Source organism: Oryctolagus cuniculus, chromosome 6 (genome assembly GCF_964237555.1).
Source record: "Oryctolagus cuniculus chromosome 6, mOryCun1.1, whole genome shotgun sequence".
Classification (NCBI taxonomy): domain Eukaryota; kingdom Metazoa; phylum Chordata; class Mammalia; order Lagomorpha; family Leporidae; genus Oryctolagus; species Oryctolagus cuniculus.
Genome location: NC_091437.1, coordinates 127,859,624 through 128,141,726, shown reverse-complemented (window position 1 = coordinate 128,141,726; position 282,103 = coordinate 127,859,624). Strand labels below are relative to the sequence as shown.

At 52.2% G+C, this 282,103-nt stretch overlaps 3 protein-coding genes, 6 long non-coding RNA genes and 1 pseudogene across 22 annotated transcripts; 5 read left to right on the top strand and 5 right to left on the bottom strand.

Moving 5' to 3' along the window:
• The first annotated feature begins 23,005 nt into the window (after window positions 1-23,005).
• Window positions 23,006-57,573, top strand: AZIN1 (antizyme inhibitor 1). Of its 11 annotated transcripts, NM_001292042.1 has the most exon segments (14): window positions 23,006-23,491; window positions 27,331-27,468; window positions 29,489-29,589; window positions 35,357-35,502; window positions 41,142-41,338; window positions 44,676-44,849; window positions 45,311-45,483; window positions 47,294-47,428; window positions 50,385-50,466; window positions 50,780-50,854; window positions 52,686-52,848; window positions 53,788-53,903; window positions 54,264-54,478; window positions 54,952-57,573. In NM_001292042.1, coding segments are annotated over 10 exon segments (1,347 nt in total). In that variant the 5' UTR covers window positions 23,006-23,491; window positions 27,331-27,468; window positions 29,489-29,589; window positions 35,357-35,502; window positions 41,142-41,236; the 3' UTR covers window positions 55,064-57,573.
• A 5,341-nt stretch (window positions 57,574-62,914) lies between these two features.
• Window positions 62,915-65,051, bottom strand: LOC108176527 (uncharacterized). Its single transcript, XR_011389287.1, has 2 exons — window positions 64,608-65,051; window positions 62,915-63,449 (listed from the first exon to the last, which is right to left on the bottom strand). It is a non-coding gene; the product is annotated as an uncharacterized lncRNA (long non-coding RNA).
• A 10,609-nt stretch (window positions 65,052-75,660) lies between these two features.
• Window positions 75,661-85,160, top strand: LOC138849960 (uncharacterized). Its single transcript, XR_011389288.1, has 3 exons — window positions 75,661-75,775; window positions 84,316-84,417; window positions 84,644-85,160. It is a non-coding gene; the product is annotated as an uncharacterized lncRNA (long non-coding RNA).
• Window positions 85,161-124,676: 39,516 nt separating this feature from the next.
• LOC138849961 (uncharacterized) lies at window positions 124,677-127,229 on the bottom strand. The gene is made up of 2 exons (XR_011389289.1): window positions 127,058-127,229; window positions 124,677-124,942 (listed from the first exon to the last, which is right to left on the bottom strand). It is a non-coding gene; the product is annotated as an uncharacterized lncRNA (long non-coding RNA).
• A 31,059-nt stretch (window positions 127,230-158,288) lies between these two features.
• Window positions 158,289-158,418, bottom strand: LOC127490816 (U4 spliceosomal RNA; annotated as a pseudogene).
• A 25,317-nt stretch (window positions 158,419-183,735) lies between these two features.
• On the bottom strand, window positions 183,736-200,060 carry LOC127490791 (uncharacterized). 2 transcript variants are annotated; one of them, XR_011389285.1, is made up of 4 exons: window positions 197,836-200,060; window positions 193,269-193,369; window positions 187,471-189,957; window positions 183,736-185,668 (listed from the first exon to the last, which is right to left on the bottom strand). It is a non-coding gene; the product is annotated as an uncharacterized lncRNA (long non-coding RNA). The 2 variants fall into 2 exon arrangements; XR_011389286.1 differs by having other exon boundaries at window positions 188,865-189,957.
• Window positions 200,061-200,223: 163 nt separating this feature from the next.
• On the top strand, window positions 200,224-206,281 carry KLF10 (KLF transcription factor 10). Of its 3 annotated transcripts, none has more exons than XM_002710589.5 (4): window positions 200,224-200,542; window positions 203,167-203,397; window positions 203,497-204,412; window positions 204,714-206,281. In XM_002710589.5, the coding sequence occupies exons 1-4, from the start codon at window positions 200,369-200,371 to the stop codon at window positions 204,980-204,982; spliced, it is 1,590 nt and encodes a 529-aa protein (XP_002710635.4). In that variant the 5' UTR covers window positions 200,224-200,368; the 3' UTR covers window positions 204,983-206,281. The 3 variants fall into 3 exon arrangements, with proteins under 3 accessions (XP_002710635.4, XP_051700643.1, XP_051700645.1); XM_051844683.2 differs by lacking the exon at window positions 200,224-200,542 and adding an exon at window positions 201,874-202,444; XM_051844685.2 differs by lacking the exon at window positions 200,224-200,542 and adding an exon at window positions 201,876-202,460.
• A 13,435-nt stretch (window positions 206,282-219,716) lies between these two features.
• On the top strand, window positions 219,717-241,336 carry LOC127490790 (uncharacterized). Its single transcript, XR_011389284.1, has 4 exons — window positions 219,717-220,105; window positions 227,400-227,464; window positions 228,217-236,896; window positions 241,104-241,336. It is a non-coding gene; the product is annotated as an uncharacterized lncRNA (long non-coding RNA).
• A 6,311-nt stretch (window positions 241,337-247,647) lies between these two features.
• Window positions 247,648-280,393, top strand: LOC127490744 (uncharacterized). Its single transcript, XR_007919128.2, has 3 exons — window positions 247,648-250,138; window positions 255,547-255,696; window positions 280,165-280,393. It is a non-coding gene; the product is annotated as an uncharacterized lncRNA (long non-coding RNA).
• Window positions 260,819-270,004, bottom strand: ODF1 (outer dense fiber of sperm tails 1). The gene is made up of 2 exons (XM_002710721.4): window positions 269,554-270,004; window positions 260,819-261,390 (listed from the first exon to the last, which is right to left on the bottom strand). The coding sequence occupies exons 1-2, from the start codon at window positions 269,871-269,873 to the stop codon at window positions 260,949-260,951; spliced, it is 762 nt and encodes a 253-aa protein (XP_002710767.1). The 5' UTR covers window positions 269,874-270,004; the 3' UTR covers window positions 260,819-260,948.
• Window positions 280,394-282,103: the final 1,710 nt, after the last annotated feature.

Sequence of the window (282,103 nt, the reverse complement as noted above, 5' to 3'; positions counted from 1 at the left end):
CACTGCCATGGCGAGGTCCCTGGTCCCCTGGCTGCCCCTGAAGCTGGTGGAGTTCCATGGAGACCTGGGAGCCTGAGCCCCCAGCGCCTGCATGGACACTGGCCGTGCTTCTGGTTGATGGGAGGTGGAGGCTGGGCGACCAGCTGGGGCCCAGGGACCAGGGGTTGGTGGAAAACGTGGAGAAGGTCAGGCTATCTGGGGAGGAAGATGAGAGGTCAGCGCTTGAGTGCAGGCCACTTAGTTCATCTCTTCTGACTTTCGTTTTGAGTTTCTGAGACCACATGGGAGACAAAAAAAAAAAAAAAAAGGAGAGAGAACAAAACCAGGAGGGTCACTTTGTTGTAATTGCTTATTTAAAGGGCCGGGCGCCGTGGCTCACTTGGTTAATCCTCTGCCTGCGGCTGCAAAGACCCCCTCCCCCCATTTGCAAATTCACGGACAGAGGCAGTGTAGGACCACGGTCCCACGCTTAGTTTCTACGGTCACACGACCAGGTTCAAACCCTGCTTCCACCACAACCTCCCTGTTTGTTGTGCCTCAGTTTCCTTATCTACGAATTGGGCATGATAAGTAGTACCGAGAGTTTCTGCAAAGGGCAAGATAAGAGACCCTCCATGCTCAGGGCAGTGCCAGATAGACAGTAAGGGATGCTTTATCACTGTGACTTCATTCACTCAATCGGGAAGGGGAGACCACAAGCCAGGATTAGACCCAAGTCTGGCCACCTCGGTGTCTGGCTCCTGGTGGTGCAGGCGATACTCAGAAGCCAGGAGCAGCCGGCAAATCCCTGGGGACCTGCTCCTGCTCCTGCTCCTGCTGCAGGTGCCTTGTGCTCACACAGCTCGGGCAGCCGCTGGCACCTCCGTCAGCAGGGAACCCCACGGAGACAAAGCCTGCGAGCTCCCGTCTGTCTGCGCACGGGGCCTATTTGTGACGCAAGCCCTGCTCTGAGAAGCGATTCTGGGAGGCCTTTGCTGTACCTCTCGGCCCTGGTGTCCTGCCAAGCCCTGTACTTGAGGCAGCCTCATTCTCAAGCCCTGGCCTTTTGCGCACCACTCTTTTCCGTGAACAATTCAATGAGCTCTTTCTTCAGCCCGGCCATGCATCAGCGAGGCACGACGTGGGCTTGGCTCACCACCTCCAGCCCGTGGGACTGCTGAGCTCCCAGCACCAGCGAGGGTGGCCCCCTCTCCCCTAGGTGCTGCTCCTTCATGAATATTCCCCCAGCGGGTGCTCTCATCCTGGTGATAATTCCCAAGGGACTTCTGCGATTATTGCTAAAGCCACCTCCCCCTTCTCCACCAAAGCCTCTATGAGCGTGGGGGAAGCAGACCCACAATTCGAGCTCATGTCACTGCTTAGTGGAGAGGCTCAAAGGACACTGAGGGGCCCCAGTACTTTCCCTGCTGGTCAGCATTCAGCCTGGGTCTCTTCGATATAGACGTAAACCTGTGCTCCAGGTTGCCAGGACACACTGAGTGTACACCTGTGGTCCTGACATCACTGTGCACAGGGCCCCTTTCACTCACAAAAGTGTCCTGTTTTGGCAATAAACTATACAGCCTGCTTGTTTGGGTACATTTTGTCTCCTGGAGATTCCTGTTAAGATACAGAGGTTTCCCCGGCACTGGAATTTACCATTTTGGATAACCAAGGGCAGAGAAAAACTTATGGGGATTTGGGGCGATGACTCTAGGTTTGTTCATCTGGCGTGGGTGTGTGGGGGTTGTGAGAGCTGAGGGAGGGGAGAGCTTTCAGATGAACTGGGTTTAAGAAAAGGGCTGAGGCTCACATGCTTACCCCCGTGCCAGCCCAGGCCTGGTCAGGTACCATCTTGTGTGTTTTCTTGCCCTCCTCCGGGCCCACCCAGGATTACCATTGTCTCTCCATCAGCCAGATTTCCAACACAACGCTAAGTTTCCTATGAGCAAGGACTATGTGTTATTCAGCTTTCTGTCCCCGGTGTCTAATTCTAAACTCTTTTCCTGAATGAATGAATGAATGAATGTATACATAGAGACTCTAGGTCTTCATCTGTAAAAGGGAAAACCTAGCCTTTCAATGTGGTTGTGAGGCTCGGATACAGCTGATGCCAACTGCTGAATAGGTGCCCAGCGAGTCAGATGGTAACTTGGGTTCTGTCATTGCTGTGAGTTGTTCAATCAACCTGAAGGCTGTTCTCCTGCAACCAAGCCAGAAGACTGAACTGCACCTACCAGCAAGGGTTACCATTCTGCTCTGATATATTTTTCCTTCTCCAGGCTGTGTTTGAAGTTCATTGTCAATGGGGCCCTTCTCCAAGAGCCCCTTGGCATTGTGGCATAGTGGGTAAAGCTGCTGCCTACAGTGCTGGCATCCCATATGGGCACTAGTTCAAATCCCAGATGCTCCACTTCCCCTCTAGCTCTCTGCTGTGGCCTGGGAAAGCAGTAGAAGATGGCTCAAGTCCTTGGGCCCCTGCGCCCGCGTGTGAGACCTGGAAGAAGCTCCTAACTCCTGGCTTCAGATTGGCGCAGCTCCAGCCGTTGCAGCCAATTGGGGAGTGAACAGGCAGATGGAAGACCTCTCTCTCTCTCTGCCTCTGCCTCTCTGTAACTCTGACTTTCAGATAAGTAAATAAATCTTTAGGAAAAAAAAAAAAAAAAGACAAAAGGGGATGCACACAAGGGGGTAAGTGCCAGAACTCCGTGAGGTCACTAGTTCTTGGAAAACAAGGCAAATACGTTGAATGAAGGGGAGGAAGTACTAGGGGTCTGGGAAGGGTCTGTGACATGAGTGGTCATGGAAAGAGGGTCTGGGGTGGAGAGGGGACAGAACAAACATGAATACATGAGAAGTTCAAGGGCACCTTGATATTTGCAGTATTCCAGAGCCAAGATTACAGCCACACCCCCACAGGCTCCTTAGACAGTCCTGTGACGTGAGGTTTCATTGCCCTATCTTCATTTGAGGTCCTGGGAGGTAGGGGACAGATAACTGACAGCTGTCGTCAGGCAGTACTCGGATTCACCCCAGGTTTATTCAAACCAGAGCCGTCACACGCTTCCCCGACACGCTGCCTTCCCATGGTGTCTAAGGACCAGGAAAGCCAGAAAGCTCTGGGATGGGGTAGCCTGACTTCCGTTTCCTAACTCAAGCTACAGGGGTACCTCTGGACTCACACCCCCAGCACAGGAGCCCGTAATAGGCTCCCAGCCAATATTACAAGGCCAATAGGAACTAAGTTCTGGCTAAGTTATTACCAGTCCATAATAGCATGGCAGACAAGTGCCAAAACTGATCCTTTCTATCATTCCTAGATGCTTCTCACTTTGTTTCTCCCACAAAGATATGTTTCTGGAAAGAGCTACTTTTTAAAAAAGATTTGTTTGTTTATTTGAAGTGCAGAGTAACGGGGGAGGAGGGTGGTAGAGAATGGGAAAGACATCTTCCATCCTCTGCTTCACTCCCCAAATGCCCACAACAGCCAGGGCGGGGCCAGGCCGAAGCCAGGAGCCAGGGCTTCATCCAGGTCTCCCACATGGGCGTCAGGGGCCCAGACGCTTGGGCCAGACGCTTGGTGCTTCCTAAGCACATTAGCAGACTGCTGGTTCAGAGACAGAGTGGCCAGGACTCGAACACCCCATTCCACAAAGATCTTGAGTCAGGAACCCAGAGAAAAATGTGATCTCTATATTCTGCTCAAGAACCATTTCTTCTCATTGCATTTACTTATTTTAAATAGGAGTGATTAGCCAGAGTGTTCATTAGATGCCTTCACTATAGGGTTGGCCAACATAATGTGTGTAGAATGTATAATTCATGTGTAATGACTTTTATTTCATCCTAAGGCATCCAGAATTAGAATCTATGCTGAGAGGTATAGTATCTTGGAGCTGGAAAGGATATTGACTTTCATCTGTTCAAACACCCCATTTTTCAGATGAGCAGTTGAGACAATGTTATGTGGCTTGTCTAAGGTCTGGCTTTGTGGAGTGCCAGAGCTGCTTAGAAGTCCAGGACATTCTCTCTGGGTCACAAATATTCAGACTGTGGAGAGTGAGCCATCAAGGGGGAGTAAAATCAAGTTTGGCAGGCTACAACCAAATTTCCTTTTTTACTTTTAAAAAACACTTTGATGGGAGCTAACACTGCAGCGTAGCAGACCAAGCCACTGCTTGCCAGGTGGACATCCACTACCAGACTGCCAGCCAGTCCCAGCTCCTGTGCTTCCAATCCAGCGCCCTCCTAATGCATCTGGGAAGGCAGCAGACGATGGCCCAAGTGCTGGGGCCCCTGCCACTCACTCAGGAGACCAGGATGGAGTTCCTGGCTCCTAGCTTCAGCCTGGCATAGACCTGTCAGTTGCAACCATTTGGGGAGTGAACCAGCAGATGAAAGATCTGTCCCTCTGTCTACGACTCTGCTTTTCAAACAAATCAAATAATCGATCAATCCTTTTAAAAAACAACAGACTTTGTTTCCTGGAGCAAGTGTAGATTAACACAAAAATTGCACAGAAGGTGCATTTGTTACATTTGATGACCCAACGTTTATACACCATCACTAGGTAAAGTCCACAGCTTACATCAGGGTTCACTCCTTGGGCTGCGCAATTCTAGGGGTTTGGGAAAATGCAATGTCACCCAGTCATTGTTACCACCTCCTGTAGAACAGTTTTACTGGACCTAAAGTGCCCTCTCTCCTACTGAGTCTTCCCCTCTGCTCCTCCTGAAATTTCAGCCCAACTTTTTTGTTTTTTAAAGATTTTATTGGTTTACTTGGAAGTCAGAGTTACAGAGAGGCAAAGGCAGAGAGAGAGAGAGAGGTCTTCCATCTGCTGGTTCACTCCCCAGATGGCCGTAATGGCCGGAACTGCGCTGATCCGAAGCCAGGAGCCAGGAGCTTCTTCCAGGTCTCCCACACAGGTGCAGGAGCCCTAGGACTTGGGCCATCTTCTACTGCTTTCCCAGGCCATAGCAGAGAGCTGGATCAGAAGTGGAGCAGCTGGGACTTGAACCGGTGCCCATATGGGATGCTGGCACTGCAGGCAGCGGCTTTACCCGCTATGCCACAGCACCAGCCTCCCAATTTTTTCATATAAAAAGTAGAGAAGAATTAACAACATCATGATGCATACCTCACAGCAAAAGTATTATTTTGTGAAACTTATGTTTCAGATATGTGTAAATATGTGTCTCTGTAGGTTAAAATCTAAAATATATTTCTTTCTTAAAATATTATTTGAAAGGCAGGGTTGCAGAAAGCAAGGGAGAGGTACAGAGAGAGAGTGAGGTCTTCCTTTTACTGGTTCACTGCCCAAATGGCCACAGCAGCCAGGGCTGGGCCAGTCCAAAGCCAGGAGCCAGGAGCTTCATCTGGGTCTCCCACGTGAGTGCAGGGGTCCAAGCACTCCGGCACATTACCAGGGAGCTGGATTGGAAGTGGAGCAGCCAGGACTGAAACTGGTGCCGAGATGGGATGCTGGCGCTACTGGTAGCTGTTTAACCCACTGGGCCACAACACCAGTCTCTAAAATATATTTCTTTCTGAGGGGCTGAAAAAAAAACAGTTCGTGAAAGATTCTTAAAATTCTAAGGGAATTAATCCAGAAAATGAACGCACAGATGGAACATTTCATATAAGAAACCAAAATAAGGAAAAAAACAAAACTAAGAGACATTAAGAAAATAAGCCAGCAGGCAAAAATTCTCTGAAGAGGGAGTACAAAGAGGTCAGAAAGTTAACTGTTTTTCCCCAAGTCAGTTTTGATTTTCACGTCGCCACTGGGACTGCAAAGCGTTCCTAGACTCTCAGAGCACAGGACGGAAAGTTTCGGGGGAGGGGAGGCGGGCTTTTCATCCTCACAAACTCATTCTGTTCAGAGTTTCCAAAAACGTGGTCTCTGGATGGCAATCAGCAAGGAGAAAAGTCCTTTTGGCCAGGATTGTAGAGATTTGCTTAGTTCTATGGCTTTGTATGTCTCAGTTTTTCTTCAGAAACATCGTGGAACTAACAGAGAGGCTGTTGTAGTTAACGTCATGTCATGCCACATGTCTGCAGATTTTTTTCAAGGTTTATTTATGTTTTTGAAAAGCAGTTACAGAGAGAAAAAGAAAGCGAGCAAGTGAGAGAGGTCTTCCATCTGCTGGTTCACTCCCCAAATGGTTGCAACAACTGGGATTTGGCCAGGTACAGCCGGGAGCCTGGAACTTCACCCAAGCCTGCACAGGGGTGCAGGGGCCCAAGCACTTGAGATATTTTCCACTGCTTTCCCAGGCATATTAGCAAGGAGCTGGATTAGAAGTGGAAAAGCAGAAACTCAAAGTGGCACACACACTGGAGGACAGCATCACAGGAGTCAGCTAAACCCAAGGCCAGACTTTGGCCCTCACATTTATAAAGGAATGAAATTTATTCTTGAGTTGGAGTCCTTGATTTTTAAGAATATTCTAGGGCCAGCACTGTGGCATAGTGGGTAAAGCTGCCACCTGCAGTGCTGTCATCCCATATGGGTGCCGGTTCAAATCCCGGCTGCTCCTCTTCTGATCCAGCTCCTGGCTATGGCCTGGGAAAGCAGTAGAAGATGGACCAAGTCCTTGGGCTCCTGTACCTGCATGGGAGACCTGGAAGAAGCTCCTGGCTTTGGATCAGCGAAGCTCTGGCCGTTGCGGCTAATTGGGAAGTGAGCCAGCGGATGGAAGACCTCGTTCTCTCTCTTTCTCTCTCTCTCTTTCTCTGCCTCTCCTCTCTATGTGTGTGACTCTGAATTTCAAATAAATAAATCTTTAAAAATTATTTGAAAAGCAGTGAGAGAGAGAGAGAGAGAGAGATCTTCCATCCATTGGTTCACTCACCAAATGCCTGCAGGAGCCAAGGCAAAGTCAGGCTGTGGCCAAGAGCCATGAACTCCATCTGGATCTCCCATGTGGGTGACAGGGACACTGGTATTTGAACCATCATCTGTTGCCTCCAAGGATGCATTATCAGGGAGCTAGATTGCAAGTAGAAAAGCCAGGACTTGAACCCAGACACTCCAGTGTGGGATGCAGGCTTCCTAAGTTAATCCACTGTGCCATGATGCCTACTGTTGTACACACATAATGGACACAAAGGATTTAACACAGGCAATGGCAACATAGAATACTATTATATATCACAAAATGATAACTATCATCATTATAATACAAAAAAACACTTGATGTTATAATATCTTCCAAACCATACCGTCAGTGCTTCTCCTGAGATATAACTGGCCAGGTCAAAGTGAAGGTGAGTCCTTCCAGCAGTGGACTGGCTCCAAATCTGACTTCTCCTTCCGTTTCCTTTTCACATAGGCACGGTTACAGCCCCAGGTGTTGGGCAATCTCTAAATCACGCAAGGAGCCCCAGTGTAGTTCTTGGTGTGAGGCGGGAAGGGGAAGGGTGGTGTTCTTGAGCTTACACCTCATTTGCATAACGTACTCTTCACTTTCAGGGTGAATTGAGAAAGAAGCCCCGCGGGCTGGTGGCGGCAGCTAGAGCAGAGAGTGGTAACTCGGCAGGGCTCTGTGTGGAGCAGGAAAGATGTGGTAGCATCCTAGCACTCCAAGTCCTTTGTGACCTGAGCTAGCACACCTTACAGTGGGGGAGGACCAGGTATTGCACCTGACTATAGGTAAGGTCTTGAGCCCTGGAGCCTTGAAATGCAACTTCCAGGTGGTTACTGGAAGGAGATTGCACAGACTGCTAGACGTGGAGCAGTGCATTAGAAGCACAGATCTTGGTCTGGTAGTTCCTCCAGGAAACTCGCTACAAGCATATACAGTGAGTATCCCACATCCAAAATGCTTCAGACCAGGAGTGTTTTGCAATTTGGATTGTTTTTCAGATTTTGGAATATTTGCATTTACATAATGAGATATCTTGGGGGATGGGACTCAAGTCTAAATACGAACCTGGTGACTGTTCCATATATATATATATATATATATATATATATATATATCTTGCACACATAGCCTGAACGTCATTTTATACAGTGTTTTAAATAATTTTTCACATAAAACACAATTTCACAGCGTGGAATTTTCCACTTGTAGTGAAATGTTGCTGTTCAGAAAGTTTTGGAGTTTGGGAGTATTTCAGATTTTATGTTTTTGGATTAAGGAGGCTCAACCTACATGGTGAAATAGGATTCAAAAAAAAAAAAGAAGTAGGATTCATAAAAATATAAAGTCACTGTCACTTCTGAAGACTTGAAAGTCTTTTGCCAAAAACTCTCAAGAAAAGAATCACAGAGTTTGGTTCATGTGTGTATCCATTCCCTTATTCAATATATCCAAAAATACTTAGCATTTTAAAAAATTTTCTATATTGTCTAAAGTAGATTGATGACCACCCGAGTAGATAGAAGTCAGAAGACTGGTGTTTGAGTTCCATTTTTACTAATAACCAGTTGCGAGATTTGGGGGAAGTCTCTTTGTTAGCAAAACGTGTAGGAAAATTCTTAGCCTGGGGCGGGCGCTGTGGCTCAGAAGGTTAATCCTCTGCTTGCAGTGCTGGCATCCCATATGGGCACCTGTTCTGGTCCCAGTTGCCCCTCTTCTGATCCAGCTCCCTGCTATGGCCTGGGAAAGCAGAAAATGGCCCAGATGCTTGGGTCCCTGCACCCATGTGGGAGACCTAGAAGAAGTTCCTGGCTCCTGGCTTCAGCACCTCTCAGCTCCAGCTATTGCGGCCATTTGGGGAGTGAACCAGCAGATGGAAGACCTTTCTGTCTTTCCCTCTCACTGTCTGTAACTCTCTCTCTCAAATAAATAAATAAAATCTTTTTTTAAAAAAAGTCTTAGTCTATATCCTAAGAACTTTTTTTTAAAGTATGAAAAATGAAATGACTGTGTTTCACGTATTAAAGAAGCTGAGAGAAAAGATTGGCCTAAGGTCATAGTTAGCCAGTAAGAGGGGTCAAAAGAGAGACATAAACTCAGGTGAGTAGATGTGATCCGAGCTCAGGCCGCTTCATGAAGCGAAAGAACTTCTTTTTGCAGTCAGGATGCATGAGACCATAGGACACTGCAGGCCACAGAGGCCAAACGGGGGCATTTACCACAAACCTGAAGAGGTCTCACGGAATCCCAGGAAGGGCCACAGCACGGCCCGTGAGCTGGAGCAGCCTCGGAGACATGGGGGCTGCTGCCTCTCTGTCATCCTTGTCTCTGCACCTGAGCCAGCAGCAGCCATTCCTCTGTTTTGCCTGCCATCCTCTGCTCGCTCATTCCTGGGTGCGTCACAGGGCAGCCACTCCTGTCCATCATGACCTCTAAGCTCCAGCACCTGCAATCAACTGGCAACGCACAGAGCTGAGGACTGGAACCTCCTGGGTCACGTGTGTGCTCATGCCCGGTCCAGTCAGCTATGGGCTTCCCCACCCCCGCCACCCCCAGCACCCAAGCCTAGGCTCACAGACGCTCACCTGATCAGGTGGGGCTGTTATCTTCCAGAGGGCCGCAGGAGGCAAAGGTGCTACATTGCCAGGCAGAGAGAGTTATCATGCAAATATAGAGAGTATACTCTGAATGTTTGTGCGATGCATTTCAGTTAGGAGATCCAAATTCCCTTGTCCAAAAAATCAATTCAATGTATGTTGTGGCGGGCCCTGAAGACAGACATATGTATGTGTGCCTGAGACACGTCCACAGATTCCTTAGGGACAGGCTTATAAAACTACAGGGAAGCACAAAGAGGGTTAGGTTTCCTGGGGGAGTCATTCAAGTCTCCCACATGGGTGCAGGGGTCAAACATTTGGGCCATCTTCTGCTGCTTTCCCACACCATTAGCAGGAAGCTGGATCAGAAGTGGAGCAGCTGGGACATGAACAGGGGCCCATGTGGGATGCTGGCACTGCAGGCAGTGGGTTTACCTCCTATGCTACAACATGGACTCCTGGGCACAGTGTTTTGAATGCATCAAATGCCACTGAATTATACTCTTTAAAATGGTTGGGTGTTTTGTTAATTTCATCTCAAAACAGAAAGATTGGACAATTATTCCTCAGAGCGGGAGTGGGGAACTTCACGAGGCAGCTGGAAGGGAAAGGAGGGAGGAATATCGAGGCTTAAGCCCTCGACTGCAGAGCAGTTCAGTGGAGAGAACGTGCCTGCAGTTGAACCCATCACAGCACATGGAGGAGTGCAAGGTGCTGGAAGCTAACCCACAGACATCTCCTTGACCAGGAGAGTTAAGACTGCGGGTAAGCAAAAATACACACCAAGCTGTCGGCAGTGAGCACTGGAACGGGGCAGGGACTGATAAGATTTCAGAGGGACTTCTTCTAGTATCTTTTTTAAGGAGAACGAATACTAAGTGTTGTTTTTAAGGCTGTAATTTAGGAACTTTAATTTAGAAGAGAAAGACTATGAGCCAAATAGCTTTTAAAAAATCAATAGATGAGACATTCAACAAAATGGGAAAAATATTTGCAAGCTACCTATCCAACAAAGGATTACTATCGCAAGTGTTATCAGCCACTCAAAAAACTTAACAACAACAAAACAAGCAATCCTGTTAAGAAAAGGGCGAAGGACCTCAATAGTTCTCAAAAGGAGAAATACAAGTGACTAACAAATATATATATAAAATCCTCAACATCACTAGCCATAAGGGAAATGCAAATCAAAACCATAATGAGATATTACCTCACCCCTGTCAGAACAGCTAGTATACAAAAGACAGGGTAACAGATGCTGGTGAGGAATGGACAAAGGGGAATACTTATACACTGTTGGTGGGAACGGGAATTAGTGCAGCCACTGTGGAAAACAGTGTGGGGATTTCTTAAAAAATTAGAAATAGACTTGCCATACAACCCAGCAATCCACTACTGGGTATATACTCAAAAGACTTGAACACAATGTATCAAAGTGATACTGGCACCACCATGTTCCAAAATGTCAATTAAAACTGTTTTTCAGGGCTGGCACTGTGGCTTAGCCGATTAAAACCACAGCCTCTGGCACCTGCATCCCATATAGGCTCCAGTTCTTGTCCAGGCTGCTCCGATTCCAATCCAGGTCCCCGCTAATGCATCTGGGAAAGCAGTGGAGAATGGCCCTGATGCTTGCGCCCCTGCACCTACTTAAGAGACCTGAAAGAAGCTCCTGGCTTTGGCCTGGCTTAGCTCTAGCCATTGCGGCCATTTGGGAAGTGAACCAGAGGATGGAAGCTCACGTTCTCTCTCTCTCTCTCTCTCTCTCTCTCTCTCTGACTTTAAGAAAAGAAAGACTATGGAGAGGGAACTTGAAAAAGGAGGGTCAGTTTAGGGGTAAGGAATGATTAACTTAATTTGGAACCTAGGTTCATTATACTCTTATAGCTAAATGAGACTTTGTATCTGGCTATGTGGAATAATAATCATATTTTACAGATTAGGAAACCTTGAGTTTGAGATGACACAGAACACACTGGTCCTAGAGGCAGTTGGCCATTCAGAGCTGTATTTTATTTTCAATATTTATTATTTCCATCTACTTGAAAGGTAGAGCAACAGAGACCATCCATCTGCTATTCATTCCCCAAATGACTTCCAACAGCCAGAACTGGACCAGGTCAAGGCCAGGAGCCCAGAAATCCATCTGGGTCTTCCACGTGGGTGGCAGGAACCCAAACTCTTGGGCCATCATCTGCTATCTCCAAGAAGTGGAGCAGGAAGCTGGATCAGAAGCAGAGTAGTTGGAACTCAAATTAACACTCTGCTATGGGATGCCGGCATCTCACTTGGTGACTTCCCCCACTGTGCCACAATGCCTGCCCATAGCTGCACTTTAATGAAAGAAACTGAGTGATTCCAACACTGGATTTATAAGAACAGTCCCATCGAGGCAGGCACTGTGGCACAGCGGGTTAAATCCCTGGCCTGCAGCACCATATGGGTGCTGGTTCGAGTCCTGGCTGCTACACTTATGATCCAGCTCCCTGCAAATGCACCTGGGAAACCAGCAGAAGGTGCCCCAAGTCTTTGGACCTCTGCACCGACACAGGAGACCTGGATGGAGTTCCTGGCTCCTGGTTTCAGCCTGGTCCAGTCCTGGCCGTTGTGGCTTTTTGGGGAGTGAAGCAGCAGATGAAAGATTCGCTCTCTCTCCTCCTCTCTCTCTCACTCTCTGTATGTAACTCTTTCAAATAAATAAATAAATAAATAAATAAATCTTTGAAAGAGAAAAAGAAACAAGTCAAGGAGTCCAGGCCTCATTCAAGGGGAAGAGGTTTTCCAGGGATATGGATACGGAATGGGAAGACCATGGAGGACCAGGTTAGGAGGTGCCTGCCACAATAGCTAACAATTACATTCTTAGACACCCATATATCTTTTTTTTTTAAAGATTTATTTATTTATTTGAAGGGCAAAGTTACAGAGAGGCAGAGGCAGAGAGAGAGAGAGAGAGAGAGAGAGAGAGAGTTCTTCTATTCCCTGGTTTACTCCCCAAATGGCTGCAACAGCCGGAGCTGGGCCAGTCCAAAGCCAGGAGCTTCTGCTGGGTCTCCCACATGGGCATAGGGGCCCAAGGACTTGGAACATCTTCTACTGCTTTCCCAGGTCATAGCAGAGAGCTGGATCAGAAGAGGAGCAGCCATATGGGATGCCGGCACGGCAGACGGTGGCTTCACCCGCTACACTACAGCACCAGCCCCCCATCTATCTTTGTGACTACTTCACTGCTATGGTTTGGATGTGGTTTGTCCCCAAAGGCTTATGTGTTGAAGGCTTGGTGCCCAGTGCGGCAGCACTGAGATGGTAGAATCCTTAAGAGGTGGGACTTAGTGGGACTCCATTGGGCAAGTCAGTACATTCTGCATCCACGGAGGTAGACACAGGCACAGCTGGAGCACAAGGAAGCCAAAACTTTTCTTCCCCAAAGAGAAAAGTTCATGGAAATTTCCAGAGAGGAAAATTATGCTTGTACTGAGTCTGACAGAATAAACATGACTTTATCAGGAGACAAGACGGGGAAGTTTAAAGTTTATCTGATGATTACAATTTGGATGGTGGAATTCTTTTGTACCGACTTTGACGGCAGAGTAGAAATACGGCAAGCATGAAGCAAATATTTCATCACTTAGAAAAGCTCTGTCCTTATTAAAATGCGAATGAAGAAACTCTTAGGATTTTATCGTCTGGTTTCAAATATATCAGAAATCCTAGCAGTTTACTGCAGTCTACATCTTTCTAAATTAGCATTTAAATTCATATTTTCTAAAAATATTATCAGCACACCGATCAACTCAAAACTTGTATGAAGTTGTCCAGAAATTTAAGAATACAATGTACAATGTGCCTATGAAAAAAGATAAACATTCTCCTATTTTCAAGGCTGCTACAGTGAAGTTGAACTTCTGGTTTTATTTTCAGTTGTTGATTTTACTAATTGTGTGAGCTTTGTTCCCCCAGCACCCCGTGTTTGCTGACACGCCAGTGTGTTCCTGCTCTCTTCAATTATAGATTTGTTATTCTAGAAGCTTGTAATCAAGAGCATGGATGAACCGTGGTAAATAAGCTGGCCAAAGTGGCAAAAATGACATGCATTCGGTAGGGTCCCCCAGGGCTTCCCTCCCCACGAGCAGGCCGCCGCTGTAGAATGCGCTGTCCTGTGTTTCCCCTGCAAATCTGGCCTGCTCCCGGAGCCTGTCAGATCCCCCAGGCTTTGCCCCAGTCTCACCAGACCCCAAGTCTAAGCAACCCCAGGGCAGGCGGAGCACCAGCGGGGAGGCCCCAACTCATGCCAGCTCAGAGTACCTGGAAGAACCTTGCTTTTCTGGCCATTGTTCTCTAACAAAAGGTTTAGTTCATTCTTTTCCTGTGCCTTAGCAACCGATTGTTGGAATCCAGTGCTGCACAGTCTGGTAACTCTGCTGCCAGTGGGTTCTGGTGCCCAGGAGGAGGAGGCAGGCCCCAACACAGACCCTCCCGCATTAAATCATCTTCATGGACGGCGGTTGCTGGCAGCTGGAAATTTGATTTAGGAACCAATATACTGTTAAGCCCCATTGTTTTCACGTACAAAGAACAATGAGACTGCTTCTTTTCAAGCATTCTTGTTCTAGTATAGTGCCCCTCATTTTGTATTCATTCACTTTCTTTGAACAGCAAACACTCTCTTCTTAGTAATTAGGAACAAAGATAAACATGAAACACCCCACTGATTGTCTGACAGTCCATTCCCATTTTCATGACTAAAATTTAAAATGTAGAATAAAATTATACATTCCTTCCAAATTAGACCCAGAGATTTAATTTAATTTAATTTTATTTTTTAAGATTTGTGTTTTTTTAAAGGCAGAGAGAGAGAAGGAGGGAGGGGGAGAGAGAGAGAGAGAGAATCTTCTATTTGTTGGTTCACTCCCCAAATGGCCACAAAAGCCAGGGCTGGGCCAGTCTGAAGCCAGGAGCCAGGAACTCATCCAAGTCCCCAGCAGGGGTGGCAGGGGCCCAAATACTTGAGCCATCTTTCTCTGCTTTCCCTGGCGCATTAGCAGGCAGCTGGAGCAGAAGCAGAGGAGCCAGGACTCCAAATGGCATCTGAATATGAGACATGGATGTCCGAAGCAGCACCTTAACCTGCCGTGCCACAACACCTGCCTTGGGATTTTCTTTTTCTATTGCAAGCTATAGATTTCCCAGGGGGATGGGAGAAATCCATAAAATGGCCAATCACAGATAAACAGCATCCCAGCATTCATATGGATGAACAAAGAATTGTAGAGAAATATCACTTCTTTAAGTGAATACGAAGTCTTATTTGAAGTGAACTTAAGCTAATTTCTTTTTAAAGAGCATGTAATGAACAGTGATGTGTGAGTTTCACCTGCACCTTGTGGTTAAGGACGGGAGTGTCTGAGGATTCTCTCTGGTCCAGGGTCCTCCCTGGGCAGAATCCCCTCTCTCTCTGAGCAAGTGCAGGAACCAGAGAGCTTTCTGTTCCACGATGTGCCCTCATGATGTCAGCTACTCCACTGCCAAGAAGTCATTAGAGGCCCGTGTGCCAGGCACAGTTAGTCAGTGTCCTGGGAGATTTTTTTTTATTTTCTTCAAGATTTTTTTTTTTTTTTTGAAAGAGTTACAGCGAGATCTTTCCACCAGTTCATTCCCCAAATGGCTGCAACAGCCAGGGAAGGGCCAGGCCGAAACCAGGAATCAGGAACTCCATCCAGGTCTCCCATGAGGGTGGTAGGGGCCCAAGCACTTGGGCCATCTTCTGCTGCTTTCTCCAGGCTGTTAGCAGGGAGCTGCACTGGAAGTAGGGCAGCTGGGATTCGAACCAGCGCCCATGTGGGATGCTGGTGATGCAGGCGGTGGCTTTATCCACTACATGGGCCCCTCTGTGAAAGGTTTTTAAAAAGAATCAAAATCCTGGCCCTAAAGAAACTTACTATTTCCCAAATTCAGACAACAATTATCACATTAGACAGGTAAATGAAAAGAGCCATGGAAAGGCACAAACCAAACCTCGGTAAGCTCAGAGGAGAGGAGGGAGCCCCTCTCGCTGCAGGAAGCCCACTGCCCCTGGCTAGGCCCCATCGGAGACTGTGACTTGTCTCATTTACCTGCCAGCTGGACATATTCCAAGGACAAAAGTCATCCAAAGAAGCAGAACACCTGACGGCGGCTCTGAAGCCTGGCCTTGAGCAATGGACATCTTTGGATACAAATCTGGATTCTCTCTGCTTAGCCTGGTGATCTGATCTTGAGCAAGTTATACCACCCCGCAGGGCTTGGACCTTACAGTGCTATGGATCTTAAACAATTTATGGCTTTTGTTTTTACCTTTTCCCCCCTCCTATCTGTCACTTTCTGTCATTCCTAACAGTGCTTAGTTTTGTAGCTCTGCTCACCTTTATAGCTATCTTTCTCCAAACTTCTCCAAACTATCTAATTCTCCTGAGCAATGTGTCATCCAGAACCTCATAACAAAAACGTATTTCCGGCCTGTGCCGTGGCTCACTAGGCTAATACTCTGCCTTGCGGCGCCAGCACACTGGGTTCTAGTCCTGGTTGGGGTGCCAGATTCTGTCCCGGTTGGCCCTCTTCCAGGCCAGCTCTCTGCTGTGGCCCGGGAGTGCAGTGGAGGATGGCCCAAGTGCTTGGGCCCGGCTCCCCATGGGAGACCAGGAGGAAGCACCTGGCTCCTGCCTTCGGATCAGCGCGGTGTGCTGGCCGCAGAGCGCCGGCCTCGGCGGCCATTGGAGGGTGAACCAATGGCAAAAAGAAGACTTTTCTTGGCCAGCGCCGCGGCTCACTAGGCTAATCCTCCGCCTTGCAGCGCCAGCACACCGGGTTCTAGTCCCGGTCGGGGCGATGGATTCTGTCCTGGTTGCCCCTCTTCCAGGCCAGCTCTCTGCTGTGGCCAGAGTGCAGTGGAGAATGGCCCAAGTGCTTGGGCCCTGCACCCCATGGGAGACCAGGAGAAGCACCTGGCTCCTGCCATCGGATCAGCGCAGCGGCCGTTGGAGGGTGAACCAAGGGCAAAGGAAGACCTTTCTCTCTGTCTCTCTCTTTCTCACTGTCCACTCTACCTGTCAAAAAAAAAAAAAAAAAAAAAAGACCTTTCTCTCTGTCTCTCTCTCTCTCACACTGTCCACTCTGCCTGTATTTCCAAACAGAAAGTCTACAGTGGGGTATCTGACTTGTAGCACCTCAAGCCACAAGCACCCTGGAACTATACTTTCACTAATGTCATCCAAATTACATTCATATATATATATATATATTTTTTTTTTCCTTTAAGCTATCCCATGCCTTTGTTGGTTTATGGCAAAGTTTGTGATCAACGAACATCTCCAGGCACCATTTAAATAGCAAACAATCAGACCGCTCTTGTCTTGCAGCTGTGCAACTGATTTCTTAAACCTAAATGATGATCTTTTTAGTCATCTCTTATGCAGGCCCGGACTCTTGGTTGCAAGTGACAGAAAGCTAACTGCCACTACCTTAGCTAAGAAACAGGAATTTCTTTGTGTAACTGAAGAGCAAGAAATATGGTAAACCAGAATGCTGACTCATCCCTCTTCATCATGAGCATTTGTTTCTTGTGGGACCCTGCTTCCTGACAGCTCCCAGCTCAGATGGTCTAGCAGAAATGATCCCTTACGTCCTTCTTTCTGCAACCATTTCTCAGCAGTAAGATCCCAGGGGAAGAACGCTCTAGATAAATATGTTCCATTGTTATTGAGCTGCCTCCACCCCCACGATGGGGCGAGGAGATGTCAACCCTCGTATCAATTACTGGGGCAAGACAGGACAGGACTGAGAAGATGGTGGCTCCCAACAGAGTTCATGGTATACAAGGGAAGAGTTCTTTCAAAGGGGTAGGGAGAGCATTTCCTGTAGGAAAGGAAGTGGGTCAGAGTTAAGTCCCTTACTCAAAGCAGAACTAGGATTGGTAAGAGGGCTGTTCAACTGCTATGGTACTGTAGGTGGTCGGCTGAGCTTTTTGTCACACCCAAAACAATTATTTTCATGAAAGCAAGTTGTTCCTGTTTCTTGTCTCTATTTTGTTAAAGAACTAATATTTTATTTTTTTTTATTGCATTGGCTTTTCCTCCTTCTAGTTAACAATCAGAGGAAGCAAATTTAGGTAGATATGTTTATAAGAGAATTGCAAAACTTCAAATTAAATAACAAAATAATCTTAAAAGTTTCACTAAGAGGGTGGGGCTGTGGCATGGGGGGTAAAGCAGCCACCTACAGTGCCAGCATCCCATATCTGCCTGGTTAGAGTCCTGGCTGCTCCTCTTCTGATCCAGCTCTCTGCTATGGCCTGGGAAAGCAGTAGAAGATGGCCCAAGTCCTTGGGCGCCTGCACCCATGTGGGAGACCGGAAGAAGCTCCTAGCTCCTGGCTTTGCATCAGTCTACCTCCCACCATTGCAACCATTTGGGGAGTGAATCATTGGATGGAAGACCTCTCTCTCTCTTATTTTGCCTCTACCTTTGTAACTCTGCCTTTCAAATAAATAAATAAATCTTAAAAAAAAAAGTCTCACTAAGTAAAATGTAGCCTGCAGTTACTAAGAATCATTTAAGGAAGCAGAAGCAGCTCAGCTGACAGCAGCCAAGCTGGATTATTTATTAAAGAATACAGGGGCTACCTTCCTCTCTGTCTCTCTCTCTCTCACTGTCCACTCTGCCTGTCAAAAAAAAAAAAAAAAAAAAAAAACAGGGCAAACCACAATTCCAGCTAGACAAGTTTGGATTTCAGAGCTACTCTTTTCTAAGGTCTTAACTAAAAAATGTAGGCCGTCAGCCAGGCAGCTGTTCTGAGAGAGAGAGATATAAACTTATCTTGCTACTACTCAACAAACAATATACTTGTTATCAGATAATATCTGGCAGCAAAATGAAAATGTAATTAATTTTCCAGGGATTTCCTAACTTTCAAGGATTACAGGAAGACGTAAGGGAGGAGACTCCTGGGTCCTGCCCATTGATTATTCCAGTCATGACGATTGCATTTAATTTGTAAAACTGGATTATTGCTCTGGCCTCTTACATAGGTTTCTAAAATGAGTCCTCTTATATCAACAGTGAGTAATTTGTTATTTGCCAAAGTAATCAAAGACATCAGCCTCTTGTTTATGACTGGCTTATCACAGAAACCATCCAAGTCACTCAGCAGAGGTCAAAGTGCTGATCTGCATCTAACGACAAACCCACTCACTGCAATGAAAACAGGGCATACGTTTTTCTATTCCTTCTACCTGGACTTGAATCTGGCCTCTATTCCCCTTTGCTTGCCCTGCATACCACTGTTTTTTTTTTTTTTTTTTTACATTTATTTTTGGGGTTGGCATTGTGGCTGTGCCTACGATGCCACCATCCCATATAGCTGCTGGTTAGTGTTCCAGCTGCTGCACTTCCCATCCAGTTTCCCACTAATGGTCTGGGAAAAGCAGCAGAAGATGGCCCAAGGTTGGGCCCCTTGCCACTCACATGGGAGACCCAGATGGAGCTCCTGGCTCCTGACTTTGGCCTGGCCCAGCACTGGTCATTGCAGCCATTTGAGAGTGAACCAGAGGATGGAAGACCTCTCTCAGTCTCCCTCTTCCTCTCTTTCTGTAACCCTCACTTTCAAAATACTTATTTTGAAAGGCAGAACAACAGGCTGGAGATGACAAAGATTGATCTTGATCTGCTGGTTTGCTTCTAGAATGGTTGCAGTGGCCAGGTCTGGGCCAGGCTGAAGCCAGGAGACAAGAACTGTATCCTAGTTTCCAACACGGGTGTCAGGAAGCTGTGTACCAGCTCCATCTTCCACTGCCTTCCCAGGTGCATTTGCAGGGAGCTGGATTGGAAGTGGAGCAGCTGGCACACAAACCGGAAGTGGTGGCTTAACCTGCTTCACTGCAACGCTGGCCCCTGAGAGAACACACTCTTAACCACAGCAAGTACTAAACTGATTTTCACTGTCAGTTGCCAAGAGCTGTTAACATTTGTCAAACTTACATATGTGACTACATGAAATTTCTTATACTCTGATTATATATTTACCTATTTTTTAATAGGTAACACCCTTTATCAATAATCTAATTCATGCAGTCCTTTCTATCTACTGGCACACAAGCTAATAAGCTTGAATCAATGGGCCAGGATGATCTAAGTGCGAATGGTATATAATTTTATCTTAGGGCTCTTTACTTAATGATAATATTTCCATTGGCACTACCTGTATATTTGTGTCTGAGTAACTTGACTTGGCAAAATAACCAAAACCCCAAACCCCAAATGCAATTAAATATGCTGTTCTCATCATGTAACTATCATTCTGTGAATGTTACATAGTATGTTGTCTATTCCAATGTAGTATAGTTTTAAGGTTCTATTGTATTCTTTAAAAGCTAGCATTGTTCTTTAAATGTGAATACACAAATATTAATCACATGGGCACACAGTTTCAACAGCAGAAGTCAAATTGCTTCATGGTGTAAATGATGTTGGATGAGGCCCTAGTCCAGTGGCATGCACTTGAAAAGAGGTCAATATTCACTGATTTCACTTCACTACTGCTCACTCCAATCTCTGCAACCTTCTGTTCCTCCTGCATCTCTGACATGGTTTAACGGCCATGGACAACTTCTTCTGAGACCTTAGCCATTCTCCATGAATGAGTACAACTGCTTCCAAACAGCTGCCACAAACTTACAACCCTTTCTCTCCCCACCTCTTAGTCTCCCCTTTTCAAAAATGTAAACCACTCCCATGATTGCAACATTTCCCAATGCTTTTGGGAAAAACATTCAAAATAAAAAAAGTATGTAAATGTATTTACATATTTGAGAGACAAGGAGAGAGAGAATGTGCACACGAGCAAGAGAGCACTCCCATTAGCTGGCTCACTCCCTAAATGTCCACAAGAGCTGGGGCTGGGAACTCAATCAAGGTCTCCCATGTGGGTAGAAGGAACCCAAATACTTGAGCCATCACCCCTGCCTCTTAAGGTCTGCATCAGCAGGAAGCTGGAGTCATGAGCCAGAGCCAGGAATCGAACCAGGTACTCTGATGTGGAACACATCCCTGCTGCCAACCCTGGAATAGAGTTTACCACTAACTTGCCATTTGCCAAAGTCAGAACTCCTTTTTCATTATATCTGAGGAATCCGAAAACCCTGATCACTCATTCCCCCTTGGAACAAATGCCCTCCTCCTCAAGTGGCCTGACAGTGCTATGTCATTATTCTCTACTTCTTTGGCGGGTCCTCTTGGTCTTCTCTGCCAGTGTCTCTTCTTCCCAGCATTTCTCTAGGTCCTGTGCTTAGATAGCTCTTCCCATACACATCAACTACTCTTTAAGGACCATGTCAAACTCATACCCGAAGTTCTCCAGATTGCCCTATTTTCAGTGGCCAGAAGCACATATGGAACAATCTTTTAACAATGTATCTTTAGGGGGCTGGTGTTGCGTGCAATGGGTTAAGCCACCACCTGCAACACCAGCATCCCATATGGGCACCGGTTCAAGTCCCTGCTGCTCCACTTCCAATGCAGCTCCCTGCTAATGCGCCTAGGAAAACAGTAGAGGGTGGCCCGAGTACCTGGGTCCCTGCCACCCACATGGGAGACTTGGATAGAGTTCCCAGCTTTGGCCTGGCCCATCCCCCAGCCATCGCAACTGTTTAGGGAGTGAACCAGTAGACACAAAATCTCTCTCCCTGCTCTCCTCTAACTCTACCCTTCAATTAGCTAAACCTTTATTTTTAAAATGCATCTTTGCGCATATCATGTCCTTGTTTAAAGGGTTCCAGAATAAGAGTCCAAGTTCCAGTCCCTTCTTGGTCCCCCCTCGCTCTACCATTTCAATCCCATTTGCTCTCATGCTCCAATGTTGGAGCCAGAAGAACCACTCGCCCTCTCTAAGTCTGCTGATTTCTGTGCCTTCTTCTCATCTGTTCCCCTTGCCTGGAATTTTGGCTCTTGAAATCACCCCCACCTGTTCCCAGCAGTCTTTCTCTCACTTAGTTGCAATTTCCTCTGTTCATAAATTCCTTGCAGTGTTTCATCTGTTTGTCTGTCAACAATTCAGTATTTTTAGTAATTGTCCTATTCCCCCCCTGCTAGATGGTAAGCAAAATTTAAAGTGGGGCTTCATCTGTAGCTTTGCTTCCTCCAGGGGGCCTAGTGAGGTTGCCTGCCAACAGAACTTTGAAGAAATGAAAAAAAAAAAAAAAAATGAAGCCAAGATATCCCAGAGCAAGAGAAAAACAAAACTGGCGGTGTCCACAGCTCCTGATTTCTACCCAGTATGCTCTAATCCAAGGCCTGGACTTCAGCATCACCACATAGCCCGCCTCTCACCAACCTCGTCGCTGCTACAGTGGGGAAGAAAGGGAAGAAAACATCGGGCTCTTAATCTCACAGACCTCAATTCTGCATAGGTGTGGCAATGGGTAATTTCATTTGCGTCCCTGAGTCTGGGTGTGCTACAGGGGAGCCCTCAGGGTCCCTGATCACCCGTGCTTAGATATCTAAAAAAATACAAGAATTAAAAGCTATGTAGGTGGGGCTGCCACTGCCTGCGATTCCCGCATCCCATATGGGTGCCAGTCCCAGACCTGGCTGCTCCACTTCCCATCAAGCTCCCCGCTAATGGCCTGAGAAAAGCAGCAGAGGATGGCCCAAGTGCTTGGGTCCCTGCACCCATGTGGGAGACCAAGAGGAAGCTCCTGGCTTCAGCCTGGCCCTGGCCCAGGCCCAACTGTTGCAGCCATTTGGAGTGAACCATTGGATGATCTCTGTGTCTCTTCCTCTCTCTGGGTAACTCTTTCAAATAAATAAAAAAATCTTGGGGGGGGGAAAAAGCTATGTACGTCACTTTAGGCTCACTAGTAAAAAAAGTTTGTTGCAGAGAAAATTAAAATGACCGCGACAACCAAGGGGTTAAAGTAATGTGCACTTTATAACATCACTAACCCTTCTCCAACACTGGTCCTGCATTAATAAAACCCTACTCTGCACCAACCCTTTCTAAAACGAAGACATAAAAGCCACAGTCCTCTAAAAAAATTCCTGCAGCTCCTTGAGCGCCCCGCAACCCAGGGGCAGCGAGGACCTCCCCCCGCAGTCACAAGCCTCGGTAGCCACCCCAACACTGGGCCGTGAAGAAACACGGACCCCGGGGCCTCCCAAGGCTTGCTACAGGGAACACCGCAGCCATGGCGCCCACAGGCCTCCGCGGGGGTCCGCGCCGAATCCCGGCCCAGGCCAGCCCGGAGAGCCGAGGCCAGCGTGCACCACTGTCCAGCTCACAAAGCGCAGGGGCCCGCCGCGGGCTTGAGCGCGGGACTCCGAGGGCGGGGTGCCGGGCGGACGCCGCGCGCGAGCTGAGCCGCCTCCCCGCTCGCCCGCCCACGTCCGCGCGGCGGGCCCTCCGCCTGCCCGGGAGCCGCGGGGTGGCGGGAGGGCGGGAAGCGGCCCGGGGACCCTGCACCTGCCCGGCCGGGTCGCACCGCCCCCCGCCCCGGTCGCCGGCCTCCTTCCTCTTCCGCCCCCTCCATCGCCCACCAGCCCCCTCCCCCCTCCCCGCGGCAGCCGGGCTCCGCCCCGCTCGCGCGCTGCCGGCCGGCTGTGACGTCACCGGGCCCCGCCCCCGGTTATAAATACTGGCGTCGCCGGCGCCGCCTTCCCACACTCTGCCTCTCCTCCTGGCTGTAGCGTTTCCTTTTTTTTTTCCACTCTCCGGTCGTCTCCTTCTCTGCCTCTTCTCATCTTTCTCGCGGTGGTGCTCTGCGGTGTGACGAGGCCGAATCCTCTCCCTCACCAGGCCCGCGCCTCTCTCCTTCTGCCCGCGCCGCTCCATTTCTCTCCGGCCGCCGCCGCCACTGCTGCCCAGCTGGTGTCGGTGCCGCGCTTTTCCCCCCACGTCGTTCCTGCAGCCTATGGCCCAGGCCGCCTTGGGTATTTCTGCTCAAGGTAACCACATCCCTCTTTAAAAATTCCGCCGAAAAAGAGAAGACGCTTTACCCGACTCTTTGGGCCGTTATCTCACGTGAGTACCGATCCGAGAGCGCGGGAGGGGCCGCGGCGCGGGACAGGCTCCGGGGGGCGGCCGGGTGCCTCCGCTGGGCCCCGATGCCCGCGGCGGCGGCGGCCGGGTGTCTCCGCTGGGCCCCGATGCCCGCGGCGTCCCTGCAGCGCCCGCGGCCGGCCGCCCCGAACATGGCGGACGCCGGCGTGTGTGGCGGCTTGTCGGTGCCTCCGGCGGCGACGCGACTAGGGCGGCGGCGGCCCGCGCCTCGGGGCTTGGGGGTGACCGCCGGGCTCTGAGCCGAGCCGGAGCGGGAGCCGCCGCGGCTCAGGGCGAGGGGGCGTGTGCTGGGGGCGCGCTCGGGGGGTCGCGGTCGCCTGCCGCGGCGTGCGGCCCCCACCGGGCTCCCGTGGTGCATTGCTGTTTCCGGGGAGGGGGCCCGGCCTCAGCCCCGAGGGGCCGGGGTCCCGCAGCCCGGACCGCGCGCGCGGCGCGGCCACCTTCGCCTCCGGGGTTGGGCGGGCGTGCGGGCGCCGCGCTGGGCTGCAACGGCCGGGGCCTGGGGTTATGAATGGAGCGGGGCGGGCCCCGCGCCGGCCGCCGGTGACAGCTGCAGGGGAGGTCAGGTTCTTGTGGGGTGGTGCGGGAGCGCGGTCCCCCTCTGCTGGAGGAAAGTTGACGCCGCTCGGGGCCCGGCGGCGGGGAAGCCCCGGTGTCAGGTAGCGAGCTGGAGGCCTTTGGCCCCTTCTGGAAGCCTCGGGGCTGCTGCTCCGCCCCTGCGGCGCTTCTGATTGGGCCAAGTCGCCTTCACTCACCCACCCCAGTCACCTCCCGAAGCCTGAGGATTAATCACCATGGCTTCGCTTTCCCGTCCGCGCCGCGATTCCCGGGCAGAGAGGGAGAAGGGTAGGCTGGGTGGCTTATCTAGTGCTACCTTGAGTGCCATCAGTCAGTGGTGGTGACGTGTTTTAACCCTCAAAGTCCATATCTGGGGAACTGCTGGTTCAGAAACGTGAACCGGTCGGGGACACGTGGTGGTCGAGTAGAGGAGCTGGTTTTGTGGTGGCATCTCGGGTGCTTCAGTTCTGTGTGTTCTGTTTCCACCGGTGACATCTCCACCTTGGAATAGAATCCGAGAACTGGGGGAGAGAATGGCGGGATGCACCAGAAAGGTTGCTGTGGACGAGGTTGGCCGACGCGTGGTTAACTTAAGATGGTCGGGCAGGGCCCTTGATAATCCTTTAATGTCTTTTACAAATGTGAGAACACGCAGATGCTGGTTACGAAGACAGATGAGCCCGAGAAGTTTATGTTAAGCAGGAAGGGTGGGCTCCTTAAATGACAGAGGTAAAGGCAATGAAGCAGTCTGCTCTAAGCTCCTATAAATTTTCAGACACAGAAGGTGAAATAATGGTACCCCCATCTAGATTCTACTCTTATTACTGTGCAGAATCTGCTTTGTCCATCTTATTTCTTGACACATTTCAAAGAAAGTCGGAGTACTTATTCCCCAGCTTTAGTATACACATATCTTTAAGTAGAGCTGGGTACCGTGAGGGTGGGGGTGTGAATTTACATAAGGGTTAGTTCTGCCTGTTCTAGAACTTAGATGTAAAATGGTATAGTACATTATGCATTCTTTGGCATAAAAGGTTTCTTTAACTCAGCGTGTTTTTGATGTTCACCCATGTTGTTCCTCTTTACTTATGAGTAACAGTCATTCTGTGACTATCTTGCTGCATTTTTTGAAAGTAAACATTTTAGAATATTTTAGTTGTTCACGGAAGTAGTAACAGGTCTTGCATACTTAGACAGTTAACATTATTAACATCTTACATTGTCACGGTACATTCGTCAAAACTAAGAAAATGACTTTTGTACTAGGAATTCCAAATTTTGTTTGGATTCCATGGTTTTTCTTTAATGTGCCTTTGCAGGAGGGTGTTCCAGAACCCAGCCCAAGGCATTGCCTTGTCTAGTTGTCGGGTCTCCTCGAGTCTTTGGTCTGAAACAGTCTCAGTCTAACCTTGTCTTTAATGACCTTGCCTTGACAGTCTAGAGAAGTATTGGCTGAATTGTCTGGGTGAATACCTCCCAATTTGGGGTTGGCTGAAATTTTTTTCATAATTAGGGTGGATTTTTTTTTTTTTAGGAAGAATACTACAGTAGTGAAGACAAGTGTATTTTCATAGAAATACTTTTTTTTTAAGATGGAGTTTTGGAAAGTTACTGTCAAAGTGATGGGTGTTTTGTGTGTGTCTGGTCTACTCACCTCCTCAGACCCTCTTTGATAAAGTGATGTAGCTGGAGACATCTACTTGATTGTGGTGTTGGGCCTGATCCAGTTGGTTCCATATACCATTCTAAAGAAAATAATGTATCTCTCCTTTCCATCTTTTCCCTGCCTTTCTATTTAAACTACTTCATCATACCTCATCTTAACGAAAATTCCATCTATGCTCTATGTAAATGGCCCTCTTACCCAGATTTTGGATTCAAGTTGCCTGCCTGTATTTTTTTGTTGATTGAGAATGTGTCAGATATCTCCACTGAACAACATTGTTGAATATCTGTTGTGTAACGTTCTTGATGTTGCACATCACTGCTTGAGTTGCATAGCAGGAAAAAGATGAATAATGTCTCCGCTACCCTGATTATTCTGTTCCTTTGAATAATTGAGAGTGAACTGTCACCAGGATGAGTTAGATTTTTTAAAATTATTTCTGAAATTATCTTGATGTGAGAATTGGCTGTTTGTTGAGGGTAATACATTATTTGGAACCTAACTGTTATAATCATTGTTCCCTGCTGGTATGAGTTCTTTCCTTATCATTTGTGTTTTAAGTGTGATCAGTTTCCTCTAGCTAGAAAGAATGTTTTACCTCTCTCAAGGGTGCCCTTACCCTAGTTGAATGAGATAGGCTATATAAGGGCATGCTTAGGGTGCTCTTGAGGTCCTCCAAATTTTTGACCTTAGAATTTCTGGTTCATAACATTTCCTTCTCATCACTCCTTTTCTAGCAAGTTTGGTGAGACTGTATTACTTTAAAACAATAACTGCTGAATTGCAGATAGAAATAGAGGTCTTGCATTTTGGCTTACGTGACAAGTCTGTCTAGTTAAATCATAGGTGGTGATCATTTCTAATAATTACTCTGTTTATTGCTTGGTGTGCCAAGCACTTTCACATTCATCTGTTCATGGTAACAGATTGAAGTAGAGCTACACAGGAGGAGGTATGAAGAGATAAACCTTTAAGAGGTCACTTGTCCAATAGTATGAGATAGTTCTCAGTAGTTATTTCAGATACATATATATATATATATAGTATTAGCTAAATCATAAATCTTTTTGGCCTAATAGGAATTTAGACATAAAGAAGAATCTGAATTTAGGAGTAACAGGGTATTCTAGGTAGTTCCAGACTACTAGAACATGTTAGATAGAAAGTCTTTCAAACACAATTGGAAATTTTAAAATTTTAGGCCACCTCCAGTCTGGGTTTTAGAAGACAAATACAAGCAAACATGAATAGAAGGAGGCTGGAAGCCCACAGAGTAAGTAGGTAAAGGAAGCAAGTTGGTAAGATGACCATGATGTTAGGTTCTGTGAATTATGTGGTACAGCAGCTTAGGAACAGTCACAACATGGAAAAAGTCCTTGGTACAGTTGTAAAGCCCTTTGAAAACATTATGTGTAATGTGACTTTAATAAAGCAGACTCTGTTAAAACTAAAGTTACTCTCAGGTTCATCCTTAAGTCAACCAGCTTGAAACACAATCTAACCTTTTTTTTTAAAAAAAAAAAAAAAAACAAAAAAAAACATAGAACTACCAACTGTTTCTTTCATTTTTCTTCAGGGCGACCTTTCTGACCAAGTATACAACTACCCAGAGGGCCTAGGAGAAGTGCTGTATAGAGAGCAGTTCGACTTCAACGCTGAGCCACCTTGGGAACCTAGCTGATGATAGGGGGGTTCCATCTCCTAACTTGTCCATGTAAGTATTTCACCTTTGTTTGGGGGCGGGGAGGGGGGTATTGCTGTGTTGCTAAATGTTTCTCAGAACCTGAAATTTTATTTACCTCTTTAAGTGCAGTGACCATAAAGTTTTTTGAAATTCTGAAACAGAAGCCTGATACTTATGGGTTAGACTTGACTGAGTTGTAGCATTTACCAATGACTGAATCACTTAAAATATATCTTTGATATGTAACAAATATTACTGTAAGCACATATTGCAGGAGAAGTTTTAGGAAATCTTACTAGCTCCGGTTTTATGCAGTGTGGTTTTGAATTTAAGATATCCTCAGATCATTCAACCATTTAACTCAGTGGACTTGTACTTGGGCTTCATCTGAAAAATAGATTTTTTTTTTAGTAGTGTTCTCATTCCACTCTGTGGGAAACTATTCCCTACGGCAGGGGTGGGGAACGTCTGGCCCATGCACTGTGTAAGCCTCATAGAATCATTTGGTGTAGCCCTGCCAATGCGGCTGCAGGCAGGACTCAAATCCAGGATGTTTATACCTGGCTAATTTTTAAGTTGATAATTTTGTATGGCCTGTGAGTGATGCTGTAAATATCCACAGGGCCTTGGCAGACTCAGTGTGGTTTTCTAGAGTTTGTACTCCTTTTCATGAACTGACTTCATATAGTACTCAACTAGCAGGGAGAACTGGTTGTTTTTATGGGACTAACTGAAAGATAATACATGTGTGTTTCCAGTCAGGCTGCCTTCAGATTTTCAGGGACAGGTTTTGGCGGCTTGGTTTTCTGCATAGGGCTTGACTTAAGTTTTGAACTCCTGTGCACAGTGTAATTACACAGTAAGTTGTTGGTTGAATTTGAACTGCTAGATTTGTGTGGTTGATTCTTTTTTATAAGTATGTAGTAGCATATGAACTTCTTGCTATTGAAATTTGGATTTTGGTGTTGAAATTTGGACCTTTTTTAAAGTAGACTGGAGAGTTGGAGGGAATAGATTAGACATTTTTAGAAAAGCTGAGTATATTGATTAACTTGTTATTTTAAAGACTTACTTAATTGAAAGACCGAGTGACAGAAAAAGAGGTTGTCCCAAGTGCCAACAACAACCAGGCCTGGGCCCATGTGGTGGCAGAGACTCAAGTACTTGTGTGCCTGAACCTTCCAGAATACACAGTCCCACGAAGCTGGAACAGGAGTAGAGCTGGGACTGCAACCCAGATCCTCCAGTGCCTGATGTAGCGTCACAAGCACAGCTTAATCAGCTGGGCCACAGTGCCGGCCCCTGATTAGTTTTTCTGTGGTTGCATCTTGTTAAACAGATTCCATCAAATAAAAACATTTTATATAATTAGAGTATGCTAAAACAAGAATTTTATAAATGCATTTGGTAAATCCAATTGGAATTTTAGGTTCAGGTTTGTCTGTCCTACTTCTCACATATCTGATGTTTTCCCCCTAAGTTCACATGGAGATTTAAAACTTTTTTTTTCCTTCTTATGGAGTGGAGTCTAGTTGACATCATAGTCATTGATGGATTCCAAGGTGGGAGTTCAAGACCAAATTTCATCTTTCAAAGATCATCATAAAGGATATTCAAGTCCCATAATAACAGATATTAATGGGATCTGAAGTTTGCATTATTTCTAGTAGTGTTTTCTCTTTTTTATTTATTTATATATATGTACATATATATAAATTTTTTTCAGATGTACAAGTTTCATGTATTTCCTGTGTACAGATTTAGGAACATAGTGCGACTTCCCACCCATGCTCCCACCCTTCTTCCTCTTTCCTCTCCTATTCCTATTCTTAATTTTTACAAAAAATCTATTTTCAATTAACTTTATACACTGAGCACAGATCAGGGAAAAATACGGTATTTGTCTTTTGGAACTGTCTTATTTGGCTAAGTATGATGGTGTAGTGTTTTCTCTTAAAGACGTAAGAGACACTGGTATCATTAAGCTGATAGATTAATGAATGGTTCTACCAAATCCAGAAAAAGTCTAAAACAATAAATAATATTTCAGAAGCCAGAAAGTCAATGATGTGGGAATGGAGATAAATAGAATATACTGATTCTGCTGGTCTGGCAGCCAAGTTGACTGATTCTTCAATTTATTATGCCCAGGTAAAATGTATGTTAAGCTGTAGTACTTAATGCTTTGCCATAAAACATCAGGTCCATAACTGTAAGAATTTTTTATTGATTTGTTTATTTATTTGAAAGGCAGAGAGACGGTGAAAGAGATCTTCCTCCTGCTGGTTTACTCCTCAAATGCTAGCAATAGCCAAGGCTGGGCCAGGAGAAAGCCAGGAGTCAGTAGAAGTGTCCTCCAGGCACTCCAGTAATGGAATACTAGTTTCCCAAATGGTGGCTTAACCTGCTGGACCACAGCACCCTTTCCCCAAAGTAATTCCTTTATAGCTTCCTTGATGTGACCTAAACTAATTTTGGAAAATAAACTTGACCTGAATCTGTTCTGATTTGAGGCTGTTTTTAATCTTATCCCATTTAATGTTAATATTCCTAAATTTTGCTAATATTGTGATTACAGAAGGCTGATTCATATTTTGGTTACATTTGTTTTATTTATATGTCTACACACACACAAAATACACTACTGTTTCATATCTGAGAAATTACGAATTTAGGACTATCTGGTCCCAAATGTTTCTTGAATTAATAAAAATACAGAAATGTGTTATTCTCACATGTAAGTTTGCTCTATTGGATACTAATATCCTGAGATTAATTTTTTGTGGAGCAGTACTACTATTTGGAAACCATTAAAAGGACTTAAAACAGTAGCCTTCGTGGAACTTATTTGTCACATGGCCTGTATGAACTCCGAACTGGTTTGTTTTTCTTTTTTCTTTTTTTTTTTTTTTTAATTACCTCAGTTCTGTGCAGGTTACCTGAGTTCTATGATTTGGTTTCAGGATTAGGTGTTTTATTTATTTATTTATTTATTAAAGATGTATTTGAAAGGCAGAATTACAGGGAGAGATCTGCTGGATCACTCCCCAAAGGCCAAAACCGCCAGGCAGAAGCCAGGAGTGTCATCCAGATCTGTCACGTGAGTTCCAGGGGCCCAAGTACTTGCGTCATCTTCCACTGCTTACCCAGGTGCATTAGCAGGGCGCTGGATCAGAAGTGGAGCAGCTGGGATCCCAGTGGTGCAGGCTGCAACTTTACCTGCTGTGCCGTAACATTGGCCCCTCAGGATTAGGTTTTAAGTCAAGGAACCACCTAAACATTGAGATCATTCCGTTATGAACTCTAGAAAGTTTGGAATAATATGTGTACAACATTTGAGTGCTGTACAGATATATTGACAATATTTTAACATTGATTTTTTTTTTTTAGGTTATTGTGATGGGCCCCCTAAAACTTTAAATCTGGAAAACTAAATAAGCCTGTAGTAATTCTAGTGGATCTGGTGATAAAGTCAGATTGAATTAACTATTCACATGTACCTTATAATGTAGTTTGTAGTCAAGTGTAGATGTGCCTTGTGGGTTTGCTCTCAGACCACTGCAGTAAAGTAAATTGTATGGCTATTTTGGCTTCTCAGTGTGTATAAAAGTTATTTACACTATACTGTAGTCTTTTTAAGTGAAAAATATGTCTAAATAAACAGTGTACATACCTTAATTAAGAAATGTTGTTGGAACAGGCATTTAGCCTAGTGGTTAGATGCCCACATCCCTGGATTTGATTTCCTGGCTCCTGTCCCTCATGCCAGCTGCCCACCAGTGCAGACCCTGAGAGGCAGCAGTGGTGACTTAAGTAATTGTGTTCCTGGCCTTGGCTCTGGCTGTTTGAGACATTTGAAGTGAACCAGTGGTTGGGACTTCCGTCTTTCTTATACCAATACTTAATTTTAAGATTGCCCCCCCAAATAAAACTTTGCTGCTAAAAAAATGCTAATAATCATCTGAGCTATTTGGAAAAGGATGCCAATGGACTTGCTGCATGAAGGGTTGCCACAAACCTTCAGTTTACAAGGTATGCCTGGGTAGAGTAGATCCACTTAGTTTATTTGTTTAAATGGACTTCACCAATGAGTTTTAAGACTTTTTTGCCCAGTTGTCCTTAAAAAGATTACAGGGGATAGAAGGCTCTTGCATTAATTGTAAAAGATAGATGAGCTGAGAAGAAATTTGAGTAGTGACTACTAACGTGTGTGTTCTGTTAAGGCGGTCTTCATCCAAACTCTTCTTGCTTCAAGAGGTTTTCAGTGTGTTTCTCATGAATCTTCCCTAAAACCAAACATTTTGGTACACTGAACTCCAATTACTACAAATGAGATATTGCAGAAAGGTTTGAAAACTATAAAACCTAAGGAAATGGTAGGCTGGCCATTATGCAGATAGCCCAAGGAGGCGCTCCTCATTGAATTGCTCACACACTGGCAAGGCCCAGAAAGCAAATAATATGTCCTTCACCTACATTCCAAGATCCTCCTTGCCCACTTAAGCAGTTTGTCACATAATGAAACAGAGGTTTAGCCATCTAGTTCTCTAATCCGCTGTTCTTCGTTGTATCACACAAGTAGAAAGTATTTGTTGATCAATAGTGCAAGTCTCCGTTTAGGACTTACTTCCTATGAAATTTTGTTAACCATTTGTTCATTTATTGTCTAGTGCTGTCAACTTTTGGATTGATCTTTGTTACTTGGGGGCAAAGGCATTTTTGGGAATGGGTTTTATTTTTTTTTTTTTGCTCTGTGATGTGCAGACTTAATCTCTAGAACTTTGAAAATTTCTTATAGAAACAGCATCCTTCAAAACAGTAGCCATAAGACAGGTGGCTATGAATTTAACAAATTAAAACTAAATTAAATTAGAGATTTATTCTTTTTAAAAAATATTTTTTGTTTATTTGAGAGGTAGAGTTATCAGACAGTGAGAGGAAGAGACAGAAAGAAAGATCTTCCTTCCGTTGGTTCACTACCCAATTGGATGCAGGGGCCCAAGGACTTGGGCCATCTTCTACTACTTTTCCAGGCCATAGCAGAGAGCTGGATCAGAAGTGGAGCAGCCAGGACTTGAACTGGTACCCTTATGGGAAGCTAGCAATGCAGGCAGCAGCTTTACCCACTGTGGCACAGCGCTGGCCCTGAGGGCAACATTCTTAATCACAGCAGAGAGCTGGATTGGAAGAGGAGCAGCCGGGACCAGAACCCAGCGCCCCAGGCTGAGGATTAACCTACTGCTCCACGGCGCCTACCCCTCCTTTTTTTTAAGATTTTATTTGTTTACTTGAAAGTCAGAGTTACAGAGAGGCAGAGAGAGAAAAAGAGATCTTCCACCCACTGGTTCACTTCCTCCGTTGCATGAGACCCACATCTTAAGTGCTAGGGTGCTATCCAGCACCAGTAGAGGACATTTTACTCATCCACAGAAAGTTCTGCTGGACAGTACTACTTTGGGAGAATTATTGTGAGCAGAGTAGCAGTAGCCATAATAATCTTAAAGCATTTATTGACAAGAACTGTACAAATTATATACAGTGTTCATTCTCCAAGATTGTCTAATAAACTAACTGTTCCTTAACTGTAAGGGGTTTCCAGTTGTATATTCTAGTTGAATTCTTCAGTTTCCTAGCATGTTCTTAGGATGCGACTCCTTACAATAACTCTTGTGTGCTCCTATAGGCTGCAATTAATATTAGCTTTATGTTGACATTAGATTATCTCTTACCTGTTTCTTACTCTTTGCAAGGATCCTCTGACTCCCAGTTTGTAGTACCTTTAGATTCAACATAATCAGCAATCTGTATTTGGGTTGACCAAGAGTAGGATAGGGTATTAGAATATGTTCACAAGGACACTGAAACAAAATAATTCCCAAATACACAAATGGGAGTATTTGAAGATACCCTTTTTTAAAGATTTATTTATTTATTTGACAGAATTACACAGAGAGGAGAGGCAGAGAGAGAGGTTTTCCATTCTTTGGTTCACTCCCCAACTGGCCGCAACGGCTGGAGCCGTGCTGATCTGAAGCCAGGAGCCAGGAGCTTCTTCCCGGTCTCCCACACGGTTACAGGGCCCCAAGGCCTTGGGCCATCTTCCACTGATTTCCCAGGCCATAGCAGAGAACTGGATCTGAAGTGGAGCAGCCACGTGTTGAACTGGCACCCATATGGGATGCTGGCACTGCAGGCGGCAGCTTTACCCACTATGCCACAGCGCCAGCCCCTTGAAGATATCCTAATAGGACAATAAAAATGAGTAAAAGATTTGAAAACCATTTGTTAGTAACCTAGCAGTTCTACTGTATTATGTGCCCTAAACTCTGGCACCTAGACCAGTGCTACTTAGAACTGTCAGCAGGATAGGGTCTCTTGTACCAGAATGTGAAGTCACACACTGCCAAACACTGGGTCATATAGAATAAACTATTAAATAACAATGATCAGAAAAGTTATAAACATATTCTAAGGGAGATGTATCCAACACCTGAGAGAGAGATACACAAGGGCCTATTTATTTGGAAGGCAGAGACAGAGATCTGGTTCACTCCCAAATGGCTGCAACAGCCCCTGTTGGGCTAGGCAGAAGCCCGGAACCAGTAATTCCATCCTGGTCTCCCATGTGGGTGGCAGGAGCCCAGTGACTTGGACCATCATCTGATATCCTCACAGGCTCGTTTTCAGGAAGCTAGAATCAGACGTGAAGTAGCCAGGACTCAAAACCAGCACTCAGATAGGAGTTGCTGGGTTCGCAAGTGGCAGTTTAACTTGCCATAATGCCAGTCTTAAGTTTTATGTATAATAAAAACAAATTTTCCTTGTGCATAGGCAGCAGCTAGGCAGTGAGATCTTCCCTAAGGTAACTAAGTTTATTTAAAAGGTTTATTCATTATACTGCATTGAAAACAGGAAAGCTAGAAAACTTAGGATTAATATACATCTCAATTACCAAAAGGGGTTAAATATTTAACTTGTGTGCAAGAACACACACACTGTCTCCAGCTAAAAATTCCATCTTTACATCAAATAATCAGAACACTTTGTTTTCTAAGGGTGCCTAACCATGTCTGCTCCATATGTAAAAGTAATACAGATTGCTGTGAAAAATCCTGAATTTCATTTTCTCATTAAGATATATTTTAACATTTCTTCTGATGCATTTTGTTAGGTAGCCTGTGTACAGGCACTTCAACTTAACCTGTCCGGCTTATTCCTTTGGCTTTCTCCCTTTTTTTTTTTTCCTTCTTACATCCATCCTGTATATTCTTATTCCCTTTTAAAATGTTCTTAGGCAGTCACTTTTGGTGTTCTTCCTCTGTTACTCAGTTTTTTCCAACCTCATCACCTGAAAATACTCAGTGTAGGCTTTTGTTACTGTTTGCCATTTAATCTTGCTGCAGTATGGCAAAAGTTTATTTGATCTTAGGATCACCACCCAGTTAATTGGAAATTCTACCAGATTGAGTACATAGTTTCCTGGAAACTGCTTTTTTTTTTTTTTTTTTTTTTTTAATTCTAACTTGCTCCAGGCCTCACATCCCTTATGCCGAAGTCATCCTTTTTCAGTCTTCTAGTGCTCTTCTGGGCAGCTATTTATAATTATTTGTAAAGGTATTCTGTATGGGTAAGTAACCTTTTTTTTTCTCTTGTAGGTAGAATGCAGAGGAGACTTAAGATTGTCTGTTTTTATAAGGTTGTGAGCTGAGTGCCACGTCATCGAGTGTTTATATAAAAATAAAGGTAGAAATACCAGTAGGCATTTTCCGTGATAGTGTAAGTTTCAAGATATCTTAAGCTCTCATTTTTAATGAGCAAAGGACGTATTAGACAAGTGGTTGTGTATTAAGCTTGGGTTTCCTGCGTAGGTGTCGCACACAGTACTCTCAACCTTCAGCTCTCCCTGTTCTGCTTCCAGGGAGGTCTTCACTTCCGAAATCCAGGACTCATATTCATCCAGCTTGGTGTCAAGTGGGCTGTTGCTGCCAGGATTGTCTTGTGATTATTTGAGAGATGTATCAGTTTCTTCTGAAGTACAACCAACTGTAGAAGCCCTTGTAGCAGGTGTGTAACAGGCAAGTGCCCAGCTGCTGCAGCCGCTACTCTTGGAGCTACCCGCTCGACGGACGTGAGGACTGAGCTTCCTCCTGAACGGCTCCAGGAGCAGCTTGGGTTCTTTGGAGCCTTTTGTTTCTTTTGGCAGCTCTTCATGGAAAATGTATTGTCAAAAAACACCGATATAAAGGTGTAAATAAGGCGTCGTTATGTCTTTATTCTTCCCAGCTATGAGTCCAAGAAGTAACTGCTCAATGAAAATAGTGTCATGATTATAACAACTATAATAGTGTAGAATAATCTGAATTTTGGACCATATATTAATAAGATATTTGTTTTTAAAAATAGTTTAGATATGCTTGTGTGTAGAGAACATTTCTTAGTGTGTATGATACCAGTAAACATGAGAGCTTTTATTAAAAATAAACTTGTTACACTAAAACATTTTGATGAGGAGAACCTGAGATTCTCGCTGAGTAGATTTTGGAAAGTGCAATGTAACTAAGCCAAGGCCCAGCGGCACAGAGTGGAGAGAATGGTGGGCTATGATGTTTTGGAAGTGCCATTGTTCATTTGGAAGCCAGAAAGTACAGCGCAGTGTCCATTGGGAGACTTGCGGAGAGGCCTGGTTTCACTGTGGTTGGAGCTTGCGAGGTCCTGGAAAGTGTCCTTGTGCTGTCGAAAACCGGAGTAGGTGACAGCATGGACCTGGCGTGCAGTATAAACTGTGCCCACTCCCGACATATGCACTTAGCTTTCATGCTGGCTCCTTGGAACATGCCATGTCTCAGATTTTCGGCTTAACACATAATTTGCCAGTTACCGTTAGTGTTTCTTAAAAATGCTCTAGCTAAATGTTTCTTAGTGCTTTAAATGAAGCAAAAATGTTAGAACACAAACCCTTTTTTGTTATCAGAGTGCTGTAAAGTGTTTTTGCCAGCATATTAAGAAAGACTCAAGGAGGTATGGCACTCCTTTGAATTAGCGGTATTGAAGGTAGGAAGACTTAAGATCAGCCCAGCCTTACCGACTTTTCTTCCAGTTATTGGAAATTTTGAACTTCCAAATGACACTAGGTTTGAACAAAGACTGTATTGCCCAAATTGTATTAGAAAACCTGTATCCTTGAAAGTATTTATATTTTGCAGATTGTTCTAAGGGGTTAGTTTTTCCTGGATCTAGCTTGGGTTTATAGTAACTGATAGTTGAGCATTGAATTTACATGTGGATGACTTGCATATCAAAGCTATGCACTCCTTAGGAATGTGAAAGATGGGCCTCTGTTTTCAACAGTTCTGGGAGTTCCTTACCACCACTTCTAATTCTGTTTCTAAGACCCCACTCTGGGCCAAGAATTTCTGGGAATCCCAAAGCCTTCAGGAAGTATGTAATTATTTCCCCCTTGTTCTTGGTAAAATTAAGGAAATCAAATAACATTGCATGTGCTGCATCTTTTTAATGCTTTTGGGCGTGCCTTCATGCGTTTTGTTAAACTGCTGGTACAAAAAGAACTTTCTTAACAGCAGAATCCTTTTTTTTTTTGTCAGTTTGGTTAACCACCTGCACTACTTCTAAAGTGACCATTCCATTTCAGAGATGAAAAGTCACTTCATAAACAATATATATTTAGAGCAGGACTTGGCTTTCCAATTTTTTACTCACATTGATAGTATATTTTCATTCATTTTGATGCCATTATTTGCCAACTTTTTTTTGACTTTCAATTCACATTTCAAATTATTGCCCTTGCAGAAAAGTCTAGTTTACAGTGACAGGAAGCAGTTTTCTGGTTGCCTTGGTTGTGTGGGGTGGAGTCAGATTTACTACAAAAAGCACATGGAGAACATACCTTTATGGTAATTATGATAATACAGTTGTAGATGTTTGTCAGAATGGATGCATGTTATTGCATGTAAACTGTTGATAAATAAGGTGGATGAGAAAAGAAATAGTTTCAAGTTTTAGGATCTCCAAATCTAAAACCATACAAAGAATAAGAGTAATAGAGTCATAGAAAGCAAAGTAGAGGGGCCAGTGCTGTGGCATAAAGGGTTGAGCTGCCAGCATACCGTATGGATGCTGGTTCAAGTCCTGGCTGCTCCACTTTCCATCCAGCTCCCTGCTGACGTGCCTAAGAAAGCAGCAGAGGATGGCCCATGATGCTTGGGCTCCTGCACCCATGTGGAAGACCCAGATGAAGCTCCTGGCTCCTGGCTTCAGCCTGGCCTAGCCCTGGCCATTTTGGCCATTTGGGGAGTGAACCAGCAGAAAGAAAATCTCTGTCTCTCTCTCTTTGTCACTTTGCCATTCAATTAAGTAAAATCTTAAAAAAAGTAGAAAGGCTAAACAGTTTGATCACCAGCATCTCCAGAGGTAGCCTATTTACTTACTTGTGCCTCAGTGTCTTCATGTGTAGAATGGGGATAGTACCGTTATTGTAGTTTTGATGGTTAAGAGAATACTGAATAAAGAGCAATGCCTGGCATACTGCTATAAACATGCTATGTCAGCCAGTTTAGCAGGCAATGAGAGGTTGAATCTACTAGATAATGTTCTTGAAATAGGTGGAAAAAAACCCCTCTGTTCCTGTGATTTATTACTCCAGAAAAGCTGTCAAGGATGTGACAGTCAGCAGGTAAGACTAGATCCAGTGCGTGAGGATCTGAATGTTAGAGGAAAGTGACCAGTCTTGTAAGTACTGCGGCTCTAGGACACGGAGGTTGATCTTGTCCTGGTTGAGGTTTTCAGCACGTGGCAGCAGTTAGTTGCCTGTGGTGGTCCATAATTGATCAAGTGTTCACCACTGAGAGGGTACATCAGAGTTTGTTAAAGATGGAATTAAAAGATAAATATTTTGGTGCAAAACATTTTTAAATCCATACAAATGAGAATTCTTTTTATTTATTTATTTATTTATTTTTTTGACAGGCAGAGTGGACAGTGAGAGAGAGAGACAGAGAGAAAGGTCTTCCTTTGCCGTTGGTTCACCCTCCAATGGCTGCCGCGGCTGGCGCGCTGCGGCCGGTGCACCGCGCTGATCCGATGGCAGGAGCCAGGAGCCAGGTGCTTTTCCTGGTCTCCCATGGGGTGCAGGGCCCAAGCACCTGGGCCATCCTCCACTGCATTCCCGGGCCACAGCAGAGAGCTGGCCTGGAAGAGGGGCAACCGGGACAGAATCCGGCGCCCCGACTGGGACTAGAACCCGGTGTGCCGGCGCCGCAAGGCGGAGGATTAGCCTAGTGAGCCGCGGCGCCGGCCCTTTTTTTTTTTTTTTTTTTTTTGGACAGGCAGAGTGGACAGTGAGAGAGAGAGACAGAGAGAAAGGTCTTTCTTTTGCCGTTGGTTCACCCTCCAGTGGCCGCTGTGGCCGGCGCACCGCACTGATCCAAAGGCAGGAGCCAGGTGCTTCTCCTGGTCTCCCATGGGGTGTAGGGCCTAAGCACTTGGGCCATCCTCCACTGCACTCCCGGGCCATAGCAGAGAGCTGGCCTGGAAGAGGGGCAACCGGGACTAGAACCCGGTGTGCCTGTGCCGCAAGGCGGAGGATTAGCCTATTGAGCCACGGCGCCAGCCGAGAATTCTTAAAAGTTCATGAAAAACAGTTTTCATGGGCTTCAAACATCTTGCACCTGACAAAAAATTTTAATTCAATTCAAGTATTAAGTGTCCTCCTACTTCCATACAGTAGAATATGCTTAGAGATTCAAGAACCGAAATAATAGGATAAAGGAAATTTTTAGCACTTTAAGGTGAATTTTTTGTCTAAAAATCTTGATTAATTTTTTCCCATTAGTAGAATAGATGAAAGCTACCTGTTAAACAACAACAAAAACCAGCGGTACTAATCAAGAAATTCATACTTTACTCTTTATTTACCTTGACATGTATCTTTCTGAATGAGTGGCCCCTTTCTATTGCCGTTAGTGATTGCTTGAATGTTTCCCTGAGATTCATTTTCTAGCTGGAGTTGCTTAAAACACACATCCTTACCCAGGGCAGATTTAATCATTTGTGGTGTAGCGGCCTGTAGAATGCCCAGGTTGTGGTTTACTGCTAAGTACTAGATTTTATGCAGATAAGCGTAAATTTACTCCTTTGGTAAAACAAAAGTAATTCCTCAGCTTTTCATGTCTACCACAGCATGAAAGAGATTGGACAGTTGGACTAAATGTAGTCAGGTTCTTGGAATATAAAACTGTTAGTGTTAAAAATAAAGCTAAGTATTATTGTATCTCATGAAATTTGACTAAAAGTATATCTTATTGAGGAGTTGTTTTGGAATATTTTGGGAACCATTGAATCGGGATACACTTCCAGGAAAGGAACCATCACCTTACTCGACTTCTAGCATGGGGCCTGGGGAGGGGGGTAGGTGGGAGGAATCAAGGACACAGGCAGGAAAAGACTGAGGTTTTATACGACGGGTTGCTGAGACAGCCGGTGTAGGCCTGTTATTAATGTGGCAGTCTGAAAGCGGTACCAGACAGTGAGACAACAAACCAATATTATGTCAGTGTATGCTGCTACAGAGAAGAGGTGAACTGGGGGAGGAGGAGGAGAGGTTTATTTGGTTGATTGATCAGCTGATTGACTGATTGGAGAGGGATAGGGTTAAGTCTGAATGAAGCTTTTTTTTTTAATCAATTCTTAATAACTGGCTTATACCTTGTTACTGATTTTGATGACATTTTTATCTTAACATTTATCCTGCAGTTATGTGTTATGGATGCAGTGTATTGAAGTCAGACTAGAATTTTAATAATTTCTTGGCTGCAAATAGTTGTCTATATTTTCTAAAATTTATTTGAAAGGCTGTGAGAGAGGAAAAGATCTATTTGTTGGTTCACTCCTGAAATGCCTGCAACAGTAACAAAGCCAGGTGTCCAGAACTCAGCCCCAGTCTTCCATGTGAGTGGCATTGACCCAAATCCTTGAGCCATCACCTGCTGAAAAGTCTGCATCCCAGACTTTTCAAGTGGCTTCTTAATCCATCCTGTCAGATGCCTGCCTCAAGCTGGTTAGTTAAAATGAGTAAAATTTTATGTTACAAAAGCATAACACAAGATACTAATGTAGCCTGGGTCTGCAACACTGGGTACCTAGGTTGACCATGGCTTATGATAAATTGTGCACATATGTGAATTACCCTCTGAAGAAGCAATACTGAGGGACTGATGTTCCTCACAGCCACGAAGTCACTGCCTGGGATGCCGGCGCCCCCTATTGGAGTGCCTAGGTTGAGTTCCGTTTACTCTACCTCCAGTTGAGCTTCCTGCTTATGCACACTCTGGAAGGCAGCAGGTGATGGCTTAAATACCGGAGTCCCTGCCACCCACGTGGGAGCTCAGGATTAAGTTCCAGGCTCCTCCGCATCTGTCTTTCCCAGCTCTGTTGGAGGTATTTTGGGGGAGGGAACCAGTTGATCTCTCTGTCTTTTAGATAAGATGAAAATAGAAATTTTTAAATAACAAATTGTACTGGGCTTGTTTTTTTTAGAGATTTACTTTTATAGTTGCATTTACTTTTCAGTGGGCATTGTTTCTGAGTGTTACCTGATTATGTAAATTCCTCACTAAATTGGGCACGTGGCATAGGCTTTCATAACTATTGAAGTAATACCAACTTTGATGCAATTTCTGTTTTGACAGTTTGTTGCATATTCTAAGGACCCAGACATAGGCTTGGTGGCCCGTCTCTTGTTTTTCCTGGTTTATGACTTTCGGCTTTGTGGAATACGGCTGAGATGAAAGGATTTATTGACGATGCAAACTACTCCGTCGGCCTGTTGGATGAAGGAACAAACCTTGGAAATGTTATTGATAACTATGTATATGAACATACCCTGGTAAGTGCCATCTCACATTCCTCAAATACATTGTTAATATATTCCACATTTGAATACATCGGTGCTTTATTAATTTCTAATGTGTGAATCTGATAAAATTGCTTGATTCAGTTGTTTTCCAGCTTGACTGGAAGCACACCTCCACTTTTGTTCTCTTTGATCAGTGTGATTTGTTTTTTATTTCAATTCATTCCATTAAAAAAACAGAAACTTCTTGGTGGCCCTTTCTCTTCTATGCCTTTTAGTGCCTGGCTCTTGTGTGTCCTATTTATTTTCTTGACATAATTGCCAGAAAACTTTCTAATTGATACATGGCCCACATTTAGGTTTCTTGACTTTATTCCATGGATTTTAATGTAATCTTGGTTGTGGATTTTGACTGATAATTTATTCTAAGTGCTTACTACCTCTCTACCACCCCAGGAGTCAACTTCAGCAAAATCACGCTCCCTGCTACTTAAGTAGGTGATTTATTTTCATTTTAGACTTAGTTATATAATTTATTGACTTGTTGGAGCTAATTTCTCATATTCCCAAATTTGTTGAAGAATCATTGTTGTGTTACTGGTGTCCAGTAATAGGATAACCCCAAAAAGTCTCCATTTTCCTCTGGCCCTTCTGTCGACATACATATAGATGGACTCAAGTTTTTTGTTCACTCTGGAAAAGTCCCTTTATATCTCTCCTACTTTGCCATTAAGCTTCTTGGGGAAAAAAAAAAAAATTGTGACACTTGTTGACACTATTCAACCGATTTCTGCCAAGCCATCGACAGGAAGTTCCTGGTTAGATTTTGGTAACCTTTTCTTAGTCACCTATCCTTTTCTTGCTTTTGCAATAGTTTCCTGCTTCAGGTAAATTCTTTGAAATATTTCTCTTATCCATTCTTGTCCCACAGCCTAAATTATCCCACAATTAGTAGCATTTATTTGGAGTCCTCTGTTCTGTTTTCTGATAGCCTCATTGTATTATGTGGCTCCAAGATGCTACTTCGTCTTGTTTCTGAGTGGGCCTTTCTGCCCATTGGCTTTGGTCTTTCCTCCCTACCATCCTTTATTGTCTTCTGTAGTTCTGTTTTATTAATTCAGTTTGCCTTTGCTCAGATCATCCAAGTGACCTCCTAACTGACCTACAAGCTTTGCATTTTCAACTCCTATTGTGCCTAAGAAAGGAAACTGAACCTGCCCCTACCTTTTTTTATCCTTGTTCTTTTTGTGGTGCCCTTAGAATATTGTGAATGACATGTCTGTGACAGTGGGTAACTTGATCACAGCTGTTCCAGACTTACCATATCGCTTATCAACTGAGCAGTGTATTCTAGTAATGTCCATTTCAATGAACAAACCAACCAGTTTACCTCCTTAAAGAATGGTTTTCATGGCCGGCGCCGCGGCTCACTAGGCTAATCCTCTGCCTTGCGGTGCCAGCACACCGGGTTCTAGTCCCGGTCGGGGTGCCGGATTCTGTCCCAGTTGCCCCTCTTCCAGTCCAGCTCTCTGCTGTGGCCAGGGAGTGCAGTGGAGGATGGCCCAAGTGCTTGGGTCCTGCACCCCATGGGAGACCAGGATAAGTACCTGGCTCCTGCCATTGGATCAGCACGGTGCGCCGGCCGCAGCGGGCTGGCCATGGCAGCCATTGGAGGGTGAACCAACAGCAAAGGAAGACCTTTCTCTCTGTCTCTCTCTCTCTCACTGTCCACTCTGCCTGTCAAAAAAAAAAAAAAAAAAAAAAAAAAAGGTTTTCCAGTAACTGCTCCCTGACTAACATGATTCTGTTATTTATTTGAGTGAGGGGGGGTGGGCCGGCAGGGCGCGATCAATTGATCTTCCATCCACTGGCCTCCCATGTGCGTGATGGGCTCAAGCACTTGGGTCATCCTCTGCTGCTCTCCCAGGTGCATTAACGAGGAGCTGGATCAGAAGCAGCTGGAGCTCCAGTATGGGATGCCAGCAGCTTAGACTGCTGCACCACAGTGTTAGCCCACAAGGTGTAATTTTAATGGAGCTGTATTTAGTTTTGCTTAACATTCCTGGTTCTCACTGTATTAGAAAATTAGATGCTGAGCTACCAGCTGTGTTTTATGTTTTTTATAATCAAACTTTTTTTTTAAAGCTTTATTTGGAAGGTAGAGTTATGGAGAGAAAAGGAGAGAAATCTTCCATCCATCACTTTACTCCCCAGATGCCACAATGGCCAGAGCTGGGCCAGGCTGAAGCCAGGAGCTTCTTCCAGGTCTCCCGTGTGGGTACAGGGGCCCAGGAACTTGGTCCATCCTCTGTTGCTTTTCCAGGTGTATTAGCAGGGAGCTGGATTGGAAGTAGAGCAGCTGGGACTCAAACCTATACCTATATGGGATGCTGGCATCATAGGCGGAGGCTTAAACCACTACACCACAGTGCCAGCCACCTATAATTTAACTTTTAAAAAACTTTTGAAACAGATCTTCTACCTGCTGGATCACTTTCCAGATGCCCACAGCAACCAGGGTGGGCTAGGCTGAAGCCAGGGTCAGCTGCATCCAGGTCACCCATGTAGTGGGCAGGAATCTACACGGAGCCATCACTGCTCCCTCACAGGGTGCACATTATCAGAAAGCCCACGAAGGACTCAGGGCCAGAAATTCCAGTAAGTGATGTGAGCATCTCAAGGAATGTCTGAACCAGTGCACCAAACTTCCACTGTTTTAAAGCAATTGGAGACAGGGCTGGTGCTGTGGTGTAGCCAGTTGGGCCACCGCCTGCAGTGCCGGCATTCTATATGGGCACTGGTTCTAGTCCTAGCTGCTCCACTTCTGATCCAGCTCTCTGCTGTGGCCTGGGAAAGCAGTGGAAGATGGCCCAAGTCCTTTGGCTCCTGCACCCACGTAAGAGACCCAGAAGAAGCTCCTGCTCCTGGCTTCGGATAGGCAAAGCTCTGACCATTGTGGCTGTCTGGGGGGTGAACCAGCGGATGGAAGACACACATAACACACACACACATGTACATCCCACCACCTCTGCCTCTCTGTAACAATGCCTTTCAAATAAATAAATCTTACAAAAAAAAAAGATTTGGAGAAGCATGGAAAGAAAGTTTTCCTTCCCTCAACTACCAAGAAGTAAAATTGAAGCATTTGTCACTTAAATTGATAGGTTTTTTTTTTTTAATCTCCAAGGAGAGAATATTTTATATGGCAGTATGTAACAGCAAAAAGGTCTAAAAAGAACAAATATGTTCAAGTTTCTGCTTTTCATAGTCACTAGATCTGGTTTCTAAACTTAAATATACTGGTGAGTATGTTCATGATCTTTTGATTGTGTGTGTTTTTGTGTTTTTTTGTTTTACATAACCATAACAGACAGGGAAAAGTGCGTTTTTTGTGGGAGATCTTGGAAAGATTGTGAAGAAACACAGTCAATGGCAGAATGTAGTGGCTCAGATTAAGCCATTCTATACAGTGAAATGCAACTCTACTCCAGCTGTACTTGAGATTTTGGCAGCTCTTGGAACTGGATTTGCTTGTTCCAGTAAAGTAAGTTTTGTTTTTGTTTTATTACAGCATTTTAAGATTCACCTAAACTTTTATTTACCCACAGCAGTAGAACAGTGCAAGGAAGTTGGACTTTTGGGTGGAGTTTTTAAATAATTGTTTAAATTTACAATTTAATGTTGGAAATTTAAATTTTTATTGTGATGAACCTTTGTGAAGCTTTCTCTTTATTATTAATCAAAAATTATTTGTTCTTCTTTCTTAGGCTAGAGCTAGCTGTAGAGCGGGCTACTTCTGACTGCATAAAGCAGCTATTTCTAAACTACCAGATTGCTCTGGTACTTCTTTTTAAAGGTTTTAAGACAGAGCATCACCAGAATATGAACTGTAACATTTTAGAATCTTAATTTAACCTCAGACAATTTTTTAGCCAAAAAATGAGTATAAATTAGAAAGTAATACTTTTACTTTTAGATGACACTGTCTAAAATCTTATTTCACAGAATGAAATGGCTTTAGTGCAAGAATTGGGTGTGCCACCAGAAAACATTATTTACATAAGTCCTTGCAAGCAGGCATCTCAGATAAAATATGCTGCAAAAGTTGGAGTGAATATCATGACATGTGACAATGAAATTGAATTGAAGAAGATTGCACGTAATCATCAAAATGCTAAGTAAGTGTAAATCTAAATACTTAAGAATATTGTCTTGCTACTTAAAGGGTTGGGTTTCTCTTTAGGCTGGAAAGAAGGAATATGGTAGGGCAGTGGTGTCATGTGATTAACTCACCTTAGTTAAGCTTCCTGGGTGCTATTAACATTCTATTGGATACCTATTTTTATAAATCTGTAACTCAAGGGAGAAATTTTGGTGTGGTCATCAAATTGTGGCTATAGCTGTGCTACATTAACCTTCTTAGTTATTTGATAAGTTGGGTGTAAGATGTATGAGGATACTTCTGAAAAGTTATGGAGATGGAATTAAAAATCAATTTTGATGTGTAAAGCTGAAAGGCTAATCTCATGATAAGGTGGAATTACCACCTTGGAAATCACTGAGCACACGTGGGCGTAGAACCTGTGTGTGTTCATATGCATTTCCACTAACCTTTAGATGTGTCCTTGTATTTTCGGTTGTTCTCCTGTATAGGTAATGGCTTTAATCTACTTAAACACTCAACTTTTCTTGAGTGGTTTACCTACATGAAAGTGTCTTTGGACCCTCCTTCATAGATTCCAGGTGGTTTCCTTTAGCTTCACATTTTTCTTAACATAAATTCGATCTTTTTTGACAACTGTGTACATCCAGAGGTACTTTTTGCAAGTTTTGGGGCAGAATTTACATTGTGAACTGATGTTATTTTAAGGCTTTAGAATAAGAGTGAAAGTGTATTATTATTGGGCAAACTGTAGAGAACACCTGGTTTTCTTTTTAAAAAAAAAATTCCTATTTGTGATCTTCTGAAGAAAGGTTTGGGTTGGGCTGTTTGCTCTTTTAGATTGTAAACTGCTACATTCTTGAGAGAACTGACCTGTTGCCTTAAGTAAAATAATTTGCTTTTACTGGCTTTGCCCTTTGATTGTCACTTATTCATCAGGACTTTTCTTGGGTAAAGAGTTTCACAAACAACATTTGTGTATTATTACATTTAGTGCAGAGGTGTGGAACCTTTTTTCTGCTAAGGGCCATTTAGATATTTATTAACATCATTTGCAGGCCATAACATTTATCATTTTAAAAATTGGCCTGCCACAGATTTACTGAATTTCAAGTCCTGCTGCGGTCACCTCGGCAGGACTAGCTAGACCAGGTGACTTTGGGGGCCCAGGAGCTGGATGGTCACCACTTCTGGTTTAGTGGTTAATTCTAATAATAGAAAAATTGAATTAGTCTGATAATTCTGTCTTGGTTGTGATAGTTTGGAAAGAAATACCAAATTGAGTTCAGTCAGTAAACTAAGTTTGCAGTTGAGAAACATAAAATAACTCAAAGCTTCTCAAGTTTTTTGTTTAGAAAACTGCTGGGATGCAAGGGATGAATAGGAGGCGCATCGGGAGTGTGCAGTGAGAGTGACTTGGCTAAGGACAATTTCGGGACTTTTTGGAGACATTTAAAGCCCTGATATTTGTATTGAAAGACAATTATGGCATTGCTATTCAATTTAGTCTTTCTAGGTGGATTGATGGACTTCATTTGAAAGTAATGTCGTCTTTCATTACAGGGCCCAACCGACTCTTGCTGCTACAACAGTCTTAACTTGCGCCTTTTCCAAATTCCCAACCTTGTAAGCTTCATGCTGTAGGTCCTAATTGCTAGTTTTTTCTCTATACAGGATTGTTTTTCATTAGGTTCACTTGACTCATCCGACGCTGGATTTTGGAGCACTGGCAACATAATCAACACACTTCCTACAATCTTCAGGCTTCACATGTGCTGATGATGGTGTAAACCAACTCTGCCCCAATCATCTTCCCCTTCTCTTAGGGTCTTACTACATATTGCAACAGAAGATTATATTGGAGGTGAAGAGGGTAACATGAAGTTTGGCACCTCACTGAAGAACTGTAGGCATCTGTTGGAATGTGCTAAGGAACTAGATGTGCAAATAATTGGGGTTAAGTAAGTATTTTTTTTTTTTTTAATTTTGTTTTATGGTGATAACATGTTGCTGGTTATTGGTGTAAGACTTTATTTTCATGAAATCTTAAGATTTGACTTCTCTGGGTTTGTAAATGTATATAAGAAAAACAAACATGCTTTCTCCTTTGTTACTGTACCTCTCCTAGAGACAAAGCAGCCCATAATATCCTGATTAAGTTAGTGCAGTGTCATTGATTCAGCTTCTTTGGGTTGGGTGGAGTGGATTAGAAGTCTAATGCATGTTAAAATGACACTCAAGGGGCTGGCCTTGGCACAGTGGGTAAAGCTGCCACCTGCCACCTTGGCTTCCCATGTAAGCACTGGTTCAAGTTCCAGCTGTTCCGCTTCCTGATCAGCTGCCTGCTAATGGCCTGGGAAAAGCAGCGGAAGATGGCTCAAGTGCTTGGGCCCCTGCCATCCATGTATGAGACCTGGAATAAATCTTTAAAAAACAAAATGATACTCAACTTCTAAGTTACATTATTGCGTTTTTGTTTCCTGTGTGAAGACTTTTTCCTCCTTTTAATCCCCATGGAGGGATGAGTTGGTGTTTGGTATAGCTTTATAGTTTATTTATATATTTATAAAAATATATTTATATATTTATAAAGTTTATATGTAAACTACACAGTTTATATATACATAGTTTATTATTTATTTGAAAGAAGGCAGAGTTGGAGGGAGAGAGAGCCGTCTTACCTTCCATCTGATAGTTCATTTCCCAAATGGCTATACCAACAGGGACTGGGCTAGGCCAAAGCCAGGAGCTGGGAGCTTCATCTGGATCTCCTGTGTGGCTGCAGGTGCCCAAGCATTTGGGCCATCTGCTGCTGCTTTCCCCCTGCACATTGACAGGGAGCTGGATCAGAAGTGTAGCAGCCAACACTATTTGAACCAATGCCCGTATGGGATGCCTGCATCACAGGCAGCTGCTTAACCTACTATGCCACATATGTCCAAGTATCCCAAGAGCTATACCAAGGGGCTGGTATAGTGGGTTAAGCAGCTGCCTGTGATTTCAGCATCTCATATCGGCGTTGGTTCGAGACTGGAGGGCAGGGGTTTGAGTCCTGGCTCTGTTTCCAGCCTAGCTCATGGGTCCCTGCCACCCATGTAGGAAACCCAGATTGAGTTCTGGGCTCCTGGGTTTGACACTATTGTGGGCACTTAGAAAATGAACTAGCAAATGGAAGATATCTATCTGTCTTTCTTTTTCATTCCCTCCCCCACCCCTTTTCCTCCCTCTTCCTGTTTCTCTCCCTTTCAAATGTGTAAAATAAGTAAATAATCCCAGGGCACTTTAGTATGTGTTTGTGTCCTCCTCCTCTCCCTTGCCCACTCCCCTTCTCTTTTTCTGTTTGTCTAAAAGGTTTATCCACTGGTTCACTTTCCAAATGCCTGCAGCATTTGAAGCCTGGACCCTGAAGCTCTCCATGTCTCCTGTGTCATGGCAAGGGCCCAGGTACCTTGCTGTCTCCCAGGATGCATTAGCAGGAAGCTGAACTGGAAGCAGAGCCCATCCCTCCTTTTTGTTGTTGTTGGGTTTTTATTATTATTATTATTATTATTATTATTATTATTTGTTTTATTTGAGAGGTAGAGTTACAGAGAGAGAGTTCTGCCATCTACTGGTTCACTCCCTAAATGGTCTCTCATGTGGGTGCAGGGCCCCCAGCACTTGGACCAACTTCCACTGCATTTCCCAGGGAGCTGGATCAGATGTGGAGCAGCTGGGACTTGAACCAACACCCATATGGGATGCTGGTGGCGGAGGTGGAGGTGGAGGCTTAACCTACTGTGCCACAGCACCCGCCCCGGTGGGTTTTTTTAGTGTGAGATAACCAAGACCTGAAGAAGTTTAATGATTTTATTGTAGTTTGAGTACAAATTGAGGACATAGCAACAGTAAGTTCTAGATTTTCTGGGTTACTAGTCTTGGTTTAGTGAAAGGTCTTGGTTTTTAACTGACCACAAAGGTGATCTTGTTAATAGTTTGTCTTTCTGTACCATTTTGTGTATAGACATAGGTGATTTTTAATGAAATGTTTATAAATGAAGAATTGAATCTTGCTATATGCCAAACAATAGACTCCATGTCTGTCCAGCTAGTTGGTAATGTTGGCATGTTTGAGAACTCAAATTTCAGTGTACTTTTATTCTTTAAGTTAAGGAAAAATCAACTTTTTAGGAATACAGTTTATGAATTTTAACATTTGTATAACCACTGCTGTAATCAAGAAATAAAACCGTATTTCAGTGAAATTTAAGTATTCTGTTTGGAAGCTTTAATAGTAACACTAAAAAAAGTATGACTTACTCAATTCATTTGTGGGGTCAACACTGTGGCGTAGTAGGTAGAGCCACAACCTGTGTTGCCACCATCCTATATGGGCGCTAGTTCAAGACCAGGCTGCTCCACTTCCGATCCAGCTCCCTGCTATACCCTGGGAAAGCAGTAGAAGATGGTCCAAGTCCTTGGGTCCTAGCACCCCCGCATGGAAGACCCGGAATGGCTTTGGATGAGCCCAGCTTCCACCATTGCCTCCGTTTGGGAAGTGAATCAGTGGATGGAAGACCTCTCTGCCTGTCCCTCTCTGCAACTCTGCATTTCAAATAAATAAATAAATCTTTAAAAAGAATTCATTTGTATTTTTATTTTGGCACAATTGACGCAATTTTGTATTTGGTTAGATGAATTGAATGTTTAGAGCTTTTATGATCCAATTTGATTGGCACTTGTTACTTCATACACATAAGCATTTCCTGCTTAATTTCCATTGAGCTTGATTTCTTATTAAAATTCTGCTTATAGAATGAGGATAATCAGGTTAATTGATGATGTGTATACTTCCAGTGTACATTCAGTGAATGATAAGTTAAAGGACTTACAGGACTATAAAACTTGCTGCTTTATTGTTCTGTTTCTTTATTTCAGATTTCATGTTTCAAGTGCTTGCAAAGAATCTCAAGTATATGTCCATGCTCTATCTGATGCACGATGTGTTTTTGACATGGCTGTGAGTTCTTTGTTTATTTTGTTATTTTTAAGCCAGAATATTTGTTAAGACTAAGACGATGTTTTCTACCTGTGTGAATTTCTCTCATCACACTTAATGTCATATACACTTCAGATAAGCATTCCAGGCTTAATGCATTCTTAGTAAATGGGCAAAAGAGTGAAATAGTAATATACTATAAGACAATACAGAAAAGATCATAAGGACAATATATATAGCATCAAAATTAGTGTTTTTTTTTTTAATAAAACTCAAGAGAATTTGGTATACTAAAGATCAGAACAGATATTTAAAGTGTGTTTTTCATTTCTAGGGAGAATTTGGCTATACCATGAACATGTTAGACATTGGTGGAGGCTTCACAGGAACTGAGTTTCAATTGGAAGAGGTAACTTTCTCAGTGCATAGACAATTTGAAAAATAACTTTGTTACTTAAATAGAGGGCATAAGGCAATAACATTTAAAATCATAAGAAAATGTAGTTGGGGCCGGTGCTGTGGCGCAGTGGGTTAAAGCCCTGGCATGAAGCGCTAGCATCCCACATGGGCGCCGGTTCTAGTCCTGGCTGCTCCTTTTCCAATCCAGCTCTCTGCTGTGGCCTGGGAAAGCAATAGAAGATGGCCCAAGTCCTTGGGTCCCTGCACTTGTGTGGGAGACCTGGAAGAAGCTCCTGGCTCCTGGCTTTGTATCAGCACAGTTCCCCAGCGCAGCTCCCCAGCCATCAAAGGAGTGAACCAGCCAGATAGAAGACCTCTCTCTCTGTCTCTACCTCTCTCTGTAACTCTGTCTTTCAAATAAATAAAATCTCTCTTTAAAAAAAAAAAAAAAAAAAAGGAAGAAAGAAAATGTAGTTAGTTGGAGTTTAAGCTGCCACCTGCAACTCTGGCAACCCCATATAGGTGCCAGTTCAAGTCCAGCTGCTTTACGTCTCATCAAACTCCCTGTTGATGCACCTGGGAAAACAGCAGAAAATGGCTGAATTGGTTGAGCCCCTGGACTGATGTGGGAGACCTAGAAGAAGCTCCTGGCTCCTGGCTTCAGTCTGTTGCAGCCATTTGAGGAGTGAACCAGCAGATAGAAGATCTCTCTTCTCTAACTCTTCCTTTTAAATAAATAAATCTTTTTTAAAAAAGAAAGGAAATACAGTTAGCTTCAAAAAATTTGATAAAATCCTTTGAATCCTGTAACATCACAAAAAGTTTCTAGTTCTGTTGTTTTTCTGTACTTTTTATAATTAAAAAAAATTTTAAAGCATTTATTTGGAAGGCAGAGTTATTTGGAAGGCATGTGGTACAGGGGCCCCAAGCACTTGGGCCATCTTCCACTGCCTTGCCAGGTGCATTAGCAGGGAGCTGTGCTATCTTCCACTTCCTTCCCAGGTGCATTAACAGGGAGCTGAATCAGAAGTGGAGCAGGTGGGACTTGAATCAGCACCCCAAGTGGCATCTTTACCCACTATGCCACAGTGCTGGCCCCATGTGTTTCTGTACTTGATGTCATGAATGAACCCACAACTTTGATAACTTTAGTTATTTTCTTCAGATGGACTTCATTCCTTAGCTCCTCACCTTCCTCCTGCCCTCCTCCTTTTGTTTTCTATAGTATGTAGAAACTTCATTTTTTTTTTAAGACTTATTTATTTGAAAGACAGTTGTGTGGTGAAGGTGGAGAAGAGAGTAGGGGACACAGAAACCTCCATCTGTGGGTTCATTCTCCAAAACAGCTGGGGCAGGGCCAGGCTGAAGCAGGAACCTAGAACTCCATGTAGGTGGCAGGGAGCCAAGCATTTGGGCCATCTTCTGCGGCTTTCCCCATGTACATTAGCCCTGATAGGAACCAGTGCTTATATGGGATGTCACCATCATGGGCAGTGGCTTAACCCATTGTGCCACAAAGTCAACCCCCCATGATTTAAAATCTTGCTGCTTATAGCAGTCAAGTATAGAAAAATGACTTTAAAAAAAAAACAAAACCAGTAGGTATTTGCTATTGGAGTTAGGTGTATATTTTTTTTAATTGTCTTCCTGGCAGTTACAAGATAAACTTTGGCTTGAAAACCTGCCTAATTAATTACTTGAAGATAACTTCAAAATTGCTCAGCTTCATAGTGTGTAATTGGAATTATGTGGTTTTCCTAGAAAACTTTATTATTAATTATTTAATATTGTGATTTATGTTATCCAGTACTGACACTGTAATCTGGGATTATAATCCATAGGTTAATCATGTTATCAGCCCTCTGTTGGATGTCTACTTTCCTGAAGGATCTGGTATTAAGATCATTTCAGAACCTGGCAGCTACTATGTGTCTTCTGCATTCACACTTGCAGTTAATATCATTGCAAAGAAAGTTGTTGAAAATGGTAAACTTTCCTCTGGAGGTGAGTTCTAAATTTCAGTTTTGTTTCTGTTAGTGGATCATTCTCTTAGTTTTTAGGTAAAAGGACTGGTGCTTCTTAGCCAGCTGTAGGCAGCCGGGGAACTTTGCAAAAAGCCATAGCCAGGATCCTATTCTGTGATATTTCATGAATCCAGCTCTCTTGGTATACTGATGGTGCAGATACGAATGTTGTGATTAAACTATCAGGTGATTGTTTCTCGTCCTTTGTGCCACTATTTCCTTGTGATCTGTCTTATTTTCCTCTTCCCTTATGTGGGTCACAGGAAGACTCTGCCCATAGTTCCTTACATACCAAGGGCCTACAAAAAGAAAGTCTTTCAGTTTGGTGGGGAACATCCTGCCCATGGGCCATCTAAGGCCCGTGAAATCATTTTGTAAAAAGTAGCGATCATTGAATCTATTAATTTATCTTACTGTCCCAGATTCGAGTCCTTGTGTGACATGTCCCTAATACTTTTTCTGGTGCGTCAAGGTGTTTCGGGCTCATTTTCTCCTTTCCCTGCCTCAATCCTGTACTCGGTGGTTTCTGCAAGGGGTCCTTGTTCATTTTTGTGCACTAAAAGCAGAACTGCTGGGTCAGAGAACAGATGTTTTCAAAGATGAAAGTGTTTCCAGTAAGTAGGTGGTGGTAGTGGTTCATTGTGGTTGTAAATTGCTCTTCTCTTCTAAGTTGATAATGCAGAGCACTTTTTCATGTGTTCATGGGTCCCCTTTGTGAACGGTGTGTTCCATTTTTTAGGCTGTTTTGTTTGAGGGTTTGTCAGTAGTAGGTATCAGTCTTGATTTTGGAGTTAAATCGTTTGAGAAATGTGGAAATTGCATCCATTTGTTTTAAATATATCAGTCCATTTAATAATGCCTTTTACACTATTGTGCAGTTTACTATAAATTGATCTTTGCTTTCCCTGTTTTATTTCAGTAGAAAAAACCGGAAGTGATGAACCAGCCTTCGTGTATTATATGAATGATGGTGTTTATGGTTCTTTTGCAAGTAAACTGTCTGAGAACTTAAATGCCATTCCAGAGGTTCACAAGGCAAGTTCTATTACAAAGAACGCTAAGACCTGTTTGGCAGTTTACAAACCAAACTGCTGGGTTTTTGTTTTCTAAGGGTATACCCCAAATTTTTTTGGAAGTGCTCTACAATGGGGGGAGATACCTTTTTTTTAGGATTCACATATTGTGGCTGAGTCACTTTAGTTCATTGCCCTGACATGGAGTTAGCGGTACCACTGAGGCTAAAGCAGGAGCAGCCTGGCCCGTGGGCCTACGCTGTCCTTCCGTGGCACGTTGAGTCTGACACAGTGAAGAATGCTTATCCATCCAACAAATTCAGTATCTGAGAGTGAATAAAAACTTAACTCTAAAGAGAGCAACACTTTTCTCTTCCTACAGAAATGCAAGGAAGATGAGCCTCTGTTTACAAGCAGCCTTTGGGGTCCATCCTGTGATGAGCTGGATCTAATTGTGGAAAACTGTCTTCTTCCTGAGCTGAATGTGGGAGACTGGCTTATCTTTGATAACATGGGAGCAGACTCCTTCCACGAACCGTCTGCTTTTAATGATTTTCAGAGGCCAGCTGTTTATTACATGATGTCATTCAGTGATTGGTAAGGTGTTTTTATGTTTGTGTTTGTTTTTTTAAAGATTGATTTATTTGAAAGGCAGCTTAGAGAGAGAGACAGAGGGACATCTACTGGTTCACTGCCCAGGTGGTTTCAAAGTCTGGGGCAGGGCCAGGCTGAAGCCAGGAGTCAGGAGCTTCTTCTGGGTCTCCCTCCTGACTGCAGGGCCCCAAGCACTTGGGCATCTTCCGCTGCTTTCCCCGGCCACAGCAGAGAGCTGGATTGGAAGAGGAGCAGCTGGGTGGTTTTACTTTTAAACAAACGGGTTATGTGAGGTGATTTTTTTTTATTTGCTAATAACTCCTGTATCAAGTATGTGACTTAAACTAATAGGTAAATGATATAAACTTTTTAAGGGTTGTGGAAAAACTAGGTATAATCCTATTTCCTTGTCCATTTGTGATGTGATCGCTGTGGTCTTTGGGCTGAAATTCAACTTTTTGCTTATTTTTATGTAGGTATGAGATGCAAGATTCTGGAATTACTTCAGACACAATGATGAAGAACTTCTTCTTTGTGCCTTCTTGCATTCAGCTGAGCCAAGAAGACAGCTTTCCCACTGAAGCTTAAACAGGCACTAACGCTTCTTTAGATCTGAAGTTGCAGGTTAAGCTTGTCTGGTCTACATTCCAGTGTGGGGGGAAAATTCAAACAATCTTATTTGTTAATTATCTTGGAAACAAAAATGATTAGTAATAGCCAATTGGGACCAGACGAAATCAGTTTTCATCAATAATTCACTGGGGGTAATGGGAGATTTAGATAATGTATCCAGATTTAAACTTACCAGTTTGTTCTACCCCTTAAGCGTTTAAAATAAAATATGCAACAAAATGGATGACTTAGCGGAGATGGAAGCCCATTAATTGGGTTCCCCATTAAACCGTTTACATACAAGTACACAGTTTTTATACTAAGGATTCGTGTTTAAAAGTCTTGTAAAGTTAATGTCTTTCACCCAGATATATCAGATGTCAGTGGAAGACGACCAGTGTGACTTCATTAGATACGTTTAGTGTATTTAGGATGTGTAAATTTGTGCTTTGAACTGTAGTTTAATAAATGTAAAATTGCATCATAGTATTTGTTGTATTTGACCTAATGTAACCCTTGTATGATTGCAATAAAATTTTGTGTAGATTTTACTGTTTTTTCAGGCTAAAACTTTGGGGAAGGGGCTAGCTAGCAAAGGTAGTTTTGGAATAGATGTGTATATGGACTGTTGTTGAAGGTTATTTTTCTTTATAGCCCACTTTAAGTTTAGTTTGGCTCAGAACTTTTTCAGTTATTTAATTAGTAATTTAAGTAAAGTGTTTGGTAAATCCTTGTGACGCTCAGATTCATTATGGAGAGTTGATGTGCAGTAGTAGGCATGATGTTAACAGTTTAACACCAAAAATGCTAATCTTGAGTAAGCCAGTTGTCATCAGTGGGTGTTTCTGTATAGATAGGATACATAGAGTACCTTAGTGAGTTCTTGGAATCACAGATCTTTTGGCTGAAGTGGAAGATTCTGTTAAACACTTGGGTAAATGTGGGGGAAGGGAGATAAAATTTCAGAAAGCTGCAGAGCACTAAAACTTAAAGAAGGGCTACACCTCTATCCAGAAACCTGACGCTCTTTTGCACGGATATTTAAATTCAGAGTGGGGGGTGGGGTGAAGCACACTTACTTTCTTCAATTTTCTAATTTCAGTCATGGCAAGTTTAGGCTTTTTTTGATTTTGGTTTGTACTATTCCCTTATTTTCTTATTTCCCATTTGTTCAGCTTAGTAATTGCTTTTAATTCTTTTTATACTAAATCTTTATGGTGATTAGGGGAAGGGAGTTAGCATCACTAACCTGACAGTTGTTGCCAGGAATTTGCTTTGTTCACTGCTAGTATATTAGTAATCCTAGATCTCAGAATCACAATAGTAATAAGCAACAAGGGTCATTTTTTTCCTAACTTACTCTATGTTCGGATGTGGAATTTCTGTCTCCCAAGAGGAAATGTGACTTCACTTTGGTGCCAACAGACAGAAAATTCTACCTGTGCTACATAGGAGAAGTTTGGAATGCACTTAACAGCTGGTTTTTGCACCTTGATTTCAAGGTGGAAAGAAATTAATCATGAATCTCTAATAAATTTGAATCTCAAACCAGTAGGTGCTTACTACTTTTGATTTGATTATACCCATTTGAATTTCATGGGTTCTATTAATGAAAATAAAATTAGGACCCCAAAGTCCTTGTCATTTAATTCCCTTGGACTTTTCCAAGGGGTAATATTTATGGGGTTTTATGCAAAATTCCAAGCTGCATTGCAACATTTTTCTTTTTATAAATCATAGCAAGGAGGAGGAATTGTTCCCTACCTTCTTTACATGTACATTGTTGTGGTCCAGAAATGCCAAACCTTTTAAAAGGTGGTACAGCTTTTGAGTTCTTGACTGCAGGCTTGAGCTTCACGGCGTGTCAGTTTTGCTGTGTCTGTCGGAGAGCTGTTTTACGTGAAATAGCTCGGAGTTGCAAATATTACATGGGAATGATTTGGTAACGTAAAGAAATGTCTGTGTTGTATTTTAAAGACTGTTTGCCATAAATCTGAAGTTTGAACCTTGTATTTCAATTTGGTATGCTAAAACAGTTCATGAATTAATGTAAAAAGAATTTTTTTTACAATATTGTAATCTCAGTTCAAGATTTAACTGAAAATATACGACCCAAATGATTTCTATATAGTAAAATGAACTGTAAAGGTGACTTGTGTGTGATTCTGAATACACAGATAAAATGTTTTTATTCCTCATGTTTTATTTGGCGTCATGAAATAGAGGGGAAATTGTACATAGCTGCTTTTTGTACATAACTTGCAAGTGTTCTTTAGGAATCTTCCTGGATTTGTTACCAAGTAGATTGAATATGTTGTAGAGCAGTGCTGGGAGCTAGGTATGGAATGGTGAGGGTGTTGGTAAAGTTCAGTAATGTATACTAAATGAAAGAACCAGCAGCTCTAAGGTGGTGTAAGGTAATGGAGTCGAGGCTGCATTGGCAATAGAGGGGGTGGCATAGGAGTACAGAAGATCTTGTGATAAATGGGTAGCATCTTCCTGTGGTTAACTTTGGCCCTAGAGTCCATTTGAGCTGTTTCCTGAATAATGGTGTTAGGCTTATTTGTGCGTGTTGGCGCTTACAACTTTGTTGCCCCTCAGTTTTTAGCAAAAATCTGCAGAGGGTGGGACACATGGCTAAAGTTTGTCATTTTACTTCTGTAGATTTCATTGGTTTCCTATTTTCTGAGCCCTGTAATTCTAAGTCTTGTGTTTTTCACTTCGGTGAAATTGGAAGTTTTTAAACTTCCAAGCGAAATTGGAGCAAACCATTTATTTCTAACATTATTCAGGTTTTGACATCTTAACCTACTTCCTTCCAGCCCTGAATATTCTGGTTTTTATCTTAAATTGTCTTTTTAAATGATTTTTTTCATTGTTTGAAAGGTGGAGAGGCAGAAGGAGGGATCTGCATCTGCTGATTCACTCCCAAAATGGCCGCAACACGTGGGGCTGGGCCTGGCCAGAGCCAGGAGTGTGGAACTCTTCCTGGGCCTGCCAAGTAAGTGACAGAGGCCAGCATCCACTGCTTTTCCAGGTGCATTAGCAGGAAGCAGAGTAGTGGGACTCCACACTGGCCATGCTGCAGCATCTTAAGGAGTTGCCTCACAGCACCCACCCTTCTTCTGTTTGTTTTGTACCTTTCATGAGTGGAAGGACTCCTTAACTACCTGGGTAAGCTTCGTGACCCAGTGGTAGAGAGCTAATGGGAGGATTTGAGTGCGGTTTGTCAGCTGAAAAAATGATCCTGTCCAGGCAAATTAGTTAAGACCTTGGGCTATTATATTGAGATCTTGCAGATTGGTACTCTGCCTGAGGGTGACGGGCCTGCCGCCAGCCAGCATCCTGGAAACCCAGCAGGGTGAGAGGGTTGAACTGCTGCCAGCGGGTAGGACGCCTGTACGGGGTGGGAGGGCCCTTGCCCAGGCCTGCCTTGTAGGAGAAAGGATCTTGGCTCTGTGGATCAGGAGTGCTGCCCTCCCCCACTTTTGGTTGCCACACTGCTTGAAATTGCATTTCCTGAAAATGCTGAATTAAATACTAATCTGCCTTCCAGCTTCCATTTTATTTTTTCTTCCCATCCTTGTCCAAGAATAGGTGTGCATTGCTAATCCGCTGGGGATAACATGCCGCTTGAAAAATACCACATGCGTAAGCATAATTGTCAAAGTAAGGGCCCTTTAGATTTGGGGAGACCAACTAATGTGCCTCAGAGAATGAAGTCGGGAAGGAAGTTGAAAGGCAGTGGGGTGTCCAAGCTAGGAGAGGTGGTGCTGTGCCCAAGGTTACAGCAGTAGTGCATGAAGAACCTAACCAATGAGCCTTTGCCTCTGATGCCACAGAAATAGAATTTAGTTTTTGCAGTCATCTAAAATTGCTCTCAACTTAAGGGCAAGTTAGGTGATGCTGCCTTCATGCTACCTCCCCATAGGAACTGGCTGGAGCGTATTTGGGACTCAGAATCAAGGGGGTCAGGGAGGGCGTTGGGAGTGCAGAGCTGAACAGATGAAGTTAACAGGGCCGGGAAGACTCGACCCTGCCTCCCCAGTGACATGGCACTGCGCTCCCTCCCTTACCACGCATGACTCGAGCTTGTCTTAAAGGAGGGGCTTCCAGCGCAGTGCTCAAAACTCAGTGCAATGAGAAATAAACACTACAAGCAGTGTTGCACTTCACCATGAAAAGGGAAGTGGAAGGGTTGCAGCTTGCAAGTTGTCCTCAGATGGGGAAGGAAGGGAAGGACATGGGATGTCAGATGGAAGTTAGGAGGCTGCCTGTGGATGGGGGTGGCCAGTAGCGCACCAGAATGCCTGGGATTGAGCCCTGCCTCCACTTCCCATCCAGCTTCCTGATAACGCGTCTCAGGAGGCAACCGTGGTGACCTACACACTTGAGCCCCAGCACCGCTACCTCCTTGGTAGACCTGGCTTCGGCCTGGTCCAGCCTTGTTATGAGCATTTGGAGAATGAACCAGCCGATAGAAGCCACTGTCCCTCCCTCTCTCTCTGCCTTTCAAACAAAACTTAAAGATGAAATGGGTAAGGTTAGCACAAACGACATCATCCTAAGATCATCCTGCTAAAATGGACCCCACTTGTAAGCGTCCATAGGATCCGGGGAGGCTTTTCACAGCACAGAGTTCCCCAGGCCAGAAAGCCAGAGGTGAGGTCTCATGGGTGCGGTGCAGGCTGCAGCTCCAGCAACCTGGTGGCGCTGGCAGGTCGTCCCACTAGATGGCGCTGCTAGACTGCCTTTGCTCCCAGTGTGCACAGCTGCTCTCACCTAGTGTTAAACTTTGTCCCTTTGCTGCTGCTTCCCAGCCTTTACATCGCTATAGTGTGTTTTGAGATGAGGACGAGTAGAAGGAAGGGACATCCCTGCCTCACTTTCCCTCCCCTGAGTCCAACAGCCTTTGCACTGCGCCTCCAGGCACATGGCATTCCCAGGTGGGCTCTGAAGGCCCTGGGGTTAAAGACCTCAGGTCCACCCCGAGGCGACTGCAGCCACACAAAGCCAAACTTGCTTAGCCTGGTCCACTCGGGGACCCACAGCGCAGGCCCACTTCAGAGGCAGGCAGAGGGTGAGAAAGGGCCTTTGGGGGGGTAGGTGGGTGGCTGAGGCTAGCATGTGGAGGGGGTGGGGGGTGAAGGGGGACTCTGGCTAATTGGTTCAGGCCCAAAGCAGCGGCACTGTGTGGTGCTGTCCAGGAGTCTCGCTTTTTGTGATTGAGGAGTTAGAATCCTGAAGGTGGTTTCTCCAACACTGATTCTGAAATGTCTTAGCCGAAGTGTGTCTGGCTCGGGGCTCTGAAGTTTTACCACTGAAATATGGGTGCGCCAAGGTGAGACCTGGCCTGTCCTCCACCTTCCCAAGATGCCTTGCTCTCTCGGGGAGCCATGTTTTCTCTCCACATCTTCAGGCGGGTTTTTTCCATCAGGTGTCACCCCTTGCTGTGGGCCTCCGCGTCAGAGGCTAGGGGGGTGGCACTTCTTGTCTGAAACTGACATGAGTGTTTTTCATTTTCTCCTCGCTCTGTGATTCCCCAGTGCCTGTCAGCTCCCTGCAGGTGGGCTTTGTCCTCTGGCCATTGTGGTGGCTACGTCCCTTTGTGTTCTAGACAGCACCCCTGCCCCTGTTGTGGCCATCTGCCCCCACCCACCTTCCACCCCGCTCTGCACCAGGAGGCTGCCCTACGTGACTGCCTCAGTGGGGACAGGCATTCCCAGGCCCACTGCCGGCTAGCTGGATCTCAGCCTCCCACATAGCTCCATCAGGCTGTCTTGGGTCTGATTAGCCATTTCTTCTTGCCCTGTGCCTTCAACCCTGGGGAACTGAGCCTGCTTAGCTTCCTATGGACAGACCTGACCCTGCTTAGACCTCACTGATGGGTCCTGTCTGCCATCTGTGGCCCATATGTTCTCTGTACCCTCGGGTCCCAGCAGGCAGCCCCTCCTTTCCACTATTCTGGTCCTGAGATGAGAACTCCACACAATACCTCGGGGACAAGCAAGTAAGACAGAATCTCGCATTCACTCGCACATTTGTGGACTCCTCCTCGGTGCCAGGCGCTGGGAACGGTTCCTGGGGGAGACGGGCGTGGGTCTAGTCTGTGCGCGCAGCTCAGGCTGAAGAGGAGCAACACACGGTGCTTGAAGGCACGCTCCCCTGGGGAGGTGACAGTCGCTCGGAGATGTGAATGAGCAGTAGGAGCTAACTAGATGGAGAGACGGCGAGCATTCCGTGCAACTGGTGCAGGGTGTGCAGCAGTGAGAAGCAGGAGGCCTCGGCCAGGTGCCACAGGAGCATAGGCTTGGCACACAGGTGTCACTACAGGGCCACCAGGCTGGGCCCTGCGCCCTGCGGACTTTGTATGGATGTCCAGTTTTTATTAAGAGAAATGGGAGAAGACATTACTGTTTTTATAGCTAGCGTCTCAAACCATTCTGCAGGTCATGAGCCTGGACAGCTGCTCTCGAGGGCCCTGGGGTGTGTGTGTGGGCATTTGTGCTTCAAAGGACTTTGTCCAGCTCTCTTAGGGAGAAAGGACGGAGTAGGCATGGAGTTGGCAGTGGACCCAGTGGGAGTGGGGGAGGGGAGAAGCCCAGGCACTCTGATACGGGACACGACATCCTTGGCAGCGGCCTAACCTGCTGGGATGCAATGCCCGCCCCGACTAATTGGTTTTCGAGTTCCCAGATCACCGAGGACGGAGCAGTGAAAAAAAAAAAAGGCCTCAGCATTCAGACCTGACCATGCAATTTTTTTATTCTATTACGAATGCATGCATGCGTAGAACTGCAGGGCTGCTGCGTGGATAAGGACACTGGTTTGCTCTTCTGCACGTCTCAAAATGTACTGACCACGACTCATTTGTGATTTAGGCTGCCTTTTTTTTAAGAGCGTGATTTTTAATGAACCCCTGTGCTGCGTACAAACCCGAGCCTCCAGTCAGGCGTCGCTGCAGGTCCGTTCGGGGCCAAGACGTTCCCGGTGCAGCGCAGACGCCGCACCAGCAGAGGGCGCTGCGCGCTCGGGGCGGGGCCGCCGCACGCTTTTCTCCCCAGCAACACCGGCCGGCGCGCCCCTCGGAGGCGCGGCCTCGCGGCTTCCCCGGCCGGGCCTCTCCCCGCCCCTCCCCCATGCAGGGGCGGCGGCCGCGACCCGGGCGGGCGGGGGCTGCTGGCGGAGCGGCCCGCGGCGCGCCGGAGGAGGAGGAGGAGGAAGGGGAGGAGGGGCCCCCGCCCTGCCGCGGGCTGGCCCGGCCGCCGCTGGCGCGCACTTTGGAGCCGGATGGGGAGACGTGACCGCCGCGACTCGAGCTGCGCCGGGAACAGGCGCGGGGGCGGGCGGGGCGGCCGGGCTCGGGGCACCTGGCGGCCCCGGGCGGATGTGGGGGCCGCGTCCGGACCCGGGGCGGGGGGTGCGGGGGTGGAGGGCCGCCCGGGGCTCCTCCTTGCCCGCAGCCTTTGGTCAGAGCGCCTCTCCGGGACCCGGGAAAGAATACGTGGCGTGGACGTGGACGCCCCCGCGGTTAGACCCTCGCCCCCTCGGGTCAGCCTCGGTTTCCTGTTCTGCAAAGGGGGAAAGCAGACACCCACCGCCCATCTTAAGCCTGTGGCTTGCGGCGACCCCCAGAACAGAACGGCCAGAATCTGCGCGGGATGGAGCAGGACTGTCATCCTTAGACCCGGGAAAGGGCCCCTGGGCTCCTCCGCCTTTCCCACGGCCCCTGACCATCGTGCGCCCCCATCTCCACGGGGAAGCCCCTCCGTTCCGCCCGGGGATTCGGAGGGGGGAAGAAGCGTGCGTGAGCGTTTCTGAGACTTGCTTTTCGCCTTGGGTTTAATGCTCCAGGGTTAGGACCGGCTTTTCCGGAACTCTTAGTTGCAAGGCTTGAGCAAGAAAAAATTCCTGGCTCCTGGAGCAGAAAGGCAAGGAGGGCTCGCCCGGTGCTTGCTGAGTGAGTGCTGGTCTTCCAGATCGCAAGCTCCTGAATGGGCTACTGCCTCAGTTTTCTCAGCTGTCAAATGGGAACGCCACTGGGGAATGGGGTGACAGGAGCCTGAGGCTCGGGGGGAGCCTCTTAGGCTTACCTACTACCTTCGTGAGTCAATTCTGCTGTGGTTGTGTGGATCTTCCCCCCGCTGAAGCCTGCTCAGTCCTTGGAGAAGAGTGCTGGCCATCTTGGTCACCCGTGTCATTTCACTTGAGCAGGGAGGCCGCTGACCTCACCCAGAGCCTCACTGCACTCCCGTACAAACCCTGAAGGCTGGGGAGGTGGGGTGGACAGACATCCCGAGGGGGACAGACAGGCCAGGTAAGGCCCAGGCCTGGAGGCGCCCTCTACGTTCATGGAAAGTTACTGCAAGACAGGAGGAAGGGCAGTTACTGAAAAAGGTCCCCGGGCTGAGCTGCCCTACCTCAATACCCTCAACAAGACCCTTTGGGAGGGGGGCAGAGGGTGACGCCACCACGTGTGGCACTGGCATCCCCTATTGGAGCACTGGCTCGAGTCCTTGCTGCTCGGCTTCTAATCCAGCTGCCTGCAGAGGCAGTGGAGGCTGGGGCCCCTGCCACCCGTGTGGGAGCCCAGAATGGAGTTCCTGGCTCCAGGCCCCGACCTGGCCCAGCCCTGCCGATCGCCAGCAACTGGGGAGTGACCCAGCAAGATGAAAGATCTGCGTCTTCCTCTCTCTGATGCGCTATCAAATAAAGAAATCTTAAAACAGACACACTCAAATTCCTAATGTCTCCAAGAGAACCTCTGGGACAAGAGTCATCCGTGCAGAAGGCAGATGACCGCTGCTCGGGCCTGGGCCTCCGAGGCCAGCGTTGCAGGAGACGGTGCCACCCCCACGCTGGGCCCCCTTCCAAGCGCGCGGTTGCTGGGAACCGGCTCCAGTTCCCACTGCCGCAGGGTTCCACCACCAGTGCGGTTCCTGGTGGTTATCACAGCTCAAAAGGTCAGCCAGCTCTTGAGAAATAAATATTCGCCTCGCCCTCGGTTCCTGCCGAGACCTTTGGCCCCAGCTGCAGAGTGGATGCCTGGGAAAGACAGCCCCTGCCAGCCTTGGGCAGTCTGGCTGTTGCTGGAGGCCGGCCAAGGCTGCCGTCAGGGGTTGTCCTCCTGCTGGGAGGCGGCACTCCGGGGACGTGGCTGACCCCGGCGGCCGGCTGCCCCACCCCCAGGCCAGGGGCCTTGCAGGCACCCCAGGTGCCTGCGATGTGCTGTCAGGGGTACTCACACAGGGGCATCTGAACTAGGGACCGCCCAGGACCCTGCCTCGTGCAGGAACGGAGTCACACCCGCCCTCCCGGGCCCTCCCCTCCGGCGGGCGGCTGGGACTGAGCAACTGGGCGATTCTTGGAAGGGACTCCTGTCTGGGAACCAGGGAGACTCGGTGCCCCGGGGCAGTGGGCGGAGCCTCAGTGACTCCAGATCCCTCGGGGCTGAGGGGCGTGCTCCGAGAGCCCCCCTGCCCTGCCCTGCTGGGCCGCCTCGGCCCTTCCCAGAACTCACCCTGCCCTTTCCTGCTGCCTCTCGGTTTGGGTTCCAAGCGTTTGTGTCTGAATGTCCTTTCCCCGCGCGTTCAGATCATTGGTCTTCAAGGTCGCTTCCAAACTCCAGCCCTTCCAGGAAGTGCCCACCCGCGTCAGCCTGCATTCCCCGCCCGCACACCCCATCGCTGCTGGGGGGGGGGGGGGGAAGGAGTAGGGGGGAGGGTGGTCTCCAGAGTCCAGCTTAAATGCAGGGGTGTGAGGGCGGGGGCACGTGGCGGGAGGGGCCCGCCTCAGCCCTTGGGTGCCACGGAATCTCCACTGCGGGGCCAGGTGGACATGGCGCACAGGGACTCCTTCTCTGCCGCCTTCGGCTGCACTCCCCGCGTGCCACAGGGCCTTGCGGTTAGCCGTCAGCAGGAGAAAAGGGCCGGGGCCGGCAGTGGAGCCAACACGTGGTGTCCACAGCACCGCTCGCCGTCCCCGGAGATGGGGGGGGGGGGGCGGCCGTGAGCCAGGAAGAAAGGCGTCCAGGCCGGCGCGCTGGCGCACGCTCTTCCCACAGGCAGCCCCAGTCTGGATGCCGCCGAGCCCCGTGCGGGTGCCTGGTGACCGCCTCCTCCCCACGACGCGGCGACTGCGACCCCGGAGGGGACCCGGGCAGCTGCCAGCTGCGCCCGCCGCAGCCGCCGCCTTCTGGGGTTTTCCGGCTCGGCGCGCCTCACACGACCTCGCCCGCGCCTGCCCGGCCGCTCCCCCGCCCGCAGCGCGCGCGCGCACGAGGCAAGGCTTTCTGATGAGTCAGCGCGAGCGCGGGAGCCCCCGCCGCGTGACGCACCGTGAGTCACGGGCGCCCGGGCCGGCGCAGCCCCCACGGCCGCCGCGGGCGCCCCCTCGGCGCATCCCTGCGCGCCCTGGCCCGGCTCCCGGTGACATCAGACGCTGGCCGCCCGGCCACCCTCTGAGTCAACAGTTCCCGAAGCGGAGCCCGCTGCCAGGGCCCGGGAGAAAGCGCTGCCTCCGGGCCAGGCGCGGCGGGCAGCGGAGGGGGCGGGGGCGGGGGCGAGTGCGGCCGGGACAAGAAGTCACGAGGGAAGGGGGCGCGGAGAGGGCGGAAGCCGCCCGCCCAGCAGCCCGCGGCGGGGAGGAAGCCAGCGGCGCGGAGCCGCGCTGGGTGGGTGGCTGGGCCCGCCCCGAGTGGCCTGCGGTGGGGTCCCGCGGGAGGGCTGCGGGGGCGGGGGAGGGCCTTGCTGGGAAAAGCCCCCGGGCCACGCCACCCTCGGCCCCAGGGCATGGGGGGTGCGGTTGTGCCTTATCCTTGGGCCCAGGTGTCTTTGATGGGAGCAGGCCAGGCCCTCTGGGGAACAGCTGCCCACGTGGAGTTGGAGCTGAAGCGGCATAGTGCAGGCCTCACCTGACTCCTGGTGGACAGGCCGCGTCCTCAAGACGGGGTGGGGGTGGAGGGCAGGCCTCCCTCCGTCTCCCGGGTCAAGGAATTCGAGAGCCTCAGGAAACGGGGGGGGGGGGGGGGGGGGCTCCGCGCAGGTGGAGGTGGGGGAGTGGAAGGAAGTATAGAAGGGGCAGCCAAGACCTGAGACTCTGCCAGGGGGATGCTGGAGAACCGAGACTCCCTGGTGAGCTTCCTGCTCCCGGAGAATATAGGCTGGAGCCCCGTGAGTGAGGGGAGAACGTGCAATTGGCATGGTAAGGGAGGCCGGGAGCCGCTGTGAGAGGCAGCCCCTGTGCCTTCTAGGAGGCTCAGCCGAAGCCCCTTAAGAAAGCATCGCCTGTTGTACACTAAGTGGCTTCTAGAACCTTCTTTAACCCCAGCGGGTTTTCCCTGACCGGGTCATACAGGAAGGCGGCTTGGTTTCCTTCCCTCCTGCGGAATCACACCTCACCCACCCACGCCACCACCCAGCCGCTCCCAAGCGCGGTTTGGGGGCCTCCAGGTGGGCTCCGTCTTGCTGTTCTGCGCAGAGGCACAGTGCAGCACCTGGGGAGCAGAGGCGTCTCTCTCCTCTGGCAGCTGGGTGAAGCAAACCGGCCCTGATGTGCAGGGACCCTGGGGGCGTCCTCTTGCCCTGCTCCCCCCTCTTTGGAATTCATGCAGAGAGAGTGCCCAGTATACTTCTCATCGGGCATCCTTCTCCAAGGACCCGTGCCAATCCAGCGCAGCTCAAAATAGCATTGAACCAGACTTCTGGGAAGCCCGGAGCTCCGGCATCTCCAGAGAAGAGTTAAAAATGACAGCTGTTGGGGAACCAAGGCGCCTCATTTCTGAGATGGGATGCAATGCAGGGCCCTGTGACAGGGAGAGGAGTGGAAAGCGTTGCGGGAAAAGGCCTTGGGCCTGCTGTGGTGGCTTTTCGGGGAAGTTCGTGGGCTGGACCACGGGAGGTTATCCTGGGCACCAGGGCCAGGTGCAGGAGAGGGCTGTGGCAGGATACTTAAGCCACAAACACCTCAGCCTGCAACTTCCACGTTTTCCTTCAGGCCGAACACCTGAGCACCTTCCCCCCTCTCATACCCTGAGTGATGCTTCAGGCTTGGCCCAGCTCAGGGGCCAGCGCCATAGAGGTGCCCCCTGCCATCTCCCTCCCCCCCTCCAAGTTCCCTTGGCCTTCAGCCCCTCCCTGTGGGCCTTCCCAGGCCTCAGCCACAAAGGCTGTGTGTATTTGGCCTTCTTCTCCGCCTGCCCCTCCCTCTGGCTGGACCGCCTGGGAAAATGAGTTGGCTGTGAGCGCTGCCTTCCTCTGCCTTCCCGGTGAAACCTTGGAGGCTTCCTTTGTGTCTGATAGGGCTTCCTGTTTGCTGAGACTGCTCCCACCGGAGACACATCTTGGGTTTTAAGCCAGCCTGCCTTTATGCCTAGGAGCAGCCCTTGGGCCGGGGCTCCGGCTGGACCCCCAGCAGCCATCAGCCGGAAGCCTTGGCTCATCCCCTAGCAGCTGAACCAGGGCAGTGGGATATAAGCGCCCCTTGTTCACAGCCAACTAGCGCGCTCAGGCACACAGGTGACGTTCCCCTGTGTGAATCTGCACCCGCAGAAAAAGCAAAGCAGGGCTGCTTCGCTCCACTCATCCCCGAAAAACATCGCTAAATGCAAGACTCCTCGTACACACTGGAAAGACTCACTTTCCTTGCAGCTTTTTAGGAACAGATGTATGGAAAGTGAAGGAGATGAGGAGATGATTTGAGAGGGCTGGGTGCGGTGACAAATTCTGTTTTCCTGCAGATGCCTTGAAAGTTAGGATGAGACTGAGTTGAACTAGGAACATCTGCCTGAAAAGGCTTGGCACAGGATCAAAACAGCTGGCAGCCTTCCTAGCGGGTATCGCCACACTGAGAAGTTGCCTCTCTCTCCTCCTCTAAGCCGCCTTGTCCGCCTCCCACAGCAGAGAGCGGGGACTGTGATAGTCCTGGCTCCATATATGAGCTTGGCCACCTAGAGCTGCCCCCTGACTTTTGTTCAGTCTCCAAATGGCTGCCACAGCCCAGCCTGGGCCAGACTGAAGCCAGGAGCCTGGAATTCCATCCTGGTCTCCCATGAGGCTGGCGAGGACCCAAGCACTTGAGCCATCGTCTGCTGCCCTGCTAGTGCGTTAGCAGGAAGCTGGATTGCAAGCACAAGGTAGGATTGAGCCAGCGCTCTGATTCAGGGGGTGGGCGGCTCAGGCAGCAGCTTAAATCCACTGTGCCCCAGCACCCAGCTCTGTTTCTCGCCTGTAAAGTAGAGATTGTTCCACCCGCATGAAGTTTAAAACCGTTTCTTCTCTCTCCTTACTCGCAGTAGAGCACTTCTGTGACCACATGAAGGAAGGGAAAACATAACCCCAAAAGCCAATTCGATGCAAGGTGCGTGTCCTACAGTTTCAGTTCTGACACTGTCTACCTGGAGTTCGAGTCAAGTCCCCAAGGTTCAGGGCTCAGGGTGACAAGACTGTCCCCACTTCAGATGTCAGTCCAAATCCAGGCCTCCAGGATGTCTGACGAATCAGCTATAAATCGGAGGTTTTCAGGACCCCTTCCTGGTTAATTACAGAGGGTTTCTCAATGGATGCAATTGAGCAAGATGGCAGAGATGCACAGGGCAAGGTAGGGGGAGGGGTGCAGAGCCAGCATGCCCTCTCGGGTGTGCCAGCCTCCGGGCATCTGGCAACCCAGAAACTCTGCCGACCCCATTGGGGAGTCCTTCCGGAGGCTTCATCATATAGGCATGGTGGGTTGCTAAATCCGTTTCCACCCCTTCTCTTCGGAGTCTCAGAGACTGGGACGTGGCTGCTCTCATGCTTCTGCTCACGGCTTGCTCTTTCTGGTGACCAGTCCTCACAAGGTCACCTCCTTGGAACAAAGGACATTCCTATCACCAGGAAATTCCAAGGGATTAGGAGCTCCACTTCGGGAGTTGGGGGTCAAGGGCCAAGTGTTAGAACAAAAGAGGCACCAGCGCCCCTGTCATTCAGGAAAGCAGAAGGGTTTTAGGGGCTCTGTGCCAGGAACAAGGGCAGAGACCACATGCGTGTTGCTTGTTGCATCACACTATGGCAACCCTGTCGGGCTCCTGTGCGGACTGGAGGAAGAGGCACCCGGTTAATAAAGAGTAGCTTTAAATGTTTTCGGTGCTGCAGCTGTTAAGGGCGACAGCTTCCTTGACTGTTCAGGGCCAGTTCCGTCCAGGATGGGAGAGCCACCTGTCTGGGTGAAGTAAGGGATTCAGTAGTGGCACAGCCCTACCAGCCAGCCAGCAGGGGCCCCGAGAGGAGCGTGATAGCGGAACCGTGGGAGGCCGCAGCGAAGAGGACCTTTGCCCAGACCGAAGCGGGCAGGGGGAGCCCCTGGACGAGGCGCAATAAGTACTGATCATCCTGTGTTGAGTCCCAGGAGTCTGAAGCTAAGTGCTAAGCCTGCGTCTTCCGTGGCCTCTCGCCCATGAGCTGTGACCTTGAGGAAGCACGGGACCAGACCCCGTTGCAACAGACCAGGACTCAGGGCTGGACTCTTGCTCCTGTGACCAGGAACATGAAATGCCCCCAGGAAGGACATCTCAACACATGCAGGATTGGGCTCTCTTTGGAGAGGGAGGGGGAACAAGAACCGGCCTTTGAACCTGAGCCCTGGGAGACTGAGCAGGTGCTTGGGGTGCGTGAGCTGCCCCAGGGTCTGCGCTAACAAAACACAGGCCTTTCCTGAAGCCACAGAAAGCAACTCACTCTCAGAAATCCTGCTGTCAAAACCCGGCTCTGGATGGAACCCTTCCTGGCCTCTTCCCAGCTGCTGCAGGTGGCTTCAGTCCTCAGTGGCGGACCCTCCCATTAGCCCAGTGTGGCTCCCGTGTGGCTGTGTGTCCACCTGCCATTTGCCTCTCCTGAGAAGGACACAGGTCATATTGGATAAGGGCCCAACCTAATGACCTGAGTGTATCTGCAAAGACCCTGTTTCCAAGTGCGGTCACCCTCACGGGTGCTCCAAGTCAAGGCATCTTTTGTGGAAACGATTCAACCCGTAATGTACGCAAACTGTGGCGCCTGCTACACCTTGGAAAGGGTGGAGGCTGAGTGCAGCGTGCACACAGGCACTCTCTGTGCTGGCAAGGGGTCACTGGGACAGCATGCTGGGAGCAGGTCCACCTGGGGCCTCCAGCGTGTTCATATCCTTCCATCCAGTGCCCGCTCCACCTATGGGGAGTCACTGAGGGGCCAGTGTTGTGGCGCTGCGGGTTAAGTCGCCACCTGCAACCCCAGCCTCCCTTATAAGCACTGGTTGGGGTTCTGGCTGTCCCACCCCCTGATAATGCACTTGGGAAAGCAGCAGAAGATGACCCAAGTGCTTGGGCCCCTGCCACCCACATGGGAGACCTGGATGGCCCCAGCCATGGCCATTGCAACCATTTAAGGAATGAACCAGTGGATGGAAGACCTCTCTCTGTCTCTTTGCCTTTCAAATAAATAATAAAATCTTAAAATATATATATAAATCAGAACATTGAATTAAACAGGACGAAGGATGCAATTTTAAAAAAGGGAATCATCAAAAATGCTGATAAATTTTATGTACAGAGATAGTCCTTTGAGTATTGTTGATACAGTTAACTATTGGGACCCAGTTCAACACCCAACAGCTAGGGAATGGTTATTAAAATGAGAAATGTCCACATGATGGAGATATTAAGTAGCATTTTGAAATATTTCCAGGGAAAAAAAATCACATGGGGAAAAGTGAAAGGAAATGATATGTTCAGGATGTTGTCAACTTTATAAGAAACATGTAAGGGAGAAAACAGAATGTGAACAGCTTCCTCTCCCCTTGCGGAGGGATTACGGAGTGATTTTATTATTTTTATTACACTATTATATAAGTTCTCCGGGTTAGCTTTGTAAGCAAGGAGAAGAGAATGTTATTTTTAAAATAGATGTATAAATAATTCCCCAGAATATTCATCCTGGGAACATTCTGACCGGGAGGCCAGCAGAGCCGGGGAGTGGGCAGTGGATTCTGGGAGTAGACGTCAAGGCCGTGGCCCCCGGTGGGGTTTCTCAGTGTGAGGCTGGGAGGTCAGCTTGGACCACGATTACTCAGGATGCTTGTTCAAAAATGCAGGGTTCCAGACCTCGCCCCCAGCATCTCAGGGCACAGGAATTCCAAGTTCTAACAGGCTTTGCTCGTCTGTGTTTGGGACTCTGGGTCTTAGAGTCTGTGGCCAACCACCCATCAGTGACCCCCTGGGTGTCACCCTAGCTGTTTGTGCCCTTAAGCCCGCCCAGTACTCAGCACTGCACTACAGAGAAGTTAGTCTTTATAAAAAGTTTTCTGTTTTGCGCGACGCCGCAGCTCACTAGGCTAATCCTCCGCCTAGCGGCGCCGGCACACCGAGTTCTAGTCCCGGTTCGTGCGCCGGATTCTGTCCCGGTTGCCCCTCTTCCAGGCCAGCTCTCTGCTGTGGCCCGGGAGTGCAGTGGAGGATGGCCCAAGTGCTTGGGCCCTGCACCCCATGGGAGACCAGGAAAAGCACCTGGCTCCTGGCTCCTGCCATCGGATCAGCGCGGTGCGCTGGCCGCAGCGCGCCAGCCGCGGCGGCCATTGGAGGGTGAACCAACGGCAAAGGAAGACCTTTCTCTCTGTCTCTCTCTCTCACTGTCCACTCTGCCTGTCAAAAAATAAAAAAAAAATTAAAAAGTTTTCTGTTTTGTAAGTTAATAGACATTTTTTTCTTCATCTACTTGAAAGGCAAGCTACAGAGAGTGAGAGAGAGAGAGCTCGTCCATCCATTGGAACTCTCCCTAAATGCCTACAATAGCCAGAGCTGGGCCCAGCCAAAGCCGGGAGGCAGGAACTCCATCTATGTGGGTGGCAGGGGCCAAGCATCTGAGCCTCCCAGGATGCTTTAGGAGGAAGCTGGGTCAGAAGTGGAGCAGCTAGGACCTGAAACAGCGCTGCAGTATCAGATGCAAATATCACAAGCAGTGGCTTAACCCCCTGCCCCACAACACCTGCCCCCACAGGTTTTCTTTTTTATAATGTCAATTCTTGGTAGTACCTAGGATAAGTTGCAAAGTTATGCAAAACAACAGAAAATCCATCCTTGTGTTTTATTTTGGTATCCAAGATCCAAAGTGCCGGCAGCTGGTGCTTCTTACCGTGTAGGCGCCTAGCAATTACAAAGAGTCTGCACGGGCTAGTTCAGAATGAAGGAAGGGACCGGAAACCGGACAGCAGCCCACCCCTAGGCCTGCCCCCCTTGAAAAGGGAGGGTTCCCTATTCGCTCAGTTGAGAATCAGTCGTGTCACAACCTCGCCTTCTGCCTTACGGGCTGCCGTGAGAAGGCAGTCTCCAGGGACCGTAGGAGGTTCTCCACCGAGGTGCGCCTCGCTCCGGGCGGGGGGTTGGCAGCGAGGGCCCTGCCAGCTGGGAGACGCCGTGACTTGTCAAGGCCAAGGGCAGCTGTGCAATCAGCCACCTCATCCCAGGTGGAAGCCCCGCACAGAGGCAAGCGTCCAAGGTACCGGTTCATACTTGTTGCTTCTTCCCGACTTGGCGCACAGCCGCTGAGGAGGAACCATGAGCCATCCCGAGACCGAAAACGGACACGGAACACGATGGGGGGGGGGGGGGGGGGGCGTCAGAGAAGCCAAGGCCGCGGAGCCCTGTGCAACCCCCCCCCCGCGCCCCAGCCCGGCGCTGCGCCCTGAAATAGCGCCTTCCGCTTGTGCTTTGTCACGATCCCCGCCCAGATGCGGGAGCCGGGCCTTCTCCACGCCGGGGAGGCAGCCTGGGGTTCCAGCCCGTCTCCTGCAGGAAGCTCTGTGTCTTCCACACGACATGTAATTAACTCTCGGCAGAAGGTGCCAGGGGCTCACGCCGGGAGCCGGGAGGGGGGAGGAGGCCTCTGACAGGCTGAGGCTGCTCGCAGGAGCTTTGCTAATTCCGGTTTTAAAGGACCAGGAACTGCTGCGGTTGTCGCTGGCGTCGGGCTCTCCTCGTACGCAGCGCAGCGTGAGACGGGCTTCGCCGCTGTCCCGGGTGGGCGTGCGCCAGGCCCGGTGCCCTCTCCTCGCCGTGCCAGCGGGGCTCGCAGGGTCATGCTCCGGGCACAGCCCAGGCCTCGGCCCCCGCGGCCGCGCCCTGTGAGGAAGCGGGGCACAGCTGCAGAAGAAAGGTGGGGAGCTCTGGCGGGCGGGCGGCGGGCAGGGCCTGGAAGGCCGCCAGAGCAAACAAGGCCAGCCTTCTCCCAGGCACAAAGGGCCCTCTGTGAGGGACACGCCCGGCCCCATGTGGAATCCAGGAGGCTCACGTTTGCTAACACAAAGGAGGCCCATTCCCAGGCCAGCCCCCGTGGGGCCTGTGGGCTGCACCCTGCCAGGCCCGGGCCTGGACTCCCAGTGACCCATCTGGGCAGCCTCGCTCCTCGTTGTGATCTGCTCTGTGCAGGAAGACCGAGAGACGCGCCCATAGGCCACCCGGCTTCCTGCACTACACACGTGCACACACACACACTCACATCACATGTATACGCTCACACACAGGAATGCATCCACGGACTCGCACATATGCACTCACACATCACACGTATGCTGTTACACACACTCACATATATGCACTCACACACTTGGAGTCCAAACGAGAGGAGATCCCCCACCTAACCACACTGGGACAGCCAAGTGGGGGATCCTTTTCCTCCACATCAGGCCATTGCCACAGAGAAATCAGGCAAGGCCTGAAAGAAATCAGGCTGGGGAGTACTGAGGACCACTGTGTTGGCCACAGGCAGAATTATTTCTCTGCAGAATTCTGAGGCACTGCCCACCACTGGATACCTCCTCAATGTGCCCCTGCTAAGTGGGAGAGGGGAGCGAGAGAGAGTGGGGGTTGGTTAGGCCCAACAGCAGGTGGCTCTCCCAGCCTGAGGTCCTCTGGGTGTTTGTGCCCATTGGTGGAAAGGGCGGAGGTCAGAGAGCTCCTGAAACCTCCCGGGGTCTCGTGGGCTTTGTGCTGTCACATGAAAGAGCTGCACTAGGACTTCTCCCAGCCGTTCAGTTCTCAGTGCAGGACCGACACCACCAGGCTGCACGGCCATCCAGCTCCGAGGGCCCCAGCACAGCAGCTGGGCTCTGCAGAGTCAGTGGTAGGCACGGCCCCTCCGGGACCACAGCTGAGATCCCACTGGCAGGACAAGAAGCGTGGGACCTTGGAGCCTTGGGCCTCTCTTTATGCTCCATGTCCTGCACAATGGACGGTGAGGAAGATATCCGTGTACTGCACACGCAGCCCTCACGCACCAGCCGTGTGCTGGTGGATAACACAGACACAGCCCCCTGCTTGCATAGGACCCTCCCTGCCAGGGGCATCTCTGCTCTTGCGGCGCTAACACAGTGTGACACTCTGGGTGGCTCGAACAACGTGGATCTGTTATCTCACAGTCAGGGAGGCCAAAGTCCCAGGCCAACGTATCAGCATCAGCAGGGCTGGTCCCTGCTGAGGGCTGGGAGGAGGAGGACCTGTCCCCGGCCCCTCTCGTGGCTTCTGGGGATTTGCTGCCATCCTGGCTGTCCCTCCGTGTGGGGCAGCATCACGCGGATCTCTGCCTTCCTCTTCATGTAGCTGCTCCCTGTGTGTGGCGGGAGGGGTCTGTCTTCTGCATCCAGATTTCCTTTTTATAAGGACATAGATTAGGGTCCACTCTACTGCCCTCATCCTAACTTGATCATCTGCAAAGACCCTATTTCTAAAAAAGCTGACATTCTGAGATCCTGGGACATAGGACACCAACAGATCTCTCGGGGGCGGGGGTGGACACAAGTCACCCCACAGCAGCTCCTATGGGACAGCGCAGGACAGCAAGGAAGCGCTCCTCTTGAGGCGCCTGCCGTCTGCTTACAGCGCAAGCTTCCACCTGGGTACCTCTGATGGGGGAGCCTGGGCAGGGGCCTGTCCCCCACCGCTGAGGCAGCTGGGAAGCTGGGCTCCTGGTTTCTCCCTTGGGGAGGCATAGGCATCCAATGTGGGATTTCCCCCGAGTGCAAGAAGAGCGCTCAAAGCACAGAAGAAATTCATGCCAGTGCTTCCAGGTTGTGTCCCGGGGGCCCCAGAGCAGAGCAGGAGGCCCACAGCTTCAGTGGCGTAGGTAGTCCCCTTGGTGCTGCCCACTGCTGGAGCCAAACTCTGATGACTCCCGGAGGACACCCGGAGAGTCGAAAACAGCTCCTGTCCCGCACTGAACAGGCGCTCACTATGCGCCAGGTGTTTTTCTAAACAGTGTATGATTTAACCCTCAAATAGCCTTACAAGAGAGACACAACAGTCTAATTCTTACCCCCTTTCACAAATGAGAAAACTGAGGCTAGAGAGGGCGACTGACCCAACCTAGTAGGTGGGAGAGGCAGGATTTGAATTGCTCAATCTCAGTCTAAGAGCTTAACCACTGGGCTTCTTAATAATCGGAGGAGGGGAGAGGGAGGGGCAGGGAGGGGGTGGGGCGGAGGAGGGAGGGGGAGGGGCAGGGAGGGGGTGGGGTGGAGGAGGGAGGGGGAGGAGGAGGGTGGGGGAGAAGGAGAGGCATCGCTTTCCCAGCCAGTGTTGGGTGAAGGTAGGTAAGGAGTGAGTGCCATTAAGGCTGCTGGCTGCTGTCGCCCGGGGAGCTCCTCAGAGATAGCCCCGTGTCACCGTCCCTGTGTCACCGTCCCTGGGACCAGGTGGGCAGCTTCTGGCTGTGGGCGTGTGGCAGCCTTGCCTCATCAAGGCATCCTGACCAAGTCCTCAGGAATCCTGGCAGGGCCGGGTGGGGAGAGGCAGAGGGCGGGAGGAGAGGCCGGCTGCTGGGAGGCTGCAGGGCTGGCTGGCTGCACTGCCTGCGTCAGAGACCGCCCCTGAGCTTTCCGGAGCAGCTGGGAGGCGGTGGCCTGCAGCGCCGGGCAGGGCCCCAAGCTGCTCCCTTGCCAGGTGCTGCCAGACAGGGCCAGTTCCCAAGGCCTCCTTCCCAGTGACCCCGAGGAGAGGCTGGGCCTCCCAGGAGCCAGGTGACAGCCAGGGCCGACCCTCCGCCTAAACTGCATTTGGAATGTGGCTCAGGGACTTGTGTCCCAGAGAAGCCCTAACCCACCCCACCACACCCCTTCCACCCTGGACGTTGGAACGCTGTTATTCCCATTCTTGTAGAGAAAAGGAGCAAAAGAAGGCACAGAGGGATACGTCCTGAGAACCCACAGGAACACGCATGGGAAGCCCCAGCAGCCCCTGGCCTGCTGGTGTGAGTGACTCCTCCACGTCCGGAGCTCACCTTCCAGGAGAGCTCACCAGGCTCTCCGTGGCTCCCCAGGAAGCCAGCCCGAAAAGGAAACAGTGTGTTCTGGTGTGTGGCTTCTCTTCGGCTCAATAGGCTAATCCTCCACCTTGTGGCGCCAGCACACGGGGTTCTAGTCCCGGTCAGGGCGCCGGATTCTTTCCCGGTTGCCCCTCTTCCAGGCCAGCTCTCTGCTGTGGCCCGGGAGTGCAGTGGAGGATGGCCCAAGTACTTGGGCCCTGCACCCCATGGGAGACCAGGAGAAGCACCTGGCTCCTGGCTTCGGATCAGCGCGGTGAGCCAGCCGCAGCACGCCAGCCGTGGCGGCCATTGGAGGGTGAACCAACAGCAAAAGGAAGACCTTTCTCTCTGTCTCTCTCTCTCACTATCCACTCTGCCTGTTAAAAAAAAAAAAAAAAAAAAAAAAAGGAGCAGAAGCGAAAGGTGAATGGATATTTTTCCCTCAACAGACTTAACAATTAGGAAAAAATAAAGTGGCTTGATGCCGGTGCAGCATTCCTAAACACACATGTCTAACAAAACTAGGAAAGAAAAACAGAGAACAAAGTGACCCATCAGAGGTTTTCATTACAATAGATGACTCTGAAATATGTAGCTAATAAAAAGCTTAGTTTAAGAAATGCTTGCTAAGATTAGCATTGTTCCAGAGTTTCAAAACCAGATTAATATTCGCAATAACAGGAAAACCCCCAGTGCCTTCCAGGTGCCCTTATTTCTTTTTCCTTCTCCCCCCACCCTTCTTAATATTTATTTATTTATTTGAAGGGTGGAGTTAGAGAGAGGGAGAAGCAGAGGCAGAGAGAGAGGTCTTCCATCTGATGGTTCACTTCCCAAATGACTGCAACAGCCAGGGCTGGGCCAGGCCAAAACCAGGAGCCAGGAGCTTCCTCCAGGTCTCCCACATGGGTGCAGGGGTCCGAGCATTTTGGTCATCTTCTGCTGCTTTTCCCAGGCCATAGCAGGGTGCTGGATCAGAAGTGGAGCAGCCAAGACTGGAATTGGCGCCCATGTGAGAAGCTGGCATTGCAGGCAGTGGCTTTACCCCCTGAGCCACAAAGCTGGCCCCGCCCTTACTGCTAAATGTCTCCCCAGAGATAAGGAGCCCAGAAAAAGAGGGACATTCTTAGAATTAAAAAAAAAAAACAAGGCGGGGCCAGGGCTGCCAGGCTGCCTGTTAAATTTGAATTTAGATAAACAGTTAATGAATCCTTTTTAAGCACAAGTGTGCCTCAAATGCTGTATGGGACATACTGATCTGAAATTGAAATTTAAGTGGCCGTCCAGTATTTTCACCTGCTCACATGGGCACCCACTAACACCCAGCCCATAGGGAAGGCAGAGAAGCAAATTTCTGGAGCAGTAGCTCTCAGTGAAACTCCAAGGAAGGGAGGCCTCTGAGGCTGGCCACCGGGCTGCCATGGGGCACCCTGGGCAAGGTCCTGGAGGGGTCAGCTGGGGCCCAGCAGCTGCATTAGGGAGCCTTGAGAAAGCCGGAAAGCAACTCAGGCATCAGGGGCAGGTGGCCAGTGTGGGGGAGGCCAGGCTCCCATGTGGCCTCCTCCGCATGTGCTCCGGGGTCCCCAGGCTGGAGGGGCCCCTCTGAGACCACCGCCCCAACCCAGCTGGGTCCCTGAATCCCACAGCTGGGCTGAGAGGCCCGCAGGCATCCCAAGGGATTCCCCCACAGGCCCTGGGGCTGAGGTCGCTGAGTCCCCACCCCCTGGAGGCTGAGTGCCTATCCAGGAGCACGGGACTGCACCACCCAGAGATGCCCACGGGGGTGGGAGAGGGCAGGAGCCCCACTCCCCAGAGGGTGGGTGGAGCGAGCCAAGGGGAGGGCGCCCAGGGAGCCATAAATCAACTAAATGTGCAGGCTGGGCAGAGCAGGCTGTCCCCAGGCCCTCAAAGAACAGAGAAGGAGACCGGAGCCTTCGGGGATGCTGGGAGGGGAAGAGGCAGCCTGTGAGGCCCAGAGAGGTTATGGGGTTTTTTCTCAGGGCGCTCAGCAAATGGTGGGCTCAGAGATCCCACCCGGACCACTGTGACCCTAGAGCCTGGCCTGTTTGCTGCCCAGGAAGATTCTGGTTTGGCCCAGGAGACACTGGCCCCTGGCAACCCTGCTAGTCTGTCCCCGGGGCCTCCAGGAGTTGCCTTGTGATGGAGATGTCCACGGGAGACCATGCTGAGAGGTGGCACTGTGCACCTCTGTGTCCACACCCAGAGCGCCATACCCCGGGGCCCCCAGACCTGACCCCTGGGTGGAATCCAGGCCGCGTGGGCCGGAGCCCCGGGGGTCTGAGTGCAATGGCAGTTGTCCCCAGTCCCTGCCCTTGGAGGTCTTGCTCAGTAACTGTCGACAGCCCCTGGTGGCCAGCCTCACCCGTCTGCCCTGTTTTGGATCACCCCAGCCAGCCCCACATAGCCCCGAGTCTCAGCCCAGAGACTCTGCAGAGGCGCACGGTGCTGCAACCACAAGTCACCAAGGAGCTCAGGCTCTTCTGGCACCTCCTGGGCTCGTGAACGTCGGCCTCTCCAGCCCAGTTTTTTTTTTTTTTTTTTTTTTTTTTTATTAATTTATGGAGTCAGTACTGTGCAATGGGTTAAGCTGCAGCCTGCAGCACCAGCAGCCCATCTGACCACCAGTTTCAGCCCTCGCTGCTCCAATTCCCATCCAGCTCCCTGTTAGTGCATCTGGGAAAGCAGTGGAGGATGGCCCAAGTCCCTGGGCCCCTGCCACCCACATGGGAGACCTGGAAGAAGCTCTTGGCTTCAGCCTGGCTAAGCCCCAGCTGTTGCAGGCATTTGGGGAGTGAACCAGCGGATGGAAGATCTCTCTCTCTCTCTTTCTGTCTCTTTTCCTTTTTCTCTGTAACTCTGCCTTTCAAATAATTAAATAAATCCTTTTTAAGAATTTAATTTCTATGAGAGACAAAGAGAGAGAGAGAGAGAGCACATTCCCATCTACTGTTTCATTCTCCAAATGCTCAGAACTGTTGGAGTTGGGCTGTGCTGAAGCTGGGAGCCAGGAATTCCATCCAGGTGTCCCACAAGGGTGAAACAGCACCTGCTGCCTCCCAGGGCACACATTAGCAAGAGACTGGAATCAGGAGCACAGCTGGGGAAGAAACCAGGCACTCTGGCCGGCGCCACGGCTCTATAGGCTAATCCTCCGCCTGCGGCGCCGGCACACCGGGTTCTAGTCCCGGTTGGGGCGCGGTTCTGTCCCGGTTGCTCCTCTTCCAGTCCAGCTCTCTGCTGTGGCCCGGGAAGGCAGTGGAGGATGGCCCAAGTGCTTGGGCCCTGCACCCACATGGGAGACCAGGAGAAGTACCTGGCTCCTGGCTTTGGATCAGCGCAGTGCGCCAGCTGCGGCAACCATTGGAGGGTGAACCAACGGCAAAGGAAAACCCTTCTCCCTGCCGCTCTCTCTCACTGTCCACTCTGCCTGTCAAAAACGAAGGGAGGAAGGAAGGAAGGGAGGGAGGGAGGGAGGGAGGAAGGAAGGAAGGAAGGAAGGAAGGAAGGAAGGAAGGAAGGAAGGAAGAAACCAGGCACTGTGACATGGGATTCCAGCATCCAGCCGGTGCCTTTACCAGCAGCCCAGCCTGCTGCGGTCCAGCCTCTGTCAACCTGCTCTCCTCCCAGGCCCCAGCAGCTGGCTGAGCAGGACCGCTGTGAGAGGGTGCTGATGGGAGGGGACTTGCAGGGGACAGATGGACAGATGGCTGCAAACCCTCAGCTGCACCTGAGCAGGGGCAAGGCTGCCGAGCAGGGCATCTCCCGGCCACAGCGTGGCATCCCTGGAAGGGATGGGAGCGAGGCCTCCATCTGTCACTTGCTCGTCACTCCCTCCGCTCCTGTTGGCCAGGCATGAGGCAGATTCGCTGGAGCCAGATGCGAGGGCGTGGCGAGGCCCGGGCAGCCGCTCCCTCTGTGTCTCCTGGGAGCTTGGGAGAAAGGAGAATTTCAGAACCTCCCCAGACTTCTGCGCTCAGGACTCGGAGCAGCCCTGAGCTGAATGAGGCTGGGTGCTTGGTGCTGGGTTATCCCACTTGTGTTGAGTTCTTCCTCGGAGCTCAACTACCCTTGCGGTGTTGGAATTTTGTTGCCAGGTGGTTTCTTGCATCCCCAGTGGAATCCCCCATAGGGCAGTGCCTGTTCTGAAAGCTGAGAGCCAGATGTGACCCACCCCTGCCTTCTGGGTGGCTGACACTTGGGGGTTGGGGGAAGAACCCGCTTTAAAGGCCTGGCTCTGCATTTGTGGTCACTTTTCCTGCCACACCTGAGAGTCCGTGGTTTCCCCACATCCAAAGCCTGGCAAACCAGGGATCCTGCTCAGAATCGGCTGAAGAAAGTCAACAGCTCATGACTCAGAACTCAAGCCAACAGCCTGCGCTCAAAGGGAGCGAAGGAGCACATGGTGATCCACCATTAGAAAGTGGTGGGAGGGGCCAGCACTGTGGCGCAGTGGATTAAAGCCCTGGCCTGCAGCGCCGTCATCTCATATGGGCACTGGTTCAAGTCCCAGCTGCTCCACTTCCATAGCTCACAGCTATGGCCTGGAAAAGCAGTAGAGGATGGCCCAAGTGCTTGGGCCTCTGCACCCATGTGGGAGACCTGGAGGAGGCTCCTGACTCCTGGCTTAGTATAAGCTCAGCTCTGGCCATTGCGGCCGTTTGGGGAGTGAACCAGCGAATGGAAGACCTCTCTCTCTCTCTCTCTCTCTCTGGCTCTGCCTCTCTCTGTAACTCTTTCAAATAAATAAAATAAATCTTTAAAAAAAGAGTGGTTGCAGTGAGTCTACAGTATCGGCTCAGCACAAGGAACCAGGGCCATCAGGGGGCAGCGCTGTGGCATCCCATATGGGCATTGGTTCAGCTGCTCTGCTTCCAATCCAGCTCCCTACCAATGTGCCTGGGAAAGCAACAGAGGATGGCCCAAGGGCTTGAGTCCCTGCACACACATGGGAGATCCGGATAAAACTCCTGGCTCCTGGCTTCAGCCTGGGTTGTTGTGGCCATTTGGAGAGTGAACCAGCAGCTGGAAGATATCTCTCTCCCTCTCTTTCTGTAACTCTGCCTTTCAAATACTTATCTCAATAAATAAATCATGAAAAACAAACAACAAAAATGCTGCAGTTTAAATGGTAGCATTCCTAAGAGATAACTAATAAAAAATACAAAATAGAAGTATAGTGTCCTCCCTGTTATAAACAGAAATATAACTATGGCATAGAAAACACGTGGGAAGGATCTATTCCAAAGTCTATGCTGTCCACACTGCTCCTTCGAAGACCGCCAGGATCCCGTGATGTTGGCTTCCTGTGATCAGGGAGGACTTGCAGCACAGGGACAGTTGGGGTACCCCAGGATGAAAAGGCGAGAAGGGCTCATCACCAGATGTGGGCTTGTGGTAGGTACTTGGAAGGGGGGAAGGCAGCAGGACTGTGCAGGATGGGGCACAGCTGGGGAGCAGGGCTGTCTGTGAACACCTTAGCAAGTGTGACGCTCATTAGCCAGGAGAGGGGGGATTGGTGATTTAAAAAAAAAATTCATTTATTTGAAAGGCAGAGTGACAGAGAGAGGAACACTGACAGAGAAACAGAGAGAGAGAGAGGGAGAATCTTCAACCCACTGGTTCACTCCCCAAATGACCACAACAGCCAAGGTTGAGCCAGGCAGAAGCCAGCTCAGAACTCCATCTGGGTCTCCTGTGTGGGTGGCAGGAACCCAAACACCCCAACCCTTACCTGCTGTCTCCCAGGCACATCAGCAGGAAGCTGGATGGGAAGCAGAGTAACCAAGACTTGAATCAGACACTCTGATAGATGACGCCAGCATCGCGGAACCCACTGCATCACAGTGCCTGCCCTGGTAATGTTTTTAAAATTCAGATTCCTGGATCTTAATTCTGAGGCCCTACCTTGGGAATCTGTGCTTACTTTTTTTAAAGTTTATTTCTTTTTATGTATGAGAGAGAGAGAGCTCTCCCATCCTCTAGTTCACTTCCCAAATGTATGCAACAGGCATGGGGCCAGGCTAAAGCCAGGAACTTGAACTTGATGTGGGTCTCCCATATGAGTGGCAGGGACCTAAATACTTGAGGGTGTACCTCAGCAGGAAGCTGGGACAGGGAGTGGAGCAGGGACTCAAACCCAGGCATTTCAAACCATGCCTTAACCACTGTGCCAGGCATCCACACTGGATGATTGGGGATGTCTGTGGTTAGGGCTGTGCATTGTCTCCATCTGGGTTCAGACATGGCCACAGAACGGTCTCGCCATTGTCTGGACCTTCACAGCCACAGCGACCTTGGCGGATGTTGGTGCTCTGTGAAGCCGGCTATGTTCATGGAACGCCAAGGGCCTGGCTGAGAACTGGGCCAGCCCCGGGCTACTGGGGCTGCCTTACTCTCTCAACAGGTGTCACCTCTGAGGGTGGTTTTTCACTTTCTATTTTATATGCTGGAGGGGAGAAGGAACCAACCACATATTACATTGACCTTTAGGAATAAATGCCATTTCCTTTCCAACTATTGTTATTATTCATTTATATATCTAAGATTTATTTATTTATTTGGAAGGCAGAGCAACAGAGAGAGGGGAGAGGGGGAGAGAAGGGGAGAGGGAGAGACAGGAAGAGAAATCTTCCATATGTTGGTTCATTCCCCATATGACAGCAACATCCAGGGCTGAGCCAGGCTGAATCTGGGGGCCATCTGGGTCTCCCACATGGGTGGCAGGGGCCCAAGTACTTGGGTCACCTTCTGCCTTCCTAGGTGCGTTAGCAGGGAGCTGCATAGGAAGCGGAGTGACCAGGACTGGAACTGGCACTCTGATGAGGACTGCAGACATCACAAGTGGCAGCTTAACCCACTGTGCCCAACGCCAGCCCCAGCTAGCTTCTTTTTAGGAAAAGAAAACCTAGGGACGGGCATTGTGGTGTACGTAAAGCTGCCACCCCAGTGCCGGCATCCCATATGGGCGCCAGTTTGAGTCCCGGCAGCTCCACTTCCAATCCAGCTCTCTGCTATGGCCTGGGAAAGCAATGGAAGATGACCCAAGGCCTTGGGCCCCTCAACCCAAGTGGGAGACCCGGAAGAAGCTCCTGGCCCCTGGCTTCAGATCGGCACAGCTCCAACTGTTGCGGCCAATTGGAGAATAAACCAGCGGATGGAAGACCCCTCTCTCTCTCTCTCTCTGCCTCTGCCTCTCTGTAACTTTGCCTTTCAAATAAATAAATAAATATTAAAACAAAAGAAATAAAAAGAAGAAGAAAATCTATAGAAAAAAATGCCAAACTGGGTAAGCCTTGTGCCAGTGCAGCTTGGTTGGGAGGGGCGACAGTTGAGGACCCCAGAGTCCCCCAGGGACAGAAGTCACGCAGACTGGGGCCAGCGCTGAACCAGTAGATGGAAGACCTCTCTCTGTCTCTACCTCTCTGTAATTCTATCTTTAAAATAAATAAAATAAAAGTTGCAAAGTCTATCCAGCTCCCCAGCCTTCCCGAAGCTCCGCGCAACACTGCCCCGAGGGAGGCTGGGTGTATGGGTGATCAAGTCCAGATGGGATGGAAATTGGTGTTGCTCAAGACCTCACTCCGGGGTCCAGGTGGTGGGAAGCGGGCTGGCTTGTCAACATTGGGTGGAGGCACCTAGACACCTGCTTGGTGGGGCTCCCAGGCAGGAGGCCGCGACATGGCCTGGAGCTCTGGCCCTCAGCGTTGCCTGCTCACTGGAATCGCCAGGGTCACCTGGGCACCTCCCCTCCCCCACTGCACTCAGCCACCTGGATCCCTGGGGTGAGGCCCAGGAGTGAGCATTTCTTTAGTTCCGTGGTGATTGCTCCAAGTTTCCCCGGCACGGCCTTAACCCTGCCTGCACCCGTTTCTCCTTCTGAATCACCTTTCTCTTTTCTACTCTCTTCGTCTCTAGACTCGGTGTTTTGGGAAAAACTTGTACAGGGACTGGCTGTCAGAGGTGGAAGGTCCAGAGAGAGCCAAGAAAGAAGCGGACAAGGCCAGGATTACACAAAGGGTAATTTACTGGGGGCGCTAAGGGACTGAAGTGTGGTCTTGGGTGGCTGTGAGATGCTGGGATTCTCCCCCCGACCCCACCGTGAGACAGGAGCAAAAAGATTTTATAGACACAGGTGGCATCCGTGTGCACCTGGACCTGCCCAAGAAATAGTAACATTCATAAGAGACAGATAAGCAGCCTGATAAGGCCTCAGGTTATCTTAATGATGTTGTTTGCTCCCTAGGACTTGCAATGACCTCCAGGGTCACCTAGAGGGCAAGGTGGCAGCCCTATGAGGTGGCAGTGGTCAACCCAAGCTCTACCAAGTCAGGCCTTGCAGCTTTCCCCGGACCATCTCTGACCTCCAAACTCTGCAGCTGCCCTTCCTCACTAACCATGGAGACCATACCGGCGCTGCGGCACAGCGGCACAGCGGCACAGCGGCACAGCTCAGGCCTGGGATGCCGGCATCCCGTGTGGGTGCCAGTTCAACTTCTGGCTGCCCCACTTCCAATCCAGCTCCCTGCTCATGCACCTGGGAAAGCAGTGAAGATGGCCCAATTCGGGCCCCTGCCACCCATGCAGGAGACCCAGATGGGGTTCCTTGGTGCCTAGCTTTTGGCTCCTGGCTCCAACTTGGCTCAGCCCTGGCCATTGCAGCCATGTGGGGAGTGAACCAGTGGATGGGGAGATCTCTTTTGATCTGTCTGTCCTTCTCTCTTTGTAACTCTGTCACATAAATAAATAGGTCTTCAAAAAAATGCACAGTGCCAGGGTCCATTCTCTGTGTCTGATTGCACTGTGCTGGGAATGGGGCCTGGACACTGCTATTTTTTCACAATGTTCCCCCAGGAGTCTACTGGGAAGTTGGAGTTGAGAACCACAACTCCCCAGCTCAGCAGGGGCTAAGCCAATGAGCTACCCCTGCCAACTGAGGCTCAGGAGTTCTCTGGGGGCTCCTCTAGGGGCCTGTGTCACAAGGGAGGGGATTTTCCCCCCACTTGGCCACAGAAGACTGTGCAGCTGTGTTGGGTCGTGTAGGGAGCCAGATTGCGGTGGGAGGGTGGAATTCAGCAGGTGCAGTGATCATGCCTGGTGATGAAGTGGTCTCTGGCAGAGGACGAGGAAAGGGGGCAATGGTGGGAATCATGTCCCAGCCCATGTGCTGAAGTTCTGGAGGGGAACAGGGCAGCGGGCTGGTTCCCGCAGAAGCAGGTGAGGGCATGGGCTGGGAAACAGCCTGTGCTCTGTCGAGACTTGTTTGTGTAGAGATCTGAGCCACGCAGGCTGTCCTGGATTCTGTGCTGCCCCGCACAGAAGCCCTGGGGACCCAGGCTCTCCACCCCAGCCGCAGGGAGTGCCACCTGCTGTCTGCTCACAGCTGAGTCCAAAGCCATGTGCCACCAACGTGCCACCCCCAACCACATACATACAATGGCAGGTGAATGGGACATCCCTGCTTCTGAGCTCCCCAGGAGCTCAGGGAAGTCTCTGTGGCTCCAAGTTCAGCCTTTTCCCATCCCAGTCCTGCTTCTTCCACCTTCTCCCCAGTAAGCCACCACCCCCTATCCCCATGCAAATCACATCGGAGTGTTTCCAGGGTCCCCAACCTACAGTGCACGCATGTGGGTGGAGAATGAACAGGGCAGGGGAGGTGTGAAATCAGCTTGCAGCACAGCTGCCTGTTGAGTCTCCCAGAGCGTCTGTAGATTCCAAGGACAAGGACACTGGGAATCCGGTCCCATCCGGTCCCATCACTGCTCTGCTTACACTCTTTAGTGGCTCCCTGCTGCCCCGGGGGTGACTTCCGAGCTCCCTTGCATGATTTGTGAGCTCCGTTGTCAACCACCCAACCACCTCCGGAGGTAGCGCTCCCTCCCCCTAGCTCCCTGGGCAGTCAAAACCAGGCGCAGCTTTTCAAACCCACCTGGGCCTCAACACAAGCTGCCCTGAGCTCCCGCAGGGCCTCGCCTCTTCTTCCCTGGCTCACCCACAGCCCCTCTGCTTTGAAGTCATCTGTGCACTTGCTCCCTTTCCAGCCTGCACATGCTGTGAGACCCCGGGGGCAGGGATTGGTCACCTGCCCCTGCCTCCCCCAGGACCCAGCACCATGGCGAACCCTGAGACATCTTGTTGGATGAATGAGTGAGTGAGTGACTGGGAAGCAGGGTGGCCTTTGGAGTCAAAGGAGTCGGATGCTTGTCTTGCCTCCACTTTTTTTTTTTTTTAAAGACTTTATTTATTTATTTGACAGGTAGAGTTACAGACAGCGAGAGAAAGAGACAGAGAGAAAGGTCTTCCCTCCGTTGGCTCACTCCCCCAATAGCCACAACGGCCGGAGCTGCGCGGATCCAAAGCCAGGAGCCAGATGCTTCTTCCTGGTCTCCCATGCAGGTGCAGGGCCCAAGCACTTGGGCCACCCTCCACTGCCTTCCCGGGCCACAGCAGAGAGCTGGCCTGGAAGAGGAGCAACCAGGACTAGAACCAGTGCCCATATGGAAAACCGGCACTGCAGGTGGAGGACAACCTAGCGCGCCACATTGCTTCCACTTTCTAACGATGTAGTCTGGCGCCAGTGACTGAGGCTCTCGGCCTCAGTTATAAGGAGGGGGAACTAGTCTATTTAGGAAGGCTCCTGGAAGGAGGAAGCAGAAGATGATGTAGAGGAGAGGCTCAGCGCAGTGGCTGATGGGGGGTAGGCACTCCAGCCATGGTGGAATTACTACTGTGTAATCCTCCACCCATCAAGACCCAAATTCCCCAGCAGGACCTGAGTGTGGGCACAGCACAACTTGCATTTCCATTCAGCTCTGACTCGAAGCGGGCAGGGTGTGAGACGACGCTCAGGACACGCAGTGGCGCTGGCGTCAGGCGTGTGGCTGGGAAGCGTAGAGGCCAGGGCTGCACACAGTACCGCATGGGGTGCACTAGTGCTTACTCAGAGGAGCCTCGTCAATGCTCGCAGGAGCCCAGGAGCGTGGAGGAGCAAGGCCACCCCAGGAAGGGCATAGCCCGACTGCAAGGCTGAAGGCTTCCACCCTTGAACTTCACCTCTGCTGCACCGCTGCGCTCCAGCCCTGCCACATATGAGCTGCACTCCCAGCAGCAGGCACTGTCCATTCATTCGCTCATTCATGGATGCAATACATCTTTTTATTATTATTACTGTGGTAAGATGTACATGGCATAAAAATCACCACCTTAGCCGTTTTAAGGTGGCCTCTTACTGCCCAGTGGAACTAACGTAGCTGCGGGGCTGACCAGAAATGAGATTTTTTTTTCCCATGAAATTTCCCAAAGTCCCAGCGATGCCATGGAGTTTCTAAACACATTGCGAGAGGTCCGGTTTTGGCGAGTGCTGGCCGCGGGTTCGTGATGTTGACTCGGATGGTGCTTCTGGGGGTCCGAGGCGCAGGAGTCAGGCCTGGGAACCTGCCTTCTTAGCAAGCCGCCTCCTCCGCTCTCTGAGGCGCTCCGGAGTTCGAGAACTCCCGAAACCAGCTGCGCAGAGAGCCGCTCCTACGAGCCGGGGGCTGAGCAGGACGGATCACATTCCACGTGTGTGCCAACCAGAGCGCCTCCTGGCCTGGCCCATTTTTCAGGACAAACAGAAGCCCAGAGCACCCGCCTCCGAGTGCCAGGAACAGGGAGGGGTGGAGAGGGGGCCTGGCAGGAAAAGCACCCCCTCCCCTCCTAACCCCTCCCCCCAACCTCGCTCGCTTGGAACCGGCAGCCACAGGCGGTGAGATGCCCGTCTCATTGGCTTTTGCCCCAGTGGGCAGTGGGACTGCAAACCCTCGTGCCTGCCGCTCCCTGGGGAAGTTCCCTGGGCAGGACCCCCGAGCTGGGGAGCCGGCCCAGGTCCAGATGTCAAGTTCTCCAGGAGGCAGCCGCGGCTCTGTGGCAGCCTGGGTGCTGACGTGAGCATTAAGCAATGTGTTTGTAGGTCTCTTGCTCCATTGTCACTACTCAGTAAAAGCGGGCAGTTCTCTGGCAGAGATGGCGGCTCTGAGACTCACAGGTGCTTCTAACCACTGGGAACACCCAGCCCTGCGGATGCTCATTAAAAAAATTTTTAAACATTTGTTTATTTGTTTGAAAGGTAGAGTGGCCAGAGTATTTTAGGGGAGATCGTTTACCTGCTGGCTGACCTCAAAATGACCACAATAGCCAGGGCTAGAAACTCCATCCAGGTTTCCCACTTAGGTGGCAGGGACATAAGCACTTGGGTCACCTTCTGCTGCTTTCTCAGGCGCATTAGCAGGGAGCTGGATTGGAAGCGGAGCAGCTAGGACTTGAACCTGTGCTCTGATATGGGATGTCAGTGACACAGACAGTGGCTTCACCTGCTGTGCCACAGCGCTGGCCCCTGGATGTTCATTCTGAAGCCACCAGAGACGCTTCACCTGGTTCACCTGGTAGCTCAGGGTGCCCCTGGGACCTCCAAATCCAGTCCACTATTTACAGGGGACCCCAGACAGGGCACTTGCCCTCCCCGTGCTCTGCAGCGCTTGCAGCCGTGGTGAGGCAGATGAAAGGGGCAAATCTGCTCAGACGTTGGCACAGAGAGCAGATGGAGACGAACAGCAATCTGGGTGCTACTACATGGGGACGAGCATCCTAGGCATCCATCCCATCCCCCCACAAGCCCCCAAGCTCTGCACTACAGCTCAGGAAAGAACTGTGGCTAATTTCCCCAACAGGAAATAACAAGGAACAAATTAATAAACTGTGTTTCTAGGTACATTTCTGTGCCTAAAGGGTCTACTTAAGTCAAATCTTCTGCCTAGATTACTCTGCAAAAATATTTTCCATTGTTAAGAACCATAATCAACAAAAAATATAACTGTTGTAAAGCTTATAGCCATCTTAATATCTGTAATAAAATATCAAACTTGGAAGAGATTATGGGCAATACGACAAGAGCTAATGTTTACGGAGCACTTTGCAGGGGCAGGCGCAGTCCTAAGAGCCTTCCTCGGATTGCTTCACTTCATCTCTACACCCCTCTGAGGTTTAGTCCTCACAACCACTCAGCTGGGGAGGTAGGCACAGCACTCATGGCTGCGCATGGAATCGAGAGAGGCCCAGTGTGCTGGCTGTGATGCATGGTTTACCTGGTGAGACTGCCCCTCCCAACAGCCCTGTGAAAAGGTGTTGTCACCTTTTTATGAAAGAGGAAGGAATGTTCCAGAGGGTTAAATATACCCATGGTCACACGGCCATTAGTAGAGGCAGTGGGACTTGAACCCAGGGAGCTGTGGCTCTAGAACCCACTCTTTGTTTGCTTTTGTTTTTTAAGATTTATTTATTTATTTGAAAGTCACAGTTACACAGAGAGAAGGAGAGGCAGAGAGAGAGAGAGAGAGAGAGAGAGAGAGGTCTTCCATCTGCTGGTTCACTCCCCAGTTGGCTGCAACAGCCGGAGCTGTGCTGATCTGAAGCCAGGAACTTCTGGGTCTCCCACATGGGTGCAGGGGCCCAAGAACTTGGGCCATCGTCCACTGATTTCCCAGGCCATAGCAGAGAGCTGAATTGGAAGTGGAGCAGCCAGGACCTGAACTGGCACCTATAGGGGTTGCTGGCACTGCCCACGGCGGCTTCACCCGCTGTGCTACAGCGCCGGCCCCTAGAACCCACTATTAATCTTAAAATGATCTCGGGCGTGCTTCCTCCCGATGCAGCACAGTTCAGACAGATGTGTGTGGCGTGTTCCTGGTGTCCCTGCTTGTGAAAGGGAACAGTTGGCAGCATCCCGAGTGTCCATCAATAGGGGAGGAGCATGCGCATTCCGGATGGTGCGCGCATGCGCAGACGGCAGCGAGGGGGCGCGTACTCACAGGATGGCCTCGTGGCTAAATAAAACACACCACAAAATACTCTAAGCGTGGTGTCAGTCAGGCCACTCTTGTACTGGGTAATTTGACGAGAGTTCAAGAAAAGGGGTATTTATAGAGTTGTGGGCAGGCTTCAGGGGAAGCACCTGTCACGGTGCTGTACCCTAGGACATTTAACACGGGGGGCCCCAGGGCCACCTGCTGGACACAGGGACAGAACGGTGCAGAGGGACTCTGTGGAGGGACACAGTCACACTGGACAGCTGGCGAGGGAGCTGGGGGAATCAACACCCTCACCTCCTTCCTCTCCCCACCCTTGGCTCCCCCTGCTGCTCCCCATCTGCCAGGCCAACCTGGGAGCCTGAAAGGAACGGTGCCCGTTGCTGCTGGTCAGCGCCCAGGGCACCAGGCAGGGCAGGTTGGACAGCGGGCCCGGGGGCTGCTGGGAAATTCCTAGCACATCAGTGCTTGGACACATGTTTGTAAGTGTCGAGGAGAAGGCTCTGGGGCTGGACGCCAAACTGACCAGCGAGGATTACTCCTGGGAGCAGGGGAAGGGAGGGACTGGCGCTCCTGTGTTCTACATTGTTGGAGTTACGGCAATGCAGAGGCTGGGGCAAAACCACCACGTCAGCCCAGATTCCCCTCCTGTTTCTGAACCGTGGTACTGTGCAGGAGGGCAGGGCACCTGGCGTTTTTCAGAGATGGCCAAAGCGACGCGTAGCCCACCCTGCGCTCTGTGGAGACGTGGGTGTGCTGCAGCTCCCAGAACCTGGGTGCACCTTTGGGGTTGCCTCAATCAGTCCAGCGCCGAGGACGTGAGGCACGCTTCTGAGACAAGATCCTGACAGGCAAGCAGACCTGCTGATCTCTCAGCACGTGCACCTCTGTAGCCCTGTGCCCACGTGGAAGAGGGCTGGGGACCCTGAAGCCAAAGCAGAGGAGGCCACATGGAGAGGCCACGTGACAATGCAGAGAGAGGATCGGAGCCCTGCTGCGGCAGCCCCCAGTCTCTGCAACAGAGACAGGTCAGAGTGCGGAGGCCTCCCGGGGCCCCGTCCCGGCCAGGGTAGGCTGCCGTTCCAACGAGAGACTCCAGCTGCTACTGCCCAGGTGAGCAGCACCCAATCCCGACCCCTGGAAACTGTGAGTATCGTAAGTGACGGTTGTCACCTCAGCTAAGTTTGGGGGTGATCTGTTTCCAGTTCAAGCAGGGAGGAATAAGAGGAGGAATTCCCAGCAGGCCTCGGAGCAGGGGACGGCATTTGGCTAGTGGTTAAGACACGGGTCCTGACGCTTGCTCCCAGGACTCTCTGCCTGCAGGGCTGACGCCCAGCTCCTGCTCCGGACCCCATCTCTCTGCTGATGCAGACCCTGGGAGGCAGCAGTGATGGCGCGGGGAGTTGGGCTCCTGCCGCTCTTGTGGGAGAATGGGATTGAGTCCCAGGCTTCCAGCTTCAGCCCCTGGCAGATAGCAATGTGCTCTGTGTGTGTGTGTGTCTCATTAATTCATTACTTAGATCCCTGTGGGCTCCTGACCTTTGACCCAGGGATCCAGTTTATCACCCTTACTCTCAGCCTTCTCCGGGGACCCCTACTGTGCAGGCTGCAACGTTGACTTTCCCTCCCTGCCCTGCTCACCCCTACCTCCTTTCTGCCCCGTCCCCACTGCCCTGTGAGGCCCCGAGGACCTGGTCCCCAGCGCTAGGGAGGCCTGGATTTGGAGAACTTTCTCACTCCCGGCAGCTGTGCCAGGGACGTGGGATCCTTCTTCCACCACCCTTACCAAGAATCTGAATGGAAGCTTCTATCGTCCCCTGCCCTGCACACTGGCCAGGAGCCAGCCCTCACCCAGCAGGCAGTCAGAGCCCTCTTCTGGAAGTTTCCAAGTTGGGTGCATGCAGGGTGGGTGGTTTGTTTCTCCACAGGGGCTGAGAGCGGCTTCGGAGCCATCAGGTGCCAGGCTTCCATGCAGTGTGCACTGGATGAGCACAAACCCAGCCTTTGGGGGGAGTGGGAGGGGAAGGCCCAGCAGGGGAGGCGGGTAGATGTTCCATCCCGACACTTGTCTTTTGGGGGCTCCCTGCACCTGCCTTGCTAGGGCTCCGTCACACGGTCACGGCCCAGCAGCGTCCCCTTTTTGCCTGTTTGAGCTCAGGGAACCAGATCGTGCTGGACTTAGGAGGAGCCAGGGTGCTGGACTGGAGTTCTCGTTTGCCAAGCTGAGCGACCTTGGGCAGGTTACTGTGACTTTGGCTGTAACTTGGAGGTGATGATAGGAGCTGTTGTTGACAAGCTAGGACTCAGGTTGGATACTTTGAGGAGAGCCTTGAGCAAGACCAAACCTGCCCCGGTTAGCTGTGGATTGACTGTGCCTGAGTATCCGTAGGTCCCAGGAGCAGAAACTCACTAAGCCATGCAGGTGTGTGGGAACCATGACGGGGTCTGACGTCTGCCGTCCCGCTCCCACTCGGGAAGTGTGCAGCCCGCACAGCTCCTCTCCCCGCCCCACGGCCTGCCAGGCTGTTCACGCACTCTGTCCTGTGATCGGGAACGCAGACTCCTCCTTCCTGGGTGCTGGCCTGGGCAGCACCCGGCCCCGCCTGGCTCTGGGCAGCCACAGGAAGCCAGATGGGACGCTGGCTTGTGGAGGAGGGAGTGGAAAATACAATCTCCCGGGATGTTCGTTCCAGTTCCTTTGCCACTCTGTCAATTTATCTGGTTATTTCATCTCTATTAAATATCTGTGCTCGCCAATAGGCAGGTAACTGAGTTTGAGGGAGGAAAGGACTTCCGGGGAGAGAGGGAATGGGAGCAAATCCAATTCAGCGGGGTTTCCTGGGAAGCACAAGGCACACATCTCATGGAGGGAGAGGAAGGGACAGAGGCGCACAGGAAGTGTCGCTCCCCCTCTTCGTGGAGGAGCAACACAGGACCCTGCGCTGTTCTTTCGTCTGCTCGGCCTTCCCCGGGTTTGCTGCTGGTTCTTCCCGGGTTGGCTACTATCCCTTCCACCTCCGTGGAAGGGCAGTTCCCCCTGGCCGCATTCCCCACTTCCGCAGGGGAGCGGCACTCCGCCGGCCGGTTCTCTCGGGGGCTGCACGGGTTCCCTTAGATGTTCCCCATAGATGTTCCCCGGTGCATGCCGTCTCTCTCCTCCTTTATAGTCCTCCTCCGCCAATCCCAACTCAGCTGCCCACACGCCGAGTACGCTGCTCTCCTCCAATCAGGAGCAAGTCCTACAATTTATTAGTTGAACTGGAGGCAGCTGTGCAGAAGCTGTTTACTTCTCTCCCAGCGCCATATTGTGGGAGAGCAGATGCATAGAATAAGTCTTAATTCGAGTAACTTAGTCTAGTCCGGATTGCTCCCCACAGGAAGACTGGTGGCCAGCCAGTGACACCCCCCCCCCGCCCCTGGATGACCCCCTTCGCCCAGCCTCCATCTTCCAGGAGGAGATTGGGGCGTGTTGCAAGGGAAGGCAGGCAGGACAGGTGGGAGAGTGAGCTAAAAAGCTGGGGACACTCAGATCCAGACAGTGGCTGCACGGGTCTGGGCCCCCGTGAGCCGAGCAGAAATGGTATCAGGGCCAGCAGGTCAGCCTAGGAGGCAGCAGAGGTCCAAGACACAGACCCGGCAGCCTGGCTGCGCCGTGCAGAATTCTGCAATGTGAGGATTGGGGGTGGGGGTGGGGCGCTGGTGACTCCTCCAGGCTCCACAGCCCTCGCGCTAAGAGGCTCAAAAGTCTACCCTTCCTGGGAGGGGAGGGTGACTCACCTTCAGCTTTGTCGCTTCAGTGGTGGGGGGGACAGTCCACAGGGGGCTGAGGGCACTTATGGGCTGCGGGCTGGGGCAGGGACTTCCCCAGGTTGGACTTGCGACAGCACTGGAGTTGGCAGGGGGTGGGGAGCTGCATGGAGTCTGGGCCACTTACCTTCTGTCTCCCAATATTTGCACTGATCCTGAACGTCCCCTCCATCTTCATTCTCTCACTCATCGTCATTCGTTCATTCGTTCAGGTCCTGTGTGCAGGACGTACCCAAAGCCCGCATTCGTAAGAGCTTCGTATGCTCACGGAATGCCCCACTGACCTCTCAGTACTGTTCCGTAAGGCAGGTGCTCAAGTCTTTTTTTCACATCTTTTTTTAGGGGCCAGCACTGTGATGCAGCAGGTTAGAGCCACGGCCTGTGGCGCCAGCGTCCCTGTGGGCACTGGTTTTTGTCCCAGCTGCTCCACTTCCGATCCAGCTCCCTGCTAATGCGCCTGGGAAAGCAGCGGAAAATGGCCCAAGTGTTTGGGCCCCTGCACCCACGTGGGAGACTCAGAAGAAGCTCCTGACAGCCTGGCCAAGCCCCGGTCATTATGGCCATTTGGGGAGAACCAGCGGAGGGAAGCTTGTTCTCTTTCTCTCTCTCTCTCTGCAGTTCTGCCTTTCAAATAAAAATTGTTTTTAATTTATTTACTTATTTGAAAGGCAAAATGAGAGAGGGGGAGAGAGAGAGAGAGAGAGAGAGAGAGAGAGAGAGAGAGAGAAAGAGAGAGAGACGCTTCCATCTACTGTTTAATTTCCCAAATAACCAAAACAGCTGGGGCTGGCCTGGGCCAAAACCAGGAGCCCAGAACTCCATCCAGGTCTCCCAAGTGAATGACAGGGACCCAAGCACTTGGAACATCTTTCACTAAATTTTAATTCTTTTTAGTTTTATTTATTTGAGAGGAGACAGAGAATTCCCTTCCACTTGTTCACTCCCCCGAATGCCCACCTGCTGCCTCCCAGGTGGGCTTTTGCAGAAAACAGGGCCAGAACTCAAACCCAGGCACTGCAATATGAGAGGTGGGCATTCCAAGTGGATTTTTAACCACTGCACTGAACACCCGCTCCATCAGGAAATCAGTTTTGCTCTGACCATCTGCGAGTCTGTTCCTCATTGGTTTAAGGAATCTTCTTGTTTGCCCACTCTGTGCTAGGCGCTGTTCTAGCTGCGGGGACAGGGCCAAGGCCCTACTCTTAGAGCGCCCTGTTTACTGGAGAGAGAAGTGGCAAGGAATAAATAAAACATAAACAAAACTGTTCCAGGCCGTGCCAGGTGCAGTGAAGAGGGTACACGGGAGGGGGGAGGGGGGACTCCCACATCTCCTGGGCCTCTGCCAGTTTTTCCAGACCTAGGGGGAGGGGAGGCCACCGGGACTTCCTCTGAATGGAACTCCCTGGGGCCAGCATTGTGACATAACTTGTTAAGTTGCCTCCTGCAATGCCGCCAGTATCCCATATGAGGACCGGTGCTCTACTTCTGATCCAGCTCCCTGCTAATGCACCTGGGAAAGCAGCAGGAAATGGCCCAAGTGCCTGGACCCCTGCCACCCACATGGAAGTCCTGGATGGAGTTCTAGTTCCTGGTTTCACAGCCCTTGACCTTCTCCTGCCACAAAGTACACCTGCTGCCTGCAGAGACGGCCCCGGGGGGAGGATACCAGAGGGAGGAGACTAGGGGCAGGTCTTGTCTAAACAGGCACAGGGTCTCCTGGGTCAAACACCAGTCCTGGCTCTCTCTCTTTGCAGCCTGGGCAAGTGATGGGAGCTCCCCAAGCCTACCTGTGACTGTGCAAACCGAGGCCCGCAGCACAAGTACTTACTGACGTCACCGGTGAGTGAGTGAGTGCCAAGTTTCCTGTGACTATGTGTCTGTGCAGTGGGTTGAAGCCACATCTGTGGCACCAGCATCCCTATGGGCACAGGGTACAGTGGGCACTCTGGTGAGGTCGTGTCACAGAATGGCCACCTGCTGCCTGTGCCCGTGCGGAGGGGTGGTGTTGGGGGTGGAGGCTGCAGGCTGGTTTGGCCAGTTTCTCTTGGGTGAGTCTCTGTTTCTGCTCCTGGTCCCACCACCCACCCACAGTATGAGTTGGAGCAGGTCCTTGAGCACTTCTGGGCCTCAGTTTCCTTATCTAATAGAAGACCGGTGCTGTGGTACAGTGGGTAAGCTGCTGCCTGTGGCACTGGCATCCCACATGGGCACAAGTTCGAGTCCCAGCTGTTCCACTTCTGCTCCAGCTCCCTGCTAATGCACCTGGGAAAATGAGGACAGCCCGAGGACTTTGGCCCCTGCACCCAGTGGGAGACCTGGAAGAAGCTCTTGGCTCCTGGCTCCGCCTGACCTAGCCCCAGCTGTTATGGCTTTTTGGGGAGTGAACCAGCAGATGGAAGATCTCTCTCTCTCTCTCTCTGTAACTCTGCCTTTCAAATAAATAAAAGCATTAAAAAAAAAAAAGCTCTTGGTCATAGTTTCCCAGGGCCCTCACTTGCCAGGAGGGTACGCTCTGCCTTAGATACCCGGCTCTGGCTTCCAGGGACAGAAACTGGGTGAGAAGACTGGGGCCACCCTTGCTCACTGGTGCAAGGAACACCACACCCACCCTTTAATCCCATCTTCCTGACTTGGCTCCCGAGGGCAGCCTGCATTCCCTAGGCCCTCTCTTCCCCAGAGGGAAACTTCCAGGAGCCGAGGCCAGGCTGGGTTCTGCAGAAGACCCAGTCAGAGCTGGGGAGATTGGCTCTGCTGGGGCTCACGGGAGCCACAAACACACCCAGGTGGCGCTCCTGGGGGGCGGGAGACGGGGGATGGGACAGAAGCCGCTGCAGCAAATCACCCGCCATACCTGTCACCCTGGAGCTTGGCTCCAGGCTGCTGTTGTCAAGAAAGGAGTGGGTTGCTATGAAAATAAAGCCTCCTGGAGCTGGCAGCTGCGTGCCGCGGGCCCCAGCTGTGCTCGCAGGCGAGGCGCAGACCTGAACTCGTGTTTGACAGTTTATGTTTGTCAAGGCAGTGAAGAGGAAACTCGCTGGCAGCCGGAGAAACTCAGTAATGCCTCCAGGAGGAGGCTCGCCACGGTGAGCTGCCTCTCGCTGCGGGTGCCTCTGGCAGCACCGTGCTGTGGCTGCTCCTGCAGGTGAGATTCGCTGGGGATGGGAAAGCGCTCCGGCCGGACTGCTCTCTGCAGAGCAGAATTCATGAGGCAGCACATGCTTCGCGGGTGTGTCCGGCCTCCTGTGGGCACTCTGCGGCCATGCCTGTTCCCCAGACAGATGGTTGATGGCAGGCCGTGGAGGGCTCAGGGCTCCCCCCAGGCCTCCCGCCAGGCCTCCTGGGGTTCCCCCTGCTTCCCCCAGCCCTGCCCATGCCTGTGAAGGAGAGCAGGTGGAGGAGAAGCCAGGCCGAGCTGCTCAGAGGAAAGCACCAGGGAGCTGGGGTCCTCCCCATGGCTTGCTCAGCTCCTGCGCAGCTTCCGCTCTCACCCAGGGACCCCGCTGTACGCAGGGGACGCCGAAGCCGGGCTACTGGAGCCTCTTGCTGCCGCCTTGCTGGCCTCTCCCGCAGGGGCCTTACCACACACTTCCCAGGGCTGGCCCTGCAAGAGAGCCGGCGCTGTGGTGCAGCAGGTTCAGCCACTGCCTGCAATGCCGGCTTCCTATAGCGTAGGTTCAAGTCCCAGCTGCCCCACTTCCAATCCAGCTCCCTGCTAATGCTTCGGGGAAGGCAGTGGAAAATGACCCAAGTACTCGGACCCCTGGCCCAGCCCTGGTTGTTGTGGCCATTCGGGGGGTGAATCAGTGGATGGAAGATCTCTGTCTCCTCTCTCTGTAACTATGTCTTTCAAATAAAAAATAAACACATCTTCTTAAAAAGAAGAAAAAAAAAAAAGAAAGCAATGGCAGAGGGTCTTGCAGGAGAGGCAGGAAGCCCACGTTGACAGTGCCCGCCTCATTCTTGATGTTTTCGGGCAGCTGTCCTGCGGTCAGTTTTCCCCTGGGAAAGTAAAGCCCCCCACAAGGGTCCGGAGGGCCAGCCCCGCCCAGCTGGGAGCAGCACCTGCCTGGGAGCCAGCCGCTCTGCCCCCAGGGCTCTCTCCCTGCTCCTCGCCCTCCCCCAGCCTCCGAGTGGGAAGGAGTTAGGGAAGGGCTCAGGCCCCCACCCCTTCCATCCGCCTGGTGGGCTCCCTGTTAGCAGAGACCTGTTTTAACCTTTCCAGGGTAGATGTCGTGGTGGTCTCAGTCTGCATCTCTGGACACTTTTAAAGTAAGATGAGCTTTCAAATGTAATGAAATTAATGATTCTGAGACGGGAAGATTTTCCTCAGCTACCTGCAGAGACAACCTAGTCTCAAATGTTCTTAAATGGGAGCCGCGGGCAGGCACCACGGAGCCCAAGCTCCCGCGTGGGATACGCACATCCCCCATTGGAGCGCCTCGTTTGAGTTCCGGCTACTCCATGTTTCCCATCCAGCTCCCTGCTGATGCACCTGGGAGGCAGGGAATGGTGGTCCAAGGGCTCAGGTTCCTGACACCCATGTGGGAGACCTGGCTGGAGTTCCTGGCTCCTGGCTCCAGCCTGGCCCAGCCCCGGCTGTTGCACGTATTTGGAGAGTGAATCAGTGGATGGAAGATCTCTCTGTCTCTCCCTCTCTCTGTCATTCTGTCTTTCAAATAAATAAATTAATTAAAATTTAAAAACTTGGGGGGAGCCAGGAGATCAAAGAAGAGAGAGCAGGCTTTGCTGCTGGCTTTGGAGCTGCAGGAAGGAGTTGTGAGCCCCCACGTGCTGGGGGCCTGAAGGAGCTGGGAGGGCTGGAAGCATTGTCCCCCAGAGCCACCAATCGGTAACTGATTTGTCACAGCAGCAGCATGAAACGAACCCAAACAAGTTTGTTTGCTTGTTTGGTTTGTTCTTTTAGGATGTGTTGATTAACAGACTGTGTGAGTGACACGGAGCCACCTTGAATTCACATTCTGAGTGTGATCTCAGGCCCAGACTGGCTTCCAATCTCTTGTGCCTCTGTGTTCTCTTGTAGACGGCAACCATGGTAACACCCACCTTATGTTATAGTGAGGCCCCCAGGACCCACCACGCAGAAGGCATTTGGGAAAGTGCCTGGCACACTGGAAGTGCTAGGAAAGTGACCACATTTGTGACTTTTTAAAATAAAACAAGGACTAACTATAAGAAACGTATCCTTTACTCATTGAATACAATGTTTGGATAATTTTTAGTCCTGTGGAGAAGAAAGCACAAACACTCCCACAAATCAGTAGAAGCACATTGAGTCTTGCCTAATGGGGTCTCAGCCTGGGGGTGAAGCCCATTTCCTTGGACATTCCTCATGACTGCTGGCCAGACCCCAAAGCCAAACCCCACTCCCAGGCCAACTCTCCAAAGCCCTGCGCAGCACAGAAGGTCCACACCTGTCCAGCAGTCATTTTCCTCTTCTTTGTTCATGTGTGAGGTTGCCATGTGCCCAGCCCTAGGGCATGAGTCACTTTGGGGTAAGCTGGTAAGGTCATTCCACTTATCTTTGCCAGGTGGCTGGGTTGTGCGGTAGGCATGTGACCAGTAGAAGTCACATGAAGCGTGGATTTCTGGGAACATTTTCATTTCCACAGTCTGCACTAGCAGGAAGCTGGCATCAGGAATGGAGCCAGGACTCAAACCCAGGCACTCTGCCTTCTGTTGTGGGGATCCGCAGTGAGGCAACTTAACCACTAGGCCAAATGACTGTCCCTTTAAAATTAGTTCTTAATTAAATTTTAATTTTTTAAATTAGAGAGACAGAGTATTGTTTTAAATATAAATTTTCTCTGGGTGTAAGCTGACAGATTTTTTCCCTTTCACTGTCTTCTGATTTGCTGTTTAATGGAAGGCTGCTGTCACTCTCATCATTCCCCTTTGAGTGATGTCTCTTCTGCAGCTGCTCTTACAGACTTTCTTTTTATCACAGATGTGATGTTCCTTGCGGTTCCTTCATGTTTCTTCTGATTGGAATGCGTTAAGTTTCTTCAATTTGTAGGTTTATAGTTTCACCGAATTCAGAAATTGTGGCCATTACTCCTTCTGGTATTTTCTGTCCCAACCCTTTCTCTCTTCTCCTCTTAGGAATCAAATGGTACACATATGAGACCACAGGATATTGCCCCACAAATTGCTGATACTCTGTTTATTTTTCCTTTGTCTTCCATTTTAGATAGACAGTGTGAGCCAGTGTCGTGGCTCACTAGGCTAATCCTCCGCCTGTGGCGCCGGCACACCGGGTTCTAGTCCCGGTCGGGGTGCCAGATTCTGTCCCGGTTGCCCCTCTTCCAGGCCAGCTCTCTGTTGTGGCCAGGGAGTGCAGTGGAGGATGGCCCAAGTGCTTGGGCCCCGCACCCCATGGGAGACCAGGATAAGTACCTGGCTCCTGCCATCGGATCAGCGCGGTGTGCTGGCCGCAGCGGCCATTGGAGGGTGAACCAACGGCAAAGGAAGACCTTTCTCTCTGTCTCTCTCTCTGCCTGTCCAAAAAAAAAAAAAAAAAAAGACAGTGTATATGGCTGTCTTGCAAGTTCACTAACTTATTTTCTGCAGTGTTTAAATGTGTTACTCCCATGCAGTTTATTTCTTATTTCAGACATTGTATTTTTTATCTCTCTCTATGGATTCTCTTTGGGTCTTTTTGTGTTCCTTGTCTTTACTCAGTACACTTGGGCTCCCTGCCACATTCTGGAACACATGACATGGGCTCCCTGCCACATTCTAGAACACATGACATGTATGTACAGTGCCGTCCTAACACCTGTTACTCTATCGCTGGTGTCATTTCTGGGTCTGTGGTTTCCTCACCTGGATATTTTCAACTATGTTTCCCTGCTTCTTTGTGTGCCTAGTATTGCTGTAAGGCACTATGAGCTTACATTGTGGGCTCCAGAGCTTTTTGTGTTCCTTTAAATATCTTTAGGCTTTGTCCTAGGATACAGCTGATTCACTTGAAAGTATGTGATCATCTTGGTGCTTGATGTTAAGGTCTGCTTGACATGCCCGGAACAAACTTGGTGCTAGGACTGACTTTACCACTCTATTGAGGACTCTGTTTGCTACCCTGGTGCTAAGGGACACACTCGGGCCAGGGAAACTCATTGCTGACCCACTCTGAGTCTGACTGGCTCTTCTGCTGTTTTTTCCCATACCTGCATGCACCGTTCAGCACTCAGCTGACGACTAGACCAGAAACTTCCTTATACATCTGGAGCTTTCTCTCAGTGCAACTCTCCTTTCCCCTGTTCTGCCCCTGAATCTAATCACACTGGCCTTCCCTATCCTGAGCTCTGTTGTCTCAGTGTAAGAAGACTGCTAGGTTGTGTTTGGACATCCTGCTATGTTCTGCAGCCTGGAAGCTGTCTTTGGGTAGCAAGCTGGGAAAATCATAGAGCTCACCTTGTTTCTTTTCTTTGTATTAGTTATCATCAATGTTTTAATATCATTGTTCATATTTTCAGTTGCTCAAGACAGGAATATGAATTTGTTCCTATTGCTCTATCCTGGTTGGAAGCAGCAGCACCTGATTGCTCCTTTGGGGTTACCTAAAGGTGTATGTTTGTTTCCTGGGAACTGGTGACGCACATCATGGAAGGCAACGCGTCACATAAACCTGGCTTATGTGGAATTGATAGTTGTGAGATGCCCAGATATCTGGTTAAATATTATTGCTAGGTGTGTTTATGAACATGTTTCCCATAGAGGTTGCACTTGAACTAGTGGACTGAGCAACTCGCCTGCCCTGTCCAGTGTGGACGGACACATCCAATCTGCAGTGAGCTCCTGCAGCACAAAGTGCAGGAAGGGAGGACTCGCGCCCTTTCTGCTTGCCTGGCGGAGCTCAGCACCCGTCTCCTGTCCTCTGGGCTCCTGCTTCTGATTCCAGAGTCCTGCTAATGTGTACCCTGGAAAGCAACAGGCCATGGCGCAAGTACTTGGATCCCCGCCACTCATGTGGAGACCCAGCCTGAGTTCCAGGCTCGTCATTTTGGCCTAGCCTAGCCTTGGCTGCAGTGGGCGTTTGGGGAGTGAAGCAACAGATGCAAATCTGTATATCTCTGTGTGTCTCAAATAAATAAAAACAAATTTTAAAAAAGAAACGAATTGGAAAAAAAAAACTCCAAAGGTTGATCAATAAGAAATTGGTTAAATAAACGTTGATACATTCATACAATGGAATACTATGCTAAGTGGAAGCCAGTGTGCATAGGCTTGAGTAGAAAGGAGAGAAACAATAGTACCCATTTTAGTTTAGTTATGCATAAAAAACTGGGAACGTCCCCGCCCAACTCTTGGCCGAGCCTGAGAAGAGCTGCTGGCTTTCACTCGGCCCCTGTCCACCTCAGGCTCCTTTAAGTGGACCTGCGGGCTCCTTCAGGCTCCCTTCAAAGGGACTGGGAGGAGTCCAGCCCTGCCCCGGAAGGAGTCCCCAGCCCTGCCCCGGAAGGGCTTGCGCTCACTTCCTGTTTGCTCACCTTCCTGGGCCGCTTCTTGCTTTGGCTGTGCCCTTTGCTTACACCCCCTTCACTCCCCTCCCAGTCTCCCTCCCGGCCTTCGCTCCAGGACAAGCTCCTCCCTCCAGCCCCTTAGAGCGCGCCCAGATTCACATCCGCACATCCCCCCCATCCGCCAGCTCCCGGTGCTGCCCAGGCCTGAGAGTCACGTTCACCACTGCCTTCCACACTGCCCAACAGCTCCTCAGCTTCCTGCCTGCTCGCTGTCGCGTCTGCTTCGCTGTGGTTTGTGGTCGCGCAGGGCCAAACTCACTGTCAAGCGCTTTCCCAGGGTCGCACATTGCTCAAGTTCTCTCCTCTCACCTGCAGTGCCCTTCTTCCTGGGCGTGGTCTCATCTGCACTCCTGTACCTGAGTGCATGCATAGATCGGCGCGCGCGTGTGTGTGTGTGTGTGCGCGCGCGCGCGCGCGCAGGTGCATGGCAGCACGTGAAACACCAAATTCCAGCTATGTTTATAAGTTGTCTCCCTTGCTTTATATTGAACTCCCTGAGAGCAAGATCCTAAGTTCATTTTTTTAAGTTTATTTTTAATTGATTTTTTAAAGGATTTTCTTTTATTTCTTTATTTGAGAGGTAGAGTTACAGACAAGAGAGAGAGGGAGAGACAGAGAGATTCAGAGTGCTGATTCACTCCCCAAATGGTTGCAATGGCAGGAGCTGGGCTCATGCGAAGCCAGGAGCTTCTGCTGAGTCTCCCACGCAGGTGCAGGGGCCCAAATACTTGGGCCATCTTCTACTGCTTTCCCAGGCCATAGTAGAGAGCTGGATTTGAAGAACAGCATCCGGGACTTGAACTGGCGCCCATGTGGGATGCTGGCACCCTAGCATAGGCTTATCCTACTACTATCCTATCCTATGCCACAGCGCCGGCACCCTTAATTGATTTTCATCTACTTGAATGGCAGAGAGATAGAGAGCAACATGAGACAGACGGGGAGATGTCTTCCATCTGCTGGTTCACCCCCAAATGTCTACAGCAGCCAGGGCTGAGCCAGGAGCCCCAGAACGCCATCCAGGTTTCCCACTGGTGTCAAGGGCCCAAGCGCTGAGCCACCGTCTACTGCCTTCCAGGGTGCTGTAACAGGAAGCTGGATTGGAAGCAGAGTAGCAGGGACTGGAACCAGCACTCTGATGTGGAATGTGGGCCACTGCACCACGATGCCAGCCCTGAGTCCTAAATTTAGACAAGTCCGAGAACATGGTTCAAACTCGTTTAGAGACTCAGGAGGGAGAGTGTGGGCTGAAGGCTTGAGTACCGTTGTTGGCCCAGGCTGGGAACGGAACCACTGTGGGTTGACCCATGAGGACCAGAGCAGCTTCCATAGTGGCTCCAAGATGGAGGTAGGGGTGGAGCAATCCCCAGCAGGAGGGGTGGGGTGTGGGCTGTGGCTGCTGTTGCAGATGAAGCAATGCCTGTCCCCCACCCCGACACCTGCCCTGGGCACCAGCCGAGCCGGTCTCCTCCCTGCCTGCCTCCTCCATGACTCACTCCAGCTCTGAGTCACATGGTTTCCTAATGGGAAGCCCTCTCGCTCCTGTCCTCACCTGTGCAGGGGATTTCTTCCAGCTTCCCCTCCCCTCCCCATCCCTGCCCTGCCCCCAGGGCAAAGCCAGCCAGTCAGCTCTCTGCCTGAGAATTTACTCTCCAGGGGAGGTGTGCCCAGGGCCCAGCGCTCCGGCCACCATCCACAGAGTTCTGGGCTCCTGGGCCGCCATTCCTTCCGCGTCGTGAGCTGCCTTCAAGGAGGCGGCTCTCCAAGGCCCCAAGGAGACCAAGGCCACCACCTCCCGCCTCCAGCATTCTGTTCCGACCTTCAGTGTGTGTCTTTCTGACTTGTGTAGTACCTGTCAGCTTCTCTCCACTCATTCAATCTTTATTCACATCACACTGTATGTGCCCAACAAATCACTCTTTTTGCCCGAGTTAAAATTGTATTTTGTTGCTTGGAACCAAACCCCTGATCTGACAACCCACCCCCACCTGCTAACAGAGCAGGGTAGGAGTTTTACTTGTTTATTTATTGATTTTCTTTTTATTTGAAAGGCAGAGAGACAGAGACAGAGACACAGATGGAGTGAGATGACCCCCCCCCCCAATGGCTATAACAGCCAGGCTTGGGCTAGACTGAAGCTGGTAGCCTAGAACTCAACCCAGGTCTCCTATGGGGGTATCAGGGACCCCAGTACTTGTGCCATCATCTGCTACTTCCCAGGGTACGCACGGGCAGGAAGCTGGCTTGGGTGCCGGCTAGGAAGCAAACCAGGCACTCTGACATGGGATGCAGGTGTCCCAAGCTACAGCCTAGTCACGACCCTACAAGCCCACCCCCGGACAAGAGTTCTTTTGCTGCCTTGAGCCATCCTCACTGCTCCAGCTGTGGCCTTGCCCACTCCTTGCAAAGCTGGACTCCTCAGAGGCCAGGACTGAGCTGTGCCCAGCTCACTACTATCCCCTATTTGTCTTCCCCCGGGTTCCCCTGCAGGCAGGCCCACCTGGGTCCCTGGGTGCCTGGGACCCTCCCCAGCTGTGTTGGTTTGCTAGGGAGGCGGTAACCAGGCACCGCAACCTGCATGTCACGAACAACAGAGACCTGTGGTCTGGTGGTTCTGGAAGTCCGAGACCCCCGTGTTGGCAGGGCTGCTCCCTGCTGAGGGCTGTGAGGAGGGGGCCCTGTCCCAGGCAGCTTCCGGGGCTTTGCTGCCCTCTTTGCTATCCCCCAGTATGTGGAAGCGTCTGTGTCCAGACTTCCCCTTTGTATAAGGACACAGGCAGATTAGGGTCCACTCTGCTGCCCTCGTCCTAACCCTACCAAGACTATTTCCAAATAAGGTCACACTCACGGGTACAGGGGGTGAGGACTGCACCACGATTTCTTCCTTTCTTTTATTTTTCTCTCTTTCCTTTTTTAAGATTTGTTTATTTATTTGAAAGGCAGAGTTACAGTGAGAGAGAGAGAGAGAGAGAGATCCACTGGTTCACTCCCCAAATGTCCAGAAATGCTGGAGCTGCGCCAATCCGAAGCCAGGAGCCAGGAGCCAGGAGCTTCTTCCAGGTCTCCCACGTGGGTGGCAGGGGCCCAAGCACTTGGGCCACCTTCTACTGCTTTCTCAGGAGCATTAGTAGGGAGCTGGATCAGAAGTGAAGCAGCCGGGACACGAACCAGTGCCCATATGGGATGCAGATGTCGCCTTAACACACTGTGCCACGAGACTGTGTCAGTTTTTTAGCAGGCGTAGTCATCCCATCATACCCGTGCCTCCACTGAACCCCTCTTCCTGCTCCCCTGCCTTGCTGCTGTGTTTCCCCTAATCCACAGCGAAGCCTCCTCTATGCGTGGGCCCCAGGGCCTTTCCTGGTCGCTGCCTTCAGCTGACTGCCTGCTCTCTTCCTCCCCACACCGAGGGCTCACACCCAGCCAGGCCCAAGGCCACCTCCCCTCCCCCCAGACAGGCTTCCCGATTCCCCCCCATACACACAGATGACCACCTCCCGCTGCAAACACCTTGCCCTTTGCTCAGATCCCTCTTTTGCTGTTTGTCACAGGCTTCCTGCTGTGTTATTTACCTGTTTCATTCATTCCTTCACCTTTAGTCACACTTACTGAGTCTGCTCTGCACAGGCCATTCCTGTGCGGAGCAATGATGGCAGCCCTAGAGCGAGATGCAGACCGGGGTGCCGTACACGCGAGCAGAGGGAACCTGAGTGGAGTTTGCTCGTGAATTGCATCTTGGGGTGCACGGAGCCTTTTACTTCCTAGGTGGTGTTGGAGGCTGACGCAGGGTACAGAGTCAGCAGCCCTGGTTTTGAACCCAGCCCTGCCGATCGCAGCTCCCTGTGTCTGGCTGTGCCAGCCTCAGTTACCTCATCTCTAAAATGGGCTGCTCACAGCACCAACCTTGATGGGCTGCTCTGCGCATTCAGGGAGTAACGCACGGAAAATGCTTAGCATGGTTCCCGGCACTTAGTAGGGCCTCAGTAAGCACGAAGCTTATTCACGGAGCTCTGTCTTGAAGGCGGGGTGTCTGCAGAGCGGAAGTGGGGAGTGAGGAAGAATGAGTGCAAAGGCACGGGGTGGGGGGCAAGCAGTAAGGGGGCGAGGCGGGGTTCTCGTGGAGACGCTGGAGGGAGGGCAGAGGAGGGGAGAGTGCCTGCTCTCCCCAGCTGCAGGGCTGTTTCTCCCCTCCACACCCTCTCCTGACTCAGATGAATCCAGGGCTTGCATCCAGTTCCCTCCAGGTCACACCCGCGCTCACACCAGGCAGACAGGAGCCAGTAAAAGTCTCCAGGTAACTCAGGCTGCAGAGCGCGGCCCAGAGGTCTCTGCAGTGCTGTGGGAGGCTGTGCAGGGGAAAGCAGGCCTCGCCGCCCAGCCCCCTGCTGCTCTCCTCCCCGCCCTTAGGGGGCCCGAGCAGCCACCAGCAGGACGGGGAAGCTGCAAAAAGTCCAGCTGAGCCGTGGCTTTCAGGCGCAGCTTGAGGACACTTGGGCGCCTGTGGGGGTCTCCCTGCCCTTCCTCGGGGAGAACAGGCCTGGGGCTGGCTCTGATAGCCTGGGAATGTCTCCTGGTCTCCAGCCATGTCCTCTTTTCCTCTTTCTCAAGCCTCTTAATCTCTTTCAGTCAAGACAGGTGAGTCAAAAGTCCCTGGGGACCTGTGGCAAGCAGCAATTATCCTGTGAGTCATGTGCCCACCCCACCCCCTCGCCCAGAGGCTCACCCTGCCTTCCAAGCTGGCTTCCAGCCACACCCCTTCCAACAGGACTGGACCAGCCTTGTCAAGGTCACAGGGCAGGCTGGAGGTCAGAGGGCACATTCTGCACCGGGTGGGACGGTCCCAAGATCAGGACGGTCAGTCCCTGCCCGTGGTGGCCCACTGACATTTGCAGAAGAGGGTTGCTTCAAAAATGAGATAAAGGGGCCAGCATTGTGGTGCAGCACTGGCCCGGCTGCTGTTTGGGACACCCGTATTCCATATCAGAGAGCCAGTTTGCGTCCCGGCTACTTCACTTCTAGTCTGCTTCCTGTTAATGCATCCTGGGAAGGCAGCAGATGGCTCAAGAGCTTGGGCCCCTGCCACCCACGTGGGAGACCAGACGGAGTTCCTGGCTTCTGGATTTGGCTTGGCCTAGCCCTGGCTATTGTGGGCATTTGTGGAGTGAATCAAATAGAAGATGTCTCCTCTCTCTCTCTGTCGCTCTTTCAAGTAGCTTACAATAAATAGACATTTAAAAAATTGAGATAAAGGGGGCCAACTCTGTGGCATAGTGGGTTAGCCACCATCTGCAGTGCCAGCATCCCATATGGGCACCGGTTCATGTCCTGGCTATTCCACTTCTAATCTGGCTCCCTGCTAATGGCCTGGGAAAGCAGTGGAGGATGGCCCAAGTGCTTGGGCTCCTGCACCCATGAGGAGGTCTGGAGGAGGCTCCTGGCTCCTGGCTCCTGGCTTTGGCCTGGCCCAGTCCCGGCCATTGCAACCATTTGGGCAATGAAACAGCAGATGGAAGATCTCTCTCTCTCTCTCTCTTGCTCTCTCTCTCTCCATGTGACTTTGCCTTTAAGATAAATCTTTTTAAAAAATTGAGATAAAGACAGATCTCCAATTCAATTCAGTCCCGCTTAAAAAAATGTTTTTCCCCCCTGGAATAAAATCACAACCATATTAACCAGCACTTATATGAGCATTTGCTGTGCAAGAGAGGAGCACCAGGTGACCTTTAAAGGAACTCTAATCAGATTGACATAGATCCCTCATCACAGACCCTTTGGGTTAGGAGAGAATGGAGAAACATAGTCCAAGTCCTAAAAGAAAAAACTGTTAACCCGGAACACAGTACCCAGCGACGCTCTCATTTATAAATGAAGGTGAAATAAAGGCCTTCGAAAACAAACAGAAATGGAATTTGTCACCACTAAGCCAACCTTACAAATGATACTTAAGGATGTGCTACACACAGAAACTGAGAAAGGTAATCCCCATCATGAAAAAAATAAGAAGGCAGAAAATCTCCTAAAAGTACAAAGGAGGTCCAAAGCAAACAATAGGAGCATTTATAGGCAAAACGGCAGGACCAAGTCATTACTTATCAATAAATAGCCTTGAGGCCAGCGCCCTGGCTTACTAGGCTAATCCTCCAGGTTCTAGTCCCGGTTGGGGTGCCGGATTCTGTCCCGGTTGCCCCTCTTCCAGGCCAGCTCTCTGCTGTGGCCCGGGAGTGCAGTGGAGGATGGCCCAAGTGCTTGGGCCCTGCACCCGCGTGGGAGACCAGGAGGAAGCACCTGGCTCCTGGCTTCGGAACAGTGCGGTGCGCCGGCTGTAGCAGCCACTTGGGGGGTGAACCAACGAAGGGAAGACCTTTCTCTCTGCCACAAGGCAGAGGATTAGCCTAGTGAGCCTCGGCGCCGGCCAGAAAATACATTCTTTCTAACAGTGCATGGAATTTTCTCTAGGAATGCCCATAATATGTCATAAAGTAAGTCTCAACAAAAAATAAGTCTCATCAAAATCAAATCATGGAAATTGTACCATGTATTTTTCTGACCACAATGGAATAAAGCTGGAAATTAACAACACAAGAAACTCTAGAAAACATGCAAACACATAGACTGAATAACATGCTCCTGAATGAACGGTGAGTCATAGAAGAAATCAAAATATTTTCTAGAAACAAATGAAGATGACAACACAACATATCAAAACTTATGGGATACAGCAAAAGCAGTGTTAAAAGGAAAGTGTATAACAATTAGTGCCTCCACCAAGAAATTGGAAAGTTATCAAATAAATGATCCAACAATACATCCCAAGAATCTAGAAAAACAAGAACAAACCAAGCTCAAAATTAGTAGAAAGAAAGAAACAATAAAAATCAGAGAAGAAACAAACAAAATCAAATTTTTTTTTTTTGACAGGCAGAGTGGACAGTGAGAGAGAGAGACAGAGAGAAAGGTCTTCCTTTGCCGTTGGTTCACCCTCCAATGGCCGCCGCGGCCGGCGCGCTGCGGCCAGCGCACCGCGCTGATCCGATGGCAGGAGCCAGGAGCCAGGTGCTTCTCCTGGTCTCCCATGGGGTGCAGGGCCCAAGCACCTGGGCCATCCTCCACTGCACTCCCTGGCCACAGCAGAGGGCTGGCCTGGAAGAGGGGCAACCGGGACAGAATCCGGCGCCCCGACTGGGACTAGAACCCGGTGTGCCGGCGCCGCAAGGCGGAGGATTAGCCTAGTGAGCCGCGGCGCCGGCCAAAATCAAAATTTTAAAAAATCACATAAATGATCAATGAAATGAAGAGCTTTTTTTTTTTTTGAAAAAAAAAAAATTTTTGATAAACTATTGACCCAACCAACCTGCCAAAAAGGGTCAGGGGAGAAGACCCAAATTAATAAAATCAGAGATGAAAAAGGAGATGTAACACCAGCTATCACAGAAATGAATAAATCATCAGGAATTACTATAGTTGTATGACAACAAATTGGAAAAACCTAGAAGAAATGATAGATTTCTGGACACATACAATCTACCAAAATGAAAACATGAGTCATGAAAACATAGAAAACCTAAATAGGCTAATATAATAACCAAGTTGGAGACTGAATCAGTAATAAAGACCCTCCCAACAAAGAAAAGCCCGGGACCAGATGCCTTCACTCCTGCACTTTACCAAACTTAAAGAAGAATTAATCCCAATCCTTCTTAAACTATTCCAAACAATTGAAAGGGAGGGAATCCTCCCAAACTCTTTCTAGGAGGCCAGCATCACCTTAATTCCAAAACCAGAAGATACAACAAAGAGAACCATAGATCAGTATTCCCAGTGAACATCGATGCAAAAATCCTAATCGAATCCAACAGCACATCAAAAAGCTCATTCACTCTGACCAAGAGGGATTTATCCTGGGTGCAGGGATGGTTCAGCATAACTCATTAAGGCAAAACCTCTGGGGGTGGGGCCTGGGGTGCAGGTGTTCTCAGAGCTCTCTGGGGGATTCCCCAGAGTGGGGTAGGGGATGGGGGAGCCCGGGGGTCGCACACAAGTGTCAGCTGCCCAGGATCCACTGGGCTGCACCAGGCTGGGCCTCCTTCCCCTCTCCCCTTTCTCCACTGTGCTCCACTCCTGGTAGCCTGGGGGAGAGCTGAGGGCACAAGAGAAAACCCATATCGGAAGGCACAGTGGGGGCCTGTCCTGGTCTCCTCTTCTTCCTTCTCCTGCCCCTCCCATCTCATCCCACTGGATGCCCACATCTGCTCTGCTCTCATTCACCACGTATTTACTGAGGAAGGACCCACTGTGTGCCAGGCACTGCTGCAGGCATTAGGAATGTCAGACCCAGGTAAGATACCAGGATCCCTCCAGGAAGGCACTCGCTCGCAGCCAGGGTCCTGGAGTCAGGGGGCTCTGGGTCCACGGCAAGGCCTTGTCCATGGCAGTTAACCTCTGATGTTCAAGTGTTTCATGCGCAAAACAGAACTCATCATACCCCCTCCCAGCTTTGTTGTGGAAGCCAAAGTGAATGTTGGCAGCAAAGGGCCTATACATATAGGTGTTCAATTATCACAAGAAATGGCACCCGGGAGAGGCATAACCCTTTCTCTAACCTGGGCTCATCCCACAACCACCCCCTCTCCTCCCTCTCTCTGTCCTCTCTCTCTCTCTCACTGCTCCCCTCCCCATCCCTATTCTCTGTTCCCTTTGCTCTAGTGGGGGGGTGGCGGTGTGGATGACTACCCTCTCTGCTCTGCTAACGTGTTCATACAATTGTCATTTATGAAACTGCTGTTATATCCCTGCTTTCAATTTTATAAGCACACGACTAGAATTTATTACCCTTAAGTTTGGTGTGTATGTGTGTGCATGCATGTATGGGTGTGCGTGTGTATGTGCGTGTGAGTGCATAAAAGTGTGTGTGTGTGCATTTGTGTGTGTGTAGCCTGTTTATTCCCCCATTGACCTGCGTCCGAGGAGACGTGCCCTTAGGTACAGACTAGAGTCTTGTGTGGCGTGCAGTTCGTGTATGGGGGTAGGGGGATGTGGGCGTGTGCTCTCACTCAGTGCTGTTGCCTGGTGAGACATCCACAGATTGATTTCCTGGGGGCTGAGCAGCTCCTGGCCTGGCTGAGCGGGAGGCCGTGTTGAATCTCTTGGCTGCTGGGCCCCAGGGCTGGTGCCTGAGAGGGAGCAGCAGGGCGTGGGCAGGAGAAGGCCTGGGGTATGGGGACAGAGGGAGGGTGGACGGCTACCTAGGCATTGCCAGGTGAGTCTAATTCCACCATGTCATAGTCCCTGGCTGTTCCCCAGCCCCGACTCCACTGGCTCCCGGCCTTACCGACACCACCCACACCTGCCACATAGACCTTGGGGTTCCTGCACACCTCTGCCAGGAGGGGAGCCTTGGGCAAAGCCCCTCCAGCTCCTCATAACTATCTGGACCGAGCAGAAGCTGATGTCTGCCCAGAGCCTGAGCCTCAGGGCTGGGGAGGACCATGCTCACCCACGATACGCAATCTCCCTAAGCTGTCAGCAGACGGCTGAGCTGTGGGCTGGACAGACAGAACTTTGCTCCTTTAATGTTTAAACTGATAAGCCTTGGGCAACGCACTCCCCCACCTTACTTACTCCCTTGCTGAGCAGGGGGCTGCAAGCACAAATCCAGTAATCCTAGGGAATGACGACACGCCGGGCCATGGGAGCCAGGTTATCAGTGGGAGGCTTCCAGACAAATTCATCCCCAAATGATAAAGCAGACTGGCTTCCAGAAACTTCTAGCCGGCCCGTGGTGCTGTGTGGACAAAAAGAGAAGGAGGCCCAGCCCCCAGCTCTGGTTCTTTCAAGCTCTCAGCAAGGGGGCTCTTAGTTCCTCAATGGCAAAAAAAAAAAAAAAAAAAAAAAAATCTAAAAAAACATTATCTGCTGAGGAGAGGGATGGGGTTTTATTTTGTTAATAGCTGAAGACACAGCTCCTTTTATAAACAACACATTTGCAAAGCAATCATCTTGGAGTAAAGCCCAGACCACGGGAGGATCTTGTCTCAGGCCTGTTCCGGCAGAGGTGCCACACTCGCAAGGTGTCTCCATAAACATGCGACAGCCTGCAGGTGCAGAACAGGCTCCTAAGCTCCATGCTGGAGAAACCCATTCCCTCTCCTCCTCCCCAACCCCCTAAAGGTGCAGCTCCCCTCCCAATGACAGACCTCCTGTCCCTGACTCCATGCCCAAGCCCAACCTTGAACTTCTCCGTGACTTTGGCCCAACAATTCTTGTCCTTTCTGACTTGTATCCCAGCGTTACTTATGTAGTTATCACCTGTAGAATGTAATGCTTAACCCAAGTCTCCTCGCACCCAGGCAGCAAGCTTCGGGGGGCAGGCCCTCGTGGGCTCGCTTCCCACTGCCCGGCGAGCGCTTAGCTCAGGGCCCAGCACGCGGTAGGCACTCAGGGCAATTAGCGGCTGTCGGGGGCTCTGAGCAGCTTCAGCTCTGTGGCCTATGCACCTTCTGCTTGCCTGGCCGCCCCAATCCCAGTTCTCAGAGGGCAGAATGTGGGGGGTAGGCAACAGCACCTCCCTCTCTCGAAGGGCTACTATGAGGCTACTGGGACCAGATTTGCAGCGAGCGTCGTGGTGCAGCAGCTTAAGCTGCTGCTTGGGATGCCCACATCTCCTAAGAGTAGTAATCTGGCTCACTCAGTCCCAGCTACTCCGACTTCTGATCCAGCTTCCTGCTAATGTGTTCGGGAGGCAGTGACAATGGCCCAGGTATTTGGGCCCTACCACCCATGTGGAAGACTCAGATGGAGTTCCTGGCTCCTGGCTTCAGCTGGCCCAGTCCTCAAATGCTGTGGGCATTTGAGAAGATCTCTCTCTCTCTCTCTCTCTCTCTCTCTCTCTCTCTCTCTCCTCCAAAGTTGCTTTAGTCCAATCAAGAGACTAGGAATCACTTCTTGTACCTCATTGGCTAACTCCTAATCACATGACCATGCTGCTAGGGAGGCTGGGAAATGTAGTCTTTAGCTGGGAAACCATGTTCCCACCAAAAACTCTCCTATTATGGCAGAAGAGAAGAATGGGTATTGAAGAGTAATCAGCGGGCTTTGTCACCACGAAATGATCAGACCTACGTGGTCAGAGAGACTGTCTGCTACCGCTGCTCCTGACATGCTGAGTAGGGGTTGCTGAGGCTCCCAGCTTCCCACACAAGCATTCGTTTCGGTATTCAACCAGCCAACAGGACCACACTCCAGTGACAACTTGGACTGCAAAGGGGAAAGAGGTCAGCTGTCAGATAATAATCACACAAGGAAGAACATGTCCCAGAAATTCCACCGCCATCCGCGGGGATCCTTCCAGGGCAGGGCTACTCAGTGTGGGGTCTGTGCGTCCATTCTGGGGTTGGAAGTGTTTGTGACCAGCTCACCCCCGAGACCGGCCCAGAGACAGAGAGCAGGCACTTAGGAGGTTACACTGCCGCTGGACGCTGCAATAACGAAACGCTGGAACTGGTATTCTGAGCACCTTCTTAAATTTAACTTTTATCATATTTTATTTTATTATTCATTTTATTGTATTTTTACACTAGTATTGGTCCATAATAGCTAAGAAAAACAACCAAAAGTGCCCTGTACTCCAGGAGCTCGGTTGGCGTTCACATGTGACTCCCCTTAGCCCTGAGAGAAGGAATTACTACCCCATTGTGCGGATGAAAAACTGGAGGCTCGGGGAGCTTCAGTGGTGAACGCCATAGGCAGGGATGGCAGAGCTGGTCTGCACAGCCCCGTTAGCTGAAGGCCAGGGGTCCTTTCAGAGCCCATCATGAGCCAGGGAGCAGCCCTCGGGGTGGCCGTGCAGCTGCAGCCGGATCCCAAGCTTCATGAGCTTGCCCTCGTCCTCAGAGCCAATCCCAGGTCATCACGCGGGACTGGCCCTCGTGCACGTGTCGAGCTAGGAGAACAGTTTCCAGGTGACAGTAGACAGTTTCCTGCAAAAGACGCAACTGAGGACGGTGCAAGACGGAGGGTGTGTGGCAGGGCAGGGGACAGGACTGCACGTGGCCCTGGCGCTTGGCTTCTTGAACAGAGGGAAGCAGGTCAGGACCGCCAGGGCAGCCGTGGGAAGCTGGTCACAGGGCACACCTCTCAAGGGGCCACTGCCCCTTTCCTGGCAGCCACAGTGATTTTTGCTCTGGGGGAGCTCACCCTGCGTTCCTTCTCTGAGCTTTGTCAGGGCCTGTGGCTGAGGCCTGGCCAGCCAGGGGACAGACTTTCCTGGCTGCAGGATTTTTTTTTAAGGAGGCGCAAATGACCCAATCAGAACCAAGGAGACACAAGCAAGGTGGTGGTGCGGCTGCCCAGAGAGGAGTGTTCTTCCCCCCCAGGGCTTAAACCCGGGGGGCAGTGAGCCTGGAGGTGGCGCAGCCAGCCTGGCACCCCAACAAGAGCAGCTGAGACTGGACCCAGCCCAGAGGAAGTGAAGAGCTGGGTGTGGCCCCGGTGATGGTGACGTCACATAGGCGCCTAGACCCAGGGTGAGGAGAAGCAATGAGTGACAGGCGATGTGGCTGTTATTTCCCTTTTGTGTTTACCCCAGTGGGGTTGGGTTTTCGGTCCTTTACAACCCAGGGTGTTCAGAGTGCCCCCCCCAGCCTCCCACGCCCATCCGGTCACCCCACCTGACAGGCAAATGGTCACGCCGTCAACACAAGTGCTTGGACTTGGGAATCCGAGGGCTCTCGCACTCCTGCCTCCCAGGCTTCCGGCCATGGCACCCCTGAAAGCTGTGGCCTGACGGCCCAGCAGCCCAACCTCCCTTCAGGGGACACCCATCGTGCCCCGGGAGCCCCTCACAGGACACTCTCAGAGCCACCCCAAAGACTCAACCACATCCCCAGGGAGACAAGTACGGCATCTCTTACGCTCCAGGCAGGGACAGTGGGGCAGGGGGACTCCGGCCCAGACTCTCTCCCGGCGCTGCTCCCAGGGTCCCTGGGGGCCCTGTGAATCTGTGGAACTCCAGCAGTGCACAGAGCAAGGAAGGCCCCTCCCCCCACGCATGCCCCACACAGGCCAATCTCACCCCGCTGAAAACCTTTGCATGGGTCCCCATCGCCCCCAGGGCAGACCTCAGAGCATGAACAGGCTCCCGAATGCCCCTGAGAACTGCTTTCCAGCCCCCCGCCCGGAGCCCCTTTCTCACCCTGGCCTCTCTCGCCACTGCACGGGACCTCTTACAGTTTTCCCAAGGCCTCCTCTATCTCCTGCAGCCGGATGTGGACGTGGCCATGCTGCTCCTTCTGCCTCCTCCTTCCCACGGGGCTCCCCTTCTTCTCTTGTACCTCCTGGGCTGGGGCCACCGCCCCTGCCATGTGTGCCCTCAGCCCCTCCCCCACTTGGTCTCTCTGGCTCCAAACTCTGATAAACCTGCCCCTTGGGTCATCTGGACTAGGAGGCCCCACAGCACCTTAAACCCACTCTCAGGTGGGGTCACCCTTTCCTGCCTGCCCAGGCCTGCGCTCCTCCTGGAATCCCTGTGAGTAACGCCGCAGTGCCTCGAGCCAGCAGACCAAGCCCAGAACCTGGGAGTCCCCTCCTCTCCACCCCCAGGCCTGCCTCTGGCTCCTCTCCTGTAACCTGCTGCCATCACCGCCACCGGGCACCTGGATTCCTGCAGCAGCCTCCTATCTGGCCCTCCTGCCGGGTGCCCTCCAACCTTCACACTACAGCCAGAGGTCAGTGCCAAAATGCTGGCTGATTCCAGTGCCCCCTTTAAAAAATATTTATTTTATTTATTTGAAAGAGTTACAAAGAGAAGTAGAGCCAGAGAGAGAGAGAAGAGAGAGAGAGGTCTTCCATCCGCTGGTTCACTCCTCACATGACCGCAACAGCCAGAGCCGAGCTGATCCGATCCGATGCCAGGAGCCAGGAGCTTCTTCTGGGTCTCCTACGCAGGTGCAAGAGCCCAAGGGCTTGGGCCATCTACTGCTTTCCCAGGCCATAGCAGAGACTGGATCTGAAGTGGAGCAGCCAGGACTCGAACCGGCACACATATGGAATGCTGGCACTGCAGGCAGTGGCTTTACCCCACTATGCCACAGGCTCTCAGATGCTGCCTCCTGCAGGAAACCCATGGGTGCCCAGGGTGGGGCAGACCCCCTTCCGCGCGTTCTCTGCTCTGCCTGGCTGCGGGCGGCACGTGAGCTGCTCGTCACCTTGTCCATCTCTCAGTTTAAAGAGGCCACTGCTGTTTCCTGCTTCTGCTTCACAGAAGAAGGCTCCACACAAAGGATTTGATAACTGAATGAGCGAATGGATCATCCAAACTGTGTGGCCACCTGAGGGTGCTGTGGGCGGAGGGGGCTTGGGGACCCCTGCTCCTCAGGCGACAGGACTCGGGCAGTCTTGGGCAGGGAGGACTGGGGCAGATGCAGGCAACAGCTAGGGCGAGCAGTCGACAGCAGGAGGCCGTGGCCCTTGGAGGGAGTCAGAAGGTGAAGTGCATCCCAGAGTGTGGGCAGAGGGAAACTGAGGCACAAATGGGTAGCTCAGCTCAGGCTCCCATGGTGGCTCATAAAGCAGGGGTTTCGTTCTTGCACATGAGCTCCAGGCAGCACCATCTCCATAGCAAAATAAAATTGAATTTTAAAAAGCCCTGGAAATTGGGCACAAGCCCAGAGCAGGCTCCTCCGGGAAGCTCCATGGTTGTCATAGTTCTCTGACCAGGAACCAGATGGGTCTGGTAGTCGATTTGCATCGCTACAACAGATGCCTGAGAGGAGCTCCTTGGGGCGGGAGAAGGTTTATTTCAGTTCCCAGTTTTGGAGGTTCACAGTCCAAGGTCAGCCAGCTGGATGAGGGTGGAGCGTGTGCTACACATGGCGAGAGAGGAGCATGCTTCTCCTCGACCTACGCACTTTTCCTGGGAAAGCTGTCAATCTCATCGCCCTGAGCCTAATTCAACCTAACCACTTTCCAAGGCTCCATCTTCAGACGCCATGATTGGCTTGAGTTCCATCCTTAATCCATTACCATCAGTCTCTGGGAGTCCAGCCTTTAATGCGTGGGACCTTGCCCCCCCCCCCCCCCGCCTCCATCCTCCCACACCGAGCCATGGTCAAAACCATAACAGGTCCCCAAGTCTGGTTGAACAGATCTGCCCAGGAGCTAAGAGCCTTGGTGGCTGGCTCCCTACGTTTGCATGTTGGGGGCCCAGGGGGCCTCGTGTCCGCTTGCCCCCTCCCCGAGTCCTAACCCACTCCTGCCGCGCCCCTCTTCCCACCACCTATACTCAGAGCTCCAGGGCAGCGTTCAGGGACACCAAGCACTCGCTTTCTGCTGACAGCTGAGAGTCCACATGCTCTCATTTCGTCACACCACCAGCAGACACTGCGGGAACCGAGACCCTCCTATGGGAGGAGGAGGGGTGGCTCATCTCTCCGCCACGCCCACGAGGGGTGGGGTCTCTGTCCCCAGTGCCAGCTCTGCCTGCTGCCCCACGCTGCTCGCTGCTTTCCCTAGCTCTACCCTTTGCCAGAAGTTGGGGACATGCAACCAAGTCTGGGACTGTCTCTGCCTGCCTCCGGCTCTTAGACACCTACAGCCCCTGTTCTAGGGCCCCTGCCAGGACACAGCTCCTGCCCAGCAGGTCCTGGTCCTGTCTCTCGTGCGCTGGGCACGAGGAGCTGCACCCAGGATTTGAGACCTTTATCAGTTCTCTCTTCTTGTGGCCCAGAGATAACGGCAAGGATGGCAGGGCCGGCTGTCCCTGGCGGAAGCGGGGTTGAGGCCACCAGCTCTGGCTTGGTCGTTGCTCTCTGGCTTCCCACGGCTGCGGTGCCTCCCTCTCCACTTCGTGGGAACAGAGAGTGGTTTTCCTGGAGCTCGCCCTTTTCTGCCCAGGCTACACCTTGACCCAGCGCAGGGCAGCCGGTACCCGAGGACTCCCTAGAGCAAGCACTAGACCTCCTCTTTCTCAGGAGGGGAAAAAGCAGCTCATGCATTCCTGCTCAGCTCCGGGCCTGGCCAGGAACAGCGGTTTGGACTCTTACTAGGCCACTGCCTGTGTGACCTTGGGCAGATGACTCAATTCTCTGGGCCTTCAGGCAGTAGAGGCTAACTCAGCGGCCCAGGTACCGATGTGGAGGGTCCCCCACCCCCCCGTGGGAAGCAGCGGCCTGCAGTCCTGAGTTAGTGGGTGCCCTGTTGCAGTCACCACTGACTTCCTCCGCTGCGCACTCCTGGCCCCGGTCCAGCTGGCTCTCGCCTTGCCCTCTCTCCGTTCCCTTTTTAAGGGCATTTCTGCTGCTCCTGGCTGCACAGCGACTCCAGATCTCCTGCAGGGGCTGAAAGCCTGCCAGCATCGCAACAGCCAGGGCCTCGCTAACATTCCTGCTCCCAGCGATCAGGGATCCGCCCGCCCCGGGTGTGGCGGGGCCGGAGGGAGGGGAGGGGCGGGGCGGGGCGGGCCGCAGCAGTCACGAGGTCGGACGGGAGGAGGCCCGGGTGCAGGCGGAGAACAGGAAACAGGTGGCCGTGGCTCCGCCCCGCCGGGGTGGGGCGTGGGGCGTGGGGCGTGGGGCAGCCCTGGGCTTGGTGGAGTGGTAGGGGCTGCAGGGGCCCTCACTACAGACCACCGGGGCTGGGTAGTCCAGAGGCTCCCAGTTGGGTTTCAGGAGGAGCTGGGGTAAGGCAGGGTGTTAATTCCCTGTCTCTTTAACAGCTGGGCCTTGCTAGGGCAGCAGTGGGCTCTGGCCTGCGGGGTTATTTGGGAACACAGTTCCACCCCCCCATCCTGTGTTTCTCCCATCCGCAAAGACAGATGCTGTAAATAGGGCCGGCCACAACTCAGGGGCTTTCTGAAACCACGCGGGGAAACCCGCACGCTGCTTTCCACCAGGGTCCACCTGAGAGCTAGCATTTTCTTTCATGATAACTGCAGGCCACACCCCGGGAGCACCGTGATGCTGCCTCCAACAGCAATCAGATATTTCTTATCACATCCGCCGTTGCAGCTATTGTGAAATACCGCTTCTGGTCACTATTACTTTTTTAAAAAAGATTTATTTATTTATTTGAGAGGCAGCGTTACTAATAGAGAGACAGAGAGAGAGGTCTTCCAATCCCCTGGTTCACTCCCCAGATGGCTCCCACGGCCGGAGCTGGGCTGATCCGAAGCCAGGAGCCAGGAGCTTCCTCCGGGTCTCCCACAAGGGTGCAGGGACCCAGGCACTTGGGTCATGTTCTTCTGATTTCCCAGGCCACAGCAGAGAGCTGGATCAGAAGAGGAGCAGCCGGGACTGGAACCAGTTCCCATATGGGGTGCCGGCACTGCAGGCGGCGGCTTTACCAGCTATGCCACAGCGCTGACCCCTATTTGATCTTTATAAAAGATTTATTTATTTTAAAGGCAGAGTGAGAGAGCAAGAGAGAGAGAGAGAGAGAGAGAGAGATCTTTCATCTGCTGGTTCACACCCCGAATGTCTGCAGCAGCCAGGGCTGGGCCAGAGCCAGCAGCCAGGAGCTCCATCTGTCTTCCACGTGGATGGCAGGGACCCAAGTTCCGGGCCATCGTCTCCTGCCTCCCAGAGCATTAGCAGGAAGTGCAGAGTAGCCGGGCCTCGAACCAGGTACTCCTACGGGGAGGTGGCTATCCCAAGCACAGGCTTAACCCTCAGCACCACAACTGTGACTTTCAATGCAGAGTCATCATTAGAGCCATCGCTAGACTTTTCTCTCATGTATTTATAAGAAAACACACATTTTAATTATTGGCTGTCATTCTTTAACATTTGGTAATGTTTCACCATAGCTGTTGCCTTTGTAACCTTACTATTTCACTCCATGAGTGCAGCTCAGAATTCTGAGAGGGGCCGCTGGCTTCACGGACAGCCGAGGGGGTCCAAGGCGTGAAATCAGCCGTGGCTGGGCCACCAGCATTCCAGGGAGGGGGCACGGTATCGGAGCAGGGCAAACAGAGTCCTGTTATGCAAGGGACGTGGGCCCTCGCTTTTGTCACCTACACTGCCAGAGCTCAGCTAAGACCCAGTCACAAGGGAGGCTGGGAACTCTGGCCTTGATCTGGGCAGGAACCTGCCCAACAAGGCTCCCTTGTGACGGAAGAAGGGGAGAAAAGATGCGGGCGCCACCGAGCAGTCTGCCACAACGTTTGACACGGGCAGCCCATCCACCTCACCCTCTTTCCGCTGTTCCTCCCACTCTGCTTTGAGCCACACCTCTTGCCTGGCTTGGAACCCATGGCACAGCTCCTAGTGGACCTCTTTCTCCATCCTAAACTCCGCGGCTCCCTCTCTCCTCGTGTCAGGGTCCAGGGCCTCCCGCTGGCTGCCCCGTCTCACTGTGCCGTAGATCCCAAGCCCCATCGCAACCTCAGGTTTGTCACCACAGTCCACTCTGGTCTCTCTTCCGCATGGCCCATGCCCTCGCCACTGACTGGCCCCCAGGAGCATGTGGACCTACTGGGATTTCCCCACTATCTAAACCCTTCACTCGACCTCACTTCACCGGCCGCTCCCATGCCCTTTCTCCCTGTGCACCTGCAGCGAAGCTGCGAAAGAGCTGCCCTCGCTGGCTCGCTTGCTTGCTGCCTCAGTTTCACTCCCTCTGCTGCCCTCTTAGACCCACTCCCATCAGCCTCCCCCCAGCACCGCCCTGCAGCAGCTTCCACCACCAAGGCCACCTAAGCCCCCTCTCTCGTCTACACCACCCCAGCGGCTGCACTGGACCGGGTCATCACTTCCTGCTCCACCTCCAGACACTGGCTTCGGCTGATTCCCGGACACCACGCTCCCTGGTCCCTGCTGGCCTTGGCTGCTCCGCCTCAGCATCATCTCCCTGGCCCCTGGGCCCTGGCAGTCCTTGGAGAGGGGCAGGGGTCAGCCCTGGGAGCGCCTCTCAGTCTGCATCCTTGGAGGTGATCTCATCTAGTCCGCGGCCTTGAATGCCAGCCACACGTGGGTGACTCCAGTGTCACTTCTCTAGCCTGAGTCTCTCCCCCGAAGCCCAGGCTCATGAGCCCGGCTGCCCACTTGACTACAAGAAACCTCTTATGCTCAATAGGTCCAAACTCAAAATCCTGATCTCGCCCCCAGAAGCCACTCCTCCCCTGGGCATTCCCTTCTTTCCACGTAGGCAGGAACCTGTGCCATTCTTCCCCTTGTGCCCCTCTTCCCATCAAAGTCCCCTTGCAATGGAGAACTTCCCAGCCCTCCACAGCCACCAACACCATCCCCATCGCAACCACCTCCTGCCTGGCTTCCGGCAATTTGTGCAGAGGCGTCTACTGGTCACCCAGATTCCATGCTTGCCCTCCGTAGCTTATTCTGACTTGGCAGATGGAGGTTTTTTGTTTGTTTGTTTGTTTGTTTTTAATGAAAGGTGGATTGGCTCACTCTGCTCACCGCTCTCCAAAGGCTCAGTTCCCACCTCTCTCCTCTCTGCACCACGGCCCCCAGAGCCTGTGGCGACTGCCCCTGCCGCCTGGCCACCCCCCTCTCCTCACTCACCCTAGGCCTTCTTGCTGTTCCTTCCACTCATCAGACAGGCACCTGCCCCTGGGCCTTTGCACTGGTGGTTCCTTCTGCCTCGAAGGCCATTCCCTGGGGTGTGAATAGCTCACTCTCTCACCTTGTACAGGACTTGGCTCAAATCCCACCTTCTCCACAGACCCACTTCACCCAGCAGACCTGGTCCTCCTTGGCTGCTTTGTTTCTGTCCACAGCTCTGAAGGCCATCGGTCAGCCCTCACACTGTTGTGGCTCACTTCCTTCCAGTAGCGGGCAGGCTTCTTGGGAGCAGGGAGACTCCTGTGTTGGGTCATTTCTGGTTCTCATTATGCATCCATCAAAGACAGGGCACACCGACAATGGTGGCCCCATAAGACTATAATGGATCTGAAGAATTCCTATCATCTAGTGACGCACGGATGTCATAACATCATCACGCGAGCCTCGCTCTTGTGGGGTTGTGATGCCCGTGTGAACAAAGCTACCACACTGCTGGTCGGATGAGAAAAGTGCCGCACACATGGTAATTCACAAGACACAGCACTTGATGATAACAAGCAACTGTGTTTCCTGTTTATGTGTTTACTACATTCTGCCTTTTGTCTGTGTTCCCAGGGTGCTGTGCTGTACCAGCTAGGGCTGTATCTTGAAAGTATCAAGTGGCCATGCTAAGGGACTGTCCTGTGCCAGCCAGGTTTGTGTACATGCACACTGGGATGGTCCTACTACACCAAAACTGCCCAATGATCCATTTCTCAGAACGTGTCCCTGTGGTTAAGCAACGCACCACTGTGCCTAGAGGGGTACCCGATAAGTAGGTGTTGGATGTGTGAGCCAACCCTTCTCTCCTGCTGTCCCCTTCGGGTCCTAGAGGAAGGGCATTCTTTTTTCCCTGCCCCTCTGCACTCTGGAAACTTTCCCCAGAACATTAGGCTGAGTCTGGGAACTCGCGAATAGGAGCAGGAACAGGTGCACTGGTGGGGACCAAGGGCAAAGAGGAGGGAGAGTGGCGTGCATGTGTCCGTTTCCCAGGCATTTATTTACCTGAAAGGGAGAAAGGCAGAGACACAGGGAGAACTTCCATTTGCTGATTCACTCTCCCAAGGCCCACAGCAGCCAGAGCTGGGCCAGGCCTAAGCCAGGAGCCAGGAATTCAGTCTGGGTTTCCCATAGCAGTGGCAGGATCCCAAGTACTTGAGTCATCACTTGCTTCCCTCCTAGCAGGAAGCTGGAATGAGAGGTGGAGCCAGGAGCCCACCGCAGGCCCTCTGCTAGAGGATGCTGGCATCTAACCTGCATTCTGACTGCCCCCCTGCCCCCGCCCCGCCCCACCATGTGCACTTACTGAGCGCCTTGTATGGGCCACCCACATGCACCTGCCTCTGGGCCTGAGAGGCACTGGCAGCAAGGCAGAGACTGCCACGCAGCCCCAGGGAAGCCGTGAACTGGACGTGTGAGCTGAGGACGGCTCCACTACCCCAGGGCTGGCAGGAAATGCCAGTGTGGTGCAGATGCCACGAGCATGATCTGGGGCAAGTAACTTGTTATCTCTGGTCTCATTCTCCACAGCTGTAAAATGGGGACAAGCTAACCAGTGCCTTGGGCTACACACACACACACACATGCACGCACACACACAAGAAAGCCCGTTAAAGTGTACAAGTATCAGGCCCTACAAAGCCCGAGTCAGCCGTGACACAGACCCTAGCACCAAGTGACCACTTAATTTTGCATGACACGTGAAGCAGTTCCCCCAGAGAGCTGCCACGGTGCCACGGAGCTGGGTCTTCATGGACAAGCAGAGGCCTGCAGGTTCCCCGGGCCCCGGGATCACAGCTCCTCCCGAGGTTTGCAGGGAGGGCTCCACGGGCTCATCAGAGACTGCAGCCAAGGCTGCTGGTCGGAGAAGAACCCCCGTTTGTCCAGCCCTGGCAAGGCGCTGCTCTGAACGCCTCTCCTGTATTCATGGATCAGCGCCACCGAGCCGCACGCAGGCAGAGCTGCCATCTGCCCCTAGTGTGTGTGACTTTTGGAAGCTCCATTTCCTGACAACGGCCCCTCTGTGCTTCCAGAGGGCTTGTTCCCCAGCGGCCTCTGCTTCCCCGGGGCCCCAATTCATTCTCCCGCACAGGAGGGAGGCTGGGGGCTCCTCGATATGAGTCCCTGGCCTCCAGCACTCAAGGCAGGGGGAAGCAATAACCAGGAAATACAGGCAAAACTCCCATGGAGCCATGGGCTAGCACGCTCCCCACCCCACCCCTGCTTTTTTTTTTTTTTTTTTTTTTTAATAAAGGCTCTGATGTAACATGTGGTGGCAAGAGTCTCCTCCAGGTTCATGTCCCAGCTCCCATAACAACCCAGGCCCAGAGAGCCTAACCCTGAGCAGCTCAAAGCACCAGTCTGCACACCCTGAAAAGGAGAGTGAAGCCCCAGAGGTTGGATGGAACACAGCCTGTAGACGGCGAAAGCAGCCAGCATCCCCCAGGGCTGCAGTGTCTCCCTTCCCCCTCCACCCTCTTCCTCCCCCTCCACCCTCTTCCTCCCCCTCCCCCCCTTTAAGATTTGTTTGAAAGGCAGCGTGACAGAGAGTAAAGAGATCTTCCATCTGCTGGTTCACTCCTCAAATGTCTGCAACAGCCAGGGTTGGGACAGGCTGAAGCCAGGAGCCTGGAACTCCGTTGTGGTCTCCTATGTGGGTGGCAGGGGCACAAGCCCACGTCCTCACTGCTTTCCCGGGATCAGAAGCAGAGCGGCCAGGACTCAGACGAGCACTCGGGTGCAGACTTAACCTACGGCACCACCACGACAGCTTCCTCTCTGCCATCTGCACAGCCAGACCTCAGCACTGTCGGGAGAAACCGGAGGTCACGCCCAGTCGCCCTGGAACCCTCCACAGTGGTGACTGTTTGAACAAGTCACACAGGGCTCTATGCTCTGGCTTTGGGCATATAGCTGACATTGTTCAATATGTCCTATACCCTAACAGAGCAGAGAACAAAAGGAAACCAGAAAGAACCAGGACTCCTTGCTGGTGGACAGCGTCCTGCAGCGGACAACATACCCTCGACCCAGCAGCCCCTTCTGTCGCTGAGACTCTACTGTGCTTAAGAGAGAGTCCTGATTACTCAAGAACTGAGACTGAGTTCGGGGTTTGTGGCCGGGCACCCAGCTCCCGCTGTGGGACAGTGCGCGGGAAGCCGTTCCCTCTGGGGGAAGGCAGAACCCATGAGGTGGCACAGACAATTGCTAGGTTGGCTGTGGTGGTTGACTGCGGGTGGGGTCGTCGCCTGCCGCGTGTCTAGACTGGAGCCCTGGGTCGAAGACGTCCCATCAGGCTCCCCTGGAAGACCGCAGGCCTGCAGGGGGGTGTCCAGCCCCACCGAGGGCCCCTCCCGCAGGCGGCCCCAAGTCTAGGTCTCCAGGTCGCAACTGGGTTACCTTGGACTCTCAAAGGCCGCTTTCAAATGGGACTGTTTTGCTAACACCTAACAGAAGGGACCTAAGCGCTGGCATTTCTGGCGTGTCTTAAAGATGGGAGGGGAAGCCGGCGCCGCGGCTCACTAGGCTAATCCTCCGCCTAGCGGCGCCGGCACACCGGGTTCTAGTCCCGGTCGGGGCGCCGGATTCTGTCCCGGTTGCCCCTCTTCCAGGCCAGCCCTCTGCTGTGGCCAGGGAGTGCAGTGGAGGATGGCCCAGGTGCTTGGGCCCTGCACCCCATGGGAGACCAGGAAAAGCACCTGGCTCCTGCCATCGGATCAGCGCGGTGCGCCGGCCGCAGCGCGCCGGCCGCGGCGGCCATTGGAGGGTGAACCAACGGCAAAGGAAGACCTTTCTCTCTGTCTCTCTCTCTCACTGTCCACTCTGCCTGTCAAAAAAAAAAAAAAGATGGGAGGGGAGCAGCCTGGGCTTCCTGGAGCCGGCAGTGCAGCCCCCATGGAAGGTGCGCTTTTGGCTATTGCTTCAAAGCAGACGTTCTTAACGTTTTCAGAGTCTGGGACAGCAGTGGGGGAGGGGTCCAAGAACTTGGATGGGTGACAGTGACCTTGCCATTTTCACCAACCCGGACCGAAAACGGCTCGGCTGGCTGGCTCACTCCCTTCCCAGCCTAAGCAGCTGTCCTCGCACGCTGTGCGTGTTCGTCATCCCTTTGAAATCACGGCCCCTTTGCCAGAGCTTGCTCTTTCATGCATCTGAGAAAGGAACTGGTAGATTAGAAATGCGGTTTTAAAAATACATTTTGGGAACCGTTTTTCAATGGAACTGGTTCCGCTGGTAATCCAGAGTATTTTAATTTACGCCTTTGTTCGGAGAAAAGGTCCCGAGGCGCCACCCAAGCACAAAGATGCAGCTCCGGCTTCACACGCGGGGGTCAGAGGCTGCGGGGAAAGCCGGGCAGGAAAGGCGCTACCCCCAGCCCCACCCACGTCCTCCCAGGGCGGCTTCGCCCGGAGCGCCGGCCCCGGGAGAGAGCCGGGAGCCTGGGCGGAGGCTGGGCTGCAGCTCCGCTCCTCCCCCCAAGGCGACCCCGGCGGGCGGAGGGCACCCGGGGGAGCCGGCTCGGCTCGCGGGCGTCGCCAGGATGCGGCGCCGCCTCCCCGAGCCTCCTGCCGGCGGCGCTGAGCGCTGACTCATCCCCCGCTCTGCCGGCCAGCCCGTGCACGCCCACGACGGGCCCTCTTTCCTCACTCCCCGCTGCTTCCCCCCCAGGCGCTCCCCAGGCGCCTGCAAACCCACGCGCATCTCCCCGAAGCCCCAGCACCCACCCTCGTTCCCTGCCAGATCCGGAAATGTGCAGGCTTCCCGCGTTTCCTCCCGAATGCACCGAGCGCCCACTCGGCCTTCGGCGCCCAGGCCGTGGCTCCCGGCAGCGCCCCCGCGGAGGGGCAGCTCAACCCGGCCGCCCGGGCGGGACAGGTGGCCCTGGGCCGCCCACCTTCGGCCCCACCCTGTGGCCGCGCACCTGCCTCCCGGCGCGCGGCTGGCCACGCCTCCTGCCTGGGTCTCCATGACACTGCACTTTCCCACGTCTTCCTCGCCTCCTCCCGGTTTCTGACAGCTCGCTTCCGCGCTGGCATCGCCCGCTCTCAGCTCCTCGCCGTGGGTGTGCCCGCGGCGCTGCCCTTGGCTTTCTCTTCCTGTCAGCTGTGCTCCCCGCTCCCCACCCCCCACCCCCACTCCCGCCCCCGCTCCCGCACCGCCAGGGGAGCCGGAACCTCGGCCCTCCTCCCAGCCCATAAATCTGAAATCACAGGACTTTTTTTGGTCTGCTGAGGCCTGGAGGCATTCGTGCGAAAAGGGGTGGGGGTCTGAGCTTGCCTGGGCCAAAGTTCAGATCCTGCCTGTGTGGCTGTGACCCTGGGCAAGTTCCTTTATTTGTTTAGCCATCTGTTTAGCAAAGCTTTGTGGATCCCCTGCTCTGCCGTGCAGTCTCTGAGGATGGGCTAGTCCTGGCAGCCATCAGACAACTGGCCAAACATGCTACACTGTGGCCTGGCCGTGACAAGCCGTGCGAGGGAAGCCACGGTCTTATCAGGGAGGTCAGGGACAGCTTCCTCGGGGGAGGTGACCCGCCGGCTCAGATCTGAAGGGCGGGCAGAGTTGTGGAATGTGACAGCGGCATCACCCCCCCCACCCCCCCACCCCAGAGAAGGCCAGTCCTTCCTGATCCCAGACTGCCAGTGCCTTACCTTACATGGCAACAAAGAAGTGGTGAGTAGGGGCCCTGGGAGGAGAGGTTGCCCTGGATACTGTGGCTGGGCCCTGTGGGGTCCTGAGGGTCCTTCTGAGGAGGTCAGAGGGTCAGGGAGGCGTGAGGCTGCTGCTGGAACTGGCCCCAAACCGAGGAAGTACCCAGAAGCGGCACAAGACAAGGGAATGGATCCTCCCCTAGAGCCCCCAGGAGGGGTGCGACCACTCCTGACTCCCAGGAGCATAAGACAAACATTTATGCTTCCTTACCCTCTATGCTGCTGTGGTGGCATCCCATATGAGTCCCAGCTGCTCCGCATCCCATCAAGCTCCCTGCTAATGCCCCCAGGGAAGGCAGCAGAGGATGGCCCAAGTCCTCAGGCCCCTGCGCCCACGTGGGAGATGTGGAGGAGGCTCCTGACTCCTGGCTTCAGCCTGGCCCAATCCCAGCTATTGCAGCCATCTGGAGAGTGAACCAGCAGATGGAAGACCTCTCTTTCTCTCTCTGTACCTCTGCCTTTCAAATAAATAAATCTGAAAAAAAAAAAAAAAAGTTGGTGTGATTTATTCCAGAGGCCACAGGGAAGTATCCACTAGGAGAAGCATGGGAAACGTGCCAAGGCCGGGGACCAGAACTGGGTCTGTGAATTACAGAGACGGTGCGGGGGCCTGCGTGGCGGCTCAGCGGGGTGAGCTGCAGCATCGAGCTGGTGTCCCATATTGGAGCGCCTGGCTTGAGTTCCGGCTGCTCCACGCTTCCCATCCAGCTCCCTGCTCATGTGCCTGGTGAGGCAGTGGAAGATGACCCAAGTACTTGGCCCCTGCACCCATATGGAAGACCAGGTGTTAGGAAACTGGCGCAGTTGTAGCCAGGTGGCACCATGGCCCAGCTACCTGAGCCAGGCTCCACCCCCATCCTAATGGGATTGGCTGCTCCTGCTTCCCTGCCCGCCCTCAGGCAAAGTTTTAAAAGGGCCTGTTCCTGCACACGTGCTCTCTTGGCCCCTTCTCTCCTGCTCTCTCTCGGTTCCTCTCTCTAGCCTCCTCCTCTGGGCTCTTGGCTCTGCTCTCCTCTCTTCTCTTCTCTGCTCTCTCTTCTCTCCTCGTTAGCTCTTCTCTCTGTCTCTCTCTCTTACAGTCTCCCTCTCTTTTCCTTCGCTGCCCCCACTCCGGTCTGTTGGGTGTTCCCCAATAAACCCTTTCCCTTACTCCGGTGTCCGGTGTGCTTTGCGACAGCTAACATTAAGATATAACACCAGGATTGTGTTCTGGGCTCCTGGTTCAGCCTGGGCCAGACCTGGCTGCTGTGGCCATTAAAAGAGTGAACCAGCACATGAAAGAGCTCCCTGTATCTCTCTCTATTGCCCTACCTTCTAAGTAAATAAATAAAGAATCCTTTAAAAAATATAGGGGTGGCTGGAGTGCGTGTGTGTATGTGTGTGTATATATATGGGGGTAGTGATGAGGCTGGACACGTGCGTGATCACCAGACCATGGGGAGTAACTGCAGTTTTGTTTTTGTTTTTTTTTGTTTTTTTTTTTTTTTTTTTTTTTTGACAGGCAGAGTGGACAGTGAGAGAGAGATACAGAGAGAAAGATCTTCCTCTTGCCGTTGGTTCACCTTCCAATGGCCGCCGCGGCCGGCATGCTGCGCCGATCCGAAGGCAGAGCCAGGTGCTTCTCCTGGTCTCCCATGGGGTGCAGGGCCCAAGCACTTGGGCCATCCTCCACTGCACTCCCTGGCCACAGCAGAGAGCTGGCCTGGAAGAGGGGCAACCGGGACAGAATCCGGTGCCCCGACCAGGACTAGAACCCGGTGTGCCGGCGCCGCTAGGTGGAGGATTAGCCTATTGAACCGCGGTGCCAGCCAGTAACTGCGGTTTTATTCCATGGAGGGAATCCCATCAGCAGGTTGGAAGTAGCTTCTTATTTATTTATTTACACTATCAATCCCTCGTAGCTTCGGGTTCTTCCTAAGAAAGAGGATGACTTCACAGGGTTGTTGAGAAAACTAAATGAGATGGTGTAATGAGCACAGCTCTTAGTAAGTGTTCGGTTAATGCCAAGCCCTGCTGTGATCCCATGGTTTTCCAACGGGGCTCCACAGAGCCCTGTTGGTTTTGTGAGGCTCCTCTGGGAGACAGCCAGGGGGCGGGGAGGCAGCCTTGCCCTCAGCCACAGCAGCTGAACTTGTATTTGTTAGCACGTTGGACTTGGTTTCCACTCAAGATCACCTTGGAATAAAAGATTCCGTGGCGCCCATGTAGTTTGGGAAGGCACAGCTCTTGCCTGCCTCTGCTTCACCGTGACCCAGGGTGAGCTGAGAGCCCCCTCCCCAACCCAGGGCCCTGATCCTTTGTGGGCCCAGGGTCTGGGCCTCGGGCTCCCACTGGGGCTTCCTAGCACAGGGGCTCTCTCTTGGCAGCCGCAGGGATTCCTGTTGTTCAGTCAATGGCGTCTCCGGCTTTGTTTCTTATTGGTCTCCCTGTTGGGACCCAGGTCCACAGGCGCAGGAATGGCGGGTCCAGGGCTTGCCTCTGTGTCAGGCACGTGATAGCGGCAGGTGCACACTTGGCAAACGCTTTGTCCGTCCCGGGCTCTGTTCCACCTCGTCTGCTCGCATTCACACATTTCATAGGTAACCCTAAGTCACTGGCCAGCATTCGAGATGTGTGGAGTGAAGGGTTCTGCTTCCCTCATGCCCTGGCTGGGCGTCCTCACCTCCTAGAAGCACAGTGTCCCCATCTGTGCGGGGACACTGTGGGTGGTGAGGGGGAACCGAGCGATGTCGTCCATAGTTGCCTGGCTTCTTCCGGGTCTGGCCGCGGCAGGCACTCGGGGAAGGAGGCCATTCTATGACGTCACTGCACTCACTGGCTGCCAAGCGGCTGTGACTTCGCAGTCCTGTCTCTTCAGGGTCACTGCCACGGTCCCTGGCTGGGTAGATTCCTCCCCCTTCTTCTCTTCCTCCTCTCCTCCTCCCCCAGGTGCCTCTGGGCTGCCACTGCCTCCTTTCCTCCTGGGACCCCACGAAGGTTCCCACAGCCAATATCATCAAGCAGGACTCTGTGTGATCTCAGGGGCTCATGTAAACCCCAGTCCTGCGCACAGGCTCCTAGGCCACCCCTACATGGCCCAGCAGGATCCTCCACCAGGCCCGATTCTCTGGGAGCCAGACCCAGTCCCATGGGACGGCCCTTGATGAGCCGGCCTCTGCCTCCCTCCGGCGCCCGTACACACCCCATTGCTATGCACAGGCTATGTGTCTCCAGCTCCCTCACATCTGAAGAGGACACACTGCACATGTCAAGATCCCTGAGGACAAGGACTGGTCTTGGTCCCCTCCAACTTATAGGACTCTGGAGTGTGTCCCCCCACTGTCACCCCACCCCATCACCATTCCCACTGCCAGTGCCTCCGCTAAGTGTCGCGGTCTGACTCCAGCCTCGTCCCCTTCTGCCTGCCATGTCTCAGCTGGAGGCTCGGAAAACACTCCCTTTCTGGAACTCCTGGGTGCCCACCAGGGGAGCCCTTTAAGAGCAGTTCCTGCACCCAGCTGACACACAGGGGCTTGAATGTACCGCACCAGCGCTCCAGATGCCTGAAATGTTCTCCTGTTTGCCCGCTCCTCTCTCCTTCTGCTCTCGCTGGATCTCAGCTGAGTCGCACCTGCCTAGACAGGCTGCTCCGACTACCTATAGCCTCCGCTGAGACCCCCACCTCTGTGAACCTCCAGTAACCCCCATGCTCCCTGCTTTGTCTTCATTGCCTGCTTCTCCATCCCATCCTCACTTGCCCTTGACAGTGGGCCTGTGTCTCCACCCCGGGGGCGCTGAGCCCGGCGCCTGGCATGTAGTAGACACTCAGCAAACACCAGCTCACTTGAAGCGGATTGCTCCAGAAGCTTGGTCTCCCCAGTCCTCTGCAAATCCTGCCTGCTCTCCCTGATAGCAAAGACAGCGGCTAACAACCGTTGAGTGCTTGGTACGTGCCTGGCACCGTGTAGACTACAAGTGTCACCTGTGTTTCTTGTCACACCCACACTCTGCAGCACCAGCTCCTGGTAGGGCTGCTCCGCCCTGTCCCCACATGAACCCAGACGTGTCCCACTTGGCCACAAACACACCTCACTCATCCTGCCTGCTCCTCTCACATGTGTGCTGATTATCTATGCTCAGATTGAGAGAAAAAGACTAGAAGGGAGTGCCCCGGGAGGCAGTAATGAATTCTGGAAGGTTTGTCTTGTCTTTTTCTACACTCTGCTGTCTTCCAAAATTAAAAAAATATAATCATTTATCACTTTTCAAATAATAATTAAAGAAAGCTTTTGGCTGTGATAGATGCTAAAATACAAAATTAACAACACAACCTGTAGAAATGAAAAGGAAAAGAAACTGAACTCTAGGCTGTGTTGGGAGAAAGCGAAAGGCTTCCAAAGGGGAGAATGCTAGAATTTATGGCTCTTGAACAAACTAATCATAGATACAGCCAAGAATATACCATAAAACCAACTCTGTAGTAGCTGTAAATCTCCAACAATTATTTCAAGGAGTAAAATCATTTCCCAGGCCCTACAAAATGTACACCTCACGCTGCTTACACGAGGGCCTGCAGTGAACCGGCAAGTGTGCCAGATGTTAAAACACACACACAAGGGTGGGCTCCGGGCCCACTGGCTCGGAAGCTCAAAAGGATGCCCACACATCCGAGTACACGCATTCAATCCACACCTCCAGCCCCCAATCCAGCTTTATGTTAGTGTAGACCCTGGGAAACAGCTGTGATGGCTCAAGTAATTGGGCCCCTGATATGCGTGTGGGAGACTTGAATTGTGATCCTGACTCCCAGCTTCTGCCTCCGGGCCATCGTAAGCATTTGGGGAGTGAGCCAGCACTGTCTGTCTGTCTCTGTGTTTCTTAAATAAATAAATAAAAATTGAAAACAACAACACACATCCGCACCCCACTTTAGCAATACGCAAGACGTGGTAGCTAGGCTGCAGGGAATGGCACACATGTAGCTGACAGCAGTTCGGCTCATCTCCTTTGGCAGAAGCGCTACGATGCCCGGGCGAGCAGGGATGTCCATGATGGCTCCGCATAGCGCTGAGCTGCCTGGGGACAAGCTAGTGAGGATCAAGGTGTCTAGGGCCTCATGCTAGTGAGCCCGTTTCCTTGACTGGAGGTCATTTTCCGTATCTGGAAGGGCAGAGCCAGTGTACTGAAAGCCGAAGGCAGGGCTGAGGGCCAGGGTTAACACGGGAGGCTGCCCTTCCACAGTTCTCTGTGGCTCACGGGGCAGCCGTGCCTGGCACCTGTCAGGGCACAGAACCATGCTGTTCAGCTCTTTCTTTCCCAAAGAGAGGCTGGAAAGGGAGGGGTAGGAGCAGAGGGACCCCATGCGAGGAAGTTCCTCCAGGACAGAGAGGACCAGTGTTGGGAGCTGCTGCCACCTCTCAGAGCCACCGTCACCCAGAGTGCGCACTCTGTCTGCCATTGCTACAGAGCTGCTGTGATTGTCTGAGCTTGCCACACCAGTGAGAAGTAGGAAGACTCATCCCCTCCCACGGAGGAGAGCAGAGGCTGTGAGTTCGTCAGGCTGCGGTAAAGAGCGCCAGAGCTGTGTGGGCTTAACACTCTGGAGACCGGAAATCCACGACCAAGATGTGGGCAGGGCTGCTGTGGCCTGTGCGGGAGAGTTTCTCCCAGCTGCCAGGGGTGTGCAGCTGTGTTTAGCATTCCTTGGCTTGTAAGTGCACCCCCCATCTCACCCCTTATCACACATGCTCTCCTGGGGTGTGTGCCTCCATGCACAAATGCACCCCCCTTTAATTTTATCCATTTAAAATTTGAAAGGCAGAGAGAGAGAGAGAGAGAGAGAGATTTTCAGTCAGCTGGTTCACTTCCCAGATACTTGCAACAGCCAGGGCTGAACCAGCTGAAGCCAGGAGCCAGAAACTCTATCTGGGTCTCCCATGTGGGTGGCAGGGACTAAAGTACTTGGACCATGATCTTCTGCCTCCAGACTGTGAGTTAGCAAGAGGCTGGGTTGGAAGTAGGGGTGAGACTTGGACCCAGCCACTCCAGTATGGGATGTGGGTGTTCCAAATAGCATCATTTAAAAAAAATATATTTAATTTATTAGAAGGGCAGAGTTACAGAGAAGCAGAGTTAGAGAGATGGAGGGAAAAATCTTCCATCCACTGATTTACTCCCCAAATGGCTGCAACGGTCGGAGCTGGGTCGATTTGAAGCTAGGAGTGAGGTGCTTCTTCCGGGTCTCCCACGCGGGTGCAGGGGCTCAAGCACTTGGGCCATCTTCTACTGCTTTCCCAGGCTATAGCAGAGTGCTAGATTGGCAGTGGAGCAGCCGGGACTTGAACTGGCACCCACATGGGATGCCAGCACTGCAGGTGGAGGCTTTACCTGCTGTGCCACAGCGCTGGCCCCCCAAGTAGCATCTTAACCACTGTGCCACACGCCAGTCCCCGAGTGTCCCTTTCATAAGAACACCAGTTGTACTGTGTGTCCTTGACCTCATGTTAACTTGATTGTCACTGTAAGAGCCCTATTTGCAAATAAAGTTGTATTTGAGTACTGGAACACGATCAGTTTATTTCAGGGGGAATACAATGCTTCAGTCCACAGCACAAGGATCCCACCTGCGGCCAGTGGGGAAGCCCACACCGCACATGCGCACATTCTGAGCGCCAAGCCCAAGCTCTTGCCCTCCTGCCCAGCCCCTCCCCGCCACTTGGCCCGCCCCCGCAGGGCACGCTGCTCACGTGGAGACGTGGAGACGGGTGACGGTAGAGGATGGAGCCCACCTAGCACTGTGGAGGACTTCCTAAGTATAACCTCCGCCTACCTCCAACACCTGCTGTTCTGTGTGGTGGCGGTGGCGGCAGGGGGTGCAGATGCCACGGAGATGCGGGGGGAGACAGTGCTCAACACGCATCACTGTCCAGGGCTGCACTTCTCTTCCTTTGGACTTCTTTCTTTCTTTTTCTATCCTTCCTTCCTTTTTTTTTTTTTTTTTTTAATTCATTTCAAAAGCACTGCTGCTACTTCTCTGCATGAGTCAGCTTTGTCTCGTTCCTCCCTCCCAGGAGACTCTGAGTCCAGGGTGTCTGCCCTGAGGTGCACAATGCCAGGACCCAGTTCATCCGTTCTGGATGGGTGAGGCCATCCCTGGGAAAGGCAGAGCCCACGAAGGGTCTGGCAGTCGGCGTGGCCGTGTGCCCCGAGTCCCCCGTCAGGGACAGCCTTGCTGCCCAGCTCTTGGCTGTGCGTCAGCCTCATCAGGGCTTGCTGGCCTGCAGGAGGCACTCAGCGCACCTGCTCCAGCAGCTGGAGGAGGCTGGCGGGCAAGGCCTGGAGCTGCAGCCCACGTGTGGCCACCCTGGGGGTGGGCTGAGGTTCCCCTTGGCCTACATCGCAGCTCAGCCTCTCAGTGAACCCCTGCCCCCGCGCCCCTACGTCCTCACTCCTAAGCCTCCTGCATAGCACCCTCCATCCCGCAGGCTGCTTCTCTCTCTCTCTCTCTTTCTCTCTCTCTCTCTCTCTCTCTCTCTCTCTCGGAAGCTCCTCGTGCTGCAAGGAGGAGGCACCAGGAGCTCAAAGGCCACGGAACCCAGGGCGTGGGTCCCAAGTACGGCTTCCCCGAGGCCTGTGCAGGCCCCTTCTGCTCCATGCCACCCCAAATCACCTGGCCAACCTCCTCCCCCTCTCTCCCACCTACAGCTATTTACTGAGCATCTGCTAAGCCCCAGGCACCATTGCACGAAACAGAAATACAGGCAAGGAAGCCCTGATCTCCTAAAACATTCTAATGGGAAGCAGATGATTACCTAATCAACAAGCAAGACGATGTCCCTTGGTGACAGAACTGCAGGGAGGAAAAGCAGGGAGTGTGGAGGCTTTGGGAGCAGGCCAGAGGGCACGCTGTGAACCAGGAAAGACTCGCAAAAGCCAAAGCAAAACCTAAGGGGGCAAGGGGCTGAGTCTGTGAGGCCATTTGGGGGCTGATGCACGCAGGGGGCAAGTGCAAAGGTCCTGGGGCAGCAGCCTGCTGTGTCTGTATCTGTGCTCAGGAGATGAGCCAGAGAGCAGCAGGAAGTTACATCTGTGACCACAGTGGGCAGGGGCAGGCCAGGAGACCCCTCGCTCTGCTGCAGTAAGCCCCGGGGGCTGGTGGGAGGGATGGTGATGGCTTAGCTGTGAGGCTGTGGTAGAAGTGGCCAGATTCTGGTGGTATTGTGAAGGCAGAGCCAGTGAGTTTGTCACTGACCCTTTCAGGGGAGCCCGTTACGTGGCTGGCAGCTTGGGGGGCAGGTAGCCAGGAGTGGGTCTCAGTGTGATAGCCCTGAGCTGTGGCCTTGGGGCCAAGGGCACCTGCTCTGGATCCTGACTCTGGGCGTGGCACCATGAGTAGCTCCTGCCAACTGGCAGGTCTCCATCTCTTCACCTGTAAGCAGGGGATACAGCCCTCAGGTGGGGGGGGCTGTCACGAAGGTTAATGCGCTAGTGGGGAGTAAGCACTAGTACAAAGCTGCTTACGATTACGTTAAATGATGCTGGCGTCGTGGCACAGCGGGTTAAACCACAGCTTGTGATGCTGGCATCCCATATCAGAGCTCTGGTTCAAGTCCTGGCGGCTCCACTTCTGATCCAGCTCCCTGCTAATGTGTCTGGGAAGGCAGCAGAGGGTGGTCCATGGATGGGCCCCTGCCACTCACGTGGGAGACTTGCATGCTGTTCTGGGCTCCTGGCTTTGGCCTGGACCTGCCCTGGCTGGTATAACCATTTAGGGAGTGAACGAATGGATGGAAGACCCTCTCTTTCTCTCTCTCTCTCTATGTCTCTGTCACTCTGCCTTTCAAATAAATAAATGCCGTTTCCCGTGAGTCTGAACAGGGACTTGGGCAGAGCTGCGGTGGGAACGCGTCAGGGGCGTCAGGGTCGTTGTACACCACTCCCCTCCCTGGCCGCTCCCCTCCCCAGCACTTCCCGACGACCTGGCAGCCAGAGGGAACTCCCAGGACGGAGGCGGAGCCGTGGAAAATGGGAACACCCCCAAATTCCGGAGGGGATGAGGTTATCGCAGCTGAAGCCAATCAAAACTCTCCCCTGGGCAAGCCGAAAAGGGTTTTTCTGGGCCAGAAACTGCGGAGGTTTCTGGCTGCTGCCAAGAAAGGAGGCGAGCCCTGGGCCCAAGGCCATCAGCCCTGGGCGGCCCCACCCTGGCAGGAAAAGAGCCCAGGGGGTGCCGGGGACAGCCCGGCGGGGAGGGGGGCTGTCTGGGCTGTCTGGAGGGGGTGGCGGGCGGGCAGGCGTGCGCCTGGAAAAGCTGTTAGTTCCCGGTCAGCAAATGTTTTTTGTTAAGAAAGACAAAAAGCAGGATTAGCATTCCCCAGGCCGAGGCGGTCCACTGACTGATGCGTTCGATCAAACCAGGACCAGCCAGAAGTTTAAACTGGGAGTCGGCCCGGCGCTCTTAATCAGAGAGCCCAGCGGCTTCCACTTCCGGTTGACCTGGGGCAGGATGTTGGCCTTTGAGTCTCTCGCATGCTCAGGGTCCCGGCGCTGGGGGCCACCTTCTTCTCCCCCCCCCCCCCCCGCCCGCTCCCCACCCCCAGGATGCAGGGAGACCTGCATGAGCGACAACTGGCGCTGGCTCCGAGGGGGAGGTGGGGCCCGCGACGGCGCCCCTGCTGCGGGGGTGGGGGTGGGGGTGGGCGGCGAGATGGAGAGCGGTGGAGGAGGGGAGCCTGGCCCTTGCCCGATCCCCACCCACCAGGTCCCACAGAGCGCTGGGCCCCCAGGGGTATCCTCTGCAAGACCCGGCGGGGGGGGGGGGGGGGAGAAACCCCCAAACCCGACGTGCCCGGGGCGCTGACGTCAGCCCCAGCAGCCGCTGCAGGATTTTTCTGGTAACCTCTTCCTAGAAACGGCTGCCTCCAGGCAGACAACCCCGGGACCCGGGCCAAGCTCAGCAGCTGCTCCGCAGCCTCCCGGCCTGGGGAAGTTTCCCGTGTGCCCACCCCAACTGTCACATCCTGGGGCGCTGGGGACGGGGGATGGCTGCCTCACCCTCGTCTCCCCGCGCCACCCGCCCTGTCGGTCTTCCCTGCAGAGTCAGGGGCTGGGAAAGCAGGTTCTGTCTCGTTTCTAAGTGATTCAGGAGAGGACGGATGCTCCAGTCCCTTCTCCACGTTGCTCAGGCCAGCGTATCGGGGGACCCTAGAGTGGACATGAGGCTCTCTCCCAGCCCCCAGCTGGTGCCCACTGCATGGGTGGGTTCCCGTGCCAGGCACTGTGTGCGGTGCTTCCCGGACATTATTTAATCTTGATGGCGACTGCACAGTGGGGATGCACTCCTGTTTAGCCCCATTTTTGCAGATGTGCCCTGTCTCAGGGCACGCAGCTGCCAGGCACAGAGCCCGTGCTGGAAGTCAGGTCTTGTGACTCCCAACACCCCGTTACACTCCACCAAGCCTGTCCTGTGGATCATTCGTTCCTCAGGTCTACTGGCAGTGAAAGAGACCCACGGTCAAGCCTGCTTGGGAAGGGCGGTTGGCCCTGTGTCCGTGGGTGTCCCATACGCATAGGCTACAACTCTGGGTAGAAAATATTTAAAAAAGAAAATAAACCCACATCTGGGTGGGCATTGTGGCCACCGAAGGTGACGCAGCTGCTTACAACCCCAGCATCCCATGTCAAAGTGCCAGTTCAAGTCCTAACTGCTTCACTCCCTGTCCAGCTCCCTGCTAATGAGCCTAGGAAAGCAGCAGAAGATGGCCCAAGTGCTTGGCCCGAACCCACATGGGAGACCCGGATAGAGCTCCAGGCTCCTGGCCCAGCACTGCCTATTGCAGCCATTTGGGAAGTGAACCAGTGATGGGAGAGCTCCCCTCCACCCCTTCCATTACTCTGCCTTTCAAATAAAATAGTAAATCTTTGAATAAAAAATAAAAAACTGCATCTGTTTGGAACAAGTACAAACTATTTCCTTACGATTTTCCCATAAATATTATGAGTCCAGTGAATGACGTTCGCACGGCATTCGCGTCTCAAGAGGGCCTGGAAGTGATGTAGAGGTGACTCGATGCGTGCGGGACAGCTGCACAGTTTACACGCAAGCGCTAAGCCCTTGTGACTATAAAGGGCTTGCGCATGCGCAAAGGGTTCTGGAGGCAGCCCCGCAGGGCGCAGAGGGACAGCGGTGCTGTAGGGTCAACCCTCCCCCTGGTGTGATGACACGGGAAAGACTGCAAGCCTGCGTGGGGGAGGGGGTCTGCATAACTCTCTGTCCCAGTGTTTCCCAGCTCATCGTCACTAAGGGGTCCCTCGGCCCTCTCCCCCTTTTTGGATGGTGCACAGAGAAGGTGCTGTGGGAATCTCCGTGGGAAGTGACATCACTGCCTTGCTCAGATAGTGCCTGACACACAAGAGGAACCTGATAAACATGGGTTGCCCAAAACGAATGTGCATTTCCCACTGTGAGGTCCCTGGAGTTCCTCAGCTGTGCTTGGTGCCATAGGTCTTGCAGGTGACCCCACTGATGCCCCCCAAGGCTCCTGATGACTCCCCCTGCCAGCCTCTTGGAGGTTGAAGGGAAAGTCCTGGGACCCCCATTCAGTTTTGGCGCCAGGAATAGGGATGTGGAAGAGGGAGTGAAAACCTCCCAGCCCCCCCCCCCCCCCACATGCCCGAGCCCTGCAAGGCTGCCCAGAAGGCTGGTGTGAGCCCTTGAGGCTTCCCTCTACCCCTGCAACACCCTCTCCGCGGTCGCCTCCCTGGAGCCGCACCCATCACCAGCACTGCCCCAGGCCGCCAGTCTGTGTGCCCAGTCTGCCGCCCCTTCTCACGCCCCACTCAACGTGAGCTCCAGGTTGTCTCGATTAGGGACCGTGGCCTTGGAGCAGAGGTAGCCCAGCTCCAGCAAGCAGGGCTTGACACCCCTGGGCTTACAGGAGGCAGCCAGGGTGGGGAACCACCCACGGCCCCTAGCACCTGGTACCCCGGCTCCTGCTTTCAGCATGGCTCCCTCAACAAAGCCGCCAGTCCACGCGGGGCCCGATGTCCGCGAGATGCCCACGCGGCCCAGCACCCACCCTGCAAGACGCAGGCCTCCCGCTCAGCGCCGCCTGCTTTTCGGAGCCTGAGCTTGCTCCCGCCGCCAGCAACCACCAGCCTTTCTGGGTCACCCTCGTTCTCCTGCAGCCGCTAACCCCAGGCCAAGGCCTAGCACCTACAATCCTGCTTCTGGGGGAAGAAATTGAGGCCGCTGGGATCACATGATCACATGATCTCCATCAAACCTTTGCTCCCTGCCGATGTCACTGCCGCCATCACCGGTGCGGCTTTCTCGTTAATTTTAGAAGCAGGCCAACAATCCAGGCCAAATCTCCCCAGCCGCCGGAGTCAGGTGGCCGGGGTTCAACTCCCATTTGTGTCATGGCTGGATGTGTGGCCAGGGACAGATTTCCTCCTCTGGGGGCGCCTCGCATTCTTCATCAATGAAGGGGAGTGGTGCAGCCTGCGTCTACGATGGCGGCGCCCGTGACGTATCCCGCAGTGACGTCACAGCCGTCCGGCTTCGTGTAAGTCCACTCTGCCTGGCCCCGCAGTTCTGAGAACGCATCCCTGTCGTTCAACAGCGCATGACTGTGTCCGCCTCTCACATGCAGAGCACACAGTTCGGCTGCCAGTTATCACTGCCCCTTCTCCGTCCTCTCGGGTCTCTCCTGGCTCCTGCTCCCGGCCTCTTCTTGAACCTGTTCCCAGTTTTCTTGTCCCTTCTCAGCCGACTCCTCAGACCTCTTCTTCCCCAGCCAGCTCCTCTCCTTCCGGCCCTCCTCGGCGCGCTGTGATCTGGCCTCTGACACTGTCAGGGCCGCCAAGCTCCTTGCCAGGATCGAGAAGTGAGAGCAGAAGTGAGAGCGGGCGCTTCCCCCCCCCCGGGGGGGGGGGACCCGCCTGAGCCCCTGCCTTCCTTGTCACCTCCTCCTTGCTGCACTGGTGGAGGGCGTGGCTCCCGCGCGCTGTGCCAAGAATGCTGCTGTTCCCCTGGGCTGTCCTCGGCTCCCGGGGCTCCACTGCCCCCACACTCCCCGCCAGGATTTTTTCTCATGGCCTCTGTTCTGCTCTGGGATTGGTATCTGTGATGGACCGAATGGGGTCCAATCCATACACTGATGCCCTAAGTCCTATGTGGCGGAGTTTGGAGACAGGCTCAGGCCTGAGCGATGACACAAGATGGGCAATCAGCCAGTCAGACTGTGTCCTTATAGAAGAGGAAGACACCAGAGCCTGCTCCCTCTCCATTGTCTTGCTTGCTCGCTCATTCGCTCTCTCTGCATGCACAGAGACCCTGTGTGGATGTAAGGAGAGGTGGCACTTTCATCTCCAACTTGCAGGTGAGGAGGTGGAGCCCAGGGGGCTCCTACCGTGTAAAACTGGTGTGTTAATAAGCTGGGCTCTGGACCCAGGCAGGGGTAACCAAAGAAGCTATCCACTTTTCATTTATACGAAAGGCAGGACAGAGAGAAACAGAGATCTTCCATCCATTGGTTCACTCCCTAAATGCTTGCAACAGCCAGGGCTGGCAGGCTGAAGCCAGGAACACGGAGCTCTATCCAGGTCTCCTATATGGGTGGCAAGGCCCTACGTCCTTGAGCGCATTATTAGTGGTGCGCATTATTAGCAGGAAGCTAGAGTTGGAAGTGGAGCCAGGACTCGATCCAGGCCCTGCAATACAAGCTGTGGATGTCTTCGCTGCTACACCAAACGCCCACTGCTTCCTCCACTGCACCCCACCCTTGCCATTTGCCAACAGGAAGAGAGCACAGCTGAGGTTGGAGAGAAGGAGTGTGGTTTTCCACGTAGACCAGAGGATGCTTCTAAGACATGTGGGTGGAGCGTGGACTCGAGCCCTCACTACACCACTGGGGAACTGTCAGGAGACAGATGGAGATCTTGGCCACACGGGGCTGAGATCACGTGGGGAGGGGTCGTGGCCTGAGAGCAATAGGGCCCAGTGTGTTTAAGGAGTGGATGGATGGGAGGAGGCCCATAAAGGCCGGGCAGCCAGGAAGGCTGGGGGAGGGGGACCCCTCCAGCCAAGCCTGCCTGGGAGAGTGAGTCTGCCTGGTTACTCATTAGGGCCCCTTTCACTTTAAGCAGTGACACAGTTTGGATGATGAATTATATATTTACCCTGTTTAGAGGGTCAAGGAGCGGAAAGCCTCAGGGAGGAAGAGATGCGGGGGTAAAACACCGCAGACGGGACAAGCCCGGGAAGGAGGGAAACTGGTCCCTTGGCAGTGACCTTGGCAAAGCGGCGACCTTGGGAGACAGAAGACTCAGGGAAAAGGTGGAAAGGTTTGTGTCCACTGGGCGGAGGTCTGAGTGAGAGGTAAGCACGGCTCGCAGACGTACACGGGTCTTGCCCGAAGCCTGGCTGGGAACGAAGGGATAGGCTGGTGGCTCGGGACTGGGGAGAAGGAAGCCGCTCGCCAGCCCCACTCAGAACAGGGGTGACTTTGAGCATGGCCACATTCTGTCCCCCGTCTTCATCTTGCAATATCCACCCGTGCTACAATGTCCACATTCGCAGATAACTTTTCCCCAGTTACCTCCAAAACCAGCTGCTTCCAGATGGCTCCGTGCTCCCGGGTCTGCAGTCAGCGTGGGACCTCATCCATCCTCCCGAGTCTCCAGGACACACCCAGCCTAGGAGTCCGGGCTCCCCAGAGTTGGCCCGAGAGGGCACCCTTCCGAGCCACGCCCCTGAATTCGGGCCTTGTGGACTCTGGGTGCTGAGCTTCTGCCTGAGCCTGTTTTTAGCCTGCTCCTTTCACCCCCTGCCATGGGGAACATCTTGGGAAGATTTCTCTTCCCTGTGTCCCTGACACACACTCAGGAGGCGGAATGTGGCCTTCATACATACCCATGGCTGTCTGGGAAGTGCCGTGGCATTCCAGGGACAGACAGCAAACACGACCGTCCCCTGCACCTGTCTGAGGAGGTGACGGCTTCCAGAAGCACCAACAGGTGCATTTCTGTTCAATTTTGGATTACCACGGGGAACAGCTTCTGCTGCTAACAAATGGTAGTTTTGTTTTTGTAGAAATGGAGGCCTGGGTAGAGCAGTGTGGCCTGGGATGAGGGGTGTTCCTGCTCCCGGTTTCTAGAAGAAGAGTCAAAGACAGAGGCAGAAGCTAAGAACCGCTTGGAGGGTGATGGGTGCTGTGGCATAGTGAGTAACGCTGCTGCCTACAGCGCCGGCATCCCATATGGGTTCAAGTCCCAGCTGCTTCTCTTCCCATCCAACTCCCTGCTAGTGGCTTGGGAAAAGCTGTGGAAAATGGACCAAGTGTTTGAACCCCTGCACCCACATGGGAGACCCAGAGGAAGCTCCTGGATTAGGTGTGGCTTGGTCCTATTTGAGGAGTGAACCAACAACAGAAGATCTCTCTCTCTCTCTCTCTCTCTCTCTGTAGCTCTGACTTTCAAATAAATAAGTAAATCTTAAAAAATAGCCACAGGAAATAAAAGGTGAAATAGTAAAATGTGTTAGGGATAGAAGAATTTCATTCAGAATTCTCAGTCCAAGAGAGAATAAACAGGTGCACACATGTACACACACTCACACACAAGGTATGAAAGAACAAAATAAAATTATAAGGTAGAATTAGTTTATATGCATATGTTTTCCCTCTGAAGATAAATAATACAAGTGCCTGTGGAACATTCACCAGAACTAATCCTATTTTAGGCCTTAAAGAAAACCTTGATCGATTCCACAAAGTAGGCTGAGGACAGACAATCTTTCATGATTGCAATGGACTCCAACTAGAGTTTCAAAACCACCAGAAGATTGAAAATGATTACCACCTGGAAATGGTTTTTAAAATTTATTTAAAAGAACCTGAGTTAGGCCGTCGCCGCGGCTCACTAGGCTAATCCTCCGCCTAGCGGCGCCAGCACACCAGGTTCTAGTCCTGGTCAGGGCACTGGATTCTGTCCCGGTTGCCCCTCTTCCAGGCCAGCTCTCTGCTGTGGCCAGGGAGTGCAGTGGAGGATGGCTCAAGTGCTTGGGCCCTGCACCCCATGGGAGACCAGGAAAAGCACCTGGCTCCTGGCTCCTGCCATCGGATCAGCGCGGTGCGCCGGCCGCAGCGCGCCAGCCGCAGCGCGCCAGCCGCGGCGGCCATTGGAGGGTGAACCAACGGCAAAGGAAGACCTTTCTCTCTGTCTCTCTCTCTCACTGTCCACTCTGCCTGTCAAAAAAAAAAAAAAGAACCTGAGTTAAAGGTGAAATATGAGCCGAAAGTTGAAGGGTAGGTTGCCTGGAAAATAATAATAAACTCTTTTGAAACATCCACATGGAATACTTGAAACCTGTCGCCGACTTCCTGCTTCAACGCAGTTGAAAACACCCTCTCTGATTTGACCCGTCTGAGGCCCTGTCCAGATCTCTTTCCACTCTGTTTCCTTGGCTCCAACCACTGCATTTCTCAACAGTCCCCGGAGCTGCTGTTCTGTTACCTCCCCAAACCTTGGCACACTTATTCCATTGCCTGGAATGTCCTTGCCCTTCTTACCTGCCTGGCATACTTGCTTATTCTTTAATCTTGCCTGTCGCCTCCCCGGTGACACCTGCTCCCAGGCCCACCAGGCGCCTTCTTCTGGACGCTGGAGGTGGGCATCCGTCAGAAGGGCAGCAGCCGTGTCCCCCAGGCCAGCACTTGTCACCGCCACCCAACCCCCGCTCCCTGCCTCAGCCTCCTGGCAGCTGGCGCAGTGCTGTGGGCTGTTTTCCATGTTGCTGCATAAAACAAAAACAAACCAGGACACGGTGCTAACGCTGCACACTAACAAATCCACCTGTCCTTAGTGGACATTCCCACGACACAGGCTTCTCACGAGTGTCCTGTCCTGGAGCCCCTCACATAGTGGGTCCCCGAATGTGTCCCAAGGATTCCAGGTGTCCTGTGAGATGTGCACAGTTTGCATTTTTAAGAGGTTTTGTGTGAGTGTGTGTGCGTGTTGTTTTGTTTTGGGAGAGGGCAGAGAAGGAAGGGGTTCACGAACACGCTGATTTTCAATGTTCAGGTTTAGAAGGGCCAGGCTGGTCTCCCACGGAGCAGCGCATCAGAACTCGGGATTCACTGATAAACACCAACAAGTGCCGCACACGCCGGGTGCGCACACTTCCTGAATGTACTTGAACAAGAGGCCATTTGTCAACCGAGCCCTGCTACATCTTGCAGAACAGGAACGTTTCCGCTAACACGGAGGAGAAGGTGCCTCACCCCTGCCCCACCTGCAGAAGCCGACCTCACTCATTTTACCACACAGGTTGGTGCCCCACGGCACCTGCCACCTGGCCCAAGCCTCCTCCCCAGCCTAGACGCCCCCAGCTCCCACACACTTCTCTTCCTGCTCCCCTGGATGCTCGCAGGTCCTTGCTCTCCCTTCCTCTCCTTATTCGCCCCTTTCTCTTTCCTGACGCCTCCTCTCACCCCCCAGCTCTACTTGTCTCATATGAGACCCCCCCCCCCCACCAGGAGGAGAGCCTTGGGCCACAGCGGCTCCTGGGAGGGCGCTGGTGGTGGGGTAGGCAGGAAGTGACAAGGGGAGGAAAAGTCGCTGAGGACAGGGGCTGTGGAGTGCAGGGTGCCGGAGGCGGTGCCGACTGTCACAGTCACACACTGCAGGGGAGTGGGGCAGCTGTGCTGTTCCTCCCTGTTGGTCAGGGTCTCCAGGGAAGCAGAGTCACTGGCTCAGTGACTGGGGAGCCTGCCACCTGCCAGCAGGGGAGCCAGCGCCCGAGAGCAGGAGAAGGTGGACGTCCCAGCACAGGAAGACAGGCCGATCTGCCTTCCGCGGCTGCCCTTTTCCCACTGGGGTCCTCGGTGGGCTGGAGGCTGCCGGCCCACAGTGGTGAATAGGGGTGGTCTTCCCTCGGTCTCCTCCAGTTTCAATGCTGGTCTTTTCTGGGAACGGCACACCCAGCAGTAGCTCCGTCCCAGCTCTCTGGGCACCGTCGGCTCGGTCTGGATGACATCAGCCATCGCACCCTCCCCCACACCTGCCTGGCGCTCCTGGTCCTCCGAGAGCTTGCCTTAGTGGTTACTTTAACTGCAGACTGGCAGTTCTCAACTGAAAGGGATGTGGCTTCTCAGGGGACACGCGGAAAGACCGGAGACGTTTTAGTGGTTACAACTGAGTGGATGGAACCCCGGGGGTGCACAGACCCACCCGCACCCCTGGCAATGCAGGGCTGCGGCTGGCCAGCAGGCTGGCGCAGTTCAGGGGGCGGAGGGAGGGGGTGGTGCGAAGGCAGGGGCCAGGAGTGCAGGGATGGCACTTGAAGAACAAATGTCGCTTCGCTGGCTGCCCCTCCGGCTCCATGCCAGCCCTCTGCCTCCCCCTGCTTGGCCTAGGCCTCCACGCTTGCTAGCCACCTGCCACCTGGCTTCTCTCAACACACCGCGGGAACCCCATCCGACCCCCTCCCCAGGTTGCCAGCTGAGTCAGCACTTCTCAGACCGTGCAGTCTTTGAAAAGTCACTTCCTGGGCTTCGGCCCGCCCTGTGGCCCTGCTCCAGGGCCTGGCTCACCACTGGCAGCGGCTCCAGGGGCCTGGCAAGGATTTGGAACCTGAGCCCACATAAACGCAGGGGATTAGGGCAGGCCAGGGTGAGTCAGTAGTCAGACTAACAGTTATAGCAAACATGCCCTGAGGGCCAAGCCGGGAGACACAGAGGAGGAAGGGGAGTGGGGCCCCATTTGCGGGGGGTGGGGGGGCCTGGTCCCCAGGACAGTCTGGTTCTAGAGTGGTCACCACGTACTTGGACACCAGCAACACAGAGATTGTCGGCAGGGAGTCACAGGAGGCAGTGAGGAAAGCAAAAAAGACCTTTGCTACTACAGTGGTAGAGACGGGGAGTCAAAGAGGGCTTCCTGGAGTCAGTGTCCTAAGATCTGGGTTTTGAAGGAAAAATCAGTCAGATTCCAGGCTGAAAGAAGAGGAAGACATCCAAAGGCGGAGCGTGGGTGCAAAGGCTCAGAGGCAGAGCCACACAGCAGTCCTGAGGGGTGCAGGAGAGAGCTGCAGGGGCGTCGCCGTGAGCAGGAAGCAATGCAGTGTGGTTCACCCAGGCGTTGCATGCAAAGCTGAGGAGCCAGGATTCATGCAGGCCCTGGCCAATGCTTTTTAAACCAGGAGAAGGATGACCGGATTTGACCAGAAACCATTAAAAAGCTTTGTTTAAGAGGCAAAGAAAGCAAAAGTGGGCACGAATGCTTTGATCATGCATTCCACAGATTTTTTTTTATAGAGAGAGTTAGACAGTGAGAGAGAGAGACAGAGAGAAAGGTCTTCCTTCCATTGGTTCACCCCCCAAATGGTCGCTACAGCTGGAGCTATGCTGATCCGAAGCCAGGAGCCAAGTGTCTCTTCCTCCTGGTCTCCCAAGTGGGTGCAGGGGTCCAAGCACTTGGGCCATCCTCCACTGCCCTCCTGGGCCACAGCCAAGAGCTGGACTGGAAGAGGAGCAGCCAGGACTAGAACCCAGTGCCCATATGGGATACCGGCGCCGCAGGCAGAGGATTAACCAAGTGAGCCACGGCGCCGGCCCTGCATTTGGTAGATTTTTAATAAATGCTTACTCCGCACCAGTTCCTTTCTAGACATCGGGGATATGGAGGTGAAGGTGTGTGTGCAGAGCAAAGCCAGCAGCGAATGCACACATACACAGACAGGAGATTCTGATGGTGCAATGGACCGGAAGAGCCTGGCAGAGTGATGTGTGCCGTGAGTGGGAGGTGGGTCAGGACGGGGGCCCCCTCGGAGGCGGTGCACTCTGGCGAGTGATCTTCCATTGGGGGAGGCTTCATGCCAAGGCCTCATGGGAGCTTGGAGAAGAGAAAGGAGGCCAGTGAGGGTGGAATGGAGACCAGATGGAAGAGGGAGGGTTTGTGAGTCGCAAGGAGTCCATTGCCCAATGGGTACGAGGGTGAGAGGAGGGGCTCGTCCCAGGTCTGTTCTGGAACCTGGGAGGGCACAGAGGCCCACCTGCGTGGGCTGCCCTCAGAGCGGGGCCAGGGCTGTCAAGAACACCAGCTGGGTTTACAGGTCGGGGGTCCACCCACAGAGGCAGCTGGGGGTGCCGCGCCGGCCACCCCCACACTCTGGAAGCTCTTTCTCAGAAGCCCCAGACAGAAAACACTCTAGATTCTCTTAGCAGATTGCGTTGATAGACCCAAACGCCCACGCCACAGATCAATGAAGTGTAATGTTCACAGCAAAGAAAAGGCTGGGCTGTGTTTGCAAACCTGCCAATACATCGCTGCGTACCTCGGCAGGTTGTCCGCTGCACCCCCGTGCACCGCTTCTGCTGTGAGGTGAGCCCACCTGTTTTCCAATTGGCACTGCTGAGAACACGGAGGTGGGGCAGGGTGGAGGGGAGGGGGTGCAGAAAGCGAGCACCCCAGCCTTGGAGTGCACCCAGAAAGAGCTTCCATTGCACGGACTGTCTGCCCCTCCTCCTCCTCGCCCCCTCCCCCAACACTCCTCTTCATACATACTGCAGAAGTGCCATTCCACGCTCGGCACCTGTTCCGCCCTCACATTCGTGGAGCCAGGGGCAGGTGTAGGAATGACAGCTCCTACCCCACACGTCCAGGTGTTTACAACACGCCATACCCACGGAATGTTAGCTGCACCGACCTTGGCTGCCCAGCCCCACAAATGGAAGGCCAAGATCTCTGAACTCAGGGCTCGCAGGCCCCTGGGAGTCCCGCCCTGGAAGGCGAGGCTCTGGCAGGGCTCGCTCTGGGCCCCATGCAGCAGCCCCGTGGGGTGTGTGTGGGCAGCCAGGGCACAGGGCCAGCCCAGTCTCCTGTCCCACCCAGTGCCTCATGGCCACGTGCAGGCCCTGGGATCAGTTTGGAGCCACTGAGGCAGGAATTCTGGGATCTGCGTGAGCCATCAATGGCTTTGGCCCTTAGGCCCTGCAGACTCCCCATACAGTGAGGGAGGCATAGCCCAGAGCACAGGGCCCTGGCCAGGGCTCCCCTTGTATGGGAGGATCTGAAGTGGGTGCTGGGCAACCCTCCCCCTAAGGAGAAGGCCAGAGGGGTGCCCCAAGGCAGGGCCATGCTTAATGCACAGGTGTCCCTATACTCTTCACCTTCCACCCATGAGAAACCCAGGTTAAGAACTGACACACCTGGGGCCGGCACTGTGGCGTAGTAGGTTAAGCCTCTGCCCCTGGTGTCAGCATCCCATATGGGTGCCGGTTCAAGCCCCCACTGCTCCTCTTCCAATCCAGCTCTCTGCTATGGCTTGGGAAAGCAGTGGAAGATGGCCCAAGTGTTTGGGCCCCTATGCCCATGTGGGAGACCCGGAAGAAGTTCCTGGCTCCTGGCTTCGGATTGGCACAGCTTCGGCCATTGTGGCCATTTGGGGAGTGAAACAACAGATGGAAAAGCTCTCTCTGTGTCTGTAACTCTGCTTCTCAAATAAATAAACAAATCTTTTTTTAATTTTTATTTATTTATTTATTTATTGACAGGCAGAGTGGACAGTGAGAGAGAGAGACAGAGAGAAAGGTCTTCCTTTGCCATTGGTTCACCCTCCAATGGCCGCCGCCGTCGGCGCGCTCTGGCCGGCGCACCGCGCTGATCCAATGGCAGGAGCCAGGTCCTTCTCCTGGTCTCCCATGGGGTGCAGGGCCCAAGCACTTGGGCCATCCTCCACTGCACTCCCTGGCTACAGCAGAGAGCTGGCCTGGAAGAGGGGCCACCGGGACAGAATCTGGGGCCCCAACCGGGACTAGAACCCGGTGTGCCGGCACCGCAAGGCGGAGGATTAGCCTAGTGAGCCGCGGCACCGGCCAATAAACAAATCTTAAGAAAAAAAAAAAAAAAAGAAACACCTTCCCTATTTTAGACAGGAATTAACAGAGCCGTATCTTAGGAGCAATGCTTCCAGAACCTTCTCCCATACCTTCCTTTCTTCTCAGCTTCCTGCCACCCTCCCCCCTTTCACTTGCCCTTCTCTCCAAAGCAGTAGCAGCCCAGATGAGTACCCTGGGCTTGGATGAAGTCGCCTGGGGAGGAGGCAGTGAGAGATGACAGAACTGCTGGCCACGTGGATTCCGCATGTAAAACCCGGCCAAGCGAGAGCTGCTTCCAACAAAGTTCCAGAGCCAGACGAGGGGCAGAGGAGTGTCCGGGTGCCCCTGCTCCACTAATGTCTTCTTAATTATCTACCGCCCGCCGCCAACAGGCAGCGTCCTCGGAGTGGGGAGCTCGTGGGTTTGTGGCTGAGCCCCAGGGCCGGGCACCCAGGAGGTCCTGTGTACTCAATGAACTATGACGAGTCGAGTGGATTCCCAACCTCGGCTCGCAACTGAGACTCGCTCTGTGTAGAACCAAATTCCCACCAGACCTCAGGCTCGAACATCTGGTGTCGTCTTTCCCCCTCCCGTTCTCCCGTCTCAGGCCTCGGCGGCTCTTGGTTGTGTCGCTCGTGGTTGCTATGCCCTTTATAGATGCTCAATAAAACGTTCTTGCAAGGTTGCTTCCAACGATCAGGCCGGTGGGAGATTTCCTTCTCCTTTGGACCCTCTGAAGCTTCTGACACGTTAAGTGTCACTAGCATTGCCGTGGACTCTGTGGTTACCTATGCACCCCCCCCCCCGCCTCTCTGCAGGTATGCACCAGCCCCCACAGGGCCTAGCGCCTGCTTCCAGAGAGCCGATTCGACCCCTCCAGCTGGCGGTCGGAGGCAGGGATCCCCGTTAGTTGGAGCCAGTCTCTTGACTGTGCGTTATCGCGAATATACATTCTCACTGTGCCCAGCTGGGGCTGCAGGACCCATGTTGACCTGGTTCCTCACAGGTGTGGGCTGGATAAAGCCGGCTGTCTCTGCCAGCTGCCTTGACACCACAGAGGGAACAAGCGGGGACAGCAGAGCAGGGAGAGAAGCGTATGGGTCCTTGATGCCGTCTCTGCATTGTGGTCATAGGGTTCCCTCAGGGGCCCTGCCTGTGTCTGCACTACAGATTCATTCATTCTTTTGCCCTGCAAATGTTCGCTGAGCACCTACTATGTGCCAGCAATGAGACACAACACTAAATATGAACAGACAAAAATCCCTACCTCATGGAACTCATATTCCTGTGTAGGGAAGGGAAGAATTAAGAGACCATAAATGGCTAAGACAAGCAAGCTAATAACATGTGAGAAAGCTGGAAGTGCTATGAGAAAAAAGAAATAGAGCAGTTTTTTGGAATGGATTTTCTTTCTTTTTTTAAAGATTTTATTTATTTTACTTGAAAATCAGAGTTACACAGAGAGAGGAGAGGCAGAGAGAGAGAGAGAGAGAGAGAGAGAGAGAGAGAGAGAAAGGTCTTCCATCCAATGGTTCACTCCCCAGTTGGCTGCAGTGGTGGGAGCTACACCGATCTGAAGCCAGGAGCCAGGTCTCCCACGTGGGTGCAGGGACTTGGGCCATCTTCCACTACTTTCCTAGGCCACAACAGAGAGCTGGATCGTAAGTGGAGCAGCCGGGACTCGAACCGGCACTCATAGGGGATGCCGGTACTGCAGGTGGCGGCTTTACCCACTACACCACAGCGCCGGCCCCTGTAATGGGTTTTCAAATACTGACTTCCTATGGATGCAGTGGTCTTCCCCGTGATCCGTCAGACCATCCCTGTGGAAGCTGGCAATCTTTTAGTTTCCGTGAAGCAGAAGGCACAATGGTGCACTGGAATTAAGGGCTGTGCTTGGGTCTGTAAACATTCAGTGGAACCTTCTGTGAGTCAGAGATGGAAAACAGGTGACGATTGTGAGGCAAATAGGCCAATTTCTGGGGACTGTGATTTTTTTTAAAGATTTATTTTATTTATTTGAAAGACAGAGTTACAGAGAGAGGTAGAGACACAGAGAGGTCTTCCATCTGCTGATTCACTCCCCAGATGGCTGCAACGGCCGGAGCTGCACCGATCCAAAGCCAGGAGCCAGGAGCCTCCTCTGGGACTCCCACGAAGGTGCAGGGACCCCAGGCCTTGGACCATCTTCTACTGCTTTCCCAGGCCATAGAAGAGAGCTGGATAGGAAGAGGAGCAGTCGGGACTCGAACTGGCACCCATATGGGATGCCGGCACTTCAGGCCAGAGCTTTAACCTGCTGCACCACAGTGCCAGCTCCGGTGACTGTGATTTTCAAAAGCATTTGTCTTTGGATAAGCGTGACTACAAATTAATGAATTTCATGGGTTGCCTATTAGTGTTGCAAAGGTATTAGATGCAAGCAAAAGAAAGATCAACAAACTGAATCACACACACACACACACACGCGCGCACACGCAAGCAGGGGTAATCTGAAGTCTGTTACTCTTGGACTGGCAAAGAAAGCAAACCGGTGCCACCACGAACCACCTCTTTTAGAGATGCTCTTCACTGGGCTGGCACTGTGGCATAGTGGGTAAAACCGCCGCCTGCAGTGCCAGCATCCCATATGGGCGCTGGTTCGAGTCTCAGCTGCTCTACTTAGGATTCCGCTCTCTGTTATGGCCTGGGAAAGCAGTGGAAGATGCCCAAGATCCAGAAGAAGCTCCTGGCTCCTGGCTTCAGATCAATGCAGCTCTGCATCTTGCGGCCATCTAGGGAGTGGACCAGTGGATGGAAGACCTCTCTCTCTCTCTCTCTCTCTCTCTCTCTCTCTCTGCCTCTCTGTAACTATGCCTTTCAAGTAAATAAATAAATCTTTTTCTGGAAAAAAAAGAAATACTCTTCAATTCTGGAATAAATATCCAATTTCAAGCATCATTTTGAAAAGCATTTAGAATACCACATAGGCCGGCGCTGTGGCTCACTAGGCTAATCCTCCACCTGCGGCGCCGGCGCACCGGGTTCTAGTCCCGGTCGGGGAGCCGGATTTTGTCCTGATTGCTCCTCTTCCAGTCCAGCTCTCTGCTGTGGCCTGGGAAGGCAGTGGAGGATGGCCCAAGTGCTTGGGCCCCTGCACCTGCCTGGGAGACCAGGAGGAGGCACCTGGCTCCTGGCTTCGAATCGGCGCAGCGTGCCAGCCGTAGCGGCCATTTGGGGGGTGAACCAGCGTAAGGAAGACCTTTCTCTCTGTCTTTCTCTCTCACTGTCTAACTCTGCCTGTCAAAAAAAAAAAAATACCACATAAAAACTATCAACACATTTTAAAGTTAGGACAAGGATGTAGCGTGTTCAGAGACAAAAATGCAAAAGTCAGTGGATTCTCATTTCATAGGATCATCTCTAATTGCAAATCCTGGAAGTGCTAAGTTCATTGACAACGTGTCAGTCCTGCTGCCAAAGAAATGTGGCAAGTGACAATCAGAGCACAGGAAGCAAAGTGATTGACAGGATGCTTCTGTCCGGCACCGCACCCCTGGACTGAAGCACTGACTTGGCTGCCGAGGTGAGGCCGTCATTCTATCAGCACAACAAAGTGAAATGAGTCAGTGCAGACCGGCACCGCTGGGAGTTATGTGTTTTAACTCATTGACTCTCCTAACACCCTGAGAGGAAAACATTACCCACTAAGTGTTATTATCTCCATTTTGAAGATGATGAAGCTTAGGCAACATGCCTCTGTGTTGCACAGCTGGGACAGACTAGATTAAAATTGAAATAATTCTGGCACCCAAGGCCAAGCTTTTAATCATTGTGCTACATATTTTAAGTATAAAAAACGTGGCCAGCACCGCGGCTCACTAGGCTAATCCTCCACCTAGCGGTGCCGGCACACCGGGTTCTAGTCCCGGTCGGGGCGCCAGATTTTGTCCCGGTTGCCCCTCTTCCAGGCCAGCTCTCTGCTGTGGCCAGGGAGTGCAGTGAGGATGGCCCAAGTGCTTGGGCCCTGCACCCCATGGGAGACCAGGAGAAGCACCTGGCTCCTGCCATCGGATCAGCGCGGTGCGCCAGCCGCAGCATGCCAGCTGTGGCGGCCATTGGAGGGTGAACCAACAGCAAAGGAAGACCTTTCTCTCTGTCTTTCTCTCTCTCACTGTCCACTCTGCCTGTCAAAAAAAAAAGTATGTGTGTGTATTTAAAAGAAGGGATAGTGGGGCGGTTGTTCAGCCCAGTGGTTAAGACATCTGCATCCCAGATCAGAGTGCTTGGGTTGATTCCCAGAGCATACTCCCAGTTTCCGCTCCTGCCAGTGCAGACCTGGGAGGCAGCACATGGCGACTCAAGTAATGGGGTTCCTGCCATCCCTGCGGGAGGTGGCTCCCAGCTTTGGTCCAGTCTAGTCCTGGTCATTGTAGGCAATTTGGGAATGAGCTAGCAGATTTGAGCTCTGTCTGTCTGTCTGTCCTTCCTTCTCTCTCTGCCTCTCAAATAAAAACAAAACAAGATTGAATTCAGTCAAACAAATACCGTGTTGCTGCTGTAACAAATTACCATACGCTCAGTGGCTTAAAACAATACTGATTTAGTACGTTGGGTTTCTGGAGGTCAGAGCCTGAACGCACCCGGCTAACATCACGGTGCTGTGGGAGCTGCGTTCTTGCTGGAGAGCCCAGGGAAAAATCCACTTCCTGCCTTGTCCAGCGTCTAGGGGATGCCTGCATTTCTCGGCTCTCAGTCACTTCCTCCGTCCATCTTCAAAGCTAGCAGCAGAGCACCTGCCGGTCTCTCTCTCTCTGCCTCTGCCCCAGACTCTCCTGTCTCACCTTTTCACCTACAAGGACCCTTGTGAAGACACTGGGCCCACCCAGGATAACCTTATTTTAAGGCCAGCTGCTTAGCAACCTGCTTCCACAACCTTCATTCCTCCCTGTCAGGTAACACGACATCCTCACGTGCTCAGGGATTAGGTCATCTTTGCAAGGTCGCTTCTCTCCCTTCCACAGCATCATTAGTTCAAAACCCAGAAATTACAAAGCCAAAATATATGCAATGAAAAAATCTCCCGCCTATGTCTTCCCGTGAGTCACACAAGTCCCTTCCCCAGAAGCCACTCGTGTTTTCAATTAATTGTGTCCTGGATTTCTTAGATGTGTATAAGGGCAACTATGCATATTTGTTGTATTTTATTTCTTATCTGTTTTAGCTTCTATGCATCTATAATTCTACATTAACTTTTTTTTTTTTTGAAAGTATGTTCTGGAGCTTATTTCAGTTGATACATAAAGATCTTCCTCCACCATCATCATTGTCGATCAAATTCGTCACCTGTCTCATATTCCATTGCGTGGCTGTGTCTGTCATAATAGATTTAACCTCGTTTCTCCTATAAGACACTTTAGGGGTCTCCAACCTGTTAGTTTTTTTTTCCCCCAAACTTTTGCTGTACAAACAGTGCTGCAATGACAGCCTGGTACCCTCTTTACTTGACAAGTGCATGAGGACCTCCTTCGGAAGGGGGGAGGAGACTGTCAGGACCAAGTGGGAGGCGCTTGAGTTATTCTGAGAGCTAGGGCTAACCCGCCCTCCTCCACTCTTCCCAATGAGAAATATTGTAAAAATACAGAACAGTATGTGTAACTAAGGAACCTCATACATACTTCTTGATTTCTAGGTAGGCACTTTTGCAAAATCTTCAGCTGGTATTATTTGTTTTTTGTGGCTTTCATTCATTCCTTTCAAATTTAACAAGCTATTTAAATTGCAATTTTAAAATTTCCCTGTTTATAGCACGTGATATTGGCTGTGTACTTACAAAGGGCCACACATTTCCACTCAACTCTATCTCTTTGCATTTAAGAAGGTGAGATGACTTAAAGAAACACGGAGCGCAAAGAGCAACACAGATGTTACACTGACACAGCAAAGGTCATGAAGGCACTGCCAGCACGGCTGCGGCCTCACAGCAAACAAGCATTGCCTGTTTAGTTTTTCTTGATGCTTTTTTCCATAACAGAAGGTCACTGTCAACAACAAAAGCTCCTTATTGGAGGAGGAGAGCGTGCAGGGCGGCGATTCTGCAGGATTCACAAGGGATCGCCCCGTCCCTTGTGATCGCCTCTAATGATTCACGTTCATATCTCGTGGACAAAAGCCAGAAATTCGGGCACGTAGCAGAGAAAAAGTCACTTCCAAACAGATGACTTGAAATAATTAAATCCAGACCGTCCTGGAACATCGGGCTCCGGGCTGTTGGGAAGGCGACAGGTTTTGGGGAGATTCGGCCCTGATGCCTGCGCTGCACACACACTCATCTTTGCCAGCCTCTGTCAGGCTCCTGTTCCCATCCTGGGCCCTCTGTAGGCTGCCAGTAGCACACTTGGAATCAGGGTTGTCTCCGAGGGCCTCCCCTGAAGTGACCAGTGTATGACATCCCCTGGGGAGACAGGAAGGGGACACAGACCCCAAGATTGGCCTTGGCCAGCCTTCCCCAAGGGTGGTCTCCGGAAAACAGATCTACAGAACTTCAGCAAATGGACTTGAAAAGGGGGCTCCAGCCAGCGCCGTGGCTCACTAGGTTAATCCTCCGCCTTGCGGTGCCGGCACACCGGGTTCTAGTCCCGGTCGGGGCACCGGATTCTGTCACGGTTGCCCCTCTTCCAGGCCAGCTCTCTTCTGTGGCCAGGGAGTGCAGTGGAGGATGGCCCAAGTGCTTGGGCCCTGCACCCCATGGGAGACCAGGAAGAAGCACCTGGCTCCTGGCTTCGGATCAGCGCGGTGCGCCGGCCGCGGCAGCCATTGGAGGGTGAACCAATGGCAAAGGAAGACCTTTCTCTCTGTCTCTCTCTCTCACTGTCCACTCTGCCTGTCAAGAAAAAAAAAGGGGGGGGGCTCCATGATGGAACGCTTGGGACAGCTTTCCTTACCACCCCCCTCCTTGGAGCATTTATGAAGCCCATAGGCTAGAGCCGAGACTCCATCAAGTGTCCCATGAACCAGGCTTTCGGTGGTATTAGCCTAAAGCAGGACGTATGTGGCTTAGTTTGTTTGGGCAGCGATATCAAAACACCACAGCTTCAGCCACTCAGACAACAGAGCTTATGTCTCATGGTTCTGGGCGCTGCGAAGTTCAAGATCAAGGCTGTGGCAGACGTGGTGTCTGGTGAAGACCCACCTCCCACTGTCGACCTTTTCAGCGTCACCTCTCTGGGGTCACGTTCATAAAAGGCACTGGTCCTGGTCAGGAGGGCTCCACCCTGGTGACTCAGTCACCTCCCAGTGGCTCCATCTCCTAACAACATCACCTTAGGGGTTGGGATTTCAACAGATGAATTAGGACAGACATTTAGACCACAGCAATGCATTTCTAGAGCGAAATATACAGAGAATAGAAATTATCTGAGTTTTCTTTTGTTTGTTTGTTTGTTGTTTTTTTGGTGGGGTGGGTTCTACTCAGAGTCACCAATCACCTACTTCGTGGTGGGGTAAGCATTTGGTGTACTGGTTAGGACATCCCACATTAGTTCAAGTCTCAGCTCCTGATGCCCGCTCCCTGCCAATGCCCACCCTGGGAAGCCGCAGGATGGCTGAAGCAGTTGGGGTCCTGCCCCCCTACAAGGGAAACCTGGATTGAGCGACCAGCTCTGGGCACTCGGGGAATGAACTAGCAGATGGAAGATTCTCTTCTGTTGGCCTCTGATTCTCAGCCTTCTAAATAAAATGAAAACTAAATAAAAACCTTTAAAAATAATAAAATCCAATCAGATCTATAATTAAATTTGTTTAAAGCACATTCATAGTTAATTCTGTGTCTTGGATGAACTCGTTGATGTGCGCTTATATATATATTTTTTTAAGATTTATTTTATTTATTTGAAAGAGTTACAGAGAGATGTAGAGGCACACAGAGAGAGGTCTTCCATCCTTTGGTTCACTCCCCAGATGGCCACAATGGCCGGAGTTGTGCCGATCCGAAGCCAGGAGCCAGGAGCCAGGAGCCAGGAGCCAGGAGCCAGGAGCCAGGAGCTTCTTCCAGGTCTCCCACGTGGGTGCAAGGGCCCAAGATCATCTTGTACTGCTTTCCCAGGCCACAGCAGAGAGCTGGATCGGAAGAGGAGCAGCCGGGTCTCGAACTGGCACCCATATGGGATGCTGGCACTTCAGGCCAGGGCTTTAACCTGCTGCACCACAGTGCTGGCCCACTTGTATGGTTAAGAACTTCAGTGTGGAGCACTCTGCCTGACTCCACACTGGTTTTGCAGCCCTGATGGCCAGGGCTCTCTCACCAAAAATGGGCATTCCTAGGAAACAGGCGAGCACAACTCGGCAGAGCTCCCAGGAGAGCCTGGGAGACAAAGTCACAAATCCCGTACCAGCTTCCCTTGGGGCAGCAGTTCAAGTCCCTGCTGCTCCACTTCCAAAACAGCTCCCTGCAATGGCCTGGGAAAGCAGAGGAAGATGGCCCAAGTGCTAGGGACCCTGTACCCGAGTGGGAGACCTGGAAGAAGCTCCTGGCTCCTGGCTCCTGGCTCCTGGTTTTGCCCTGGCCCAGTCCTGGCTCTTGTGGCCATCTGGGGATAAACCAGTAGCTGTAAGATCTCCCCCTTCCCCTCTAATTCTGCCTTTCAAGCCATCATGGCGGGGTATTGGGATAAGTTTTCAATTAGCAATAATCACACCTTGGATAAACCTCATTGGCTGCTATACTGCCACTGCGCAAAGCTTAATTCTGCCTTTCAAATAAATACATAAATATTTTTTAAATGTATCTATTTATTTACTTGAGAAGCAGAGAGAGCTCCCATCTAGGGTTCGCTTCCCACATGCCCACAATGGCAGAAGCCAGGAACTGGGACTTCATCCGGGTCTCCCAGGCAGGAACCCAATCACCGGCTGCCTACCGGGGTCTGCATTAGTAGGAAGCTGGAGTCAGAGTCGAGCCAGGACTTGAACCATGGCACTCTCACATGCCATGTGGGTGTCCCAAGTGGTGTCTTAACCTCTGAGCCAGACTCCCACCCTTTAATGAGATTCAAGAAATATAGTATGTGTGGGGGCCAGCTTTGTGGCAACTGGGCTAAGTGGCCAAGCGACATGCTGGGATCCCATATGCTGGGTCCTGGCCGCTCTGTTTCTGAGCCAGCTTCCTGCTAACGTGCCTGGGAGCAGCAGGCCCAAGTCCTGGACCCCTGACACCCATGTGGGAGACCAGGATTGAGTTCCAGGCCAAGATCTGGCTATTGCGGACAGTTCTGGAGTGAACAAGCAGACTGAAGATCTCCCTCTACCCCCCCCCCCCATAGATCTACTTTTCAAATAAGTAATTCTTTAAAAAAGAAATAAATGTGACATGTAGCACTTATTCGGATCCTATTCAGATAAAGCAATCATTAAAGTCATTTTTTGAGACAGCTTGGGAAGATTGAACCCAGACAGGATAAAAGGATATTAGATGACATTAAGAAGTTCTTGGAAATGTTAAGTGGAACTAGCAGCATCGTGTTCTGGTTTTATTAAAGTACTCATTGGCTAGAGATAAACCCTGAAGTGTTTACAGGTAAAATGATAGGTCCTCACGGAATCTCACACTCCAGTGAAAGCAAACCAGCAATCAGGACAGAATCACTGGGTGGGTGGGTGGGAGGAACCAAATGAAAACAGCAGAGCAAATGCCGGCAGCAGTGAAGCTGGGTGCTGAGTAGGGGAGTGTCAATGTCCTTATCTCTACATTTGTGTGTGCTTGAAAATTGACCTGAAAGAGGGCCGACACTGTGGCGAGGCAGGCGAAGCCACTGCCTGTGATGCCAGCATCCCATGTGGGTGTCAGCTCGAGTCCCGGCTGCTCCACTTTTGATCCAGCTCCCTGCTAATGTGCCTGGGGAAGCAGCAGAGGATGGCCCAAGTGCTTAGGCCCCTGCACCCACATGGGAGACCCGGAAGAAGCTCCTGGCTTCTGGCTTTGGCCTGGTCCAGTCCTGGCTGTTGCAGCCATTTGGGGAGTAGATGAAAGATCTCGATCTCTCTCTGTCTCTGTCTGTAATTCTACCTCTCAAATAAATAAATAAATAAATCATTTAAAAATTGCCCTAAAAGTGTTAAATGAAAAAAATTTATCATTCCAAATCTTGAGAGTTGGACTAAAGAGTTTTCTGAGTTCAGATCAAATGGAAAAAAGCTGGTTCCGGGCGAGATTCTAAGAGGGTTTTGTGGGGGCAGCCCTGGGGAGCCCCTGCGCACCACACAGCTCCCCCACAGTGGTGCAAGATGCCACTACTCACCCGCCCGCCTCAAGACGGCTCCACGCGGTGGGTGCAGCGCTGTTTATTGGATACGCTGCACTGGCTTCGATAGCGTCTGTCTACGGAGCTAATTAAATCATGAGATTCAAAGCTGTGAGATGGCCCAGTTTACACGCGAGGAGTCCCTTTTGCAAGGCGGCAGCCGCGCAGTGAATTCCCCTCGAAGTCATAATTAGTCATCCGGAGTTGTTCCCAATCAAGTCAGGCCTCTGACAAAGAATTTCCAATTTACTCCAGAACCTTCCCTGGTGGCGAAGCTGTTTATTGGGTCTCTGCATAAACAGATGGGGGGGGGGGGCGAGCAGGAAAAGGCCTCCGGTCTGGCCTGGAAGGGCCTATTTCTCAAGTTCAAGTGTCCAGTTGAAGGGGCTTGCACCAGACTAACAGGGACTGCGGTTCCTCCTCTAACTGTGGCCTCAAAACAGCGGGTCTCTGTGGTAAGGACACAGAGCCCCCTCCTCCCCTCTCCTCTGCCCCAGCCAGGAGCCTGGGGCCAAGCCCATGTGTGCAAGCGCTGCAGGGAACAGCACAGGAGGCTGGAGAAGCTGCTGCACCCAGAACCAGTGGCCCAACATAGCCAGGGCTGGGCCAGGCCGAAGCCAGGAGCCAGGAGCTCCACCTAGGTCTCCCAAGTGGGTGGCATGGGGCCAAGCCCTTGGGAGATCACCTGCTGTCTCCCTGAGTGCGCAGTAGCAGGAAGCTGCATCAAAAGCAGAAGAGCTGGGACTCGAACCAGGCACTCCAATATGGGATGTGGGTGTCTCAGTGGCCACTTAGCTGCTGCACCAACTGCCTGCTCCAGCCACTAGGTTTAGATTTAGACGGCTTTCCCATGAAAACCCTGGCCTGGCCCACCCTAGCCGCTATGATAGCGAGCAGCATTTATCACGCGCTGTATTGCCTCACGTTGTGTTTAAGTTAGGAGGTTGGGAGGACACAGGGTTGGAAAAGCTCCCTAGGGTTTTCCAGCTCCAACCGCAACCAGCAGTTCAAGTCCCTCTGCAACATCCCCGAGTGGCCCTCTGTGTTTGCCTGAATCCCTCCAGGAACACGAGCCAGAGCTGCTGCTTGAAGCCTGCCCTGGAAGAAAACGGAAAAAACCGAGGACCTAAGCGCTGGTGCTGTGGCATAACAGGTTAAGCCACTGCCTGCAGCGCGGCAAACAGCGGAGTTCGGCCGGCTTCTGCCTTCACACTGTCGACACAGCACGGCCCCTCTGCACAGGATTGGCTGTCCCCGTCTCAGAACTGGGAGAAATGCATTTCTGTTCTTTGGTTACTTGTTTCTCTATTTAAGAGGTAGAGGGGAACAGAGAAAGAGAGAGAGAGAGCTCCCCCTCCATTCACTGGTTCACTCCACAAATGAAATTCTTGCGATGACTGGGGCAGGACTGGGCTGGAGCTGGGAGCTAAGAACTCCTTCCAGGTTTCCCAGGTGGGTGTCAGGGGCCCAAGCACCGGGGCCATCTTTTACTGTCTTCCCAGGACACACAGCAGAGAGAGCGATTGGAATTGGAGCAGCTGAAACTCAGGACTCGAACAGGTGCCTATATGGGATCCTGGGGTGGCAGGCAGCGGCTTAACCCATTGAGCCGCAACACCAGCCCCAGGGAAGAGTCTTAGCCCCTGGTTTGACCCTGCTTCATCTCCCAAGGCCGAACTGAGGATCCTTGTCTTCCTTACTGTTTGCTTCCCCTTGGTCCCTTCTGTGGCCCCCTCATTGTCTCACTTTGCCCGTAGCCCCGTTCCCACCATGGTTTGCAGTCTAACCCTCTCCCCCTCCCTTCCTGTACTATTTATAGAAGTCAAGCAGATGATTGCCTTTCAGTTGTCTGCTCAGGTTTGGGCGAGAATAGAAACGGCTCACAAAGAGGCAATGAAATGTGCTAGATCAAAATCATGAAGGCAGACGCCACTCGGGAGGGCTCCCCGCTACCCCAGGGGCCGTGCCACGTGGCCCCACAGCACAGACCCAGGAGGAAAATATGGCTTTCCTGTCTACGACCTCCGCTCCCAGGATCTCCCAGGACCACACAGAACCTCCTGAGAGTGTGTGTGTGTGGGGGGGGGGTGCTGAGAGCAGGAGCCAGGGTGAGGACACGACGGCTCCGGCAACCAGCCGCCGGCACCCTGCTTGGGACACCTTTCCCTCGGTGGACACTGCCAGATTCCTGCGTCTCCTCCCTGGCCTTGGCGTCCCACACCCGTGCTTGTCCTGTACCTGGGGTAACTCTCACACTGCTGATCCCCTTTCTCCTCTTTCTTCTCTGGAAGCCAGAATCCCTGCCCGCTCCACCGCCGTCCGCCTCCAGCAGCTGCCCCTGAGCCAGGGTGTCCTGCAGGCCTTCCTCTCTCCACCGGGTCTCAGGCTGCGCTCTCCCCCCAAAGCCCTCCGTGCTTCCCGGGAGGGGTGGTCCAGGGTCCTCTCAGGTTCTCAAACGCTCCAGAACAAGCCGTCAGGGTAGGGAGCTGACCCAGTGCTTAAGACACCGCTTGGGATGCCAAGACCCTACTATATGAGAGTCTTGGTGGATTCCTGGCTTCTGGTTCGGATTCCAGCTTCCTGCTAACACACCTCCCCAGGTGCCTGCAATGGTCAGGCCTGGGCCAGGCTGAGGCAAAGAGCCAGGAACTCCATTTGGGTCTCCCATGTGCGTGGCAGGAACCTAAGCACCAGGGCCATCATCTGCTGTCTCCCACGTGGGTTAGCAGGAAGGTAGATTGGAAGCACAGAGTAGCCAGGTCTCGAACCAGGCACCTTATATCAGATGCAGGCATCCCAAATGGTTTAATCCATTGTGCCACAATGCCACTCAAGGTGTCCAGTAACTGTTGCCTCCACTTGGTCCACTCTTAAATTCTCAATAGATCAAAATAACCAACCAAGAATGTCAGGGAGAAAAATGAAAGAGTTTCCCAACTGAACCGCCACCACCACAATAAGTTATTTAAAAGAAAATAATCACCGGGGAAAAATAGAGATTTCAATTAGTTGCCACTCACCCAAAGAGTTCACACTGTGCAATGTATGTGGGTCAGGTAGCTTTTATATATTGCCTGGGCCTCTAAAGCCCAGATCACAAAGCTCAGTTAAAACCTATTTTTCCTGAAATAAGGGTTGACGGGTTGCAGCTGAATACAGAAGCTGGGGCAGTGCAAACACTGCGAACCTGAGCTCCGGCCCAGTAGCAGCCAACACCACCGTTCGTCACTCTCCCCATGTTTCCGCCAGTGGCTGAGCCCGCCGCACTCGCTGTGGTGTGCGCTCCCCATCCCACGCTGCAGGCCCTGGATTGCTTACTCAGTGGGCCAGGATTTCAACTTGACTCTTGCAAACCCCAAAGTCTCCATGCTTAACCTCTGCTTTCTCCTGTCTTGTGCAGCATCCCAGGTATTTTTCTTTTTTAAAAAATTGTTTATTTGAAAAGCAGAGTTATAGAGAGAGGGACACACACACACACACACACACACACATCTTCCATCCAATAGTTCACTCCCTAAATGGCTGCAATGGTCAGGGCTGGGCCAGGCCTGAGCCAGGAGCCAGGAACTTCCTCAGGGTCTCCCATGTGGGTGCAGGGACCCAAGCACTTGGGCCATAATTTACTGCCTCCCAGGATGCACATTAGGAAGTTAGATCGGAAGTGGAATAGCTGAGATTCCAACCTGTATGGGATGCTGGCACCACAGGCAACCCACTAGGCCATGACGGCAGCCACTCAGGTATCTCAAACCTATTATAATTCATTCCCATCACCCTTAGCAAAATTCCCAGAATCCTTCCCAAATGAAACAAGGTCAGGAAACAAAACTTAGGGTGCTCATCCATTACCATTTTACATGAAATTCCACTGGCATCTACAGCATGTTTCCCAACCTTACACTACTGGGAATTTGGATGGGATAATTCTTTGTTGCAGGACCATTCTGTGCATTATTAGGGTGTTTGGTCGCCTTTACCTACTAGACACCAGCAACATCCCACCCAGCCCACTCTGTCTCCAACACTGTCTCCAGACATTGCCCAGTGTCCACACGGCAGGTGGGTGAAGCCACACCCAGGTGAGAACCACTGATCTAGACGTCCAGGCCATTGGCATGGCCTGTGTCTCCTCCCTGTCTCCCTCACTCCACCTCCTATGCCCGCCCACATGCGCACTTTGAAGTGTCAGGTCGGAAACTCTCACAATGGGACAGGCAGGAAGAGCATGGCCGTGAAGGATTCGGGGAGAAGCAATGCTTAAAAGTTGGGTAGGCTGGCAGATGGCTTCAGGTTCAGAGATCCTCAAATAGGTCAGTATTTTCTTGACCAAAAAAAAAAAAAGGTTAACTTTACCTCCCTTGGAGCCAATCTGTTCATTCTACGCAAAGTGCATTCCTGTTACATTGCTAGTGAAGGTCATGGTTGTGAAGACTCTGCGCAGCCTAAAAACGCTCCTGACAACCTAGAAAAGAAGCTTAAACAATTGTTGGAACACTGTGATGGCAACTAGAGTGACAGGAGTGACAGGATGAAGGTGGCAGAGTTGTGGGCGATGTTTTCCTCCTTGTGCTAAATTTCCTATGGTGTAGGTGGGCATTTGACACAGTGGTTAAGACACTGCCTGGGATGCCCAAATCCCAGAGCAGAGCGCCTGGGATCCAATCCCGGCTCTGCTCCTACAGCAGCTTCCTCCCAGTGTGCATCCTGGGAGGCAGCAGATGATGGCTCCAGTCCTCCTGGCCTTGACACCCACGTGGGAGACGCTGAGTTCCAGGCTCCCGGCTCCAGCCTGGCCCAGCCCGGGTTCTTGCATGCATTTGGGGAAGTGAGCTAGCATAAGGGAGCTCTCTGTCTGAATGTGGCTCTCTGCCTATCAAATAAATCAAACCAAAGCAATAACAATTATTGAGTGTTTTTATGTGCTATTTAATCCTTGTGCATCTCCATGAGGTAGGATAGATCACCACCATTTTACGAAAGCCTAAGGCAAAACTTAGGCTCAGATGGTTAAGCAGCTCGCTCAGTGTCACACGGTTAGTAGCTGGTAGGGCTGAGACCAGAGCCTGGTGCAAACTGCTACCTACGAGAAGTTCACTACTTTGACACCACTCTGAACAACTAACTGGCTTGCCCTCGGTGCATGATGATGGTGAGCCAACCACCGGAATCCACCTCTTCATCCCAGAGCCAGAGGGACAGTCCCTAACCTGACAAGCCCCCAGGGTCCCTCCTTGATGCAATATGTAATATAATACATGTGATATCATATCATATCAGTGTAATATAAGGCTCTTCCCCCCGAAGCCCATTTCCTTCAGAGTCACTGCTCCTTCTCCTCGTCTCATGTACCTCCATACCCTCGTATCCCCAGCTTCCTCGACTTCATTGATTGATGCCCAGAACATCATCTGTAATGAATACTCACTCTGGTTTTCACCACTGAGTCACCCGCACACACACAGACCTCACACTGGCCCGCCTGGCCCTTGCGACCTAATCCTGAGCCACCTCCCTCCCTGGGCGTCTCAGGCTGCAGCCACCCGGGTCTCCCCACTGTCCCAGGAACACCACCCCGCACACTCCCGGCTTGGAGACGATGCACTCTCCCCTCCTTCTGCCTCCCTCAGTTCTCTACCCGCACACTCCTCAAAGAGCGTGCGTGCTCTGCCCTTGCCCCAGATGAGCTCATTTCGTCGTCAGCAACCCCATGAGGCAGGTCCTGTTGTTAGGTTGTGCCCATGGGGCCGGCGCTGTGGTGTAGCGGGTAAAGCCACCACCTGCAGTGCCGGCATCCCATGTGGGCAACGGTTCAAGTCCCGGCTGCTCCACTTCCGATCCAGCTCTCTGCTATGGCCTGGAAAAGCAGGAGATGAAACAAGTCCTTGGACCCCTGCACCCACGTGGGAGACCTGGAGGCAGCTCCTGGCTCCTGGCTTTGGATCGGCACAGCTACCACGCTTGCGGCCAACTGGAAAGTGAACCATCAGATGGAAGACCTCTCTCTCTCTCTCTCTCTCTCTCTCTCTCTCTGCCTCTGCCTCTCTGTAACACTGCCTTTCAAATAAATAAATCTTAAAAAAGAAAAAAAAAAGAAAAAAGTTGTGCCCATATGAAACTGACACTCCTTGGCAAATAATTTGATGATAATTACACAAAAGTAATTTTTTGTGGTTCAATCAAGAGTATCTTTAGTTTATAGATGAAGAAATTAAGGCTTAAATATTTTGGCAGGGCCGGCGCCGCGGCTCACTAGGCTAATCCTCCGCCTAGCGGCGCCGGCACACCGGGTTCTAGTCCCGGTCAGGGCGCCGGATTCTGTCCCAGTTGCCCCTCTTCCAGGCCAGCTCTCTGCTGTGGCCAGGGAGTGCAGTGGAGGATGGCCCAGGTGCTTGGGCCCTGCACCCCATGGGAGACCAGGAAAAGCACCTGGCTCCTGGCTCCTGCCATCGGATCAGCGCGGTGCGCCAGCCGCGGCGGCCATTGGAGGGTGAACCAACGGCAAAGGAAGACCTTTCTCTCTGTCTCTCTCTCTCTCACTGTCCACTCTGCCTGTCAAAAAAAAAAAAAAAATATTTTGGCAGAGGTCACAATTAGAAAGTGGCAGGCTGGCCTCAGTTTTAGACATCTTTCACCCTAACGCCCAAATCCCAACCGTCTGAACTGTACCACTGTGTCCCTGAGATTGCCACTATTTCCTTCTTGGAGGTTTTGTTCTTCCTTTGTCCGGGAACAAGCCACGCCCTCTAGGAAGCTGGTGCGCACACATGGAACCCCTGTGGAAGCCGGGGGCCCTTGGGTCAACATGGGTGCCGCCTTCCTGCTGCGGCTCCCAGCAGGTGCGCTCTGCCCAGCAGAGGATGCGCCCTCACGGACGACATCTGCACTTCCCGAGAAGTGAAGAGCAGCCGCGAGCTCTCGGGGGTTGGATGCCTTGTTGAAAAATGGAGAAACGACTCGGACACCAGGGAAGGGAAAACAGAGAACTAAGAAAACATTTAAGTCCGCTGACGTCCCTCTCACTGGTTAGCTGACACCTCCTTAAGCAGTAGGCCGGGAGCCCAGGTTGGGGTCGGGGTGGGGTGTCTCTGAGTCAGTAGCAAAGGGTGCGATGGAATTAACAGACAGCGAGGGCCCCCAGGGAGCACCAGCCACAGCCATTCACCCGCATCTGCCCACCCCCGGCCTGTGTGGCGTCTGAGGCCAGATGCAACCCAGGTTTGATTTTGTTGACATCATGTTGAATACCACCCCGCACTGATGTGAATCAGTGAGTTCACCAGATAGGAAAAATCTCAGAAAAAAAGGGGCCCCCAGCCTCTGTTTCTGCTTTCGCAATATTACTTGCATTTGGGTCTATTGGATATTACTCTTTTTTCTAAATAAATTTATCTGTTTATTTATTTTGTTTGAAAGGCAGAATGACAGGGAGAGAGGGAGAGGAAGAGAATCTTCCACTCACTGATTCCAGCACCAAATGGTTCCAGGACAAAGTCAAGACCTGTAATTCCATCCGGGTCTCCCACACGGGCGGCAGGGGCCCAAGGACTTGGGCCGTCTTCTGTTGCCTTCCTTGGTGCGTTAACAGGAGCAGGTTTGGAAGGAGAGCAGCCAGGACTCAAACCAGAACTCTGACACCTGATTCCAGCATTGCAACATCACCCTCCTCTCCCTCCCCTCACAATTCTTTATGATCCTATCTTTGAGAGTTTCTCTTTAAGATTTGTTCACTCATTTGAAAGTCAGAGTTACACAGAGAGAGAAGGAGAAGCAGAGAGAGAGAGGTCTTCCATCCACTGGTTTACTTCCCAATTGGCTGCAACAGCCGGAGCTGCGCCGATCCAAAGCCAGGAGCCAGGAGCTTCTTCCAGGTCTCCCATGTGGGTACAGGGACCAAGGATTTGGGCCATCTTCTACTGCTTTCCCAGGCCACAGCAGAGAGCTGGATGGGAAGTGGAGCAGCCAGGACTCAAACTGGCATCCATATGGGATGCTAACACTGGAGGCAGCTGCTTTACTTGCTACACCACAGTGCCGGCCCCGAGAGTTTTAAGATCTTCAGAGTCTCTCTTGTCCCACAGAGAGTCAGCCCAGAAGCCCGTCCCTCCAGGTGGCTGAAAATGCCAGTCCGCAGAGGAGCCACCTCAAGTCAAACCAGTCGCTTTGTTTTACGACAGATGACTCTGACTGCTGTGAAGAGCCTGGTCCGGGAGCACGGAGCACGGAGAACGGAGCTGCGCGAGAGCCCCCTGCAGTGGTCCCAGTGTGCGATGGGATGGTGCGTGCGTGGCGGGGCCTGGAAGTGCAGCCGAGAGGGAGATGGACAAGAACCGGCTCAGGATGGATTCCTGAGGGAGCTTCTATGGGTGAGCCGGGCAGGTGCCCTGGGAGCTCCACGGGATTGGCTCCGCTGGGGAGCTCCTTGAACCCGACCTGTAACGTCCTTCTCCACTGGATGATTCTCAGATCTGATACAGAAGAGCAGTGCTGTAGTCACCACACGCCCCACCTACGTGGTCTTCTTAGATCCTCATCACAGCCCTGGGAGGCACAGATTATTTTTCCTGTTTCACAAATTAGGAAATCCAGGCTCAGAGAGTTTGAATGATTCATTCAAGTACCAGTTCAAAGTAGAATCAGCTTCAAATTCAGCTCTTCTACCTCTAAAACCCATCTGTTTCCTCCAGGAGAGACTTGACAACCTCTGAGCTTTGTGCCAAGGGATCATACAGTTGAGACGAATAAAATCAGTGCTGCTACTTTTAAATAAATAACTATTCCTCTTCTCTGTCCCTCTGCCTGTCAAGTAAATAAATAAATCTTTTTATTTGATGTAGTCATTAAGATGCTGTTTGAAGGGCCAGCGCTGTGACATAGCAGGTAAAGCTGCCGTCAGCAGTGCCGGCATCCTATATGGGTGCAGGTTCAAGTCCTGGCTGCTCCACTTTCGATCCAGCTCCCTGCTGATGGCCTGGGAAAGCAGCAGAAGATGGCCCAAGTGCTTGGGCCCCTGCACCTGTGTGGGAGACCTGGAAGAACCTCCTGGTTTCAGATAGGCCCTCCTCCGGCCATTGTGGCCATCTAGGGGAGTGAACCAGTGTATGGAAGTCCTCTCTCTCTCTCTCTCTCTCTCTCTCTCTCTCTCTCCCTCTCTCTCTCTCTGTAACTCTGCCTTTCAAATAAATAAATAAATCTTGGGACACCTACATCCCATATCAGGGTCTCTGGATTTAAGTTCTGGCTCGACTTCGGATGCAGCCTCCTGCTGATACTCACCCTTGGAGGCAGCAGGTGATGGCTCGAGTGCTTGGTCCCTCCCCCTCACATGGGAGACCAAATTGAAGTTCAGACTCCTGGCTTCAGCGTAGCCCAGCCCCAGCTATTGAGTCATTTGGGAAGTGAACCAGTGGATGTATGATTTCTGTCTGTCTCTCTGCCTTTCAAATAAATAAATCATTTAAAATACATTGTGACACAGGGAACATAAACTATAACTGAATGAGAGTTGAGACAACTACCCAGGAGGAGGAGGAGAAGGTGGGTAGGAGATATTTAAAAATCAAGTCTCCAGGAAACAAAAAAAAAAGGGGGGGGGGCGGGGCTGGCTTGTAGCATTTGCTAGTGTAACCAGCACGCCAGGGCTAAAGTCAGGACACCCTGAGCTCAGAGCTGGGAAGAGATGCCCACAGCTGACTCCTGGGAATTGGTCTAAGCCACCTCCAGCAGTCCGTTGTGATGGTCCCTGATGCCTTTGGAGAAAAATCTTCAAATACTGTTCACAACTAACAGCGGACCTGATTAAACAGGATTCCCAGGAGCCTCCAGCGCAGATAAGTCAGAGATTAAAACAGCAACAGTCTCTCTTTACCTGTGAGACGCTGCTCAGGCTAGAGCAACCTTACGAGCCACCAGGTATACTTCCCTTATCAAACTACGGATGGACTCGTATCACTTTTATATATATTGTTATAATGCTGGCTTTTTTTTTTTAAAAAAGATGAAAATAGAAACGGTGCTGGGAACACAGAGCATTCAACATTTGCAGACTCTCGCAGGGCAGAGAACGCGAGCAGTCAGACCGAAGCCCTGTCCTGAAAACCTGGAGACTTTAACACAATGACTAAAAACGAAACTCCCAAAATAAATAAATAAATAATGTCCAATAAAAATGAAGCCACAGGGCAGGTGTTGGGCCTCACGGTTAAGGTGCCCGTGCCCTTGGAATGCCTGAGTTCAAGGTCTGACCGCAGCTCCTGGTTCCAGCTTCCTGGGAACACAGAACCCAGGAGGCAGCAGACAAGGGCTCGAGGACCCAAACCGTGTTCCTGGCTTCCGGCTTCAGCCTGGCCCAGCCCTGGTTGTCATCTCATGTGAACCAGCAGGTGGAAGATCTCTCTTTGTCTATATTTTTTTATTTATTTAATTTTTATTTTTATTTAGTTATCTATATTTTTCAAATAGATTTAAAAAAAGATAAATAAGGCTGGTGCCGTGGCTCAATAGGCTAATCCTCCACCTTGCGGCGCCGGCACACTGGGTTCTAGTCCCGGTAGGGGCGCCGGATTCTGTCCCAGTTGCCCCTCTTCCAGGCCAGCTCTCTGCTGTGGCCAGGGAATACAGTGGAGGATGGCCCAAGTGCTTGGGCCCTGCACCCCATGGAAGACCAGGAGAAGCACCTGGCTCCTTCCATCAGATCAGCACGGTGCGCTGGCCACAGCGCGCCGGCCGTGGCGGCCATTGGAGGGTGAACCAACGGCAAAGGAAGACCTTTCTCTCTTCTGTCTCTCTCTCTCACTGTCCACTCTGCCTGTCAAAAAAAAAAAAAGATAAATAAAAATTTTGTAAAAAGGTGAAAATGGAGGCTGGCATTGTGGTGCAGCAGTTTAAGCCGATGCCTGTGAAGCTGGCGACACAAACAAGCTCTGCTTTGAGTCCCGGCTGCTCCACTTCCCACCCAGCTCTCTGCTGATGCATCTGGGAAAGTAACAGGAAATGGCCCCAAGTACTTGGGCCCCTGCCACGCAGGTGGGAGACCTGCGTGGAGTTCCAGGCTCCTAGGGTCAGCCTGGCCCAGCCCCAGCCATTGCAGCCATTTGGGAAGTAAACCAGCGGATAGAAGGTCTCTCTATCTCTCCTCTCTCTGTAGCTCTGCCTTTCAAATAAATAAAATAAATATTTAAAAAAATTTTTTTAAAAAGAGTTAATATTTATGCTGGCTCTAACAAAGAATGTTTCTCTCTGTCCGAAAGCACAAATTAAAGCAAATTTGTGATTTAATTCAATTTCACATAAATCAGATCCCCCCCTGATGACAACCAAATAGTACCAAACTCTGTCAATGGCATATTCCGCAGAAAGAACTACAAAGCAAGCACATTGAGAAGGGCCCACCTCACAGAGCAATTGCGCTTTAACATCCGGAGGCCTGCAGGGCCGGTGCTGTGGCACGGTGGGCTAAGCCTCCACCTGAGGCACTAGCATCCCATAAGGGCACTGGTCCAAGTCCCAGCTGTTCCACTTCTGATCCAGCTCTCTGCTGTGGCCCGGGAAAGCAGTAGAAGATGGCCCAAGTCCCTGGGCCCCTGCACCCACGTGGGAGACTCAGAAGAAGCTCCTGGCTCCTGGCTCCTGGCTTCAGATCAGCCCAGCTCTGGCAGTTGAGGCACTTGGAGAGTGAGCCAGCGGATGCAAGACCTCTCTCTGTCTCTCCCTCTGTCTATCTGTAACTCTACCTCTCAAATAAAATCAATCAATCAATCTTTAAAAAATAAAATCAGAAGGTCAGCAAGAACACAATAACAGTTCTGGCCTCCAAACAGGAGGCTTCCAAGCTCGAATCACTCTTCCCTGGGGAGACGGTGGAAGCCCCACTGGGCAGGTCAGATTTTCACAAAGCTTTTCCCTATGGAGCGTATTAGAGCAAAAAGTGTATGCACGTGGAATGGCTGAAGAAATCCTGTATCCACAGTCTGAAGTCTTCCTTTGTTTAAAACAACCCTCAGTTCCATTATCTGAAGACCAGGCCCAGCCAGGACAGCATTCCGACTTTGGCAGTCACCACGTGCACGGATGTCCTTGGGGTCATGGCCACTTCTTAGGGACAGGAGCTGCATCCGCTCTCCAGGGCTGCGAGCCGGACTCAGGTCTCCTTGCTCCAGTGTCTCTGTCAGCGCAGGGCTCACCAGTGGCCTGCAGGATGCCCAGCTGGAGCTGGGGGGAAGGCCGGCGGGACTAGCCTGGGTTTATCTTCCTTTTGGCCGGAAGCCTCCAGCCCCTGCCCGGACTCGCAGAAGGAGCTGAGAGGCGGTGACCAGATTCCACCCTCAGCAGAGGCCACACACACACACACCACTGGCCATGAGCAAAGAGCTCCCAGGCAATTTTCAAGAGGCCGGGTGGACATCTGGAGCCAGACCTTATCAGGCTCAGCGGAGTCCAGCCCTCCAAGCAGCTCAGTTGTCTAGTTTACCGGCCACTGAACGCAGGAGTCGTCCGTCCAGCCAACCTCAGAGTCCAGCTGTGAAGTGTCTGCCCTCCTCCATCTGCTGCCCAATGCGGGCTCTGGCCCCGGGCAGGTGCGGGGCTGCTTTACCCATTGCCCTGGGTGGGTGGGGGGGGGGCCTGGCCACACACATGGCCACCAGCTATGCTCTGGGCTCCAAGCTCCTGACCGTTTCCACGATGGCTCCTCTGGCAGGCTGTGGCTCTGGGCGCCATCGGTGGACTATGGCCACCAGGGAAACATCGTCTACGGGGTCTCCAGCACTGTTCTCCAGGGTTCATATGGAGTAATGGGGGTGAAGCCACCACACCGGATGGCTGCCTGACCTCAACAAAATCTACCAATGCAGGGCTGGTGCCTTCGACACCAACATTCTGCATGAGCGTTGGTTCAAGTCCTGACTGCTCTGCTTCCGATCCAGCTCCCGGCTAATGAGTCCGGGAAAGCAGCAGAGATGGCCTGAGTGCTTGGGCCTCTGCACCCAACGTGGGAGACCCAAAAGCCGTTCTTGCCTCCTGACTTCAGCCTGGCCCAGCCATTTGCAGATGGAAGATCTCTCTCTCTCTCTCTCTCTCTCTCTCTCTTGTTCTCTCTCTCTGTAACTCTGCCTTTCAAATAAATAAATAAATCAAAAAAAAAAAAAATCTACCAATGCCTTCTACACGCAAAACTCTCTTCCAGGTAGCAGGATTGAGGGATGGGAGGGTGGGCAGGGGGTACAAAGAAGGAAAGAGTGTGGTCCTTGCTTTTAGGGGGGACCACACAGTGCAGAAGGCAAGACCTATGTCTCCTCTTCTGGGTCTGATCACCTCCAACCCGCACCAAAGCATTTAAGTTAAAGCACATTTTGGGGTGAACCATACAAAATTGATTACCCCCCCCAGGCAAAAATGTCAAATGTCGGCACCGTTATTTGGCTCCACCTAATAACCAGTTCTCAGAAAGCCTCTGTTCTGAGCCTGTCTTCATCTGTCTCGGGAACACTCGGGAGCATCCACGACCCTCTCCTGTGCTTGACTGTAAAACGGTCTGAGAGCAGGAAGCTTAGCTCTGTGCATCTCCAGCTAAGCACTGCGTCTCACACCCAGCAGGTGGACAAATGGATGGAAATGCAGTAGAGACATGGATTCACGGTGTATGCAGTCGTATGCATGAGTGTGTGGGTGTGCACGGTGCAGGGTGAGAGGCTGAAGCCCGGGCTCCTGCCTGGGGTTGAGCTTGGGTCTCAGCGGGACACAAAGAGATCACTTTACACCTCGGAGGAGGCCCTGTCCACCGTGGCACCACTGATGTTCCAGACCAAATAACTGCGGCAGGGGTGGCTGGGCCGGGCACTGTGGGACGCTCAGGGCACCCCCGGCCTCTGTCCACTCGAGTCCAGCGGGACACCCTCCAGTCATCCTCGCGCCATGACAGTCAGAAGTGTCTCCAGACATTGCCAGATGTCCCCAGGGTCTCCCCCGTGGAGAAGTGCTGCCACTGTGGTGCTCAGGCGGCTCCAAGCCTCTTAGCCCAGCGGCCGTGGTTCGGGAATTTCCTGGAAAGGAGAGCGCCTGGGTGATCTCGAGCAGTGACTCAGCACCAGCAGAGGGAGGAAGGCGGAAGCCCTCGTCCGAGCGGCCATGTGGCTTACTGCACATTCACCAAGCACAGGCGTAGGCCCCACGCCAGCGAAAGGTGGGGGACCCAAACCAAGGGAATCAGCACGTGCTCTCCTCAAAAAGTACATCCCGGGGCTTGAGCCCGGCAGGTACGACCCAGGCTCCGCAACAGACTCCCTGGGTCCGGCTCCTGGCTCCAGCTTCCCTCAGTGCGGGCTCTGGGGGGCAGCAGGCGATGACTTCAGTAACTGAGTTCCCACCACGCACATAGGACACCCGGATTGAGTTGCAAACTCCCAGCCACAGCCTGGGCCAGTCTCGGCGGTCGTGAGCGTTTGGGGAATGAGCCAGTGGATGGGAGAGCTCTGTTTGTCTGCTTCTGTGTATAAAGCAGATCCTACTGACTCTTGGTTTCTGATACAATCTTTCCATGAATTCCTCCCACTTGGCCCAAACACAGAACCTCCGTGAATTCAGTGCTTCTTGTGCGAGGGCAGAAGCAACACCAGGAGTTACCCTACTGCTGTCTTCCTTTGACAACCTACACTACGGGGTACTTTTCCTCCCTACTCTTCTCCTCTTGCGTTAGTTTTAAAGATATTTTCACTAAAGACCAATGTTGTGGTGCAGCAGGTTAAGCTGCCGCTTGCAGTACCAGCATCTCATATGAAAGTGTTGGTTCAGGTCCGGCTGCTGCACTTCTGATCCAGCTCCCTGCTAACGTGCCCGGGAAAGCAGGGGAGGATGGCCCAAGTGTCTGGGCCCCTGCACCCACATGGGAAACCCAGGTGAAGCTCCAGGAGACTGGTTCTGGCCTGGCCTGGCCCTGGCCATTGCAGCCATTTGGAGAGTGAACCAATGGATGGAAGACCTCTCTGTTTCTCTGTTTTCCTCTCTCTGTCATTCTGTCTTTCAAGTAAACAAATAAATAAATCTTTAAAAAAATTATAACAACAAAGAAGTGTTTTCTCTAAATGGTGAATACAAACAAAAGCCTCTGCCACATACAGACACACAGGATAACAGGAAGCTTGTAACCCCTGCAGCCTGAGACAGGAGATATCACCTCCACCTTGGAGCCCGCTGTGTGAGCTCCCCGTCCCCATGCATTCTCCTCCTCTTAACTTCTAGGGGAGTAAAACCTCTGTGTTCACACTTATTCGTTCAACAAACACGTTCCCGAGCACAGAGTGCCATGGAGACAGCCAGGAGGTAGTCATGGTGGGGCGCGGGGGTGGGGTGGGGAAGGGGGCGAGTTGTGCCTTGTGCAGCACCTTCCCCCCGGGGCAAGGGCCTGGGGCCGCTGTCCTCCTGGGCAGAGGGGCCGGATGTAGAACGCAGGAGAGGAAGGGCAAGCTGGACCGGCTGGTCCCTGGTTTGTCACCTTCCGGGAAACCAGCTGCCCCTCACGGTGTCACCAGCCACAGGGCGAGAAGTTTCCCCTGCTTTACTGAAGCACTTTCCCATGAGCCATTTCGGTTTCATCCCGGGTCCTCGCTCTCCCGAGGAGACACAGCCGAGGAGCTAATAATCCCACAGATGAGGGAAAGGGGCTGGAAATGGTCGGGCTGGCCCAGGTCACGTGGTTTGTCAGTGGCAGAATTGGAGCAAGGGACCCTTGGCTGCTTCCAATCCACCCCTTCCACTGCACCCTCAGCAGGGCAGGGGTGGGGCTCCACCCCGCAGGTGAGGCGAGGCAAGGTGGACGGGTGGGGAACCCAGGCTCCTAACAGTCCCCAGTGTGGGGCCGTGGGGAGCTGGGGGTGGGGACAGCCCTGTCCCCAGGTGCTCGGCTCCATACAGCCCTGTCCCCAGTTTAGAGTGACTCCATGTCACACGAACAGAGCCATCTTTCTTTCCATTTGACCTGGGGGGGGGGGGGGCGGGTGCTGAGGGGGTTTTGTGTTTGGTTCATTGGTTACTTAAGTTGAATATATTTGGTGCCACTTATTTACAAACCAATTTCTAGGGGCCAGTGCCATGGCTCACTTGGTTAATCCTCTGCCTGCGGCACCAGCATCCCATATGGGTGCCAGATTCTGTCCCGGTTGCCCCTCTTCCAGTCCAGCTCTCTGCTGTGGCGCAGGAAGGCTGTGGAGGATGGCCCAAGTGCTTGGGCCCTGCACCCGCATGGGAGACCAGGAGGAAGCACCTGGCTCCTGGCTTCAGATCCGCGTAGCTCTGGCCGTACCGGCCATTTGGGGGTTGAACCAACAGAAGGAAGACCTTTCTCTCTGTCTCTCTCTCTCTCTTACTGTCTAACTCTGTCAAATAAAAAAAAGAATTATATAAACAAATCAATTTCTACTTCACTGGTTAGTGTTCTTCGGTAAAGTTCTCCCCATACAAATTGTTGAACTCTTTACTTAGTATAGAGTTGGTCTTCCATGTACAAAGTTAATTGAAAATGGATCTCAGTGGAGAATGGAACTGGAAATGGGAGAAGGAGGAGGAGGAAGTGTGGGAGTGGGGTTGGGAGGGCAGGTATGGTGGGAAGAATCACTATATTCCTAAAGTTGTACTTAGGAAATGCGTGAAGTTTGTAATCCTTAAATAAAATGTTTCTTTTGGGAAAAAAAAAAGATCTCCCATAAACAAAAATCCAGCTGCCTGCACTGGCCCAGATGACGGCAAGCTGCTTAGTGTGGCCGCTCTGGTCAATGGGTAGCAGGTGTTCAGGGTGTGGTCTCAAGACAGCTCAGTGCCACAGTAGAGGAGCCATCTTGGGCTCTGGACAACGGAGCAGAAGCTGCATTCGATACAAGTGCCGCCAGGAGTCCCATGCATACAGCCAGGGGCTGGGGCTTGGAAAGCACTGCACTGGGCAGAATAGTGTGGGGACGGGCAGGAAGGGGACAGAGGAACAGCCCAGAATATGGCTTCACAGGCCGGCTGGGAGGGCAGCTCACGCACAACTGACACAGGCAGAGGGTGGCCAGCGTGCATATCCCCTACAAAGATCTAGGGACCTGGAGCGCCAAATTTAAGGAGGCCCCCAGGTGCAGCTGCTGGCGGTGCACTGACGTGACCCTGGAGTGAGTGTTTCCTTCAGCTTTGCACCCCAGGCATCTTGCCTACCTCATCACCTCGGCGCCAATAACCATGCCTTGCACATAGTCGGCACACTGTAACCATCTGATGAATGCATGCATTTATTTAACATACCTACTGAGTGCCAAACCGTCATACTAGGTGTGGGCTGGGTCTAGAATGAATTGGACACAGACCTGGTGCTGAAAGTTTAAGTTCGGAAGAACTGGAAGTAAAAGACGCAAAGGAAGGGAGGCAGAAAGGAAGGTGCTGGGGTGGCAGCGAGGGCGTCTAGCGGATCTCGGCTAGGCTCGGCCGTGAGAGCAGGAGCCCTGCCCCTGACAATGCACCCCCGTCCCTGGCAGAGCCCAGCCACCTGATGGGCGCCCCATATGTACGCTCGTCAAGTGCCAGCCTCAGCGTTGCAGAGGTACACACTGCTGTGGGGTGCAGCCTGATCACTGTGTTGAAGTCCAGAAAAGCAGGCAGTTGGGTGAGGTGAATCACGATGGCCACCCACACTTACTCATTTTCAAAGCCACCTGACACTACCCAGCGGCATGAAATCAGGACCCGTGGGGAAGGCCCCAGGGCTCTGAAGTTGGAATCTGGAAGCCGTTCACGATCACCAGGCTGGAGCAGGAGCAGGATTCCAGGGTTCCAGGAGCACCAGCTGGGACCTTGCCTACAGGGGTGGTCACAGCCTCAGGCACACAGCGCACAAGGCTGGGATCGCAGGGGCAGATTGCCGGGCACCAGCCCACGGCACAGCTCTGTGACGCAGGCTGAAACCTCTTTGTGCGTCCGAGGTCCATCCTCTGGGCAAGCAGAGGAGACGGCCAGCCTGTGGTGAGGCAGAAGCCACAGGGTGCACAGAGCTGGCGCCCAGGGCGGGGCATGGGTCGTTATCACACGCACCCTTCCAGCCACCCTGCTGCTCCGTGTCCTCTCCTGGCCTCCGAAGTCAGAGGCGGCATCCAGGGATGGCCTGGCCACGGCAGACACCTCTCCCATGCTCAGGGGACCGTGGGGGAGTGGAGAACCCAGAGAGGAAGCTTCCATCAGGGACCCAACGGCAGGGTTTAGAAAGGGGATTTCGGGGTAGCACTGGTCTTGCTGCTGTTTTTCCTCCCACGCAGCTGCCACCTCTGCCCACTCCTCTCTGGGTCCTCTTCCAGCCCTGCACCCATAGCTGGGGCGCCCTGACTCCCCAGCTCAGAAACTCCCTTCAGCTTTGCGAGGGGGCTGCCTGCTGCTTCTGCGCCCCGAGCCTACCTCCCCTGTACGGGGCTTTCGGTTCCCGGGAGGCTGCCACTCCCCGTATCCAGCATCTCACGCGCCTGACGGGGCACCCAGCTGCCATGTCTTAGAGAACCGGGTCCATTCTACTGTAACGTTCACTCTGTGAGTGAAGTTGAACGTCCCCTCCTTTTATTGCTGTTTACAGCCCTTGCCTTTTCTCCTGCTGGACCAAGGCCTTTTCACTTTATATTTGTTGAATCCTTTATTTAGTAAAGCCAAGAAGCCTTTGACTACAATGTAAATTAAAAACATGTTATCTCGGGGCCAGCACTATGGTGCAGCAGGTTAAGACACTGCCTGTGACACTGATGTGCCATTTGGGTGTCAATTCGAGTCCCGGCTGCTCCATTTCTGATCCAGCTCCCTGCTAATGTGCCTGGGAAAGCAGTGGAGGATGGTCCAAGTCCTTGGGCCCCTGCACACAAGTGGGAGACCAGGATGGAGCTCCTGGCTTTGGATCAACCCAGCCCCAGCCTTTGCAGCCATATGGGGAGTGAATAAGTGAATGAAAAGTGTCTCTGTCACTCTGTTTTTTAAATAAATAAATAACTCATTTTTAAAATGTTGTCTCAAAAATTATAAAATATTAAGTTTAAAAAAAAAGAAGCAAAGCCCACAACACCTTGACTTTGTACCGTTGTGAGCAAAGTGTGTGGTATGAGGCAGGAAGCAAAGGGAGGGGTCCGTTGTCAGAGGAACTAATGGAGAAGCATTGCCAGCCGGTGGGCGTCTCAGCCATGATTAGTCAGGTGGGACAGTGAGCAGTGCCCCCACCCCCGCACAGGACCTTCCAGGTAAGCAGCTGGGGGGAGGCCCCAGCCCCGCCCTGTGCTGGAGGAGTAGGCACCTGCTTTGCACAGGTGACCCACTGGCCTGTGCTTCACCTGCAGTTAATTGGGCCTCCTTGATGCCCCGGCTCTGGGTCTGCAGCCTGCTGAAAGAGCGCGAGTCGTGATGGAGGCCCACAGCACGGAGCTGCTCACCACTCCAGGGGGCGTCCGCGCTGCAAAGGAACCCCGTGTGTCTGAAGCGGCGGCCCCACAACAGCGGGACGGACACCGATGCGTGGAGGCTACACGGAAGAAGGTTTCCTCACGGCACAAGGATAAAGTTTCACAGAACTAAAATTACTTAAAATAGAGCAAGATGCCTCAGGAGGTGATGGGCATCTGAGCACTGGAAGTGGGGACGCAGGGGGCTGTGGGGCCAGGCTGTGCGGGGTTTGAGCCCCTGCCAGAGGTCCCAGTGCTTGGGCTGGAGAGCTGCACTTGCACTGATCTGCCTGTCCCAAGCCAAGGAGCTGCTTCTCCGGCCTGGACTGAGCAGAAGGGCCCTGTATGTATGGGTGCAGGCCTGTTGCTATGCCCACAAGCGGCCAACAGCATGGGGCACGCACATCACTCATTCACCACATGGACCTGGGACCTGGGATCTCACACACGTCGGTCACGGAGCTGCTGCAGGCAGAGTCGTGGGCTGGGAGCAGATCCTTAGACGCCATGGTGATGGGGACAATGATGATCCATAAAAATTAGTGGTCACTTCCTGCGGGCATAGTCTTCAGGCTACTACAGAACAGAATAGGATTCTGGGAAAAGGGCCCATGGTAGAGACAGGGGATGTAGGTTTCTGAGTTCAGACGCTAAAAGGGGGCTAAAGGACCCACTCGCCCAGGTGCAGGAAACAGTACCATTAGCTGTAATGCCACGTTCAAATACAAGGTGCAGTCATTCAAGTTAATGACTGTATTTTTTTTTTAAGGTTTATGTATTTATTTTAAAGGCAGAGTTGCAGAGAGGCACAGGCACAGAGAGAGAGGTCTTCCATCCACTGGTTCACTCCCCAAATGGCCACAACGGCCAGAACTGAGCCAATCTGAAGCCAGGAACCAGGAGCTTCTTCTGGGTCTCCCACGCAGGTGCAGGGGTCCAAGGAGTTGGGCTATCTTCCACTGCTTTCCCAGGCCATAGCAGAGAGCCGGATCAGAAGAGGAGCAGCTAGGACTCAAACCAGCGCCCATATGAGGTGCTGGCACTGCAGGCAGCAGCTTTACCTACTACGCCACAGCGCTGGCCCCTATTATATCCTTTACAGCGTAAGTTTGCCTCTGTTTTGAAGGTAACAAATGGCATAAGTATATGTATATTTATAATGACTCAAGTAGGCATTATCCAGTTCCTGGAAGATAGGAATCTAGAGAGTGAAACTATTTGCTGATTAAAAAAATCATTTATAAAATTGGTCCCTACAGAGACATCACTTCTCCGCCAGTGCTACTGCCCTGCTGAATAGGTCTCTGTGGGTCAGTCTCTGGCCATTTTAAAAATTCACCAAATGTAAATACTATGCAAATTTCCTCCAGAGAAAAGCTGCAACATTGCACAAGACATAGGATTTCATTAAGTTCCCAAAGGTAATATCAGGGAACAAGGACATCGACAAAGAGCAAACAGACCAGTTCACAGCTGAAGAACAGAGAGCTGAGAACAGTGGTCCCTCGTGGGCCCTGCCAAAGAAAAGATGTACATAGCAAAGCTTCGGAGCTGCCGCTGGCAACTTCGGCAGCCCACATCAGAGTGGGGCTGTGAGTCCTGCTGCTCCGCTTCCCACCAGCTCCCTCTAACTTGCCGGCAAGGGCAGCACGCGATTGCCCAAGCACTTACGATCCTGTCACCCACGTGGGAGGCCAGGACGGAGCTCCTGGCTTAGACTTGGCTGTTGCAGCTGCTTGGCAAGCGAACCAGCAGGTAGAAGATCTCTCACTCTCTCACTCTTCCTTTCAAATAAGTAGATGAATCTTTAAAAAAAAAAAAAAAAAGAAATACTACTGGGAAAATTGATATATTGTTTGATACTTTGCAAAACAGACATACACACACACACAAAAGCCCTAATTCTTAATAGGGCTTAAAAATCCAAGTAAAATGAAAAATATGATGATACATGATTTTGTCAGGAAACATATACTGAGAAAAGTTACTAAATATGGTCCTTTTTTAATTTTTATTTATTTGAGAAGCTGCGAGAGAGAGAGAGAGAAGTATCTCCCATCTGCTGGATCTCCCGGTGCCCCAAATGCCCACTACAGCTGAGACTGGAACAGGCCAAAGCCAGGAACTGGGAAATCAATCTGGGTTTCCCACACCACTTGCTTGAGCCATCACTCCTCTTAGCAGGAAGCGGAGTCAGGAGCTGAAGCCGGAAGTTGAACCCAGGTACTCCGGTGTAGGGCACGGGCATCTACCTGCTAGGGTAAATGCCTATCCCTCCAATTCACTCTTTGAGAATTAATGCATAGCTGCAGAAATAACCCAATGTGCTGAGTTAAAGAAAGCGGATTTCAATCCCTTTCCGGTTCACTTTTCAATGGGAAGTTCCAAACTTTCTTCCTCCCTCATTACCAAATGGTGATCCTCTTTTCAAATGCATCTCTAGTAGCTGCTCTTCCCCGATAGCAATTATTCTCCGATTTTCTCAGAAGAGAAGAGGGTGTGAGCCAGGGCCAGTGATTCTTCTGGACAATTTAGCTAACAGTAAGACAGAGGCAAACGGACTCACTGTCCTTTCCTTTAAAAGGCTTATGAAATGAACACAGAAGACATTCCTTATTATTAGAGAAAGCCCCAGAAAACCACCCAGGTCCTTCCCCCAGGCTTTGCTGGGAGGATTTGTTGGGTGAGGTCAAATTAGAAACAACTCTCAAAGCAAAAACTTTAAGAAACCAGAATTCAAACCTCAAGTTGACTTTCTCCTCTTTACAATTACTTATTTAGTAACTCCATTTTTCCTTGGACTTTTTACTTTTATTTATTTGAAAGGCAAAGCAGACAGAGAGAGTTCATCCGCTGGTTCACTCCCCAAGTGCTGGCAACGGCTGGGGCTGGGCCAGGCTGAGGCCAGGAACTCCATCCAAGTCTCCCACATGGGTGGCAGGAACCCAAGTATTTGAGCCATCACCTGCTGCCTCCCAGGGTGCAAGTTCGCAGGAATCTGACCGGAAGTAGAGGCGGACTCAGTCACCGCACTCTGATATGGGATACGGACATCCCAAGCAGTGGCTTAACCCATGGCACCACAACATCCACCCCTCCAGCTGACTTTCAATCACCATTAGAATGGATTTTTAGAATTTCAGAGCTAGAGGCCGGCTCACTAGACTAATCCTCCACCTGCGGCGCCGGCACACCGGGTTCTAGTCCCGGTCGGGGCGCCGGATTCTGTCCCAGTTGCCCCTCTTCCAGGCCAGCTCTCTGCTGTGGCCAGGGAGTGCAGTGGAGGATGGCCCAAGTGCTTGGGCCCTGCACCCCATGGGAGACCAGGAGAGACACCTGGCTCCTGCCTTCAGATCAGTGCAGTGCTGGCCACAGCGGCCATTGGAGGGTGAACCAACGGCAAAGGAAGACCTTTCTCTCTTCTGTCTCTCTCTCTCACTGTCCACTCTGCCTGTTTAAAAAAAAAAAAAAAAAAAAAAAAGGAATTTCAGAGCTAGAGCAGCCAGCACTGTGGCACAGCAGGTAAAGCCTTAAGTGCCAGCATCTCATTTGGATGCCAGTTTGATTTCCAGTTGCTCCACTTCTGATCTAGCTCCCTGCTAATGCACCTGGGAAAGTACTTGGGCCCTTGCCACCTACGTGGGAGACCTAGAAGAAGCTTCTGGCTCATGGCTTCCATCTGGCTGCTGCAGCCATTTGGGGAGTGAACCAGTGGACTGAAGATCTTTCTCTGTCTCTCCTTCTCTGTCTGTAACTCTTTCAAATATAAAATAAATAAATCTTCAAAAAACAGAATTTCAGAGCTAGAAAACAATTTTAGAAAATAGTTCCTGGGGGTCAAAATTGTACTGGTTTTGGTCAAACATTTTCAAGGTAATTTTCCATATTACAGGTAAGAAAACTATGCCACACTATTCACGGCTTGACTGGAACAAACACCTCCGTCTCTTGAGGCTAGAGCAGCAGTTCTTTCTCACCCTGGGCTGCACCCTGAATCACCCGGGGAGCTTTAAAAACTACTGATGGTTAGGTCTCACCCCCAGAGTTGCCGAGCAAAATGGCCTTGGGTGTGCTGAACAGGCAATTTTGCAAAGAGCCTCAAGTGATTCTGACGTGCAGCGAAGTGAGACACAGTGATCTTTCCTAAAGGCTGCTCTTGCAAAAGGATCTATATTGGGGCCAGCGCTGCGGCACAGCAGGTGAAAGCCCTGGCCTGAGGCGCTGGCATCCCATATGGGCGCCAGTTCGAGTCCTGGCTGCTCCACTTCCGATCCAGCTCCCTGCCAATGCTCCTGCGAAAGCAGCAGAAGATGGCCCAAGTCTTTGGGCCCAGGCACCCATGTGGGAAACCCGGGAGAAACTCCTGGCTTCCTGGAGTGAACCAGTGGATGGAAGACCTCTCTCTTTCTGTCTCTATCTCTCTCTGCAACTCTTTCAAATAAATAAAATAAATCTTTTTTCAAAGAAAGGAACTATATTACCTTCTATAGTAGCCCTCCCTCCTATCCTACCTTTTCCTTCCAATTAATCCTCTTTCTTCTCTAGTATTGCCATATCCCAACAACTGTTAAAGGCCAGATGCCCAAAAAGGCGGGAACTATGTGAACTCAGACTGTGGACAGCCGGCAAAGGCAGGTGGGAGGACTGGGCCCCCAGTAGCTGGGGAGGGTGGAACAGCAGGCCCACTGACAGCTGGACAGAAGTTGGGCTTCCAAGCTGGATGCGCCAGGGAGGGAACCCACACTGCCCCCACTGTGCCGCCCCCTGCGGCAGCAGACAGACACCCAAATCTCACCTCTGATCTCCTGCAAGTGCTCCTGGATGAGGCTCCACCCCGGACAGCGGGACAGCCGGCAGCAGAAGCAATCGCCCGCACACCGCGGAGCTGGACAAGGCCTGCGGCTGTGGCTGTGCCGATAGCACGTTGTCACCAGGCCCTGCAAAAACTCGTTCCACCACCTGCTGGTTCTCCCTTTTCTCTCCACTTCGCTGGACATGTAAAGACGAGGGTCAGACCCTGGTTCTAGAAGGGCAGTGGTGAAAAAGCAAAATTTGCAAACTGACCTTCCAGGGCCAGCGTGTGGAGCAGTGGGTCAGCTGCCACTTGGGATGCCCACATCCCATGTGGAAGTTCCGTTCCAGCTACTCCGCTTCCAACCCGGCTGCCCACTAATGAGCACCCTGGGAGGCAGCAGGTGATGGCTCAAGTCCTGGGGTCTCCGCCAGCTCTGGGAGGCAGGAGGTGATGGCTCAAGTCCTGGGGTCTCCGCCAGCTCTGGCTGTCGCGGGCATTTGGAAGATCTCCATCTCGCTCTCTTTCTGGCTCTCAAATAAAATAAAAAATAAACTAAAAATAGATACAGTTAGCCTTTTCCACCCCCTCTGTAAGTAATCAATACGAGAAAAACCTGTTTCAGACCTGAAGCCCTACTTAAACCTGGCTTTGAATCCATCTAAGTAAAAAGGCTGGGAGACCCCTCCGGGAATGCTCTGGCTCCTGCTGACACACAGCCAACCCTGGGTCAGGCGGCCCCGCCTCGGCCTCCTGGACAGCGCGCCCATCCAGACCTGACCGAAGGTCCACTTGTAACCTGAGCTAGGCCGTCCTTCTGCATTCCAAAGCGCAGGTCCTGGTGACTTGATGACTTGCATGAGGCCACTGCTGCCTGTCGTCATTACTCCCAAAGCCGAAGCAGCACCGGCTTCACCCTAAACAGCCAAGCAGGACTCGCACGCCAGACCTGCGCAGACGGGAGTTGCGATTTGGAAGCCCGCGCCGCCAGCATCTCGCATACTCAGCTTCCTGCCTGGGCATCGCCCGCAGAGTGTGATTCTGCTTTCTGGCCCAAACCATGGGGATCCAAGAGTTTACGGTATCCAGATTCCCTCGGTTCCTCTCTGGAGCACACACTCCACGGTGTCGGAAGGGCGGGGACAGAAACATGCATGGCACTTGATGCTGCAGGATGTGAGAATTTGAACAACTCTCCCCCTTTATTATATATTAATTTTGTGCCATATTCTAGGACCATCATACAAAGCATTTTCAAATTCCTACCAGTTAAAGTTGTGATGCAGACGTGTAAGCCGGTTAAAGGAGCCTCTTGGTTTAGGGGCCGAAGGACGAGGTTCATTGCTCAAACGTGATGAGAGCTGGGCCTCTTCTGTGAGTAATTCTGGACAGCTGGGCACACGCAAGGCAGGCTGGGACCCTCCATGAGCTGACCATAAACATGGTGAATCCTAGATGCCCATGTCCTGTGTGTGTGCTAGAGGACAGGAAAAGCCCAGTTAAGCGCTGTCCAGAGGTTTTTTTTTTTTAGCAGAGCAATGGTGTCCCACAGCTGGGGAAAACAAACCCTGATTTAACATATTAGGATATGTTAGGATATTAGCCGGGAGGGTTCACCTCCCGGCTCAGCCTTGTCTGCTGGGGGGCCCCCCAAGGCAAATGTAAGAAAGTAGCAAGAAGCCAGGAAAAAGCAATGGGGCGTTGGAGCAGTAGGGAGGAGACCTGAGACCAAGTGAACGCTGAGTAGGTCAGATAGGCCTGGGCCACCAGGGCTCCAAACAGCTGTCAAGGGGGAGGGCTCCCTGGAGGGCGTGAGGTGTGAGCTTCACACAGGCATCTTTCTAACCTCAGGTGAACAATATTGACTTAAGAACACAGTTGTTAAGCACTTCATAATGAATTCATGCTAAGTTCTTTCATTTTACTTTTTGTTAACCTCCAAGTCCCAGCTGTATTCCTTTCGCCCCCACAGCACCCGGTCTGAAAAGTCTAACAGGTCTTTAGATAGGACTGCTGCAACAAGGATGCAGGATGTGTGGGGGAGGGAGGGCCACAGGGACAGGGCCAAGACCTTAGCTGACTGACCAGAGCTTGTTTGTTGGAGGCTGCTCCAGGAATGCTTATCTTGCAGTGTTGGACTCAGAGGGGCCCACAAATGAGGAATCACCAATGCTGCCACAAACCAGCCCGAGGCACAGCTGCTTAAAAAGTATTTTAAAAATGTATCAGATCCAGCGCCCTGGCTCAATAGGCTAATCCTCCGCCTTGCGGCGCCGGCACACCGGGTTCTAGTCCCGGTCGGGGCGCCAGATTCTGTCCCAGTGGCCCCTCTTCCAGGCCAGCTCTCTGCTGTGGCCAGGGAGTGCAGTGGAGAATGGCCCAACTGCTTGGGCCCTGCACCCCATGGGAGACCAGGAGAAGCACCTGGCTCCTGCCATCAGATCAGTGCGGTGCGCCGGCCGCGGCGGCCATTGGAGGATGAACCAACGGCAAAGGAAGACCTTTCTCTCTGTCTCTCTCTCACTGTCCACTCTGCCTGTCCAAAAAAAAAAAAAAAAAAAAAAATTTATCTGAAAGGCAGAGTTAGAGAGAGACAGACAGGGACAGAGAGAGAGAGATCTTCCATCTGCTGGTTCACTCCCCAAATGGCCACAACAGCCAGGGCTGGACCAGGCCAAAGCCAGGAGCCTGGAACTTCATCCGGGCCCCCCACGTGGGTGCAGGAGCCCATGCACTTATCAGTAGGGAGCTGCCGTGGAAGTGGAGCAGCCAGGACTCAAACCAGTGCTCAAATGGGATGCTGGTGTCGCAGCAGCTACTTTACCCAGTGCACCCCAATGCTGGCCCCTTGAGTCACAATTTTGAACAGACAGTTTAGGCTGCCTCCAGCAGAGACCCTAAGCAATCCCCTGACGAATGTCCCACGGACCTGTGGGGGAATGTCCTGCGAATAGGTATCCCAAGTTTGTCACACTCCAGGCATGTATAGAATGCAAACAGGAAGGAGGCGACTGCTCCCCCTTGTCTGTATCCTGGACACGCCCCAAACCCTTGTTAGAAAAACTCTAGCAAACTGCTCAGAGAGGCAGTTTCTGTAGGGACCTATACTTCTCCACTGTTTCTTTTTCTTGTCACAAGTAAACAAAGCTTCTCTCTCAGCGACTCCCACTTGAGGCTGTTTTTTTGGCAACACTCCAAGCAAATGGAGCCCTTGTGTCAGCCAACAGTACCTTCTCGCAAAAGGTGTATAACATAATGTGTCTTTACAGAAATGCTAACCTGCTATAAATCCTGTTGTGTTTCCTCTGGTTTCCCCCTAATGCTGGGTTTTTAAGCTCCATCTATGTTGCTGTGTACATCTGGATGGTTGTTTTGCACTGCTACTTAGTATTAACTAATGCACATCTGCTTTTTTTTTTTTTTTTTTTAGTAGTCCTTTTCTCTAGTGTTAACAATTTAGGCTGCCTCCCACAGCTACCCCAGCAGTCCCGTGATGTGCCTCCTTATGGACCTGTGGGAGAATGTCCTGGGAATATATATTCCAGAATTTATCACCGGTCAAAGGGCATGTGCATGCTTTTTCTCAGCTGCCAGATGGCTTTGGTGAGATGTGGAACCAGCCGACACTCCCTCCAGCATCTCACACGTCTTCGGCTGCACTGTTCTGGGCTGTTCTTAGCAGCGTAGAGTAGATGCAGCCGTCACAGGGAACCGTCTTCACTTCGGGAGATCCAGGGGAAAGGGGATCTTCCGAACTGCCAGGAAGGGATGTGGTGACTCAGAAACCCAAAGCCAGCACACGCAAAGACTGAGACAGCGCTACCAGTGCAAGGGGTTTGCTGGCCATACGTCGTTCGTTTGCACAAATATTCCATGCAGTTTGCTCCCAGCCCCCATGCCTGGTTAGTCCGCACTGAGTTGATCGGAAGGATTATTTGACTTGGCTGTGAGACCCAGTGTCTTGCTGAGCAAAGCCTGGCCCTATCTCATAAGCTGTGGCTCCCTCCTCACCAACTGTCATTCTCCTTGGGTCACGATGTGGGGTAGAATACACAAGCAGCAATAAGTAGCAACAATGAACACTGGTAGAGTGCTTGGCCCCTTGCTACTCAGAGTGTGGGCCTCAGAGTAGCCACTCAGGTGTCACCAGGGATGCTCGGTGGTAGAAATGCAGAATCTTTTTTTTTTTTTTTTTTTTTTTTTGACAGGCAGAGTTAGACAGTGAGAGAGAGACAGAGAGAAAGGTCTTCCTTCCGTTGGTTCACCCCCCAAATGGCTGCTACAGCCGGTGCACTGCGCTGATCCGAAGCCAGGAGCCACGTGCTTCCTCCTGGTCTCCCATGCAGGTGCAGGGCCCAAGCACTTGGGCCATCCTCCACTGCCTTCCCGGGCCACAGCAGAGAGCTGGACTGGAAGAGGAGCAACCGGGACAGAATCCGGCACCCCAACTGGGACTAGAACCCCGGGGTGCCGGCGCTGCAGGCAGAGGATTAGCCTAGTGAGCTGTGGCGCCGGCCAGAAATGCAGAATCTTTGGGCCTGACCCAGACCTACTGGTTCAGAACCTACTTTTTACTTTATTTTTTCTGAAAGGACTAAATTGTTTAAGATTTACTTATTTAGTTATGTGAAAGGCAGAGTGACAGAGAGAGAGATCTTCCATTTGTTGCTTACCCTCCAGATGGCCAACACAGTCAGATCAGGCCAGGCTGAAGCCAGGAACTCCATCCTGATCTCCCATGTGAGTGGCGGGACCCAAGCACTTGGGCCATCTTCTGCTGCCTTTCTAGGTGCATTAGCAGGGAGCTGGATCAGAAGCAGAGTGGCCAGGACTTGATTTGGGATGTTGCCAGGGTTGCCACAATGCTGGCCCCAGAACACACTTTCAGCAAGACCTGAGGGGCACTATGTACTGAGTTTGAGAAACACTGCTTCGCTCTTTGTCAAATATTGTCACGTATGTGGTCTTACTCAACCTCTTCCTGACCTCTCTGATCATATTCACTATGTAACTCCCACGTGACAGTTGAGGAAATGGAGGCAGACTGGCCAAAAGTACCCAGAAGAGCCTGGCACAGAATTCTAGACTCTGCAGCTGCCTCTCGAAGTCATACTCTGTATCTCTCCCCTCCCCCACACCCCGTTTTCCCTCACTGCCAAAGGAAGAGACCCAGGAAGAGCTCCTTTCCGATTGAGGCCAGGCCCACTGGAGACACGGGCTCTGGTTTTGTCATCTTCAAGGAGGCAAACTTTTCGCTTGAGACCAGGAAGTGCTTCACCGGGGCTCAACCTCAGCCTCTCTGCTCTCCCTTGTGAGCGCTGAGTAGGATGGTGCTGTGGTCTGGACATCTGCGTCCCCCACATGCTGGACATTGACTTTCTGACCCGTGGGTGACGGTCATGGGAGGTGCAGAAGTCATGAGAATCAGCGCCTTATGAACAGGCCCCAGGGAGCGCCTTTGCTGTTCGCACCACACAAGGACATGGGGAAGGGGCGCACTTGTGAGAAGGCCGGCCGTCAGGAGAGGCTGAACCTGCTGGCGCCTTGACCTTGAACATCCCAGCCCCCTCAACTGTGACAAATGAGCCACCCAGTCTTCTGCACTTGGTGACAGCAGCCTGAATGGACTGTGGCAGAGTGACTGCTAGATCTTCAGCCAGCAAAGCTGACCAGGTTCCGTTTTGTCTACGAGAGCTGGGTGAGCAGAGGGGCTTAATCTGGGGGCCCCAGGTTCCACAGGCATCTGCACATAAAATTCAGGGTGGTCTGTGAAATTGGATAGAAAAAGGAATTAATATATTTTACTTTCACCAACCTCTAACCAGAACTTAACATTTTCTTCACAAAAACGATTGGAAACATTGGCCTTGGTAGGATCCATGACTTTGTCACTAACAGAAATCACTTTGCCCCTAATAGAAACAGAAATCACTAATTTCCATAGTGTATGATCACCGTTACATACCTCGGGCTCTTGCTATGCTTGTCACAACTTCCATGTCTTTAATTATTAGACCCACACCAGATCTCGTTATTAAATGTGCTAAGGGAGCACCAGTGTGCTAAATTACCATTTTATTGTTGTTTATTTATGTGTTTTTAAGATTTATCTTAGGGCCGATGCTGTGGCATAGTAGGTAAAGCCACCGCCTGCAGTGCCGGCATCCCATATGGGAGCTGGTTCGATCCCGGCTGCTCCATTTCTGATCCAGCTCTCTGCTATAGCCTGGGAAAGCAGTAAAAGACGGCTGAAGTCCTTGGGCCCCTGCACCCGCGTGGGAGACCCAGAAGAAACTCCTGGATCCTGGCTTCAGACTGGCACAGCTCCGGCCGTTGTGACCAACTGAGGAGTGAACGAGCGGATGGAAGACCTCTCTCTCTCTGTCTTTCTTTCTCTCTCTGTGTAACTCTTTCAAATAAATAAATAAATCTTAAAATAAAAAGATTTGTCTCAAAGGCAGGGTGACAGAGAGATCTTCCCTCTGCTGGTTCACTCCCCTAAAATGGCCCCAGAAGCCAGGAGCCTGGAACTCCACCCAGGTCTCCCAAGTGGGTGGCAGGGGCCCAAGCACTCAGGTCATCTTCCTTTGCTTTCCCAGCCGCATTAGCAGGGAGCTGGGCTTGAACCATATGGGATGCTGGCACCGCAACAGTGGGCTTACCCACTGCACCACTATCTTACTGGTTTGTTTGTTTGTTTTTTACAGGCAGAGTGGACAGTGAGATAGAGAGAGACAGAGAGAAAGGTCTTCCTTTTGCCGTTGGTTCACCCTCCAATGGCTGCCACGGCCGGTGCACCACGCTAATCCGAAGCCAGGAGCCAAGTACTTATCCTGGTCTCCCATGAGGTGCAGGGCCCAAGCACTTAGGCCATCCTCCACTGCACTCCCTGGCCACAGCAGAGGGCTGGACTGGAAGGGGGGCAACTGTGACAGAATCCGGCACCCCGACCGGGACTAGAACCCGGTGTGCCAGAGCCGCAAGGCGGAGGATTAGCCTAGTGAGCTGCGGTGCCGGCCATCACTATCTTATTGTTGATAACTTAGTAACTGTCTTGCTAAGTAATAAGTGTAATGTTTTCCTTTGAATTTTCTTATGAATTTCATTTTATGAACTTAAAAAACTTTTTTTTTTTTTCTGAGAAGGAGTTAACAAGCTTCATTCAACGGTGACAGCACCATTCCAGATGCTAGAACCGTCATCACAGCCTCCTTGCTGTTTGTCATTAAGGGTTGTTTTGGGTCACCTCCTAGGTTTGTTTAATATCTGTTGTTGATGACAACCAAGCACTTTAAACCGAAAGGGCTACATGTTTGTCTTCAGGAGTGAAACAAAGGATTTTTTAAAATTTATTTTTCACTTCATTGGAAAGGCAGAGAGACAGACACAGAGATAAAAAATCACTCATGCTTCATTCCCCAAATGCCTGCAACAGCCAGGGCAGGGGCAAGCCAAAGTCAGGAGATTAAAACTCCATCTGGGGCTCTCACATGAGTGGCAGGGACCCAAGTCTTTGAGCCATCATCTGCTGCCCCCCAAGGGTGTGCACTAGCAGGAAGCTGGAATGAGATGCAGTGCCAGGACATGAACGCAGACACCTCGAAAAGAGATGCAGGCGTCCCAGGTGGTATCTTAATATCTGCCCTACGATGAGTCTCTTGAGATTGCACTCCATTACACAGCCAGGCTTGGCTGGAGCTGGGGCAGCAGAACCCCACGGGAGAATTGTGTGACCTTTGCCCTTCTGGAAGATCTTCTCAACTTGCAGATTTCAGTTTAAAATGCCTCCTGTTGGGGCCAGCGCTGTGGTATAGCAGTGCAGGCAGAGGCATCCCATATGGGTGCCGATTCTAGTCCTGGCTGCCCCTCTTCTGATCCAGCTCTCTGCTATGGCCTGGAAAGCAGTGGAAGATGGTCCAAGTCCTTGGGCCCCTGCACCCACATGGAAGACCTGGAAAAAGCTCCTGGGTCCTGGCTTCGGATCTGCCCAGCTCTGGCCACTGTGGCCATTTGGGGAGTGAACCAGCAGATGGAATCTCTCTCTCTCTCTCTGTTTTCCTCTCTCTCTATACCTCTGCCTCTCTGTAATTCTGACTTGCTGATACATGAACAAGTAAAATGAAATTAAAATTTAAAAAAAAAATGGCTCCTGCTGGAGAGAGACCACCAGCCGCAGCTTCACTGGTTCCTCCTCCTTCTGTCAGCTTTCTGTTACAACCTTCATGACAACTCACACAGAAGCTGGAAGATGGCCGGCACCGCGGCTCACTAGGCTAATCCTCCGCCTTGCGGCGCCAGCACAAGTCCCGGTCGGGGCGCCGGATTCTGTCCCGGTTGCCCCCCTTCCAAGCCAGCTCTCTGCTGTGGCCAGGGAGTGCAGTGGAGGATGGCCCAAGTGCTTGGGCCCTGCACCCCATGGGAGACCAGGAGAAGCACCTGGCTCCTGGCTTCGGATCAGCGTGGTGCGCCGGCCGTGGCAGCCATTGGAGGGTGAACCAACGGCAAAGGAAGACCTTTCTCTCTGTCTCTCTCTCTCACTGTCCACTCTGCCTGACAAAAAAAAAAAAAAAAAAAAAAAAAAAAAAGAAAAAAAAAAGAAAAAAAGAAAGAAAGAAAGAAACCACTGGAGCATGGCAGGTGCTCCTTCAAGGCAAATTCTCTTCCTTCCCATCACGGAGTGCTCAGGACAGCGCGTAGTGGTGGGGTGGGACACTTTTCTTCCAGATCTCCACACTTCCCATTTCTCTAAGTCAAAAAATTTTTCTCTCCCTTCAATTTTCCTTCCTTTTCCACTTGAGTAGTTTTTCTAATCTTCCTTCATGGGGCTTTCTGCAAGTATTTTGATTTTTTTTTAAGTACTCAAAAGATGAGTATTTTGAAAATGGTGGCTGTTCCTTCAGGGTTAAAGCACACACCCAACATTTCAACTCCCTCCTGCAGAGTAGCAAACCACTGCCAAACCCACACTCCTCCACGGCAGGCAGTGGGGCGCAGGGGAGGAAGGAAGCGCTCCTGGGGCTGCTCTTCTATTTCTTGTTCATGGTCCCGGGGGTCAGAGTTCAGCAGGGCGGGCTCACCTATGCTCCAAGTGGTGTCAGCTGGCCCTGGGTCACGGCTGGAGGGTCCCAGGAGGCTCTGCTCACCTGTCTGCCGTCCCAAACTCCTCACCTTTTCCACACTGGAATGGCAAAGGGGGAGAGGACTCTATGACATGGGGTGGGCGGGGTAGGGTGGGTGCTGCAGCCATCTTTAGAAACAACTTATGCAACATAAAGAATTCAAGATAGGAGGGCTGGCGCCGCGGCTCACTAGGCTAATCCTCCGCCTAGCGGCGCCGGCACACCGGGTTCTAGTCCCGGTCGGGGCACCGGATTCTGTCCCGGTTGCGGCGCCGGATTCTGTCCCGGTTGCCCCTCTTCCAGGCCAGCTCTCTGCTGTGGCCAGGGAGTGCAGTGGAGGATGGCCCAGGTGCTTGGGCCCTGCACCCCATGGGAGACCAGGAGAAGCACCTGGCTCCTGGCTCCTGCCATCGGATCAGCGCGGTGCGCCGGCCACAGCGCACTGGCCACGGCGGCCATTAGAGGGTGAACCAACGGCAAAGGAAGACCTTTCTCTCTGTCTCTCTCTCTCTCACTGTCCACTCTGCCTGTCAAAAAAAAAATTCAAGATAGGAAAGAATCTTTTAATGAGCTTAAAAATATAGCAAATCGTATAATGAAAATAGTGAATAATATTCACCAGTTTTTAGAGGGGATTTTTTCTTCCTACTCCATCTGTCACTTTCACTTTCAGAATCAGCCCTTGTTTGTTCCTCCAGGCCACTCTAGGAACCACTAGGCCATAGAGTCCTGAGGAACCACTAGGCCATAGAGTCCTGAGGACAACATCCAGGAAGGAAGTCCTTGCTGGGACATCCCTCGCCACCTGCCTGCTGCCGTACATCCCCCGGTCCCCTGTGCTTCCCCAGGTCCCCTGTGCTTCCCCCAGAGGCCACCCTCAATTCTCTTTTTCTGGTTCCTTACTTCCCCTAGGGGATTTTGTCCATTGCCCTGGCTTCAACTGCCCCCTATACTCTGAAGACTCCCACATCTTCATCTCCAGCCCACACGTCCCCCTCCTAAGATCCAGAACTGCAAAGGCAACCACCTCCTAGACACCCCCATGGCCACCTCAGCTTTGCATGTCCGAAACCAAATTTTGCATTTTCTTCCTCTGCACCAAAGCCTACTGCCTCTCTGTAGTCCTGCTTCCCCCAGTGAATGGAGCCAGGCTCTGACAGTCCTCCTCCGTCCCCCGCCTCTGCCTCACACCCACACCGACCAACGGCCAGAACCTGCCTGCTCTTGGCAGCTCTTTTCCACATCTCGAATTCAGGCCAGCCCTCAGCTTAGCTGCCTATATTACTACGAAAGCGTCTTGTTGGTGTTAGACCCCTCCCTTCTGACCCGTTGTCCACACAGGGCTAGAAGGAGCTTCCTAGGCCACCAAATCCCTTCAGGCGGTCTCCATGGGCCCTTAGGATAAACGTTTACCTTCTGGGCAGCTTTCCTTAACAGCCTAAGCTCCTCATCCTGTCAAGTCTGCAGCCCTGGGTCTCAACGCTTTGCACCTGCACCCTTCTACGTCCCAGCTTAGAGATCCACGGGGCGGGGAAGTCTCCCCTGACTCCTGCCCAGGCCTGCCCGTCCATGCCCTCATCTCAGCATTTACTGGGCTATGGCGATGGCTAACTCACGTATTCACGTCTCCCACCATCCTGGAAGCTCCTTCAGCCCAGGAACTATATTGCTTTTATGAATGCTCCTCAAGTGTACAGCTAATGCCTGGCACAGGGTGGGGAAGAGAACAAGTGAACGAATGAGAGGAGACCCATTGTCGGAAAGGGGGCAGGGAAGATGACGTATTAGCCAGCGCTCATTAATTTGAAATACCTGAGAGGAGCTTTTGGGGAAGGAAAGGTTTGTTCTGGCTTCCGGTTTGGAGGTGCACAGCACAAGAGTGGGCGGCACCGTTGTCTGGTCCCTGATAAAGGCTGGTAATGGAGAAGTGTATACGAGGAGATGCCGGCGCCGTGGCTCACTAGGCTAATCCTCCACCTTGCGGCGCCGGCACACCGGGTTCTAGTCCCGGTTGGGGCGCCGGATTCTGTCCCGGTTGCCCCTCTTCCAGGCCAGCTCTCTGCTATGGCCAGGGAGTGCAGTGGAGGATGGCCCAGGTGCTTGGGCCCTGCACCCCATGGGAGACCAGGAAAAGCACCTGGCTCCTGGCTCCTGCCAGGATCAGCGCGGTGCGCCGGCTGCAGCGGCGGCCATTGGAGGGTGAACCAACGGCAAAGGAAGACCTTTCTCTCTCTGTCTCTCTCTCTCACTGTCCACTCTGCCTGTCAAAAAAAAAAAAAAAAAAAAAAAAAAAAAAAAAAAAAAAAGAAGTGTATACGAGGAGCGATCACAGGGTGAGCCAACACACAGAGCCAGGGAGCGAGCTCTTCCATCCTCTGTGTGGTCTCCAGCTTATCAGCTTAATCCAATCCGATCACGTCCTGACAGCCAGAATCAAATCAAGCCTCCACTCCGGTCCATCAATCATTATCATTAATCCATTAACCCTTAACTTAAGACTTCGGGGTTCAAATGTCTGCACGAGTTAAGGGAGTCAAATCCTGTTATCTGTAACAGATGCTAGGGTACAGTGTGTTCCAACATCTGTAACAGAACATTCTTTACACATGAGGCCCCCTTCCCTTTGCTATTTTTTTTTTTTTTTAAGATTTCATTTATTTGACAGAGTTACAGAGAGAGGTAGAGACAGAGAGAGAGAGAGGTCTTCCATCCACCGGTTCCCTCCCCAGATGGCCGCAAAGGCTGGAGCTGCGCCGATCCGAAGCCAGGGGCCAGGAGCTTCTTCCAGGTCTCCCATGTGGGTGCAGGGGCCCAAGGACTTGGGCCATCTTCTACTGCTATCCCCGGCCATAGCAGAGAGCTGGATTGGAAGAGGAGCAGCAGGGACTAGAACCAGTGCCCATATGGAATGCTAGAACTTCAGGTCAGGGCTTTAATCCACTGTGCCACAGTGCTGCCCCCACCCCGCCCCTTTGCTATTCTGATCGAGGGAGAAACCGGCCCCATCAGCAGAGTCAGCATCTGGCCTAAGTGCTGCTTGAACTTAAATCCATGCCCAAGATGATAATTTCCCACATCTGGACCTGCAATAAAATGAGCTACAGGAAAGGTATAGAAGGATTTACACTTCTACCTAGGCATTTGCCCACATTCTGTCTATAACCCCAGTGGATCTTTAAAGACAACCTGGTTTTGTTTCCCCATAGGAAAATATCTGAGTGGGGGCTGGTGCTATGGTGCAGTGTGTTAAAACCATGGCCCACAGTGCCAGCATCCCACATGGGTGCCGGTTCAAGTCCCAGCTGTTCCACTTCCTATCCAGCTCCCTGCTAATATGTACCTGGGAAAGCATCGGAGGATGGCCCAAGTCCTTGGGGCCCTGCACCATGTGGGAGACCCAGAAGAAGCTCCTGGCTCCTGGCTTTGGCCTGGCACAGCCCCGGCCATTATGGCCATTTGGAGAGAGAACCAGGGGATGGAAAAACTCTGTCTCTCCTCTCCCTCTGTCTTTCTGTAACTCCACCTTTCAAATAAAAATTTTTTTTGACAGGCAGAGTGGGCAGTGAGAGAGAGAGACAGAGAGAAAGGTCCTCCTTTTTCAGTTGGTTCACCCCCCAGTGGCAGCTGCGGCTGGCGCACCGCGCTGATCCGAAACCAGGAGCCAGGTGCCTCTCCTGGTCTCCCATGCAGGTGCAGGGCCCAAGACTTGGGCCATCCTCCACTGCACTTCCAAGCTACAGCAGAGAGCTAGACTGGAAGAGGAGCAACCAGGACAGAATCCGGCGCCCTGACCAGGACTAGAACCCGGTGTGCCAGCGCCGCAGGCGGAGGATTAGCCTATTGAACCGTGGCGCCAGCCTCAAATAAAATATTTTTAAAACTTAAAAAAAAAAGTCCGAGTGCCTAATACAGATTAGATGTTGGATCCACAAATCATAATGATATGGCCACCATATTGAAGGAGCCCAGATCTGGGTGGAGTGTGGACAGTAATTAGTAAAATACATCTTGCAATAAGATGTGATTAAGTGCTCCACGCCCAGCAAAAGGTGTGGCCACGGAACAACGTGTGTAAGCAGAGAAGAATGAACTCATGTTGGAGTTATCAAAGAAGGCTTCAACCAAGGGGCAAGGGAGCAAAAACCTCGAAAGCCAAGAAGGCAAAGGGGTCATTAAGGAGAAAAACGTGTTTCTTCCGAGAAAAAAATGGCCTCCCCTTGCACATAGAAAATCCACGTTTCACCCCATGACCCATAACCCCGCAGTCGTCTGGCTCCTCTTGCCTCACTCTGCAGCTCATCCCCTCCCATGCCCGGCACCCTCACACCTCCAGCACCGCCCTTCCTGCTGCAGGACCCGGCTTTAGCTGCTCACTGCACTTTCGTGGACTCGCCCTGGATCTGCTTATCCTCTCAGAAGGTTTTCAGCTTCGAGTCTCCTCCCGAGGGCAGACTTCTCTCTCTCAAACCAAACCAGTCCCCTAGGCACAGTAACATCACCCATGCATTGCAAAGACTAACCTTACCTTCACAGGTAGTGCACGTGTGTGGTCTCCGTGTCTGTCTCCCCATCTAAGCTTTCTACGAGTGGGGACCTGGCCTGTCTTGTTCACCGTTCTTGTCCCGGCGCCTAGAACACATAGTAGGTGCTCCACAAACATCCTTTGGAATGGAATGGGTGCACGAATGGAGGTAATGGAAACTACTTCCTGGATGAGGACATGGCATGAAGTTGTGGCTATTCAGAAGCTGTGGCTGTGGGCCAGAGATAGTCCCGGTGGAAAGGTGAGCTGGAGGGAGTAGTTGGGGAGCTCGTGTCCAGCCTGTCCAAAGGAGCAGCTGGGAGCAGAACACGCAGCTCAGAACAGCACGGCCTTTTATCTCCTGGCCTGGCGACAGGAGCCAGGATCGTGTTTACACGGGGACTGCTGTGATTGGATCATGACTTCAATAAAGGGATTCTGCTCTCGGTGTAGACGTCGGGCACTGGGAAGCCAGCTGGAGTGTGGGTGGAAGTTGGGGGGGGGTGGTCACAGATTGTTCAATCTCAGCAAGAGTTGATGGCAGACTGACCTGCAGCAGCATTTGAAGGGTGGATATAGGGGACGTGGGTGCCAACGGGAACTGGGGCCTTGAGGGGGAAGGCAAAGGCCACATGGGAGGTGAGGGGCCCACAGGAAAGAGCAGCAGCAGCCACTCGAGTTTGGGTTCTGTGACTCTGAGGTCCCTGTGGGACACCTGGCTCTGAATCTCCAGCGATCCTGCCGCCACCACTGCCCCAGGCACTGCCTCTCTCTCCTGTCCTGCAGCTCTCCCGCTGCGGCTTCTCAGCACACGGCGACCCTACGCCAGCAGCCCCACACTTAGGCCTGAAGCGTCTGGCTGTGGCCAGCCCAGGGGGCGGCTCCCTGACAGGAAGGAAGGCAGGCAGGCCCAGGGCTGGGCACACACAGGCAAGCTTCCTGCCTGCAGCAGGTGCCCCCCACCCCCCAGCTGCTCCAGCTCCTGGGCTCAGATCAACAGGATGGGACAGCCCGGGCGGAAGGAAGTCTGCAGGGAGGGACACCCGAGCAGACGGCGGCAGGGGCCTGGGGAGCTGCCTGGGCGGCAGAGCTGGCACGCCTCCAGCAGCCAGCAGGGGCAGTGACAGGAGGCCATTCAGCCCCTTCCACCCGGGGGCCCCCCCTGGCCTGGCCAATGGCATCCTCGGTACTGTTGTCGCCGGCTAGCCCGAGCCTTAGCAGTTTCTTGGTTTCACCGGGGAGAAAGGGGTCCATCAGGGGCTCCTGCCTCGTGTTCAGCCTGTCACTGGCCCCCTCTGCAACAAAAGCTGCTGTGAACAGGCACAAACGGGGAGCCAAGGGCACCGCAGCAGAGCCCCCGGCCCCGAGGCGGCACACACACCGGTTTCCTGTTCTGAACGCCGGCCCGCCTCCGACAGGGTCAGGGCACAGTGGCTGGGGGGTGGTGGCGGCGATTCTGGTACCGCGAGCCTTTGTCGCGGCCAGCACCTGGCAGGCGTGTTCCTGCGGGAGCCTGGACACCTTAGGAGACCCCTTCCCAGCCGGTGTCCACGGCGGCTTCCAGGCTGGCCTTTGGCGAGGGGAGAGTGGGCGGGCGTCTCCCTTTGAAACAGCTGCAGGCTGCGACTTAAACTTCGACTACACCGAGCTCCAACGCGATCCTGCCGCCGAGCGTCGGCGCCAGAGACGGGTGAAAAGTCCGGTCTACGCTCCCCGGCACGCCATTGGTCCAGTTCCCGGGGCTTCCCGCAGTCCCCGCGCCACCCCTCGGAGGCCCCGGGGGAAGCATGGGCGGGGCAGGCCGAGCACGGATGCCTGCAGCGAGGCGGGGGAGGGCGCGCCCACGCCGGCGGCTCGGCGTGGGCGGGGGGCGCGGGAGCAGGTGGCCGCTGCGTGCCCGGGCTCCTCCGCCCTCCTCCCTGGCGCGCCACCCGCCCACGACCCGGTGAGGCAAAACCCAGCAAACGACCCAGAACTGCAGCTCAGTCGGTCACTGGGCTCGGCGTTCTCGCCAGACGCGCGCGAGGATGGCGCTTCCAAGGCAAATCTCTTGGCTCCAGCCCCTTGGCTTGCAGCCGCCGCCTCCCCCGCCCGCTCGCCCGGCGTCCCGCCCACTCCGTGGCGGGCTGAGCTGGGGCCCGGCGTGGCGGGGACGGGGCGGAGCGGGCGGCCCTCCCCACCCCCACGTGGGGCCGGCCCGCCGCCGCCGCGCCGCGCCTCCCCGTCCGGCGCCCGCCCGCGGCGCCGCCCCCTCGGCCGGGGCGGGGGCCGGGGCGGCGAGGGGTGGGCGAGGGCGAGGGCATCACCGAGTCAGGTGGCCGCGGGAGTTCCCCGGGGTAGGGCCGAGGGAACACGCTGCCGGGGATTGTGTACACGCTCCACTGACACAGCTTCACGCCGCCGGGCAGCCGCTGATCACGCGTGGCCCCGCAAGGCCATTGGTCGGCGCCTCACACACCTTTGCCGCTGATTGGCCGGCGGCAGGCTCCGCCCCCGCCCCCGCCCGCGGCGCGGGGCAGGCGGAGCGGCTACCTGAATGGGGAGGGGGGCAGACGGCGCGCGGCGCGGGCAGCGGCGGGAGCGGCGTCGAGTGGCTCTGCGCGTCCGTCTGAGGCCCGGCGAGCCAGCAGCCTCGCAGGCAGTCAGCTCGCCGCGGGCGGCCAGGCAGCCAGACATGCTCAACTTCGGCGCTTCCCTCCAGCAGGCCCCGGTGAGTCACCTGAGGATGCCCCCGGTGCTTCCCCGCTGCGCCGTGTCTGGGGACCGGCGAGGGCGCGAACCCCGAGACCCTGACAGCCGCCACGCCTGAGAGCCGGGGCTGCCGCGGAGTCGGGGGGCGAGGGAGGGGCGTCCTGCCTGCAGGCAGTGGGCACTGGTGCGGGCATGTGTCGCGGGAGGGTCACGAGGTGGACCCAGGGGAGAGCGCGCTTACTCTAGGTGTGGAGAGGAGGGGAAGGGGCTGCCCCGCAGGGACACCTACGGCGGCAGATGACGGGGAGGAGTGGGGGGGCGAGGGCAGAGGGCTGCCGCTCTGCTGCGAGGTTAGGGGAGGGGACCACCCTGCACCTGGCACCGGGCAGGGCCGCCCCAGTCGGGATCAGGAACGAGACCCAGGGTGGAAGCGGGCAAGCTTTCGGGGGAGGGGGTGCGTGTCCACAGCAAGGGGCTGCCCACTTTGTGGGGTGGGGGTCTGGGCTGAGGCTTGCAGGACACGGGCTGCCAGCCCAGGACCTCGGGGAACAGGCTGCTCCGCAGACAGCCCGGGGCGGGGGGAGGGGGCGCCGGGGATGGCACGCGCGGGCTCAGCGACCACCGAGTGTGGCCAGCCGGCCGCAGCAGACGCCGGGAGGAGACCCCCCTCTCCATCCCCGGCGGCGGCAGGTGGCCGCCTGCTGACGACCCCTCGGAGGGGGCGGGAGGGTGGGAAGCAGGACTCCGCGGCTGGGACCGCGAGACGCGGGGGCCGCGCGTGTCGAGCCGGGAGGCGCACAGGCCGTGGGGGCCGCGCGTCTGGAGCCGATGCCTGTGGGGGCTGCACACGTCTGGGAACCCTTGGAGACGGCGGCGCGCGGGGGCCGGCGCTGCCGGAAGCCGTGCGGAGGGGGCGCCGCGGCTGCGGGGAGAGACGGGGTGGTCTGAGGTCCCGCGGGCCGCGTGGGCGGGAAGCGCCGAGGGCTCGGCCGGGGCCCCCCGGGGGCTGCGGGCGGGAGGAGGGCGGCGGCCGGGTTTCCGCGCGGGCACCCGGCTCCTCCTCCCGGCAGCTGAGGCGGAGGCCGGGGGTGGGCCGGGGGCGGGTGCGCCCGGGGAGCTTCTCGTCCCCGAGTGACCCAGCCCCGGCCCCCGCCAGGGGCGGGAGCGAGGCCCAGCCCTGCAGTCGGTTCCTAAGGGAACGGCGGCTCGCGGGGAGCTGGAAGGGGCGGGCGCCTCCGGAGCCGGGGCGCGCGGCCCCGCCCCGCCCCTCCCCGCGGGCCGGGCGCGCACTGCGGGGCGGTTGGCGGCGGCGCCCGCGGCCCCTCCCCCAGGCCGGCGCGAGGGCGGGGGCCCCGCGGGGCTCAGGAAGTAGGGGAAAGGTGACGGCGCGGCAATTCCCAGTTCACGTTTCCTGCGCCGCCCGGAGCAGCCGCTGATCACGCTTTGTTCACATGCCTCGCCCCCTCCGCCTCCCTCCCCCCGCCCCCGCCCTGGGCCTCCCAGCCAATCGGGGCGCGGGCCGCCGGCCGGCTGGCCAATGGCGGGGGCCGGGGCGCTGAGACGTGCGCGCGGCGGGGAATGTTCCCAGTGACTCACCCGTGAGCCTCATTGAGGCGCGGGCGGCCCCTCCGTGCGTCCCCGCCCGCCCGCCCGCGAGGATCTCCCCGGCCGCCGCCGCCCCCGCTCCCTCTCCTGCCTCGCGGCCCGCTCCCTTTCCTCAGCGCCCGGCTCCCCTCCTGCCGGCCTCCTTTCTTCGCGGTGGCGCTCTGAGGCGGCGTTTACACACGGACGCCGCTGGCCGCGGCGGCTTACATAAAGGCGCGCGCTGTTATGCAATGGCATTGTTAGCGGCGCTGACGAGTTCGTTACGAAAGGATCGTGCGTGTCCGAAAACAAGCCATGAGAATCACGCCTTGCGACAGTAAATCGCTTTTTCGGTATTTTTGCACAGTCTCGGCTTTGACTGGGAGTCTGGAGTTGGATTTTTAAGTGAAACATGGGAGAGGCGGTGGCGGGGATCTCTCCCGTCGCGTGAGGTAGTGCAGGGAGAGGGTTGTGTAGGTCAGCGCAAAGCGTGTGCTGTAAGCCGTGCTACACGAAACTAGATTCTCTTGCTCCTCACACTCCACGGGCCAGGCTTTTGCACATCCCTAGAATGTTCAGGTTCCTGATTATCTGATTTTTTAATATTGCCTGTGTTGGTCATAGTTAGAGCCAGACCACTGTGAGATAGAAAGGCAATGCAGATAGGGAGAAGTTGAGACCGCACTGAAAGCTTTGCAGCCTGACAATGTGAGGTTTCCCATCGCCTCCCATAACTTGAGCGTGACCCTGAGGATCACGTATCCTTTGGTATCTCAAAGTCTAAAGTGACTTTCCAAAGATCAGACCCGTTATCAACAGGTCAGAGTGCTGTCCACCCCGCTTTGCCTTTCTAAGGAAGGGCTGGCCTTTTTTTTTTTTTAATTTTTTTTTTTTTTTTTATCGGGACCTCACGGCGCGGCTGGGGTGCTGAGAAAAGCCCAGGCTTCCTTGCGGATCCTCCCTTAGCTCTCTTGCCTGAGCCCTGTTGCAGGTGGGGAGGCGGGGCTTTCAACCACTGCCCTTCATCAGTCAGGCTGAGCCCCGGTGTCGTTTTCACAGGAGAGAATGGAGATGAACTCTGAAAGGTCGAAAGAGAGTGTGTATTGCTGGAACAAAACAGCGGAGAAGAGTGATTTCGAAGCCGTGGAGGCGCTCATGTCCATGAGCTGCAGCTGGAAGTCGGATTTTAAGAAGTACCTGGAGAACAGACCGGTCACACCAGTGTCCGACCTGTCGGAGGAAGAGAACCTGCTCCCGGGGACTCCCGATTTTCACACCATCCCTGCCTTTGTAAGTGCCGCGGGTTTTTTAAGAGTGCTGTAGATCGCGGGGTTTCCAGTGCGGTCAGTAATGAACTCTGAATTTCTCGCGCTTCTGTGTCTCTTCCAGTGTCTGACCCCCCCTTACAGCCCCTCGGACTTTGAACCCTCGCAAGCGTCCAATCTGTTGGCACCAGCGCCATCTACTGGGCACTTCAAATCCCTCTCAGACGCCGCCAAGCCTTACCCTGCCGCTGCCCCTTTCAAGGAAGAAGAGAAGAGCCCGGTGGTGCTCCCCAAGCTCCCCAAGGCTCAGGCAACCAGCGTGATCCGCCATACAGCGGACGCCCAGCTCTGCAACCACCGGTCCTGCCCCGTGAAAGCAGCCGGCGCCGCTGCCTATCAGGACAGTGCTTTTCGGAGACGAGCCCACCCAAGCGTTGAGGCTGCAAGGAAAAACATACCGTGTGCAGCTGTGTCGCCAAACAGATCCAAGTGTGAGCAGAGCGCCGCGGCCGACGCTGATGAGAAAGCAGGGGCTGCTCTTTTTGACTTTTCTGTGCCTTCCTCGGAGACGGTCATCTGCCGGTCTCAGCCAGCCCCCGCGTCCCCACAACAGAAGTCGGTGTTGGTCTCTCCGCCCGCCGTGTCTGCAGGGACCGTGCCCTCCATGCCGGTCATCTGCCAGATGGTTCCCCTCCCCGCAAACAACCCTGTCGTGACAACTGTCGTTCCCAGCACTCCGCCCAGCCAGCCACCCGCCGTCTGCCCCCCTGTCGTGTTCATGGGCGCACAGGTGCCCAAAGGGGCTGTCATGTTTGTCGTGCCGCAGCCTGTGGTGCCCAGCCCAAAGCCACCTGTGGTGAGCCCCAACGGTACCAGACTGTCTCCCATCGCCCCCGCCCCCGGGTTTTCCCCTGCAGCAGCCAAAGTCACTCCTCAGATCGACTCATCCCGGATAAGAAGTCACATCTGTAGCCACCCAGGGTGTGGCAAGACCTACTTCAAAAGCTCTCATCTGAAGGCCCACATGAGAACACACACAGGTACCGGCTGCTGTCATGTGTGTCTGTACCGCGGGTGTCGGGAGGGGAGAGTTGTGTCTGTGGTCACACGGTGAGCCAGGCATGTTGCAGCGGGCTTCTGTGCTGGCCAGTGGCTGGGTCCTCCATCAGCACCATCAGCCTGTGGCCTCTCCGCCGTAGTGCAGCTCGGAAGGCCTTGTCACCTTGGGCTTCTTTATACGGGGAAATGTGATGTTGAAAGCGGAGCAGTAGGTGTCCAACAGCCTTTCCCGTCGGGGAGTGCGCGGCCGTGTGTAACTGTGTCTGGCCCTCTCTCTTCCAGGGGAGAAGCCTTTCAGCTGCAGCTGGAAGGGCTGCGAGCGGAGGTTCGCCCGCTCCGATGAGCTCTCCAGGCACCGGCGAACCCACACCGGGGAGAAGAAGTTCGCCTGCCCCATGTGTGACCGGCGGTTCATGCGGAGCGACCACTTGACCAAGCACGCCCGCCGCCATCTGTCAGCCAAGAAGCTCCCCAACTGGCAGATGGAAGTGAGCAAGCTCAATGACATCGCCCTCCCGCCGACCCCCACGCCCACGCAGTGCCCGCAGTGACGGCCGGCTGCTGACGAGTCGGAACTGACTGTGGTGGCCGCCGGGAGCCCGTGGTGGCGTGGCCGGGCGGGGCCTCTCTGGCTTGGGCTGACAGTGGACGCCCCACGCCGCCTGGGCGAGGGCCAGCCTGGGCCGGGTGACGCGCGCTGCGGCCACAGGCAGGTCACAGAAGGGCAGGTTGCGTTTCTTTTCTCATGAGAGAGATGAGAGAGGTTTTGTTCCTTCCAACATTCTCTGAAGGTTTCTGATGAGGTCAGCACAGGTAGCACAGATTCGGGTTTGTGTGCACATTTGTTACTTTCTTTTGCTGTGGATACTTGAGACCAACTCTTCAATGTGATTCTTCTCAAGCACTGGTTTCAAGAACCGAGAGACTGGAGACGAACCTTACGGTACAGAGGTGGAGCTGAGCGCCGGCCGGCGTCATCTTTTCCAAGAGTTATCTTGTTTACTGTTCCTGGTCTTCCCAGCCAGCTCTGTGGTGTAGTTATCAGGCACACCTGCGGCAGGTGCCGGCACACTATTGTTGATGTTTGGGATTGAATGGCTGTACATTGCTCAAGAGGGCCCAAAGAATTGGAATCCTCACTAATTTAATTGCTTTTTTGAAGTGTGTAGCTACCATTTTTCCCCCCACTTCGGTTTTAAAAGTTTAACATGATTATATCTAGGCATTTTATTATGCTTTGAACTTTTAGTTTGCCTGCAGTTTCTTGTGTAGATTTGAAAATTGTATACCGATGTGTTTTCCGTAGACGCTAAGATAAACTGCACTTTGTTTAGGGAAAAAAAAATATGAAGATGAAAATACATATTGTGAAGAAGGGATGTCAAGAATTTTAGATAACTCCTTGAAAAAGATGGCTGTGTCAGCAGTGAAGTGCCCTTACGTGCTGAGGATGTCCTACGTGCTTTACTGAAGGAGAGCATTAGCGAGCGTTGCTCACAGACGGACAGATGTGGTCCTGTTCATTTATAGGAGTTTTTTGCGGATGTGGAAGTAGATGGGTAGGAAAATTGTTATTAGAACATTCACTTTTGTTAACAGTATTTCTGTTCTGTTGTATAGTGGATGATACACACAGTGGTGAAACAATAAATTGTTTATATAGTGAAAAATGTCACTATATCTTCCCACTTAACAGTTTTCTGTGCATCAGGTGTAGATTTCTGACAGAAAAACTTGGACTCTTTGGAAAATAGTCTCTCAAAAAAAAATTCTTGTGGCTCAAAATTTGCACAATATTTCTTTTGTTGTACTTTATATCTTGTTTACAATAAAGATTTTCCTTTGATATATATGATTGGTTCATTGCATTTGTAAAACCGTTCTCATCGCCGGCGCCGTGGCTCAATAGGCTAATCCTCCACCTTGCGGCGCCGGCACACCGGGTTCTAGTCCCGGTTGGGGCGCCGGATTCTGTCCCGGTTGCCCCTCTTCCAGGCCAGCTCTCTGCTATGGCCAGGGAGTGCAGTGGAGGATGGCCCAGGTGCTTGGGCCCTGCACCCCATGGGAGACCAGGAAAAGCACCTGGCTCCTGGCTCCTGCCAGGATCAGTGCGGTGCGCCGGCTGCAGCGGCGGCCATTGGAGGGTGAACCAACGGCAAAGGAAGACCTTTCTCTCTCTGTCTCTCTCTCTCACTGTCCACTCTGCCTGTAAAAAAAAAAAAAAAAAAAAAAAAAAAAAAAAACCGTTCTCATCTTGACATTGTCACTTAGTGTGACAAGGACTTGGTGTCTGTGTTTTTCTTAGGGTCTCCTTCAAATTTAGAACCTCAGAGGGGCTGGTGCTGTGGTGCAGTGGGTTAATGCCTTGGCCTGAAGCGCCAGCATCCCATATGAGCGCCAGTTCGTGACCCGGCTGCTCCATTTCCAATCCAGCTCTCTGCTGTGGCCTGGGAAAGCAGAAGATGGCCCAAGTCCTTGGGCCCTGCACCCATGTGGGAGACCCAGAAGAAGCTCCTGGCTCCTGGCTTTGGATCAGCGCAGCTCGGGCCATTGTGGCCATTTGGGGAGTGAACCAGTGGATGGAAGACCTCTCTCTGTCTCTCCCTCTTCTCTGCCTCTGCCTCTTTGTTACTCTGCCTTTCAAATAAATAAGTCTTTAAAAGAGAGAGAGAGAGAGAATAAAACCTTTTGTGGTATGCCGACACTTAGGTGAAACAATTGGGAGAAGATGCAAGGAAAAAGAGGAGAAAAAGCAAAGAAGTGAACCATCACAGCATCCAAAGGAAGAGCGTAAAGCAACAAAAAGACAAACGGTGCCGGCGCCGCGGCTCACTAGGCTAATCCTCCGCCTGTGGCGCCGGCACACCGGGTTCTTGTCCTGGTCGGGGCACCGGATTCTGTCCCAGTTGCCCCTCTTCCAGGCCAGCTCTCTGCTGTGGCCAGGGAGTGCAGTGGAGGATGGCCCATGTCCTTGGGCCCTGCACCCCATGGGAGACCAGGAGAAGCACCTGGCTCCTGCCATCGGATCAGCGCGGTGCACCGGCAGTGGCGGCCATTGGAGGGTGAACCAATGGCAAAGGAAGACTTCTCTCTCTGTCTCTGTGTCCACTCTGCCTGTCAAAAAAAAAAAAAAAAGCAAACAGGGTTAGGTGCAGAAGAGTCTGCAGAAACAGATTCCCAAGAGATTCTCGCCAGAATTTCAGCAGATTGGGAACCCTAAGTTAGGCACTGTAGCTTACCCCAGAATGAAGGCAAACGGAAAGTGGCTCCTGGCTTCGGATCGGCGCAGCTCTGGCCATTGCAGCCAATTGAGGAGTGAACCAGTAGATGGAAGACTGCTCTCTGCCTCTCCTCTCTATGTAACTCTTTCAAATAAATAAATAAATCTTAAAAAAAAAAAAAAAAGAACCTTAGAAGCATATCTAACACAAACCAAGTTAGAGAATATATACTCGGTGAGGCCAGAAGTGTATATGTTGGTGATGTATGACCAGCCAGTTCTAAAGAACAGTTATATTTAAACAGTCTTCTCCTTTGGATGATTTGAAGTTGAAGTATACCTCTGTTTCTCAATAAAGCCTTGCTAAGTGGCATTTAAGTTAAAGGGGACACTCAGCGAATAATGAACGGCACATGAAAAGAGCTGCCCTGTTACATTTTGAATTGCTCAGCTCAGAAGTTAAATTAACTCAGCCCATTAAGTGGTGCCTTAAATACAATAAACACTGTTACTTAAGCTGCATGAAAATCTGCCTCTGGAGAGAAACGCTTGCTGGTCACCCCTGAACGGGAAGAAGCCGCTCCTTGCTGGGTGTGTGGAGTGTAATTATGAGGATGACTGTTTTAGTTTGCTCTGAAATCCCCTTGAGGCCATGAGGACGCCTTCCATGATGCTCAGCTAACCGTTGGCCTGGAGTCTGGCTCGCTGTCGACCACCGTGGCAAGGGGCTGTGTACTTGCCTGGCACCAGCTGTGGGACTTGGGCCTCAAGTTTGCTGTGCACCTGTTACCTCTTCGTGGAAACCTAACACCCTGACCCTGGTGCAATGCAGCTGCTAGGAAGAGGCTTTGCAGGCTTGCAACACCACTGTGGGGCACCTGGACCTCAGAGTCCTCACGGTGGCTGGTCTCCAAAAGGAGGGGACGAAGGAGGCGACCGCAGTATTCCTTCATCCCAGGGCCCAGTCCCTTGCAATGACATGGCCAGTGGAACTGTGCCACTGTTAGCCGTGTTTTTCCCAGTCCTAGCTGGCATCTGAGACTTTTCCTTATGGATCTTGTAAATCATCAGATTTGGATAGAATAGTAGTATCTACTTTTTTTTTTTTTTAAGATTTATTTATTTAAGGCAGAGTTACAGAGAGGCAGAGAGAGAGGTCTTCCATCTGCTGATTCACTACCCAGATGGTTGCAATGGTCGGAGCTGGACCAATCTGAAGCCAGGAGCTTCTTCCAGGTCTCCCATATGGGTGCAGGGGCCCAAGGACTTGGGCCATCTTCCAGTGCTATCCTAGGCCACAGCAGAGAGCTGGATCGGAAGTGGAGCAGCCGGAACTCGACCCAGCATCCATATGGGATGCCAGCTCTACAGGCAGCAGCTTTACCCACTAAGCCACAGCACTGGCCCCTAGCATTATCTTTTTTTAAAAAATTTTTTTTTTATTTTTTGACAGGCAGAGTGGACAGTGAGAGAGAGAGACAGAAAAAAAGGTCTTCCTTTGCCGTTGGTTCACCCTCCAATGGCCGCTGCGGCCGGCGCACCGCGCTGATCCGAAGGCAGGAGCCAGGTACTTCTCCTGGTCTCCCATGGGGTGCAGGGCCCAAGCACTTGGGCCATCCTCCACTGCACTCCCGGGCCATAGCAGAGAGCTGGCCTGGAAGAGGGGCAACTGGGACAGAACCCGGCGCCCTGACCGGGACTAGAACCCGGTGTGCCGGCGCCACAGGCGGAGGATTAGCCCAGTGAGCTGTGGCGCCGGCCCTAGCATTATCTTTAAAAAGAGATATACTTATTTATCTGAAAGGCAGAGAGAGATCTAACCACTGGCTCACCTCCCAAATGCCCACAACAGCTAGGGCTGGGCCAGGCTGGAGTCAGGAGCCAGGGACACCATCTGGGTCTCCCTTGTGGGTGACAGGAACACAAGTCCTTATCCACCTGCCCCTGCTGCAGGCCTGGTGCATTAGGAGGAAGCTGGCTGGAAAGCTCAGAATAGCTGGGACCTGAACCAGGTCCTCAGACATGGGGTGCGAACGTCCCACATGAGAGCTTAACCCACTTTGCCAAAATGCCCACCCTGAAGTATTATTCTTGAGTTGAACATCTATGCAAACTCGGATGTTGATGAAAAATGCTGCCTCCAAATGTGTACAGTTGTAGCATGCTATGATCGTGTGATATTAATTTAGCTTTAGAACTTCAACTTTGATTGTTCTTGTCTGACATATGAAGATGAAATTGCTCATATTCAGCTGCCTTAGCAATTCTTTTTAGATAATCTGAGATTGAGAAAAAATTGCAGAAAAGAGTTCCTATATATCCTCAATCTAGCTTCTCCTTATGGTAACATCTTATATAGCTATAGAATGTTTACCAAAACTAAGAAATTAACCATGATATGTACATATAATACTTTTAATGCAACTGTAGAACTTGGGGCACTTAAGACTCCGGCCCGTATCAGAGTGTCTGGGTTCAAGCCCAGCTCTGCTTCTGACTCCAGCTTCCTGCTAATGCACACTCTGGGAGGGTAGTTGGGTCCCTGCCACTCACGTGGGAGATCCAGATTGAGTTCTAGGTTTGTGGACTTGCCCTGGCCCAGCCCTGGCTGTTGCTGGCACTTGGGGAACTTGAGGCATTAACCAGCAGATGGAAGATCTCTGCTTTTCCATGAAATAAAAATAATAATAGACTATAGAACTTCAGATCACACCAGCTTTTGTTGGCTTGTTTACTGTCTTTCTTCAACTACAGGACCTAATCCAGAATCTCCCAGTGCATCTACTTGTCACACCTCTGTAGCCTCCTCCTAACTGGAAATGTTCCTCTGTCTGGTCAGTTAGTTATCTTGTAGAATGTTCCTCAGCCTGGGTTTGTCCGGTGTTTTGCTGGGACAGATACAAGAGAGTGGTGATACACTCACTGCGTATCATACCGAGGATTACCTGATGGCCATCTGTGTAGCTGCTGATGCTAACCTTGCTCACTTGGCCAAGGCAATGTCTTCTGGAAGTTTCCATGGTAAACTTACTACTTTCCTCTTTATTAAATATTTGGAGGGAAATACATTTTTAAATTTATTTTTAAATTACTTTTTGTGATTTTCTATTTTTTAAAAATGATTTATTTATCTATTTAAAAGGCAGAATTAGTTACAGAAAGGTAGGCAGAGAGAGAGAGAGAGAAGTCTTTCATCTGCTGGTTCATTTCCCAAATGGAGGCAATGGTTGAAGCTGGGCTGATCCAAAGCCAGGAGCCAGGAGCCTCTTCTGGGTCTCCCACGTGGGTGCAGGAGCCCAATGACTTGGGCCATCTTCCACTGCTATCTCAGGCCATAGCAGAGAGCTGGATTGGAAGTGGAGCAGCTGGGACTCGAACCAGTGCCCACGTGGGATGCTGGCACTGCAGGGGGTGGCTTTTACCAGCTATGCCACAGCGCTGGCCAGGGAAATACTTTTAAAACTATGCACATAAGCTGTGCTTAAACTTTGTCTGTTTAGTACCATTTTGTGGATCTTTCCTGAGGTCATTATTACTGTGACATGTTAATTCCCTCATTATTTAGTCATTGGAATTCGCTTGTAAGAAAGAGCTGCTGTTTCTCCACTTATTATTGAGTTATTTATGTAAGTATGTACTCATGAGTATTCATGTCATTCTCTGAGTTATGAATTCTGTGACTCTATTGTCCCAACTTTGGCCCTGGTTGGCATTTTCAGTATGCCACCAGTTCTGAGCGACAAATATGGAAATTTCAAATGGGTCAGCCTATCATTTCTCGCTGGAGAGAGAGCTGTGGGTAGTAGTGATTTGCTTTTAAGATGTTCTCTCTTCCTGTGCTGCTAGACCCCATGCAAGCCGGCATCTCACCTGAACCAGGGCAACACTCCTCGCTGCTCTCCCGGCCTCTGTCCTGTCTTCACCATGGGTCTTTGGAAAATGCGATTCTGATCGTGTCACTCCCCTGATTAAAACACACTGCCCAGTGCTGCCAGGATAAATGCAGGCGTTTTAACATGGTCTAGAACAGTGCTGTGTGATGGGAGCATCACGTGAGCCTCGTGTATGTGCTGAAGTTTTCTAGTAGCCATATCAAAACAGTCAACAAGAAATTGTTAACATTTTTATTTAATCCAACATATCCAAAATATTATTTCAACATATAACCAGTACAAATGATCGGTGACATAGTACATCTGTTTTTGGTACTCATCTTTAAGACCTAGTGTGTCTTCCACACTTTCAGCGCATCTCAACTGGAAGCAGCCACGGCGTCAGGTGCTCAGGAGCCACAGGTGGCTGTGGCTGCCGTGGTGCACTGAGCGAGTCCCACAGACCCTGCACCAGCAGGCTCCGACCAACCTCTCCCGGTCTTTACCCCGGGTCCGAACTCTGACTTTTCGTGGACGCTCGCTCTTCCGCTGGGAAGGTTTCCCTGCGATTTCTACTCTCGTAAACATCATTACCCTTTCGTGAAATCGTTCCATGTCTGTCCTTTTTTTTTCTCTTGAACGTACAAGTCCACGAGGTCTTTCTCACTGCTGTGTCGTCAGCATTTAGCAGAGGCAGTGCCTAAATCTTTTAGAGGCTCAGTAGATTTTGTCACCCTGAGAACTGACCCCGGAGGAGGCCTGAGAGGCTTTAGGGAGGAGGACAATTAGGAAGTTGTTCCATGATGCGCAGAGTTCAAAGGTTACCAAACGCTGAGGGCAGCCATTGTCTTGTTCCCTTCATTCTTGTGAGGGCTCGAAGGACCATTCATTCCACCTTGCAAACTCTGGGAGTCTCAGGGCACTCCGATTGCCTGGCTTGTATTTGCAACGGGGCAGGGAAGAGATCTGAGCAACAGTGACACACACAAGGCTCGTGAAGGTGCTCCGTGGCCGTCAAGGTCTCGGCCTAGAATGACTGAGAGTGCCACCTTCCCTTTCTCTTTGGAGAATGCTCAGGGTAAGGCAGGCCCAGCGATGGGGACCTCCACCAAAGAAGCCTTGGTGCTAGGTCCACTTTTAGGAGATGACACCAGGGACTTTCTCCTAGAGTTGTCCTACTCTGTTCTGGTGTCTTAATCTGGTCCTTGCGTTTTGCTGACCAGTGCAAGACCAGCTTGAGAAATGACTCAAATAGCACAGCTTCTGGTGCTCTAGACAGCAATGCCTCGGAACAGGTGTCAGAGAAAGGGCCCGGATCAAACCAGGAGGGCTGGTATACTAGGGTTCTCCAGGGACACAGAGCCAACAGGACAGACACATCTGTAACGCAAACACACACACGTGGCTGCAAACTCAGATGTCCTCCCCATGTACAAATGGGAGAAAGAGGGGCATTTATTAAAAGGAATAGATTGCTGTGGTTATAGGGACTGGTGGGTCCCAAGATCAGCAGTCAGCAAGCTGAAGACCTGAGAGAGCCAAGAGTGTGGTGTTAGTCCAAAGACCAGCAGGCTCAAGACGCAAAAGAGCTAATATTTCAATATGAGCCCAAAGGCAGGCACACACACACACACACACACACAAACGCACACACACATGGACATAAACAAGCATGTCCCAGCTCAGTGTGGTCAGGGAGGAGTTTTCGCCTTACTCAGCCTTTTATTCTACTGGGCTTCCACCAAATGCGATGAAGCCCACTCACAGCGGGGGGGGGGGGGGGGGGGTAGCGTCCTGCTTTACCGACTCAAGTGCCCATCTCACAAGAAACCCTCGCAGGACCGGAGTTTGGTGCAGGGGTTAAGACACTGCAACTCATGTCGGAGTGCCTGGAGTGGAGTCTCAGCTCCACTTCTGAGCTAGCTTCCTGCTAAAGTACACCCTGGGAGGCAGCAGGTGAAGGCACAAGTATTTGAGTTCCTTCCACACACATGGGAGACCGAATTGAAATAGGGGCTGCTGGCTTAGGCCTGGTCCAGTCCAGCGATTGCGAACATTTGGGGAGTGAAACAACAAATGGAAGACTTTTTTCGATATTAAATATAGATATAGATCTTTTTCTCTCTCCTCCGTCTCTTTTTGCCTTACAAATAAAATGAAAATAAAGTATTTAAAAATACCTTCACAAACACACTCATAATGTTTGGTCAAATACATGGGCACCCTGTGGCCCAATTAAGTTGATACTTAATTAACCATGACAGCCTGGTTCTGGTCCTGGTCATTCCGTGAGAAAGTTGCTCTCCCGCTCTGAGATTCAGCGTGTACCTTCTTGCATAGGCACGAAGCTGGGTCAGAAGCAGAACTAGGACTTGAACCAGAAACTCTGACATGGGCTGCAGGCATCCCAGAGCAACATCTCAACAGCTGGGTCACACAGCCACTGCCCCTTGCCGCTCCGTGTGGTGGTGTCTACCCAGAGAAGCAAGCTGCCTGCACCCTGCCCCTCCCTCCCCACCAGAGCCCCGGCTGAGCTGGAGAGGACAAAGTAAGGATTATGAGCCTTTGTCTTAGACAGTGTGATGACAGCAGCTAGATGCTCCGGGAGGCCTCTGGGAAGGCCTTCACTGGGATCCCGAGTATTTCACGGAAGTACTCCATTCCTCTCATCTGAAGCATCTTACAAGCAGGGAGGACAGAGGGAGGCTAGGACCCATGGGAAGCTGCTGGAGGAAGCGGGGACAGGGGGGCAGGACGCTAAGGAGTAGGACATACAGGAGACAGGGCCAGCAGGCGCCGCCTCGTGCCCAGCTGTGGTGGTGAGGACAGCACAGTAGTCAACTGGGCAGAACGCTGATCTCCTTCCCCTAATGGTGGTCAGAAGCACACGCTCTGCTGGGCTTCAGATCCTAATTCTAGCCTTACTGGCTAGGTGGATCTGGGCGAGTGAGGCGGCAGCCGGGGGTGAGATGAATCGGCAGTGAGCCCCGGCTGTCAGTGGGGATGAGAATCCCATGTGCACCTCCCAGCAGCCGCAAAGGCCCGGCCTGGAAATGTTGACCAATGCGATCTTGGCCTTCAGCGGCCACAAAGGGCAGTCTGATGGGGGACTGCGCAGGCACACGCACTGCTAGATCACGGAGACCCCAGGGTGAGTGAGGCAGATCAGCTGAGTCCCTGCCACCCGCCACCCGGAGCTAAGCTGGCGCTCCGAGCCTGCTTCTCCTCTGTAAGCTTATGCTGGGATGAAGAGGAGTCTAACCTCTTTTTCTGAACTCGATCGTTTTTGGGGAGTGTTTAGTTCTGTTTCCAGGCGTTCTTTAGCTGCTGTGTAGCAAATCCTTTCCAATGGGAACAAACCTGGATGTGCTCAAACCACCCGGCATCTCCTGGCCTGAGTGCAGGCTCCCTGGGTGGTCTCTGCAGTGGCCACTGGCCAATGTGGAAGAGAACTGGACCTACAGTTGGCCCTGGTCCTGCCTGCTCTGCTCTGGTTTGGCAGGTCTGGACTGGCCCTCGCCACGCATGTGTGGGGCAGAAGTTTGCAGGCTTCAGATCCCACCCAGCCCCCCATGAATCCAAGGGAAGAAGGGGCGGGTCTGGAAGCAATGGCTCCATTTCTGTCTGCCCCAGTGTTCAATGCAAACCATTGAGATCCTGGTTTCAAACCACGGCCTCCCACTTACTTGGCCATGGACATGCTGTTTCACTTCCTGAGCCAGCTTTTTCAGATACGATGGGCATGATATTAGGGCTGACCTCAAAAGAACTTGGTCTAAGAATGGACACACACACAGCACCTGAATTAGTTCTGGGAAGGAGGTACCCTGAGAATGTCAGCAGGCTGCCTGTGTCTGCCCACACGGCTCCTCCTGTCTAGAAATAACTCTTACCACCGTCCACCGTTAACCTTGTTCACGACCAGCGTCTGCTTCGGGGCAGGAAAGAAGAGCCGGAGACTGTATGAGTTGGGAGGAGCTGCTGTAACAAAGACACAGGCTGGTTCTCAGGCCAGACAGGAAAGGGAAGAGAGACAGAAAAAGAAAAAAAAACCATTCTGGGGATATGTCGTTGGCTGGAAACGCCCTCCACCATGGCTGAGAGGCGGAGCTGCCACTGACTGAGCCACAGGGGACACTGGGACTCCGCAGTGTGGCTGAAGTAGCCTCTGCAACATCAGCCAGGGCACCTCCGCTGTCCCTACCCCCGGCCCCAGCCTGCCAGCTAGGGACATTAACCAGCCTCCTAATGTCCTTGCTTTGGGGTCTGTCGGGGGTGGGGAGTTTGCAAGAGAGAGACTGAAACATGTCATGTGATAAGCACTGATACAAGTTTCGCTCTTACTCAGCTACACCAGCGTTTGCTGTGATCCACACAGAATCAGTGATCTGGGCTCAAACTCCTATTCAGAGACACCCTGTGACCCACAGGGCAGGGCATTCAGGGGGCATCACCCAATGATCTTAGCCTCTGATTCCAGCAGCATCCATGCATTCTGGGGGCAGAGTGACTAGCATCACTTGGTCAGTGCTGACGTGGACAGGGGCCTGCAGCACCTTCCCAGCTCCGGCTGGCCATGGCCAAGCTCCTCAGACAAGCTGCTTCGGCTGCGCCCAGTGCCCAGAGTGGTGGTGAAAGGAATACGGGGCATGCCAGCCTGGCCCACAGCACAAGACGCTGGAGCACCTCGCCCGTCCTCTGGGGCCTCATTCCTCCCTACTGCCTTCCTCAAAAGTGCCTGCCCTTGGCTAGCGCCACGGCTCACTAGGCTAATCCTCTGCCTTGCAGCGCCGGCACACCGGGTTCTAGTCCCGGTCGGGGCGCCGGATTCTGTCCCAGTTGCCCCTCTTCCAGGCCATCTCTCTGCAGTGGCCAGGGAGTGCAGTGGAGGATGGCCCAAGTGCTTGGGCCCTGCACCCCATGGGAGACCAGGATAAGTACCTGGCTCCTGGCTTCAGATCAGCGCAGTGCGCCAGCCGCAGCGCGCCGGCTGCAGCGGCCATTGGAGGGTGAACCAACGGCAAAGGAAGAGCTTTCTCTCTCTCTCTCTCTCACTGTCCACTGTGCCTGTCAAAAAAAAAAAAAAAAAAAAAAAAAAAAAAAAAAAAAAAGTGCCTGCCCTGCGCAGCCTGCACCACACGGTGCAAGGGCTCTCTTCTTGGAGCCTGGCTGGCTGGCTCCCAGGGAAACTCGCCCAGCCAAAGGCCTCTGTAGGCATCCATTGGAGGAGCTGGCCCCTAGGCTGCAGGCTGGGCGCAGGCAGGGTCCCGGTCCGTTTTGCCGTGTTTTCTGATTGGAAAGGTTTTATGCCCAGTCCTGATGATAGGATTTTCCTAGCATATTCACAGAGGGTCTGTCTCTCTGTGACAGGCTGGAGCTGTCATTTCCCCCAGAGGGCTATGCAAGCCAGAATGACAGCTGATTACTCTAGGGGTGGCTAACGCTGGCCTCTGTAACAGATGCATCTAGAAAGCAGATAGTCTGTGTCCTACAGCTGAGGTGGCTTCTGCACTGTGGGTGAAGATTCAGGAAACCAGGCACATTCCTTCCGTGGCTCCCCCAGCCTCGGCAGCGGCTTCCGACGCCACCCTAGGGACTGTCATCATGCCGCCAGTGAGAGGGGAAAGAGCAGAGACCCCAGGTGGGAGGAGTTAGGGCCGGAATTAGGGCCCAGGGCTCCCCTATCACACATGTATTACCTGAGTAGCTTAAAACAACAGAAATCTATCCTCCCACAGTTCTCCAATCTGAAAGCCCGAAATCAAGGTGTGAGCAGGGCTGACCCCTTGGGCTAGAGGCTAGAATCTGGTCCATGCCCAGGGGCTCATGTGGCCTCCTCCCCTGCGGGTCGCTGCGTCTTCTCCTCTGCTGTCCCTTTAGGACACTGCCATTGCATTTTAGGACCCCTAATTCAGGATCTCATCTGGAGATCTTTCCCTTCAAAGGCCCTTATTCCAAAAACGGTCGCACTCTGAGGTTCTGGGTGGACACACATCTTGCTCCAGGAACAAGTCACACAACCAGATCTAACCGCGAGGGACACGACAAAGTGGAATCGTGTCCAGGGTGAGGAAACCGGCCCAGGCAACAGGTACCTGACTCAACCACATTGAGGAGGGGCCTTGTGCAGGACCAGAAGGCCCACACTTTCCGTGGAGGCGTGGCTCTTCCTCAGGCTGACCTGGACACCTTCCGATGACATCCCCAGATCTTCCACACGCCGCCTCTCATGTGTGCTTCAACGTCTGATGTGGGCTCACACAGGCAGGTTCACCACCTGTCCTTGGGATAACGTCCTTCAAGGCCAAGGTGGAGCATACTCAGGTCCACCGTGAAGACTTCCACACCTTCCCTGGGCACTCTGCCCCTCCTCCTGGCTCTGCCTGTTGTATGGGGCACACACTCCTCCCTCACCTGAGCTTCCACGTGCCAGCAGCTCCGCCTTCTCCAGGCTCCTGGCGACTTCCTGGGCCACCTTATTCCCCTGGCAGGATTCGTGCTGCTGATTTGGGAAGGCAGAGCACTCTTGGCTTTCTCTTGGCTCTAAGTGTCCAGCAGCAGGTCCAAGTTGCTCCTCTAGTTGGGCGGGCAAGTCTGCCTGGGCTGCAGGCTCAGTTACCGGGCTCGGTTGGCTGCAGGTACATGCCAGATTCTCCAGTGTCAGCTGCACACGGATAAGCGCTTACTTCTTTCTCGGATAGCTCAGTTAGTACCCAGGCTGAGAAGGGTGCTGTTTACTGAGACTTGAGAAGCCCCCAACACCTCTGCGATCGTCCTCTTAACAGAATTCTTACCATGTTTAGCTGACTACATACTTATTTGTAATGAACTTGCACAGTGCCTGAAACATGGTAGGTGTTTGTGTTTGTTGGAAGAATGAAAAAAAGAAGAGAAATAATACATGGGGGTACTCTGAAAAGGTAGTGGAAGGGTTAAGCCATCGCCTGCAGCATCTGTGTCCCATATAGGCAGCGGTTTGTGTCCCGGCTGCTCCATTTCCCATCCAGCTACCTGCTAATGCACCTGGGAAAGCAGTGGAGGATGGCCCAAGTGCTTGGGAGCCTGTACCCACACGGGAGACCCCGAGGAAGCACCTGGTCCAGCTCTGGTCATCGCAGCCATTTGGGCGAGTGAACTAGCAAATGGAAGATCTCTCTGTCTCTCTCTCTTTTTTTTTACCTCTCTCTCTCTTTCTGTAACTCTGCCTTTTAAATTAAGTTTGTGGAAAAAAAGTTAAAAGATCAATTCAGGGGTATGCATTTATTCTAGCCTTTAAGATGCTGGTTAATATGCCTATGTCCAACATCAGACATCATAGTTCAAAACCTCACATTAGCTCCTGACTTCAGCTTCCTGCTAATGTGGACCCTGGGAGGCAGAGGTGAGATGGCTCAAGCAGTCATATCCCTGCCACTCACCTGGGAAACCTGGATTGGGGGTCCCAGTCCCTGGCTTCAGCTCCAGTCCACCCCCACAGCCCCAGCTGCTGCAGGCATTTGAGAAGTTAGTAGATGGAGTCTCTCTCTCAAATAAATGGATGGAAGATCTCTGTCTCTCCATAACTCTACCTTTCAAATAATCTTTTTTTAAAAAAGCATCCACTGGCCAGGCAGTGGTCAGGGTTTATGGCCCATTCATCTCCCCTAGTTGGGCGGGCGGTCAGTCCCCAGCTCAGGCCAGGAGCCTGAGGAATTCAGACTCCATTTTCCTTCCTAAGGGCTTCCAAATCCCCACTGATAAAATATTATTTTATACAGAGCAGATATACCGAGGATGTCTCCAGGAGTTAAAATGCTGTGTTCACGCCCATTGTGGAAATGCAGATTCCTAGGCCCCAGGCCCGTCCTGGGGCGGATCCGAGGAGAGGCGTTGCAAACCGGCTGCCCAGTGAGTGTTACCCACGGTCGTGGTCGACAACGGTGTGGCCGGCCGCCTTCTGCAGGGCTGGCCGCGGTCTGGCGCTGGGTCTGCCGCTCGGGCGTGCGACCCTGAGCCCAAGCTCTGCCTGATTTGGGGAGGGAAGACCCCGGCTCTCCATGCAAAGCTCTTGACGGGTGACTGCCCCAAGCGAGTGCCAGGGGCGCGAAGGCTGGCGCTGCCGGCTCCGGGGCCCGAGCGCGGCGGGAAGGGGCTGCGGGTGTAGAGGCAGGCGCCGGGGGCAGCCGTGTCCCCGGGAAGGCTGCGCGGCCACCCCGCGATGGGTTCCCCGGGGCGAAGCCACCAGGAGTTCCTGCGGCGGCCCCGGCCGAGGGGTGGCGCGCGCCGCGGGCGAGGCGGACGTTGCGTCCTGTGCCGACAGTTTCCAAGGCGGAGAGCCAAGCGCCGCTGCTCCGGCGGTCTGCTTGGAGCGAGAAGCGTCTGCGGCCGGGTGGCCTCGCTGGGGCTCAGGCCAGCGCTGGGGCGGCTCTGAGGCGGAGGAGGGGCGAAAGGAGAGGCCGCGCCCGAGGCCCTCGGTGAGTCACCCCCACCCCAAGGAGGACGTGACCTCCAGCATTTATGCGTCCCCGATTCCTTGCCCAGCATGGAGCGGGGTCCAGCTCCGCGAAGACCTCAAGACCCAGCACTCCACGCCTCCCTTCCAGGTAGTTCTTTAAATAAAATTAATCAATTTTGGGGGAGCTGGCGCTGTGGCGCAGTGGGTTAAAGCCTCTGCCTGCAGTGTCCGCATCCCATGTGGCCCCTGGTTCGAGTCCCCGCTGCTCCACTTCTGATCCAGCTCCCTGCTAATGTGCCTGGGAAAGCAGTGGAAGATGGCCGAAGTGCTTGGGCCCCTGCCACCCCCTTCTGGGAGATCCAGAAGAAGCTCCTGGCTCAGGCCTGACCCAGGCCTGAGTGTTATGGCAATTTGGGGAGTGGAAAATTCTCTCTCTCTCTCTCTCTGCCTCTGCCTTTCAAATAAATAAATAAATCAAAGAAGGGGAGAGAGAGAGAGAGAGAGAGAGAGAGAGAGATCTTCCATCTGCTGGTTCACTCCCCAAATGGCTGCAACTGCTGGGGCTGGGCCAGGAGCCTGGAACTCCATCTGGGTCTCCCACGTGGGTGCCAGGGGCCCACAGCCCTCCCAGGTGCATCAGCAGCTTGTTGGATCAGAAGCGGAGCTGCCAGGACTCACATAGGATGCTGGGATCACAGGTGGCAGTTGAAGCCTCGGTGCCACCGCACCAGCCCCTCCTGGGGGTTCCCAGCCCTGAGTTTGTATGGATATCCCTGCAGAGCACGGAACACCTTGCAAAGGCTTGAGCCCCAGCCCTGGAGATTCAGAGAGGACGAACCTGCCCGTCACTAGGCTTGGAGAAGCGGTGCTCTGGCCCCAAACCCTTTGGGTCAGGACCGGCTGAGATGCAGCCTCTGAGAAGGTGGCTGCTGTTCCCTGCTGACCACTCGGAGTCCGCTGTGGAGCAGGAAGGAGGGTGCCCCGGAGAGCTGGACAAACGCCCTCCCACGCTTGGTAACAGGTCTCTCCTCTGCCGCCTGCCCTTGGCCCTGCTGGTCTCCAGAGCCCAGGGGGCTCAGGTGTTTTGCCTGGAGGGCGGGGCTGCCTCACTCGCACTGGATGCCCCATGCCCTGTAATTGTGGGCAGCTGGTGCCTTGGGGATTTTTTTCCCCCCTGGATTATTTTCCCATCTGGCTTTTCTGGCAAACTGTGAATCCAGGTAACTTGATAATTCCCGTCATCTCAGATTCCCAGTATCTCAGACTCAGGAAGCTACTGTGATTAACACTGTCTTCAAAACTGTTTAAATGCAGGACTCAGATGAGGAAACCTGGCAAATACACAGAGAAATCAGGACTGTATTTCCCCCAGCAAGATTTTAAAATTCTCTATCAAAATGAGCGCAGTTATTTAAAAGGAAAAACAAACGGGTTTAAAAAGTTTTTAGTCTGGAGGAAAACAGATTAGTTCTTGAGTTTTACATCCAGAATACATTTGATTCAGATTTTTGCTGTGCCTGGGACGAGGGTTTCCAGGGATCTCAATTCCAATTATTTTAAAGTTGTCCTGTTAGTGTTCAGTAAGGGAGCTGTTTCTAAAAACAGAATTGGGATTGGCATTTGGCTCTCAATTAAAACTTGGAATACCTACATCTTATATCGGAGTGTCTGGGTTCGAGTTCTGGATCTGCTTCTGGTTTTAGCTTCCTGCTACTACACACCTTGGGAGGCAGCAGATGATGGCTCAAGGAGTTTGTGTCCCTGCTGTCCGTGTGGGAGACCTGGCTTAGGCTGCGACTCCTGGCCTTGCCCTAGTGCGTCCCAGCTGCTGTAGGTGCTGGGAAGTGAATCAGAGAATGGGAGACTCTCTCTCTTCCACCTCCACAGGCTTTCAAACACATTTTAGAAAAACAAAGAAAAGAACTGGAAAAACAAAAAGTGAAGCTTTCCGAATTCTAGATTCAGATGATTTGTTGGGTTCTTCGAAAAACAGTTCTGACAGTACAGTGTTTTGGAAAGGACTGGGAAACGCATCAGAGGGGATCCGTGCCAGGCTCTGCCATGGGACTGCCTGGGCTCCTTCGGCTCCACCGTGTGCCATGTGGCTTCAGGCAAGCTTCCAGGTTTCCCTGAATGGTGAAATGGTGGTCTGAGCACTAGCTTGTGGAACCGTTAATGACGAGTAAATAAGACTGTCTCTGTAGCAAGTGCAACATATAGTTCTTGACACACATCCACACCTGACAAATGCCTGGTGTCATCACCATCCTTGTCAGCATCTCTCAAGGTTAGGGAGTCCATGGCCAGCGCCGAGGCTCACTAGGCTAATCCTCCACCTGCGGCGCCGGCACACCCGGTTCTAGTCCCGGTCGGGGCGCCGGATTCTGTCCCAGTTGCCCCTCTTCCAGACCAGCTCTCTGCTGGGGCCCGGGAGTGCAGTGGAGGATGGCCCGAATACTTGGGCCCTGCACCCCATGGGAGACCAGGAGAAGCACCTGGTTCCTGCCATCGGATCAGCACAGCGCGCCAGCTGCGGCGGCCATTGGAGGGTGAACCAATGGCAAAGGAAGACCTTTCTCTCTGTCTCTCTCTCTCACTGTCCACTCTGCCTGTCAAAAAAAAAAAAAAAAAAAAAAAAAGGTTAGGGAGTCCACTGGCTTGCTTTCTACAATAAAAGGTGACCACTCTTTTTTTTTTTTTAAGATTTATTTATGTATTTGAAAGGCAGAGAGAGAGCGACAAAGAGACAGAGAGGACTTTCATCCGCTGGTTCGCTCCCCAGATGGCCGCAGTGACTGGACCTGCACTGATCTGAAGCCAGGAGCCAGGAGCTTCTTCCAGGTCTCCCATATGGGTGCAGGGGCCCAAGGACTTGGGCCATCTTCTACTGCTTTCTCAGGCCATAGTAGGGAGCTGGATCAGAAGTAGAGCAGCTGGAGCTCCAGCGGGTGCCCATATGGGATGCCAGCACTGCCGCTGGTGGCTTTACCCACTATGCCACGGCGCCAGCCCCCAAAAGGTGACCACTTTGAGGAAGATAGTCTTTTCTTATACTCAAAAACATGGTAACTTCTTTGGTTTTGTTGGCAAGCATAAGCTTTGGAGGATTTTTTTCAAACTAACACTTGCTGCATAGATGGTATGTTCCAGGCTCTGAACTAGCTTGTTACATGCTGTTTCTGTTTGCATTCTCTCAATCTCTACAAGGTTAAACTCTCTCATTAATACTCAGTGTGTGTGAGGAATGGAACCAGAAAGAGGTTAGGTAACTGGGAGAAGCCTCACAGCTAGGAGGTGGCAACGCCAGCTCTTTCATTCAGGTCGACCTTTATTTTACTTAACAAAATGCTTCCCACTGTAACTGCTGGTCTCTTCATTTGTACAGGAAAATATATGGCAGTGTTAAGAGCAAACAATAGGTGATCGATAAAATATTCAAAAATTGAAAATAATCCCCCAAATATAGGCACAATGCAGGATTGAGATTTCCATGAGAAAGTATATTTTTGTAAAGCAGCTAACTTTATAATCATTTAATAAACATCAATATTCTACTTACTCAGTGTGGTACATCCCCCCTGCCCACCGCAGCCTTGAGTGGCAGGGCTTCAAGCACTTGGGCCATCCTCCACTGCCTTCCCGGGAGCATTAGTAAGGAGCTGGATTGGAAGCAGGGCAGCTAAGACTCAAACCGTCACTCTCACGGGGGATGCCGGTGTCATAAGCAGTGACTTAACCCACTGGGCCACAACACGGGGCTCCCAACTTAATCCCCTCTTTGAAGATCCTGTCTCCACACACATGGGTAGGTACAGTTATGATTGGAGGCACTGCGGGTTAGAGCTGCAGCATGTGAGTTCTGAGACCACACGGTTTGGCCTGTCACCGTATGTCCAGCTAATGCTTGTTTGCTACAGAAGAGGAGGAGACAGGTCCCAAGGAACAAGCCAAGGTCTCACCCCTGTGTCTGACTGTATTCCTGCTCCAGCTCCTCTTCTTCAAGGCCTTCCTCAGAGGGAGAGTCTAAACCACAGCTCACCGCACCGGGCCCCTCTTCTGCCGCCTCCACATGTCCCCTAAGGTACTACCCCCCCGACAGGACTCTGTTCCTTATCTTCTTCTGCCTTTCTTTCTGTCTTTCTTTCGACAGGCAGAGTTAGACAGTGAGAGAGAGAGACAGAGAAAGGTCTTCCTTCCATTGGTTCACCCCTCAAATGGCCACCACAGCCAGCACGCTTCGCCGATCCGAAGGCAGGAGCCAGGTGCTTCCTCCTGGTCTCCCATGCGGGTGCAGGGCCCAAGCACTTGGGCCATCCTCCACTGCCTTCCTGAGCCACAGCAGAGAGCTGGACTGGAAGAGGAGCAACTGGGACAGAATCCAGCGCCCCAACCGGGACTAGAACCCTGGGTACCGGCGCCGCAGGTGGAGGATTAGCCTAGTGAGCCGTGGCGCCAGCCTCTTCTGCTTTTCAACACTCCCTGCCTCTGCCCATGCATTCTCCAGGGGCCTGTTTCCATGATGTATCCTTGAGATCATCTTTTTAAATCCCATCAACAGGATGTGGGTTCATTCGCTTGTGCACCCATGGTAAATGAGCTTAGTTCCAGCCCATAGCTGCTCAAGGTCTGGTAGTGGAATCCTGTCGCCCTCGGCTTCCTCACCATGCTTTCTTCTTTCCACCTACCTGTGTGAGGCTGACATTGATACGCTGGCTTCATCTCCTCTTCAACAGTGGAAGTTTCATGTCCAAGGATGAGTGTATCCCATACACTGTGTCCATAGCATTATGGAATTTAACAAGTAAACCTAACACATTTCTGGATATACACCCAGAAGAATTAAAGCAGTAAGTCAAAATATTACATGTACACCGGTGTCAAGTTCATAGCAGTGTTATTCACAATAGCCAACAGGTAGACACATCCCAAGGGTCCATCCATGATGATTAGGTAAAGTGTGGTGGGCACATACAATGGGATATTATTCAGGCCTCAAAAAAGAAGGAAATTCTGACCCAGGCTAGCACTGGATGGGCCATGAAAACATTCTGTGAAGTGAAATAAATCAGTCACAACAGAATGAAAACTTCGTGATTCCGCTAAGAGTAGTTGAGTGCATAGCGACTGAAAGGAGAATGAGGCGAGGGAAGGGGAAAATGGGCAGGCGTTAAATGGGCCCAGTCTCAGTTTGGAAGCTGAAGATTTCAGGAAATGACTCCTGGTTATGACTGCACAGAAGTGAGAATGGACACGTGCGCTCAAAATGGTTAAAATGAGGGTTGGTATAATGGCCTAGTGGGTTAAGCTGCCCCCCGCAATGCCAGCATCCTGTAATGGAGCTCAGGTTCCAGTCCTGGCTGCTCCACTTCCGATCCAGCTCCATGTTGATGTGCCTGGGAAAGCAGCAGAGGATGGTCCAAGTCCTTGGGTCCCTGTCATCCATGTGGGAAACCCAGATGGAGTTCTAGGCTCCTGGCTTCTGCCTGGCCCAACTGTAGCCACTTTGGCCATTTGAGGAGTGAACCAGCAGATAGAAGACTCTCTTCCACTCCCTCTCCCTCTCTCTGTTACTCTGCCTTTCAAATACAAATAAATAAATATATTTTTAAATGGTTAAAATGGAAAACTACACCAAATATAGAAGAGAACCATAGAGTAAGAAGTTGGGCATCTTGGAAAGTGCCTTTCTCCGAGGTTTGCCGTGTGCCAGGTTCTTGGCAGAGCCCGGCACAGGATCTCTCTGTGCAGGCCCTGGAGAGGCAGGCACAGTGATGGAGGAGTGTGCTCATTTCAGGCGCTTCCTGGAGGCGATGTGTCTGCAGAAGCCTCCAGTCACAGAAAATAGGAGCTTGCACTGATGCGGGAAGATGCATATTGTTTTTTCTACCCATGTATGTTTTTTTCTTTGCTGGGAAAATCAGTACACATCAGAGACCTAAGGTTTCCACTGGCAGGAGAGCAGAGCATCTTGGCACTGGGAGCCAGGCGGGTGCGATGTTTTGTAGGCATCCTGGAACCGTCAGTCACTGTGGCTCAGCTGCCTCCTGCTTCCGAGGGCACAGAGCTGCAACAGCCCTCCCTGCTCTTCCACTCACCTCGGGGTTGCAGCAGATCTAAGTGTGTTTTTTTTGTTGTTGTTGTTGTTTTTTTTTTTTTTTTTTTTTTTTTTTTGACAGGCAGAGTGGACAGTGAGAGAGAGAGAGACAGAGAGAAAGGTCTTCCTTTGCTGTTGGTTCACCCTCCAATGGCCACGGCAGCCGGCACGCCACGGCCGGCGCACCGCGCTGATCCGATGGCAGGAGCCAGGAGCCAGGTGCTTCTCCTGGTCTCCCATGGGGTGCAGGGCCCAAGCACCTGGGCCATCCTCCACTGCACTCCCGGGCCACAGCAGAGAGCTGGCCTGGAAGAGGGGCAACGGGGACAGAATCCGGCGCCCCAACCAGGACTAGAACCTGGTGTGCCGGCGCCGCAAGGTGGAGGATTAGCCTAGTGAGCCACGGCACTGGCCGAGATCTAAGCTTTTCAATCTCCTGTGGCAGCCGTGGTGGATGTGGTCGACACTTACCTGAAATTGCTTTTATTGTTATTGATTTATTTTATTTTTTTGAAAGGCAGAGAGACACAGAGCCAGAGAAAGACAGACAAAGATCTCCCATCCACTGGTTTACTCCCCAAATGCATGTTAGCAGGCAGGACTGGGCCAGGCTGGAGCCAGGAGCCTGAGACTCAGTCCAGGTCTTCTACAGGGGTGACAGGGACCCAGGCTTGGGCCGTAGCCTGCTGCCTCTCAGAAGGCACGTGAGCAGGACGCTGGAAAGGAGCACAGAGCCAGGACACCAACCCAGGCGCTCTGCTGTGGGATGTGGGCGTCCCAAGGCGGCCTGACCACTGCCGAACGCCTGCCCCCAAAAGTGATTTAATTCACGTGGGCACAATTTCTTGGCTCCTTGCTAGCCTCGGGGTGAACTTTGATTTTCCGAAGTTTTGTGAACTTGAACAAACCATCGATGCTGTAAAACGCACTAAACACTGGAGTAAGGGAAAGGGTTTAATGGGGGAAACCCGACAGACCGGAGGGAAGGGGCAAAGAAGGAAAAGAGGGAGGAGGAGAGCATAAGAGAGAGCAAGAGAGAGAGAGCGATCGAGAGAGAGGGAGAAAGGAGAGAGAGAGAGAGAGAGAGAGAATCAGGAGACGGAGAGAAAGAGAGCCCTGTATTCAGGAACAGGTCCTCTTAAAACTTTGCCAGGGAGTGGGCGGGGAAGTAGGAGCAGTGCATCCCATTAGGAAGGGGGTGGAGCTGACACGGGTGGTTGGGCCATGTGGTCACTGGGCTTCCAGCAATGGCGGCGGGGGCCAGGGCCCAGGATGGTGTCGGGGTAGAGATTGCTCTATAGATAAGACTGCGCGATTTTACTAACAGATGCAGCTTTCACTTCCCCAGAGGCCTGGCTGTTTTCAGGAGGAGAACCTTGGTCTAGATCAGAAAGAGGCTGGCTGGGCCTGCAGGTAATTCACTCCCCTGTTAGTATCCCAACCCCTGAGTGCCACAAGTTTAGGACCAGACCCTGCAGTCAGAGCTTCTCACGGTGCCCTGGGCATGGTCCAGCTCCAGGTGGGCCGCCTGGGTTGGGCTGATTTACTTAGTTCCTGGACCCTAAAGCATAAAGCATGTCTCCTAAGTATTGGGAATAACCTTTATAAGAGGCATCCAATCTTAATTTACAGGAACGTATTAACTAACCAAGCTATTACCCAGGGTGTGGTCTTGAGCTGTAATCAGTGCAGAAGGAATCCCAAAGACCACGGAGGGCGGGGCCGCAGCCTGGGGCCCAGAAGGCCCTAGGGACCCGTGGATCACCTTTTGGAGTCTGTTAATCCCTGAAATCGGGAGCAGCACTTTATCTTAGTGTGATCCCGACGCAGAGGTTAAGAGCCAATCCTCCGATTTACTGCTGCGTACGCTGTGATCCAGGGGAACCGGCCCAAAGCCCCTTACACCAGGCCAGGGCTCCCAGTCACACGAGGCAGCGCCCTGGCCAATTGCCCTGGGCCCTGGCCATGTGGTGCTGCAGTGGGAGGGTGCACTGTGGAGTCAGGGAGGAGCTGGGCTGGTGCCCCCGGGGCAAGGTGGGAGCCTGGATGGAGAGCAGCTCGCAGGGGGCCTCCCTGGGGCTGGGCGCTAATTCCCAGTGTGGGGCTGCCCTGGGGAGCTCTCTTGGGAAGGGTGTTCAGCTTAGTGACCGCCTGCTATTTTACAGGCTCTGCAAGTCTCTCTCAGGAGCACGCGTAAGCTGTGGCTCCCGCTGCAGACGCAGACAGGACACAGGCAGAGGGAAGAGCCTCAGTGCAGCCCTCAAAGACAGCGGAGTGGGAGGCCACCTGGGTTGTGCTCACACCCACCCCTTGCAAAGCAGCCACACCGCCTGCGGCTTGGGTTTGAGAAGTGCGGGCTCCACCTACGAGGCCCTTGCTGTCGGCATGAGTGGGGCGATGGCGCTCTTCAACAAGAAGCACTGGAGACAAGTTTCGGTGAACATGTCTGCTTTATTAACGAGCAAGCACACCTTTCAAAGGGCAGGCGGAGGGGGCAAAGGGCAGGCAGAAGGGGCGTGGTGTAGCTAATTCAGGGCAACACCAATTCTATAGGATGGAGCCGATATTGGCGCCACTCTGCTTTTCCAATCAGCTTGAAGGTCACGTAGGCTAGTAGCTTTCCTGGTGGGCCTGGGCCACACCCGGGAGCAGTTTACCTGATTGGCAGAAGGCGGGGGTGGGGGAAATGTTCCTGGGGCTCCCCCGCCGCCCGCCAGCAGTCAGGCTAACTGCATGGGCTAGGCAGGCAGCCTCACAGGATCACCCACAGAGAAGCCCAGGGCCCAGTGTGGGTCTGTAAGCAGCCCTCCAAGGCAGGCACCCGGTACGGACCACTTGCGGGCGAAGTGTTCTGAGGCTGGTGGCTCTCCTTCCTCTAGGGGACCGGTATTCTTCCCTGGGGTCCCAGGACCCCATTTTGGTTCCTCAAGCTTTGGGGGCTTTCCCTGCACTAGGTCGCTCCCTTCAGTGCCCTGCCCCAGGGCAAGTCTTTCCCTCTGTCTCTGCCGCCACTTAGGGTTCCCGGGTGTTTCCCAGCCATGGGGCAGGGGCAGAAAGAAGGGAAGCAGAAGCCTGGAGTTTGGACTGAGGTTGGAGGATTAAGTTCTTCACTCACTAAGGAAGGATTTGGGAACACAAAAGGCAGGGGTGGGTACTGGCTGGGGGGAAGTTGCAGCTCAGTGGTGCTATTGATTTTAATCCCCACATCACAAATCACTTCGGTCTTAAAGAAACCTGACACACACACACACACACACACACACACACACACACACACACACTGGCCTGCCATCCACTGGTTCATTCCCCAAACGCCCACACCACCACAGTCAGGGCTGCCCAGGCTGAAGCCGGGAGCTAAGAACTCCATTTAGACCTCCCACATGGGAGGGGCCCAGGCACCTGAGCCATCACCTGCTGCCTCTCAGGATGCGTCAGCAGGAAGCTGGATCAGAAGCAGATCAACTTCAGTATGGGGTGTAGGCATCACACGTGGCTGCTTACCCTGCTGCGCCTCGGCGCTGGCTGCTGTCACGTGATTTTTCCAAGCAGGAGATCTCGGGAACATGGAAGGACACCAGCAGGTTCATTGGACGTGCCATAGGGCCAGGTTCTGGAAGGAGTGGCTCTGGGGAGGCTGTGGAGCAGCCAAGGACACCTTTAACACCGAGCGGAAGCCTTGCCGTGGGGATGGCGTGCGCGGGGTGCCTCAAGCCTGCCTGAGAAAGGGGATTTGAAAACCACGGGGGCGCCCCCAGAACAGCAAGCTGGGACGAGAGAGAGGGAGGTGACAAGGAAAGGAGAGAGGAGGGACAGAAACGTGCAGCTGTTGAGTGTTGAATGTCAGACACAGCACTGGGGATGAGCCAGTCCTACCACACCCCAGGACAGATGAGTCTGATTTCCCAGAAAAGCATTGGAGACCGGGCTACTCCACTGGCTGCCCAACTGGCAAGAGCTTGCCGTCTGGAGACGTCTGTCAGTGGTCCGAGCTGCCGCAGCACGTGCCTCGGGAGCCGCCTCCCATTACCGGGCTTTGATTCATGAACAAAGCCCTTGGCGGTGAGAAGGAGCTTCCCCTCCACGTGAACCACGATGGAGACGTGGGCCGAGGGGCCGGAGCCGAGGCAGGCCGTGGCTATCCTGGGAGGTGCCGGCAAGGACAGAGCGCCGCCTTCTCCCTCTCTGGCTGCACCTGCAGTAAACAGATCCATTTCATTTCCTCCACAAGGCAACAGTCTGAAGCTCCCGGGTGTGAGGATCTGTTGTGTCTGTTATTTTTTAAATACAGGGATATTTATCAACTCCTGGAAAATGGGTTGCACACAAAAGCCACAGTTCAGGATCTTGGTATGAGATGCTCGTATGATACAGAACTCCACAGAAAAGACCTTTTCTGCATATAGGACCACACCATTTCAGCCAGGGCTGAAGCCTTTCCCTCTGAAACCAGCAACAGTGCTAGTTTTTGTTGTTGTTACTGTTGGTTTGTTTTAAGATTTATTTATTTATTTGGAAGGCAGAGTTACAGAGAAAGAAGAAGAGGCAGAGAGAGAGAGAGAGAGAGAGCGAGGGGCCTTCCATCTGCTGGTTCACTCCCTAAAGGCCACATGGCTGGAGCTGCATCAGTCTGAAGCCAGGAGCCAGGAGCTTCTTCTGGGTCTCCCAGGTGGGTTCAGGGGCCCAAGGACTTGGGCCATCTTCCACTGCCTTTCCAGGCCATAGCAGAGAGCTGGATTGGAAGTGGAGCAGCCAGGACTTGAACAGGTGTACATATGGGATGCTAACACTGAAGGCGGTGGCTTTACCTGCTATGCCACAGCACCCACCCCAACAGCATTAAAGTTGTTGCCTAGTAACATGATGCTACTCCCTACTTTATAGCTCTTCTTTTTCTTCTCTTTTCTTTTATTCTTCTGTTTATAGTATTTAACAGTAGGTTAATGTGCTTACTTAAGTGTAAATCTAAAGTATCATCATGAAACTTTTCCTAAAGACGCCTCATTCCATTCTTCAGAGATGAGCTATATAATTTGTATGACCCTTTGCAGGGATTAAGTAGAAGGGGTATGTGGGCTTCATTCTGATGTTTCTGATAGGTAGGGAGCACATCAATCATGAAACCAGACAGTCTGATTAATGCTTAGTTTCATTTCTTACAGACTAAGCGCTACAGGTCGTAATGGGATGTGACTTTCCACTGTGGCTTCCTCTGACATCCTCAGCCTCCTCCTCATGGGACTCCTTTATCTAGAGCATGCGCCTAACTCCCCCACATGTTGTTGTTGTTGTTGTTAAAGATTTATTTGAAAGGCAGAGTTGCAGAGAGAGAGAGGGAGAGACAGAAATCTTCCATCCACTGGTTCACTCCCCAGACTGCTATAAGGGCTGGTGCTGGGTGAGACCAAAGTCAGGAGCCAGAACTCCAGCCACGTCTCCCACATGGGTGGCAGTCACCTAAGCACTAGAGCCATCTTCTGCTGCTCGCCCAGGCACATCAGCAGGGAGCTGGGTTTGAAGGTCCTCCCTACTCTCTAAGACTTCCCATCGCCCAGGAGTAATGACGAATTTGCAGTGAGTCATACATGGATCTCATGCTTGTACACAATGGCATTCATTTGACAGACTGGGAGCCTAACAGGTGTTTGTTCCCTACACTGAGTACATGTGGTTTGAGTGGCTGAATCCATGGGCTCACTCCCAACACACCCTCCTTTCCAAAGCAGGTGCCACCACGAAGTCTAAAGTTTGGCAGGCTGCGTAATCCACCCCTAGTCACAGAGCTGGCACAGGATGTCTGCTTGCCTCTAAGATGGCCCGGTCAGAATCAGTGCCGGCATGTGGATTTGAACACTTGTGAAGAGAGGCTGTCTTTCCCCAAGGGCACCTGAGAGATGGGAGCATGAACCTGGAATGGCTGGTGGCCATTTTACCTGAGTGGTCATTTTACCTGTTTGAATGAAATCGACACAGAGAAAGCAGAGCCAAGGGACAGAGACGGAGGAAGACCAAGCCTTGATGACGTTTAATTTCATTTCCACAAAGTGTTTGAAATATCCTTGTATTTTCTTGTCTTTTTAATTAAAAAAATATGTATTTAGGGTGGACGTTGTGGCACAGTAGGTTAAACTGCCACTTGGAACGCCCATATTCCACCCATATCGGAGTCCAGGTTCTGAGTCCTGGCCATTTTCCTTCTGATCCAGCCTCACACTACTGTGCCTGGGAAGCAGTGGATGATGGCTCAAGTACATGGGAGACCCAGATGAAGCTGCTGGCTCTGGCCTGGCCCAGCCCTGGCCATTGTGGCCATCTGGGAGGTGAACCTGCAGATGGAAGATCTCTCTCTCTGTAACTCTTCCAAATAAATAAATAAGTCTTTTTTAAAAAGTAGACTCGGAATGTTACGCACATTTGTCTGTATCTTGCTTTTTCTTATGAAAGGAGTTCTCCCCAGTGCACCTGGCATAGGGCTGATCTTTCCTGAATTGCTGCATCACTCTCTACGGTGAGTACATTTCTATTCCTGTTAGGGGCATTTGGGGGCATTTTCTCTTTTTCTTTCCTTTTTTCTTTCTCTTTTTTCTTTTACTGTTATAAGAAACTCTGCAATAAACATCTTTGTACTTACGCCCTGAGGCACTGGTGCTTTTATTGCTACAGAAGGGATGGATTCCCAAGAATGAGATTCCTGGGACATGGAGGCACCTAGACACCATGACGCTAAGTGCAGCAAGCCAATCACTAAGGACCCTACGGGGTCTGATCCCATTTACAGAACAGGGACAGAAAGTGGCTGATGACGGCCTGCGGCTGTGGGGGGAGGGAGCGCAGTTTTAGAGAAAGGTCAAGTGGTTGCTAATGGGTGCAGGGGTTCTTTCTGGAGTGGAGAAAAAGTTCTCAGGTGGTGTGGTGATGGTTGCACAACTCCAACTCCATTAAAACCATTACATGGTGCACCTGAGATGGGTATGTTTTATGGTGTGTGAATTCTATCTCAACGAAGCTCTTGTGAGAATGAGTCAGATGACTGGGTCATTTGTGTTTTATTAGATGCCACCAGACAACATTCCAAAGAGGCCGTGGCTCTTCCCATTTCCACCAGCCCTGAGCGGGAGCACCTTTTCCCCACATCTTCGCAAGCGAAGGGTCTTAATGTTCTTTCCAGTTTTACCGGTCTGCTGCTGGTGAAGTGATGTCTCATTTTTTTTTTTAACAGATTTTTTTATTTGAAAGGTGAATTGACAGAGAGGCAGACACACACACGCAAACACACACACACACACACAGAGGTCTTCCATCCACTGGTTCACTCCCCAAGTGGCTTCAATGGTTGGAGCTGGGCCAATCCGAAGCCAGGAGCCAGGAGCTTCTTCTGGGTCTCCCAGGTGGGTGCTGAGGCCCAAGGACTTGGGCCATCCTCTACTGCTTTCCCAGGCCATAGCAGAGAGCTGGATCGGAAGTGGAGCAGCTGGCTCTTGAACCGGCGCCCATATGGGATGCTGGCACTGCAGATGGTGACTTTACCTGCTATGCCACAGCAGTGGTCCCCTGATGTCTCATTTTTACTTTAATTTGTATTTCCTGGGAAGATTCTCATTATAAAAGTTGAATTCTATTTCAGTGTCTGAGGCAGTGAATATGAGGCTCCTCTGACATCACGTCTCCCCCAAGTAATCACTCTCCAAGTAAGCACTCCTCAAATAGGTGGGTTTCCAGGCCCCTCTCTACACACGTATAAACTAGCAAACATAGCATGCTGTTTTACAGCAAAGAGATCACGCTGGGATGTATTTCAAGGACTTGCTTTGCTCACATGACAGTAGTTCTTGCAGATCTTTCCCAACAAATGTATCTCTACCTCACTCTTCCTGATGGTTAAATATATACCGCAGTGTGGATGGATTCTAGTTTATGTAAACATTGATAGCAATTAGAGTGTATCCAATATTTTGCCATTTCAAATCAGGTCTCAATGAACAACCTTGTTCATACTTAAAAAAAAAAAAAACTGAAATGAGAGTCACATAACGGCCGGCACCGTGGCTCAATAGGCTAATCCTCCACCTTGCGGCGCCGGCACACTGGGTTCTAGTCCTGGTCAGGACACCGGATTCTGTCCCGGTTGCCCCTCTTCCAGGCCAGCTCTCTGCTATGGCCAGGGAGTGCAGTGGAGGATGGCCCAAGTGCTTGGGCCCTGCACCCCATGGGAGACCAGGAGAAGCACCTGGCTCCTGCCATCGGATCAGCGCAGTGCGCCGGCCACAGCGCACTGGCCACGGCGGCCATTAGAGGGTGAACCAATGGCAAAGGAAGACCTTTCTCTCTGTCTCTCTTTCTCACTGTCCACTCTGCCTGTCAAAAAAAAAAAAAAAAAGAGAGAGTCATATAACATAAATGTGGGGAGCAACTCGGACTAGACTAAGTTACTGGAATTAAGACTTATTCTATGCATCTGCTCTCCCACAATATGGCGCTGGGAGAGGAGGAAACAGCTTCTACACAGCTGCCTCCAGTTCAACCAATAAACTGTAGGACCTGCTCCTGATTGGAGGAGAGCAGCGTACTCGGCGTGTGGGTAGCAGAGTTGGGATTGGTGAAGAGGACTATAAAGGAGGAGAGAGACAACATGCACCAGGAACATCTAAGGGGAACACCTGTGCAGCCCCCGAGAGAGCCGGCCGGCAGTGTGCCACTCCCCCGCGGAAGTGGGGAAAGTGGCAGGGGGAACCGCCCTTCCACGGAGGTGGAAGGGACGGTAGCCAACCCGGGAAGAACCAGCAGCAAACCCGGGGAGGGCCGAGCAGACAAAAAGAACAACCCAGGGTCCTGTGTCGTTCCTCCACGAAGAGGGGGAGCGACACATAAAATTAATATTTTAAAATGTATTGTCCAGGGCTGGTGTTGTGAATTTAGCTGCTGGGTGTGACGCCCCATATCTTAGCGCTGGTTTGAGACCTGGCTGCTCCACTTCTGATCTGCTCCCTCCTGGTGCATCTGGAAAGAAAACGCAAGCCTCCTCTACACTGTACCCTTGATGCCCCGTGGCTCTCGGGAGCCTAGAAACTTGAAGACTGGAGGCTTCCTTTTCCACGTGAGCTCAGCAAAGGGTACAAAGCCCCAGAACTTAAAACCAGGCATCTGAGGCTGGCATCGTGGCACAGAGGGTCAGGTCACTGTCTGTGACGCTGGCATCCCATGCAAGTATCAGTTGGGGTTCCAGCTGCTCCACTTCTTCCAAACCAGTTCCTTGCTAACGTGCCTGGGAAAGCACTGAAAGACAGCCCAAGTGCTTGGGCTCCTGCCAACCACGTGGGAGACCTGGATGGAGTTCTAGGTTCCTGGTTTCAAACTGGCCCAGCCCTGACTGTTGCGGCCATTTGGGGAGTGAATCAGCAGAGTCAATCATTACAGACTTGCCTAGCTAAATGAGGACTCAAAATGGGATTTTCGTAGCCTTACATTTTAGAAAAATAAAGTCACATCTCTTGTTCCTCTGGACTTAAGAGGATTTGTTCCCACGACATTTGTGGCAGCAGCACCTGACACCCAATCGCTGCTGAATAATTCTGTGTTGAGTGAGTGGGAGAAGAACTGGTCTTAGGTTCTTTCACTGGATGAGTTCTGACCTCACCCTCATTCTCGCCGTCTTTCTGATTTTTGACGATGGAGTTGAGTGTGTGTGTGTACGTGCATGTAGGGCTGGGTGAGCTGAGTGGGAGGGCGGGACAGTGTTCAAGAAAACAAACAGTTCTCCAGGATTCCCCAGAGGGGCTGCTTCTGGACCCAAGGCATGCAAAGGAGTCCTGCGTTTGCACGCTGGCTCCTGGACAGGCTTCTCCTGTTCCCTTCTGGAGTTCGCCGGCCCTGGCCTGAAGCACTGGGCGCCTCTGACCTGAGTCATTGCTGCCTGCACGCAGGTCCCACACGGCAGAGGGCTGCGCCCGCCTACGTATTTCTCCTTTTCTGAAGATGAGGCTCTGGCCCTGGGCTGGGAAAGGAGGCTGGGGGAGCAGAGACAATGGTGGCAGAAGGGTGTGTGGCTGTCAGCTCTCTCTTTCTGGCTGCTGGCTGAGGGCCCTGGGGCAGGCTGGCTAGGGCTAGGGAGCAGGGCGAGAGGGGTGCTCGGCCATGCGAGCTCACAGGGACTGGCTGTGACCTCAGTTTCCCCCACCACCTGGGAAGCCCCAGGAAGGGTGGGATTCATGGCGCCCATCAGTCCCACAGGGAGGGAGGAAGCCAGAGGCCTCCCTCAAATCTAGGCTCTCTGCTGAGAGAGGAAAAGCCCCAGGCAGCTCAGGTGACAGTGGGGTGGCCTGGGGGTCAGCCTTCCAGGTGGTTTTAAAGAATGCACAGGTGCTGCCAGGAAGAGCTTACCCCACCTGGAAGATCCCAAGGCGGCTCTTTACTGGGTCAGACCTTTGGGTTATTTTTAAACCCTGGATCAAGTTCCAGACAACATTTACCCCGCAGTCTGAACAGCTCCGGAAGGCAGGCGGTGCTGGCAGGGGCTGGCGGGAGGGCGTTTGCAGCAGCTGACTCTCAGGTTATGCTGACCCAGGGAGCACCGCCAAGCGCAGGGGCCCAGCTAAAGAGCAAATATCACAGGGGCCGTGAACTTCAGTAACCGCCTGCACCCAGCCCCCTCCTCGGGTCCCTGCCAGCCCCTCTGGACGTTTTGTGCTTTAATAAGAAAGGCATCGTGGCGCTAGATTTGCTGCAGCATGGAGACAAAGGAACAGGCAGCGCCAGAGCCCAGGGCGTAGAGCGGAGGTGCACCAGGGGACAAGGCTCAGGTGTCTGGGCACATCGAGGCGGACTGGGTCAAGGGCCGCAAGGGCATTGGTAAGCAAAGGGCTAGGGAAGGCAGAGACACGTGGGTGTCAGGGGTGGGTAAGCACGGAGCCATGGGGCATGCCAGGACTTGTGGCTGGCAGTCAGGGAGGAGGGGACATAGAAACTGGACCTGGCCGGGTGCATAGGTCTCACCAGACAGACGGGGAGCAAAGGGGAGGGACAGCAGACCAGCCTGAGCCAGCAATAGGAGAGCTCAGGGCACATGGAGGGTGGTAGTATGAGGAAACCCAGAATTCACGGTGAACGAGCACGGGAGAAAATGCGGGAAGGGTCCATTATAGTTGCCTGTAAGGGTGCTCGGACTTTAAGCCAGAGCAAACCGTGTCAAGGAAGGTTTTTGAAGAGGGAAATAAAGTGATTGGAGTGACAACTTCTAAGTGTTTAGTGGATGGCTGTGCGTAAGAATGTGCTAGAAGCAGGGAGCTGGATGCAAAGAGATCGGGGAAGAGGCTTTTCCAGTGGCTCAAGTGGACAGAAGGACCTTCATTAGATGGTGGGGAACAGGGGCCAGGGCATGTACGTGGAAGCTGAGGCAAAATTCGAGTCTGGATGACTAGGAGCGTGGACAGTCTCCTGCAGAGAACAGAGAAAGCAGAGGGAAGTTGGGAGTTGTGCCTGTTGATTCTGGGGGCAGGAGTCCAGGTGTCGTTAGGCTGGAGACTTGGAATCACTGAGCGCAGGCAGAGCTAACACCAGGAGAGGGGGCCAGGAGGTGGCGGCAGAGGGAAGGCTGGGTAAGGACTTCTCATCACCACGCTCCATTCTCCATCGTCTGTTTAGTAATGGGACTTCCTGGCTTGAAACAGACACATGGACACTGTGTTAGCTTTTCCTTGCCATAGCTAAATACCTGACAAGGACTACTTAAAGGGAAAGTGGTTTATTTTGGCTCACGGTTTTGGAGATTCACAGTCCAAGACAGGGTGGGCCCCAGTGGCTCAGCCATGGGGTGAGGTTAGAGGGCGCGATGGTGGAGGGAGGGCAGGGAAAGGCTTCCTTGTGAGCCAGGAGGCGTACACTCATCATCTGTGTCTGTGTGGGCTCTCTGTATAGAGCCACCATGATTCCTTCTTGGGCTCCACCCTAACAGCTTAATGGAATCTAATCAGGCACCAAAAGTGGATTATGTTTTTTACCCCTTACTCCATTAACCATTAACAGTAATCCATTAATCATTAACGTAAGGTTCTGGAGAACAAGTCTTTACCATGTGGATACCCAAAGTCTTATCCAAACCATAGCAGACACCCAGCTGATAGGATGTTTCCCAGCTTCCGCCGCACCTTGGTGTGGTCAGATGACCAACTTGTGGCCAATGGGATGTGAGCAGAAAGGACGTGTGTGCGTGCAACTTCCAGGTCACGTCCTTCGAAAAGACTGCTGCTTCCTTTCTCGCGACGCTGATGTGCTGGGGAGCCAGCAGGGAGCAGGAATACGAGGCTACCCCCCAGGAACAGGGGGAGAGCAACACAGAAAGAAGCTGGGCTCCTGCGTGAGCCGTGAGCCTGGGTGCCCAGCTCCCCTGACTGCCTGCCTGGCTCCAGACTAGCATGGAGAGGAGAAATGCGCAGCTGTCTCGTTGGAGCCACTGTCGGTTATCTTGGCAAATGCGGGATCATTTTGTGATAGCAGCAGCTAAGCCTGCATCCTCAGTACTATGCATACTAACGCTGATATTTCTATTGAGAATAAAACTGGGGCCAGCACTGTGGCATAACAGGTAAAGCTGTCACCTGCAGTGCCAGCATCCCATATGGGCGCCGGTTCAAGTCCTGGCTGCTCCACTTCCGATCCAGCTCTCTGCTATGGCCTGGGAAAGCAACAGAAAATGGCCCAAGTCCTTGGGCCCCTGCACCCATGTGGGAGACCCAGAAGAAGCTCCTGGCTCCTGGCTTTGGATCAGCGCAGCTCGGGCCATTGTGGCCATTTGGGGAGTGAGCCAGTGGATGGAAGACCTCTCTCTGTCTCTCCCTCTTCTCTGCCTCTGCCTCTTTGTAACTCTGCCTTTCACATAAATAAGTAAGTCTTTAAAAGAGAGAGAGAATAAAACCTTTTGTGGTATGCCAACACTTAGGTGAAACAATTGGGAGAAGATGCAAGGAAAAAGAGGAGAAAAAGCAAAGAAGTGAACCATCACAGCATCCAAAGGAAGAGAGTAAAGCAACAAAAAGACAAACAGGGTTAGGTGCTGCGGCTCACTAGGCTAATCCTCTGCTTTGCGGCGCCGGCACACCAGGTTCTAGTCCCGGTCGGGGCGCCGGATTCTGTCCCGGTTGCCCCTCTTCCAGTCCAGCTCTCTGCTGTGGCCAGGGAGTGCAGTGGAGGATAGCCCAGGTGCTTGGGCCCTGCACCCCATGGGAGACCAGGATAAGTACCTGGCTCTTGCCATTGGATCAGCGCGGTGCTCCGGCCACAGCGCGCCGGCCGAGGCGGCCATTGGAGGGTGAACCAACGGCAAAGGAAGACCTTTCTCTCTGTCTCTCTCTCACTGTCCACTCTGCCTGGCAAAAAAAAAAAAAAAAAAAAAGGCAAACAGGGTTAGGTGCAGAAAAGCCTGCAGAAACAGATTCCCAAGAGATTCTCGCCAGAATTTCAGCAGACTGGGGACCCTAAGTCAGGCACTGTAGCTTACCCCAGAATGAAGGCAAACGGAAAGTGTCTACTCCCTCTGTGTGTGCTTCTGTAAGTTTGTCACTGATTTGGACATTTAGAATTCTGCATTGGCCTTTTTGCTAAATTTATTTATTTAAGTTATTTGAAGGGCAGAGAAACAAAAAGAGAAAGAGAGATCTCCCATCTGTTGTTTCACTCCCAAAACGTCCACAACGGCAGAGGCCAGGTCAGGATGAAATGAGGAGCCAGGAACACAGTCCGTGTTGTGTGGGGGCTGGTGTTGTGGCGCAGTGAGGTAAGCCACAGCCTGCAGTGCCGGCATCCCATATGAGTGCCAGTTCATGTCCCAGCTGCTCCACTTCCAATCCATTTCCCTGCTAATGTGCCCGGGAAAGCAGCGCAAGATGGCCCAAGTATTTGGACCCCTGCACCTGTGTTGGAGACCCAGATGAAGCTCCTGGCTTCAGCCTAGCCCAGTTGTGGTGGTTGTGGCCATTTGGGGAGTGAGCCAGCAGAGGGAAGATGTGTGTGTGTGTGTGTGTGTGTGTGTGTGCGCGCGCGTGTGTATGTGTCCCTCTCTCTCTCTGTAACTCTGCTTTTCAAATAATCTTTTTTGAAAAAAGTATTATAAAAACAAGTCCACATGTGGAGCAAGAACTGAACTACTTGAGCCACGACCTGCTGCCTCCCATGGTGGCACATTAGCAGAAGGCTGGAATGAAGAGCTGAGACTGGAAGAGGCAGTCTGACATGGGATGTGGGTGTCCCAAGAGGCGCCTCCACCACTGCACCAAACAACCACCTTGCATTGATTTTCGGTTAAAAAAAGAATAAATCATGTCTATGCATGCTTGTGCTCATGAAATGAAAGTATGCTGGTGCTTATCTGGATGAATCATGATTTTTCTTTTTTCTTCTTCTTCTTCTTCTTCTTTTTTTTTTTTTTTTTTTGACAGGCAGAGTGGACAGTGAGAGAGAGAGACAGAGAGAAAGGTCTTCCTTTGCCATTGGTTCACCATCCAATGGCCGCCACGGCCGGCGCACTGCGGCCGGCGCACCATGCTGATCTGATGGCAGGAGCCAGGTACTTGTCCTGGTCTCCCATGGGGTGCCGGGCCCAAGCACTTGGGCCATCCTCCACTGCACTCCCGGGCCACAGCAGAGGGCTGGCCTGGAAGAGGGGCAACTGGGACAGAATCCGGCGCCCTGACCGGGACTAGAACCCGGGGTGCCGGCGCCGCAAGGTGGAGGATTAGCCTAGTGAGCTGCGGCACCGGCTGAATCATGATTCTTCTGGAATATTACTATGCCACCAAAAAAGAAATTTTAAACATTATTATATTCATGAAAGCATGCTCATTTTCCTCATCGATTGACTTGCTAATAGTAAAAGGTGTGCACAGGCTGAGCTGTACAGGTAGAAATCTTTTGGTTGCAAAGGAAAGATAACCCAACCCAGACCGATCTGAGCTGAAAGGTCACTCTTGAGCTCACCAAGCTGAACGTTTTGTCACTGGGACCCAGTTTCTCTTTCCCTCGGGTTGAAGACGGCTTCATGGTGAAAGAAGCCTTCTCTCCGCAGACCCCAGATGGCTGTGCTGCTGCTCCCATCCACCCCCGCGTCAAGCCCAGTGGAGAATGCTTGGGCTTCTGCCAACCACGTGGGAGACCCAGGCAGAGTTCCAGGCGCCTGGCTTTGGCCTGGTGCCAAACCAGCTGTTGTGGCCACTTGGGGAGTGAACCAGCAGATGGAAGATTCCCTCTTTGCCTCTTCTAATTCTTTTAAATAAATAAATCTTAAGACAACCAAACAAAGCTAGCACTTACAAAGCACCTCGAACAGTAGCTAGTGCAGAGTAAGCACCCTGCAAATACAGATGTGTTGGCCAGGCCTCAGTCCCAAGTCCCTCTTGTCATGCTGTGACTATGGGGGAGGGACGGCGGGCATGGTACCCAGGAGCCACAGTTCCCACGGAGGTGTGTGACCACGCTCTCTGGAGGAGTGGAAGAACTCACGGTCGACAGGTGGGAGCATAGGTGTGGGAGGAGGGCATGGGGTCACAGCAGAGGTCAGGGGTGGATGCCTGAAGGAGGCGGGCTCCGTGGTGCAAGGGACCCCCAGCGCGGGGGAGGCCGCAGAAGCGGGGTGGGGCAAAGACGACCACACAAGGCCAGGGAACCTCAAGGTTTTTTCTCTGACGACCCCTGGATACCCTGATCAACTCAGTGGAGCTGGATTTCCTTCCAAAAATGATATTTCCCCCAAATGTTGGTTTTTAATATTTGGGTTCTACACCATTCCTTTCCTAGTCTTTTTTCTTTCCCCCTCAACTCATCACACAGGGTTTGAGGGCCCCCGGAAACCTTAGCACCATGTCTTGCTCACCTCCTTGCGTGACCCAGTCAAGCTGTCATATCCTCGCTGGCGGAGCTGTGCCAGAGGCTGGGGTGAGGGTACCCTGGGGGACACAGGCTTCCCTGGCCCTCATCCCAAGCTGGAGGCCACTTACATAGGGGAGTCCAAGATGGGGGGTGGGGAGGGGAGGTAGGGTATCAACCAGAGCAGACAGTGGCCTGGGACAAATGTCCTCTGGGCTCTGGGGAGTGGTGACAAGTTGGGGACAAAGTGTCTCAGGCAGGCCTCAGAACAAAGGGATGTGGTATGGTGACAGCTCCTGGTCTCTTCTCCAGGGATTCATTTTCCCTGCTGAGGAGGTTGGACTTATTTGTGTTCTGCAGAGGGGAGAGGGGGCAGGTCCAAGACAATTGCATTCATTTCTTTCAGAAGAATTTCCCTGGGTCAGGCAAGGGGGCTTGGGAGAGAGCCCCCCCCCCCCCCCCGTGCTTGGTGAGGAGAGGGAAGGGAAGGTTGGAACCCCCACCCCCTGCCTCTCTGGAAGCTTCTGTGGCCTCCCACTTCCTGCCCTTTGCCGAGTGGCATACTCTAGGTCCTGTCTTCCAAGACCCAGCGCCATGTTGAAGCTTCAGGTCCACGGAGAAGCTCTGTCTACTGCAGCACAGCACCTCTCCCACATTTGGGTTTGGAAATCCAGTTTTTGGGGCACAGGCATTTGGTGTAGCGGTGACTACACCCACATCCCACATCAGGATGCATGGGTTCTACCCCTACCTCTTCTCCCAGTTTCAGCGTCTTGGGGATGTGCACCCGGGATGGCTCAAGGACTCAAGTTCCTGCCACCCATGTGGGAGACCAGATGGAGTTCCAGCTCTTGGCTTCTGCCTGACCCAGTCCCACCTGCCGTAGGTATCTGAGGAGTGAACCCATGATGGAAGATCTCTCTCTGTGTCTCTCTGCCATTCAAATAAGTAAAACAAATAAGTAAGTAAAACCAGCCTTGTGCCATGTGACAGCATAGGGGCCATGAGCTAAACAGTGGGACTTGGTGATCCCAGGGACCTGGACTGAAGTCTAGCTACTTCCCAGCAGGGACTTTTAGGCAAGAAACTAAGACCTTTGGCATCCACTTTGCATCTGGAAGTTACAGGGGTTCCCCGAAGAATGTTTGCTCCTGGTGCGTGCTGATCCACCAGTACATGCGGGCGGCTGTTTTATTTCTGGAAATCTCCTCCGGGACCGTGAGTGTTTGCTGTACAGACACCTTGGAGGACTGGTCCCCTGTAAGCTCCAAATTGGTTTGTAGCCTCAAAATCAACTACATAACAGTCCTATTGGCCTATCGTTAACCCTGTTTTTAAGCAGGCTCCTCCTACGGTTAACAAAATAATGTAAGGGAAAACTGAAAACCATGAGCTACACTGAGAGCTGTTTTATATTTGCTGTTCATTTCACCATAAGCTAGAGTTTTATATCTGGGCCATGTCATCAAGATAAAAATAGATACATGTTTGTGAAATAAAAGTTTAGTCACCAAAATCTAGTATTGGAATGATTTTTGTAACACAAATATATTTAGACCCTAAAAACAGAAACACTTCAGGGGTTGTTAGTTGCTTACATTTTAAAAAAATATTTATTTATTTGAAAATCAGAGTTACATACAGAAAGAGGCAGAGGCAGAGGCAGAGAGAGAGAGAGGTCTTCCTTCTACCGGGTCACTCCCGAATTGGCCACAGTGGCCACAGCTACGCCAATCTGAAACCAGGAGCCAGGAGCTTCTTCCAGGTCTCCCACGTTGGGGCAGGGGCCCAAGCGCTTGGATCATCTTCAGCTGCTTTCCCAGGCCATAGCAGAGAGCTGGATCAGAAGTGGAGCATCTGGGTCTCAAACCAGCACCCATATGGGATGCTGACACTGCAGGCAGTGGCTTTACCTGCTATGCCACAGTGCTGGCTCCTGTTGCTTGCATTTTTAATCTGTCAAACTTGAATCTTATTTTAGCTTTGACTTTGTTTGAAATACATTTTAAGGGGGCCGGCTCTGTGGTACAGCAGGTTAACGCCCTGGCCTGAAAAAAGAGAGGTCTTCCACCCAATGGTTCACTCCCCAATTGACCACAACGGCCAGAGTTGTGCCAATCCGAAGCCAGGAGTCAGGAGCTTCTTCTGGGTCTCCCATGTGGGTGCAGGGATCAAGGACTTGGGCCATCTTCCACTGCTTTCCCAGGCTATAGCAGAGAGCTGGATTGGAAATGGAGCAGCCGGGACTCAAACCAGCGCCCATATGGGATGCTAACACCGCAGGCGGCGGCTTTACCCGCTATGCCACAGCACTGGTCCCTGAAATATATATTTTAAAGATTCATGTATTGATTTGAAAGTCACAATTAGAGAGACCTCTTCTATCCGCTGGTTCACTCCTCCACAGCCAGGGTTTAGCCAGGCCCAGGCAGAAGCCAGGAGCCTGGAACTCCATCCAGGTCTCCCATGCGCTCCTTCGATAGCAGGGATTTGGATAAGGACGTACGGAGTAACCAGGACTTGAACCAACGCTCCCATATGGGATGGAAGCATCCCAAGCAGAGGCTGAACCCACTGCACTGAAGGGCTTGCCCCTTGAACAGTTTTATTTCACCTTGGTACTTTCCAAGACTATTCACTTAAACCCGAGTAGCTGTTGTCCATGCTCTACCAGTGAAAATATTCTTTCTGGTTACTTCACTGTTGAACTGAAACTATTTAACTTTATGCAGATGGGGAAAAAATAATTCTGAAAGAAACACATTTTCTTTAGCATTACATAATGGCAACTGACACCTAAATTATACTCTGAGTATAAAGAGAAATAAATCCTCCCTCAGATGTTAAGCCAGTTCTCTTTGCAGGCTTAATTTAACACCATTTCACTATAGTGTATCTTTCGTGTTTATTAACAATAATTTTTCTTCTGATTGAAAAGTAATCTTGGGGGCCAGCGCTGTGGCACAGCGGGTTAAAGCCCTGGCCTGAAGCACCGGCATCCCATATGGGCGCCGGTTCCAGTCCCGGCTTCTCCTCTTCTGATCTGGCTGTCTACTGTGGCCTGGGAAGGCAATGGAAGATGTCCCAAGTGCCTGGGCCCCTGCACCCATGTGGGGGACTTGGAAGAAGCTCCTGGCTCCTGGCTTCGGATCGGCGCAGCTTCGGCCGTTGGAGCCATCTGGGGAGTGAACCAGCAGATGGAAGACCTCTCTCTCTCTGTCTCTACCTCTTTCTGTAACTCTGCCTTTCAAATAAATAAATCTAAAAAAAAAAGTAATCTTGGCTTTTAAGGTAACTTGAGAAATAGCATTATCTGCTGAGCTTATCTTGAATCTTGCAACACTTCTCCTCGTAAATCTTTCCGCCAGGGCCACCACTTTGGCACAGCAGGCTAATCCACTGCCTTTACCCTCAGCATCCCATGTAACTGCTGGGGCAAGTCCTGGCTGCTGCACTTCCCAGCCAGCTCCCTGCTAATGTGCCTGGGAAAGAGAAGATGGCCCAAGTTCTAGGGCCACTGCTACCCATGTGGAGACCTGGATGAAGCTCCTGGCTCCTGGCTTCAGCCTGGCCCAGCCCTGGTCACTGCAACCATTTGGAAAGTGAACCAGTAGATGGAAGAGTTCTCTCTCTCTCTCTCTTTCTCCTTCTCTCTCTCTCTGCAACTCTGCCTTTTAAATAAATCAATCTACCAAAAAAATAAAAAACCCTTTCTCTTAAAGTTGAGAACATAACTCTCAAAGCAATAATGGCAAATGCAGGCAGAGTTGTCATTTGGAAATACTTTCTCATCACAATGAAATGATGAAATAAACATTTTACATTTATTATAATTTACCACAATGAAAAAATTGCAAACCATCCAGATATTAAGTATGGCCGTCATAAATAATAGATTATGTAGCATTTTTCCTTTTATTTGTATTACTAGATTCTTTTTATGTATGAATTAACTCTGTCCAAAGTGTGCTGATTGAAAAGCTTTATGAGGCAGCCGGCGCCGCGGCTCACTAGGCTAATCCTCCACCTTGCGGGCCACAGCGCGCTGGCCGTGGCGGCCATTGGAGGGTGAACCAACGGCAAAGGAAGACCTTTCTCTCTGTCTCTCTCTCTCACTGTCCACTCTGCCTGTCAAAAAATAAATAAAAAATAAAGAAAGAAAAGCTTTATGAGGCAAAGACTACAAAGAAAATATTCCATTTTTAAGGACTTAGAGAAATACAATCCATTAGTAATCAAAAAGACATAAAATTCAACATATACTTTGATGTCAGTTATAGAGATTTATTTGTGACAAAAATGCTTTAATAATAGCAGGTTGTCCCCTTGTCTGGTGGAATTCAGCATTTTCTCTTTCCAGCACATTCAGAATCTCTGTAATATGCATCGTTTCACGCTCAGATTTAATAAAATGAAGATTTTCTAAAAAGATAACTGCAGTAGAAACGAAAAAGACGGATGTTTGGCCTTGTGGTTAAGGTGCCACTGGGGCACCTTCATCTCATGGTTCCAGTCCCAGCTCCTCCGACTCCAGCTCCCTGCCAAAGCCCACCCTGGGAGGCAGCAGGTGGTGGCTCAAGCACTTGGGTCCTTGCCACACGTATGGGAGACCTGGGCTGAGTTCCTGGCTCCTGGCTTGGGCCTGGCTTAGCCTTGGCCGTTGCAGGCATTTGAGGAGTAAACCAGCAGATCTCTCTATGCATCGCCAACAACAATAACAAATCCACAACTTAAAGAAATGAGAAAGAAAATACAGCAGTCTATGAAAGAAAATACAGCAGTCAATGAATGTTTTTAGACACTGGGAACGAGACCATTGAGCTTGTTGTGGCCTGTCACAGGGACGGACGCCAGCTGGGGATGGGTTTTGCTGTCACTAGCGAAGGCTGTGCCACCCGCAGAGGGGCCCACATCTGTGCCCCACTGTGACACGCTGTGCAGTCCTGCGGCCCCTTCTCCAGGGCCTCGGTTTCCCCTTCTGAAGAGTTAGGTCCACAGCCTGAATTCCATATAGTTTAATGCTTATTTTTCCAGTACCATCTGCTGAAAAATATTCCGCTTAGGGTAAGAAGGATGACCTTGGCTGGACACACTGAACATTTGCCTTCTGCCAGGTCTGGGGTGAGCCAGCGTGCAGGGCTGGGGAAAGAACCAGCCGCAATGAGAGGACCAGGTGCCGACAGAGGGTGGAGGTGGGAGCTGAGTGTGCTCTGTGCCGAGGTCGCCCTGGGCTCAGAGAGGGCACCAACCAGAGAGGCTGTCCAGAGAGAAAAGACCCCTGAGCAGAGCTACAGAAAAGGCAGGCAGCCACAGCTGGGAGGACACAAATCGGCCTGCAGCCCTGCGGCATCCTGGGCAGCACTTGGGGTGCCACGGTCATCAACCTTTTTGTTAAAATAAATATTATTAAATATAATAATGGTTTGCTTCCCAGATGGCTGAAACATCTGGAGCTGGGCTGGTCCGAAGCCATGAGCCTGGAGCTTCTTCCAGTCTCCCACGTTGGGGCAGGGGCCCAAGGAGTTAGGCCATTTTCTACTGCTTTCCCAGGCCATAGCAGAGAGCTGGATCGGAAGTGGAGCAGCTGGGACTCGAACCGGCGCCCATATGGGATGCCAGCACTGCATGCAGAGGCTGTACTCGCTACGCCACAGCGCCGGCCCCCATACAGTCACCAATTTCAAAAAATGTAAGGAGGTAAGGGATGGCATGTGTGCAGTCCTAGCTGCTCCACTTCTGATCCAGCTCCCTGCTACTGTGCCTGGGAAAGCAGCAGGAAATGGCCCAAGTCCTTGGGCTCCTGCACCCATGTGGGAGACCTAGAGAAAGCTCCTGGCACCTGGCTTCAGTCTGGTCCAACTCCGGCCATTGTGGCCATTTGGGGAGCGAACCAGTGGATGGAAGATCAATCTCTCTCTCGAATAGACCTTTTAAAAATAAACAGAAGGGACTGGAGGCAGGCTTTCTAGTGGTTACTCAAGTGAGTGAGCGGTCAGCAGGGCGTGGCGTGGGGGGGTAGCCCGAGTCCCCCCACGGCGACCCTCAGCGTCTGGAAGAACAGGTGGACACCATCACCAGGACTCACCTCCCACTCCTCGCGGAGCCTTCCATGGCCTCCCTGCTGAAGCCCTCCCATCACTTCCCAGCCGTCCCAGCCCCTGTACCCTTGCTCTAGTCCAGGACGCCCTTGCGGGCAGAGGGCTGCCGGGGGCCCGGCTCCTGTCTCTGGGCACACGCCTGGAACCCGTGCCCTTTCCCCGACTGACTGCGCACAGGAGGGCCGGCAACAACAAGGCCGGTTTCACAACCAGGCCGGGACAGCCTCCGGCTGCGGCTGCCTCGCTGGGAGGAGTCACGTGGAGCCCGCAGCGCCTGCACAGGTGGCCGGCTCTCCTCCCCCACCCCCTCCTCTCTCGCCCCGCCCCGCGAGGATCCCGCGCACCTCCTCCAGCCTCCTCCAGAGCCGGAACACCTGTTAACAACGTCGACTTTGAGCCCTGGAGTGAGTTGGCGGCTCCCTGAGAATGCTTGAGGCGAGGGCAGTGGGGGTGGCTGGGAGGGACCCCGGCAAGGCTCTGAGAGGACCTGCCCAGGGTCGTGGTCCCCCAGGGTGACCCACCCCGGGGAGCAATCGCAGCTCCTAGGCCAGTGCTGGCTGCTGATGCACATCGAGCCCAGTTTCAGGGATCACCGTGAAAGCGCCAGGACCCCTGGGCTCCCCCCGCCTCTACATCAGGCACCAACAAAAGCCACCCCACCACCACCACCAAGGAGGCACAGGGTCGGGGAGGGGGGCTTTGGAGGGAGGAAGGAAGCAGGAAAGCCCTCTTTGCCGGGAGTCCGAGAGGCAGAGCGCAGTGCAGCGAGCACACTTTGCAGCCAGGCTGCTCCGCGTTCAAATCCCAAAACTGCCCCCCCCCCCGGCTGGGTGACCCTGGGCCCCTCCCTCAGGTCCCTCGTGGAAAGATAAGGATGCGTGAGTGTTGTGCGGAGCCGACAGAGCCGCACGCTAGACACTGCCAGACCCGCACCGCTTCTCCCCTGCTTAAAGTGACCCATGAAACGGCGGCAGGGCCACTGCCGTCGGCGGTGAGGGGTGGGGAGGAGAGCAGGCTCCGGCTCCCCCCTCCTCACCCCGGCTGCCTCCAGGAAGCCCTAAGATGCTCCTTATTATCTTGGAGCAGGGACGGCCTCGCTGAGCGCGAGCCTGCATCCGAACACCGGGAAGGAAAAGAAGGGGCAGTCTGACGCGACCAAGGGACCGGGGAGGAAGCCAGAGGAGCGGGCACGCCGCAGCGGCAGCGGCGCCGGCCGGGGCCCGCAGTCCCCGGCCCCCCGGCCCCCCGGCCCCCCGGCTCCAGCCGGCCCGCCGCGAGACCAGGGCTGACCACCAGGGGGCGGTGCGGCCCTGCTTTGCGGGCGGGGCCTTCCCGGAGCGTCTCAGACCTCCGGGCTCGCAGCGGCGACAGAAAACGGCGCGCGCGTCAGTCAGGCAAACCCCCGCGTCGTATCTGACGGGCACTTCCAGGTGAATCCAAAGAACTCCCTTTCTCCGGAAATCCCCTCAGAAGCCACCCCGCAGCGTGCTCGCGTGCCTCCATCATCGTGAAAGCCGAGTTAACCGCGGCTCCCTGCAACCCCTGTTAACCGCGGCGATCCCGCAGCCCCGTGACGTCATGCTGCCGGTCCCCCGACGGCCGAGGGGCAGCTCCTTCCCACTGCCTTTGGCACTCGGCAGTCGCTTCCATCTTGTCGGTCACATGGTTGAAGAACTGAATTTAGAAATGAAACGGCATTGGCAACGCAAGCCCAGGCTCAGCGCCTGACGATTAGCCGCGGCGTCTCCGCCCATCGCACGCCCTCTAGCGGCCACAGCGAGGCCTGGCCGTCTGCGGCACCTTTGACCTTTGACCCTTGACCCGGCACAAGTGGGCTTCATTTATCAAAAGAACTGGGACCGTCTCCAGGCGCTGCCCAGCTCTCGGCTTGCTCTGGGAGTTGCTTCGCAGTAATGTCTCTTCTCCAGCGGGTTTACCTGACTTTGGAGAGAAGAAGAGTTCCGGTCCGCACAAGACGGCCAGGTCTATTTTTAACCAACTGGCCAAAGACGCAGGATTCCTGGGGTGGACATCCAGGTTCCCCCTGATGAAGTCCTGGGGACAGGAAGTGCGAGCCTCTGCACCCCCCCAGCCCCAGCCCTGCATCTGGCCCCAGAGGCACCCAGAATCCGGGCAGCAAGTAAGAAGGGGTGGGTGAGGGAGGGTTTGCTTTGCTTTGTTCTGTTTTGTCTTGAAGATTTATTTGAAAGAGTTACAGAGAGAGGAGAGACAGAGAGCGAGAGGTCTTCCATCTGCTGGTTCACTCCCCAAATGGCCACAATGGCCGGGGCTGGGCCAATCCGAAACCAGGAGCCAGGAGCTTCTCCTGGTCTCCCACGTGGGTGCAGGGCCCAAGCACCTGGGCCATGCTCCACTGCTTTCCCGGGCCACGACAGAGAGCTGGACTGGAAGAGGAGCAGCTGAGACTCGAATCGGTGCCCCTGTGGTTAGCTGGGACTGAGAGGGCAGCTTGACCCGCTACACCACAGCGCCGGCCCCTGCCTTGTTTTTATTAGTTAAAAAGAGGAAGCTTCGGGACAGGTGCTATGGCTGCTTGGGACAGCCACTTCCCATATGGCAGTGTCTGGGAGGCAGCAGATGATGGCTCAAGCACTTGTCTTTTTCCCACATGGTGGGCCACGTCCTCCCAGCCGCCGAGGGGGCTCTGGGGCAGATCCACGGTGCTTCCGTTCGCCTGGGGTTAGAAAACAGTTGGTCCAGTGTCTCACGGAACCCCGGGCTGGTGCAACGCTGTTTCCATCCTCAGCTTGGGCCTGCTGTGTACCCAGGCTGGAAACACAAATGTGCTCCTTGCTTCCCCTTCCCTTTCTCTAGCCACTGCTGGCTTGGGGCTGTGCCTGGGGACAGAGTGGGCCCTGGGCAGGGGGGGTCTCCCATGTCCTCTAGGAGAGGCACTCGGATCAGCGCTCCAAGGCCGCCGTGGCTGGGATAGTGTGACGCTCCTGGTCAGTTTCTGGCTTAGAACAGGGCAAATCCAGTGCGGCCCATGGGCGGCAGCCCTGCAGACAAAAGGGAGCCGTGCACACTCCCGCTGCCTGCACTCCTGGATCAGAATCCGCGTTTCACTGCGCCCCGCTGGGCCGCATGGCATGCCAGCAGAGATAAGGGTATGGAGCTCTGACTTCCAGTGCCCTCTCAGCCCCCCCCCCCACCACCACCTCCAGCTCACTTGCAGAGGGTCCTCACCCAGGAGGGGTCCCTTCTCCTCCAGACGGTTCCTTCCCAGTGTTCCTCTGACAGCCGCCAAGACCAGCCCCTCGGAGCCGCCCTCACCTGTCCCCAGGCAGACAGCTCTGCGGCCTGTTAGAGTCTGGGTTCCCTAACACCACAACTCCCCTCGCTGGTGGGGGTCCTGAGAAGTCCTCTGGTCCTGGGGCAGCGGCTCAGAGGGTCTTGTCTTCACACACAGGAGTTTGGAGGCGAGGCCGAAAGTAGTGGCAAGCGAGGTGGCCAGGCTTAATGGGGAGAACACTCGTGAGAGCGCGGGCGGGGGTCCCAGGAAGGAGCCGGAGCCGGGGCAGCATCCACGCTGCAGGTTTTACAGCTGGAAGGCTCCCTGGGTGTGGGATTCTAGGAATTCCTTGATCCGTGGCCCCCCAGGGCAGGGCAGGGAAGCTGCCCCAAGGGGAACCTGCAGATCGCTGGACTCCCCTCACCAGGGTGTGCAGCACAGGTGAGGCAGGTGCGCCCCTCATCCACCACCCGCAAATTCCCACATCCTCCTTTGCACATAGGCTGATGTTCAGGGGACGATGACGTTGATCTCCGTTCTTGTCTCACATAGAATTTCCACATGGACAGGACAGTGGGCAAAGCAAGATTTATTTAAGTCAGAAACCTCCTGCCACAGCAGTCAGGAGGGGGCTCCAAGGGAAGAAAACCCCTTGGGGACTGGCGCTTGTGGGCTTAGCGGGTAAAGCCACAACCTACAGCGCCAGCGTCCCATATGGGCGCCGGTTTAAGTCTCTGCTGCTCCACTTCCGAGAGCAGCAGCAGATGATGCAAGTCCTTGGGCCCCGCACCCACATGGGAGACCCGGAAGAAGCTCCTGGATCAGGGCTTTGGGTTGGCCCAGCCCCGACCGTTGTGGCCATCTGGGGAGTGAACCAGTGAACAGAAGATCGATTCTCTCTCTCCCCCCTGCCCCTTAATTCTGACTTTCTAATAAATAAATAAAATAAATCATTAAAAAAAAAAAAAAGGCAGGGGTAACCTCCCCCCCCCCCCCCCAAGAAACTTCCAGTGTGGGGTCTTTTATACACAGTTCCTGGGAGGCATAGACTAGCAGCTAACAGAGGGTGGCAGCAAAACCTACCAGAGGGCGGGAGTTGTAGTCCTGTGTAGCCTGCTCTGGATAAACCAAAAACCTATCACAAGGGGGCGAATGACAATTCTGTCTTGCTATTCTCTTGATAAACTAGAAACTCAGAGGGGCGGAGTGATCATTTTGTCCCTCTAAAGGCAGCTTCTGGGGAGAAGCACGTGTTTGGTCCCCTCCTACAGGGACTCTGCCCCTTTTCTCATTCCGACAGAGACCTGGCCTAACTGCCTGTTAGTCCATATAACTGCTCAGGCTAACACTGCCACCCAGGGGTGCACTTCACCGGCAGTGTTCCTACTGCTGGTGAAGCCCTGGCCTTCCCTGGCTGCTTTGAGGAGGGGTATGGCCGCTAGAGACAGCCTCATGGTCTCTGAGTCTCACCCAAATGCTTGTGTGGGCTGTCTATTGCTGTGTGCCCAACTAGCACAAGCTGAGCGCTTGCACCAGCAATTTATTATCTCAGCGTCTGCGTCCTGTGGGCTAAATCGTGTCTCTCTCCCCGACAGATCCATTTCTTGAAGTCCTAACCCCCAGCACCTCAGAATATGAGTGTGTTTGAAGACAGGGCCTTGTGAGAGGTCAGGAAGGTCATAGGTCATAGGCTAAAGGTCCTGAGACCGGGGCCTCTGTGCGTGGGGAGACGCCATGGATGCCCGGGTGCAGAGGGAAGGCCATGAGAAGACACAGTGAGAGGGGTCCCCTGCGAGCAAGGCAGAGGGGCGTCAGGGGAGAAAGCAGGCCTGCCGACGTCCTGTCACACTCGCCACCTCTGGAACTCTGAGGCCAACAGGCTGCTGCTGTCCACGCGCCCCCAGCCTGCGGCCTGCAGCAGTCACACCTGATTCTACTCTGGGGGTTGGCAAAGCAGTTCAGGTGCAGCTCAGCTGGGGCCAGCTCAGGCCTCTCCCAGAGCTGCCGCAACCCCTGCCCCCAGCCCTCTGGGACTGCCCCCCCGGGGGGGGGGTCTGCTTCCCAGCTCAGCTGCATGGCTGGCAGCTGGTTTCCCTCAGAGGGAGTGAGGGCCAGAAGAAGCGGCACAGCCCTCAGGGCCGGCGCTGTAGTAGTGCAGCGGGTTAAGCTGCTGCCGGCAACACCAGCATCCCCTATGAGTGCCGGTTCGTGTCCCGGCTGCTCCACTTCTCATCCAGCTCCCTGCTCATGCACTGGGAAAAGCAGTGGAAGATGGCCCAAATGTTTGGGTGCCTGCCACCCATGGATGAAGCTCCTGGCTTCGGCCTGGCCCAGCCCAGCCCTGGGGAATGAACCAGTGGATAGAATAGCTCTGTCTCTCCCACCCCTCTGTAAAGTCAGCTCATTCGAAAGTTCCAGCCGAGGGTGCCTGTGTCCTGCTCAGACTCTGGCAGGGCCCTCACATGGGGAGGGCACCCCAGCTTCTCAGGAGAGAGATTCAACCTCGCCAGGAACTAGGGCCTAGTTCTTGTCCCCACCCCTTCATCCACTGATGGCCCGGGGGAGCAGGAAGGACTAGCCCCCATTCGGCTCACCTGCGTTGTGTGCCTCTGTCTCCCAGGCTCACCTGCGGTACGTGCCGCTGTCTCCCAGGGGCCTCCCAGTGCTTGGTTTGATCCCAACAGGGAACCTTGAGGAGGCAGAACTGTGGCTCTCCCACTCTGGCCGTGGCTGCCCACTCTGGCCGTGGCTGCGTCCTGCCTGGGTCTCCCTGCCTGCCTGCCCCGAGGGGGGCCCCTCCGTGGACTCACACTGAGAGGAACTGAGGCTTCTCCGACCCTCTGGAGCCCACCCCCTTCCCAGGAGGCAGAACCCCTGCAGGAGCCCGTAGCCAGGCCCCCGGGCTGCAGACTTCCACACGGATGCTGATGCCGGAGGGTGACTAAGCTGCTGACTAAGAGAGCCAACTTCCTCTTCCCAGGCAGCGGCCTGTGCCATGAAGTTGTTTTGCTCTGACAAATTCTGGTCATGCGCCTTCCTGCCCCCTTCGCACGATTCTGCAGGGGCCACCAGCTGTGAAAAGCTCGCTCTTTGTCCTTGTGCCCTTTTTTTCTGTTGCTGTCACTGGTGCAGGATTCTGTACCAGTTCCTAACCACGTTGGCCGGAAGACCCTGGCCTCACGCAGGAAGGGTGGAGGAACTACGCCCTCCCATCCCCAAACCAGCAGTCATTTGGATGCTGGGCTCTTCCAGAAAATCTGGGACGTATGTGCAGTTTACAGAAGCCCTGATCCATTTCAATTAAAATGGCTTTAATAATCACAAACATAACTGGAAAAAAAAAGCAGCAAAGCATGTCTGTGTGCTTCTGATTGTTTCTACAGATGGTCTCTACCGTATTCTTTCTAAAGCAGCGCTCATTCCAGATGTTCCCTGGGTGGAGACATCTTTAATGCTGAATATTGTGATTCTTTGTGTGCTGTGTTCTGTTTAATCAAAGCAGTTCTTTATATAATAAAGTACAACGTTAGCTAGCCAGCTCCGACTCTTCATCGGAACTCACCAGTGAGGGGCAGGCGTTTAGCACGGTGGTTAAGATGCCCACCTCACTTATCAGAGTGCCTGGATTTGATACCTGACTCTGCTTCTGAATCCAGCTTCCTGATAATGCAGACCCTGGAGTGCAACTGCACAAACCAGAGTAAAATTCTTCTTAGAGCATTTTTCTTGGTTTCTGTGTAAAAATGCAGTTATCACTGCAGTTTGAGTGGGAGAGAAGGGTTCTCTTCCCCAGAACATTCCAGACTGGACATTTGGGATAGTCTGGTGCCTGGAGGTCCCATTGCACTACCAGCAGAAGTTATTCCAGCCACGCAGGGTCATGCCTGTGCCCTGGCTGGTGCTCTCTGCTATGCAGAGAGGTGACCGTGGAAGGCTTCGCTGTGGTAGACCAGCTGCCTCAGGAACACTGACTGCTGAGTGTCACACACCCTATCTGGCTCCACAACCCTGTTCCTGGAATGTTCTCTCAAGCGCACCCACGGCCTCGGGTTCAGAGGCTCTGTCATCTGTCAAAGGCCAGGCTTATGAACCTTCAAGGAGTAACAGTAAATCTCCCAGGATTAGTGGGACTACTATAGGCACCAGGGCTTGGTGTAACTTAGGGAGAGGAGGGGTTAGGTCTTGCTATCAAACTGTGTAAGTGCAGCAGGATTCAGCGGGCTAGGCGAGGGATGCATTTTGGTTCTGTTTCATATTTTTAGGAATAGGAACTACTACTCACTGCTCATCTCCAGACAGGAAGAAGCACTTCTGTGTCAACGTCAGAAGCAGTTTCTGCCTGAGGGTCACTTCTGAGTCCATCTCCACTGTGGCCACCGTCACATGGCGCATGGAGGCCTCTTGAGAATTGTGCTCCACACCCTGTGAACCTCACTGAAAGTCATGTGAGTCACCCAGCGACATCCTCCCCTGCCCTTACTTTTCTTACAAATACGGCCTTTTGGTTTCAGTATCTTTTTTTCTTTTTGTACTTGAAAAGCAGGGAAAGACAGAGGCAGATATAGAAAGATCTTCCGGGTGTGGCATAGTGGATAAAGCCCCACCTGCAGTGCCAGCATCCCATATGGGTGCCAGTTCCAGTCCCTGCTGCTCCACTTCCAATCCAGCTCTCTGCTGTAGCCTGGGAAAGCAGTGGAAGATGGCCCAAGTCCTTGAATCCCTGTGCCCGCATGGAGACCTGGAGGAGGTTCCTGGCTCCTGGCTTCAGATCAGCACAGCTCCGGCTATTGTGGCCAACTGGGCAGTGAACCAGCAGATGGAAGACCTCTCTCTCCCTCTGCCTCTCCTTCTCTAACTCTTTCAAATAAATCTGAAAGAAAGAAAGAGAGAGAGAGAGAGGGAGGGAGGGAGGGAGGAAGAAAAGAAAGATCTTCTATCTGCGGGTTCACCCCCTAAATGTTTACAACAACAGGGATTGGGATCAGGCCAGAGCTGGGAGCCAAGAACTCAATCCTGGTTACCTATATGGGTGACAGGGACCCAAGTCCTGGAGCCACCTGCGGCCTACCCAGAGTGTGCATTATCAGGAAGCTGGAGTAGGGAGTGCAGCCAGGATTTGAAGGCAGGCACTCTGACGGGGGACACAGGGTCCCCAGCGGTGTCTCAACCGCTGTACCAAGCACCTGCTCCTCGGGATCACTTGGCCCCGATTTTGAGCACAAGGTCCTCAGCCAGAGAGCCCACTCAGGACGATCCCTCCTCCTGCGGTCTGTGGTCCTCATGTGTTGCAGAGACAGAGGCAGAAAAAGGAGTTACTTCACAAGGAAGAAAGATAAATTGAAACTTAGTCTGTTATTTCTGGAGACCTGAATCATTCACTAAATAAAATTATTTTACTATGACTGAAAAATGGTCAACTGAGAATCTTTATAAAATCTTTTTTTTTTTTTTAAGATTTATTTATTTGAAAAAGTTACATACAGAGAGAAGGAGAGGCAGAGAGAGAGAGAGAGGTCTTCAATCCGGGACTCGAACCAGTGCCCATTTGGGATGCCAGCACTGCAGGCGGTGGTTTTACCCACTATGCCACAGTGCTGGCCCCTTAGAATCTTTATAAAATCATTTTATAAAATAGCTTCCATGCAATCCTACACCTGAGAAGCTTTCTGTTTATGATAGTGAAGTAGCTCTTTGCTTCTAGGTTATATTCCATGAACACTGAGTTTTGGTATCTTCATCTCCAATTTTTAAAAAAATATATTTATTTGAAAGGCAGAGTTAGAGAGACAGAATCTTCCATCCGCTGGTTCATTTCCCAAATGGCTGCATGGGTTGGGGCTGGGCCAGGCAGAAGCCAGGAACCTGGAGCTTCCTCTGGGTCTCCCACGTAGGTGCAGGGGTCCAAGCACTTGAGCCATCTTCTACTGCTTTCCCAGGCACGTTAGCAGGGAGCTGCTATGGGAAGTGGAGCAGCCAGGTCTCGAACTGGTACCCATATGGGATGCTGGCGTTGCTTGCAGGTGGCAACTTTACCTGCTACACCACAAAGCCAGGCCCTCCAATTTCTTTTTTTTTTTTTTTTAATATTTTTTTATTTGAAAGAGTTACACAGAGAGAGGAGAGGCAGAGAGAGAGAGAGAGAGAGGTGTCTTCCATCAACTGGTTCACTCCCCAATTGGCCGCAACGGCCGGAGCTGTGCTGATCCAAAGCCAGGAGCCAGGAGCTTCCTCCGGGTCTCCCACGCAGGTGCAGGGGCCCAAGGACTTGGGCCATCTTCCACTGCTTTCCCAGGCCATAGCAGAGAGCTGGATCGGAAGTGGAGCAGCCAGGACTCGAACTGGCACTCATATGGGATGCCAGCGCTTCAGGCCAGGGCATTAACCTGCTGTGCCACAGCGCCAGCCCCTTCAATCTCAATTGTACAGTATTTACTGAGCATGTTTGTGTACCTATTTGATACATTTATTCATTAGACACATGCTGAACAGTGAGTAGCTCTGAGGTTCCTTCATCTTTCAGTTCCCTTCTAGGCCAATTTTTTGCCTCTGCCCACTTGAGTCACCCCCTCTTCCCATCTCCCACCCAGGTAGATGGAGCCAGGAGTTTGTAATTGGACTCTGATCTGCAAAATGGCCCCAAAGGCCACAGCAGAGCTATCCAAGCCCAGGAGTCCATCCACCCAGCCAAGGGCAGTTTCTGAACCTTGGCACCCTTCCACGCTGTTCTCAGGAACCCTGTCAGGCATGGGACAAGCCCTGCTGTGTGCCCTTGTTCAAGACCTCAGACAAGGCCCACTGCCAAGCTCTGCCTCCTCTGGCTTGCGCCACCTCCCACACACCCTCCTCTCATTTTGGAGGGCTCTCAACTGCACACCATGTAGCTGGTTCTTGATGACATCTGTCAGGTGTTCTGACAGTCACAGTGCAGTGGTAGCCTTGCCTTCACCTGCAGCAGCTCCTGGACAGGTACTTACCGACAACAGCTCCTGGCACTGTGCATCACTCGGAGCACTTGTCTCTCCACCCGGTCTCGCTTTGGGGGGATGGTGGGTGGACACAGGCAGCTACTTCAGTGCAGCCCCAGCTCTGACTCCCTGAGGTGTCCTGCAAGGCAGTGACGTCAGCAGCGCATGCCATGGGAATGTTTGGAAGGCCCCTGGCCTCTCCCAACCTTTGTAAATTCACTTTCCGCCCACCTCTCTGCTCCCTACCCTTCACCCCTCCACAGCACCCTTCCTTGAATTCAACTTGAGGCATTTCCCAAAAGGGTATTTTCTCTGCATCCTAGAGGCAGAGCATATGCCCGGCATTTCAAATGATGAGGTCTGGCTAGCCGCTCATAGATGAATGGATGGAGTGCCGAGCTGGCAGACAGATAGGTGGGTGTGGGTGAGTACAGAGTGAGCTCTGCCTAGGAATACCCAGCAAAGATGCCACACAGACAGAGGGCCCCGCTCGCCCAAGGGGTTAAGAACCTGGTGGGATTCGTCGACTCTACAGGGTGAAAATTTTTCAAAATTGTTTTCAAAAAATGAATAACTTATGGGGCCGGCCTGTGGCTCACTTGGTTAATCCTCCACCTGCAGCACCGGAATCCCATATGGGCGCCGGGTTCTAGTCCCGATTGCTCCTCTTCCAGTCCAGCTCTCTGCTGTTGCCGGGGAGGGCAATGGAGGATGGCCCAAGTGCTTGGGCTCCTGTACCCACATGGGAGACCAGGAAGAAGCACCTGGCTCCTGGCTTCGGCTCGGCTCAGAGCCGTCTGTAGCGGCCATTTGGGGAGTGAACCAGCAGAAGGAAGACCTTTCTCTCTGTCGCTCTCTCACTGTCTATAACGCTGTCAAATAAATAATAAATTAAAAAAAGAATTAAAAAATACATAACTTAGAATCTAGACTGTTTACAAGTGTCTAATCAACAGAGCAAAACAAGGGTGACTCTACAGTTTTTCATATACAACCATATATATATGTCTCTCTCTCTCTCTCTCTCTATATATATATGCCTGTAGTTGCTAAGTTATACCTTTTTGAAATGTTCAGTGTTTCTTCACTTGTGTGAGAGGGCCACTACTTTCTCAATTGAACAAAATGTGCCGACTTTCACCATCAACATTCTTCACCCTTGAACTTGGAGGCAACTTTAAAGACTGGGAGAGCTTTCAGATCCCATCCAGAAGTCTCACCCTTAGCTGTATGCGTGACGCATCTGGAGAAACTTAAACGGCTTGATGCCCAGATTTTATCTCAAGTCCATTACATTAGAATCTCTGAAGATGGGACCCAGACTCCAATATTTTTCCTTTGTTTTGAGAAGCTTTTTTATTTTTTACATATTTTATATATGTATTTGCTGTTATATATTTATATTATATATATATTTACTTTTTGTCTTTTGTTTAACACCATATTTTTCAAAATTTTTTTTTTTTTGACAGGCAGAGTGGATAGTGAGAGAGATACAGAGAGAAAGGCCTTCCTTTGCCGTTGGTTCACCCTCCAATGGCCGCCACGGCTGGCACGCTGCGGCTGGCACACCGCGCTGATCCGAAGCCAGGAGCCAGGTGCTTCCTCCTGGTCTCCCATGCGGGTATAGGGCCCAAGCACTTGGGCCATCCTCCACTGCCTTCCCTGGCCACAGCAGAGAGCTGGCCTGGAAGAGGGGCAACCGGGACAGAATCCAGCACCCTGACCGGGACTAGAACCCGGTGTGCCAGCGCCGTAAGGCAGAGGATTAGCCTATTGAGCCACGGCGCTGGCCTAACACCATATTTTAAAGACTCCCCAAGTGCAGTCAAGGCTGAACCACTACTGTAACCCACATGCTGCTGAGACTAACAAGACTTCCATGCAAACTGGAGGGTTTTGTGTGCTTGCCGAGAATCAGGCTTGAAGCCAGTCTCATTCCAATCCCTCCCCATCATCCCCGTCGTCTTCTCCACTCGTTTCTGTCCCAGCAACCAAGAAGGACTCAAGGGCTGTGTCCATGAGGATCCAAGTTCGGGGGAGCTCCACCATTTTGTGAGAGCTCTGCTTTTCCCTTCCTGAACTGAACTTCTGGGCCCCAAGGTAGTTTCAGGACTTAAGACAATTGCAGTGAATCCTGACAAGTTTACAAAACAACACCAGACCAGAGCTGGCCAGTCCCCAGAATCACAGGAATGTAGGAACACCACGAGCCCTGGGGGCGCTCTCCCAGCCCCTGGCCCCTGGCCTCATATTCACTGCCCTGGTGCAAACTGAACCCCCGGCACCTGGGGCGTCCCTGGCTCTCCAGGACCCGCCATTGCAGCAGCTTTGAGAAATGGTTTTCTTCAGCCCTAACTACTCTGGTTCTGCTCTCACAGTTTGGTTTCTGGGCTGAGGCCATTCCATGGGCTCATTTGGACACACAGTGTCTGGGGAAGCCCACCCAGAAAGTATCTTCTCCTAGAATTCAGAGGTAGCCAGGTGGAGAGGAGAGCTCACCATCTCATCCTCCATTTCCGTCCATTGCTTCTTCCAACACCCACCAACTCTGCAGGGCTCCCGTGAGGGGTTCGGCCAAAAGACTTTCACACACCACCAGCAGATTGCAGTTGTGTATTTAACCTCCTATGTGCCTAACCTACATGGGCCATGGGAAGGGGAAGAGAAACACTGGAAGAGCTGCCTGGCTGGGCTGAATTCTAAGTTATGGGTTCCTACATCCGGATGCCTTACAAAATCATCTTCCTACAGGAAAATCGGCTGCCGCAGGGGTAGCAGGGGCTGCAGGGGTCGCAGGGGCTGCAGGGGCTGCAGGGGCTGCAGGGGTTACAGGGGTTGCAAGGGCTACAGGGGCTGCAGGGGTTGCAGGGAGAAGTGCATGGGTAGCACGGCGACTCGATCTTCACACAGCTGCCCAGCCCGTACGAGTACGTCACGTCCTTCTCGTCCACACACGGCGGCAAGCTGAACTCTTTGCAGATGTTCATGTAGCTGTACTTTTTCGACCCAAGGCAGTCGTACCTGTTCTCCCGCTCGGCTGACACACACACCTTTCCGTCCTTCACTCGTACTTTGACTTGGTCAGGTTCAAAGCCGCACACGTTCACCGATCCTAAAATGTTACTGCTACAGCAAGAGGAGGCCAGGATTCTATTCGTGGTTCTTCTCAGTCTGGAATTGAGCAAAAAGAGAGGGCAAGGGAAGAAGGTGCTTAGACCTCAGCCACAGCCTGTGACGCCACATTTCAATCTATATTATTGTTTGTAGCATAAGTTAACAGCAGTCAGTGTGAAAGGTTGAACTCTACAGATATGTGTTAGTTATTACCATTAATATTTTTTTTTTTTTTTGGATAGGCAGAGTGGACAGTGAGAGAGAGAGACAGAGAGAGAAAGGTCTTCCTTTGCCGTTGGTTCACCCTCCAATGGCCGCCGCTGCAGCCGGCGCACCGCGCTGATCCGATGGCAGGAGCCAGGATCCAGGTGCTTTTCCTGGTCTCCCATGGGGTGCAGGGCCCAAGCACCTGGGCCATCCTCCACTGCACTCCCTGGCCATAGCAGAGAGCTGGCCTGGAAGAGGGGCAACCGGGACAGAATCCGGCGCCCCGACCGGGACTAGAACCCGGTGTGCCGGCGCCGCAAGGTGGAGGATTAGCCTATTGAGCCACGGCGCCGGCCAGTTATTACCATTAATATTAGTAATGCCACATATTAGTAGTGATACATAAGTATCAACAGAGCTTTTCTCTTCAATGGGACGCACCCAGGAGACACCATTTTAACTCAGCATTTTAGAGATGCTGCCAGTTTGGGAAGCCTGCCCTGCAATATGAAGTCCTGATGGTGTCACTGGGCAGTCTCACAGACTCAGCCGGAAAGTTCCATCCACAGCCACATGGCAGGAGAGCCACAGCCTGGCCCTGCCCACTGGGACCTGGCCCTGCCCACTAGGATCTGGCTCTGCCCTTTGGGACCTGGCCCTGCCTACTCGGAGTTGGCTCCTCCTGCCACTGCCAAACTGCCCCACACTTGGACACCAGGCACCACAGAGACCATCAGCTTGCGGCTGGGTAGCTCAGGCACTGGGCTGGTTGGGAGCCCACCAGTTTGCAAGAGCTGATCGCACACACCTCTTCCCAGCTCCTTGTTCCCTGCCTTCCTGTGGATAGCTTGGAATCAGTCACCGTGGGAATCTTCACAACAATTAACTAAACACTGCAGATCAGGGCCCCACGGAGCCAGCTGTTAAATACCACTGCGGTGATCCCTGTAGACTAGGTGGTCCTACTGTGTGAATCCTTAATAAAAAAAATGGCAAGAGTGACTCACACCTATCCATCGGTTAGGATACATGGAGAAGTCATAGACTTCTGGACCCCGAGGAGCTAAGTTTATGTATCTTGTCTGTGCCACGTGGACAAGGTACTTCTCTACGCCTCAGTTTCGTTATCTGTAAAATTAAGACAATGCCAGTGTTCTTCAGAAAGTTCATAGAAAGCAGAATTACAAGTTTTATTATGGTGTCAAAAATCTTGAATTTCCATGCGTTGTTTTTTCACAAGAATCCTTTTTCCTTGAACTTCTGGAAGACACAGTGGTAGTCTACCTCACTGGGTTTTTGTGAGGTCTAAATTAGTAATGCAGGAAAAGTATTTACCGTAGCACTTGGTGCATAGTTAGGGTGTTAGGTTTCTCTCTTTTAATATTCCATGGAAAGCATTAAGTATATTAAAGCCATTATTTCATTTAATCTGCACAATAACTGTGATATACAGATGTAATTATCATTGTCACCGTTCATGCTGAATTTTGTTTGTAAATTTCCTTCCTTTTTGCTGTATACATTGTTCAGCTTAACTGTAGAAGACTCAGAAAATGCAGATCAGCACAAGATGGGATATTTTAAAAATACCCATAATCCCTTGTAACACTTAACATTATGGTGCTAGACTTTCCATATGTGTATTCCTATATTCATATAGTTCGGTGTGTTCTTATGAAATCGTGCTATATGTAGTACACTTAGCTGCTGTTTTTCACACAAGTCTTAATCATGATTGAGTTAACAAAGGTGTGGGTTCACTATTCCTGTACTGAAAGCTAAGACTCTTAGTGGCTAATTACACAACATCAAATAGAACTTAGTCCAGCAAGACACAGGCAAACAGAAACGACTTGTGTAACACCCCAGCGGACTGTCAGCTCCACTTCCTCCCCCAGGCCACAAGCAACCTGGGTGGCACAGGGCTGTCTTTTTTTAAGATTTGTCTTATTCATTTTGAAAGGCCAAGTTGGGATGGGCTATCTTCTATCCATGGGTTTACTCCCCATACTGAAGCCAGGAACCTGGAACTTCCTCCAGGTCTCCCATGTGGGTGCAGGGGCCCTAGAACGTGGGCCATCTTCTGCTGCTTTCCCAGGCACATTAGCAAAAAGCTGGTGCTGGAGCAGAGCCAGGACTCTGCACCAGCACCAACATAGGATGCTGCACCACAGGTGGCGACTTTACCTGCTATGCCACAGCGCCAGCCTCAGGGCTGTCTTACCCAGGGTGCTCCAGAGTGGCCTGTACCATACCATGGAGGGCAGCAGGAGAATCAGCACTAGGTCCTCCATGTGGGCTTGCAAAGATGTAGGGACCCAGCCCAGACTCAGCCAGGAGCCCGTGGTGCCCTCTGGAGGGATCACAGGGTTGAACCCAGATCAGCCACAGCCAAGGCGGGCAGGGACCCCCATCGCTGCTATGGTGATTCTGCAAGACGCAGCTCTCTTGCAGCCTGCAGAAGTCAGCCAAAGTTCACCCCCAGATCCATGCCCTTGGCAGCCTGTGTGCCAGGGAGGGAGCGACTCCACACTACTGCCGAGTTCCCTCTTCTCTGTGCCTCTCCCTTTGGCTCCTGCGACCCCGCAGCAGCTGCACAGGGGTCTTGAATCCATCGAGTCTTCAGAAAATTGTTTAAAAACCTTTGGCCAGGTCAGACTTCTTCCTCTTCTTGCTTCTAGGCAGTAGTTAGCAGCAAGGCAGTGTGGGTTTACAGGAAAATGGAGGGGCCATATTTTTCTGGCAACATGACTCTTGCCTGGAGTTGCACCCTGTATGGGATTTTCCATGGCTCTCTGGGGTTCTGCCTCCCATCCTTGTGAACAGGGACGAAGTTCAAACCTCAGGAAACAGGGAAACCTGCCCCGCAGGGAGCCTGCTGGAAATGCCAGGGCAATGGAAGCAGACAGCAGGTGCCTGTGCTGCCACCTCTTCTCCCTGGTGAAGCTGGAGTTCACTGCCCACAGCAGGGGCATCTGTTCAGCCATCTTCACAAGGCGTCAGTCCCACCCAGCCTCGCACTGAACAAGGTAGCAGAGATGTCACAAATGCCCACCTCCGCCTGGGCGCGAAGGGAGGGGAGCCTTCATCCCGGCCTCCTTTGGGTGCTTGGCTTCGAAGACCTGTTTAAACTCGACCTCTCCCTTCCAACACATCTTCTTCTTTTTCTTTTCTTCTCCCTTTGCCTTTTTTCCTGCCTGTTCTCTCTTCTCCAGACGTTGGGTGAAGACAGCGTCACTCAGCAGACAGGTGCACCTGACTCCACGGCTGAGCTCTGCAAGTTGCAGGTGGCGAGGACCCACACCCAGGGTTTCAGATTCAGTGGATCTGGGGTGGGGCCGAGGATTTGCATTTTGAAGAAGTGCTGGGTGATGCCGCTTAGGCTGGTCCAGGGAACACACTTTGAGAACCACTAACCTAGTGATTAAACGTGTGGAGTCCAGACTCAGGCAAACATGGCTTCAAGTCTTGGCTCTGCCACATCCAGCAGACAAGAACAGTGTTCCTGCATCTGTTTCAGCATTTGCAAGATGACTGAGATGATGTTGGCCCACCAGGGTGGGAGAAGGTCAGACAGCCACAAAGCACCAGGCATGGTTTTCACTCAGCAAACTCTGAGGCTCCCTTACCAGGCTGTACCAGGCCCCACCTATCTGAGGCTTAATGTGATCAAACCCCAAGTCTTCATCATTAAACAGTACAGTCAAACCAGAGAGCGTTTGACCTCAGTGGGCACCTGTGCCTACCTCTGCAGCCAAGGGGTGACAGGGCCGCAAGGCCTACGCATATGAAGAGATTAGCCTAAGAGGGGACTGAAGGGCCCAGCTCTCTCTGACCTCTGCAGAGGACACAGAGGAAAAGGAAGGAGTCTTCTCGGTGGGTGAGCCAGGTTTTCACCAGCCAGAGATCCCTGGAGTGGCTCTCTGCTGGCTTCCCATGGCTCAATCATGCTCTGGCCTCTGGGAATAGACCTGGACAAGGCACCAGCAAACCCACAAAGAGCTGAACCCCACAAAGGGACTGTCACCAGCCTCACCGAGGAAGAGTGGATTTGCCAAAAACCTCGTGCTCAGGGCATGAAGGGGGTATCAGGAGAAGAAATGAGAAGTCCAATTTTGATGTTTTAACGTGGTGCCCTTCATGTCGGGGTTCTCAAGGGAATTTCTTTTTTTAAAGATTTGTTTATTTATTTGAAAGTCAGAGATACACAGAGAGAGGAGAGACAGAGAGAGGGAGAGAGAGAGGTCTTCCATCCGATTGTTCACTGTCCAGTTGGACACAACGGCTGAAGCTGCGCCCATCTGAAGCCAGGAGCTTCTTCCAGGTTCTCATGTGGCTGTAGGGGCCCAAGGACTTGGGCCATCTTCCACTGCTTTCCCAGGCCAAAGCAGAGAGCTGGATTGGAAGAGGAGGAGCCGGGTCTTGAACTGGTGCCCATATGGGATGCCAGCGCTTCAGGCCAGGGCGTTAATCTGCTGTGCCACAGCACCAGCCCCCTCAAGGGAATTTCTTAGAGAGGTTCAGGCCACAGGTAGTTGGGTGCATGGATGGAGGGGCAGTCTCAGGATTAATTTCCAGAGCCAGTAACAGGTGCAGAGGTTGAGCCCAGTGCAGCTCCTGGGTACAGCTGGGATGCCCACAGGCCTGGTGCCAGGTGTCAGAGCCACAGTGAGACACCCACTAATTAGATAAGCTCCCAGAGGCAGCACTGAGGAGGGGCTGGGGTTTGTGTCTCCAGCTGTAGGACAAGAAAGACTGCGAAGTGTGATGGCAAGTCAGGTGCGAACTCCCGTGCGGCTTGTGGCACCAAATTCAGTCACCTCTCGTTTCCGAGGAGGAAGGGTCAAGGGCACTGCCAGTGCTTTGGGCGCAAATATGACTTAGGGAGGAAAAGGAGATCTCAGGGAAGTGAAACAAACCCAAGTGCTCGCTAAGGAAGACACTGCCAAGGTATTTCTGGAAGCAGCCGCTCAAGAAACAGTGGAGATGGGCCAGAACCTCCATGCCCAGTCTGACAAGACACACATGAGTCGGCTGGCTCAGGAGTGCTCAAGAAACTTAAGGGTGCTGATGGGGCCAGCGCCGTGGCTCACTTGGTTAATCCTCCACCTGCGGCACCAGCATCCCATATGGGTGCTGGGTTCTAGTCCCGGTTGCTCCTCTTCCAGTCCAGCTCTCTGCTGTGGCCCGGGAAGGCAGTGGAGGAGAGCCCAAGTGCTTGGGCCCTGCACCTGTGTAGGAGACCAGGAAGAAGCACCTGGCTCCTGGCTTCGGATCTGTGTAGTTCCGGCTGAAGTGGCCATTTCGGGGGTGAACCAATGGAAGGAAGATCTTTCTGTCTCTCTCTCAATGTCTAACTCTATCTGTCGAATAAAAAAAAAAAGTTCATGGAAATTGGAATTAAAGCATAATTTAAAAAAGAAAAAAGAAACTTAAGGGTGCTCGTAAGAAAGTGTGAGCCAAGGCTCAATGAGCCCCAGAGACAGCAGGTCCACGTTCACGTAGAACACTGATTTCAGTGGGGACAAGGCAACTGTGAAGCAGGGAGTCTTTCTCGTTGGGCAGCGGACCTCTGGACGACACAGCCTGACAGCTGAAAGGGTGAGGTGACTAACAGATCTGGTATCCCTGCATGGATGGAAGCTCATGTGACTATGGATCCCAGACTCAGAAGGCCTGCAGCGAGTTTCACACCAAGGACTGGCTGTAAGCATTGAATCTCCATGGTATTTCTGGACCTGTTCAGTCATGGATCAGGAGCTGGCTGAGAGACCAGACAAAAAGAGCTATTTCACTGGAAGAAAAAAATAGTCACTGTGGGAGTCCTCTGGGTGAGGGGTTGGGGTTAGGGCTTATTTCTCCCCATATTCAGGAAAACTGAATATTTAGCTTTGTCGGAGGCACTAATCCCTACTGGGGAGTGAAATCTCAAGCTGTCAGAAATAGAGCGTAGAAATTTCACAAGGTGTTATGAATGGGAAGGAAAGTGGCTGGGGAGAAAAGAGGGCGAGCCGTAGGTCGTTTCTAAGTGGACATGGAGTTGTCAGTTCAGAGATGTAGGAATTAATGTGAAGGCATCACCAGCTTCACATACTGCCGCAGGCACAGGGGAAAATCTAAGACCCATATACTGTCAGGAAAAGCGGCACAAACCAGAGAAGTTCTCATATCTTGTATGATGTACGAGATGTGTGGCTCCCTATGTAGCCATAACGGCTAGGGCTGGGCCAACGCAAAGCTGGGAGCCTGGAATTCCATCCAGGTCTCCCATGTGGGTAGTAGGATCCCAAGCACTTGGGCCATCTTCCACTGCTTTCCCAGGCTCATTAGCAAGGATATGGATAGGCAGCAGAGCAGCTGGAACTCGACGTGGTCCTCATATGAGCTGCCAGCATTGCAGGTGGCAAGTTAACCTGATGTGCCACAATGCCAGTCCCAGCATCAAACATTAAAAAGAGTTTGCGGAGCTGGCACTGTGGCATAGCAGGTTGGGCCACTGCCTGCAGCGCTGGCATCCCATATGGGTGCTGGTTTGAGTCGCAGCTGCTCTGCTTCTGATCCAGCTCCCTGCTGGTGTGCCTGGGAAGGCAGGGGAAGATGGCCCAAGTCCTTGGGCCCCTGCACCCACATGGGAGACCCGGAGGAAGCTCCTGGCTGCTGGCTTCTGGCTTCAGACTGGCCCAGCTCCAGCTGTCACAGCCATTTGGGAAGTGAAACAGCTAATGGAAGATCTCTCTCTCTTTCTCTGCCTCTCCCTCTCAGTAACTCCACCTTTCAAGTAAAATAAATAAGTCTAAAAAAAAAAAAAAAGAGTTCCAGACTCATGGTGTGAACAATTTATTTTAATTTGATATCCTAAGTAGTAAAAATAAACAATGAGAGTATAGCTGAATTTATAACTTTGTCACAGGTCCATTCCTGATCTTTGTGACTGGTGACCTAGACAGTAATTGTCATTGTCCTTTCCAATGACACATCACAGTCACTGTTGTCAAGGGACTCTATTCATCCATCCATCATCCCTACCTGTCTAATCTATCGTCTATATTTATCATTTGTTATCTATCATCTATCATTTATAATATCCATTCATCCATCATCCATTTTCCTATGCATATGTTTTCTAAAATAATTAGCATACTAAACACAATTTTTCTGCGCCTTGCTTTTTTCACCAATATGTAAAATGCTTTCTCAATCCTTTTTCCATATTATCCCAGCATATGAATGGTCTGTAATTTATTTAACCAGGGACAGTGCTTTCAACTGCCTTTCCACCAACAGTAACAGATTAAATGGCATAGGTAGAAAGTTTGAAAAGGAAAGCTTTCTCCTGGACACAAAGAAAATGTCATCAAACCCCAAAATTTGTAGAGTGATTTTTAAAAGTATCCAGTTCTATCAAAGCTCTTTAAAAGTCTGTTATGAAAGCTGCAACTTCTGTAATTTATTCATACAGCCTTTAGTCGGGCTGGAGAAGGTGGGCAACAGATTATGGATGTCTGGAGTTGGGGGCTGGGAGAAAGGCTTCCCTCCAAAACCCAGGAAATGCTTCTATTGTTCAGTTTGCTCCCCTACTCTCAAAGCCTCTGGCAAATATTAAGGATTTGATCAATTATGATTACTTCTGTAGTCATTTCTGTAAGTCCAAATATACTCCAATCACTTCATTCATAACCAGAAAAAAATGTTTAGTTTGTCATTGCCAATGGCTTTTTAATGACACCCCCGTTTCTATCTGTCATTAAAGCCACCTTATTTATCATGTTGGCACACCTACCATTAAACCACCACCAACCTTGCCAACTGACGTCATTACATTGTCTTTTGAGAATCTTACCATTCCCGTCATGCTCCCACTTGTTCTCCTTAAATCTTCCCTAAGTCACCAGGGTCCTTGTGTTGAACCCTTTTGATCTTTGTTCAAGTATAGACTGCCACGTTCCCCACCCCCGCCCTACCGTATTTCAACTTATAAGGCTAATATACCAACTAGAGAACAAGTTCCCTTACTTGGCAAGCTCTCTCTTTTCATCCTCTATGGCTCTAATGGCTTTCCTCTCCAAACTTCTGAGAGATGGTCGAAGACAGTAAAGCTTGTAGTCACACAGGCAGCAAGGGTAGATGTCACACAGGCCACAGGAACGGGACCTCTTGGAATAGCATAGGCAGTAGGGGTACGGGTGCAAGTCACAACAGCAGTACGGATGCATGTACAGGTCGCACAGGCAACGCGTGCTAAGTTCGTCGATGCATCTCAGTTGCCTGAGTTCTCTGTCCACCTTCTTTATGTCCCTTCTAACGCTGTCCAAAAGACAACTCAGTGCAGCCATTACAGTCACACCTTATTGTTCTGTGAGTACCTTTGGGGAATGGCACTCAGGGGAAAAAAATTGTTCTAAGCTCTTCTCAGAAGTTTCTTTTAAAAATACATGAGGCCCACATGGTTCACTTACTTGAAGGCTTCTGCTCTGTGACCTCACCGCCCTCTGAGGATGTCATAGTCTTCTGGTTGCCATGTGAACCGCACTCAGTCATGGCCTGCTGAGCCCCTCCTGAGCTGCAGAGCTGCCCCAGAACCACACGAACATTGAGGGTTTATTCACCGTGGGTGGGAGGGGTCACTGCTCTTTGGGTTCACGGGGTTGATGGTTCATGTCCCTGACTGTGTAAGCGCTGGGAATGAGCCCTAGCTGTGTCTCTGTGTTGGTTGATCTCGAGGTGGGGGGCCATGGCAGGAGCTGCCCGGCTCTTTTCTCTGTGTCCTTTAGCTCTAGCCCCTTGGACTCTACAACTTATTCAGGCTCCAGGCAGGCAGACTATTACAAATTTTTCTTAGAGTTATCCTAACCAAGGCAGCCCTTGATCTCGACCTTCTGAGTGCGAAGTCTCTCAGTCCTGCCCGTTCTTTGCTCATGAGGGTCCTGGCTATCCCAGGCCATGAGTTGTGCAGCGGAGGGGGGTTCCTGCCCTCATCTTCCACCACTCAGTGCTCAGAGCCTTGTCTTTAGGGATCACCTCCCAGCACCTGCACCCTGATCACACCTCTGAGCCCCCAGAGGCCTTGTCCCTCGGTGACCCCAGTGGTGATCCTGATACTCCTGTGGTACTGCCTAAAGCTTCTCAACGCCAATGCCCGACACCCCTACTTCAGCCAGTTCCCTGCACGCTCCATTGGATCAACATCGCGGGCCTTAGGCACAGCCTCCTGGCTTGCGCTCCTTCTACCCAGCTAGTCCTTTCCCTCAAACCGCTGTCCAGCTCTCAACCCTCCTTTTCATGGGTTAGGGCATTTGGTACTTGAGGACAAGTGGTTGGATGTGGCGCAGGAGAGGGAGACAGGGGCCAGGAGTGAAGGAATCTGCCGGCCAGACTGAGTTTGCACTTTATTCTGAGCCCGGTGGAGAATCGTTGGTTTTCTTTGCTATTGAGAAGTGGAAAGGTAGTCAGATAGCCACCCTGAAGGTGAATTGCAAGGGGGCATCTGGAGGGGGGTCTTCCGCTGGAAGACAAGAGATGATAGAACTCCAGGCTGGGGATCAGGGCGTGGGGATGGCCAGGAGAAAGCCAGGGGGACGGCCGCCATGCACGTCCATTCAGGGCCCATCCGCGTCGCAACCAGAGTGGTTTTCATGGGTAAAGCTGTCCTCTCTCAAGTTCTCCCCACCCTGCCCACCTTAAAACCCTTCAAAGTCTTCCCTGTCCTCTTGGAAGCACCAAAATCCTCAGGGTAGCTGCTGCAATAGAGCCCCTGCCCGTCCCTGCAGCCCCTCCCATCGTCATTACAGTAACTTGGTCCACCTCCGCCATGGTGACCTTTCTTGAAGGTCATCCCTCTCTCGTGGCGTATACACCTACTGTCCTGTCCGCTCGAACTGGAACTTCCCACTGTCCATCTGTCTGACTGGCTTAGTCCCTCAGGCACTCTTCAAACTCTCCTCTTGTATGATGCTGAGGGAGCCCCCGCTGGCCCCCAGACATTCCCAGGGCTCTACACACCCTTCCTCAGGCACAATTTGTTTCTCCAACTGGACTACGGGCCGGGAGGGGAGGGACCGTGTCAACTTCTGCTCACTTTTAGATAGCTAACACAAGGCCTGGCACACAGCAGGTGGCTTATGTTTATTTGCTGAACTATCAAATGAGTACATTAAAAAAAAAAAATGAACAGAATGAGGGCGGAGGCGTCAGAAATGCCTTCCAGGCTTGTAGGGTGGCAGACTCCAGGTGCACTGGGACAAGGAACTCTGGAAGAAGAGTCGGTGTGAGGGACCTGGTGGATAGGAGATGACACCTTGAAAGGGACGCATGTGGAGAAGCCTGTCAACAGATTGGGTCTGGAACTCGAGGGAGTACAGGGTCACAGAGATAAATTAGGGAGCCATGGGTGGTGGGAACCCTGGGAGTGGGCAAGCTCACCCAGGATGAAAGAGGAGGCCAACTTTGAGGAAAAACAAGTGGGAATGGGGAAGCAGTAGAGACAGGCTTGCAGGAGGCGTGATCACAGAGGCAAGATCCCTGTCCACCGGGAGACCACAGCACTGTTCCCAGCGGCTCCACCTGCCCCAGGCGTGGCGCAGGAAGCCCCTTCTGTGCAGGTGACGTGTCTTAGGGAAGAAAAGCAGAGTCCCTGGGCCCCTTGACTTATTGGGAGGACTCAGACTTGAATATCACCCTGCTACAGACAAACGCTGATGTCTTTCCAGATCGATTCCACCCAGCTCTGAGCGGTGGGCTCCGCTAGTGGGGGTGGGCTCCGCTAATGGTGGTGTGCCTACCCTCCCCAGAGAGATAATCGCAGGTGTGGTGCAGTTATCCAGCTCCCAGGGATCAACTTCTGAACACTTATTTCCACTCCAATTCCATCCCTGTGCAAATGTCAGCAAAGGTTGAGACGGGCAAGCTCTCCGTTTTCAACTGCTAAATACACAGGTCCAGGAGCTTCAATACACACATCTGTATTTGTGTGGCACATTATTAAGATGGTGATAGCTGTATTTCAACTAGGGCTCTTCCTTTATCCCATCTTCCCAGTGAGTTCCCTCTTCATTACCAAGCACATTCTCATCATTTCAAGTGACAGAATCCAGTAGTATCTCCGTGAAAGACCAGATGGAAACGTGATCTATTCGTGTCAGACAGTGTTGAAATTCATCAGAACCTGCTAACCCATAAGAATGATCTATAGGGGCTGGTGTTGTGGCACAGCAGGTTAAGCTACCCCCTGTGACACCAGTATACCATATGAGCACCAGTTCCAGTCCAAGCTGCTCCTCTCCACTTCCAATCCGGCTCCCTGCTAACACACCTGGGAAAGCAGTAGAAGATGGCCCAAGTCCTTGGGCCCCTGCACCCATGTGGGAGACCCGGATGGAACTCCAGGTTCCTGGCTTTGGCTTGGCCCAGCCCTGCCCTTTACGGCCATTTGAAGAGTGAAGCAGTAGATGGAAGATTGCTCTCATTCTCATGGTCTTTGTAGTTTTATCTTTCAAATAAATAAGTCTATTTTTTCAAAGAGTGATCTATGCAACTGAAAACCATTAAACATAGTGAAATTAGCCAGTACCAAAAAAAAAAAAATGTCATACGTGGTAACTAATGGAGTATTTAAAAGGTAATGTAGAGGAGTGAAATGGATATTTTGAGATTCAATGATTGTTTACAGCGCTTGTCTCTACTTTGAGGAATAGTGATTTTTTCTGAATCCTATTTGATGAACTCTTTACTTACTGTAGTGTTACTCTTATGAGTATAAAGGAAACTGAAATTAGATCTTTGTAAAAGTGAAGAGTGAGAATAGGAGATGGGGTGGAAGAAGGGCGGAGTGAGGGCGGACGGGAGGGTTAGGTGGGAAGTATCACTGTGTTCCTACATTTGTATATATGAAAGGCATGAAGTTTGTATAGCTTAAATAAAATTTTAAAAAAAATTTTGAAAAATAAAAAAGTAAGAAAGAAACTTTGCTGGGAGCACCATCCGAGGGGCAGTGAAGGGAAGCAGTGGGACGAATGGGAACCACAGGCAGATCCCACACTGCGCTCAAGCAGTCCTCGGGGAGATGGAACCGAGTGGTCCTCCAGGGTCACTTCACCTTGCAGCAAGCTGTCAGGGCCTTTGTTTTGTTCTGCTTTAACTTTCATTTGTTTTTGTGCTGGGTCCCCGGCACTGGCAGAGCTAAGGGCCAACGATGGTCCCCGTGCCTCTTGCATCAGATGGGACAGCTGCAGGTAAGGTGATTCAGGAGGCCAGCATCACAGATATACCCTCCAGGGCTGCCACTGACGGGCGAGGGGTCCAGCTTCCACCTTCAGCACCAGAGCCCGTATCGCAGCGCCAGTTTGAGTCTCGTCTCTTCTGCTTCCCGTCCAGCTCCCTGCTAATGTGCCAGGGAAAGCAGCAGAAGATGGCCCATGAACTTGGGCCTCTGCCACCCATGAGGGAGACCCAGATGGCGCTTCTGGCTCCTGACTTCAGCCTGGCCCAGCCCCAGCCATTGTGGCTATTTGGGGAGTGTGTCAGAGGATGGAAGATCTTTCCCTTTGTCTCTTCCTCTGATACTGCTCTAGCAGCTGCTGGATCAAAGCAAGTGCTCAAATATTAAAATTATACACACAGTGTGTCCTCAACTCTGTTACAAAGAATCTACAAGAGAAATACCCTAAAAAATTACCTGTAGTTACCCAAGCAGTAGAACTATAGATGACTTTGTAGACTCACAATTTTTTCTTTTTCTTTTTCTTTTTTTCTTTTTTTTTTTTTTTTGACAGGCAGCGTGGACAGTGAGAGAGAGAGACAGAGAGAAAGGTCTTCCTTTTGCCGTTGGTTCACCCTCCAATGGCTGCCGCGGCCGGCACACTGCGTCCAGTGCACCACGCTGATCCGATGGCAGGAGCCAGGTACTTATCCTGGTCTCCACGCTGATCCGATGGCAGGAGCCAGGTACTTCTCCTGGTCTCCCATGGGGTGCAGGGCCCAAGTACTTGGGCCATCCTCCACTGCACTCCCTGGCCACAGCAGAGAGCTGGCCTGGAAGAGGGGCAACCGGACAGAATCCAGCGCCCCGACCGGGACTAGAACACGGTGTGCCAGCGCCGCTAGGCGGAGGATTAGCCTAGTGAGCCACGGCACCGGCCTGTAGACTCACAATTTTGGATAAGGTCTTTCAATGACGGTGTTGCTAGTTTTGTAAGGAGACACTTTCCAATACTGTTCTGTCCATCACACTGTCCGCTTTGCACTGAATCCCAGAAGCCATCTCTGGTCCCAGAACCTAGGCGGTCTTCAGCTCTGAGCAGGCCACTGGGGAAGTCAGCCTGCAATGGACAGCCAGTGCTTGGCCCACCCAGCATGCACAGCACCGTGTTCCCCTCTCCCAGTCCTGTCTGGCACCTATAGGAACTACAAATAAAGTTGCCTCTCTGCAGGGCAGGCATGTGACCCCAGCCGGCCCTAGGAGCTTGATCGTGCCTTAGCCCTGGTAATCCTGCTTCCTTGTCTCCTGTTTAGAATGGAAGTGCACACGGGTGGCTGGCCTCCCCACTGCGTGTTGGCAGTATGTAACTTGCTTTTGACTTTATAAGGTCCATAGCTAAGAGAGTTTGCCTTGAGCCTCAGATGAGACTATAGACTTTTAAATTAATGCCCAACTGAGTTAAGACTTTGGGACTTTGGGGATGCAATCAGTTGTATATTGTATGAGAAAAGAAGTGAATTTTGGGCAGCCAAGGGTGGAACATCATGCGTACAGCAAGATTTGTCTCCCCAAAACTAATGCAGCTTTTAAAACTATCCTCTGCTGCTTTCCCAGTTGCGTTGGCAGGAAGCTGACTTGGGCATGGGATGGCCGAGGCTTGAACAGGTGCTTTTACGGGATACCAACATGGGCAGGTGGTGGCCCAGCATGCCCCACGCCACAATACTGTCCTTGCTTAAACTGTTCGTGATTTATTTGATTAAGGAGGGACACTTGTTCTAACGATGGCATGGGTGGTGCCCGTGGGAGGTCTTTGGTACACTGGGCGCATGCCTTCGGAGAGGGGTTCCTGGGAGGGGTTTGAGTGGCTTCCTTTCTTTCCTTTCTTTCTTTCCTTCCTTCCTTCTCTTCCCCTTCCTTCCTTCCTTCTTTCTTTTTTTTATTTATTATTATTTTTTTTTTGACAGGCAGAGTGGACAGTGAGAGAGAGAGAGAGAGAGAGAAAGGTCTTCCTTCGCCATTGGTTCACCCTCCAATGGCCGCCGCAGCCGGCACACTGCGGCCAGCGCACCGCACTGACTGATGGCAGGAGCCAGCTACTTATCCTGGGCTCCCATGGGGTGCAGGGCCCAAGCACTTGGGCCATCCTCCACTGCACTCCCAGGCCACAGCAGAGAGCTGGCCTGGAAGAGGGGCAACCGGGACAGAAACCGGCGCCCCGACCGGGACTAGAACCCGGTGTGCCGGTGCCACTAGGTGGAGGATTAGCCTAGTGAGCCGCGGCGCCGGCTTCCTTCCTTCCTTCCTTCCTTCCTTCCTTCCTTCCTTCCTTCCTTCCTTTCCTTCCTTCCTTCCTTCCTTCCTTCCTTCCTTCCTTCCTTCCTTCCTTTCTTTCTCTTTCTTTCTTTCTTTCTTTCTTTCTTTCTTTCTTTCTTTCTTTCTTTCTTTCTTTCTTTTTCTTTCTTTCTCTCTCTCTCTTTCTCTCTTTCTCTTTCTCTCTCTCTCTTTCTTTCTTTCTTTCTTTCTTTCTTTGATTTATTTATTTATTTGAAAGGCAGAGCTACAGAGAGGCAGAGGTAGAGAGAGAGAGGTCTTCCATCCACTGGTTCACTCCCCAGATGGCCGCAATGGCTGGAGCTGGGCCAATCTGAAGCCAGAAGCCAGGAGCTTCTTCTGGGTCTCCCATGTGGGTGCGGGGGCCCTAGCATTTGGGCCATCTTCTGTTGCTTTCCCAGGCCATAGCAGAGAGCTGGATTGGAAGTGGAGCAGCCGGGTCTTGAACCAGAGCCCATATGGGATGCCGGCACAGCAGGTGGTGGCCTTACCTAGCTATGCCACAGCACTGGCCCCTTGAGTGTTTTTCATTGGGAGTTTGGCCCAGCTTCTCCCTCCCCTCCCTGGCTCACTCAGCACAGCTGGCCATCATCAGACGCTGGACTACAGGGCTGCCCAATCCTGTAACCTCAAACTGTAAGCTGAAATAAACCTTTTCTTTCCCAAAGAAACTTCTCTCGGGTGTTTTAGGTAAAGGAACGAAAAGTGGACTAGTACAGAAAATTGGCACCAAGGAGTGGGGTTGCTGCTATGAAGTAGAGGAGCTTCTGGTGCCGGTTTGCCCGGAAAGTCTGGAGCAGCTGGAGGACAGAGAAAGCCCAGGCTGTTGTAGGCTGAGTGTTTTGGACAGTTTTGCTGGGGGCTGAAGACCAGAATGCTGGTAGAGGTGTGGGCAGCATAGGCCATGCAGGGGAAGCTTCAGATAGAAACCAGCGTCACCTTGGGGAAGGGTTAGAGACCTCCCATGTCACATGCTAGCGTGGAACCTGGCCATCCCGGGTCCCCGTCCCGAGGGTCTATGGGACACTGAACTCCAACATGGTGGACTGTGTTGTCTGGTGCAGCCAAGTGTTCCGGCAATAGCCGTGTGTTTATGGTTGTACTCAGTGTGTTCTATAGTGTGACTCCAGGGTGGAGGGGACAGAACAGAAAGTTCTGGAAAATTGGCCGCTTAGTCAGAAGGAATGAAAAGGTGGCTTGGGGTTTGGGACAGGAAACGGCCATTGAGAAGCCACTGGCAACAAAAGTCCAGGCAAGAGGCAGTCCTGTGTTAATGAGGAAGACCCTGAAGGCTTCTCAGAGATCTCCCAGGCTGGCTGGCCGCTCCTGCTGTCACAGGCTCATCGGAGGCTTAGAAATGGAAAGTTATTTCCAAGGTCTTCCAGGGCAGAAGGAACGCTAAACATCCTTGGTGTGTTCACTGGACGCTTACAGAATTTCTGCAAGAGGTAGGGGATCGTGGCAGCTTCTAAAGAAGCTGGCCACATAACCCAGGCTCCCACGAATCTGAGGCCAGATAAGCTTCTGGAGACATCTGTGGTAGACGCTCTTGTTTTCCTGTACGCAAAGCATTTCAGGTGTGGGACAACAAACCATGGTGAGCAGGGTAGCAGGTTTAAGGAGGGAGGGCACCATCAGAATGGATGGGCACCTCTCCAAATGTTCCAGAGAGAGTGCCAGTCATTCAGACTGGGGTAAGCAAGGTTACAACGTTCAATGGAGAGAGTGCACCTGCCAGGCCCACTGAGAGCTGACAGCACCGGCTGCCTGCAGCCTGGGGCTTACAAGGGAAGAGGGTTCGGGTCTTCCCTCTCTTTCTCCCCCTTCCCTGCCTCTTCTCCTGGTCAAAGGCTTTGCCGGCTGTGAACTAGGTAAGATTTCTCCCAAGGTTTTATTACCCAGTGTTATCAGACTGGGTAGCCCTGTTGGGCTAGACAGAGAGGATTCTCCTGGGGTACTTTCCTTGAGGGGAAGGCTATAAAGTCACTGGGGTATGGGCAGGACTTTATAGTGTCAAATTCTGAGCTTCATATGTTTCTTAACCATGAATCATGAAGTCAATTTTATCTTAAAGAAAAACAGGAACCCTTGAGACCTCTATAAAAACAAACTCTTTTTTTCCTTACTGACTACTAAAAGTAAAGAATGTAGGGGCAGCATCCCATATGGCGCCGGTTCGAGTCCCGGCTGCTCCACTTCTGATCCAGCTCCCTGCTAAGGCCTGAGATACCACTAGAAGATGGCCCAAGTGCTTGGGCCCCTGCACCCATGTGGGAGACCTGGAAGAAGCTCCTGGATCCTGGCTTCGGATCAGTACAGCTCTGGCCACTGTGGCTCTCTAGGGAGTGAACCAGTGGGTGGAAGACTCTGCCTCTGCCTCTCCCTCTCTGTAACTCTGCCTTTCAAATAAATAAATAATTCCTGAAAAAAAAAAGTTTAAGGACATCTCCCTCAATTTAAAGAAATTATCTGTTAAAGAAAAATTATTTTTATTAGGTTCTATAATTAATATAGGAATTACCTTTTTTGTGCACTGTGAGTGGCAAAACCACACTCCAAGTTTGAAATATGTCCGTGCTCTGTGGCTCTACTTGTAAATATGCTTGGTGTATTATTGTCTTGAATAAATATTCAGTATCACAAAAAAGATTCTGGGGTGGGCACTGTGGCGTAGTGGGTAAAGCCGCCACCTGCAGTGCCAGCATCCCATATGGGCATATGGGCGCCGGTTCGAGTCCTGGCTGCTCCACTTCTGATCCAGCTCTCTGCTACGGCCTGGGAAAGCAGGTTCTGGGCTGCTTCCAAGGCTGCTAGGGGTTGCTGTTTTCCATAGGCCTCTTTCACACACACGGGCTAATTTCTGTCTTCCTACCAAACTTTAGCATTTGAGTGTTTAATTATAAAGAGAAGGCTAAAGAGGAAGAGGGGTTCCAACACAGGAAGCTACAGTCCAGACAACAGGCTCCTAGGAGAGCAGTCCAGCTACCAGTGTCCTGTGACCTCAGGACTAACCCAGGGCTTTGGGTGTGGGAAGCTGGGTCATTGACACAAGGGATTTGACCCACCGTTAGGGGCATCGGAGCTGGGGTTGCCCTCAGCTCCAAAGGGAGAGGACCCACAGGGCCCCGGAACTTGGGTGGCTCCCAGCACCCATAGAATCATCACGCCCCTGGGTGACCCTGGATGTCACAGGTAGGAACATTAATTTTTCTGATTCATGTGGGAGTTCTGGAAGTGGCTGTTGGAACACCTGGAAGGCAATAGCTCTGTCCTCGGAGGGAATGCACTGGGCAGGTGCAGCAGCCAACAAGGCTGCCCCTCGGGAGGTTCCGGGACCGGCTCCAAGACCCCAGACCCTCAAAGCAAGCTATTTATTGCCTGTTTGCTTCTTTAGGATGAGGTTGGCACCCACGGCTACCTCACAGCCTCACCCATTTTGGGATATTTTATGGGAGGCCCTTTCTCACTTCTGGCATCCTTTTTTTATTTTTATTTATTTTTATTTTTATTTTTTGACAGGCAGAGTGGACAGTGAGAGAGAGAGACAGAGAGGAAGGTCTTCCTTTTGCTGTTGGTTCACCCTCCAATGACCGCCACGGCCGGCACGCTGCGGCCAGCACATCGCGCTGATCCGAAGCCAGGAGCCAGGTGCTTATCCTGGTCTCCCATGGGGTGCAGGGCCCAAGCACTTGGGCCATCCTCCACTGCACTCCCTCGCCACAGCAGAGAGCTGGCCTGGAAGAGGGGCAACCGGGACAGAATCCGGCGCCCTGACCGAGACTAGAACCTGGTGTGCTGGTGCCGCAAGGTGGAGGATTAGCCTATTGAGCCGCGGCACCGGCCCCTGGCATCCTCTTAATTCAGGTCAGGAGCAGAAGACTGACCACATATGGCAACAAGATTCTCCTGGTGCCAGGTTCCAAAAATCACAAACAACTGATCTCCCTAGGAGACCTAGTTCTCTTCAGAACCTGGAGGGGGGACTGTCCTAAATGGCCCGGACGCCCTCGGGTGCTATTTAGCACCCCAGCTGCGGTTAGATTACAGGGATTTCCAGCTTGGTACATCTGTCAAGAATTAAACCTCTTCCCTTCCAGTCTTCACAGGCACGCCCGCCCGGAGGAAAATCCTGCCAAGTCTGTGAGCCCAATGAGGACCTCATGTTTATCTTCAAAGGCTAAAAGATAAGTAGATATTGCATTTTGCCACACACTCCTCCCTAGGGAGGGGCATTAAGGCTGAGGCTCTTTCCAGCTGACACCTTTTCCTACTCGTTGTCCTGAGAAGCTACTATTGGCGGGAACAGCCCCCTGTAAACTTTTCCACCATAATGAGAGAAACTCTTACTACATACCATGAAGTTGTTTTAAGAAACCTGTCTGTTGGCGTGGGGGACTTGGCCCAGGAAGCACACAAACTACTCCTGTCTTTAGATTCCCAAGCTAAAGTGTTCATGAGCCACCTACAAGCCCTAGATCACCTGCTGACAGGACAAGATGGAAATGTGGAGTGAGCGATAAAGCTTGCCAGGCTTATGTTCACAACAGTGGGCTGATAGACAAAGATAGCCAAAGGCTCTATGCTCAAGCCAAGTGGTCCCACGATTTTGGTAAGGGAAGTCCCCCCAGCTTCCACCATCTGGGAAAAAGTGCTCTCCTTCTCAGGCATGGCTCTTACTCTTGGTCCTTCTTTGCCTGATTGTCAAATCTGTCTCCTCTAGAATTTGGTTTCTTGCAGAAATGCTGATGAAGCAGGCATTCCACCCTTTGCCAATGAGTGGTGTGGAACCTCTAGCTCCATACATGGTCCCTCTAGATCAGAGAGCAAGGGATTTTTGTTCCCTTGCACGAACAACGCCCTGACACAGCAGAAAGGAGTTACAGAATAATGAACATCACTCCTCAACCTCCCCTAAAGAGTAAAGAACAAAAATCTAAGGGTGGAGACGACGTATGCGGGGAGGCAGTGAGGAGCCGAGGGCTGCCAGCGTCCGCAGGACAGCCCTGCAGGCACCGCCCCAAACCCCGCCCCCTTCCATGTAGCTGTTGGGCTGGTGCCCGCCAGAAATATCCAACGTGGCTGCAGGCTCTGCACACCGACGGCCTTCATGCAACTGAACGGTTAAAATTGCATTGTTGGCCGGCGCCGCGGCTCAATAGGCTAATCCTCCTCCTTGCGGCTCCGGCACACCGGGTTCTAGTCCCGGTCAGGGCACCAGATTCTGTCCCGGTTGCCTCTCTTCCAGGCCAGCTCTCTGCTGTGGCCCGGGAGTGCAGTGGAGGATGGCCCAAGTGCTTGGGCCCTGCACCCCATGGGAGACCAGGATAAGTACTTGGCTCCTGCCATCAGATCAGCGTGGTGCGCCGGCTGCAGCGCACCGGCCATGGCGGCCATTGGAGGGTGAGCCAATGGCAAAAGGAAGACCTTTCTCTCTGTCTCTCTCTCTCTCACTGTCCACTCTGTCAAAAAAAATAATAATAATAAAATTGCATTGTTTCCCTCCTGGGGGTTTCCTAATTTAGTGCCCTGTTCCTTTCCTGTTTTTTTTTTTTTTTTTTTTTTTTTTTTTTTTTTTTTTTTTTTTTTAACAGAGTGGATAGTGAGAGGGAGAGACAGAGAGAAAGGTCTTCCTTTGCCGTTGGTTCACCCTCCAATGGCCGCCACAGCTGGCGCGCTGTGGCCGGTGCACCGCACTGATCCGAAGGCAGGAGCCAGGTGCTTCTCCTGGTCTCCCATGGGGTGCAGGGCCCAAGCACTTGGGCCATCCTCCACTGCACTCCTGGGCCACAGCAGAGAGCTGGCCTGGAAGAGGGGCAACCGGGACAGAATCCGGCGCCCCGACCGAGACTAGGACCCGGTGTGCTGGCGCCGCTAGGTGGAAGATTAGCCTATTGAGCCGGGGCGCCGGCCTTCCCTGTTTTTTTTTTTTTTTTTTTTTTTTTAAATATTTATTTATTTATTTGAAAGTCAGAGTTACACAGAGAGAGAAAGGCAGAGAGAGAGGTCTTCCATCTGCTGGTTCACTCCCTAATTGGC

Coding starts and splice junctions, on each gene's coding strand:
- AZIN1 (XM_070075029.1), top strand. CDS start 41,237: ATGAAAGGATTTATTGACGATGCAAACTACTCCGTCGGCCTGTTGGAT. Junction 45,484..47,293: donor CGTAATCATCAAAATGCTAA/GTAAGTGTAAAT, acceptor CCCTTCTCTTAG/GGTCTTACTACATATTGCAA. Junction 47,429..50,384: donor GTGCAAATAATTGGGGTTAA/GTAAGTATTTTT, acceptor TCTTTATTTCAG/ATTTCATGTTTCAAGTGCTT.
- KLF10 (XM_002710589.5), top strand. CDS start 200,369: ATGGGGAGGGGGGCAGACGGCGCGCGGCGCGGGCAGCGGCGGGAGCGG. Junction 200,543..203,166: donor CTTCCCTCCAGCAGGCCCCG/GTGAGTCACCTG, acceptor TCGTTTTCACAG/GAGAGAATGGAGATGAACTC. Junction 204,413..204,713: donor CCACATGAGAACACACACAG/GTACCGGCTGCT, acceptor TCTCTCTTCCAG/GGGAGAAGCCTTTCAGCTGC.
- ODF1 (XM_002710721.4), bottom strand. CDS start 269,873: ATGGCTGCACTGAGTTGTCTTTTGGACAGCGTTAGAAGGGACATAAAG. Junction 261,391..269,553: donor GAAAAGAGAGAGCTTGCCAA/GTAAGGGAACTT, acceptor GCTCAATTCCAG/ACTGAGAAGAACCACGAATA.